At 26.2% G+C, this 266,066-nt stretch overlaps 12 protein-coding genes and 1 long non-coding RNA gene across 22 annotated transcripts; 7 read left to right on the forward strand and 6 right to left on the reverse strand.

Moving 5' to 3' along the window:
• Positions 1-9,204: 9,204 nt before the first annotated feature.
• On the forward strand, positions 9,205-15,645 carry LOC132929971 (E3 ubiquitin-protein ligase TRIM37-like). Of its 3 annotated transcripts, XM_060995628.1 has the most exons (17): positions 9,205-9,687; positions 10,315-10,577; positions 10,647-10,860; positions 11,348-11,658; positions 11,722-11,931; positions 12,034-12,216; positions 12,288-12,402; positions 12,502-12,614; positions 12,850-13,033; positions 13,119-13,200; positions 13,273-13,338; positions 13,436-13,493; positions 13,599-13,645; positions 14,606-14,727; positions 14,786-14,838; positions 14,912-14,991; positions 15,295-15,645. In XM_060995628.1, the coding sequence occupies exons 1-17, from the start codon at positions 9,655-9,657 to the stop codon at positions 15,387-15,389; spliced, it is 2,229 nt and encodes a 742-aa protein (XP_060851611.1). In that variant the 5' UTR covers positions 9,205-9,654; the 3' UTR covers positions 15,390-15,645. The 3 variants fall into 3 exon arrangements, 2 of the variants coding, with proteins under 2 accessions (XP_060851611.1, XP_060851612.1); XM_060995629.1 differs by lacking the exons at positions 13,436-13,493; positions 13,599-13,645; XR_009662183.1 differs by lacking the exons at positions 13,599-13,645; positions 14,912-14,991; positions 15,295-15,645 and having other exon boundaries at positions 14,786-14,813.
• A 1,118-nt stretch (positions 15,646-16,763) lies between these two features.
• LOC132929502 (GPALPP motifs-containing protein 1) lies at positions 16,764-18,382 on the forward strand. Its single transcript, XM_060994887.1, has 3 exons — positions 16,764-17,457; positions 17,556-17,891; positions 18,055-18,382. The coding sequence occupies exons 1-3, from the start codon at positions 16,969-16,971 to the stop codon at positions 18,208-18,210; spliced, it is 981 nt and encodes a 326-aa protein (XP_060850870.1). The 5' UTR covers positions 16,764-16,968; the 3' UTR covers positions 18,211-18,382.
• Positions 18,383-18,946: 564 nt separating this feature from the next.
• Positions 18,947-19,999, reverse strand: LOC132929503 (protein FAM210A). Its single transcript, XM_060994888.1, has one exon. It carries the CDS (start codon positions 19,727-19,729, stop codon positions 19,124-19,126), a length of 606 nt encoding a protein of 201 aa, XP_060850871.1. The 5' UTR covers positions 19,730-19,999; the 3' UTR covers positions 18,947-19,123.
• A 1,902-nt stretch (positions 20,000-21,901) lies between these two features.
• On the reverse strand, positions 21,902-24,175 carry LOC132930437 (protein lin-7 homolog C). Its single transcript, XM_060996314.1, has 5 exons — positions 23,949-24,175; positions 23,818-23,859; positions 23,634-23,755; positions 23,325-23,561; positions 21,902-23,257 (listed from the first exon to the last, which is right to left on the reverse strand). The coding sequence occupies exons 1-5, from the start codon at positions 23,983-23,985 to the stop codon at positions 23,099-23,101; spliced, it is 597 nt and encodes a 198-aa protein (XP_060852297.1). The 5' UTR covers positions 23,986-24,175; the 3' UTR covers positions 21,902-23,098.
• Positions 24,176-28,361: 4,186 nt separating this feature from the next.
• Positions 28,362-31,803, forward strand: LOC132929370 (ATP-dependent RNA helicase vasa-like). The gene is made up of 8 exons (XM_060994686.1): positions 28,362-29,273; positions 29,331-29,555; positions 29,644-29,820; positions 30,302-30,500; positions 30,655-30,855; positions 30,928-31,100; positions 31,290-31,382; positions 31,516-31,803. The coding sequence occupies exons 1-8, from the start codon at positions 28,362-28,364 to the stop codon at positions 31,570-31,572; spliced, it is 2,037 nt and encodes a 678-aa protein (XP_060850669.1). The 3' UTR covers positions 31,573-31,803.
• An 11,971-nt stretch (positions 31,804-43,774) lies between these two features.
• Positions 43,775-52,433, reverse strand: LOC132930354 (AT-rich interactive domain-containing protein 1A-like). Its single transcript, XM_060996186.1, has 4 exons — positions 52,282-52,433; positions 48,085-48,896; positions 45,361-46,335; positions 43,775-44,040 (listed from the first exon to the last, which is right to left on the reverse strand). The coding sequence occupies exons 2-4, from the start codon at positions 48,684-48,686 to the stop codon at positions 43,848-43,850; spliced, it is 1,770 nt and encodes a 589-aa protein (XP_060852169.1). The 5' UTR covers positions 48,687-48,896; positions 52,282-52,433; the 3' UTR covers positions 43,775-43,847.
• A 1,403-nt stretch (positions 52,434-53,836) lies between these two features.
• Positions 53,837-66,392, reverse strand: LOC132930390 (AP-3 complex subunit beta-1). Of its 2 annotated transcripts, none has more exons than XM_060996238.1 (20): positions 66,134-66,392; positions 65,866-66,005; positions 65,298-65,373; positions 65,059-65,229; positions 64,822-64,982; positions 64,597-64,699; positions 64,299-64,445; positions 64,078-64,239; positions 63,173-63,325; positions 62,922-63,115; positions 58,914-58,987; positions 58,604-58,824; positions 58,197-58,455; positions 57,135-57,436; positions 56,885-57,047; positions 56,218-56,336; positions 55,894-56,085; positions 54,833-55,064; positions 54,542-54,671; positions 53,837-54,344 (listed from the first exon to the last, which is right to left on the reverse strand). In XM_060996238.1, the coding sequence occupies exons 1-20, from the start codon at positions 66,152-66,154 to the stop codon at positions 54,197-54,199; spliced, it is 3,168 nt and encodes a 1,055-aa protein (XP_060852221.1). In that variant the 5' UTR covers positions 66,155-66,392; the 3' UTR covers positions 53,837-54,196. The 2 variants fall into 2 exon arrangements, with proteins under 2 accessions (XP_060852221.1, XP_060852222.1); XM_060996239.1 differs by having other exon boundaries at positions 65,866-66,033.
• Positions 66,393-66,468: 76 nt separating this feature from the next.
• On the forward strand, positions 66,469-77,910 carry LOC132930393 (uncharacterized). Of its 3 annotated transcripts, none has more exons than XR_009662224.1 (3): positions 66,473-66,731; positions 66,816-67,072; positions 77,765-77,910. It is a non-coding gene; the product is annotated as an uncharacterized LOC132930393 (long non-coding RNA). The 3 variants fall into 3 exon arrangements; XR_009662225.1 differs by lacking the exon at positions 77,765-77,910 and adding an exon at positions 67,488-68,334; XR_009662223.1 differs by lacking the exon at positions 77,765-77,910 and having other exon boundaries at positions 66,469-66,731; positions 66,816-66,957.
• Positions 67,990-82,859, reverse strand: LOC132930391 (FERM domain-containing protein 5). 3 transcript variants are annotated; one of them, XM_060996240.1, is made up of 13 exons: positions 82,572-82,859; positions 82,174-82,341; positions 80,206-80,310; positions 79,979-80,021; positions 79,734-79,916; positions 79,455-79,666; positions 79,228-79,380; positions 79,094-79,108; positions 77,906-77,994; positions 76,856-77,070; positions 75,474-75,611; positions 75,268-75,318; positions 67,990-71,517 (listed from the first exon to the last, which is right to left on the reverse strand). In XM_060996240.1, exons 2-13 carry the CDS (start codon positions 82,267-82,269, stop codon positions 71,207-71,209), a joined length of 1,611 nt encoding a protein of 536 aa, XP_060852223.1. In that variant the 5' UTR covers positions 82,270-82,341; positions 82,572-82,859; the 3' UTR covers positions 67,990-71,206. The 3 variants fall into 3 exon arrangements, with proteins under 3 accessions (XP_060852223.1, XP_060852226.1, XP_060852225.1); XM_060996243.1 differs by lacking the exon at positions 75,268-75,318 and having other exon boundaries at positions 82,572-82,858; XM_060996242.1 differs by lacking the exon at positions 79,094-79,108 and having other exon boundaries at positions 82,572-82,857.
• A 209-nt stretch (positions 82,860-83,068) lies between these two features.
• LOC132930392 (uncharacterized) lies at positions 83,069-104,797 on the forward strand. The gene is made up of 9 exons (XM_060996244.1): positions 83,069-83,310; positions 84,257-84,463; positions 84,738-84,789; positions 100,276-100,334; positions 101,557-101,713; positions 101,772-101,949; positions 102,049-102,205; positions 102,266-102,417; positions 102,492-104,797. Exons 2-9 carry the CDS (start codon positions 84,391-84,393, stop codon positions 102,498-102,500), a joined length of 837 nt encoding a protein of 278 aa, XP_060852227.1. The 5' UTR covers positions 83,069-83,310; positions 84,257-84,390; the 3' UTR covers positions 102,501-104,797.
• A 12,802-nt stretch (positions 104,798-117,599) lies between these two features.
• Positions 117,600-200,931, forward strand: LOC132930767 (uncharacterized). Of its 2 annotated transcripts, XM_060996810.1 has the most exons (7): positions 117,600-117,956; positions 144,386-144,427; positions 187,990-188,198; positions 188,378-188,513; positions 189,420-189,553; positions 193,130-193,349; positions 200,248-200,931. In XM_060996810.1, exons 1-7 carry the CDS (start codon positions 117,860-117,862, stop codon positions 200,307-200,309), a joined length of 900 nt encoding a protein of 299 aa, XP_060852793.1. In that variant the 5' UTR covers positions 117,600-117,859; the 3' UTR covers positions 200,310-200,931. The 2 variants fall into 2 exon arrangements, with proteins under 2 accessions (XP_060852793.1, XP_060852794.1); XM_060996811.1 differs by lacking the exon at positions 144,386-144,427 and having other exon boundaries at positions 117,608-117,956; positions 200,248-200,925.
• Positions 200,932-235,317: 34,386 nt separating this feature from the next.
• LOC132929271 (translation machinery-associated protein 16) lies at positions 235,318-238,454 on the reverse strand. Its single transcript, XM_060994511.1, has 5 exons — positions 238,260-238,454; positions 238,051-238,130; positions 237,585-237,725; positions 236,455-236,597; positions 235,318-235,486 (listed from the first exon to the last, which is right to left on the reverse strand). Exons 1-5 carry the CDS (start codon positions 238,260-238,262, stop codon positions 235,368-235,370), a joined length of 486 nt encoding a protein of 161 aa, XP_060850494.1. The 5' UTR covers positions 238,263-238,454; the 3' UTR covers positions 235,318-235,367.
• A 13,518-nt stretch (positions 238,455-251,972) lies between these two features.
• On the forward strand, positions 251,973-265,459 carry LOC132929590 (serine protease nudel). Of its 2 annotated transcripts, none has more exons than XM_060995048.1 (19): positions 251,973-252,206; positions 252,271-252,429; positions 252,661-254,898; positions 255,003-255,206; positions 255,319-255,482; positions 256,363-256,496; positions 256,628-257,020; positions 257,127-257,410; positions 257,489-257,764; positions 257,873-258,383; positions 258,818-259,110; positions 259,217-259,391; positions 260,078-260,311; positions 260,390-260,744; positions 261,081-261,246; positions 261,671-261,850; positions 263,103-263,358; positions 263,493-263,600; positions 265,014-265,459. In XM_060995048.1, the coding sequence occupies exons 2-19, from the start codon at positions 252,279-252,281 to the stop codon at positions 265,297-265,299; spliced, it is 6,408 nt and encodes a 2,135-aa protein (XP_060851031.1). In that variant the 5' UTR covers positions 251,973-252,206; positions 252,271-252,278; the 3' UTR covers positions 265,300-265,459. The 2 variants fall into 2 exon arrangements, with proteins under 2 accessions (XP_060851031.1, XP_060851033.1); XM_060995050.1 differs by having other exon boundaries at positions 252,277-252,429.
• The last annotated feature ends 607 nt before the right edge of the window (positions 265,460-266,066 follow it).

Here is a 266,066-nt window from a genome sequence, read left to right on the forward strand (position 1 = left end):
ATTTATTACTCATTGATTATTTAATATTTATACGTATAATATAATATACGTTATCAATATTTGTGTAATCTCTATATAATACAATCAAATAACATTAGGAAGAAAGTTAGTTGAAACTTTTCTATATAAACGTACAGATTTTTAAGTAAAACGCGCGTTTAGATAGCTTAAACAATATTGTAGAAGTCTTAGAAAAACTAGATTCTGTTTTCTCAAAAAAAAAAAAAAAATGATATGTATTGTAAAATGAAAACGTATTAGTATACTAAATAAATTGGTCATTAGCTATTATAGTCATTACTCATTAGGTAAACAAATAAAATTCAAGATTTTTTATTTAATCTGGATATTTAAATTTCCAACAAAAATAGTGATTAGTGATAATTAATAATATTATCTATAAATGTATTACAAAATATAGTACCTACCTATTATCTATATGCTTTTGTGTATTTTATTATAATAATTAGTACAAAAGTAAATTTTAATTATTGAACAAAAAACATGATAAAATTACCAATTAAATTCACAACACTTATTACCTATTTACCTCTCAAAATATGGTTAAATTACATACCTAATTATTAAAAAGTAACAATATAAACTTCACAATTTTAATTTAAATATACCTATTAAGTATTATTACTAGTAGTACTACATATTCAATATGTATTTGGAAAACAAAATGAACATCACGTAGGTATTCACGTGATCTGTACATCATACAATTTTAATTTATCTCGCACTATTATTCATAATATATCATATTATTCAACTTAAAACTTATATAATATTATTCAACGGTTAATTATTATTATTATCATTGTTGGCTATATCCAAATATTGTTTTTATGTTTCACGATAATAAATCAGATCTAAAGGCTCACTGAAAAATTAGATTACGTCTAATCACATTATTACCTACTCATTAGATGCCCGTAGTCCGTAATTGATATACGATAATAATCATTATAATATATTATATTATTTCTGTTTGAACAGTAATATAATGATGCAAATTAAATATTTCGCTACATAGTTACTTTATTCTGCAGTTTAATTATATTTTCGATTGCGAAGAATAGCAATAAAATATATAATTATATAAATATATATATATATATTATACCTATTGGCTATTGTTAATTATCATATACACAAATGCTCATCATATACGATATACGTACCTTTTACCTATTATATATTTATATCATAGAATTAAACTATTAAATTATTCTTAATGTATGTAGAAGTGCCTATATAGCCAAATAGGTACTTATATACATAGACGTATTTAGGAGGGGTCTGCAGAGGGGCTTGGGCCCCGGGTGGTAAATTTTGAATTTTGGAGAGCATTTTGATATTATACGGTACCTAGGTTTTTCTTATATTGGACGCAAAATTCCTAATATGTGATACATATTTGATTTAATAAGAAAAACAAGTGATGTTGTCGATGTCGTGCTGAAATAATTATGCAAAAATTGGGACAGATAGATTTATTACCCTTTCAAAATGTTTCAAATACAAATGTGTTTTTTCAAGGTAGGTATTTAATAGTTTTATAAAAACTACTATTATACGTAATATATATTGTTTAATGTTTCTATGTGTAAGACATGTTTAAAACGAGGTGTAAAGTTAAATTAATCCAACACAATATGTCAGATGAATTTGAAGTTACAATATAGGACTTTGTCAATAAGGAGACTTCTTTTCACTGTCAGATATTCTTTAACATAGCGCTAGAAACGATCATTAAGTATTCATTTTACATAACAAAATGTTTAAAAACTTAAAAAGTTATAATTTCTATTCAGTAACAAATGACTACAGTGCAGCATCACAATCGACACACTCACATACAAAATAAATCTGAAATTAAAATGTATGCACTACAGTTCGATCACAATTCGTAACTATTATATACGAGATGTTTTTCTCAACCTCGACGATTATAGATTATAAATAAATGCAGATCATTTTTAATATATTTTAAATACCTACTTATAGCATAGTCAATAGTCATTCGATAAAATCTAATTATTAATTATTTTGTGTTAAGCTAATCAATTATAATTAAAACACGAGTAATATTAATATATACAACAAGCCGTTAATTGATTTGATAAAACACATTTTTTTTTTTTTTTGTAAAATATTATATTGATACTGCAGGCCTGCTTTCGTTTATTTGCTCTACGTGATTATTATTAATTAATTATTATTATTATAGTACGCTAAAATATTATTATAATAATAATTTATTCGTCTGCGGGTCGTTTAGAACGCATACACTGAACGAAAAACAATATAATATGTAATACGAGTATATATAATATACATATTATAATCTCACAATTCGACAAAATGTATTTTCATTCTTGCACGATACACTTGTACATACGTAGTACATAATTATGTATAAATATTTATACCTAAATGTACACTATACAGATTTCACATTTCATAAAGTCTTCTGCGCGATTCGAAATATGTTATTATCTTGTTATTATTTTAAATAACCGTTCGCTTTTGTTGCCTCCGGGACACGTATATACTAAACAAGTACACGTCGCCATACCTCCATACATAACGTCAAATCGTTATTACATGTGCCTGTGATATATCATTATAACATATCGCAAAAATACCATTTGCTTCTACGGCGTGCTACGTGCCACCGCACGATCGAAATAATATTTTTTGCAACGATTTGTTCGCGGCGGTTATATAGTACAATAAATTGTTCTTACTCCGAGTGCACTCTTATTAATTCCTCCAATTCGCACGCGTAAAATATAAATGAATACATACACAATAATATACATAATATACAATATATTGTATAATTGTATCTGTTTTATGGGTACCAACTAATTATAATACAATATATGTACCTGCATCATGAATGATGATGGTGCACTACATTTTGAAATCGAATCAAAAATATTCAGTCTACGTGGTCGATGTAACTAAAATAATCTGGTAGGAGGGATGGACTCATTTCAAAATACGATTTCCGGGTTTATCAGTGCAATATAAAAATATTATGTGCTGACTAAGTATTACCTGACTGAATCATATAGGTATATCGATAATTTTTTTTTGCTTTTTAGATTCCTTCTATATAAACCAAAAGATTATTAGTAACGTCTACTCTGTACGACTGTACAGTTTGTACCTTCATTTTACCTTTTTGAATTATTAAAAAAATAAAAATAATGTATTTTGTGTGTTGAATACTTTCAGAGGGCTCTAGTGGAATACGACTATACGAAATGCATATAGTACAAACGTCGTCCGTCCAATAGATGCCGCTGCTATACACGGACTTCAATAAATTGTATTGCCCGTAGGTATCATCATAAGCATAACTCATAACTTCATAAAAAAGGTAAAATCGCTATTTATCACATGTCCGATGTCATATTAATATGACATCAATCAATAATCATTAACTGATCTAGATTGTTATTTCTAATCCACACGAATTGATAACTTAGGTAAAAAAAGAAATGATAAATTTATTTATTTATTTATTTAAACGGGCGAACCCAATTACAATTATTATAGACACGCGTCTAGGATTTACAAAATATTTGTTATTACATTACAGATAAGATTAATTTTAAAGTATAATAGATAAATTTACAGGTTTAAGTATTATTGCGATGTTATGACGATAATGATTGAAATAATTCACAAAAACATTAAAAATACAAAAATAAAAAATATATAACAATGAAAAATTAACTTAATGTGATATTTACATAATAGTATTAAATAATAATAAATAATATAACAGTAACAATATAATACATAATATTTATACAGCCAAAAGATTATTTAGGTAATAATTAAAATCATTTAGTGAAACACAGGAAAACATACCAACATTTAAATCATTTACAAGTTGAATTAATCTATATATAAATATAATAATCATTACACATTATTTCTGCCCAGTTATAAGCTGCAGGTAAAATATATTACAATAAATTATTTAAAAATTTAAAGTACTTATATCTCGCTTTAAAATTTAATATCGGAAAAAAACTTCCAACAGAACACAGGCACGCCAGACACTAATTATACATTTGACATTAAACGTAGCAAAATTTATTTTATTATTAAAATTAACAAAACTAAGCTTGAACAAGTTTGATCTGTTGCAAATATTTGCTGTTACGCGCTTGTAAAATCGAGAAATTCAATAAGTATGTTGCGTCCTCTAAATGAAAATTTAGCATCCATCCGGCTTAAATCACAATTATTTTGTATTATTATTATATTCGTATAAACCTGCATTATAATAGTCATTTTTTTAAACTCAGCATTTGTTATAAAATAATAATACGTTAGTCGTATTGTCGTGAGTCATGACAGCTAGACATTTCACGAGTCATAACCCTTATAACCTATAATAATATAATTACGGAATTCGGATTTAAAATAGTCAAACAGCGTGTATGTCGGTCGTAATGGTCGCATGTCAATTGTCTATATATAAAATTCTCAACCAAACGAACAACTTCATTGATCCGTTATCCTACCATTCCTAACCTACACCTATGACATAGTACTTATATATATAAACGTGACCCAATTGTTATAGTATCACGTGTCATCCAACAATTTATTCTATAAAAAAAACGAAATGTTTTAGTCATATAATATGACGTGACATTTAAAAAATAATACTTTTTTTTTTCAATTTCTCGATACAAATAAGGATGACAAATGTAAACAGCGAAAACAAAAGTAACGGTTCCCCTTATTTTTGAAACTGTGTAAAAAGCGATCCCTTCAACTTTTTTTATGACTTGATACCAAAACAGCTGCGCCAACTAACATTTCTGGAAGTTGATAGTTATTTTTTCTATATTATTTATTACTACGCCAATAAAATGACTAAGAAAAAATACAGAACATTAAGAACTATATATTCAAATATACATGTATTAATCTATAAGTGTTATAATAATTTATCTGGGAAATTAACAGTTTTAGACGGGATAAATCCATTTGCATAATTTATTTTGTCATAGCCAACGCTGTGCAGATTCAGCTAGTTTATTATAATTCCGTGCGGTACTTTCGTATTTTATTCTGTATCTAATTATCTATATAATTCACAGTAAATTAGTGTTCTAATCCAGTGGTCTTCAACCTTTTTGGACTCGCGGCCCACTTTTTAAGCCTAAATTTTTTACGACCCACGTAAGCTTTGTAAAAAAAGCTAAAATTGCTTAATGCTTTGCAGTAGTACTATTAAAACTGAATACAATACAACATTTTTTAAACTGTCTTTTCATTTATTAATTTTCTAAGTTAAATAATTAAAAAAATATTTTTTTACCTTATACAATTTTATAAATTTAATTTTTATTTTAAAAATAAGACTTGTTGGGACCCAATTTTAAAGCTTACGCAACCAAAAATGGGTCGCGATCCACCGGTTGAAGACCAATGTTCTAATCGAAATTGACATACAGCAATTTTGGTGTACGTTTAGTAGCCCGTTTAAAACGCCTTGTAATTTTTTATTTTTATTTTTAAAATTAACTCAAACATACACGTATTCAGACTTCAGAGAAAACTGGGAAAATGGACCGAATGATAGATACACTGGTATTGATAAAAAAAATTGTCATAAATATTTATCACATATTTTTACCTGTAAAATCAATCAGATATCAGTCATAAAATTCGTGTCTATATCGAAATTTAAATATAATATATAATAAATATTAATATGCCAATAATATATCACCAACATTGCCAACTATACCCGATATCTTGGTTTACATCAGTCACCTTTGCCAATATTTAGTCGATTATATTAGGTGAAAACTCGTGATTTATAACTTATAACTTACATGCGTATTAGACTATAATAGTTTAGTCATATACTAATCATAAAAGTTGACTTTTCATGGGTCCAGATATTATCAATTTATTTGAACAATATTTTCTCAATGGTACTATTAAAAAAATTATTTAGTATGTAACTTTATTATATTCAACTTATAAAACCAATCAATGTGTAAATACTAATAAAGAAACAAAATATGCATGTGTGAACTCTGCTTTAGCAATGAGTTTATCGTACCTACCTATATAATACCATGTTAGGCATGACAATAAATTAATAAAAATACATAAATTATGAAAAACAGCAGAAATGAATTATTTTATAATATATTTTTTAGCCTGTTATGTCTGCAAAGTGTAACTAACCAAAAAACAATTTTTATAATAGTATAGATATAAATAATATACGGAGAAAATGCAATTGAGCAATAAGCAAAAATATTGCAACTATCGAATGTAGGCTAATTATATAGGTATACCTATTGATCAACGCATATGATAAAATACAAAGAAGCGCCATATAATTAGATATAGAACTGTCACTGAATAAATCACACCCATTTAATTGGTATCAACTTGTATCATTATATACAATCATTAGTTTGTTATTAATATAATTTATAAACACTTAGAAAATCAAATGCAAAATAATGAACATGATCGACTTTTATGCGTGATTACAGTATATTATATAAAGCATTTATTAATATGTTCTTAATAAAAAGAAAAATTATGAGATAACGCTTGATTATAGGTACGTATATCAAAGTGTACCTATATAATATATTATATTATTATTATTATTTTATAAAAATATTGGTTTTTATTTATTAGTTTAATACATTATAATATGTTTTAAATTATTATAAACTGTTATGATTGTTAATTGTTATAATTATTATTATATAATATAGCCCTTTCCCTGTGCATAATGTATAATTTATAGTCATACAACATATTTCACTTTAAGAAATAGTTTTTACCCAAAATTAATATGAAATAATTTACCTATTACTTCTCTTGATTTATGTTTAAATATTTACTGGCTACGGTTCCGAATAAATATATTTCCGAGTTATTACTTACTATTCCAACCACTACGTTTCAAATAAATATATGATTCTAAAATAATAATATTTATTATTTTTGAATGGTTTAGTTCTCAGACGGAAATATGTTTTCGAAAAAACATAATATTTTAAAATTAAAATATAGTTTTGGATGAATATAATTATTCAGAAACAATATTTTCAAAAATGTTATATTCTGACCAATTATTTTTTACTTTTCTTAAATCCGATAAGAACAAAGGTAGGTACGGGATTTAAATAAAATTCAAGTATTCAAAATCACAAAACGATTAACTTTTACCTTAAATGTCTTTAACTGGATTCTTTACAAAAACTTTAGCATTAAATCAATATAGAGGAAAAAGCTGCACTATATTTTTTTCTACACTGGAAAATCACCATAATCTGCTCATGAATAGATTATAAACCCCTTCACTTCGACACTTCCTAGAAATCGGCGCAGTCTCGCATGGCTCAAAAGAAAGCTCAAATAATTATTTTATTTTATTTCAACTTAATTACCTTAAGTTAAGTGTCAGTGAGTGTCACTATTATAAATTATAATTATTGGTTTTCATGGTCACATATAATTCCCATCATTTCACGTATATACAGATATACTTACTGTGCATAAATCTGTTATTATAATTAGCGTATGCTGTATGGTATATGTGGTTACATATACGCAATAATATACCTATTTAGTATACTAAATATTATACAGAAATAAAAATGAAATAACATAGGATAAATTAAAATAAAATATATACAATTGATTTGAAAGTAGTTGAATATTATTAGGCTAACCAATGTTAAATCGAAACTTTTCCCAGTGGGCTCGAACTGTATAGGTAATGGGTAACGGCAGTTGTTCTGTTGTTCATATAATACAAATAATAATTAGAATTATTCCTGCTAATGACTGTAGAGAAAAATAAGCTGATTGAATAATATTGATGATGTAGCATGTAGTCATTATTGGCATTATTAAAAATATAAGTGCTTTATCAGATAAAATACTATATATATTTTTTTCTAATTTAATATTATATTTTGTATTTTTTCGTTATTAATATTAAGTAAAAAATATATATTATTTGAATAAATAATTTCGAAGAAACACGTTCTATTAAATTTCAAAATAAGTAAGTATGCATTTACACTCTAAAAAATCACTTGATATGTCCAGGGCGAAAGAAATTCGAGAACCGGTCAAATAGGTACTATTCCCGCAATCCCGCCTCCCGGGCATAATGTTTTTATTAGTCTGCCACTGAAGTTAACTAATAACTAATTGACATGTTTAGTATCAAAACTGGGCTGGGGTTGTGAGGCAGCCAATTCTATAGAGCCTGAGACCTAAACGGCCAAACAATATGGTTGATAGTCTGCTTTCTTGTTCTGTAATTATATTTTAGTACATTTTGTGTGTCCCATTTGTGCAAGAAGACTGTACACAAAAACATAATGGTATGTATGAAATTTTTTAAGTGTACATCACAAGTTGCGTCCTGGGGCATTCAGTATTCACTCTTCGAAGTGGTGGAGGGAATTAAATCTGTCTAGATTATACATAGGCGCATAGGCATGTATTAATTTAAAAACAACTTTATTTTTAGCTTAAGGAATAAAAAAAATAAGTAACCCTCTATTAAGTATTAATACCTTAATCCTTGTAATGAATTCAAATAAATTACTCATAAATCATAATTATGTTTTTTTCATTATTATCTATATTATATTACTTATAAAATATTACAAAAATTAGTTGATATACTTGAATGCATTTGCAAGTACCTATAATACTATATTCCTAAGTAGATACATATGACGTCTAACTTTTATTCAAATACTTTCAAAATAAACGATATCTATATCTGTATCGATTGTGCCTATACTTTTAAAAAGTATCTTTTGCTACGTACAAGACTAAAAGACTATTACATATTTAAACTCTAGTGGGTCACCACAAGTCTTAATCATAGTCGATAGACTTTTAAAATAGTTCATTATATTATATCATATACCTAGCCAATAACTTGTTAGTAATTTATATTGATTTATAAACTTATTAACTTGTTAATAGGTCAATGGTAATTTATGTAGGTCTACACTATGTCTATATGTATCGTGTACCGATCGTTTGGTCTACTTGAAATACGCATTGGACATATTTTGAGAACCCCCGACGCAGGCAACTGGGTCTGTGAATTGTGATACCAGGGATTACTTATTTTTATCAGTCATATGACGACGATTGATTATTGTCTCGTCGGCCGTCGTACAACTGATCGTATTTACTCGTATCCGTCGTGGATACGCAGATAGCCAGATAGGTATATAATAACAAACTAACAAAGCGTATAAATGTACAATATTCAGGTTTCGGATGGCATTCCCCCGTTCAGAATGTTCCGATAGTTACGTGTCGGTCATTCCTACGCGGTTAACCGGTATTCTCTAATTTAAAAATAAAAATACGATTCGTAAGTCGAAAGCGTCCGGGGCCCGGGCGAAACGCCATAATTAACGACACTAATGATATCGTTTATTAATAATTAATTTAATATAACAATTATTATGATATTGTTATGATTGTTCCGTCTCTCTGTCTGGCACTCAGTGGTAGTAAAGAAACGTTGTAGGTTCAACTAAATTATCGATAGAATATCTACAATACCTATTGAATAAAATTTCAAAAACTGAAATGGCCGTGGCACCCAATCCGGAATATTTGCAGGTATATTAATTTACCATATTATTTCACTCAACTATATTTACCCAAAAAGAGTCATTTTTAATATACATTTTATTCTTTATTTTGTTTGTGGGTCAATAGTCCAATGTACCTATATATCTCACAACAGGTTATGACCTACTAATAGGTATTTTTAATAGCTGAAGTAATTAATAAAGACCACCTTGTAGGTATTCAATTTCTAAGTTGACTTATAAAAAATAATTTAATTTGACTATTTTTTTTTTATATCTATTTAAGTATAATTATTTATTTTTGTGTTTATTTTAGCACTAAATATATGATTATTAATTTAGAATTGAGAATATCACCAAAGGTGAAAATAAAAAATCTAATTAATTTACTGTCAAGTTATTCAATTAACAAGGCTGTAAAACTGTTCATTAAGTTAACAATTGTTCAGTGTATATACAATTTTGATATTTATTTAAATAATTAAATCTATTATAACTTATAAGGGAATAATACTGATTGTGGATTCTCTATAGAATTAGAATCTATTCCTTTGTACACATCATAATTGATGTGTAATAAAACAATGCTTAAATGATTTAAATATTACTTTACATCATTAATTATCTAACCATAAAAATAATTTTTAATTTCAAGACTCTACTAGAAACATTCAAATGTTTTATTTGTATGGAGAAAATACAAGATGCACATTTGTGTCCACATTGTTCAAAATTATGTTGTTACTCTTGTATGCGTCGATGGCTTACTGAACAACGATCTCAATGTCCACATTGTAGAGCTACATTACATTTACATGAAATTGTCAACTGTAGATGGGTTGAAGATTTATCCGAACAACTTGACTGTTTGAACAGTACTGTCAATGTAGGAAGTTTAAGGCAAAGCCAAGAACAAAGGTAATTAAAAAAAAAGTTACTACTACCTATAAAAAATTATTTAAAATTTTTAATTAAATTTTATGTTAGGTGTGAAACTCATAATGAACAATTGTCTGTATTTTGCATTTCATGCAATTCAACCATTTGTCATCGATGTGCTCTATTTGACAATTCAGCCCATAATGGTCATTCATTCCGACCTGTTGAAGACATTTATAATGAAACAATAGCACAACTAGGTGAGAGTTGTGACAACCTTAAAACAAAAGAAGAAATGATTAAGAAAGACATTAAGGAACTTGTATGTATTTTAATTTAACTAGTAAATACAGTTTAAAAACTATATATATTTTTTTAATGCTTAATAGGGTTGTATGGTGTATCTGGTTTTTTATTAATTAAGTTCCCTAATTAGATTTCTATGCTAATTATTTTAAAAAAAATTAACTTTAAAAATATACTTCAAGTATTATTTTTTGAACATATTATATTGTATAATATTTATTTTTTTAAGTTACTTAATTAAATCAAATGTAGGATTTATGTGTGTAAAGTTGTCTACACAAAAATTATTATGTAAATTTTCCTACTGATTTAAAGTTTAGATATTTACTCCATGAAATTCTTCTATTTTATCCAGAAAATCTATAGCTCAATAATATTTTATGTCTTACTTAATATTAATGATGTTAATATAAATGTAGTATATTGTCTATCACAAATATAATTAATTAATAATGTGATTATGAAACAAAACTTTTCATTAATTAAATGACTCTATTTTTTAGGATAAAAATATTAAACTAGTACAACAAGCCAAAGAGCAAAAAGTTCGGGAAATACGCACAGCTGTAGAGTGCATGATGATTGATTTAGAAAAAGATCTCAATAACAAACTTACTACTTTATTATCTCAAAAAAATCATTTAGTTAATGAATCCGAACAAATAGAGGAATTTTTACATGATTGTGATCTAGAAGTATCTCGTATGCCAATGTCACAGTTAATTAATAACGCTCCAAGATTTAAAAGAACTATTTCTGCAATGCAAAATAAACAATCTCCAGTCCTTATGTCTGTGTATCCAGATTTTCATAGGTAAGTTATTTTGTTTTCAATAAAATACATTTATTTATTTATTTATTTTTTTATAATTATTAGCGAAGTTATACCAAAGTTTGAAGGAGGTAATTTAATAATTAAATCATTTTCTGATAAAATGATTCAGTCTGAACCCATCTATTCACTTCCAATTGGTTGCAACGGTGTCAGTTGGAGACTTAAAGTATACCCTAATGGCAATGGCATTGTAAGAGATAGATATTTATCAGTGTTTTTAGAGTTAACATCTGGGCCAGCTGGAGTATCTAGGTTAGTTATTAATTTTTATTTTTCATTGTTAAGTCTAAGAACATAAATTTGAATACATTTTAGAAGTAAACTATTTCTGTAATGAATATTAATTTTTTCTAGGTATGATTATCGTATTGAAATGGTTAATCAACTAAATGAACAAATCAATGATAAATCTAAAAATGTACTCAGAGAATTCACATCAGATTTTGAAATTGGAGAATGTTGGGGATATAACAGATTTTTTAGACTTGATTTATTAATTAATGAAGGATTTTTACAACAAGATACATTAATTTTAAAGTTAGTAATTTTAATGATTTTATTTTTATTTTTTGATAATATTATCATTATTATCTTTATTTTTTAATCAGATTTAGTGTTCGACCACCTACTTACTATCAAAAATGTAGAGAGCAACAATGGTATTTGTCTAAATTAGAACTTGAAAGATCTGTACTCTTGCAGCAATTTGAAGAATTGAAACAGGTATTTTTTACTACTTTTATTATTAATATTTTAGCATTTAAGTAAATTATTAAATAATTGAATTACTTTGCTATTTAAAAATATTTGATATTTTTATAGAAAATCCCTGCTAAAGTTAAACCTATTAATAGAGAAATTCCGAGTCCAAAAAAGAAGCTTAAAATTAAAATACAATCATTGTTGGATGAATTTGAATGTGCGGAAGCAACTGGGTAAGAATTGCAATGACATACATAGATATTTCCTATGATGGGTTTTATAAAAAAAAAATATATTTCTATAAAATACAATGTTGAAGGAGATTGAACACTATATATACGCCACCAAAAATAGTCTATTTTAAAATACGTTTTGTTTTCCTAATTCTAAGATTTGCTGTAAAATTATAAATCAAATAATTTAAGCACATGTAATAACTATTGACTAACAATTAAATATTTTATGTAGACATCTCAGGAGTCCAATCAAAGAACAAGAAGTTCAAGGAGCATCGTGTGAAACTGCTTCTAATATGGTTCATCCTCCGTTATCAATACAAACTTTATATGATAATGAATTCCAAAATCGTTTTCAAGGCGAAACTGCGCAATCCATGTTTGAGAGACTTAGTCGCCTTTTTGAAGAATCAGATGTAAATTATTTGTTGCTTATACAATACCCTGTACATAAAATCTATTATTCTTATTATTTCAATTTTTTTTATTTTATTTTTTTAGAACCCAGATAGGCCCAGTCCTATTCATATGAATAATATCAACAACATCGCTCTAGACGATATCGAACATACAAGTCCATCAGGTTTGTTAATTATCATCTCTCAATTAAATTTTTGTTTTTTAATTAAAATTTTACGAAATTATTATATTTTAGATTTTCGTTTGGAAAATTGTTTAAGAAAAGTGGGAGAAAATCAATTGAATTCACCTAACAAATTAAGTGGGTTCTAATTAATTTACAATATTTTACACATTTAATAGTTTTTTTTTTTTTTATCAATGTACATTTTGATGCTATAATTTTCATTGTTTATTAGGAACTTCTGAAAATTCACAAATGGTTAATAAAATTCAATATGAAATAACTGAAGCAAAGTAATTCTAAATTTTTACAAATAATTGATCGTTTACTAACCCAGTATTGAATAATAATTTATTTTTTTAATTAATGCTTAAATTATTTATTATTTTAACTATTAGATTTCGCTTGAAAAAATTGGAAAATGCTATGCGTAATTCTCAACCAGGTAGGCTAATCTCAAGCTATTATTAATATTTTAATACTCAAGTTCTCTAATGTTCAAAAATATTAATTGTTTCATTTAAGAACTAGTAATTACTAATTTGATTAATCATTTACCATCAACTTAAAAAAATAATATTATAAAAATTAGATATTTAAAAAAAGTAATTGACTCTAATTAATTGAATTAATATTTTTTGGATATTTAAACTTTTTAATCAAATTTTTATGTATAACATATTGTTTACTGGCTTAGCTCTGCGGTATCATGTGTATGTTTATTTAGTCTGATGTTTTGATAACTTTCCAATGGTCATAGAATCAATTGTTCAATTTGTTTTGAATACTACTAAATACAAGTATGGGCTTCTACTTAAAAAAAAAGTACTTAGATATTAATTATTTGAACAAATAACCATTTTTACCTCTAGATACAATATATATTCAACATAAAAATTTTTGAATAGATACTAGAATACTAGATATATTATCTATACTCAATATGCAAGAATCTATGCAGGTAGTGGTTTAAAATAGGTTTGAAGCATGCCAGTTGTCTGTAATTTTCTTATTAAGAAACTAAAAAAGTATAACAAGTGTAGTATGAATAAATTGTTCTGTCACCCACACGACAAGTATAAGTTATAAGATAGTATGATTTTAAACAATAAAAAAATTGAATAAATTATAAATTATTTTTGTTTCATTAAAAAAAAAAATGTATTTATCTATAATAATTAAAAATATTTAGATACAATATATACTATTGTATATTTACTTTATCTTTAATAGTATTAAAAAATGTAAAAATACAAGATATACAAATGTATTTAATAAACCTTAATATGAATGTCAGACTAAATAAAATCTAGCACTATAGCTACTAAATCAAATCTCACCTTTAAACACTCGATAATTTTATAATATATGCTTTACAAGAATTATTTAATGTTTCAACTTTCAGAATCTTCTAATGAATTGGCAAGTTCGTCAGATCCAATAAACCTAAGAATGTCTGAAAATAGATATGATGATTTGCCTCACCAAACCACTACAGTTCGTGGATTACATAACTCCATACAAAACGTAAATAATGTAGAAATAGTTATTGATTTTTATTAGAACATTATTATTATGTCTACAGAAAGATGAACAACCCGTAGTTCAAGAAACGACAAATACAAATTTGTCAAACAGGTGAATTATATTTACAAAACTACATTTCAAACTATAACTTTATTAAACATTAATATTTTTGTTTGATTATAAGGTTTTTAGATATGTCAGATATATCGGACGATCTTGAAGATTTAATCAATTCAGTTTTTGTAGACAACGCCTATAATATAGGTAATTGATTTTACTTTACCCAATAATTACATTGTTAAATTTCTACGAGCTATATTCAACACAGTATTAAAAAATCATCACTGTTGAAGTATCAATCACATTTAAAAAATCTTTTAATCTTATATATGTCTTATATATATATCTGTTGATTTCTTATTTTTACGTTATTGTTCATAAATAATTTCAATGAAAATGTAATAAAATATTTTTAGTTATATCCTAATAAAATATTAATATTACTTAAATAAATTCTGATTTATTTTTATTTTTTGTATACTAATATTATGATTTTTATTATTATAGATAACTGGGAAATCAACCAGAGCTCTTCCAGTGAAGAAGTACAAAGTCCCAATAACGAGTCATTGTGTCCTGATCATCTGACAAAAGATGAATAAGTGTTAAAACTTTAAATAGATATTTATATTTTTGTTAATTGAATTTTTGAAAAACATAATTAATTTTAATTATTTTGTAAGTTATATATATATATTGTTTAAAATTATTTGTTGATATAAAAATTATTATAATTTATTAATTAGGTACCTCCAATTTTAGTATGATTAATCAAAAATTGAGGTAAATCAAAATGTTAACTATATTGAGAAGTGTAAATACATCATTTTTCAAATAAAAATTTATTAATTTTTCTTCGAGCTATGATTATATTTATAAAAAAAAGTTTATGTATGGTATTGCCATATAATAGGTATTAGCAATTTGTTGCTCACTGACACATATTTTTGTATTTTAATACAAACCACCACCCACAGAACCCTTTTTTCTCTTTAAGATAGGTAGATAATAATTATGCATGTGCCTATTATTTAGAATAATCAAAGATTAATATCTATAAATATTGTATGACTATACTCTTTTTATTTTATAAGTTTATAACAATACAGTCCGAGACTTAAAAAACATAGTTTTAAGTTTATTAGATATTTATAATATTATTTTAAGATAAATAATAAAAATAAAAGACCCAGTTGAATCTAATCTCGTTAATAAATGTGAGATCTTCATTAACAAGATTATATGACAAAGTAGAGAGTAGAGTATTCAATAAATAATAAGAAGGGAGAAGTCTATCTAGTAAAGTAAGTTGATTTTTAAAATTTATTTGTGATAGTGAAGTACAATCAATTGAGTTGGATAAAATGAAGAAAGAAAGAAATAATATATTTAAAACTACAGATGTTGAATAGGCTCACTATAATGTGGATAATAAGGGACTTTTAGAAAATAAGCAATGAATGATAGGATTTGTGTTAAGCCCTTTCAACTGCTAGGGAATTCACACATAATTGAGGATTTTAATATAAACTTTTAAAGTTGATTTATAAAAAAAAAAAATTATTCATTTAATATTTTAGAAAAGTATAAGCATTTAAATTACTATTTCAAATATCATGAACTTGAAGAAGTAATAGTCATTTGTAGTCATTTCGCATTCAGACAAGTTACTAAAATAATAAGTATATATAATGTAACTAATATAAGAAAAGTTTTATTTTTAAGCGAGATCGCAGGTGTGTACAATAAATTATTCTAAATATCTAAAGTAATCTAAATTCTAAATGAATGTTGCATTTTAAATGTGTGGATTACAATGTATTAATGTAATACGATAAATCAATAACTATATTGTCTATATTATAATCACTGAATACGCGAATTGTTGAGGATTAACCCCTTTGGGGCTTTGGAGGATGTCCTAGATACGGGAAACCATAAAGATAGTATATACCGTTTATAAGCATTTTGTTATCACTTATCAGACATCAGTGTATTCAGTAGGTTATCGACATTCGTTGTTTACGTTTAGTTTTTCGAAAATTTTGAATTTACTCGTTTCATTTAATAATATTATAGTTAATACTTAATGTTTCGTTCTGGCCAAAATTGTCGGATCATAAGAACCTAGAACTCGGAAAACGTCTCAGTAATCTCTCGCATGCTCCAACCACGACGACTATGGGGAAAGAACACAAAAAGCACAAGAAACACAAACATTCAAAGAGTAAACACAAATCGAAAGATGATCACGAATATCATGTTCCGATTGTTCCGCTCAAGAGCGACGTACGTCCGAAATCTGCACCGACCGCGGACGAACCGACGAAAGACACCTCTGCAGTCAAACCCATCGGACCGATTCTGCCATCTGGTTTGTCGAACACCGTTGGTGGCAAACACGACGAGACAGCTGCACCAGGTGAACCTAACCACTCGTACGGACCCAGCTTACCACCGCATTTGGTGCCGCAGAAACGCGCTCCCGGACCGTCATTGCCTTTAGATTTTAAAATAGAAGAGAGTGTAGTCGCCCAGCAGATCGACGATGACATTTCGGGTTTTGGTCCATTGCCGGCCGAGCTGATAACTTCTGATTCCGAACAACTGTTCATACAGAAGCAATTAGAATTGCGAGCCGAGTATATGAAGCGAAAATTTGCTGGAGAAGTTTGTACAGTTTATTTACTTGCATAAGCCTAATATTAATTGTAAGCACACCCTATTTTGACCGTTTGAAATGAACTAACGCAATTGCTTCTTTGTAGGTATATGATGATGTCAAACAAGAAACAGTTCGAGAAAAATGGATGTTGGAGCTACCACCGGAAAAAGCCGCCAATCTAGGTTTAGGGGCAAGGCAGTTCAGGAAACGAGAGGCTCCCGACATGAGTAACCGATCGGAATGGACTGACACTCCGTCAGACAAAGAACGTAAAGTCCAAGAACCAAAAACTGCTGATGAAACCGATATGGAAGCATTAAAAATGATCGCAATTCAAAAACGCGATGAGCAAATGGAAAAACTGGCGGAAACCTCAGTAAAACGGAAACCCTATTCATTATTAGAAATGCACCAAGAAAAACTAAAAAAACAAAAGAAGGTAAATTTAATATGTACTTACCTAACCAATAAATTATATTTTTATAATTCCAATTCAATTATCATTGAACTTGAGACTTTATACTTGCTGGTGAACAATTAAAACTAAGTGTTCAGTTAATATTTAGGATTTTCAAAAATAATAATTTGTTAATGTTTTTTAGGAAAAAATTAAAGAAGGACCAGTAGAAAGAAGACCTTTTAGTAGGGAAATTGATCTGCAATGTAACAAATTTGATGATGCTCAGAAACAATCAATATTGAAAAAAGCCAGTCAGCTGAATAATAGATTTTCTCAAGGTGAATCTAGGTTTCTTTGAATCAAACTGTTTAATTATGACTTGTTGGTAATAGCCCGTCATTAACATCTAGGTATGTTTATTGAGTGTACGTATGATTTTCTTGACTGAACTTTAATACAAAATATATTCACACAATCACACATAATTTGAATGAGACTAATAAAAATTTAATTTGATTTTAAGACTTTAATAGGTACATATTTAATTTGATTTATATTAAGTCTATTATATCACTTGCATTATTTATTACATTTTACCATTCTGATTGATATTTATAAATTATAAGTAGGTTACTAATAAATATTATTTTCACTTCTCACACTATTACAGTTTACTTAGCAATTAGAATCAATAAAAATAGAATTCTAACACTTTTAATATGAAAACACATTAAGCAATATGAATATTTCTTTAATTTTATTATATCTATTATTGTTAAAATAATTTACGCTTGTCACCAGATATATTGAGTGATCTTTAAATTATCAAAATAGTTTCATGACTGATTAGTGATTAATCTTCTGTGATAACTTCTAGTAAGTTCAAATGCTTATTTGGGTATGAGCAAAATTTTGCAGAGGCAACATTACTTTAAAAAATGTTATCCTGTCAGTAACATAATTACTAGTACACATAAATTACTATATACTCTAGTTTGTTTTTTTTTTTTTAATAGTTTGTTATCAAGCACTTAGATTTAATGTTTCAAGGATTAGGAAATTGATTGTAATGATACAATAAAAAAAAAATACTGTTTTATTGACAACTAATAAAATATATTGTGAAAAATTTTTACAATATTTAAATATGGTTGTAAATATTACACAAAATTATAAAATCTCAACAGAATTTTATTATCTATTCATTTACATATTCAAACAATCTTATAAATTTAATATACTATAAAGTAATGTGCAACTTTATCATGTTTTTATGGCTTTTTGGGGCATGACGTCCCATCGTTAACATATCCTAATCTTTTTAAATAACGTAAAGTTATACCAGTTCCCCCTAATGTTACCATATATCTGAGTGGTGTAAATATTTTATATAGACCATAGGCAATAACCAAATAACTGGTCCACGAGTTGCCATTCCTTACTTTGTCGATCATACTATCGGGAATGCCCAAGTGTTCCAACAGGGAAGGCACATCAAATATGCTGGCTATAAAGTAAAACGAACCAAACCATACAGTCGAAGTGACCAAATGAACAGGCAGTACAATGTACCAGTATTTCTTGGCCATGTTTTTGAACCTCTGGAAGATATTTTGTGGCTTTTCGTCCGGTGGATTTGTCGTTGTCGACATAGTCTGTCGTCTATTGCAAGTGTACAACATATACGATCTAAGGTCGGGTGTGGTAGTGGTTAAACATCCGAGGCTGCGACGCGATTGTTGTTTCCTGTGTCCGGACATGGCGGTTGTACACTTGGACAAACAACCCGTACAAGGTACGAACAATCGGCGTTGACCAAACACGCTCAACCTCGCGTTGGCCATCGCGATTGAGTAAAAGTTACATCTAGACAGCATATTTTTGGCTAACTACGAATGCCGGATGACTTTAAACAATTTGAACTAACACCGACCACCAACTCCATTGCCGGACGCTCCGGTAACACAATTTGATGTGACTAATAAGAAACTAGCACTGGTAGTGTAAAATGATTTATTTATTTATGTACGTATGAATGTATGATTGCATATTATTATTCACTAAGGTTTAAGAAAAATAAATACGAATCGCAATCGCCGTCGTTAAGCCGTTATCATCACCGTCACGCGGTTATCTTATCGATTAGTGACAACACGATATCACGTGGTATCGCCATAGATGATAATTTAATTTATATCACGGATTTAGGAATTTTCGTTCCTTTTGTGGAATATACATATTATATAATATATCTTAAATCTAAGCCAGTACGTTTATTTTATGGCCTGTAGTCACCGACTGTCCCAGGCCATGGAAATAAACATTTACATTTTTGTGCATTTTACCAACTTACAACAACTTAGATGGTGCAGCAGCTGCAGTATTCGGTTTTTACCACAGATATAAACCATCTGGTTACTATAGATTTTGAACTCGCGATAATAAATAATTGAAGCTCCATAGCAAAAGTGAAACGCATATAATGTTACAGAGATGGCGTTGTGCGCGGTATTACCGCAGTTGCACAGTAACCACGCCCATCGTCTCCGTGTCATATATCGTAGTATCGTGTTCTCAATTTCTCACGGCGTAACGCAGTAGTTCTCAGTAGTCAGTACTGAGTAGTCACGGTACGTGATGGTACAGTACATTTTTAAAATACTTATAAAATAATAGATTCATTATGATTTAATACATTTTTTTTTTTATTTTAAACACAGGTGTTGTCTTTTATTTTTTGTGATAAAATTCATAACCCATAGCATTGATTTTAGAATATTCTAAAATTAATGGTAACCTGAAGTACTTTTCGTACGATGATTTTTATTTTCCTACACACCGATTTTTTTGATTTTTTTTATAGTCACAATATTTCTTTATAAGAGTTTAAAGTTGGTATTTTCACGAAATGTATTAAAATTACGAAAATTAAGAAATTATTTTGTAGTTCCAAATTTATAAAATGTTTATAGCTAAGGCCTAAGAATTGAAAATTTAATACAAGGTTTCTCCAGTACATACTTCATAATGGAACCAAAATATGTAAATATAAACAGTAGCGTATCCAACATTTTTTTTGGTAGGGGTTGAATAAAAATGTGAAAATTAAATTGTTATTAAATTTGGTGATTTTCATTATAATGACGTCATATTTTATTACTACTTTTACAATTTTTTAAGTATAATTTTATATTTATTTTTCGTTTTAATGCTTTTGCATCTATCTTAATTGTTATTCTTTAATCTTTTACTAATTCCATTGAAGGTATTAAATTAATAATAAAACATGAAAACACTAACACTACAACAGCCGTTCCGCGATCGGTATAATCACTATAGATTGACTACAATGTAGTCACTACATTGACATTTCAACACGGACAATATTATTAAGAAAAACGCTATCGAAATAATTCGGAAATGTACTACAAGTCTAAAATTGGGAATGGTAATACATCAATGTTATTATTCTATTATCTCTAACATGCAATGGGGGTTACATTCTGAGTTACAACTCCTTAATCCGTCCCCCCTGGATACTACACTGTATAATGTATATATATATATATTATACATACCTACTTGTAATTTGTAAGCATTAATTTTATAATAATTTACTTTGTATATAATAAAATCAATGCTGTAAGGTTTAAATCTAATGGAGACTTGATTTAGTGGCCGTTCTGGTATGAATATATTTTTTTAATGTAATTTTCGGCATTAATCTGATCCACCGTCTCCATTCAGAATCATTTTTCATATGCATTAATTTATTATTTTATTCAAATTTAACACATCCATCATGATGACTTATTCAATACTAAAGTATACTTGAAACCATCTTTACAGCAGATTGACTTGCCCAGTTTTGTAATAGAATTATTAAAGTACTAAGTTATAATAAAAAACTGAAAGCTACATTTATATTTGATATTTTACTATTTTAGTTTTCACTATTTCACTGATATAGAATGGCATGATACATGATTTTATTAACTATTAAATACAAATTGGATGAATTAATAAACAAACTAAATATTGTCACTAAATATTATAATTAATTAAAGTATATTTAATTGAAATGTTTAAGCAAATAATGAATTATAACAAACTATAATGATATTTAGTATAATAAAGTAATAAATGATAATTGCAAATTTTCCATGTAGACACCTAATTATTTTACAAAATATAGCGTGTACCATACTTCATATTATTATAAATTATAATACTGAAAACACTGGGATAATCTTAAACTATAAAGTATTAAATAATTTATAATAACCTTGGCGAGTTAGTAATAGGCTTATAGCTATAAATACAAATACTTAAAAATGCTAATTAAATAATAAAACTATGTATTAATGTATAACTATAATATTATAAACACTCAAAAAACTCAAAATGTGTAATTGCTTAGTACAAGCAATATCTATGATATAAAATAAGTAATAACAAAAAATAATAATTAATTATAAACAACTCTTCAGTGTCATATAAATTTTGTAGGAAGGCATACCACTGAATTAATTTTACTATCATTGATAATACATAAGTCAATTTGGAAACTACAAGATCACAATGAACAAGTTTTATATAATATATTATAATTCATATTTAATAATACTTTTTAAAGAAATGTGGCTTTATTGCAGGGTATAATAGAAATAGTTTAATAAACATAGGTCTAAATTTTGATATAGAATACTAAACAATTAACATTTAACTAAATAAAAACTTTAAACATTTTAACATGATGTATATAATACAAATAAATTGTAAAAATGTGATTTAAAATTATAAGTTACTTATAAAATGAAACCGATATTTAAGTCAGTTACATTAAAAAGTAAATTAAAAATTCTTATTGAGAATAACCAAATTTAAGAATTGTATCTACTTTATTATATGAGGTTTCAAACCTACAATAATTTAAATAAATTATTTTAATAGTTGGTACAAATCTACAATTATATCAGTATATCGTTATTTCTATTGATTAACCTAAGTATGCAATTTAAGTAAATCAATTTTTTGTTACTTATTTAATTATTGTATATAATTTTGGGAACACAAAACAATTTTTTATTTGATTAGAAGACATCAAAATATGAATAAGGAAAAGACTTAGTGACAACAATTACGAAAATATTTTAACAACCCTTCAACTAAATAAGTATGCTGTTCAAGTTTGTCAAATACTATTCATAGTTATGTAGACTAATGTTCATACCATCAGTATGTAATTATTGGTTTAGTTGCTTCCTCCGGGCAGCACGTTGCTTGTCAAATCGCATTTCCATTTCTTCCAATACTTTTGGCGTATATCTGACAACCAACTTGACAGATCCTTGAGCTTGTTTTAGTAACTCAACAGCTTTTTCATGATTTTCACCTTCTACGCACTTTAAAATATTTCCTTGGGTTTAGAATAAATACAATATAACAAATAAAGTTAAAAAAAAAACCAACCACTCCGTTAACTGACAGAAGTTGATCTCCTCGCTTTAAACCACCATGTCTGTCAGCTACACCACTAGGTATTATGCGTGATATATAGATTGGAGAATTTTGTTCTCGTCCACCCATCACATTAAATCCAAGTCCTTCTTCTGTTTTGGGCAATTCTACCACTCTTGGATGGGCATGACCTTCACTAGCAGCAAACGCAGCGACGGTTGCTTTAGCTGTAGCTGAAGCACGAACATCCTACCAAAAAGAAAAAAAATGATTAAAATATAGGTCAATATGAAAACAAATCATGAATTAAATGTTAAGCACCTGAGATCCTTGTATATCAACAGTTTCATAAACATGCTCGTACACTTCTCGTACAGACGATAAAAAGTCACTCTGCAATACTTTTTGTAATGCAGCTAATTTGGTTACTGGCACTTCTCCGGCTAGACAAAAACATACAGTTTAATTTTGATTTAATATAAAAGATTAAATTGTGGAATATTACTTTTTTGGAGCTTTTCCAACAGTTCGATGGCTCGTTTGACATCTGTGAAAATTATAAACATCAAAATAAGTTACAATAGAGTATGAGAACGACCACATATTATAAAGTTAAAATCGACAACTAAAACTCGCCTTTCGCTAAGTTCAAAGGTTCTCCAGCCACAGCCATCTTTTGGTGTCTCGACGATTCAAAGGAGACACCAATAAATGTAAGAGTATTATTATTTATTAACAATATAACTAATATTTACGATTTTGTATTTTATAGAATGTACATGGACTGTTTCTGAAATAAAAATAAATATATAAGTATAATACTGGTGTGATATCGATGCTCAAAGCTAATTTGTGACTTCTGTGTGTACTGTGTACTGTAACTAGTGATAAGAAACCTATATAGTAGATATGCATGTTTGCATTACAAGGTGTATCGGGCGCAAGTTATCATGGTGCAACATCCTACGAGATGGCGCCATGAAATCCATCTGAAAGTGCACACGCCTCACAGCAATTAATACTATATATAATATATAGTAATAGTATTTGCTTACAGTCTCACACTCTCAAGTCTCAGTCGACAAATACATGGTTACATACTCACATAGTACCTACTATTTAACTCCCGTTGCTCCCAAAACAAATTTGAAATGCATATTTGAATACGATTAAATAATTACATATTTTTACGTTTCGTGGATATTTAATTTTTTGGTAATGTGGGGCACTATTTAACCAAATTATTTAGAACGTCTTGAAAATTCTCTACTCGATAAAACAACTAAAAATGTAGTTATGAACATGGCAGTATTTTGACATTAGCTTTACACATACTTTCAAAAGATATTGTACCGTTTTGTAATAATTGTACCAATTCACATGGGTAGTGTGTATCAGTTGTTATTACATTTATTATATTCATGTTTAAAATTCATTTTATACGTTGATTAGTCAAGTACTCAAGACTCAAATATATAAGTACGTACAGTGGCATCACAAACTTTTTGAACTACAAGGGCACACCCGCCACCACACACATTCATCGTACTACGTACATTCGTACCTACCCCTTATCAACTCATATTTTCAAAAAAATATTTATCTTGAAAAATTAATATTAAATTCATTTAAATTATAACTTAATTTATACTAACTATGTTAATATTATTAATTATTATGTCTTAAACTCATAACAGTCATAACATAAGAGATAACACAGCAATGAGTAAAACAAAATTCACCCATATCCATCAACCTACCCATCCTGAAAAATGCAAGGACAATTGCCACAAAAAAAGTGTTGTCATGACGCCACTGAGTATGTACTAAGCCGCTAAGGTGATCGAGTTAATGAAAATAATTAACTTAAGTTAATAAGTTAATACAAAATTGTTAAATTAGAAGTTAGGTAATAGTTAAAAAAAAATAATAAATTTAACTCGCTAAGTTTAAAACAAATTTGTGCCTAATATGCTTTTTAAATTAGCACGTGGTTCACGTTATATTCACATCAATGATAAAAATACAAATCTACAGGCTCGAATTATCTGGGACGATATTATGATAGACTACAGTATATATATGCTCTAATTTATATCAATGTATTTTAATTTTAATCTACTTAAAATGAATGTGCATTTTTAATGATAAAATTATAATTCTTTGTTAAAGTTTTAGTAGATCTATTAATTATAAAAAAAGCTAGAATAGGTAATCAAAAAGAATACAGTTATTAGTAGCCATTAACCAGTAAGGAAGTTGGATAATCAGTATGAGCAGCTATTTTATATATTTACTAATTTACTTCATTATTATGTACTAGCATTATATTATTTGTCTTATTGCAGAATAGGATGGAATGTTCTTTAATTATTAGTAATCTATGCCCTTTTTATCAATCCACGTTTGCAAATAATACATATTTTGTGCCAATTTATATGACGAGGTATATATAATACCTATTACTGGTTGTCGAGTTCTTATTTTATCAAAAAGCATAACAGAAATTTGAGAAATTAATAAATTATAGAATTACATTTACATTTTGTCATTATAAATTAATAATTATAATAGCATTTAAAACCTTGTACACAGACTATATATAGACATACAGTACGTATTAGATAATAGATACCAACTAATATATAAAAGTATAAAACCATAAAAACCAAAAATTTTAAAAATAAATTTTTAATTTTAACATTTTTAACTTGTTAAATTATTATTTTTAAATCAACTAAAAAAATCCAAGATATTTACAGTCATCACTCATTTAAATTAATTAAATGCATAACATTTATTTATTGTATTATATAATATAGCTTAGAAAACAAAAAAATAATTACAAATAATTCTTCGGTATAATAAATAATAATTATTTAAATGATGGTTAAGGTATAACGTACACTTGCTTAATAGGTGTATTGCATTCATGAGTGACTCAACTAACCACGAGTATTTAAAATAATAAAATATATAAATATTTTAAAAAATAACAATATTCTAAAAATAAATGATAATTATGATAAATTACTAAAAAATTTTTGCAAAAAATGCAAATAGGTTTCAAAATTGAAATTACAATTAGTCCTTTATTCACTGTGTAAATCGTAATGGTGTACATTAAAATAATTATCTAATACCCTCTAATCGGTAATAATCGATGATGGAGTCGATGGACAGTCCCCAATGGCTAGTAATAAGATACTTAGAATTTAGATACTTATGATGATTATAGTAGGTATAAGTGTATAACATAAACCATAACGTGTGTCGTGTAATGTGTATAAACTATGCACTATGAAGTAATGCAGTATGCATTATATAATAATAAAAATGTTGAATAATATGAAATAAAAATAAAAATGTACAACTGTTCTTTTCTAATAATTTACAAAATATTCCAAGATAATGTTGCGCTAAAGAAACTAAATATTTGTGTTGTAACCCGTGAAATAATTTCTTAAATAGATACGTAACAAAACTTTTTCCTGTAAACCTTGTATAATGGACAAATTGTTCACAATTTTTTCTCTTTAATAAGCCTGTATATTATTCAATTAAATCTAATCTATTCTGTGCTTGTACTAATTATAGCATAAGGTCATAGATTAATGATTATTATGCTCATTGCTCAGCGGCGGCCAATGGTATGTAAAAGCACTAAAAGCCACGGGACACGGACTAAGATTATAGCAAATACTATAAAGTATAGTATTTGATAATAGTCGTGCGGTCGTGTCTGAGTGTCTCGTAATAAAATTATATCTATATATAGGATCTTAACCCTTTGCCGAGTTGATAAGAATACAAGATACGAGAATCACCACGCATGCGCGCAATTGGCGGTGCATTCCTGTGTTTACGACGGTACTGTGATTGGACTAGGTTTAGATTTTTGTTATTGTTATTATTTGGTTTTTTAGGTTGTGAGCTTGTGAACAGTAACTGTGGCACCGTTCACTTGTGCCGCTGTGGAAATTGTTGAGGAATGCTGATTAGTGATTACGGACATCGATGATGGACCTTTCTTGACGGGTTCAGGATAGCACGATTCCGACGTTCCATACTGTAGTAGTTCATTGTTCATTTAATTCCGGTGAGTAACTGTGTGGGTGCCGAGTATTATCTGATAGATTTTACTGCATCACAATAATATCGAGCCTCCTTATAATGTGGTGCGTTTTTTTACTTTGTTTTTAGATTTAGAAGAGAACTACATATTGTTATAAAGTAAATTGAGACTATCATCGTTTCCACCTGTTGTCTGAACACTACAGGTATTTATTTGAATAAATAATACAATCAAATATAAAGTTACATTCTGGTTTGACATAGATTTGTTTATTTTTTTATGCCATGTTTACATAGAAATAATATCTAATTATAGAGTATTTATACTTTTAAAAACCAATATTGTATCCTGAATATGCGAGGAAATTTAAATTTTTATTACAAATTATGTTGGTGACTGCAGTTGAAAACTGAAGTGATTTATCTGGTGATTTTTATTGCACTAATAAATTGAAAAAATTAATTACTCTTAATTAGGTAAAAAATGTGTTCAACCAAGTAATCTAAATATCTTAATACTTTTATATTGATACTCTATTTTTAGCTAACAATTGAACAATAGTGCTATTAAATAATGATTTTTGATTCTTGTTTTTCTCAATTATTGGCATGGTTAATATTTTAAATATGTATTTAATAGAATCATTTTTCTTTAGAAAATTGGAATGTGTTTTCTTATTTTATTATTATAATACTATTATAAACTTATAAATTTAAAAATAAACCTGTTTGTTTAAAAAAAAAAAAATAGATTTTAAGTTTATTTCAGAATTATCTATTTATATTAATTTATTTTGTTATAAATAAAAAAAAATAATACCAAATCAACTTTTATTTTTAAAAGTTATTATTGTTTTTAACATTACACTTAAAGTATTTTGATATTTTATTATTAATAATTTAGGATTTAAAAGAAGTCATATTTATATATTTTTTTTAAAAAATCATGTTTTATATACCTACAGATATCTCACAATGGAAGAAAATAGTGTTAACCCATCCGATGCTAATAAAATTAACCAGCCTGTTGTTGATGAATGGAAAAATGATGTAAATAATACTTCTAATAATGATAACTATGATAATAATGTAGTAGAAACACTAAATAATACCACATTAAATGATAATTCCGTGTTTGAAAATGCTGATAGAGAAACACGAGAAAATAACTTTGATTTATCTAACAATGAAAACAACACTTGGGTTAATCAAAATGAACCAAAAAATCAATTTGGTAATAAAAATAACTCAGGATATCATAAAGGACCAGGACGATTTAATAAATCAAATAATGGCAATAATTCTTATGAAAAATCGTGGAGTAATAATTCCACTTCAAATAATAACGGACGTGGTCGTGGCCGTGGTCGTGGTCGTGGTCGAGGTATTATTAAAAGATTTGATGAAGAAAATGAATCATTTAGGGGTGAATATGACTCTGATATTAATAACCATGGTGATAACACTGCCCCTAGTCATCGAGGTCGAGGACGAGGACATAATCGAGGTAGAGGTGGAAGACGTGATCAATCATCAGGTGGCTGGTATGGCAATAGTGAAGACGGTCATAAAAAGAATGAAAATGATAAACCAATTATTCCAAAAGCACAGTATATTCCTCCTGATATTGAAAATGAAGAGTCTATTTCTGGAATTGAGGCAGGGCTTAATTTTGACAAGTATAAAACTATTGAAGTAAAAGTGAGTGGAACTAACCCTCCACAAAGTATGACATCGTTTCATAGTTCTGGTTTGTGTACTATCTTGTTAGATAACTTATCTAATTGTAATTTCTCTACACCAACTCCAGTACAAAATTATGCAATACCTATTATCATTGATGGCAGAGATTTGATGGCCAGTGCCCAGACTGGTTCTGGAAAAACTGTAAGTTAATTTAATCTTTAAATCTTTTACAAATGTGTAAAGTTTTTATTTTTTTAGGCAGCATATGTTTTACCTATTTTGCATAATTTACTAAAGCAACCAACACAATTAATTTATGACGAAAATCATTGTCAACCACATGTTATTATTATTGCACCTACAAGGGAGTTAGTGGCACAAATTTCTGAATGTGTATGGAAATTTAGTAAAGGAACTGATATTAGAAATGGGTTACTGTATGGAGGTACATCTGTTTCATATCAAAAATCTAAAATCCTGCAGGTAATGAAATTTTAAATAATTTAATAATTAAAAAATAAATCCACTTATTTAAATGTATATTTTAATTATAACAAATTTTTCCATATAGAGAGGGGTTCACATATTAACTAGTACTCCAGGACGTCTTAATGATTTTGTTGAAAAAGGTATTGTGACTTTCTCTTCAGTTAAATTTTTTGTTTTGGATGAAGCAGATAGAATGTTGGATATGGGATTCAAACCTGATATAGAACGAGTATTAACATATTCAACTATGACTCCCATTGTAAGTGTTCTTTATTATTTACAACATATTAAGTAGCGAGTATTGGGTATTAAACCTGATACTATGAGCCTGTGACATGATTTTTTCTTGACTAAAATATAAATTATAATTTTTATACCATAAAAATATACAAATACACCCTAACTAAATAAACAACATTTTTTTTCTATAATAATTCTTATAATTCTATTACTGAAAGTATAATATAATTAGTGTATATTATAGATTGTCATAAATCTTCTTAAAAAATATATTACTCTGGTACAAAATAAATATTTTTGGTCCATTCTAGTAATTTATAGTAGTAAATAATTTTATACAAAAAAAAAGTTAGTGTGTAAAACAATTTTTTGCTTGAGGGCAGGTGTATTCCTTGTCCTATTTTTATAGCAGGTCCTGATGGTGTACAAAATATTAAATTATGTACAATATACATAAATGTGACCATAACAGAAAGTTTTTACAAGTATAATTTTTCTAGGAGTCGAGACAGACAATAATGTTTTCTGCTACATTTGCAAGTGAAATACAACATATGGCCACTTCATACTTGAAACCGGATTATATATTTGTAGCTGTTGGAGAAATAGGAGGAGCATGTAAAGATGTTGTACAAACAGTAATAGAAGTCACAAAATTTAAAAAAAAAAATGAATTACTTGATGTAATTAAAAAAATGGGTATGCTTATTAATGTAAAATGTTTAATAATTTATTAAAAATGTTAAAATATTTATGCAGTTATTTATATTTCTTAAACTTGTATAAATATTAAAACATTATTGAATATTATAAGTTATAACCATTATAAATAAATTTATTGTTATTATTTTAGAAAATTGTCAAGGTACAATAGTGTTTGTCGAGAGAAAAAAAGTGGCAGATTATACTGCTGCATATTTAAGTGAATTGGATTACCCTACTACTAGTATTCATGGTGCACGCGAACAACCTGAACGAGAACAGGCATTAAGAGATTTCAAGACAAATAAAATGAAAATTCTTGTAGCTACTGCTGTTGCAGCTCGTGGCTTAGGTATTTATTTGAAATTATTATCTTAATATTATAGAATTTTATTTGTAATATATTTTTTTTTTGTATTAATAGACATTAAAGGTGTGAATTATGTAGTGAACTTTGATCTACCAAAAACAATTGATGAGTATGTCCATCGTATTGGGCGTACGGGTAGATTAGGAAATGCTGGTAAAGCAATTTCATTTTTTGACCCAGAATTTGATGGTCTATTAGCTCCTGAATTAATTAGAATTCTCAAACAAGTAAGTTTCCATTAATATCAATTCTTAAAAAACAATTTAAATTAATTACAATACTTAAATAGCTAAATTTTAAATTAAATTGTTTAAAAATTATTAATTTAAATTACAATGTATAAAATATTAAAAAATAATGATTTGATTTTTAAAATTCTATACAAAAAATAATATGTTTGAAATTATATATTTTAGGCAGATCAAGAAGTACCATCATTTCTAAATGATGCTTCTGAACGTATTCTTCTAGCCTCTCCAGCTATTGACAATTTCAACGATATAAGAACGGTAACTTGAATACTAATAGTTTTATTATTATTTTCACTAAACTAACAATAATACATTATTTTTTTGTTTTCTAATAGGCTATGCCAAAATTGAATGATGCTTAAATGTGTTAATTTTAATTTTATTTTTCTAGAATGTTGATGTCACATCCAACTTGGTTGCTACTGAAGAAGAAGAAGAACAGTGGTAGATTACTTGAATAGTTTAGGATTTAGACTTACAAGAGTATAAATACAGAGTAATTATTTTAATATGAATCAGTTAATATTATTAAAATTCAAGAATCTAAATCTGTTATAAACATGGTTTGGGACTTTAGGCATTTACTTTTTTTATTTGAATTGACTTTGAGCAAAGACACAATTGTTATAGAAATGTATGTTATATTATTATAATTTAAAATATTTAATTTATTCCAATAGTTTTTTGTTAATTTTTTTCTTTTTACTTTAAAATAACTCAGATAGACAGGTAAACACTGATAAAAATCTAATTTTTTCTTTAGTGTTTGTTTATGATTGAATGTTGCTTGTTAACCTATTACCTATATTTAGTAGTAATACTTAACTTGTCTTTGTTAATTTTTGATCTGTTGTGTCAGTCATGGCTAGTCGTGGGCTATAAAAATGTTTCAACATGGTTTAAAATATGGTTAGTTGATTTTTGGTAACACTGTTTTTACATTTGAATTAAATTATTAAATTTAAAATTGGAAAATGACAAGTTTGTGCGGTATAAAAAGTTATGTATTTTGTTTCGGGTCTGAAGTTTTTGTCATTGATAATTATGTTTAATGTTGTAAAAAAAATATTTAATTTTTAAGTGAGATCCTATTTATTTATTTTTTGAGTATAGGAAAAAATTAAGAAAAAATTTTAAGTTTGCTTTTTTTAATTGTTTATTTTAATGTTACAAAATGAGGTAATAATGAAGTTTTTAACTGCTTATTTTTGATGATTGTAGGCTAGTTATCTAGTTCCAAACCCTGGATATAAAATATAATTAAAACTTATTTTATCTACTAACAATATTATGAATTAAAATTTTAGTTTTTACTATTTAAACACATTTAGAAAGTGTTTTTAGACTGGTTTAGATGTCAAAATTTTTGTTAGAATCTCATTAATAATGGTGAAAACAAAATTTTTGGATATTGTAGATATTGACTAATGTGCATTAAAATAAAACAAAAAACTGTTGATATTTTTATAAAAACTATTTTACAATAGTTCTATTTCATAGGTAAATCAATAAAGCATTTAACAATATAAACTGATAGTTTAAAAATATATTAAGTATTAAATTTTTTATTAAAAATGATTATTTTTTCACCTACCGCCATAAAAGCTAATAACTTGTTTTTGTTACAAACTTTAAATTGTATGGGACCAAATAAATTCCTTGTGTTTATTAGAGATATTAAAATCTTGGACTATATACAAACAAATTTATTGACAATATTTAACTTAATTTTATAAAAATGATTATTTGTTACTTAGAAAATTTTAAAAACTGTTTTCACTAGATGGTTTAATAGATCAAAATATTTATATTTAACTTTAAATTTTATATTTGTTAACAATTTTTTTAAATACTCAGACCGAACTAAGTATTTAAATTTATTATTATTTTATTTTGTTTAATTTTTTTTTTAATGACATAAATAACTGTGATTTATTTATTTTAATTGTAAACTGTAAAACTAATACTGTATTATTTATTTTAATATTTTATAACTGAATATTGATAGGCTTCAATCTACAAATGATTCATATAATGATATAAAACTGTATCACTAATACTAATTGTTTATTACACATTTATGTTAAGTAAAATTATAGTATAAACACTATAAACATAAAATGTAAGCTTTTATATTTATTCAAAAAAAAAAAATAAGAAATCGAGAAAGAATACATTCTGTCTATTTAAGATTTTTTTTGTTTCTTAACCATGGTTTCATATTTACTAATTTTTAGTAACAACTAATTAGTAATAGTTTTATTTATATTATTTTAACTAAGTACTGTCTATTTTAAGCTAATTGCAATAATAGTGTGGATACTAATGTTTGTATGCAGATTTTTTTATTTCAAACTAGGTTAGCAGTTAATTGTATGAAATGTTAGAAGATTTTACAACTGAGAATTTTAAAATTGGTTAATTCATAATTAAAATTATATTTATGTGACAATACTATGTGTAAGCAATAAGCATATTTCACTTTGGTTACTACTTATTACTATTTACCTCTTCAATAGTTCCTCTTATGAAGTTCGATTAAGTCTAAATGCATGAATTTTATTCATTTTTTAAATTTATCTTGTAGTGCCATTTCACTGGAAACATAATCACATTTATAATAATTTATAGTTATATTGTTACTTGTTATAATTAGTTGTGAAAGAAAATACAATATTGTTTGAGTAATTTGTATGAACCCACAACACTTCCTAAATACTCACCTGACTGAACACAATTTTTAGGTTTTTAGACCAACCAGTGCTATTAGAAAATGACGTTAATAAATTTTTTTAGTTTATTGTAGTTTATTAGTTATAATTCATTTAACTTAAATTAGAATTCAATCAATGTATCTGTTGAAATTAATTTGGCTGGAATCATAAAATACTTTAAATTAACACCAAGTTTAGAATAATAATTATTAATTATCATGTCTATTACAAAAATGTGTATATAAATAATATACATTAAACCATTATTTATTTTATATTAAGTAATTTATACAATGTTTTACTTTACATAATAATATAGTGTTCTATTTTTTGAAATAATATTTATTTTATATGATGTTATTGATTATTAGATATATTAGATATACTTTTAACAAAATATAATAAGTTGCTTTGTAATAATGATAATTGCAAATTATATTCCATACATATATTCAGTGTTATAGATTATTATGGATAATAGATTATATTTTAATATTGTTAAATATTTAATACATTTAAAATTTATCAGTATGATGTTTGTGTTTTATATTATGATAAATTACCCATATACTGAAATTTAAAATTATTGTTAAAATAAAAACTAAATATAAACTTATATGTGCCTATTTCATTTTTTACAATTTTTTTTTCATTTCAAAGTGATAATGAAGCAAAGTAAAAATGAACTATAATGAAATAATTTGATTAATAGTTATAATGTTTTGATAACCTGAGTGACTTGTCATTAAAATAAGTTATGATCTTTTTGAAACTGCACATTTTAAAATGATCATAATTTACTTAAAAATAATATCAATGAAAGGCTTCTGTGGGGCCCTGTTTAATAATCTTACCTATAAATGTTATAATAAATCAATTCACACTAATATCAAAACTAACAGCACAATATTGAAACTGGTCAACGAAAATTTGCTATGTTGTACGCGTGTAAGACGGAGACAACACATGCAGACACCGGGATACTACGTCCTCTTAATAAATTTATCATATTTTCAAAATTTTAGAACCCTTACGTGGACAGTTTTTGGATATTTTTAACAAGTGAGTTATTAAAAAAATAAATAATGAATCTAATATCAAAATTGTAGCCATTTCATATTCGCTATCAAAATTGTTTTTATTTTTTAATTTGTAGGAAGAACGTTAAATGGTCAAATTATAAATTTTATTTATTTTTATGTTTCTAAAAGTAATTTAAAAGATTTTTCATTTAATTGAAGATATATAAATTTTATTAATGACAAAATCATTTCATATTTTCATTCATCCACTAGCCAAACCTATAGTGTAATTTTATATAAGATAAGTATTAGGTACCTACCTATCTTTAACATATTATATTTTGATAGTAATTGAATAATATTTCTATTTTCTAGGATGCTGTTAAAATTCATCATTCATGAATCGTGGTCCGTGTATAATCTGTATATCTACCTACTATTGAAATCAGCAATGCGTTTTTGTTTCATCGTGCAATGCTCTAAAGAGCGGCAACAGCATTATAATTATAATTTCATTTGCTACAAAGTTAAAACATAAGCTGTTTACTTGTTGAATATTTTATACATAGCTACATCGGAAGTCATAAAAAGTAAAATAAAATATAACATCGTATTGAGAGTAGGTAACTGTTATTAGGTATTATTATTGTTTTACTTCGGTAGTTCAATGCGTAATGCAGCACATAATATATATTATTTATTATAATTATGTCGTAGATACAGTTATAACATAAATTAAGGATTCAAATGAGAACAATAACACAGGATATATACATAAATGTACCTGTACTAATTTATAAGTCCCGTGAGCTGGAACTATGTAAAATTATGGTAAAATATGATAAAACATTTTGATAAATATTATGTGATCATTATTTCATGGTCATTTGAAGCCATTTCGTTAATGAAACTTTAAACCATGACGATGGAATAGAAGTTTTGAGGTTCATCATAAATTATATAATTTTAAAATCTAGAAAATAACCTAAGATAGTATAAAACAAAGGTATCTTGCTAAAATAAACATATAATAAATACATAAGTATTAAGGTATATATAAAAACATGTACATTCCTATATCATACCTAATATTAATGTATATTTAAATTGGTAAAAGTATTGATATAAATTACTAAATATTTATCTGTACAATCAAAATTAGTGTATAATATAATATAGGTATATAAGTATATAACTGTAAATAGGTACCTATCTATAGCTTTAACTTACATACCTATAGGCTATAGTTTTTTTCAAAAAAGTAGTTTTAACTGAATTTGGTAAAATTTAAAGTAAAATCAGTTTTTTACGGGAAAATAGTCAAAAAGTGTTGAAAACCAATAAAATAAAAAAAAATATCGAATGTTTCGCGTTTTTTTGCGGGTAAACTGTTTCGGTGATACTACTGACAGTACGTGTTAAGTTTCGAGGTCCAAAAACAAATCCTGCTCATCGAAAACTTGCAGAACAGGTTTTTTCAAAAAAGTGGTTTTAACTGGATTTAAGTACTATATGTTTGGATTTTCGAAATTTTTTTTGCATAAAAACTTAGGCCGACGGTCCCTTGTGCATGATACAACGTTTGCGGAAACTTTAAGTACGATTTGAACACTGAAAACGTGTAAAATCAGTATTTTACGGCAAAATAGTCAAAAAGTAACGAAAACCGATAAAATAAAAAAAATATCTAATGTTTCGCGTTTTTTTTGCGGGTAAACTGTTTCGGTGATACTGCTGACAGTGCGTGTGAAGTTTCAAGGTCCAAAAACAAATCCTGCTCATCGAAAACTTGCAAAACAGGTTTTTTCAAAAAAGTGGTTTTAACTGGATTTAAGTACTATACGTTTGGATTTTCGAAATTTTTTTTGCATAAAAACTTAGGCCGACGGTCCCTTGTGCATGATACAACGTTTGCGGAAACTTTTAGTACGATTTGAACACTGAAAACGTGTAAAATCAGTATTTTACGGCAAAATAGTCAAAAAGTAACGAATAATGTCAAAAAGTGACGAAAACCGATAAAATAAAAAAAAATATCGAATGTTTCGCGTTTTTTTGCGGGTAAACTGTTTCGGTGATACTGCTGACAGTGCGTGTGAAGTTTCGAGGTCCAAAAACAAGTCCTGCTCGTCGAAAACTTGCAAAACAGGTTTTTTCAAAAAAGTGGTTTTAACTGGATTTAAGTACTATATGTTTGGATTTTCGAAATTTTTTTTGCATAAAAACTTAGGCCGACGGTCCCTTGTGCATGATACAACGTTTGCGGAAACTTTTAGTACGATTTGAACACTGAAAACGTGTAAAATCAGTATTTTACGGCAAAATAGTCAAAAAGTAACGAATAATGTCAAAAAGTGACGAAAACCGAAAAAATAAAAAAAAATATCGAATGTTTCGCGTTTTTTTGCGGGTAATCTGTTTCGGTGATACTACTGACAGTACGTGATAAGTTTCGAGGTCCAAAAACAAATCCTGCTCATCGAAAACTTGCAGAACAGGTTTTTTCAAAAAAGAGGTTTTAACTAGATTTAAGTACTATATGTTTGGATTTTCGAAATTTTTTTGCATAAAAACTTAGGACGACGGTCCCTTGTGCATGATACAACGTTTGCGGAAACTTTAAGTACGATTTGAACACTGAAAACGTGTAAAATCAGTATTTTACGGCAAAATAGTCAAAAAGTAACGAATAATGTCAAAAAGTGACGAAAACCGATAAAATAAAAAAAAATATCGAATGTTTCGCGTTTTTTTGCGGGTAAACTGTTTCGGTGATACTGCTGACAGTGCGTGTGAAGTTTCGAGGTCCAAAAACAAATCCTGCTCATCGAAAACTTGCAAAACAGGTTTTTTCAAAAAAGTGGTTTTAACTGGATTTAAGTACTATATGTTTGGATTTTCGAAATTTTTTTTGCATAAAAACTTAGGCCGACGGTCCCTTGTGCATGATACAACGTTTGCGGAAACTTTTAGTACGATTTGAACACTGAAAACGTGTAAAATCAGTATTTTACGGCAAAATAGTCAAAAAGTAACCAATAATGTCAAAAAGTGACGAAAACCGATAAAATAAAAAAAAATATCGAATGTTTCGCGTTTTTTTGCGGGTAATCTGTTTCGGTGATACTACTGACAGTACGTGATAAGTTTCGAGGTCCAAAAACAAATCCTGCTCATCGAAAACTTGCAGAACAGGTTTTTTCAAAAAAGAGGTTTTAACTTGATTTAAGTACTATATGTTTGGATTTTCGAAATTTTTTTGCATAAAAACTTAGGCCGACGGTCCCTTGTGCATGATACAACGTTTGCGGAAACTTTAAGTACGATTTGAACACTGAAAACGTGTAAAATCAGTATTTTACGGCAAAATAGTCAAAAAGTAACGAATAATGTCAAAAAGTGACGAAAACCGATAAAATAAAAAAAAATATCGAATGTTTCGCGTTTTTTTGCGGGTAAACTGTTTCGGTGATACTGCTGACAGTGCGTGTGAAGTTTCGAGGTCCAAAAACAAATCCTGCTCATCGAAAACTTGCAAAACAGGTTTTTTCAAAAAAGTGGTTTTAACTGGATTTAAGTACTATATGTTTGGATTTTCGAAATTTTTTTTGCATAAAAACTTAGGCCGACGGTCCCTTGTGGATGATACAACGTTTGCGGAAACTTTAAGTACGATTTGAACACTGAAAACGTGTAAAATCAGTATTTTACGGCAAAATAGTCAAAAAGTAACGAATAATGTCAAAAAGTGACGAAAACCGATAAAATAAAAAAAAATATCGAATGTTTCGCGTTTTTTTGCGGGTAAACTGTTTCGGTGATACTGCTGACAGTGCGTGTGAAGTTTCGAGGTCCAAAAACAAGTCCTGCTCATCGAAAACTTGCAAAACAGGTTTTTTCAAAAAAGTGGTTTTAACTGGATTTAAGTACTATATGTTTGGATTTTCGAAATTTTTTTTGCATAAAAACTTAGGCCGACGGTCCCTTGTGGATGATACAACGTTTGCGGAAACTTTAAGTACGATTTGAACACTGAAAACGTGTAAAATCAGTATTTTACGGCAAAATAGTCAAAAAGTAACGAATAATGTCAAAAAGTGACGAAAACCGATAAAATAAAAAAAAATATCGAATGTTTCGCGTTTTTTTGCGGGTAAACTGTTTCGGTGATACTGCTGACAGTGCGTGTGAAGTTTCGAGGTCCAAAAACAAGTCCTGCTCATCGAAAACTTGCAAAACAGGTTTTTTCAAAAAAGTGGTTTTAACTGGATTTAAGTACTATATGTTTGGATTTTCGAAATTTTTTTTGCATAAAAACTTAGGCCGACGGTCCCTTGTGCATGATACAACGTTTGCGGAAACTTTAAGTACGATTTGAACACTGAAAACGTGTAAAATCAGTATTTTACGGCAAAATAATCAAAAAGTAACGAATGATGTCAAAAAGTGACGAAAACCGATAAAATAAAAAAAATTATCGAATGTTTCGCGTTTTTTTGCGGGTAAACTGTTTCGGTGATACTGCTGACAGTGCGTGTGAAGTTTCGAGGTCCAAAAACAAATCCTGCTCATCGAAAACTTGCAAAACAGGTTTTTTCAAAAAAGTGGTTTTAACTGGATTTAAGTACTATATGTTTGGATTTTCGAAATTTTTTTTGCATAAAAACTTAGGCCGACGGTCCCTTGTGCATGATACAACGTTTGCGGAAACTTTTAGTACGATTTGAACACTGAAAACGTGTAAAATCAGTATTTTACGGCAAAATAGTCAAAAAGTAACGAATAATGTCAAAAAGTGACGAAAACCGATAAAATAAAAAAAAATATCGAATGTTTCGCGTTTTTTTGCGGGTAAACTGTTTCGGTGATACTGCTGACAGTGCGTGTGAAGTTTCGAGGTCCAAAAACAAGTCCTGCTCGTCGAAAACTTGCAAAACAGGTTTTTTCAAAAAAGTGGTTTTAACTGGATTTAAGTACTATATGTTTGGATTTTCGAAATTTTTTTTGCATAAAAACTTAGGCCGACGGTCCCTTGTGCATGATACAACGTTTGCGGTAACTTTAAGTACGATTTGAACACTGAAAACGTGTAAAATCAGTATTTTACGGCAAAATAGTCAAAAAGTAACGAATAATGTCAAAAAGTGACGAAAACCGATAAAATAAAAAAAATTATCGAATGTTTCGCGTTTTTTTGCGGGTAAACTGTTTCGGTGATACTGCTGACAGTGCGTGTGAAGTTTCGAGGTCCAAAAACAAATCCTGCTCATCGAAAACTTGCAAAACAGGTTTTTTCAAAAAAGTGGTTTTAACTGGATTTAAGTACTATATGTTTGGATTTTCGAAATTTTTTTTGCATAAAAACTTAGGCCGACGGTCCCTTGTGCATGATACAACGTTTGCGGAAACTTTAAGTACGATTTGAACACTGAAAACGTGTAAAATCAGTATTTTACGGCAAAATAGTCAAAAAGTAACGAATCATGTCAAAAAGTGACGAAAACCGATAAAATAAAAAAAAATATCGAATGTTTCGCGTTTTTTTGCGGGTAAACTGTTTCGGTGATACTGCTGACAGTGCGTGTGAAGTTTCAAGGTCCAGAAACAAATCCTGCTCATCAAAAACTTGCAAAACAGGTTTTTTCAAAAAAGTGGTTTTAACTGGATTTAAGTACTATATGTTTGGATTTTCGAAATTTTTTTTGCATAAAAACTTAGGCCGACGGTCCCTTGTGCATGATACAACGTTTGCGGAAACTTTAAGTACGATTTGAACACTGAAAACGTGTAAAATCAGTATTTTACGGCAAAATAGTCAAAAAGTAACGAATGATGTCAAAAAGTGACGAAAACCGATAAAATAAAAAAAAATATCTAATGTTTAGCGTTTTTTTGCGGGTAAACTGTTTCGGTGATACTGCTGACAGTGCGTGTGAAGTTTCAAGGTCCAGAAACAAATCCTGCTCATCAAAAACTTGCAAAACAGGTTTTTTCAAAAAAGTGGTTTTAACTGGATTTAAGTACTATATGTTTGGATTTTCGAAATTTTTTTTGCATAAAAACTTAGGCCGACGGTCCCTTGTGCATGATACAACGTTTGCGGAAACTTTAAGTACGATTTGAACACTGAAAACGTGTAAAATCAGTATTTTACGGCAAAATAGTCAAAAAGTAACGAATGATGTCAAAAAGTGACGAAAACCGATAAAATAAAAAAAAATATCTAATGTTTAGCGTTTTTTTGCGGGTAAACTGTTTCGGTGATACTACTGACAGTACGTGTGAAGTTTCGAGGTCCAGAAACAAATCCTGCTCATCGAATACTTGCAAAACAGGTTTTTTCAAAAAAGTGGTTTTAACTGGATTTAAGTACTATACGTTTGGATTTTCGAAATTTTTTTTGCATAAAAACTTAGGCCGACGGTCCCTTGTGCATGATACAACGTTTGCGGAAACTTTAAGTACGATTTGAACACTGAAAACGTGTAAAATCAGTATTTTACGGCAAAATAGTCAAAAAGTAACGAATAATGTCAAAAAGTGACGAAAACCGATAAAATAAAAAAAAATATCGAATGTTTCGCGTTTTTTTGCGGGTAAACTGTTTCGGTGATACTGCTGACAGTGCGTGTGAAGTTTCGAGGTCCAGAAACAAATCCTGCTCATCAAAAACTTGCAAAACAGGTTTTTTCAAAAAAGTGGTTTTAACTGGATTTAAGTACTATATGTTTGGATTTTCGAAATTTTTTTTGCATAAAAACTTAGGCCGACGGTCCCTTGTGCATGATACAACGTTTGCGGAAACTTTTAGTACGATTTGAACACTGAAAACGTGTAATATCAGTATTTTACGGCAAAATAGTCAAAAAGTAACGAATAATGTCAAAAAGTGACGAAAACCGATAAAATAAAAAAAAATATCGAATGTTTCGCGTTTTTTTGCGGGTAAACTGTTTCGGTGATACTGCTGACAGTGCGTGTGAAGTTTCGAGGTCCAGAAACAAATCCTGCTCATCAAAAACTTGCAAAACAGGTTTTTTCAAAAAAGTGGTTTTAACTGGATTTAAGTACTATATGTTTGGATTTTCGAAATTTTTTTTGCATAAAAACTTAGGCCGACGGTCCCTTGTGCATGATACAACGTTTGCGGAAACTTTAAGTACGATTTGAACACTGAAAACGTGTAAAATCAGTATTTTACGGCAAAATAGTCAAAAAGTAACGAATAATGTCAAAAAGTGACGAAAACCGATAAAATAAAAAAAAATATCAAATGTTTCGCGTTTTTTTGCGGGTAAACTGTTTCGGTGATACTGCTGACAGTGCGTGTGAAGTTTCGAGGTCCAGAAACAAATCCTGCTCATCAAAAACTTGCAAAACAGGTTTTTTCAAAAAAGTGGTTTTAACTGGATTTAAGTACTATATGTTTGGATTTTCGAAATTTTTTTTGCATAAAAACTTAGGCCGACGGTCCCTTGTGCATGATACAACGTTTGCGGAAACTTTTAGTACGATTTGAACACTGAAAACGTGTAATATCAGTATTTTACGGCAAAATAGTCAAAAAGTAACGAATAATGTCAAAAAGTGACGAAAACCGATAAAATAAAAAAAAATATCGAATGTTTCGCGTTTTTTTGCGGGTAAACTGTTTCGGTGATACTGCTGACAGTGCGTGTGAAGTTTCGAGGTCCAGAAACAAATCCTGCTCATCAAAAACTTGCAAAACAGGTTTTTTCAAAAAAGTGGTTTTAACTGGATTTAAGTACTATATGTTTGGATTTTCGAAATTTTTTTTGCATAAAAACTTAGGCCGACGGTCCCTTGTGCATGATACAACGTTTGCGGAAACTTTTAGTACGATTTGAACACTGAAAACGTGTAATATCAGTATTTTACGGCAAAATAGTCAAAAAGTAACGAATAATGTCAAAAAGTGACGAAAACCGATAAAATAAAAAAAAATATCTAATGTTTCGCGTTTTTTTGCGGGTAAACTGTTTTGGTGATACTGCTGACAGTGCGTGTGAAGTTTCGAGGTCCAAAAACAAATCCTGCTCATCGAAAACTTGCAAAACAGGTTTTTTCAAAAAAGTGGTTTTAACTGGATTTAAGTACTATATGTTTGGATTTTCGAAATTTTTTTTGCATAAAAACTTAGGCCGACGGTCCCTTGTGCATGATACAACGTTTGCGGAAACTTTTAGTACGATTTGAACACTGAAAACGTGTAAATTCAGTTAACTGTTTCTGGGGTATTTTACTGACAACGCGTGTAAAGGTACCAGCTATTATAGTTGTACTTGTTATTATCGGATGTTAGGTTATGTTACTCGTGTATTTGTGGCGTATATATAATTAGTGAAAAATTATTTTTTTAAACATTGACAACATATTATATTAATTTAGGTTCTATAAATAAATAAATACGCAAATGCACAATCCCGATATTTTTTGAAGTTATTCCTGCTTATTCATTTGATAATATCGTTCTAAAATAAATTATTATATAGAATATACGTACTCTAAAATTATATTTCTTACTTCGATGATGGGTTGTATTTATTTTTTATAACATTTTCAAGTATTGTGGTTCAACTATTATAGTTACTGAATTAATTGTGCAATCAGAATTCAACATTTAGTTTTATTTTTCAGTCTGTATTGTGTATCGTACATATAATTATTAAAAAATGTTTTGATTTAAATTGAGTTTCTCGGTGTTTGTTTTTGGTTGTAATTTTTTTATATTTTCATGGTGGTGATTTTATGTAAATCTCCTTATCCCTAAATACACCATTGCTCATGTAATACGACAATAGTATTATGGAAGCATATTTTGATTTAACACATTTTTCTATGTATTATATTTAGTTATTATACTTGCGAATTGTTATTTATATAAAATCCAATATTACAAATATATACTACTTAAAATATATCTTATATTTTATATATTATACATATATATATTTTATTAACAACTTTCATTTTGGTATCTTTGTAGTATTTGTATTTGGAGTGATCCTGGTGCTGTTTTGAATGCTAGTAGAATTACCGACCGAAGCAATATCTATGCTTACGGAGTGCGTGGGTGATACTTCGTCCTGAGTCGATACTTCCGTCCAACTTGTCATGAACTGATGAGTGTTGATATTGTTCTTTATACTCTCGTAATAACTGAAAATATCATTGTCATTTTATAATTAAAAAAAGAATTAACAGTATAGTCAGTATAATACCGTGAAAAAGTTTAAATTGAATTTTTCTAATAATAGAGTCCTTGACTCTCTAACTGTAAAAGCCAAATACACGTTTGTGTAATAATTATAAGACATACTATAATGTTTTAAAATTACTATGGGAAAACATTAATGTTGGTTCCATTTATTTCCTATACCAACCTGAGCACCTGGCTACGGACTACCTTTATAAACTAGGCGATTAATTTAACGTAGAAGTAAATAATATATTTTTTAATTTTGATGAGCCGAGTAGAAGTTGAAGCAACATTTTTCGAGGTACCCCTATATAGCTGTGTCATTCCACTCCATTCGTCGAAACTTTAAACATTTAGAAGAAATAATTCATAAATACTCATTTTAAATTCGATTATTATTTTTCAAAGTAATCCGAAATATATTTTGCTAAAAATGCATATTGTCATAAGAAAAAGTAAAGACTGTTGTTTTGCACCGACATTTACCATAATAAAAAAATATTTTTAAGTAGGTAATAATATAATGATTTTATAATAATTTATTATAATATTTTTTACATTATACCGTTGAAGTGGTCTAACATAATAATATGATAATTGAATATTTTGGTGGGGGGGGGGAGTTTTCACAGTAGTCAAGTGCTTACTTTAAATGTGAATTGTACACTGTGTGTGCTATTACTGCTACTATACACTAAAATAGGAATTACGATTTAAGATATTATTTTAAATCATGATTGGAACTGAAATGTACCTATCTAAACGTTTATAAATATGGAATATAAATATAGTACTATAATATATTGATAGGTACTTATAATTTATATCTCAGTTCATAGTTATCAATTGTATAATATTAACAATTTAACTCGTAAACTATATCTAAAGATTCGCTATTTGCGTCTTTGGTTCTGCTCTAGTAATTTACTGAATTGTATGATTACAATTAACATTTCCACCCAATAAACATTTCTGGATACCACTGAGTAAGGCAACATATTATCATGAATTGATTTAAACGTTTTGAAAACGTCACTGTGTACATATAAAATATAATATTATACGTTAAAGTTATAATTCTCCACGAACGATATTTATGAATTACTACCAAATATTTTTAATTTCGTACAAATATTAATTTTAAATACCCAGAAAAAATCTATTAATATGATATAAAATAATTTTAAATAGCTTTAATTGAAACTTATGAGGAGCTTTGCATTAAATGTTCAAGCTTTTCGCTATATTTATTATTATTAGTTATAATTTATAATACGTACCCGTTAGACGGCTGATTGTTCTGTTGTTGATGTTGTTGTTGTTGCCCGTACCGAGTGGTCGGCGGCGGCTGTTGCTGCTGTTGTGGAGATCGATACTGCTGTTCATACCGCATGGACGGTGGCAGCGACATCGGCTGTTGCTGTTCGTAGCGGGTGTGCGGCTGCATCGGCATATACGCTTCGTACCGCATTGGTTTTTGTTGTGGTTCGTACCGCACGTTTGGCTGCACCATTGGCTTGCTGCGCTCGTCGTACCGCATCGTCGGCGGCTGCTGTTCGTGGTACGGTTTCGGATCGACGTCGATGATCGTGAACCTCGGCGGTGGCGCAGGATGTGGTGATCTGTTTTGTTGCCCATCACCCCTTACGTCGATCACTCCGGAATGGACTACCGCTACTTCCGGATACTTGTTATTGTTGAATAAGTTGTTACTTCCACCGCCGCCGCCGCCGTCTACGCCGCCTCTGTACGGCTTTTGCAACGGCACTTCGACCAGATCCTTGTCCCAAGATGCGCCTCTGTTATCCCACGACGAACCTCTATTATCCCACGGACTACCACCGTCCCCACCAAGCGGCTCTCTGTCCCACGAACCGCCGCTGCCTCTGTTAAGCGGCTCCCTGTCCCACGAGCCACCGCCCCTGGTTAGCGGTTCCCTATCCCACGAGAACGTTGGCGAACCTCTGTTGTTGTTGTTGAACGATGACCGCTCCTTATCCCACGGTGACGACGTCCAGCTCTTGTAGAATGGTTCAGCCCACGAGGCGTACTTGGACGTTAGCTCATTGGGTCGGTAATACGATTCACGGAATTCGGCCGGTTCGTCATATCTACTGTTGTACAAAGCCGTCGTCTTGGACGTGACCGACGTAACGCCGCCACTACCACCGCCGCCACCACCACCACCACCGCGGTTGTAGGCGTTCTCGTAGGACGTCAATCGGTTGCGCTGCAAACTGTCCGGCGGCGCTTTCCTATGAACAAGACGGATGTTGTTTATTTATAATTAAACGCTTGTCACAATAAATTATGGGCAGTTTTGTACAGCACTTCAGTAAAAGTATTTGAATAAAATTATTAAAGTAATACTTTTTGAGTATCTACTCAAAACGAGTGACGCACTCAGAAATTTGCAGTGTCATGTTATTAGTAATCATATATATATATTTCACAGAACTATGAGGGAAGAACCAAAGATGTAAATAACGGGAATTTATAGAAATATTTATAATGTATGCACGGAAAAAAATAATTGGTTGTTTTAACTAAAATTATATGTGTACTAGCCGTAAATGTAGTTCCATGTGGCATAGCCCAACATTTAGTTGTAAGTACCAAATGGTTAAAGTTGTTTATTATGTACGATTCATTAAGAATAATAAAATATTTATGATAACCACGCACTAAGATTATATAATTATATGAAATATTGAAATGCCATGCCTTTAACCGTATAATACATAGATCATAGATGGGTAGGTACATTTTATATCTTAGTCTATACTGCATGATCAGTGTGTATATAAGTGTTAAGGTACGTTTTCGCTACAGCGTCAAATAATCATAGTCTAGACCAGTGTTTCCCAACTAGTGTTCCGCGGAACCTAAGAATTCCGTCAGCCGGTGCCAAAGGTTCCGTGAGAAATTTGGGAAATTATAAATTAATTAATAATATTTTTGATTTGAATTATGCTTGTAACATAGAATATATAGTTCCAATAAATATGTGGGTGTTCCACAAAACGTTCAAGCTCCTGCAAATGTTCCGCGAGTAAAAGAAGTTGGGGAACACTGGTCTAGACGACGACCGTATCCGATGTTGACACTAGACGTCGTCGTCGCGTCAAGACGCTTCAGGGAAAACGTATTGATAGTTGATACGGTTTGAGTCATCGAACAACATTTACTGATTAGTGATTACACACAAGTTTACTTATATAGATAAGTATAGCTCTGCATATTTAATAAGGTTTTTGTACAACATGTAAAAATGCTCATGTAATCTGCAGTATATATATACTTAATATAGTATGTTTGTAGTACATATAGTATAGGGCACTGTCGTACATTATATTTGTAATAACGATTAAAAAAGTATTAATTATTTCTTAGGAGAGGTGTATGGAAAAACATAATTTTAGCCACTTCATTAGATTTTGATTTTGTAGGAGAAGAAGAATCGTGTGGCTTGCGTGTTCATGGTCATGTCATAGGTATTAGACATGTTTTTCGTAAAAAAAAAAATGTCAAAAATCTTCATTTTTAGTATGATAGTGGGGTAATATGTATAGAGTCGCTCCATATAATTTTGCGGAAAGTTTGCTATTGGTACGTCATAACGTATATTGAATAGTTTTGGAAAAATGTACATCTGGGCCGATTTATACCTCCATGGTGTAAAATATTTTACATAAAATAAATATATTATAAGACATGGACGTCAAACATACTAAAAAAATCGGTTCAGTTGATTTATAGGTATATAAAAATAAATGTTAAATGCGTATGGATAACCTGCATGAGAGTATTTCGTGAAATAGTATTTATTTTAGCCCCGCTAGCGCTCAAAAACATGGGTATTTTTAAACACTTTTCAAAATATAGATTATATATTATTATATATCGCATATGTATGCGTAGTGCGTACGATATTTAATTTAAAAAAAATCGTCTTCTATACAACGAGACGGCATTCGCGATGCATACGCGGCGGCGTTACGCACCTGCTCGAGTCCTGCTGCAGTTGCCGGAAGTCGGCAGAAAACGGTCCCGGTCCGAGCGCGTACGGGTCGGCCGCGGCGGGCGGCGGGTAACCGGCCGGCGCCCGGATCACGTCCGGCAACGTCGCGTAATATATGATCCGCTTGGACGTCCTCTGCACGGCCGGTTGCTGCTGCTGGCGCGAGTGCTGGTAAAAGCTGCTGTCCTGCTGCTGATGGTAGAACGCGGCCGTCGCCGCCGGAGGCTGTGGCGGCGGGATCTCTTCGACGCGCGAGTACACGCTGATCTCGGGCCGGGGCCGCTGCCGTTCGGTCCAGCCGTTGGACGTGACGAATTTATGGTTCCGCGGGTTCCGCACCTCCACCTCGGCCGATCTGAGGTACCGGTCGCACGGCGATGTGCCGTTGATGTCACTGCCGTCGGACACCGAGGCGGACGGCGGTGGTGACCGGACGTTGTCGTCGTCGTCGTTGGCCCTAGCTTCGGGCGCGGGCGCGGCCGTTTTGGGCGTTTTGGGTGTTTTGACGTGCGCGACGTCCGCCGTGCCGATCGGTTGCAGCGACCAGACGACGGACAACAGGGCCACCAACAGTACCTCCTTCATCCTGCCCCGACGGATACCGAGGGTGACCAAGACGACACTCGGCGGTCGACGTTTTTATAGAAATCGAATATATATATATATAATATATTATGATTTATAGGCACCTTGTGCGGGGTAATACCAATAGCTGATGGTTTGGTATGTCAACTCGTGTAATGTTATTCTGTGTTATACCAGCCGGCAGCCGTGCACCGTTCGCCGCCGTTGAATCTGTAGGGAATTATATCAAACGAATATGACGTTAATTTTTTTTATAGAAATACTTAGTATCTATCGCCACATTGCCACAAATCACCGTATTATGTATAATATTATTTTATATGTATAAATGTGCAATAGTATATTGGTAATTTGGTATAATAGTATTGTTACAGTTTACGCTGTCTGCATTTGCAGCGTGAATAACAAACTGAATAGATAGATCCGAATTAGATTTGAAATTCTTTTTATAGATTCTAAATATTAGATAATTATGTTGTATTTTCTTATTGGGATTTGTACAGCACGTACCAGTGAATTAACACATTTTAACATTTGAGTCGACTGCAGAGTCTTTATTAAAATATATATGTTTATTTTAAATTACAAATAGTTATTACATTTATTAAATGTTAACGGTGAAACGAAAAGAGCCCTTGAAAAACCAAATTACAGAGCACAATTTTAGGAATCGCTGTATTATAATCAATATTATACAGAATTTATTTCCTCAAAAAATTTTTCGCCAACATTTGTGTCTATGTGTATTGTGTATATTATGCATAATGTATATTATATTATACTAGTTTTACAGGTTGGTACGTAGTTATTATATATATATTATACAGTAATGATGTGTATCATCGCATAATATTTTATTGTTATGCTGTGAAATTTCACAACTATATAGACCGAAAATTCGAATCGAGATGCATATAATATTCTATATTTCTGATTTGGGATAAATATATATATATTATAATATTGGATCCAAAACTAGGTCATTATCGTCATCGACGACTACACGGATGAATTATTGTAATATAATAATAATATTAATAACTATCATAGTTGGTTATATTCTGCAGTATACACGCCGTGGGTACAAGTTTATGCTGCGCACACCGAGGTCTGCTAGTATGATGAGGAGCGTCATGGTACACGACTCACCCGAGCAATCGAACCCGGCAGTCGTCGTTTCTTTATTCGGAGGAATCACGGTTTGGTGAACCCTCATCCTCTGCGCCCTTTATAACGCAGACTGGAAAATCGCGGTTTGCTTCGTGGAAAATTAGTTTTTGCTGTTCTAATTAGCGATTTTGTGCGGCGGATTGTCGAAAAAACACAGATTTTTTTTCCTCCGGTGAATATAATCGGTATGAAACGATTTTACTTGGGGACGAAAAAAAATCAACTATTTGAAATTTTCTAAAAATTTTTTTCGACAAAGACAAATAATTAATTTAATTCACTGTCGAAATCATAACAATTAACTGTGAATAAACTTTGTTTGTCTAATAATAGTAATGATTAAAAAGTTCACATTTACAAAACACGCTATATCAATCACGTTTTAAAAGACATCAACCGTTATGTCCTGCAACACGTGTTTGACACTTTTAAATCGATTGTAAATACCTAGTTAATTTATTTGTAGTTCCGTTCGTAATGCATAACACTATTTTTCTAACCCAAGATTCTAAAACAAACGATATTTGTCAGTTTTCACTTGTTTAAATTGCTCGAATGATTTTAATTTGGTTATAATATATAGACGATAGTAAAAATGAGTTGAAAGGTACTTTAAAATATTATCTCATATTGTTCTCGCATCATAATACGTATTATTTTATAATTTATGTACATGTGCTATACCTAGCTATTATGTCGGGAGCTTATTAAAATCGTCATGACCCGTAAAGTGTTAATGATCCAGTCTAAGTTTAAACGTGTATCCATATAGGTATAATTATATATAGACACAATAATATACGCATTACTCGTTTTATGAGCGTTATTATTGCATGTATAATAATAAAAATGAAAGACAAAGACAAATATATATATAATCATAAAGTAGGTACCTATGTATATACATTTATTCCTTCCTCGGATGATCCGTACCTGATAATGTCACTCCGAATAAATAATTAGACCGTTCATATTGCATGAAACTTAATCTGAATCTAATCGTACGCAATCTCACGCAAACACTAGACGAAACTGTTTACTGTTTTTATAACATATAATAAGAATTGAGAATATTATGTAAAAGCAATGTAATAGCTAGCTGGAAAAGAGATGCTATACGCCTACATACATATTATACTGTTATATAGGTACTTATACGCAATATATTGTGTTAAATAAACATATACTTATTTCACTATTTACGCGTTTTGAAAGCTAACTCTACCTTTATGTCTATTTTTTTTATTTGAAATTAGTTATTATAAATTATAAAGGTAGAAGAAATTAATATTTAAATTAGACCTTTTTTTATTAATTTAAAAAATATATTTTTATTATAGGTTATAGTAATTAATATAAATTATGAATGATGTAAAGTATAATATTATATACATTTAATTATTCATATAAGTAATTATAATCATATATTATACCTACGTATTATAGGTAGGTACCTACCTATTTATTAATTGATATTTCATAAAAATTATTGAGCCCTGACTATGTTTAGTGAGTCAGTGACGTATTTAGTTTTTACTACCTTCTATTGCAACGTTGTTAGACTAAGTTTATAACGAAAACTGTAATTATGAACCGAATTTACATTTTCCCTTACATAAATATCGTAATTATATGTATTACTGTTTTTAGAATTTTTCAAGTTTATGTAAGACCTGGTCCGACTGTGTAAACATTAATCATATATTATTGTAATATTATGTACACGCCGTATATATTATATTCTATTCAGAATGCATTGCAAATGATAGGCCATCGAATCAAGTTGTCTACATATTTCGTCTGCGGCAAGATGAGTTGTGCAATTATTAAGAAAATTTCATAGAACGATTAGCTCAAGAAGAAAATACTACAGCCAGAGGAGTTCACACAGTAGTGAAAAACTTGCGCATGTTATAACATTGCAGCAGCACGGTTGAAGGTACCCTATGACTATAATTAATACTTAATATTATACATTACGCGGTTTCGTGGGAAATCAACACTAGTGAGCTAGATTAACAATTGCTATCAAATATTTTACCGGTTAAGTGTGTGTGTAATGTGTATGCCATAAAAGACTCGAATGTGTAAATATTGGTGTACATATAGTTAGGTAATAATAAAAATAAAAAATAATTAATAATAATAATTAAAAGTATATAAAATACCCAAATATAATAATTTTTTAACACATTTCTTCTAAACGTCACTCGAAAAACGACACCCCTAAAACTTTCACACACGTCTCGGACATGCGGGGTTGCACCAAGTATAATTTATTTATTTATTTAGTATTTATTTACTTAGGTTACAATGGTTACATGTTACATGATTCTAGATGAATAATATTAATATATATAATACCGAAATAACGTTAAATCGCGCGAGGGTGCGATAGGCATAGGTAATATTGTGTTATACTCACTTAAATATGATATGGTTCGGTACGAATGGATTGCATACGTTCGACGACTGCGGTGCAGCAAATACTGTGCGTAACGTAAGATCTTTTCGCAGACGGAGGCTAATGCCTCCTTAGCCTCTATTATAAATACTGTAAATACCACCACCGTTGTCTTGCGGCGATGAGAACGATACTATACAACTGTAGTTCTCTTTATTATATATATATATATATATATACATATATCTGTATACGTACAGAGTGATTCGCCAAGTACGCTCATCCCCGTTTCCCATTTAATAGTGAATTTATTAAAATTCTGATTTTTGACATTTTTAAGTTCACTCATAAAAGCCACAATATTTTCAAATATTACACTTTATTTTCGCATACGACGGAGTGTCCCGGGTGATACAATTTTTTTTTCAAACACAGATCACCCCGTACACAACCACTCTGTATACATTGTGTATAATACGATGAACTGTAACTGCAGTTATTGCAGACTGCTATTAATTATTATATATTTATAATATGTATATATATTATGTATACGTAAAACCGTAGAGGAAGTTCTCCGCGGCAGTGCAGACGTCTGCGGCAGCCGGAAAGTATAGCTTGATATTGCGTTTAAAACAATTCCTATAATTAACGATCCGGATCGTAAGATAGGTAATATAATGTATACGGACTTTAGTGTATACGTTCGTATTGTTGTGTGCCTTTAAGTGTAAACCTATTATATTATGTATTATTATATCGTTTAATTCGGTAAAACGCGTGTTTAACTGTAGCGCATGTATCGGGCGTTTATATAATCCGTTTAAACTGTTTAAAGTGTATATACGTACACATTTCGATTCACTTAGAAACTCGTCTGTAAATCGGCGAACCTAGTATATTATATTGTGTATTAAGTGCAATTTTATTTTATTTTAAGTCTATCACAATAAATTGAAATTAAGAAAAAAAATATTTCAAGATTAAATTGTTTTGAACATATGTTTTGATATTACGACATATAAAAATAAATTCCAAATGCGATTCTTGAAAGATGTATAAATAAGTACGCTTGCAGGTCGTCGAATTATTGACGTGTTGCATTAATTATTAAACCATTAAATATACATAATAATTTAAATGTATCAAGCTGAATCGTTAGGTGTCAATTAATTATTTTATGTTATTTATAACATCTATACAACAAACATTATTATTTTAGTTTAATCTGCAAGATGTAGAATCATTGCGAATTTATATTGTACTCGACTTACGTCGTTATTTATTATACACGTATTTAACTTCTCAGGTAGTTTATGTTCATTTCGGTGTGGTTTTTTTTTAATATTTGAAACCAAAATTATCTATATTATTATTTATTATATTAAATATATTATATTTATATATATATAATTTTTTTCAACTCAACAACAATAAAACTCACAATCTCATAATAACATAAAAATACGTCATATGTTACACCAGTATCGTGGTATCTCAACATGCTGTCACGAATCATGATTATATATTAGTGAGGACAATCTTCAGAATCTTGTTAACAAAATTAATTTATAAGTTTCAATCGTATAATCGTTTTTTATTAAACACATATTATATAATATTAAATAATTTAAATAAAATAAAATATATTATATTATGAATTCACATATGGTATAACTAAATAAAAAAAAATAGTTTATAAATGTGTATAGATTCATTTACTTATATAATAGTTGTTTAATAATTATTTTATGAACTTATTTTCACATTAATATCGATTAAATACAAATTGTTATAATAACTATAATTTTGGAAAATATAAAAAAAACAAATATTGTGATCAAAGATCATTCTTATGCGTAGAATTTAAAAATACATATAACATAATGTTTTGGAATAGTCAATTATTTATTGATGGACATTTATAGTTTGGTATTCACTGAGACAACAGTCCTTTTATTTCGTTTAAAAGAACCGAACCAATGACCATTTTCTCACAATTAACACATACCGTAACCAAAGACTCTTGTTTGGTAATAGTAAGTAACACAAGACAATTAGATGACAATGTCTGACCACTGAACCTGAAATATGAACATCAATTATGATAATTAAAATTTCCACTGGAATGAAACATTATTTTTAAATTCACAAAACGTGAAAAAAACATGTTATTTATATTAAAGTGTTTGGTTTTTGTGGGTTAAAGTTTATTATTTTATAATAATTTCATTGTTGTTTCTTCTATGAACATGTAATATTAACAAACGTATATCGGTACCTGAATATATTTTGTTCTTCCGTAATAACACGTGCAACGTTGAATATTTCAAATACAGCTTTTTGTATTTCTAGATTAACATTTTTTAAAGTGACTTGGGCCATATGCTCGTTCATCCCTTTAAGTTTTACTAAATGCAAAATGTTATTATTAGTGTGAAAACTATAAACGCACGAAACAATATTAAAAGTCAAAGGTCGTTTTTTAAATTCAACAATTATAACGATTATAATAACTAAAATTGAAAAATAATCAGGATCCATTTAATTTTGTTAGTATTATTTGGTTTACCTTGTTCGCTAACAAAGTCGTCCTCGCTCATGGACAGCGGCTGAACGAGTTCACCAGCGGGGACGCGCAATACGACGTCGCTTTTACGTTCCATACCGGCGGTGAACCAGGAGACTTCCAATACGAGAGGTTGAATAGAATCCTTGTAGTCGACTCCGAGTGCACCCAGGGTGACCGAACCCGGTAGCAATTGCATGATCGGGGCCGAATTATGAATACTCATGTCAGAACTCTATAAAGGTACATAAAAACATATTTAATTAAATATACGTCCCTTGTTGTACCAATAGATACGTACTGCGGAGTATAAAAATCTTACTACAGATATAATAATAGGGATTGATTCAACGAGTAGTGATGAGCTATAACGTATGACGAGCATTGAGTAATAATTTCGTTGTTAATTATATATATAATAATGCGTAACGATGTTGTAAAAACTATATATATGTTATGTGTAAACTTTAATCCTTTTCTCCCTTTCCCAAAAATAAAATAAAAATAAATTCGAATTTTGGATTCCGTATTGCAAGAAAAACTATCAACCTTCGTGAAAAATGTTAATACGCTCATTTTATAGGAGACAAAATCGAGATCAATAACTATATTTGATTACCATATATTATATAATAATTAATATAGTACTTACGTACGTTTTAACATAGATTATGACGTGATCTATATTAAGTACGGCAATAAAGGTAAGATCGTATAACACTGATTTCGCCTCTCAAATGGGCGTATACGACGCGTTTGTTTACTGTGGAGATTGTCTCTCTCAATATATATTCATATTATACATTTATACATACAGAATGTACAAGGAAGAAGTAAGAATTGACAAAATATGTAATTACAGCTAACTATCTAATAGTTTTCGATTTTAAATACCGATTAGGATTAAAATCTTGACTAGTTAATTACATTGTTCAATTATTTATATTACACTCTATGTATAAATATATAATATACATGTATAAGTATGTGCGTGTGTATGACGACTATGACGTATAATGTATAGAATTGCAAATCATCATTGTGTATTGTGTGTTTATGAATACCTTTTGAGTCCAGTGAATGTTGGTGAGAGCTTCTTTATTATCGTGATTAGTGAGGGTTAATTCCACGCTAACCATTTTCGATATTGAGTGAGGACTTCTTGTGAATCGCGCTAGTATACTCAGTTCATTGTGTCCGTTAATTTTGTTCAATATTTCGGTTTTCACAGATGGCACAAAACTTGGAGCTACTGTCTATATATTATAAACATAACACACGGTTGTAAGATTTTTTTTAAACTAATGTATCAGTTCATAGTTATTACATTAGCGTACATAGTATATTATACTAACAGCCAGTTTTAATATATATACTTTCAAACATACCTTTCTGAAATTTTGCAGTATTGATTGTGTAGCGGGAAATGATGATGGTTGATTGCTGCTCAACGGAGAGAGAATATTCCCAAACGACGGTACCAACGTAGTTTGTCCGACCGGGGCAACTATGTTTATTCGAAAGAGTAGAAAAAGTTTATTAGTATTGTATAACGACAAACGCCTTTAAGGTCATTTAGAATTTAAATGTACGGCGGCAATAAATATCTCCTCAAAATGATTGCAGTTTTAGTTAACTTTGATTAATTTTCCATAATTGAAAAAATAGTTTTTAGAGTTTTGCAAATATGTTATTATGAACAGTGTATTGTACCAGATAACAATCGTTCCCGGGCATATTATTATTATATACATGTTTGTACGCATAAGATCTATCGTAATATGAGAATGTACGATAATATTCAAAACACCCATGTACATCTATCATGTCAAACTCAAAGTATTACTTGGGCAAAAACATCTGTATAAAAATGTTTGTGGGTCACAAAAAAAATATTTTTTATTATTATTATTATTTATTACGAATAATTAAAGCTTTTTCATTTTAGACTTTGGGCCGCAAAAAAATAAGTCGCGGGCCGTGTACTTGACATGTTTGCTGTACATTATATAATATTGAGCATAAAATCATGATAAACTGATTTCAAAAACTCACAGTCATCTAGTTCCAACAATAAGTCCACATTACTCTTAGCAGACGGTTTGGGGACATTTTTTTGTACGGCAATAACATGTTCATCGCTGCTATCGCTTTCAACGGATTCACTGTCTGAACTATTTTCATCGGAATCGATAAAACGTCCCTGATTTTTGTTCGTCTATTGCATACATTTCAAACAATATTACCATTATAATTTAAATAATTTACTATCCCTATCTTCTATTTAACCCTATGATCATTTTACCTCCGGTTCAATTTTTTCGTAGGAAGAATCCGACGACGAGTCTGTAGTGTCGTCATCAGAATCGTCCGATTCTTCTGAACTGTCGTCGGAATTGTTCTCGGAATCGGAATAGAACGTTTTATTCTTATTAGTGGTAGTCCGTTCGGCCTTCTGTTTAACAGGCTTTTCTTGTTCTTCCGGCAAAGCTACGCAACGAACGCTTGAATCCGTTGGCAAATCGGGGAACTGAGGTAAATCTTGATATCCGATTGCTCGGCTATTGATGTAATGCGATAATGAGCCCATTTGATATTCTTCCCGATCTATAATTTTATGATTTAAATATTAAACTACTCGATGTAAGAGACACGCGAATAGAAAATACTAAAGGTTAAGATTTATATTATAAAATATGATATTATGAAATCTACATGTTAATTGGTAATTATACTATCGTATTATATGACCAGACAAACTGTCTACCTGTAATAAATAAAATCTACGAATTACAAAGAATAAACTATATTAACTAAAAAAAAAATTCCTCAGTCTAAAAATTAATCAATTAATATATTATTTGATTAATGATAATTGGGGCCCGGATTTAAATTCCTAAGATAATATCGCTCGATGTTGGCACTAAAGTAAATATACCTATTATAAAATTAAAAGATGACAATATTTTGGAGGACAAAACGTCGTTTTTTTTAAAAAAAATTAAAATTTTGAAATTTTGTTAATTCTAAACGATTATAATGAGTGTTATAATGGGAACAATGGAAAAAACTCAGCGTCTTGCTCTCCGCAATATTGTCATATTTTAATTTTATAATAAGTATAATTACTCTAGTACCAAAATTGAGCGAGTTCTACTCAGACTGCGTAAACGCGTTTTGTCTATATCGTATGTAAGATGGAGACAACCATGCGGGTATAACGTCCTCTTAATATTAAAATATTTATTTATACCTATTGATTATCAATACATATATATATATATAATTTAAGTAATAAAATTAATTGCTAACAATAATCTGTAACTTTTTATTATTTAAATAAATGTTTATTGAAAAAATTAATTACCAACGAAATTGGACTGTAGTAACGGAGCGGGTTTTTCAGCTAAAAATATGTTATTTGCATTTTTGCTCAATACGCTGTCCTTGAATTGTTCGGGAGGAAATAGTATGTTGTTCAAAAACCTCGAACGATCTCGAATATCGTAGTTTTGGTCGTATTTGGCTTGTTTTAACACATACTGGCATAATAAAGTTGTCTGCGCGGGATTCGTCAAGAACAATTTGACTGCTAAGTTCATTATTTGTAATTTCACTATATCTTCCTATGCACACACACAAACAAGCAACAATAAACAGTGAATTAAAATATCTGTATTGCACGAAAATAGCGGCAAGTCGTGGCCAGTACATTATACATAGTATATAGGTACACATCACGTTATTGAATCATTTTAAAAGAGCTAAATTTACCTCAGTGACGTATGTTTTTGCGACTTTCCTAAGAACATCGGGCGCTATGGTGGATACCAATTGTGAGTATTCTCCTAACAACCACAAAATTGATGCCCTCGCTTGGGGTACGGCTATAGAGTCCATTAATCGAGCCATGTGTCTTATTATGTCGCAGTGGGCTTCGGGTTGATTTTGCAACAATTTTTTAATGACTACAACGCTTTCGGCTACTACCGCTTCTACGAAAAACGATAAAGAAGACACGCAATGTATACACTCGTGATTTATGTACAGGTGATTTAAAATCTATAATACTATTGGGACTTACCATCACGACTCGATAACATGGAGACCAACCCACTAAGACACGTTTCTGTGACTTCTTTGATGTTGGAAGCACATCTGAAAATAAAAAAAATGTTTATATGGCACATCAAATATTCATTTAAACAACTCTGCAGTCACATAAATCAAAGTTATATAATATAGATTCCACGACAAAATATACTGGTAAAAATATCCTGCGCGTAAATAATAACTTAAAATGTTAACCTTTATAATAAAAGTTGCGATTAGAAATAATAATCGAACTTTATCTAAAGTGAATGTGTGTTATTCGTTATTTAATCATTTTGATAATGTCAGCTAACAGTCTTAAATTAAATTGTTTAATCAATACTTTTTATAATAACTTTATATATACCTTTTATATTACAATATCATTTTAATATCTTTTTAAACATTTTTTTTGAATTCTATACATTTTAATAATAATTATATTGTATTAATAAATATTTAACTTGTTAAAAAGATTTACATTTTAAATTAATATTTACGCGCAATATTTTGACGTGTCACCTATAATATGTACTACACAATATACATAAATATATAATACTATAATGTATCTTGTCATACGGTGTTTTTATGATTTCGTTCGATGAAATTGAATAAGATAAATATGTTTAATTATTTTGAGCATTAAATATATATATATATTTTAAACGATAACCATTTATTTCTATGAATTGTAGCAGTTTTAATTTTGCTGAATAATTCATCATTTTTGGTTCATTACTTTATTAATTAAAATTTAATTTACTAAATGCATTAATTTTCAACTGATATCTGAATAAATGTATTTATTTATATTTTATAATATATAATAACTTATTTGTGTAGAGGTATCGATATTCGATATTAAATATGAGCGAAATGCTTTTTTTGTGCTACATTATTCATTAGATTTTTGATATAAGTTTTATTTAAAAAACAATTACTCAGTTCTAGAAAATTAAAATGATTTCAACTAAAAGTATTAATGAATTCACCAAAGTTTTAAGAGGATCGTAACTAATGAAGTAGCGAACAAAACTGATTAGGCATTTTTCGTTCTTATTTTTATCTTACCACAAGTATATAACAACAAGTTTACGGTAACGTTAAGTTTCGTTAAATTTAGCATTATTGTATCAGTTAATTTACCTATCATTAAACTTAAACGTGTAATAACTTTATCTGTGTTCTGTCAGAGGTGCATTTTTATTATTTTAATTTTGAAGTGAGATATGTTATTATTGTCGATATTATACATATTTATAGAATATATATAGAAATATTTTTGACAAATATATATTATTATATTAACTGTTAATTTACCTACATATATTATAATCATATTTTTTAAGACCGATGAGGATCGATCGAAAAGGAATCATAAGAAGAATTGTATACCATAAAGGCCTGAGGAAGGCCGTAAAATTGAAAGCAAATTAGATAATGTTGTGATATATTGGAATAGAGAAACTTAACGCGTGTTGATGAGTTCGATGTTCTCAGATCGGAAATCGAGATCACGAATGGAATCGGAAGAACGGCTAATCGAGCGTATACAGATCGTCAGACAATGATTTCTTGTCGTTAATGGCTATCACAATAGTAAAACTGCACGTGTTTGTATAAATGTATATATTTACAAACCCAATCATTTACAGGCAACGTTCGTTTAAAGTAGATGTATACTGGAGGAAGTCAACAAGTGGGTGACATATACGGAAAAACAAAACAATCAATTCCACTACAAAAATAATAGGATTAACGTAATACCTATTGTATTATAGGGAAAGCCATAAAATTGGTAAAATTTTCAAACTGAAACATTATAATCAATCTACGAGTACTGTAGTTATTAAGAATTTTCATTGTTCATATTATTTTAGTCAATTCAATCGACAGTAAAAAAGAATACCATTAAACAGTAAAATACGTACGTATGATAAATATTATATTATACATTTATAAGCCTACAACAACTATATAGTTAGTTTCTTATAAAAGACCAATAATTTTATATTATGGTCATAAATCATAAAATCCATTATATTATTTTTAGTTATTTAACCATATTATATGTAACATATCAAGTTTGACTAATTAAGTCACTGATAATCGTTTTCAATATTATGCAGAAAAAACTCGCTTAAGATTGTTATTTGACGGTATTTTCATAATAAACACCACTTGGAATTTCTAGTTACGAGTCTCGGTTAATTGTAATTGGAGTTTCAACTATACATAATTGAATAACGGTTATTTACAAATTATAAGTAAAACACGAGAAAGTGTTGTTGGCACAAAGTAACTTATTAAATGAAGTCTTCTAAAGTAAGAAAACGTAAAAAAAAGTCTAATATATATTTTTTTTATCGTTTAATTAAATTGTTATTATACTTGGGGACGTAGGATCATTGTAACGATGACATTACTATATTTACTACCCTGTAGGATGGTTATTATTTGATAAAACATAAAAACTAGATTTATATTTATATTGGTATTGATCGTACACATTACACAATCATATTTTAATAAATATTAATAATATAATAATTACTTTATCAATTATAAAAAAAAAATTAGACGAAATGCGTACTATCAATAAATTGATATACTTAGGTAAGAATTTAGAATCTGTCCCCACTCTGCCACATGTTCATACTTTAATTTGTTTGATTTTTTTTTTATGCCAATCATTATTTTTCCTTGACCTGTTTTTATTATTAATATTTTTACCCTTATTAAATCAACTGGAAACAATGACATTGTCTTCATATTTTTATCAATCTACTTATTATTTCCTTTTTGTCAAGTAATGCTCTGATATAAAATTATAAACGTAAACAATTAAATTGATTTTTGTCATCGGCTTTTGATGGTTAAACTTGAAACTTGAAATTTTCACTAAGTGTTTATATAGGTAATCATTTTCTATATGTGATATGATTTTCAAAATATGTCGACTCTATTGGAGCGATTTATAGGCATAATTTTTCTACATTTTTTTTACTATAAATGTTAATTAAAAACTATTCGATGGGTTAAAATTCTTAAAAATTTCAATAAACAAGTATTTAGTAGTAAAAATTTATAAAATCAAAGTTTGAAAATGCATTATATTATTCTTCGTAGATATTTCATAGATACTACTGTACTAGAACTAAAAATCTAATAAATAATCGATAAAATTATTTTTTTAGACATTTGATGGAATTCAAATTTGAATTAAATTACATATTTTAACAATGGTTAATTATATTAATTATTTTGTTAAAATCAAAAACATTTATCGTGGAGACTATAAACTTACATATATTATTAGGAATTGTGCTATTCACAATAACATTTTCAAGATAAAATTTTAAATTATTAATAAGTCAAAATAACTTTAAAAAATTCAGTTTATCTGAATTTGGTAAGTGCCGTACATTTGGTTGTCTTTTTTTTGTTTGTTTGTCTAATATTTTTTAGGAGAAAAATGCATCAAATTTCCACCTTTTTAAGGAGGGGGCAAACTTCATATTATATTATATACAATGATATTCCCATCATTTTTTATGAGAGTATACTATGCAAAAGAATGCTAAAATATAGATATTTATTTTTTTTTAACGATAAAAGTGGCGGAAAGAGGTTTAATTGACAAAATTGAAAAAAAATTACTACTAAATTTTTAATACATAAAAACTAAATTAATTACTTAAATAAATTGACAAAAATTTGTTTTCTTAACTCATGTCGAGTGTTGGTAATAATATAATATGGTTTGCTTGAGAGAATACGGCGTATATGTAGTATACCTTATACTAATATACAAATTACTAGGGAGTTTACCTAATGTGATATAAATTACAAAACGTTGAAGAAAAAAAGGCCATAGGAGGAGCAACTGCCCCATTATCATCACTCATTAGGTACACTAGGCATAGTTAGATAATAGTTTATAACAAAATTACATTTTGTGTATTAAATAAATAAATAATAATTAAATATTATTTACCTTCCAATAGCTTGGATAGCAGCAGCAACAAACTGCTTATCTGTGCTGGAAATGTATGTTTGAACTTCTCTAAGTATCGTAGATATACTTGTTTCATTTGCCAAATTTGTCATAATGTCAAGTTTTAATAATTTTATATGTGTAGGATCATTAGATCTGACAAAAAAACTTTTTAAGTAAGGTTCAAACATACTCTGAAAAATATCAAGTTTTAAATAATTATTAATTATTAATTTTATCAAAAAAAATACCTTTCTAGCTATTGAAATAGATGCAATGGAATTCAGTACAACTGATTGAACTTCTCTATGACTTCTTAATAAGCGGATTAATGCTTTAGCAATCACATTAACTTCTGATTTTGGAGCTAAATGATGATATAACTGTGCGACACTCATCACCACCTTATAATAAATACAAAAGTAAAGTAAAATTAAATTTTTTTATAAATATCATTACTATCAAGCAAAAAGTGTGAGGTAAATTAAATATTTATTGATTATAAATGAATTATATTATTGAAAAGATTGGTGTTGTAGTAGTGATTTTAAATTTTTTCAGCACCTTCGTAACCCAAATTTTCCACAGTAAATCTAACGCAACCCCGAGTTTTACAGAAAAAAAAAGTAGTTTTAGATAAAACCACTGATCAAAGGTTATTTTTATTGTGTCACAGTCGAATGTGCTGACAGGAAGATGGAAGTTTAAAAATAATTTGTTATTATTTAGTTATAAAGTAACAACAATATCCATTATTTAAACTTTAGAAATTTATTTAGTTTATAATTTTTTTTCAGTTTAAAAACATGAATTTTTCAGTTGTTGTAGCCCACAGTTTAAGAAAAATTGATATTTACAACTAAATTCTAAACCATGAGAATTGCTCATATCTGAATATTAATATTGTTTAGGAAACAAAAACAGATTTTTAACATTTGACCTATTTTACCAATTTGTTTTCTAAAAGTATAAGAAATTATGTAACATCATATATATACATAAAATAATATTATTGAATGGAAATTTGATTAAGTTTTCTGAGATGAATTCTTTTCAAAAATAGTCTATGAACATTATTAATTTAAATATTAAAAGAGATAAAATATTTTTAAAAATTTACTGTTCAATTAAATTAAAACATTTAATAATAATTTACAGCGGCATTTCTGCTTTGAAACAAAGGCTTAGCATTCCTAAGCAAAAGACGATGGTCTTGATCTAATACAGTTGATTTATCATCTACACCAGCCTCCTCACAACTAGATAAATCAGAGCTATCCAAGTTAGAATTTTGGATATTTGGACAATCATTTGTATCCTGTAAATATATACTGATTAATTTATTTAGTTCAATAAAAAATATTCTATTATTCTTACATTTTTATTAGGATTGACAAATTGAGTACGGCCATATCTTGTTAACATGTTTACAATAATTACTTGTCCCCATTCATCGATATCAACCAATAGGTTACAAAGTTTTCTATAAATTTTGTGTATAAGATCAATTCTTTCGGGACAAACCTAGACAACAATTTATAATGATATTTATATTTAATATTTAACCTATTTTAAAGACAATCATATTTAACATAATTAAATTTAATTGTCGATAAAATAAATAACTGCTACTTAAAAATTAAAATAAGATATTATACAAAAATTAAATAAACACCTCTTCAAATGCCATAACTGTTGATCCAACTACGAGTGTTGATTTATCAGCTAATAATTTTTCTATTACTGTAATAAGTTCTTCTTTCTGATCAGGGTCCAAACTAAAACAAAATTATAACAGTTTTTAAAATAATTTTTAGTTTTTTGTTTTAATTAATAATATAAGTAAAATAACAATTCTTTAGGGCTTTTAATTGCTAAAATTTAAAATGTCAATAATTACCTGTATAATTTAGGAATAGCGTGCGCGGCAGTTTTACGGACATATGGTGACATATCAGCAGCCGAATCTTTAATAGCTAACATGACAATTGGAACAATCATTACAACTCTTATACTCGATAATACTCTCAAAGCAGATGCTCGTATTAATTGATTTGGGTCCTAAAATTATAAATATATGCTTATATAATTTCAATTATTGTTTAAAATTTTAACTTATTTCATTTAAAATAAATACCTTTAATGCTCTTTGGAATGTAGATATAGATAAAAGTGCTAAATCTTGTTGTTGTTCAGCATAACGAACTAAGTACACATATACTAGTTTTTTTACTTCAATATTTTTAGAGACTACATTCTTAACAACAGCTGGAAACAGTTCTGATGCATCTCTTCCTTTGGCAATCATCTAAAATTATAAACACTTTCAATGAATAATTTTATCAATAATTTTAATATTTTTATTATGTATATTACACCAATAATTCGTTTCATAGCTTCCAATTTTGGTCCATCTTTTGCAGAATCTAACATTTGTTTCAAATCGTCATGCCTGGTAAAATTATTATTAATTAAATGCGTACATAATATATTTAATATATATTTAATTGACTAAACATATAAAGATAGCTTATATAATAACTAGAATAATTTGATTTGGATGCAATAGTTCTTGTTAATGTATTTAAAGTATAGCATTAAACCACTAAAAACCTTATGTTAAATCTACAAATTTTGAAAAATATAATATTTAATTTTATACCATATAACATCTTTCATCCGTAAAAAATAAGAATAGATCAAATTAGTTTTCTTATTCTAATACTATTAAATTATTTTGTTACATCACAAATGTATTTTTCAGTTTGATAAAATTTATTTTTATTATAAACAAATTGCATAAGTTAAGATCTAGTTAAGGGATTTGGAGCATGCCTACACAACTATATTGTTATTTAACAGTATGTTAAAATGTTTAAATGTTTCTTAGTTGTACATCTGATATAAATGTATTTTTTTATGTTCATAGTAAGTAGAAATTTACTTTTTATAATCAGACACAAAAAACGATGACAGTCCTCCTGAAGCTGGATCACTCGCATAGTCTCCATCACCAGTTGTAGATGATGACAAGCCATTCTTGTCATATGATCCATTAGTGCCACCCGACATGTTACTGTAATTCTGTGGTGAAATCGAAAACATTGAAGATCTTGGTAATACATAGATCATTATAACAATTTAAGTATTTATTGAATGAAAATTTTACTAATGCACTGATCCCAAATGAATAATGATAATTGTTTACTTACAGTTGTTGATGAAGAATTCATGAAGGTAACGGGACCCAATAATTGGAATCAATAAGTAGTTAATTTGATTATTTAAAAATAAATCTGTTGTAAGCTTTATGGCTTAAACTGCTATAGTGGATTACTGGATTACCTACATTCAAACGTATAGCAATAAATAGTACAACCTATAATTAAACAGGTAGGTGTTGGTGTCAGGTGAACACTGAACTTTAAAACTGTGCTTGTTAGTTGTTACTTGTTAGTGCTAAGTAGTAGATATTATCACCGCTTTTGGTGGAGAACGTGACGTGAATACGTAGGATTTGATAAGAAACAAATTGAAAATGCATTGATAGTCGATAGATAATAATGATAATATTATAAAATGATATTATTATTATATAAATTAAATGTGTATTAAATAATATTTGATGTAGACATCTCAGGAGTCCAATCAAAGATCAAGAAGTTCAAGGAGTATCGTGTGAAACTGCTTCTAATATGGTTCATCCTCCGTTATCAATACAAACCTTAATAATGAATTTCAAAATCGTTTTCTAGACGAAACTGCGGAATCCATTTTGAGAGCCTTAATCGTCTTTTTGAAGAATCATATGTAAATTATTTGTTGCTTATACAATACTCTGTATATAAAATCTATTATTCTTATTATTTCAATTTATTTTTTTTTTTTTTTTAGAACCCAGATAGACCCAGTACTATTTATATGATTAATGCTACGTAAGTTTACATCAGAATTTTTGTCAATTGGACTTAGAATAATTTTCAATTTAAAAAACACTTAAAAAAAAATATTTTGAATAAAAAAAACACTTGGAATAGTTTTGTTATTTTTCTTCATTCGACACGATTACATCGTACCTTATCGACAACCAGTTGTTGGGCCACTACAATATCAAAAACATTGCTCTAGACGATATTGAACATACAAATCAGGTTTGTTAATTATCATTTCCCAATTAAAATTTACAAAAATTATTATATTTGAGATGTTTGTATGGAAAATTGTTTAAGAAAAGTGGGACAAAATCAATTGAATTCACCAATTAAGTGTGTTCAAATTAATTTACAATATTTTGCATATTTAACAGTTTTTTTTTTATCAATGTAAAATTGAATACATTTTTAATTATTTTTGTTTTATTTAGAAAAAAAAAATGTATTTATCTGTGCCTTATTATCTTTAAATACAATATATACTATTGTATATTTACTATATCTTTAATACTATTAAAAAGTGTAAAAATATAAGATATACAAATATTTTTCTTTAATAGACCTTAATATGAATGTTAGACTAGGTAAATAAAATCTAGCACTTACAAGAATAATTTAATGTTTCAACTTTCAGAATCTTCTAATGAACTTGCAAATTCGTCAGACCAATTAAACCTAAGAATGTCTGAAAATAGATTTGATGATTTGCCTCACTAAACTACTACAGTTTGTTATAATTGATAGTTAGGTACCTTATTGTAGAAAAAAGATGATAATATTTAAAATATTTCGATCGGTGAATACCTTAAATAAAAATTGAAATATTCAATTAAAAAACCGGGAATATTTATTATCCACTTATAAATTTGATAAAGTGTACTTTAATCTTTTTACAGACGTCCTCATTTGTATATAGTTTGGTAGTATTTTTATTGATTTCTTCAGTCATCTAATGCTAATTTTGTATAATCTGCAACAACCTCATGTTTCATTTTTCTTAATAAATGCCAAATTCTAGGATATTTAATACCCAATACCTACCGATTAAATGCAAAAATCTATTGTTCTTACCTTCTGTGATATTATTTGTTGAATATAAATAAGGAACAAAAATATATATGGTAAGAAATAAAACATTCTTATAGCATAATAAACAGCATTTTTATTTTTTATTTTTTTACATCAAACGATTGTATTGGTAAAGCTTACTTAAGTACAACAATGTAATATAATCTTAGAAAATAAACACAATAAGTTTTAAAGTATTTAGGACTAGAGTAACACGGTTTTCAATTAAATGGTTTGAAGAGAGTGGAAGATCTTAGAAGATGTAATTTAATACACCCATTTAATTTATTAGAGATTGATAGTTATATTACCACATGTTGAACTTTTGGATGAACATTTATAGTGATTTATAAAAAGAATTATACTGGAAAGTATAGCTGCACAAGGTTAAGAAATTTAAAACTAAGTAAAAATGTATGTTATTAATAGGGGTAAGAATATTTTTTATAATAGTATTCAGTTTATAAATAACCTAATTACAAATTATAAAAGCTTCAGCTCTCACAAACCATTGATACATATTGTACATAATTTGATATTGGAATGTAATGTAATTTTAGGAATATAACTTATACTAAGTAGATTGTTTTTATTTAATAGGAATATAATATTATAGTATATAACATTATTGAATTTATAAGCCAAACTACTGTGGTATTTAATACATACCTATTATATATATCAATCAATTAAAAATTTGAAGTTAGAAAATACGTAATATAAAAATTGCACATCAATAATATTATGTAAAACAAAAATAAAATCATGAAAAATAACAAAGCCATCAAAAGAATTTTAAGTACAAAAATGTAGAAAAATAGTGGTTTATATCAATAATAATAATAATAATAATAATAATAATAATAATATATGTGTTGTGTTAGTTATAAATTGTATTCAATGAATAATAAAATTTCAAACACAACTTTTTGAAGTTCATCATTAAGTTTTTTGTTAGATTTTGGTTTTAAGAGATCACGTTTTTAGTTGGAATGTTTGGTAACAAGACATAATAGTCAATAGTTTATGAAATCGGCCGGACTGAATGACAGGTGATATGTAGATTTTGGATCGAAATGAAAATATAAGAATTATAATAATTTAAAATTATACATAACCTTAACACCAAAATTCTAAGATTGTATGAGCAAAAACCCTTAATTTAACTAGTACTATTTAAACCCATCACCTGAATTATATTTCTAAATACCTAATTAAAGAAAAAGTACTAAGAAAATTAGTGTAATATAAACTGGAAATACAATTACTAGGAATTAATGCATTTTTAATATTTTACATTAACCCATTAATATTATTAAAAAAAAATATACTAAAATGTAAGTAATATATTTTAAAATTAAATGTAGTTATAAAATAATATTAAAACAAAATCAATATAATTGAAATCATTAGAGCTGAAAGGAATGTATGTTATCAAGATGTTAAGTTAATTAATACAAATGTTACCTACAGGTATTAGGTTTATATTTTAATCTGGGATCAAAGATCATTCCTATAAAGATTTTCCACTATAATAGTTAGGTGGGGAGTGAAATGAAAACTACAAAAATATAATCATTTTACTTATAGGAAATAGTCATCTTACCTAAAAAAGACTAGTATTTTATACCACATTTAATAATTTACACTACAAAAAGATGTATAAATCAAATATAAAAGTGTTGGCTAAATAATAAATATCTTTCTAACATATTTTTAAAAATGCCACCAATAAAGTATTCAAGTCTACACCATAAGAAAATAGTAAGACAAAAAAAAATTGTCATAAGGTTAAGCATTCTTATTTTTTCTAATTAATTAAAATTCATGATGAACTAGAGGTATATATAAATAGGAAACACTAAGTTAGTATTAAGTATATTATCCAAAAAATACCAATCTTACCCCTAACTAAAAATTGTATTTTGAAGATATATAAATTAAAATATGTATTATTTAATTTACATATTCATAAATATCCAAAATTATATTTAGAATATATGAAAAATGTGTTTGTTCAATTTGGAAACATTGTATGGTGTTAAGTATTTCTGGAACATACTACATACTATACAGTATTTTTACACTAAGAGAGGCTACTAAATATTTCAGCTAAAAGACATTGGACTGAAATGGGTTCTTGAAAAATTAAAAATACACATTTTGAAAAAATTTCAAATGTTTATCCCTATGGTTATGCACTTGTATAATACAACTTATTTTTAATGTTAAAGTAATTTTTTTTAATGAACATATTATGTAAAGACTATTTTTTAATGAAGTGTATGTATACTAAGTCTTTCTAACATCAAAATTAACTAAGTTAGAGTAAATCAAAACGTATGAATAATCATTATTTATAGTAATAGTTTAACCATGCTAATTTTATACACAGGTATCCACGATAATGTACAAAGATAAGATATAAAATAAATATATACTTATGCAGTTTGTAATAATATGTTATATATCTGTAAAGCTTTTTAATGTAAGTTGTATTGCGTATGTATACCTTAAGGGTTAAATACTTAAATTTGTAATTCAATACTCTTTGAATACCCAATTAGTTGAAATATATAGTAGTGTCTTTTAGTATAAATACACTGTATATTACTAACTTGATAAAGATTTAAGCACCAATATTTCATATAGTACCAACACCAAAATGTATTATTTATAAAAAAATTCGTATTTATCGGTACATGTAAATTTTAGTGGCACCTTTAGCATAGAAAAACTCTTATGCAGTAGTACAACACATAAACACTTAAATTAATAACAAAAGCTCTGTAATAATCAAAACACAAAATGTTAAGATAATTAAAATTGTAAAAGCTCAAAATCATTATAAAATCACAAATTTCATTGGGACGATTTGATTAGATAAATGCATATATCTAAGTGAACTATTTTTTAAAAAAGAAAAATAATTGTAAATGCTATAATTTGATCAAATTCTTGTTAATGATGTCATTAAAATTTTGAGCACACTTTGACGAGTTGCATAAAAATTGATTAATTTAATATTTCACCAAAATTTAATGAACCAATCACGGGGCATTAAATCATATTTAAGGGACCAATAGTTTAAAATTGATACATTAAATGTTTATTTAGTGATTGTTTATGCAACCCAGTAATAGACATTTAATTTTAAATAACAACGTCAAATTGGTACCTAATAAACTCCATCACCTTGAACTTAATTTTAAATCAATTTTCATGTATCTTACTCTAGAGTGTAAAGCTACTATAAAAACTGATTGAACAAGTAGTATTCATTTACTAAAATATCTTTGACCTGATAAAACGCCGCAGTAAAAAGTCTTTACTAGGTTCATAATAATTCTTTTTGAAAGCAGCAATTTCTGGTGCTTTTCTTATGGTAGCAATGATATCAAAATCAGATTCTAGAACAATAATTACAATCAAAACTATCATAAATAATGCAAATATTACTGGCAGCAAAGTCTGTCGCAAGAATGACAAGCTTGATCCACTGTTTCTAATTGCAGTAGTTTCTAAATGCTTTTGACCAGACATCTGATTCGAAATAGATTGAATTAATGGTGAACTGTCTGTTACCGTTGTAAAATCTATAAACAAATTATACATTTATAAGTTAACAATGATAAATATAAGTTTTTATTAAATGAGCTTTAAGCTGCATCAAGTATAACAATATAATGTATTTGTATAAAAATAATACCAATATAAATGGTATGAATTTGATTCAATCTAGAATTTATACAAATTTATTTAATTATAAATTGTCAATGTTTTTTTCAATATGCAACAGCCAAATTAATAAAATTAATAACCAAATAGTTTTGAATCAACATCATTCTTAGCCAATTTTTTTGCTTTATTATGAACATATATCTATATTCTACACTATTTGTTTATACGTTTATAATTGTATAATACATCAATATAATTTGTATAATATTATTAAGGTGATATTTTATGATAAGGTTCAGTTCTAATTTATTTTAAAATTACATTAAAGTAGTAACTACTTACAATGACAAAATAGGTTTAATGGCATTAAATTGAAGGCCTTGTTAAAACTTCTATATGTATGTAATAATTTGTATCAGTTATGATGACGTCTATTATATAATGGCTATATTGATGTTATGACGGTAATTTAAAATAAATATTTTATCTTTGACTGACGACTGTATTACAGTTATGGAAGGTAATATAACAAAAAAGTAGTAATAATTTTTATCGTAAGTGAAGTTTGTGAACTAAATCATAGTAAATGTGCAATATTAACAGTGTGTTTTGTATAATATGAGCAAACATAAGCATTTCATTATAAATTGAAGATAAAATGAATGTTATTTTTTAGCTTAAAAATAAAGGGGAATAAATTACGACATAGCCAATGAATTAAGTCACTATAATTTCTAACATAATTATAGAAAACTCAAAAAAAAAAAAATAGAACACGAGCTGAGGAGCTTCAAAATAAAAAAAATATTTATTGAGAAACTTAGAAATTGTAAGATAAAAATATAATAGATAATATTTTTTTTAGCATTTTGGTTGACTCTCTGTTACTATAACCTATTTTTACTGGTTCCATAAATAGTTAAATGTCATTATAAATAGAGGCTATTGAATATTTATTCATTAGATATACATTATACATCATAACTAGTGTTAGACTTAAATATTTTTAGGTTTATAATTTTATATTATGATAACATCAAAAAAATAAAATAGAAAATATTTTCGAATCAGCGATCAAAGTGTTAAAAATCACATAAGACTGGATAAAGAGAAATCTACATTTAATTAAAATTAAATGGATCTCATCTCAAACCATATAGTCTCAAAATAATTTGATTCATCATATTCTTTTAAATTGTATCAATGTATTATTATTAAAAGAAAAAAGAATGTTTATACATTTTAGTAAGAATAAATCTTCGAGTGTCCTAGTTAATTCTGTACAAATTATTAGTAAAAGCAGGACCGTATTCAGCTTTTCCAAGCCCCAGGAACAATAAATCTTGCCCCCCCTTTTTGGGGGTTAGGACTGATTAACAAACAAAAAATTTTTCTAATTATACATGAAAACTAATAATTAAATGGTTTTGGCATAAAATATTGCAACCATATTGTTTAATATGTTTTATTTTGTTCTCATAATAATATTCATTTTTATTTTATATATCGATACATTTTTAAGCTTAAGACTGGACCCCAGATATATGACCCGAGAAAGCCACTGATTAAAAATAAAATTGCATTTATTTGTTTTTGGTATATGTATAATACTTTTTTAATAACTTTTAATATGTAAGGAATTAAAAACTTGTGTATTCCTTTTTTTTTAGTTTACATTTAATTTTTAACTTATTACTTATAAGTTACTATAGGCACTGTAAAATAAAATAGAGGTTTAAGATGAACAAAAATGTATACTACAGAATTTATAACTAATAGGGAAGTTAAATAGCTTAACAAAACAATGTACATTTTTAATCTATAAAATAGCATATGTATAAATAAACAATACACAAGCTACATAGAAATTATTTCACAAGCTACAGTATTATTTTGTATATAAGCTATTATTCAATAAATTTAAAAATAATAAAAAATAATTGTACATATATTTTATGACACTGATCTGATATTGCTCAGATATGTTATAATATTCAATTTTTTCTGGTATATATGAACATTTTGAATTATAATATTTATATACTTATAACTCTTATAAAACTTGAATTATTGTAAAAAGCACAAAATAAAAACACAATTAATGTTCTTAACTTGAGATTTGATAATAAGTCAATTCATATCAATATTAAAGCTTACAACACAAAACTTGTTTTGCTGAGTACAAATTTATTATTTTGCATGTGGGTCAGGGATAAAAAATAATAGTTTATTGTCAATTCGATATTATTCTTGAACAATAAGAAAAACTTTTTTATAATTTTATACTATTTAAAAATGATAAAATTATTTTTAATTTATAATTACAGTATACTTTATAATGAAAGTTACTATTATTCATACTAATATGGTTTGAGGGAGGGGGATGCTGATAATTAAACAATGATTAAGAATATACACTAAATATGAATTTAAATATTTTTAATTAAAAATAAAACTTAAGTATACATAATATATATTTATTTTAAATTTAAATTTGAATAATTTAAAATTATCTACATTAAAGAGAAACTAGTAGATAGTAAAATAATTTTGAATTTTATAATATGAACAATAAAATTTGAATCTATAAATATATTTTGTAGTATCCAATTGATGGGCGAAAATTGAGTCTGTACTGTATATTGAAAAATTAAAATGACATTATCTACTCAAAAAATATTATTATTATATTGATGGACAAAGCATAAATTTTTTATGTTAATACATATTTACATATAAATATATATTTCAGTCATGTTTAAAATTTTATAAATGTGATAAATACACATTTTAAATTTAAAGTAAAAACCTTAACCTTAATTACGAATATCATTAATTTAAAATTGAAATAATTTATAAACTAAAAAGTAAAAATACTATAAAGGATAAAAAATATATAATGGTTAATAATTAATACTATAAAAAATTAGCAAGCAGTTATGATTTACGACTTCGGAGTAGATACATTTTGTAAATAAATAGTAAAAATATTAAGCACTAGTTTTATATTGGAGCAGTAGAGCACCAAAAATATAGTTAAACTAGAAATATAATTCAGAGTAAAAAACAAACATATGTATTTAATAAATACATAATAAATGTATTTAATTTAAATGCGCCATCACTATATTATTGTTATTGTTTTATTATTTTAGCTATATTTAAGTAATTTAGCTAAAGTAACATTATTACAATCTAAATGATTGCATAATTGTTTAAAAAAATAATAATAAAAAAAAAAACCCAATTATATTATTAACAGTGATTTGTGAATGTTAAAAGTATCATAAATAATGAATTAAAGCTTTTTATTTTTTTAAAATCAAATTAGGATTGCAAAAAAAAGATCTTAAGTTGAGATCATAATAAAATATGTGGCAATTAGTTTAAAAACATAGTATGCCTGTTACATTACATAATATTAAGTTATAAATATTAACATTAAGTAGTAAACTATGCATGATGTGAATAAGAAATTATTAAAAATATGATAAACGATAAAAACACCATTAGTTGATTAATCTTTACTTTATTTAATTAACATATTGCAAAAGGAATACTATCAATGTTAATGTGCATTTATTTATAAGGTTATAATGAGTAAAAATACGATGGTGAAATTGTACCAATTATGAGCAAAATACGACCCAATACCCGACACTTACCAATCAGTAAATGATCATTCAAGATTTCTTCATGATGGACCTCTTGTTCAACTAAGAAATTATAATTAATAATATTTTTTAATTCTAATATATTTAAAAAAATACTCTTTTATAATATCTAAAGATATTTAAAAAAAAAAAATAGTTATTTCTTAATAAATAACAACAAATATTAGTTTATTAAAAAACTAAATAATGTATCTTACTTTTAGATGTCATTATCTCTTGGTCTTCTAATAAAGTCTCCAAAACTGAAGAATTATCAATTTGATTCGATGAATCTATTGAAGCATTATATTCTTCACTAGTGTTTGTTAATGAACGAGGAAGGCTATTAAATCCTGCTGTAAAGTATTAATAATAATATAAAAATAATAATTTGTCTAATTTAATAAAATGTGATTAAAACAAATTAAAACTTAATTAACTTAAAAAATTAAGTCTATTGCTAGGTGATAAGTTATTAACCAAAAAGAAAAAAATGTTTGGAATTGTTTACATGATGAATTTAAATGGTTTAAATTAAGATATACTAATAAGTTATTAGTAATAATTAAAGAAACCTAAGAAATGCATCAAGTTAAGAGTCTAATACCTAGTTATTTATATTATATCTGTCTTTAGTATTATCATTGATTATAAATACTACTATTTATAATCAATAGTATTATATAATGTGCAATGTATATACTATATTATTGCAATATGGAATATATTTATGCTATCCTTCAAAATGTATATCAAATGATAAATGTAGAAACTATAGCCTAAAACATTTATTTAAATATCTAAATTCATCATCAGAAGAGTAAATCATTAATATTTGATGTTTAATAAATTAATAAATATAATTAAAACAATTATTTAAGTTATTAATTATGTTATTCTTTGTAAAATATATGATAATAGTTTTTGAAGTATGAAGCTTGATTTTACATTGTGCAGATAAGTAAGGGTATGATCAAGATTTTTAAGGGGTTTAGGATGAATGTAGAACAACTTTTTTTAAATAGCCTTATATTGAGATTCAAGAATCATCAAGTACAAATGCATGAACAATATTACATAGGTAGGGTTACTATAGTGTTTTAAGACCAAATCCGGATATCAGTTCCGTTTCAGGGGGGGGGGGAGGTAAAATTGAATATAATGATAAACAATATTGTTATTTCATGAATACAATTTTATTTAGATATATGAATAAAATGTCTATATAAGAGTTATTAGGTTAATAAATATATGTTATAAAATGTGTCATTTCTTGATTTTTTTTTTGCAATAATAACCATTATTATCGCAAAAAAAAAATCCAGTACCTACTAGGTATCTAGTCACTTATCGTGACGTCCAGGGAAAAAATATGAACAAAAATAGAAATTACATATAATAATACATTTAAATTGAGTGTACACAAAAATCTGTCACTTGACATAACTTTTTGTATCATGTCTTTTTCAACCATGTTAAATGGTTAACTTTGTAAAATCCGGACGTATGGTAACCCTATACATAGGTCAATAGTAGAGGTTTAAACCTTATGAACGCCTTATAACTTATGAGATTATATATAATATAATAATATTCTTACCAACTTGATTTATGACAAGATTAGAAGGCGTAGGAGGTTCACTTGATGATTTTCTTCTAAGACTACCAACACGTGTTACAGTTGGAGATTCTCTGGTGATTGTCACATCTTCTAATATTTCCCGTTCAACACGTCCACTGTACTTAAATTTGGTACCCCATGAAAAAAATCCCCCACCAGAAACTACATTAGGAACATCAGAGCTCGAAGGAAACCTAAAACAAAATAAAATGCATATTACTATTTTAGTTTAATTTTGCATATTAATTGATTAAAAGTTACAATAAATTTGTATTCATATACTATAATTTTAACAATTTATTCATGGTACTGTATTTATACAGCATAAATGTAGTAGGATAAAGTATTTAAATGGGGAAAATTATGGAGAGGAGCTCAATTAGCAATTTAAAACTGTGTACCAATTTAAAAAATAATTTAAAATAAACTTGTGGGGTGGTTATCAAACAAATAATAAGGTTATTAGAAATTATTAGTCCAATAGCAATATAAATACATAATAAAATATATTTAATAATATAGGCTGATAGACTGGTCTTTACTCAGAATTGATTTTGTATGCAACGATTAATCATAAAAATTTAAATTTAGCACATTCATTACAATGATGAAGTATATTCAACAATAACTGTACAACTAAGTAGCTACTTTCTTAACATGTTGACTATCATGCGACCACAAGAATATATTTTATCATGGGTATGCCAAGGACATTTTTTAGTGTCATTATAAATTTGTACTAGTATATAAACTATTGAGTTAGAAAAAAAATTATGTTTATTACATCCAAAAAATTGCAATTATTCCTGCTACGCCACAGCGCATTTTCTAGATCATTGTTGTAGCGCCACAGAAAAGTTAATAATATAAATCTAAATTAATTTACAGCAGCCTGCGGCCGTATGGCCTCCTACTAATGGTGCGGCGGCTGGCGGTCTAATCAATACCTAATTATTTTTATACGGACGCCGGCGGCCGCATGGCAGTCAATATGTTAACCTTTATCAGAAAAAAGAATATTATACTTACGTGAAAAATAACATTTGTTCAACAGCACATTTCCATACATGACGACATGAAGAACCTCTAGGACATTTAAAACCAATAGTTTGCTTTTTCTGAAAATATTTTTATACAAAATATATACAACACAAATTATTTTTTTTTTGAATTATTGTAAAATAATTTTTATTTTATATTAAACATTTTCAGTTTCTTAATTTAACTGTCCAACAATTTGAGTAAAAATAAAAATGTCTACGGTTATTCTTTAGTACATGAAAAGATCTATAATTGTTTGAAATATCTATAAGGCTACTCAATACATTTCACTTTTGGAGTTAGAATGAACATTTTTTACTTTTACAATTGATAATTCTTAATTGTGATATTTATGTATAAAAATATAAAATAATGATTTCAATATGTTATCTAAAATCAAACTATAATTAGTAAACTATATAAAAGTGTCCAGTGAAAATCTAATTGATTAGATAATAAAATATAATAAAAATAAACATAGCTTTTGGTAAAGAACTTTACATTATTCAACTGAATAATCTACATATTACCTAATTTATAAACATAAATATATTTTTTTAATTAATGTTAAAATTAGTAGTTTAATAAATTAATTGATACTAATCAAAACATGAAAATAACATATAAAAAAATGTTATAAATATAAACATAATAAAATATTATATATATATGTATGTATGAGTATATTTATTAAAATTAATAAATAATTAAAGTTATTTGAAACAAATATACTTATAAAACTAACCTAACTTTTTGAAGTAATTTTCTTAAAACCAAAATTTTCCCAAGTAAAATATTTTAGAATCACATATCCAAGAATAATCTATATTTAAAATTTTTTTTGGGTAATAAATTATTTATGACATTTGTAAGCTAATGTTAAGAAATTAAATTTGTATAAGATTTTAACTATGATCATATATGTATTAATTCATGTTTTGTAAAATTTCATTAGGCAAGTGCTAATATAGTGCCCCAACAATGTTATTACTTTTTTATTGAAGTAATACTACAATACTAAAATATCCATTAGATAATTTTGATAAATAGAAATTTCATCATATATTATTATTATATACTATATAATGCCATTGATTATAAATACTAATACTTAGTAGTATTTTAAAATCAATGATAATACTAATTATTCTAAAAAAAATTAATTACAGTAACTACCTTGATTCTTTGATCCTAAGAAGCATGTAATTACATACAAAGTTACTCAAATAAAGTAAATAAACTAAAATACAAAAGGTTATAATAAATACAAAATAAATTAATTTTGCTAGATTATTATAAATAAAGAATACCTCATTGAGAATGATATGAATGATGAACATTTTACCCTCAAAGTTAATTTTTTGAACTTGTGACCAGCTGAAATGGTTCATTTTTTTACTTCCTTGGAATGTAAGTATTCCAGTATGATTAATACCTAAATAAAGTTGATTGCCTCTTTGATCCTATATATAAAATAAATGTGATAAATTTTTCAAAGTAAATTATTATGCCATTATGGTTATTTTATATTTTTTACCTTAACAGCATGAGGATCAACTCCATATGTATCTAAGACACATGCTTTTTTCAAAAAAATAGTTTCCATTTCAGCTGCAGTTTTGCCTTTCAATTCATTTTTATGAATATCCATTATTTTTTCCTCTAATTGTAAAGTTTGTTTTAGTAGTATTTTTAATTCATTTACATAATTATCAATATGTTCTTCTGGATTATAATCTCCAAGTTCAGCTATTTATAAAGGTTAAATAGTTGCAATATTGTAAAGTAATTATATAGATATATTATAATTTATTACCTTGTAGTATATAAGCTCCTAGTAGAGCAGCTTCAGATGTATTACAATAAAGCCGACCATGTAATAAATCCCTTTTTAATTGAAGATAAATTTGGTAACGAGTTATATCTTCTTTTAAACGAAATGGATTTGGTGGATAAAATTTAACACGGAAGCTAAATAATATATTGTCTGCTTCCATATCTAAAATAAATAAACATTTTTAGTAAATTATACTTAATAATAAAGACTATAAATTAACAAACCTCGGATTTGTTTAAAAATTGATTTTGAGGGTTCTAGCCAATGCTATAAAAATACAAAATAAATTATTTTTTTATGTAATTAATTAATAATACAATAGATGTCGCTTAATGAAATCATTAATTAATTAATTAAATCCATTTTATGATATCATAATATTACTGAACTTATCATGAAAACATTAAGTGATACCTATATTAACTATAATTATAAAAAAAAAATTCAGTACCCTTTGGCGTTTGCTATCAACATAACGTAAACCAAAATAATCCTTTTCAATTAAATCCAATTGTTCACAAATACGGCTTATCAAACTACTGCCCTTTTCATTTATCTATAAAATAAAAATAAATATACATCATTATTATTAATTGAATCACAACATATACAGAACATTTTTTTTTTAAATATAAATTAATAAATACATATCTAACTGTATATTTGATACATGATCAGAAATTCTTAATAAAGTTAAGTTCAACACCAATGTATTATAAGAGTATAACTGAAATTAAGTAATAGATGTAATAATTTTACAATAATGCTTTTTTTTGTGTGTACGTTTTATGCATAATATACAATAAAAAGTCAAAATAATACTTCGATTCTACTTTAGGATGGTACTGATAGATTAAGTTTGTTCTTTAAATAGTTAAAAATTAAAATTCTTTGAACTTATAAAAATATTTAGGAAAAAAAATAAAGAAAAATGGGAAATTTTACACAAAAATCCAGTTTTCAATAAAATTGATTTTTTTTTTTTTTTGTGATGCTACTCAAAAATGAATAGTAATTATGAATTATCATAGATATTGAAATTTTTACTAAACATTTGTATGATTATTTACATAGTACAATTTTTAATATATTTAAATACTGAGCTATTTGTAGATACTATAAATTTTCTATTTTTTTTTTTGTAATCATCAATAAAAAAAATTATTTGTTGAATAAAAGTTCTGCATAAATTGTTTACATGTTAATTAATAAATAACCAAAAATTGTATAGTCAAAACATTTATGTATATTTCATTTGATTTTTGGTATTAAAATGAAAAATACCTTTTGATACAACTCTTTCCAAGGATCAATATTTAGAAAAATGATATCTGAATTTTTCTTCTCAAATTTTATCAGTGTTTAGTACTAAGTGTACCTATTACATATTCTTAGAATAATTTGATACAAATATAAAATTTAATCTAAACGTATTGCATCATGTATACAAATATACATATGTTTATCTAAGATTTATCAAATATGTAATAAGACATTTGCAATTGTAATAATGAAGCAAATACTTAATGGAAACTTTGTAACTAATAAAAAGGTATATAAATTTAAAAAGTATAACTATACATGCATTTATTATCTTATCGTAAACATGTATATTTATAGTGTTGAAATATGATAGAAAAAACTTAATTTAAGTATTCTGTAAATTTATTTTCTATTTGTTATTACTTATGTTTTGATTAATAAATACTTAATATAATTACCCTAATACACATTAATGCATTGTTATATAAATTACTGTATTAGTAGGTAAGTACATAATAAATTATAATTTTTTTAAGATAAGTTAAATTAAAAAAACCTTATTATTAATATAGATTATTAAATATTGATAAATATAATATATACACTTGTACCTAAATATTATGATAATTAAATATCTAAATTAACTCATCAATGTAAAACATTATTTATCAATCTATTTTATAATTATGATAAAAATAATAGTTAGGTATGTTAATAATTATATATTTTTAGTTTTGATAATAAAAATACGTATAAATAACGAAATGTATACCTATCATATTAAACTAATGGAAATTTATTTTTTTTTATTAACATTATGATTTAATAAAATGTTTTATTGCCAAAAAAGTCAGGAATCAGAAAACTAATATAGACAAGTGATAAACTTTGTTTCAAGATCATTAAAATATTTACTGCTGTCTTAACATAATTATTTTGATAATGACTAATTGGCTGTTAATAATTTATTTATTCATAACATATCATATCTACATACACATTAGTTTAAAAGTAAATTGAAGAAAACATTAAACAAGTAATATCTAATTAATATAATGAAGTCTACCTAGATTACTATTTATATCTTATACTGTGAAATAATTATAAATGATACATTAATTCTCTTTAATAAATTACCATTCATGCTTATATCTACCTGAAATTCGCTGTCCAACAACTGAGAGTCGTCCAACAGACGGATGGTACACTTGATTGGTGTATTTGTGGAGTTTTTGCTTCCAAACTTCATCATGTTATAATTTAGAGAGCAGCACGACCGTCGAAAGGGATTTCGCGCAGATGACACCGTCGAAACGTTTGAATCCTGTGTGGTAAAACGGTAAAAGTAAACCAGACGACAAAAAAATAATAATAACAAACAACAAAAAAAAAATCGTCGTATGACAATCGCGACGGCAGAAAATGCGGCCCGGCAGTATAGTTGGTCAGTTAGACGAACCGTACTTTTTGGTTGAAGCCGACGTACACACACGGCATTAAACACTATTGTTATTATTCATATATCGCACATAATACGATCCTACTACCACCTACCTATGTATTATCGTTATTGTGAATAATCGATGGTCGCCCTACCCTATTCGGGTTTGGTGCGAGTAGCTTACAAGTCGGGGACGCGTCGTCGTGGAAAACTGACAACTACGGCAAAACAAACAAAAAAACAGTGCATAATACTATTGCATGGACTCGGGACTACAGGCGATTAACGGCGCGCGCGAAAGGTTTCGTTCGTCGGTCGACCGCTAATTATTGACTATCACCCGGCCCGCAGCGCTGGCCAAAGAAGGTCGCCGGCGCACGAAGTTCGGGCGGCGGGCAGCGGAGTGTGTAGTGTGTACAGTACATTACAATACACACGGGACGACGCAATACCCGATTCGTCGCGCTCAAAGATTACGCCGCGTCCTTATCTCAACAGCAGTCCTCCCACCGAACGATTCGGTTTGTTTACACACGCACGTCCGTCATTGTTGCCGGACCAATAATAATAATAACAACAATAAAAAATGTATTACGGGATCACGTGAACGATTGCGGTCTTAAAATATATAATTATTGTCGAACGGCTAATGGTGGGGAATGTGTCTCCTTCGATTGTAGTTGTCACGCAACCTCATTAATTTTAATTTTTTGGCAGTCACTGCCCAATACCCATTGGTGTATAGACTATAAACGTAACGTATGTAGAGGATGGCGGACGCGATTGGTGACAACATTTACTGACCAGCCTGCTCTTAACGTGTTACAGTAGAATCGGTAGATCTCTCATGACGTACGTACCACGATAATTCCTAATATAGTCAATATATAGACAATATTAATTATTATAATATCTTCTTTTTCATCCTTCGATCTCGATTATATCGAGTAGACCATCTTTGTCCTATTCCTACTTAGAGCTCTGACGCTCTGTAGTCTGTACCCGTAACAACAATTTAACAACTAACCGAATCTATTCGATAATAAAAACATTCGAAAACGATCGGTCGTCTGCGATTTTATGTACAAAAGATATTGTATAATAAATGGGTAGAAGACTCATCGTCTGACGTCTGCTAATAGCTAATGCCCAGGCTACTTTTAACGATTTTTCTCGCGTTTTATCCTGATTTTCGTCACCAACAATCGATAAATTAACATAAATATTTTATGCCGACCGTCATACGGTGAAAAAAATATAATTAATTAATAATTATATATTTATATCAATCTTTACGTTGTACATTATATTGTATGCACATTCGTCACAGTATTCAGAAGCGACAGAAGCCGGACAACACACACCTTACTTTACGTGACATAAATTACATCTTTACGATAAAGTAGTAAATGCCATTGTGCTAAGGTATAAATAACTGTCTAAGTGCCCAAGTGATGAACTAGTGACTGCCGACTGGTAAATACTAAGAAATAAAATATACTTAGTAATAATTTACGATAAAGTAGTAAATGCTATTGTGCTAAGGTATAAATAACTGTCTAAGTGCCCAAGTGATGAATTAGTGACTGGTAAATACTAAGATGTAAAATATAGTAATAACTAATAACAATAACTATAAAGTTGTAAGTACTCACTACTTGTTTTCGGTGGTCACTCATCGTTAAATTGGTTTGAGCGCGGGGTTTAGAGATTGGTCAATGGCCACACTGGTGCATTGACAGGTGGTTGGTAGCGGTGGTGGTGATTATCATGAAGCCTAAATAGAATATTATTCTAGTGTAGTTCGTGGTGGTTTTGCTTGGCGGCGGCGGCGGGTACTCACGATTGATAACGCGGACCTCGGCTCCGGGTGGCCTGGATATCACTAATCACTATCAACGCGTATCATTTGTGTTTTGACCGGCGTCGACGATGGCAGCAATTGCGTCCAGCGTAGTCGTTCTCGACAGAGGAAACAACACAACATGCACGATCAACTTGCACGGTAATGACTGTTCACATATTTACTCCAAATAATATTATATTACTTTAATCGATCGATCACCAAAAATCTGTAATTGCTCGTGCGCCGGACGGTATCTGTTATTCGGCTGGTCGCACCTCCTGCAACTGGCCTTGATCCTTACTAAATTAATATACCTATAATAATATTTCAATGGTTCTTGATGATATTTTCGTTACAATTTCTACTCGATAATTATTTTTTTGTAATTTTTTCATACATATAAAGTCAATCACCTTCGTTCTTGTTTTAACAGGTGCCACTGTGGTCTCTTGGAGGGTTAACAATCAGGAACAGTTGTTCGTCAGGTGAGTGTTTTTTTTTTTTTGTTCATGACTACCTATTTGTTTCGCATTTATTGTATTATATCAGCGTTTTATTTTATTTATGAAATAGAAAAACTTTTTACCTAGTCATGTATTATGTACAGGTTTAAAAATTAGTTCAATTAAATGTCTCTTAATATTAATAAATATTATTATTTAGATACCGATCTCGATAGTCGATAACTACTTAATTATTTTACCAGTATAATAGTAACAGATTTAAATGGTTTTTACATTGGATCAATATACATTTTTTTTATATTATAAAACCTATTAATTTAGTAGGTAATTTAGGTCAATTAATGTATAATTTTGATTAGATGGGCATACGATTTCCATTAATTTAACATAATAATATTCTGAGTTATTTACATAACTAGTATAATATATAGTATAGTTTTAAGGATATATATAATTAAATATTTAAATTACGACTTATTATCTATAAGCATAGTTTTTTTAACTTTCATTTTTATTATCGCAATTCGTTATTTTTCATGTCATTTTTGTTTGAGAATGGATAAATTAAAAATTTCCCAGGTTAGGTTAGGTGTTACGGCGTGAGGCTATATTTTAAAAGTCGTAAAAATATTGGTTTATTATGTTTTATTTACTAAAAAAGTGGCGTAAGTAATTTTTACGTATTATAAAATTGTAATTGTCCTCTAGTATTAGTAATTAGGTAATAACATAATGTTATAATAGTATAAGATAGCTAAAATGCTGACATTTGCACACATGCACGTATAAATAAATATTTAAAAATAATATTATACTATTATATAATAATACTATTAAGTTGTATTGTTGTAATGTACCATGGTAAATATGCATATTTAATTAAATATATTTGTATTCCTTCTGGACGCTACTGATAGGTAATTAACTAGGTAAATGTTAGGTATAGCTTATAATTTGTATCACATTTAGTATATTTATCTTGATTAAAATATTAACTAAAAATATGTGTACCTTGTGTTTGTAATTCTATATAATATTTATTAGATATTATGAAAAAAAATTTATTTTAATTTTATATTTATTTTTAAAATAAATACATGACGTGAAATACTATTTTTAATATACTCATAATATATTAATTATTTTTCAATATATTTATTGAAATTTGAAATTCATCTAATCGTTTTTTAATTTAAAAAAGTGTAATTAAAATTAAAATCCGATTCAATATTTATTTTAAATATACACTCTTTTTAATTAACGTCAAAAAATAACCCTTTTTCAAAATTAGCTATAAACAAATTCTGATTTCGACCGCAGTGAATGTTGATGACGATAACGCCAATGTATAATAAACTAAGCTTTGATTTATTTGTTTTAAGCGGATTAAAATACACAAAAAATAGTAACGAAATTAGTTTTTAGTTGAATTTACCAGGATAGAATAACACATTTGGAATAAGTTATTAGTTTGACCTCTAAAATATTACCTCTGTGCATAAAAATAGGAAGAATTGTTATTGTAACTTGGTGATTACCAACATATTATTATTTATTTTGAAAAGACCTTTTTAACAAACAGAACTGAAGAAAATGTTAGATTTTCAAGGTTGAATGATTTTTTTTTCATTTAGCCTGTTATAAAGTCATAAAACGTGTCAAAAGACCAACAATATGACCGTGAAATTTGTTCATTTTATTTTCAAGATGGTACCTTACAAAAAGGTACCTTTTTTTCTTTTAAAAATACGGCAATAAAATCTTAAACCATTTTTCTTTCTTATAGTATAAATACATCTCAGATGTATATTATAGTTATTTACTGCGTGGTTAAGCATATGTACAAACATTTATTTTCTTGTTAAACGCAGAGTATTTTAATGAAATGGTTATGTTTATAAGTTATAAATATTTAAAATATTTTCAGCTCAAAATTATTTATATATTAAATTGATATATACCTAGTAACCTTTCAAATAAAGGTTTTCGTTAAAAAATAAAACTTTTTTATTTTATTATTTTTGATTTTTACAGTTTAAGTAATTAAAAATATTAAAAATTCAATTTTCTAGTTACTTATATGGTTATATTTTAATCAATTTTGTTCGTATATATAGAACCACGGAAACCATTTTAAATATTTATTGTTTTGTGCTAATCGAGTATTCGGTATAACTGTAATTTTTTTATCTAACCTAGTATTAAAATAATCTGTAAATATATATATAATATATATTATACTCAATATAGTATATATAGTTCATAATTTTATAAGTTATACTTTCATAATCGTAGACACTGAATAGACTTTAATCCAAAACTATATAGTATTTACTAATTAATAATAAACAAATTAACAGAATATTTATAAAATAATTTTTGACATATTTTGTTATTTATCTCATTACTTTTGAAAGATTCGAAAAACTTTATAAATTTTTTTAACAGTATTTTCTATATGGAATATTGAGATAATATTTTAGAAAGTCGCGAGGAGTAAAAAAAGAGAGGTATATCCTTTGTATTTTTTTCGAAAATGTTTGTTTTAATTTTTTAAAGATAATAAAAACTTTTTAAAAGACATTATTAAACTCAAATTTTTAATAAGATACCCTTTATTTAAACATACTTATGTACAGGGGAAATAATCAAATTTTAACAGGTTAAAATATCAAAGGCTTGAATATTATTTATTTTATTTTCTTACTAAATAAAATTAAGAAAAAATACGTGTAAATTTACATTATATTTTTAGACGATAATTTATAAATAAATATAAGGTATTGACTAACTATTTAACCTTTTTATTTATTTATATATAATCTCCATATTTTAATATTTTATTGTTTAAAACTGATCAGATTATGTATGCTGGTACTTGTCTTTGCTATACTATATAGTATATACCATAATATACTAACTTATAATCTAATTACACATGGAAGTATTTATTATTAATTTATGTTATAAAATGTTATTTTTATAAAACAAATTATTAATACTTTATTTAAAGGTTAGAAATTTGTAAAAAATACTAAAAACTTTTTTAAGACAATTCAAAGCAAAATTTGCGCAGCTGGCAGATAAAGGGTTTCGTTGTTATTTTTTTACCCCTCTGAGGGTGTGGCAGCCTGGTAATGACTGATGAAGCATTTATCCCGCGTAAGCACCCTCTCGCTCTGTCCAAGTCATTGTCGTCCAACATCTTTTGACTGATAGCCTTGGCCCGGATCAACCCTTGAGACTCGTTAATCAGATTATAACTCCTCCTTTTGTCCCTCAGATACTAGTAGACAAGTATAGGAGCTGCTTAAAAGGTAATAAGGTGGAATTTAAAAAGACGCAAATCACCGCATTATGATGGATGCGTACTATTTTCTTACTTTACCTATATTGCGGAGTGTGAACTCGTATATTTTATTATAACTATTAGCATAATAATATATTAGTCTAACTTGAAAATAAAAATCAATTATGAACAGTTTTTCCACCGTATATGAATGGAAATGTAGTTGTTTACTTATAAGTTATCATTTTTTTATTACTTTAAAATATGATTATCTATAATTTGTAAAATTGAAAACTATTGATACTAATTTAAATATTAAAACATTATTATAAAATATAAATTGACTCATTACTAATTATTTTTTATTTAATTTTTCTGAAATTAATTTAATTTTAGTGAGAATACTTATAAGTTATGAATGTATTTGATATATATATATATATATTTATAAATATAATATCAAATATTATTTGCTTGAAAGTAATACAAGTATATGATGAGATAAATAAAATATAATATTTAATCTATGATACTAAAACCTATTCATTTTTATTTGTTAAAATAATAAATGTTTGAATTAATATATTTATAATAAAAATTCTACAATTATTGATCTATAGTTGATTCACGATTTTATATTAGAATCACCACAGCTGTGATTAAAATTGTATTTATTTCTTAACAATTACTAAATAGCAAAATAAGAAATATTTAAAATAATATATCAAAATTATTTTATTTTGCAATACATCATTAATTGCTTCTTAAAATATTTTGTGGGTAAATCTCATTAGATAATTTAATATATAATAATTTAGATTTAATTTAATTTTTTTTTATTTAAATTTTAGTTGTATATTTAAAAATAAAATCCAAGTATTTCGGGTTATTTTATTTTACAATAAATAAAATATAAAATATTTTGCTTATGCTGCAGTCATTGAATTGTATGTTACATTTTTAAAAAATATAATGTAAAAAAGGCTGTGTAAAAACGAGATTCCCGAGGAGGTCAAGTGGTACTTGTGAATGTTTTCCCGAGTCGATAATTTCGTCTCGTCGTAATTGTTTGATGTCTAAAAGCCTGAAATGACCCGGCTCGACTCTTGTTTAAATATATGGTGCTCCGACCTGAACATAATAAAGTTGAATAGCATTATCAGTACGCACAGGACGAGATTAAATTTAAGCTTTGACTTTGTTTTATTGGCCCAGTTCGCCGTTTAATTACAATGATTAAATTATGGCATTGATGTTTAATATAATCAAGCGTAACCTTTGTTCTCGGGTATTTTTTGTATTCCACCCTAGAGCTATATAAACATATTTAAACACCAGAAGATTTTCTTTTATACTCTTCGTATTTTATCTAATTGATTTGCTTTTAACAATATACTAAACTGAAAATTATACTTGATATGTAAAATCTATAATTATAAGTTTAATAGCATATGCTGTTCAAATTTAAGTATAATTTAAAAATTATATTATTTTACTCATTTAAATAAGTATTATTAAGTTGTGATATGTTGGTATATATTTAAACTATGGTCTTATAATTATTATTGGTGAAAATCAATTTTTTAAAGATCCGTAAATGATGTAACAAATTTATTAACCTTAAATGTACATACGTTTAAACCTTAAACGATCGATTCATTATTCCCGTCCATTGTTCAACCCTTTCTTCCGTGTGTATGTATATACATCTATATGAATCACTGCAGCACTCGCACTGTACGGCTGTTCCGGCTATTCACCACGTTTGGTGTACCGCGCGTTTGATAGTATAGTGTGGCGGTGGTTAATTCCCCTTTGTCCATCTCCTCATATATAGCCATATAGGTACCTCATATTTGCCTCGTCCACCCTACAGTACAATGTCAGCATCGGCTATAACAGTGTTAACGGCGATAATGGCTAGGTTTTTGCTTGTATCCGTTTTGTAATCACTAAGGCGGCTGTTAATGTCGTTCGGTGTGGCAGTCGTATATTAATGGCCAACGAGCTGCAGGGAGCACTCGGTAATTACACGGTTGCACACGACCGATCCCCACGTTCCGCAACTATGGTTGGTGGTGGTTCATACTAGCCAAGTCCAGCGTGAAAAACAATCGGAGAAAACTTGACGCCACACACCATTACTTTGGGTGGTCCCTCTTGCCACCTCTTACTCGGTGAGCCAAGTTACTATAAGACCCAAAACTGTTATATAGCTACATAAAATACATTACCGTTAAACTATGTTTTAAACTTTTAGTCGGTAATTCATCGTTTCGTATGATAATCCACTTAGTTAACTCCGCCCAGTTGTGTATAATATGTAAGTTTAAAACTGAACTCTATAGTGTAATCGAATCCTCTTATGGGTGTTATATTTTCAATACATATAAGGTAGCGATTACAATAGTTTTTCATAATCGTGTATAAACTATATAAAATATATAAAAATATTTTTTTTAATATACTAAACAAAACAATGTTTTTTAATATTTTATTAATTTAAAATATTCATAAATTATCAATCTTGACTAGGTTTACAATTTAGTCAACATTTTAAAATAGAATATAAATACCCAGAGGTTTTATTATTTCCTTTTTTTGAAAAAATTTCTTAAATTTTAAGAAACTTAAAGAAGAGTGCTCTAAAATATAATATGTCTTCAATTCTAATGTATTCAATTTATTCAATTTATTCTATCGATTAATTGATGTTGTACCTATAAAAGTTTTTTTAAAAAAAGTACATAATAGTATAAAAAATCAATATTTGTTAATTGTGTAATATAATAAAATTAATGTACATTATATAGATATTTAACTAAATTTCAATGATTTGTTTTGTTTTAAATTTCGAATAGTTATTTTGACTCCATAACATATAATATGCTTTTAACTTTCTTGTTATCATTAGGTTATGTAGGATCAACTATTCTAGTTTTCATCTGTATTACCACATGTAATACATACGGCGTGATTATGATTATTTTAACAGAAAATACTAATTATTTCAAAAACTATAAAATTAATAAATCAATAATTTATCTATTATTCTACACCGCCTTTATAATTGCTGAGCAAAGCAATGACAATATTATTTAGTTTTATAATGATGTGTGGTTTTTTGTAATTTTTTTTTTTTGTGTCTTAAGACATTCTTTATATAGTAAAATATTTTACAACCTTTAAAATTTGAGAGTGGTTTCCAGTAGTTTCACCATTTTCTCCATTTTCGAATTTCCTACGTGTAAAATAACTATCAAAATATTATAATTCCTTTTGAGCTATTTTTAGACATTTGAAATTTTCTATTCTTTATTTCTTTTTATAAATTACGGAAAAAAATAATACATCAAAATGCTTGAAGATTATGTATTACGGAATTATTCATGAGTTGTTAATTTATCAATTAAATAATATTAAAAATATATAGTCACAGATTTTATTATAGGTATTGAAATTTACTTTGTCAGCTGAAAATGAATTAAATGTTGAAATTTTATATCTAAAGCTAAAAATTGAATACAAAGTTCATATTTATATTGAAACTAATAAATTTAAAAAATAGACATACATTTTTTTATAGACATTTTGATTATAAATGTAGATACAATTACATATTTAAACGATTAATAACGATGTAAATTATTTAGTTATAATTTAAAAATATTATTATAGACACGGGAACTTAAAACTTTTACTTTCATTATTATACCACACACACACAATAGTATTTTCAAATGAGACGTATTCAACAAAAATTATTCAACCTTCTGTATTACTAATAGTAAAATAAATTACTTCAATAGAAATATCAAAAAAAAAAATATTAAGAAATTTACTTAGTAATATAAACTGATAGACCGTCTTTGCTCGGAATCGTTTTTTGTATAAATGTGGTATATTATTATTGAATTCAAATCTAACACATCCATCACAGTGATCCACTGTAAAGCAAAGCGAATACCAGCTGCCCACATTTTTTTTTAGTTATTAATACATCATAATTTTTAGAAATTTACATTTAAATCAAACTTTATCATCAGTATATTATACTAAATTCAAATTATAAAAAAAATATAATATATTATCATATTTATACTCGTATAAGTAAATAAAATGTTAATTTAATGCATTTTAAGGTGATAATTTTAACTCTATAAAGCAAAAAACTAAATTTGTATAAGGTATAAACTAATAAAACAATTATACTTTGCAATTTTAAATTATAATTTAATAGAAAATTAAGGTATAACATGTTATTTTAATTTAATATTAGTCAAAATTGCATAAAGCACAAGGCACAACATATTATATAATATAATATATATATCTAATTACGGTGTACTATAATATATACATAATAGGCTCCGTATTTCTACGTGATTATATAGTAATGTCATCGATTTTGGTTTTAAATTCAGTAATTCGTTGGAACCCACCTCTCATATTGATATGATATGCAAATGCATTGAAAATGCTTTAATTTATAATGATATTAACTAATACATTTTCTGAAAACAACACAATAACAATACACTGTGCCCTAGTGAGACTCATCTTAGAATACGGATCAATAATTTGGATCCACATACTGCAAATGGTTCTATTCAGCTTGAAAGAGTTTAACAATATCCCACTCATGATTATGCTCCAGTCACAAAAATTCTTAGCCTAAAGGCTAGACTCCTTAAATTAAGCAAGACTTTTCTAAGGTCTATATTATGTAATAATATGCTATTATGTTACCTATACATTAAGCATATTGACGGAGTAAAAAAAAAAAAATCGAAATTTAAAAAAAGTCTGTTTTAAGCAGAAATAGTGAACATTTTTGTATTTACGGTTATTTGTTTTTAAGTTACACTAAAAAATCAAAATCAACTTTTTCTTAATTTTTAATTGTTTTTCCCGATTACTTTGAAATTACTGGCAAATTTTAATTTTTACCTTGTTTCAAGGTATAAACTAGATATCCAATTTTCAATCAGAAGCCATATTGAAAATTGAAGGTCGAAGCTTTTTTTCAACTACTTATTGTGTAGGTATACAGATACGAAAAAAAAACAACAGCACTTATTGCAAAATTTGTATATTTATCACTCTGCTTAGAATCTGTTAAATTTATCTTGAAAGTACAGCAATTTGTGGACACATTTTTTTACTAAATCACTTGTCTTATTACGATTGTTGTAAGAAATAATAAATGATCTAGAATATATTTCTTTTAAAATTTAAATTATAATCTCAAGTTAGAAATATTTAATTAAATAACTTATGCTTACACAAATTCTTAACTGAATAAAATATTTTAATCTCTTAAAACGTAATTTAGATTTTAATATTTTTTTAATTAATAGTTCATTGACATGTTCTTTTGAAATTTTGATGTTTTTTGTTTAATGTTAAAAGGCTATTTTTATTTTTCTTCTTTTTAAGTATCTAATAAAATTAAAAAGTTAAAAAAACAGCCACGTATCTTACACAAAATAAAATAAAAACTTATTAATTCGATTTTAATACTAAAATCGTCGAAAATGTCTAAGGATGTGTATAGATCACAAATTAAATCTTTTGGGCACTACTAAATTTAAAAAAAAAATGTTATATTTTTTATATTATATACTTATAACTAAAATAATTTGTTAATTGACATTCAAAATTAACCAAATATTAAATATAGAAGTGTATTGTAATATCGCTTGGTATTATAAATACAAACTAGTTTAATAATCTTTTTTTGTTCATTTAATTATATAATATTGAACTGTTTAATGATCATTTTTAATCATAGAATTTTTTCATATTATGTATAAAATACAATTATTCATTTTAATCAGTTTTTTATTTTTAGAAAATATAAAATGTATAGCTTATTAGATTTTAAAACATACTTTATATTTTTATTAATAGTTTACTACTATAATAGGTACCTACAGGCTACAGAATTTTAGTATTATCATGCGTATACCTAAGTATACATCTGTGCATATCTAATTGTCGACATATCGTCATGAGTGTATACTTACGTCTTACATAATATATATATTCGCGTATTCTGATTGATAATTATTATAATTTATAATATTATTTATGTACGCAATCAGTAAAGTATTGCACTTGTATATATTGGATGGTTTAATACGAAATTGTACACATGATAAATCGCATATATTGATTTTTTAGGCATTCGAGGTAATATCTACAACTTATTAGTTATTATTATTACTTATTATTGTATAGTAAATTAGTAACAATATTATTATCTGGAAACATACGATAGTCACTAAATTATTATTATTATCATTACAATATTATCTTATTATACATATTATAATACAATTATTTGCAGGCAACAATTAGTATGCAATACGAATGCTTCTGTACCCGTTGCTCTAGTATTCCGAGTATAACTGTTTGTGTGGATATTATGTAACCGTGTAGGTATATGTAATAATATTATCTCAAATGTCCCATCTTTTATATTTTCAGTTCTCCAAACAATTTTGCTCCACGACGTGAACGCTTGAGTACAATAGATAAACGTATTTAGTATTTACTATACATAGCAATATATCTATATATATATATTATATATGCGTAATATCGTCGTTATGATTTTCTGAATAGACGATAATTTATTATTCTGACGTGGTTGCGGTGCTGCTTATCATGTATAAAATAATATATCTGAGGGACGAGAATGTCGCCCTCTTGTACGTTGCAATGTGTCTACGCGTCGTTCATGGCTAGTTTTTTGCTGCAGTTGCCCCATGGTGTGTCCAAACAGTAACAATATACCGACGGTGGTGGCCACGATTGTAATTAGTGATAAAGGTCCTGTATGGATTAAAACGAGCGAGAAACCCGGAGACGACAGTGGTGGCAAGGGTGAAGAATCGATGTTATGGCGGTGAGGTAGGCAGGGGATCGTGTGTTGTAGTATGAAGAAAAGCGCGCGTGAGGGTGCAAAGGCCGAGAACGTTGCGGGGACATAGGTAGAGAGGAAGAGAAAGGGTCTCCGCCGTTCGACGGTTTTTGTCTCGAACGCTCATTTGTCAAGGCACACGCCGAGGAAATGAAAGGGATGCTGTGTTTATAGGAGGGCTGGGTGGACCTGCAGGGTTAACTCTTCTTTGACCGACACCCTTAAGGTTCGAGGACAGATGCAAAAAAAAATATTGCGCGTGCTCAAATTATATGTATATTTATATATCACACACATGCTTGCTGTAGAGTTACAGAGTTTATATGCTATCGCTGCACATCCACCAGGATAATATTTTCAATATCATCTAATAATATACTATATACCTTAATAATTTATTGTACAATATGTAGTAATTTATGTATAATGTAGTATAATTTTATAAGCTATGCACTAGTATGGAACAAATATAGTTTACTAGCTACTACTACTATTATCTGCATGTACAAAGTAATCTTATAATAATATAATTATGCGAGTATATGACCATTGCTACTGTCCTACCAATGTATAATTTTTTCAAAATCGTGTATTTATTAATTTTATAAAAATAGATTGTTGCAGTAGATATTCTTACAAATAATAATATATTATTTTATATTTCCTAAATTATTTTTAATGTAAGAAAAAATGTTAATATTTTTAAAAAGTACGTAACTATTAAAATCTATTGTAAATCTATGATCTATCAAATATTTGTATTTTGTGTCAATATTTTAATTAGGCACTTAATGTTACTTATTTTATAAATGCAAACATAATTTAAACTTATTTTTGACATATATAAAGAAAGAAGTCTGAGTAATATTTATTTATTTTGTTACTGTTTTGTACCTATATAGTGGCAAATTTAAACATTTATAAAATATGTTGAATATTATACTATAGAAATATTGTTTTAGAATTTTCACGTGAATTGTGTACCTAGTCTATATAGTATATACTACGTAAATTGATTGTAAACTCAAAATTGGACAAATATATTATACGTATAGTATTTTAGAGTTTGCTTTTTCATTTATCAGTAGTTTTTAGTAGAATTATCTAAATTACAAAACATTAGTGAAAATTTACTCCTTATTAACACTACTTTAGTGTTTATGTTTTTATTCACACTTCAGTTAAAGTAAGTAATGAACTATATAGGACATGGGTAATAAATAATGATCCAAATGTTTAAAAAAAAAATACATAGACATTTTTTTAATTTTATTGAAGTGATAATATAATTCAGCGATACAGTTTTAGGTAATTAACAAACAATTTTGAAGAAAATATGTATTTATTTAATGTTATGAATCAAATGATATAATATATTATGCATGTATAATAAAATGTGTAATTTTAGTTGCCTATTAAAACTTGATTCATTATACTTTATAGTTGTACCGAAATGAGCAAAGTGATACTCGTATAAGTTAATAATATATAAGTAATGCTTCATACATCCATAATTTTAATTCTGGTTATAACCTAATCTATAGATCAGAATGGTTTTACTATAATGTGAATTTTTTTTTTGTATATATATATATCATTAAGTTTTAGAACAGATATTTTTCTTCAATCGTCAGCATTAAGATGGTTCTTGGTACTTGTGGAAAATTTGACGTAATTGGTATTTTTTAGAGGTGCAAAAGTCAATACTTATATATTATCTACTTAATTGTTTAAAACTATCAAAAAACATTGGTTTAATATATTGTTAAAAATAGAGGCTTTTGTGCACAATATTTTATCATTGAGTTTATATTTAACACATCCGTTAAAAAACAATTTAACGCATTTTTTGTTTTTGAAATTTTTGAGTATAGGTACATTAGAAATTTACTTTATAGCAGAGCGAGTATTCATGCTTTTTTTGATAAACTTTTTTAGATAACCTACATAGTAAATAACTAAATTAAATTTATTATAATATTTTCCTTCAATAATAAAATTATATAATAACACTGCCTACGTGTAATGTCTATTGCAGTATACGTTATCAGTAGAGCATAGCTGTAAATGTCCTCTAAAAAACAAGAAAATTTTTTTTTTATTATTAATGTTATAAATTATAATGCACTCACTATATTATTACACAACTTTGAAAAAAATGCCCTTAAAAATTGTTCTTAACATAATGTTAAATAAAAATAATGAAACAAAAACCTATTTATATTATTTTATTTAAATTTACCTAATTTAACGTTATCGCGGTTGTTGCAAGTCGTAAATAAAACGACCTATCTAAATTACCTACTTCTATACAAATATTCTATAGAAACATTTGCCCACATGTGACAAACATTTTGTTTGTCTGACTGTTGTGCAGCCGCTGCCGTTTTTGTCTAGTACATAAGGAAAAAAAGTACATTATTCATAATAATAAACATTATCTAATAATTTATACGTTCTTAGAAAAGTAATAAGTAAAATGTATATAAATATAAAAAATATAATTTAATAATCTAATATTCTCTAAAAAAAAAATGCTCAAAATAAAAGTTCCATTGTTAAATTAATTAATGTATGAAATTAAATTTGTATTTGAAAAGCAATGTTTTTAAATCCCTACCTTAGTCATCATAATTTTGATGATATTTATAAGTGTATCGGAGAAGAAAATATATATTTATACTATTGTTTACTGATATGTCAATATCTATAAAAATATTCAATATACCTAATAATATTATTAGATGTATTATTTTAGACAATCATACTCAGTTGTTAATATTGGACTACTAAATTATAATTATAATTTGTATAACGTAAACATTAAAGTAAATTCACTATTTATTTTTAAGTTTATGAACAAAGGTTATGATTATAATTAAAAAATTAAAATATTTATGTTTTTATAATTGTTATGTACAATACATTTAAAAAAAATTACCCCAATAAAACTATTATCCATCTGCACTTAGAATCTATTAAGTGAACATTTATCTATAATTTAAAATTGTTAAATTTATATTATAGCTAGATAATTTGAAAAAGAAAAATAATATTCATTATCAAATTTAAAAGATAAAAAGTTAATGACTTATTATCGAGTGGTATATTATTATTATTTTTTAAATTTTTCATAAGTACTAGGTATACAGAACTACACACAAAAAATTACATAATCAATGAATCATTTATTGCTTTATTGATGTAATTCAATACTTTTTAACTGTTTTACTTACTGATAAAAAAGGATGATAGTCCTAGAACTTATACTATCAAAAAGTTTCAAGTAGAGCTAATTCTAATTTGTATTTTTATAATTATAAGTTATAATTTATAACTATACATTTAGGGATGTTATCACCAAGTGATAATGTTTAATATTTTTTTTTACCTATATAGTATATACAATTAAAAAAATTGTAGAACTTGGTCTTTTGTTTAATATAGAAGTATCCACTGTTAAGCGTACCACATCATTCAGTAGGCCACTGTATTGTTTTTTTTAAATGTGAATTAAATATCGCGTACGAAAAACGATTTCGCCGGAGACAAATTCAGTCTAAATATATTTTATTATACATTTATGTTAGTAATTTGTTTTAATATTAGTTATACGATAAATTGAATTAATTTTTGTTTAAAACATCGCATTTATTATATTACCTAATTATTATTATTATTATAATTAACTTTTGGTTTTTGTGTCAATAGCGAGTAGCGACTCAAAACTTTGTATTTAGTATAAAAAGTTAAAGAACTATAACTGATAAATCTAAATATTTTTAAATATTCATTGTGTATAGTAAAATATAATAATAAACGGATACATTTAAAGTCTTTGCTAATCGTTATTTTTTGTTTAGATATACAATTTCATCAAAATACAAACTTCAAACAATCTTTAAAAAAAAATGATGTATATGTATATTTTAGGTTGTTATTTAATAACTTATGAAGAATCTTGTATTCAATTGTTAAGCCTTAGCTTTTAAAATTGAGAATTTAATACAAGGTTTTTAATAATTTTTTACAGCAACATAAAAATCTAAATATTTGTATATGCATATTTTTTTATTTACATTTGAAGTTAAAATATTGACGAAATTGAATATTTAAACAAAAAATAATGATTTTAGTTATTTAGTTGTAGCCCACAACACACAATTTTTTGAGTATTGGTTAATAACATCTAGAAATACATATAAATATGTATATAATAATTATTGTATAATATATTTATGCAATGTGGTTTGGGAAAAAATTAATTCAACCTACCATATTATTAATAGATTATTAAATTACCATTAGCAGTATAAATATATTATAAAATATCTATAGAAATATAGGTTAACAAACAGTATCTGCTCATTACTGTGACCTACTCATTAATGAGGTACACTCGATGCCTAATATTTAAAAGAGTGACTTTACCTGTTTTTTTTTAAATATTTATTTTAAATAGATATAGGTTGTTATTACTGTAATGAACTTAAACTGTCAACTAGTATTAACAATAAATAATGTATGTAATAAAACTAAACAAAATGTACCTGAATATGTAATAAAGCTAAATATGATACAAAATATAAGATTCAAAAGAATATACTTTATTATGCATTATATAAAAATATACAAGTACTAAGATATCATTTTTTCTACATTAAAACTAAAACTATTAAAACTTAAAAAGTACTTAAAAATCAGTCATATGCATTTATGCTACTTTGGTAGAATTCAATATACATTTTGAAAACAAGGTATTAATATTAGTTAATAAGTAATTCACTTTTAATCCAATAGTTACTTAATATGTAAGAATTATATTATTTATTATATTGTTAACTTAAAAAAACAATAACTCATTTAGTTTCATGGTTCATAAAAATATTATTTTAAACAAGACTATACAGAAAATACTCATTTATTTAAAATACCAAAATACTCCGGAATAACAAGTTCTTTTACATTTGACTCCCAAAAAGTGCCTACTATATACAATTTACTATAAAAAACAACATTCAAAGTTGAATATCAAAACCCCATTTTCTACTTTTTAAAATATCTTAATACACGAACAAAAAAAAAATTAAACAACATATATCCATTAAAATACTCATAAATATATTATTTGTTCAGAATCTGAAACTTCTAAAATAATATACCTTTATACCTTGTACTTAAATTCACTAAAATGAATAAATTGTTTTTAATTGTATTATGTAACTATATAACTAGTTTCGGTAATTATTAATTTGATCAATTATTGATTATTTTTTGTATTTATGTTTAGTAAACTGGCTGTTTTTGATGGTCAAAAATCAATTCGAGGAGGCATTCCTATAGTTTTCCGTAAGTACCTTCAGATATTAATTTTCATATGTCATTTGATGATTAATAAATTAAAGAAAGTGTTAAAGAATTAAATTTCTTAGGAAATTATAAACTAATTTTAATTAACAATTTTAATAGTAATATGCTCTTTGGTTTTATTATGTCTTGTGTACAAGGTTATTAAATTGTTTTTATTATTTATTATCTATTATTATTCAATTTAATTATTGTAAATTGTCTATGATTCCTTAAACTTTAAAGCAATATTTAAGTATATTATCAGTTGTCAACAAAGTAGTAAATATGCACAAGTATTAATGTAATAATGTGGTTAAGCGGACTAATTTGTAGTTGATGCAATTTACTGGATAATGAAAATTATCTTGGTGTTGCAGGTAATGAACCTTCAGTAGGTTATAATTTACAATAGCCATTAATTTAAAAAAAGGCAGAATATTGAAACCAGGGGTTGACGATTTTCTAATTTAATCACATTGAAACAAGGTTGGACAAGATTATAGTGTTATTTTTATTATTATTAAAATTCTGAAAGGAATGATAAAACTTTTAAAGAATTTTTATTAAAATTAAAACATATTTAAATATTTTCATATATATGTGTTGTACTATCAGTCTAAAAATCAAATTTTAATTATTATTATTACAGTATAATGAAGAATAATATAAATTAGTAAAATATATTAATCAAAGGAATAAAATATTTATAAATGTATTATGTAAACATAACAGATAAATATTTGATTTTCTAAATGAACTATTATAAAAATTTAGTTTTATATTATAATTTTAATACATTCTTTCAAGAAATCCCAAGAAAGTTTGTAACTTGATGATTATTTTTTTTAATTTTGAAAAAGTATTTATACATTTTTTTTTTAATAAGGTAAATATTTAATAGTGCGTATTGTTAATGTTCAAATAATTATTGTATTATAATATATTTTTAACTATATATATAACTAATATATTTTTTATAAAATGTATTATTATAATTTTCAATTAATTAATTATTGTCATTATAATGATTTATATTTTTATAGATTACTTCTGTAACAATCAATGTATTAAAATTACTAATAAATGCTATTGTTGTTATTATTATTATTGCTATTGATAGTTTTTATTTGACTAATAGGGTATATATTGTATAATAGACTTACAAAATAGGTTTAAATTAATTTTAAATCAAAAATGTGTTTTTTTTTTATTTTCAATACAGCTCATTTTGGACCTTGGGCTTATGGACCTCTTCATGGGTTTGCCATGACATGCAGATGGAATGTTGAAAAACAACCTGAACCATTAGACAATGGTGATATTGAAGCACTATTTTCATTAGTGGACAATTCTATTACAAAACAAATGTGGAATTATAGGTAAATATTTTTCATGTTTTAATAATGTGTGTAGAACTTACATCAAACTTGTTTTTAGTTTCAAATTAGTGCTAAGAGTGATATTGAGAGAAAAAGAATTACAAGTCAGCTTCAATTTATACAACTCATCTCTAGAACCATTTCAATTTAACATGCTTTTCCATACGTATCTAAAAGTACCAGATGTTCGAAAGTGTAACATATCTGGTCTTCAAGGATGCATGTATGTAGATAAGGTATGTACTGATTTATTTAATATTTAATACCATTCAAAGATATATTATGTATTCACTAATTAGCAATGAGTTATTTATTAATTTTTTGACAATAATTAGACAAAGGAAAATAGTGTGTATCAAGAACCGAGAGAAATGGTGACTGTAAATCATTGGACTGATAGAATCTATCAAAATACACAACAGGAACATGTGATTTCAAATGTTGTATCCGGAAGAAAAATGAAAATGATTAAATACAATATGCCAGATACAGGTAGATGGAATTATAATTAATTCCTATGATTTGAATAATTAATAGGTACATTATTTTTAGTTGTATGGAACCCATGGGATGTAACATCGAGTACAATGAGTGACTTTGGTGAAGACGAATATCCAAATATGATATGTGTTGAAGCTGGCATTGTGATCACTCCAATCACATTGAATCCAAATAACACATATGAAGGCACAATAATTTTACAGGTACCTATATAAAACAATTTATATAAACATATACTTAATTGTCTTTTAAAATGTATCATTTATTTGTGTTATAGGTTATGTGAGTAGAGTCGGGAGCTGCTGTTGGCGGGGCGAGGTCTAAAGTACGTGGGGTCAATGCACGCCAACGTTGCTCGCCATTATCCGCAGACATTAATAGAAACTCCGGCAGCTCCTATTTTCAATCACAGACATCACCTGTTCAAACAATGTTTAACAGACAACCAGCTGTAAATCATGGCTGGTTTACTTCCATGATGACTACGACTGATTTTTTCAGTCCCCAACGTTATCCATCCAATAACCCAGTACCACCCGTCCACCATGATTCAACGTGTGATCAGCATTCATCGTGCACCATATGTTCTCTAAATTTGTAAACATTTTATAATCTTTATATATTAGCTATTATTGTATATTACATTAATTTATTTAGACAAAATTCATATTTTTAATAATTAATTTTAGTAGGTAAATCTTTTTTTTTAGTCTAAACATTAAAAAATGTGCCTAAAATTTAATTTTTTTTTGAAATTCCTTGATTTATATTATCAACACATTTAAAAGTTAAAAACTAAAATGTTTCTAACAAAAATCAAATTAATAAATGAGTTGAATATTAAAGTGTAAGATTATTTAAGTAATATTAGTTTTTTTTTTATTATTATAAATTATCACTATATTATGTCAATAGTGTTAATTTCACTCGTTAAAAAATTGAATATCATGTTCTTTATTTATAGTATAAAATAGATCTGATATTGTTTTACACATTTGTGTTTTGTTTATAATTTGTTATTTTTTTTATGAAAAATCCAATATCTAATTATTGGAATTATATAGAGTAGAATATTTAATTATATTAATTGATTGCTCAACTCAATATACAATAGTAAACTATTACTAACCAATTTTTATTGTGATTATAGTTAGGGTGAATTTATATTATATCTCATAATAATTGATCTGGTAATATTATTCTGTAATATCATTCCATTTTAATAAGTTTCATTTTCAGTTAAATTATTGTCAATTTTTTTTTTTTATTATAATTTTTATATGTTTACTATTTTATTTATATTTCTGTGGATGGACATGTTATTTCAAATACTTTCATTTGTGATTTATTATGTTAGTAAAAACTAAAAAGTATTTGGTTTATGTAGTCATACAAAATTAAGTAATGGCTATAATTGTAATTTTTATTTATAGAAAACATGACTATTAAAATGTTTAAAATCAGAATTTAAAGTATTTATTATTATTTTTTTCACTGCACTAATATCAATTAGATTTAATTAATAATTACATTTTTGATACATTTTTTTATTAAATTCTTCATGTACCTATAGAAGTGCTTTTCCAAACATAATTTTAGTCTGTGTTGTAATTATTGTGATCAATATAGTGTCAAAAATATTGGTGTCACAAGTTGATTTTAATTGTAATTTGTAATAAATATTATAAAAATAATAAGTTTTGTAAAAATTATATGGAATTTATTATATTAATTGTTTAATTTAATCTAAAGACATTTATTTTTAAATAAAATAACAATCAATATAATTTTTTTTTATTCGTTATAATATTATTTTTTAATGATTAAGTCTTCCAATGTAGGCAACCATAGAAGAATACAATAATATAAAATTGTGATTAATTTTATATAAAAGATAAAAAAAATATATATATCCTTATTATTTAACTAATAAACTATGGGTTTAATGTGTTGTATCTTAAAAGTAGAAAACCAATTTTATGAATTTAAGTGTAGACTACAATAATATTATTGTATTGTGATTGTACAGTAAGTTATTACTTATTAGTAATTATTTGTTATTTTTTGTTATAAGTAAATAAGTAAAACTGTTTTTTTTTTGTATGTGTATTAAATAAAATTGTAGTGAAGCCAAAAATAATTGACTGTTGGGTCTAAATATTATTATTTATCAACAATTAAAACAAAACAAAAATTATGGTGATAATTTATGGTACCATTTTATTTATTTTTCATATCAAATAATTTAATTGAGTTAACTTTATACCATTGTGCTTTTATTTACATGTGTAAACATGTAAATTCTGTATTGTAGATCAAAATCATTATTTGTATGCATAATTGGTGGGTGGATGGGTGGTGACTGGGTGAGTGTTTCTATTTGAATTTAAAAATTGAAATTTCTTCACTTTGAGAATGAGTAACTTTTTTAATTGGTTTCTGTGATTACACATACCTATGTACCTACTACACATTAGGCAAGTTGTTAAAGTTTATCATTATAATAGTATAAAAATAGTATTTATTTTCTTCTCTTGGTTTTTTCCGTGGTATTTTTCTGCAAATAAATATTATATTAATCAATTGTTTTAATTTTGTTTCCTTGATATTTTTCTGTTAATTGATAATAAAAAATATCATTTTCAGCTAGTACTTTTCATAATAATTATATGAAAATTTAAATCATGAACGCTTAACTCAGTTTGCTTGTTACTTGCAAATTAATTATTAAAATGTTAATGTTCACTTTATTCTAATTAGGTGCCTACTTGTACAGCAATGTCAACACTACTAAATGACAATAAACACAATCACTAAAAATTCAGAAATTGTTTTGAAATGTATGATCTTTAACCGTTAAATTAATTGCAATTTTTTAAGCCTAAATAAAATTGTCAAAACCAATAAAGTACTTACTTAATGCTATTTTGGCACATACAAAATAGAATGGATTGTTAAAAGATAAAAAAAAATGTTCGTAGATAGGTAGCAACATACTTTTTAATTGATGTACAAAAAAACGTATTAATACTAAGTTAGTTATTAGTTATGAGAAAAAAGGTCTATACAATGTTTAATTATTATTTAGTGCTATATTTTCGTTAACTGTCGAGTGTATCAAATTCCGGCCAAATAGTCAAGTGTATACATAATATTGTGTATTACACAGTTTTTACTATTTTTTGGTATAAAATGGCACTAGATAAAAGCACCAATTTTAAAATGATTCAAATTGATTTCATTGTTATACTATTCAGTAGGTTTATATAAAATGTAATGTTTGAATAAAAAAAATTTTAAAAAATAATGCTGAAACAAGATAGAACGGGCATAACGATTATCGTAGCGGTCGGCCACAGAAGCTCATCGTACTTTTCGAACAATATTGAAATCGTATTAAGTATCTATTATTATATTATTTTTTTATCGTACTGTATAACGATTATAAGATAAACTAATTTTTCATTGTTAATAAACATTATAGCATTCATAGACACATCAGCATTTAATCCTAAATGTTGAAACACCTAATATTTCAAAATAATTTTTCAAACCAACTCTTTTTGTTATGTCAGAGCCAAAATGTTTATCAGATGTTTTGCATTTTTACATCACACTCTTCGCCCACAACAAACTAATTATTTAATAGGGAAAGCATCAATTAGATTTGCTTAGGGCGGCAAAAAACCTAGGATCGGTCTTGGGTATTTACCATGAATATAATTATTGGGGTCGTATTTCCATTGTGATTCATGCCAAGACTTAACACAGTAATCAAAGCTTTGTATATTTTAATCAAACTTAAACCGTTTGAGAGATACGCGCTTTCGTTAAAACTTTATTGGTTAGATGAGTGGAGAAGTATAGTGCACCACCGTGCACCGTCGTATATTATTTCGATGCGTATAGTTACACCCTTTAGTTATCCTATTGTAACGTCACTCCTTTTATATGAACTGTATAATATGAATATAAATAATGATAACCATTATTTAAATACCTAGGTTCCTATATTTCATTGATATTTATACTTACCTATATATTTTGAATGACAAATGTTCATAAAAATATTATGTTTCAGGATCTGAAATTTAAAACGAAAGCACCCCACACGGCCACACTCTACACCCTACACATTACAACTCATACCTACCTATTATTATAAACAATTTTAAAACAATGATAATTTAAACGATTTAATTTCAGTTAAACTCAGTTTATTTTAAAGTAGGTAAATAAAATGTAAGATAGTTTAAAATTTAAATTGTTCAAAAGATTGCTTTCGGACGAATATTTTTAAAATGTTATAAAAAAAATATAAACTCGTGAATAATATAAAATTAATATAGGATTGAATACATTTTGTAGTATAATGTAAACTCTAAAATAGTTATAACTAAAAATTAAACATTTTGTAAAAATGAATTGGCACCTATCAGTAGTCAGAGGTTAAAGTGAAGGGAGACACAAGGGGACTCTAGTACTCTACCTCTAATGGTGGTTAAAAGCGTCCCCTTTAACAAATTATTCGTAAGGTATGCCAGAACACTTTAATTATATTCAAACATTAGTCAATATAATTCATAATTCCGTTGAGATTAAATCTTCTTGGTTTTTATTTTTTACAAATGGATGTTATTTAATGATACCTAAACATTTATAAGACAAAATACAATCTATGTCCCTATTTAAATATTTGTGATAGTTTTTTTTCTAATAGCTCTTTATTAAATAATGTAAAGTGTGAATGTATGGTATTTTAAGCATGTTCAACACGAAATTTTTCTTGTGTAATTTAATGCACTAAAAATACTACATTTTTATGATATAAATATTTTTTGTCAAGTTGATTTTTTAAATTTTATTCTTAATAAATGACAACCAATACTTACAACTTAATATTATGAATTTATGAGAAAAAATATTCTCTTTCAAAATATTAAATCTGTAAAAAAATTCGTTATTCTTAAAATTGTATTGTTTCATGTTTGAGATTTAAATTTTTCATGAAATAAATTACAAATATGAACATTATTCAGGGATAAAAATGAGATGAGTTATAAAATCATTGCTTATACATTACATATTATACTATTTGCATTACTGTATTAGACATAATACATAAAATTATAATATATGGAACGCTTAAGACTTTATGGAGACATGATAGTCCCCCTGGAATTTTTTCCACACTGTATTCTCTGCCAGTAGTGTACAGTGTACCAGCGTTCAGTATCATATATTTCGATGATTACACTTAGCACCTAGTTACGCTTTAGTTATCTTATTACAACCTACCTACCAATATAATAACTAAAAGTAATAAAGTAGTAATTAAACTTTTATAGTTTTTATACTTTTATCTTCCTAAGTTATAGGGCGAAATATATGGAATTAAAAAATTAGAATACTGTAGATAGATACAATATTTTTAATGGCATTTTAGATATTTAATTCAAAATTAAAACAATCGATAAAATTATTTGTGAGAATTTTTAATATTTTTGTATGTATTTTTTATACATAGGTACTTATCTAAATAGGTAGTTTCATATTGCAATTTTTAATTTGTTATTGTAATATGTGTTACTGCCTAATAATAGTTAATAGTTATTAGTAAAGTGGATTAGTTTATACGTATACAAATTTTTATACATTTAGGTATATCAAAATATGCCACAATATAATACGAAGTAAAAATCTTTAAAATATACAATAAAAAAAAATTATATTATGTAGGTATAAACAAATACAAGTATAAACACTTACGTTAAATTAATATATTAAAATATTTTTGTTTATAAATTATAAGTAAATATAAATCAAAACTTGTTTTATTTTTAAAATAAACTATTAAATAGCATTCAAGTTTTTCTTCGGTAAAACATTGGCGTCTATCTGTTATCTAATAAATGTTTGTATTTATATATGGGGAATTATCACTAACATCAACTGAAGTTGTTGGAGCATATTATTTAAAGAGCTTAAAATTACTGGGTTTTGTTGGATTCCATCTAGTTAAACCTCTTCGCCTAATAATACTTTATTAATTTTACTTAATACTTTTAGGCCTTTGTTTAAAACTAAACGATGTCAGTGTCAACTGATAGCATAGTCATGGGTATACTGTATAGAACAGTTTGCTAAACTTTAATTTCATAGCCTGTAGCCGCTGACCAGTGACCACTGTAGGTAATATAAAATTTAATTTATTACATCCATAACGATAAGATTACAGTCGTTCTTTTAAAACGATAGGATTACCTCAACTACCTACCTCTAATGTATATATGTCACAAAGACAATGTATATACACCTATATAATATATAATAAATATTATAATATGTATCTTAAATTAAGATAGACCGACTGAAATTTTCGCGACGGCGCATAATTTTTTCATTGAATTACCTATGCAATAAATATGTACTCAGGGTCAAATATGCAAAATACAATTTTTCTAATTAATATGACTTTTCAAGATAATTAAATTAATAAGAATCTAAAAACGTAAAAAGGAAAAAATACGCAATAAACATATAGGTACACATCCGGGCTTTAAAACGATAAATAATAATCTAAGTCTAAACATTCCTATTTTTTATTCTTCTAAATTATTTGAAAATTTAATTTTATAAAAATATTATAATATTATGTATCTAGTTATTGTGCTTTATGGTCACCGGTCTCTCAAATGTAATATTATTTATATACGACGGCTGGGCAGAGGTATAAAACATTTAACTCTGTCGTTATTTTAATGAAAAACATTCTATACATATAATGTGTATAGGTAGAGAGTATCATTAGTTGTGCCACACTGAATGAATTAAATCGAATAAACGAAATAATTTACCACCGTTGTGATGCTTATAGCTTTTTCAAGTTATACAAATTAAACGCTCACTTTTCTCCTCAGAGCGGGATAGGTAGGCAGTAGGTAAAAGCCGCATTTTGCAGCGAATATTATTGAACACGCGCACCGTCAAGGTTCTTTTTGTGCCACAATGGTGTTCAACAGTGAAATAATATTATTACGTGATTGTAATAAACGCGGTGTAATTATTGTGAGAAGAGGAGTAAAACCGGTAAGGAGGCCACTTGCACCCTAAAATTTATACATTTTTTTCGGAGGGGGAAGGTATAATTTTGCCTCTTCAAAAAGTATATATTATTAAATCATTTAACGTTAACGAGACAAAGAATGTAATACATTTAACGCATATACCTATTTATAACTTTATAAGATAGGTATGTGTAAAAATATTTTTTTTTCCTCATATAACATTTTTATTTCGACGTATTTTCAACGTTATCGCATTATCTGGGTTAAAAAAATAATATTATTTGATAATATTATTTTGCGAATTATGATTACAGGATTATCAGCACATTGTTTTTTTTTTAAACGAGTTACCTTTTAGATTTTGAGCGGAGCGATGAATGTGTATTGATTTTACAATGACGTGTGCGTGTGTTTTTTTGTATCTCAAGACACGATTTTTCCTACTAGAAAAAATTATCTAATCATCCACTTCGATGGAGGTTTCTTGGAGCAAATTGGATCTAGTATTCTAGTTGGTACTTTTGGGAGGTCAAAATTAAAAATTCTCTGAACAGTCTATGGGTTTTTTCATTCATTTTTAATTGCTTTTGAACTTATATAAATTTCATAACAATGACTCAAAAATAAATGGATGGAAGGAAGAGTTTTCCTTTAAATGACGCCAGGGACGTGTGTGATAACTTTTGTGCAATTTGTAGTTCTTGGCAGTTGGCGTAGTAAGATGGTGACATTTGCTTTCACTTACTAGTTTATAAGAATGAACATCATGTGAATTTGATCAAGTCTTCAATATTGAAGAGAAAATCGAAAACCATATATAAAGTTATAAATAATTTACTTAAAACTATTATGTATTGTCATATTTTTTTTTATAAATATTCTATGAAAATGTTTTAAAAGCATTATTTTGTAATCAGAAAAAATCACAATAAGATATTTTTTGAAGATTTAATTTAAAACTCAATGTTGGCTATTATCACATTTTAAATGTTGAAAAAACATTGTTATGATATTATTCTCAATATTTAAAAATAATTTATTGTTTCTTGGGGATACAATAGTTTTTATTTTTATTCTGGTTTTTTAATGTTGTAGTCCATCAATGGTGGCGCGCAAGAGGGTTATTCTTGGAAAATTATTCTAAAATTAAAATGTGGCGCGGCGAGTAAGTAATTATTTGGTGTTGAAAAATTATTGAATATTTACTTGGGTATAGTATTGATAGTTATCTATAATGTAGGTATTATAATAAAATTATAGTTTAGATGATAATTAATAATAACATAGGTAAAATAATTTTATCAATACAAACAATAGTAGTTATATCAACCTGGATTGAATTGGTGTTTACTGGTTATCAAGACTTACTGTTTGATGTAGATGGACTATGAAGATTTTAAATTAAGAGAAAAAATTTCTCTTTTAAAAATATCCAGTATATGTTTATTATGTTATAAGTGATATATTATATACTTCATAAAAAATTATTATTAAGATGTACTGTATAAATAACTAAATTAAATAATTTGTAATCAATGTGTAACGTGCAAGGGCTCCGGCAGAAACATTAAATGAAAAATTTTAATAAATTGTCTGTGACTTATAAAATTACATTCTAATTAACCTAATTATTATTATGTACCTAGTCACTTATGTGTAGGTATTGTGTAGATCTGCGTTAATAAACTGAGTCATATATATATTTTATTTGGGTAAACTAAATCCTATTAGATTTTAATAGTTTTAAGATTAACTGGGTCTCTCCGAAAAATTTGGATCATAATATATGCACATTTTCCTTCTCATTTTTACTGACTAAAAACTATCACGTCCTACGTCCTACACCCATGGCTAAAACGGGATTTTTTTTAAAATAATTAATTAAATTAATAATTTTGTCATTTTCATATAAAAGCTATGTCATAATTTACTATTTTACTATTTATTGTTTTATTATGCGCAGAGTTTAAATGTATATGAATTGTTTTTAACAAATTCCATTCACAAAACATTTTTTTTATTGTCTTTTAATTTTTTTTTTTAATTATTGTTTTCTTTTTTTATAATTTCTTTGCTACGTATGTTTATTTCTATATTTATTTGAATGTCATTAAATACATCAATATACAATTATAGATGTTTAGATGAACACAATTAACATTCTATTTAGTTTCTAAAGGAACGATTCGCTGCAGCTATATTTTCTTATTTTATTGTAATTCCAAAATTAATAACCATAGATACTTGAAATTTATATATTTTCTATACAAAGTAAGTATATTATTTTAAATATTTTTACTTGTATAAAAATTTAAAATTTGAATGTGTTTAAGTTTTATATATTCTATAAATGTCGATAAAAATTCTTTTGGAAGTTCAAAAAGTTGAAAAATTGAATAAGTATATAAGGTTCCATATCAATTGTTGTTATAGCTATTTAAAAATATGAAAGATATTTATTTATGCATAACTTGTGAGAATTATGTAAAATGCGACTTATTATGTAGTGAAGAATGTATAAATGTTAAATTTGTATTACTATAAGCTTTGAAAACTTAGGTAGATAAAATATTCTATATTAGTAGTTTTAAAGTATAAATTATACTAGATCTAAAAAATAAAAGGACAATTTGTTTGTATACATTTTAAATTTAAATTTGGACGTTAAAATTGAAAATCATACTACTTTATTTAATAACTACCTAATATTTAAGTTTTACTTAGAAGATCGCTTATTTTCGGTACATTATGGGCGTTGTGGCTCATCTACCTCTTTACCAAAACCAATTAAAGTAGAAGTCCCATAAGGCACAGTCATCGCTCCTCTGTAATTTAACATTTCCATATCTGATAAAATCATGATACTTACTATAGTCTTATAGGTGACTTTGCCGATGAATAGCTTTAGTATCTAATAGTCATGATCCAACTGTTGCTTCCTCATACATCCAAGAGTATCTCTCCCTTTTTGAGAATGGTACAAGGAGTAGGGAGTGAAAATAAATGAATCAAAACCTATACACTGCACCTTCATATTTTGGAAGAGAAAATGCCCACCTATTACCCTAAACGAGTAAACTTTGCCATCCGAGGAGTGCATTCGCTACATAGACATTATCATTGATCAACGTCTTACCTGTTGTTTTCATCTTCGTAACAAATTTCTTTCCTTAAACGATTGATTTCGTCTTCTCCGTTCTTTCCAAACTTCTAGTCTCTATAAGTACCTTTGAGTGTATTATTGACTTTTATATTTATATTTTAAGTTATTTTATATGTGAAATGTACATTGTACATAAATATTAAAAATGTAAGTACCTATAAAATAAATTGCAAATTAATTAAATCAGAATCATTAGGTACATTAACACCAAAAATCAAAAATCAAAATAAATTCTAGTTTTTAATTTTATTTGTCCTTTTTCCTAGTTATCTTTATATAAATAGTTAAAAATATAATTTAATAATAAAATAAAATTTATTAATAGCATATAGTTGTAGATTTATATTATATATTATGGTAATACATTATCAGTAGTTGTGGGCATGTTGAACTTTTACGTTTTAAGTTTATCAATTATTCCATTCTATTGATATGTTTGAATATTCATCTCGTTACGACGTTTAATCTGAGGTGTCACATTCTAATTTTTTTGGTAAAAAAATAGTTGGTAAATTTACTCGGTAAAAATTTACCGAGCTTACATCTCTATTAAATACTTATAATAAAATTAATAGAATACTTTTGGAAACATTTATATCAACCTATTGTAATACTAAAAATAAGATAAATTACTCTAATATAATTATAATATAGCTACAGTGTTCAAAAAAACATATCAAAAAATATGTTTGATGACAGACCATCTCTGTTCAAAATCGTTTTTCGTATACAATGATAATATAGATATTGAAATCAAATTTGTCACCATTCATAATACTATAATAATAGTGACCCACTACTCGATATCTAAAATACAACAGAGCGTTACTCACTTGCCTACATTTTTACTTTTTTGATTTAATAAGACTCAATAATTTTAAAAACTACTGATGTACTCATTTTGTCAACATTTAGTTTTATCTAAGGAAAAAATACCTTAAATTATATTTTATTGTCGAGCTTATCATTTTATTTTCTTAACATTCCTCATCTTGAGGATCTTGAATAGCTGCAGTAGCTTTTAAACTAACTCATATTTGACTTTGACATAATACTGCTGCCATGAACATTCGATGGTATATTCGTGTGTGTGTGTTCTTTTTATGTTATATAAGCATAAATAAAATATTTGCTCACAAAATACGTGACATGCACTCGTACATTATCTCCATTGAAGTGATATAGTGGTCTTTTTTTTTTGAAGAAAAAAAACATTAGGCATTATCATTGCATTCAATAATTTATCAAGTTTCAAGATCATGTTAAGATATGTGATTATGGACATCACAACATTTTACTTGAAGTTACCTATATTTACGGAGTGTTTTTTTTAAATTCGAGTATCTATAGTTCTATACTATGATCTATAATATAGTGTAGAATGTAGTTATTTAAACTTTTCAATCGATCATAATATTATGTGTTAATATTACATATTATATTAGTACAGTACTTACTATAGTAAGTTGTAAGTTAGTATATGTTACATTAGAATGATAATTATTTATTGACTATATTGTAATGTATTAATATGTGTGTAAATGGTATTGGACATTTTTATAAGTACATATATAACATAAAATATGATAAGCACGTTTTCGCGGAGGTATCGAGAACAAACGGTTTACTAAAAATCGTTTTAGCGATATTTTTTTGTCAAAACTGTTTAATGTTTATTAAAATGTTTGCTTCTATCACTAACCGACTTTTTCAATGGTTTAATGTTTCTGGTATCCCCGGTAAAATATTTTTTAATAGAAATCTCTTTTGCGATCGTTTTGGCTATAAACCATAGAGTAACACTCTATGCTATAAACAAACGTCATATATGATATGTCATATCACTCATATTAGTAAACAGTCGGCAAACTGATAGCTTGGCTTATGTTACTTCAGTGAAAACACACTTTATATTTCATATTTATTATTTTATTGAATACTAAGTGTTGCATTAATAATTCAAAAAACATGTGTCTTTGGATTTTTATCACGTAGGTAATACCTAACTAAGGAAACAATTATTTTAAACCATTATTAATAAACTATGAAATTAATAATAATTTTCCTAAATAAAATAAAAATAACATTGTTTCAGATTGAAAATATTTAAAAAAAATTTGCCAGTTGAATAAATTTCAAATAATTACACTTATTCTGTGTTCATGTATATCGTATATTAATTTAATTAAATACTTCATTTGATTACGATAAATCCCCTCTGAATTATTACGCGTAATCAAATTTTCCATCAACCGAATAATAAAATTGTAGTCTAATGTAAAACTGACAACATTTGACACTTTTTAGTTTTTTTTCTATAGTAGAATATTTAAAATAAAAATCTTTCTACCATAAATCGTATTTTTTGTAGTTCTTCATTCGTATACATAATTACGTATAAATGTAATCATGCTTGAAATTGATCAGAAACCATTATCAAATCCGTCAGTGTGATTGAATTCTTTATAGATTTGATTTATACGTATTCAGGCTCAGAATGTAGTTAAGTGTCATAAAAATTAAAATAGTTAACATATAGTACTATGCATTTTAAACTTGAATAGTTTTTAAGATAAATGTGCTCTTAAAATGGGTTTTGGTGTTAACTATACAATACTATTATTGTTAAAATTTTCTTATTGTATTATTTAAAAAATATAAAAAAATTGTGTTTTAATTTACAGTTTTAATTCACACATATACATTTTAAAAATGAATAATAAATAATGTCCAATGCTGACTATAAATACATTTTTTTTTATAAATAATTTGTTTAAAACATATTGAATTTCCTGCTAAAATTATTAAAATGATTGAATAATTGTTTCTGGGATCATGGTTGGGACACTAAAAAACTATCAAAAAACCTTCTGAACAATTACTTAAATTGATTTGTGGCATAAAAAATTCTTTAAAATTGATTTAAAATAATTTAATAAATTATTTGATATTTAAAGAAGTTTAATACACCTAAGGTTAAAAAAAAAACCAAGAATGATTTTTTGGTGATGGTTTTTATCGGTGAATAACATTATTACAGCTATGTTATTCAATATTAATTTTAAATATACATTAATAAGTTGAGATTATGTTAAATTCTACATTCTACTATTATACCTTATACCTTTGTGAGCTTTGCATTAAACCTAATATAATTCCTTGAGATAATATTTTGAATTACTTAAAAATAAAAAATGTATTAAGTATAGACGTATACTGAAAATTAATGAATGACTTAAATTACTAAAATTACAAAATGAAAGTTTTATTTTATTTTTTATTTTAAGTAATTACATGATCTCTACTGCATTGGTCATTGGTTGTGATTGGGGGTATTACATTAATAATAAGTATATAATTTTTTTTTTTATTTTCATTTTTGAAGTGTCTGCTATTTACATGAATTGAATTATGTACTTGGAATAAATTTTTCCAGAGCACCACTAAAAAAATAATTTTCTATTTAAGTCCTAACCTTAATCATAATATACATTATACATTAAACATATATAATAATTATAATATAATTTAATACTTATATTATACACTGACTATTGACTAATCATAGTTGTTTTCGTGATTCAAAGACTCATTGCTGTAAGTGAGAATTTCGTAAATTATAATCATGACGTTGAAATTGGTATTTAGTAGGTAGTTAAATACAAGAAAGGACCAAAACTATGACGTATGATAAGACAAGAAGCCGTAATTTGGTTTCTACAATCTGACAGGTGTTGTCGTAGTAGGTATACCTACTGTAGCTTTACTACTTGTGTTTCGCCTACACGAGAGATTGTTTGTGGCAAAATGTGTACATCCCTATGGAATACCACTATACATACATATGTACATACAGAACACTGAACAGTATACATGGAGTGTTGCATTCGAACTTTTGAAAAGCCGTGACATATTTTTGGTACAGGGTTGTAATATTTCTTTTTCATTGCTTGTTATTTTTAAAATCACTTGAAACATTAATGCGTATGCAGGCACGTAACTATGGTTTATATACTGTTTATAGAAACGTGAATGTTCAACATTATAAAATATTCAATGTCAAGTTAATTGTTTTTCGCTTTTTATTTTAATTCTGATAATATAATAGCTAATATTTAGTTACAAAAAAAAAACTTATTCTAAGTTATAATATAAAGAATTGGGTGAAATTATTTTAAACCCTGTTGTTATTTTTATTTATTTTTTTCCAATGATCGCAAATATATAATTACCGAAATTAATGTAGACATAACTTATTATTCTACTCTATTAAAGGGTTTAATCTAAAATCCAAAAGTTAGTTTGGGCGTTTGGCAACATACGCTATATAGTTGCAATAAAATTGTATGGGTATAGATTATTATTTTGAAATGACAGCTATACTCACAGGTTTTGAATTAAATATCTTAATTTAAAAATAAAGAAGTTATTTTATCAACTATGAGTTATATTTATAAGATATACACATATTTAATTCTATGAGTGTTTTTATCAAAAGTATTACCTAATTTTTCTTCTAAGCAAGAAAGTTTGTGGAAGTTTACTTTCTTTGAATTGAATTGTATATTTTTCTATCATAATCAAGTAAAATTAATAGCTACTCGTATTATGAACAAATAATTTTCACTTAATTAAATGTCATTGCAAAACAATATAAAACATTTACCTTTAAATACTTATAACTATAATAAACTTACTCGTGAGAAATTCGATTTTTATGTAACTATAAATATCTGATTAAATTATTGCTTTTTATGTACTTGGTGTTATGTTCTGAAAATTATTCATTAAATCGTTAAACTACGCTTTATGCCTATTGCCTAGTCAAATAGGTATAATACTCAATTTAATTTCATTATTGTTATATTTAATCGCCCAATATAATTACGATCACGTGAAATATTACGTCTATTTGTCATCGTGTTAGTAAATAAAACCATAAAGACAATTATAATAAACATATTCATCTGTTTATATATACATCAAGATTATAATAATAGTACATTAATCTACATTAATAGATATTATTATAATATTTGGGGGGGGTAAAACAACCCTGTATGTACAAACACCCCTCGAGGGGTTGTGTACCAGGACCTAGGGGCAGTGTGTTGTAGTTGTGAGGATGCAGGCATTTCGCACCCATATAGTTTCGCCATCGTCGCCGCCGCCATCGTCGTCGTCGACAGCAGCAGTAGCAGTAGCTCTCGGCTGGCAGTGTCGTGTAAGAGCCCATGCTTGATCCACGTCTCGTATAACAAATCGGTCCGGTACACATGGTCGTGATTTACGCACATCCGACTAGCTGATCGCTGCTGAGATTTGAACGCCTTTCCTTCGCCCGTTGGCCTGTTACTTCCGATATTTTTGAATCTACATTTATTATTATTTTTTCGATTTTTCGATGCCCGCCGGATGACGATGACGAAGACGACCGCATCCCGCGGTGGACTGACGATCACGACTTGGTGGTGTTGGTGGTGTACCGCCGCTCTAATGCCGTTCGTCATCGGTAAGTGGCTATATATATATATAGTGTGATTTCGTTTCGATATCATTTTGTGTATGAACATATAAATCATCAAGTATTATACTACAAGTCTACAGCTAATACGTAACCAACAACATATAATATTAAATTGAACAACTGTGTTAACGTTTCGTCACGCTTGTCCGTTCGAAAGCACATAGTTCTAATGTCACCGAGTATGATATATCGTTGATATTTGTTATAATTAATTATCATACTAGCACAATATAACTTGTTAGTTATTAGTATGCTGAATATTTTAAAGGGAACTAAAGTATTGAAAGTATGAATTGTACTAATATAGTAATATATCTTAAGTCATTATACTAATTACAAATTATTTAATTAATACGTGATATAAATATTCATTTGAATATAGGTATACGAGTTTTAAGAGATGTGTGATGATATAACGTAGTAATGTTGAATAGATTTAATGTATTAGTACATCAGTATGATGATTATATTTTAACATAAACTTATTTTGAATTAATTTAATTTTTCTGAAGTCATAGATATTATATACTATTAATATATATTATAAGTTCATGAAGATGAGGAATTCACTAATTTTTTTTATTAAGTTAATACGAAAAAAAACAACTGATACTGTGGGTAGGTATTAAATAAAAATTTAATTAAACACATTTTATATAACTGTTAATAATAAATATTTAAAATAAATCAGCTTTATTTTTTTATTTCTTTAATACTTTAAGCAATTTGGGAAGTCAATTAAGTGACAATCACATAAGTTTTACTCAGAAAATCATTATGTTAAATAATTTGTTTTACTTTAATTTTTGATACCATTATTATAGATATAAGTAATTGAACTATTTAAAGAGAATTCTGCTAAACATCATTTTAAACATTAACTTATTAAAAAAATATTATTAACTTATGAATAGATGATAAATATTTTTATTTATTCAAACCAATTAATTAGGCACTGTGGTGATTTTGCTATTTAAAATGTTTAACGTTTAACTTATGTATAAACTTCTTAATACTAAAGAAGTTCAAAAAAATTTTGAATTTAAAAAAAAATATTTATACTTAGCATGTTTATTTTATACTTTTGTATGTAAATTAAAAAGCCATTACAATGTAAATTATAAACAAACAAAATAAAGACAAGGTTAGTTTTCAATCAATTTAAACTCAATAAGATAACATCAATACATAATTTTAAATGTTAATCAAAGGGATTACAAATATCAAAAAACTGTTTGCTTACTAGTGCAAATTGTTACTTTTTTACGTAGGCCAGAAGGTAAACGATTATTGAATAGATTTTTCTTTTCGTGTACGTTCGTTAGCTATTATTTAAAGTATATGTACCTATTTTTACGGAATATTTTTATTAAGTTATGGAATCATTGCATTTTTTTTAATTATTCTGTGTGTATATTATATTCATAGTGCACAAGAATCAAATTTACATTAAAAAGCTAATAATGGATTAAATACTGTGTAAAATTGAATTGAAATTGTTTAAGCCGTTATATTTTATTTATTTAATTTAATTTATTACATGAATATCTTGTAAAATACTAGGCACATGGTAAATTATAAAAGGCGGCATAATAACTCGTATTGTTTTTATTTTCAATTAAACATAATAAACATATTAAAGTGTATAGATAAAAAATACATACTAAACGATAAATAATAATATAATGAAATTAAAAATCAATAGTAATAGTTAAATTATTATTAATTTTTGTTTAAATTAATATATGTTTATTATAATATTGTTAATACTATTTGTTAAACAAAGTGAAAAATAAATAATACTAATATTTATATGGGAGAATTAGGCAAGTACTCTTAATTATGCCAAGATCCATACAAAAAATAAATTTTATTCTACCTACTGGTTAATTACAATTTATCAATCTAAAACTTACTTAATGTAATACTAATGATTATCATTTTCAAGTATTTTAAAATTGTTTATTATATTGTTAGACTTAATATTAAGTTGTTTTTACAGAAAAATTAATATATTGTTGCATCTTGAATGTACCTATACTAGTTATTATAATGGGTATTATAGTGTTGTATGAGCATTAATATAGTTTATCGTGATGACTTATGTCACGGGTACTCTTGAATAATAAAATGAAATATAACATAATATAATATAAGAATAAAACCGGTAATTATATTTTCCAGTAGATAACAATTAACAAATAAGTAGAATTACATCAATAAAGTATGGTCGGTAGCATTAAGTATGCTACACAGTACACGAGCATTGAAAATTATATATCGTATTAATATAATAAAAAGTAAACAAAAAAATGTACTCGTGTACAATTTGCAGTGATTAGATAAGTTTAATTATTATTGTTACATAACATGTAAGTGAAAAATAGTGTAAGTCTCAACTAATTTAAATTGTATATCGGTGTGTATTATTAAGTATGACAAATAATTTTTAATGATAGCTAACATTTTAATTGTTTAATACTTAAAAATTGAACGCGTGCTATATGATTACTAATCGTTTTAAATTTTTATTCACAATTATATTTAGCTATTCACTTTAAATTTATTTATTTCATACTTTCATCGTTGAATAATATTCAATTATAGCAAAGCAATAACTTACTTATAATTTTAATTTAAATGCATTTATAAAATATTATACTAAGCCATTTGGCATTTAGATGTACATAATAGGTATATAATATATTTTATATATTATCAATAGTAAAACAATGCATCAATTAAATCGTATGTTAGTAAATAATATAATGCATACTACATAGTACCTATAGTTTATCAATTTTAGTTTAAATTTTCAAATATTATCAATTATTAAGTATTAATGCATATTATTTTAAGTAGATTGTAGGACATTTTTAACAATATTTTCAACATTGACCTAATATTTTAGCTGTACAATATAATTTAAATTGTTATTTATAATAAAAAATTATAAAAAAAATACACGCTAATGCTTAATGCTGATTTTTTAATTATATCTAGTTATTGTATAATATATTATAACTATAAAATGTACATCTCCTTGTTATTTGTATGCAGGTAGGTTTCTATCCTAATATGAAAAAACGATATCAAACGATATTAAATAATATTGTTTTTAGAAAAAAAAAAGTTTTGAACTTATTAAAGTCCGAGTTGATTCATCAATAGTTAAAAACGGTTATGTAGATGTATAGATAAGAGGATTTTACATTAAAAATAGCCATTGGGTAGGTACGCAAATATATTGATGCTGTTTGAATTCCAAGTCCGATTTTATTGCATATATTACCTTATTTGCTATTGCAGATAATGTAAACACTAAATATACAGAATTATTTTTAGATGAAAAGTGGTAAATGCTATACAGTAATATAAATTGTAATGAACGATAATTCTAATATTTCAAATTAGCAAATATAGCCATTTAATGGCACGTATATAAATACATGATATACTTAATTTTTCAATTTAGTGTCAATGAACCATTTTAGTTTTCATAATATGATAAAAATATTGTACAAAATATGTTGTGTTTTATATTTGCAGTGAGAATATATTTTATTTATTAAACATTTATGAAATTTAAATTTGAGTTAAATATTTATATAAATGTTATGTTTACAAAATTTTTCTAAGAATACATTTAAAGTGACTAAAGTTGTTGAGTACACAGTGTATTAACGTATATTTAAATTTTTCTCATAAAATGAATTCTTCTATTGAGTGAAATGATTATACTTCTAATATATTTTTTATTACAGAGTCGTCGTATCATGGCGTTTTGATAACTTTTGCATCAACCTCATAACTTAGAACCAATGTAGTTCAGATACATGAATATGTTTAAACATTCTTTATAAACTGCGAACTTTTATATAATACACTTACTGTATAGTCATTTGAATAGGTTTAATATTTAAGAATATTTTTGGATTTAATATTTACATTTCTTTAGAAATTGCATAAATGAAAAACCTTTCAAACTGGACATAAATTATAATATATCAGCCCGTGGTTTTGACTGTTTTGATTTTATTCAAAATGAATTTATACTTTCAAATAGGTATACCAAAAAATATGTATTTTTATTTATCTTAATTTTTGATTATAAAAAAACAATTTTTTTGTTTTAATTAGGTATTTGTACTAAATTTAGGTGGAGAAAAAAATAAAAATTTAAAAGAATTTCATGATGGTTAGGTTGATGTTTATTAGGTATCAGTAAATTGTCTTAGTTAATAGGTAGGTAAATATTTTATAGTATGATTTGTTAATTTATATAAGCCATTATAGCTGGTAAAAACTGCATATCGATGATTTAATATTCAAATATATATATATATATCCATGTTATTTTTTTTAAATATTTTATGAATTATAAAAATTCTTTTGTTGATAAGCAAGCTAAAGGATCGTTTCCTTTTTACTTTTCGATAAAGTATTAACATGGTATATTCTTATTTTATTTTTTTTCTTGTAGTGTGACATAGATATCTTATCTTTTGCTTATTCATACTACTAACGACTTCCACAATATTTCCACAATCGTTATAGTACTTTGTCATTAGCGACTTTTGTTATATCCATATAGTTTTGTTCTGTATTCATTGATATAATCAAACATCAAACTCCTAAACGTTTTTTGTTCTGCAACTCATATAAATATTAAATATATGTAAGTTATAGATATTTCAAAACGTAATAATAAATTGTCATCTATTGTATTTGTATATGTTTTATAAACCACTTTGCAGATTTCAAATAAAAATAAGTAATTTTCATTAAATTTTTTTTCTTTTTATTCATATAAATTATTGTCTTCAATAGTTGTACAAACCATATCATCTACCTCTTATCTAAATTTACTTCTGTCTTATAATTTTCAACATATATGAAAATTAAATTAATTTTAATATATAAGTTAATATATAACTAAAATAAACGTTTAGGTATTTGTTAATATTAATCCAATATAAATGTAATTTACAAACTTGGACATATTTTTACAAAATAATAATTTTTTAGTATTTTAATAATTTAAAAATGTGATTACAGTAGTTTATATCAAAGGTTGTTCTGAATCATCTTTTAAATAATAGCTTTTTGTAAATATAATATAATTACCTGAGACCCACCCAAAAGAGTGACCTAACATGCGACGTCCGTAAAATATTTCTATACCCTTTTCAACATCTAAATTATGAAGCTATAATAACATATTTAGTACCAACCTAATGAAGAAAAATGTATGCATTATTTAGTGTTTTACATTTAAATATTTAATCATAATCAAAAATATAAGAACAATCTGCAATCACGTACAAATACTAACAATATGCTTGACGTCCTTAGATGTTATATAAATTAAGATTTTAATGGACATGTATCTATTATTATGCTCGTAATAATATGCATTTATAAATACAAATACAAGGATTATTTTAGACTGATTGAATTTTCACAGTAATAAGTAATGAATCGCAATGCAATAATTTACTTATACCTATTGATTATAGTTATTGACATGGTGATTTTTTTTTTTGTATATAGAAGATAATATTATGCAATATTATTATTTTATTATGCAGCTTGTGTAAATATTAAGATACACATTTTAGTTTTAAATACTTAATACATTGTTTTTAAGTATGCTTTGATATTTTATAAACAAACAATCCATAAATCAATATTAAAATACATTTTAAAAGTATAATGTCACAAAATTATATATGGTAATAAAATGTATAATAAAATGGAGTATATAATATATAAAAATATAATTATTGTTACTTAATGAACGAATTATTATTCGTTTGCAATAGTATTTTACGGAAAAAATAACTTAAAAATACTTTAAACCAAATTACTACTATATTATTATATAGGTTGTTAATTTTGAATAGCCCATCGACGTAACATCGAAAAGATTGTACATTGTTTGAAAAGCAATATAATATATGTACTAATATCTTTTCTCTAAACCGGAGTACAGTATCATATAATGATATAATGTATTCTAAATTGTAATATATCAAAATTATTTAAAAACTATTCTAGTTCCCATTTACTACAGGTCTACAGATAAGAAAACCCAAGTACCTATTTATTCAAGATACATGAAACGGTAAAAGGTAAATGTTTAGTAGTATAACATTTTTTTCGTTGACTTTTTAGTATTATTTTTTTAACTAAGTATATCTCATTTCTGGCTATAATACACTAATAACAATTCAATTATAACAGTAGAACATCCTGTATTTTTTTTTGCAGATACACGATTATTATAAAAGTGATAGGTACTTATATAGTATGGTTGTCACTTTATAAAGCTGTTAAAAAGTCTATAAAAAAATATATTTTTATATTATAGGTAATAATTTATAATACGTTGGTTATTTAAACATTCAAATATGCATTAAACTTTTCAACACCGTCGTAATTTTTAACTATATTCAAAAATGCAGTTTATAATTCATTGAAATCCGACAAATAGTTTAAGAGGAATTAAAATTAAAAAATTGTCTCTAAACTATGGATTATTTATGGATAGAACGTTTTGCTTCTCTCGTCCTGCCTCAATTACTTTACAATTCGTATTGCATCATTGCATTCTATTCAGATAGGCATATCTTTTGTTATGAAATCTAATAATTTAGTGATAGTACGACAATTTATTTGCATATTATTCTGGAAGATTTTTTTTAATACATATATGTAATACAATAAGTTTTTTATACTTTGGATATTTAATGTGAAAAAAAATCTATATCCCGAGAAGTAGTGATAATTTCTAAATTACTAAAACAAGACACAATACACAATAGTAGAACCATTTCGACAAATGACAATTATACCTACTGTGTTGGCAGTATTCATTTTATATACACATATAAATTACACACTATATATAATACGATCATAGAATGTAACCGTTTTGGGTTACCAACTACACAATACCGAGTTTGAAAATAATATTAAGAGAAACGTTATTTTGTCGCTAACACTAAGGTGCTGAAGATGACAGCTATTACATTTTGAGAATAACAATTTATGGGCCTTCGTCGATTTTATCCGCCAAGAAACTAAGCTTTTGGTATTACCTAAAGGCCGGTGAGACGAGTTATAGTTCTGAAAGTATATAAAATTACGTACATATTTTATTTAGTTGCCTAAATGTAATCAAAAAACTTGTAATATTTTTTATATCCAAGATACATAATATTTTGTTATAATTTTTTTGATTTATTTGCCATAAATTTATTTTAAGAAAATAATTATTAATCAATTTTCCACATATATTATGGATGGTATTCATGTTATAAATTATATTGCTTTTAAAACGACACTTTAGGTATAATTTTATGAATTTAATAATTTTTTTAAACATTTATTTCATCAGTATTATTGTCAAACATGGTATTTTTTCAGAGTACAGAAATACAAGTATATATTTAGAAATGGGTATAATATAATTCGATATAAGAAAAATTCAATGTTTTGTTTTTGTAATAAAATTAAAAAATAATTTATACTAGTTACTTGGTATACAGGATCTATTATTTAAACTTGTTGAACTATAAATGTTTTGAACCTGTGAATCAGCAATGTAAATAATAAGAGGAGAATTTAAAAAAAATGAATCTTTTCTGCACCTAATAGTTAATATCCTAAGTAAAAAAATATTCAAGATTTACCAATGAAAAAAGGTGGGGAAGAAGGAAACTGCTTGACTAGGTGTCGAGTGTAACTTGTCATTGAGTAAGTCACTGTAATGTATGTGTTAAATTTAAATTCAATGATAAATCATAGCATATGATAAACGATTCTGAGCGAAGACAATCTGTCAGCCTATATTACTAAGTATACTTTATGATATATTTATATTGCTATTATGGTAATTCATTTTACTATTAGAAATACTTTAGGTTGAATTAATTTTTGTCAAAAATATTATATTTTAAAGTGTAACTGTGTGAATAAAATATAATTCAATTCTAAAGATATAGGAATTTAACATTTCATACATTTTTGACTAAATGATAATTTGAAAATGTTTGTCGTCAAAATTTTAACTTTAAGTGCTTAAGAAAAAAATCATTCCTACATATGTTTAAAAATTGTTATATAGCTATAATAAAAACTATTATGTGAAATCTTGTATTAAATTTCAAAATGTTTGTTCAGCGAAAAATTTGTTATTGACGTTTATAGAATAAAACTAATACAAATTGAAAATGTCAAATGTCTATAATATATAATAATAAATATATATATCAAAAATACACTATGTCTAGAAAATGCTAATTAACCGGGTAAGTGAAAATGAAGAAATCCGAATTATCTGAGCATATACAATATACACATTGATGCAGCTATCCAAAATTGTACAAAATGCACATTTTTGTGGTTTTTTTCTATCTTCACTAGTTTCTGCTTATATTATTTTAAATCTTTATAATAATTTATTAATTAAAAATTGTGAATATTTATCATATTAAATACAAAAATTTAAGGATTAAAAGTAAATTAATATTTTTGTGCGATGTCTATTCGTTAAATAAAGAATGTAAGTATACTAAACATTGGTTTCAAATGTTAAACAAAGTATTCGTTTTTATTTTTATAACATTGACATAATTTTTGAATAGTTTGATATTTTATAATATTTTATGTGAATCTCATTGCATTTTTCTTTTACTTAAAAATGTTGAATATTTTTACACATTCTCATTCAAAAAAAAAAAAATACACCTTACTTTACCTTACCTAACCATCATTTTACATCAATCTTCGTGATTTTTTTTCTATCGACTTGATATTGAAATAATAATCAATCAATCAATCATTCTGTGCACACTTCTATTCATGATTGTACTAAACTGAAATTATTTTTTACATTTTCTTTACGTTACTTCGTACAATATTTTTACTTAACCCCGTCATATCCCATTTTTATCAACATACCTTATAATGTTTTTCTATCTATGTTTATTCCATTATTTTGTCATATTTTTTATTTGTGCTTCAGTAAACAAATTCAAAATATTAGTAGATATTACGCATCATATACTATACATTTTTATTTAACTACCTTAACACAAATGGTATAGCTGCTACACGATGTGTGAAGTGTATGATTGTATTCTGAATAGTGTTTTTGTGATCATACAATTAAAGATTCGTATGTGCTAGACGCTAGTACTGTAGTTGGGTGACTCTACGACTCAATTATTTATATTGTATTAAAAAAAAATAAATAAATAAACAAACTACTGATAGTTACTCTAATTAAAATATTTACGACTAACAAAATGCCTTGACCGATAGCAAAATGTATATGAAGTTGCCTATAAAAATAAATTTTCTTTAGATTCTAGTGAAATAAACTTTTGAGGCCTTTAATTCATGGATTAACATAAGATAGACTAACATCTAATGTAATACAATAATATCTTATATTCAATTTACCAGCTTACTCTTGTTCAAATAATGTTATAATAATCATTTAAGAGCACTCGCGACTCGCATGTATTGTATAGTCTTACACATATGCAATATAATAAATTTGCGTTCAGTAGAACTCATTGTGTATTTTTAGTTTTAGAATAAATTTACCTTTTATCAAAGTTAAAGGTTAGAACATTATCAGTGCTGTAGCATTTGATTTTCTTCAATATTTTAATTTTTAATCAAGATATGAGTATGTAAAATATTGATATAATACTTAAATTTAGTTTAAAAATTAAAATATCGGAAACAACTAATGCTAAGACACTGATAATGTTTTAACCTTTAATTTTGATTATAGGTAAATTCACTCTAATATTAAAACTAACAACACAAAATGAGTTAGTTTTACTGAACTCAAATTTATTATGTTGTATATATGTAAGACGGAAACAACATGTGCGACTATCTTAGAACTAGAACTACCATCCTAATATATCTATTACAGTTTACAAATATTTAAAAAAAAATATGTACCTATGGCTGATAAAAATTATTTTAACTATAACCGTAAAAATAACATTACATTTATAATATCTGAAAAACAACAAAAATATTCGATATCAAAAGTATGAAATGTGTTAATTTATAAGACAAGTTACCTATGACTAACAATTAATTAATATTTTAATTATAATATGAATTATAATAGTTAAAGATGCTTAAGCATGTAACCTTATCGATTTATATTAAAATGATTTAATTATTAAACTTTATTGTTTTTGATAAATATTTTCAGAACATACAATTTGAATATAATAAATTAACAAATTTTTTAAGAGTTTGAGAAGATTTCGTCATATTTACATATTTAAGAGTAGTCAATACCCCGCATTTGTTGTCTCTATTTATTACAAGTGCGTATTATTAATATAGAAAATTTTCATTTAGTAGTTCACGTTTATTTTTGTTAGTTTTAATATTGAATTACCCTATTATCAAAACTAAAGATAAAGGTTACAAAATGTCCTGTGTTTTGTGGAGATGCTTTTTCGATACCAATAATTATATAATAATAAGTCAATTAATTTTTGTACTAAAAATAACGAAAAAATATGATAGTTATAGGAAAGCTGCTGAGCGTAAATTCATTATATTTCGTATTTCTAAGATGGAATTAAATACATTTGGGTGTGGTGTTAATGAGAATAATGAATAAATTCAATATTTTTTTTTTAATCAATAATAAATTGTTAATAATAATATTATATATTATACGTATGCTCATATTATATCATCTTGTACTTAGCACTGATTATATTTAGAAATGTGCTTCGTGATGAAAAATTACAAATAAAATGTATTTTAGAATAAATACTGTTTTGATATAGACTTACCAATTAATATTAAATAATTTAGGAACTGTTATGTATTGACATTCGTTGTCAAACAACGTCAATAGCATTTACAGATTCTATGTAAAGTCATTATTATTATTGATATGCTATTTTATATTGTACATTTATTTCTTTATGATAACTTAATGTAGTGAACCCAATTTTCAATACAATATATATTTATATAGATGCTTATGGACCTCCCGTTGACCATTAATCACATCAATCTAACGTATTATCCCATAGTTTGTATGCCATATAAACCTTACAACAGTATCAAAGCTCACTGATTTTATGTGATTTCTAAATTTTACACTGGCGTTGTCCTACCTGTCTTTTATATGATGGATTGATAGCACAATATTTTTATAAAAAATATAAATATATATTATAGAGGAAACGTGTATAGGTGTTTTAAAACCTGAACTTTTAAATTTAATTATTTAAGTAGGTACCCATTGGAAATATGGTGAATTATATTTGTGTTATTTTAAATATAATTTTTTTTTTCACATAAATAAATATACCATTTTCCAAAATAAAGATATGAATATAACAAACATTCGTTGAATTTTAATTAATAGATTAAGGGAATTCACTTTATTTTCATTTTATTAGTAAATTCTCATTAAACACACTATAGTTTTAAATAGTGTAGTATTACTTAAACGTTGTATTAAAAAATATATATAAATATATAATATAGCAAACTATATTTTAAATGTTTATCTGATGGATTATTTCAAAATATTATGTACAATACATTTTTTTTAATCTTGAGTTAATATGTACATTGTTAAATGTATACGTTTTACGATTATATATAACTATAATTATTTGCGTTAATTAAAGATGATTCTATTATAATATAGGTAGTTTAAAATCAAATTAAATAAATTTTTGTTTGTGAAATTGATTATGTTTATTGTTATATCAGTTGTTGAAATAGTCGTTAAAAAAAGAAATAAATTTTATTTTCAACAACTTGGTGAAACTCAAAATAAATAAATTTTATATTCTTATTATCATAATACACTGAAATATTAACATATTTGTCATACAATAATTTTATATTTACATTATATACATTTATTTTTATTTTTATTAAAAGTTCTCCATTAGGAAGGGTATCATTGTATTACTAATTAAAAAAAAAACTAAAAGATTAAACGGTCCAAAGGACTAAGACAAGTTTTAAAAGTTTTCTAGTAAACTCTACTTATGTTAAATTATCTTCATTACTAAAAATATAAAATATAATTCAAAATGTGTAGATAATAGTAATTAAATAAGCTAATTGGATGAAAAATATATCTTAAGTCTAAAAATACAGATAACAACAATAAGGACATAAGTAGATATTCAGTAAGTACCCAAATATTAGTATATCTATTTTTAATTTGTTTTTTTTTTCAAGGCATAGGATCAAGAATAAATTTGATGGGTGGAAAAAAGTATCAGGAATTGTAGCATAATAGTATTGATTCGGTGATATTAGTAAATTCAAGTGATAGTGACGTGTTATAGTTTATGTACCATGTACATAGTATGAGTTTTTGCTCAATAGTCTAATAATAGGTTTTTATGGAGAGTGTGGTTAAAGAAAAATCAAAAATCGATAGTTATTTGACATATTAATATTGATTGTAAAACCTCTATTGTTTTTAATTTGGTTAGTTTGGCACAACAGCATAGTTGACCACCATAAACCCAACTTGGCCTTATTGTTGACTTATAAATAACGAGTTTAATTTTAGCAAAAGTTTAGATTTTAAAATATGTTGTAACACTTGTAACAGGTGTAATCTAGTATTTAATAACTTTTATTATTGATTTTAAATGAAGGCCCTTAAGTAATTATTTTATTTAGATGAATTATTTTACAATCAAACAATTTAAAATCATACTTTCAAAAAAATTAAATAAAATCAATGTAAAATAAGTTTGGAAGTTATTATAATACTTAAAGCAAGGATTAGTTTTTTTATTTTAATTGTTATAGTATTGCATATTAAATTATTAACGCTAAACCATAGAGAACCCATATTAAAAAGTATACAAGCTATAATATAAATTATTCAAAGTTTACAAAAATAATAAATGTGCGAAATTATTGATAATTTTTATGCATTTTTATTTTGTATTAACTAAAAACAGTAAAAACGTATTTATTGTTATAGTTAAATATAATATTATACGAGTAGTTGGTATAAGATTTACTGTCTAAATTTTAACTTAGAACAAAGATTAGTAATATAACTTTTTTTTCTGGCAGGCTAATATTATACACTTACTGTACCAATATCGTTTTATAGTTATAAAATATATTAATTATATTATAAATAATAAGATAATTTCCGAAGCTACGAATTAATTAAAGTCGAATAATAAATATAATAAATAAACAATTTTGTTTTTATAATTTAGTTTATATTAATATTAGTTGTATTTTGAGACTTATTTTTAAAGATAATTTCAAACTGGTAAATTTGTTTCTATTTATATTTTATATACATAAAATATAATGTTTATTTAATAAAACAATAACGCAATTTATAATAATACATTTTAAAGCTTATAAATTATAATTAATATCATGTCTTCTAATGCAATATGACAAATATGATTATTTAGCACAATAATATATTAACACACTAAAATATTTTAAGATTTACTCTATTTACTCCATGTCTAAATAGTAAGTACATAATAATATGTCAATCAAGTTACAAATATTCCAAAATATTATATTATTAACTAGGAAAGTGAAAAAATAAATTTGTAAAATACTTATTTTCATTTAAATGAAGTAATTTTAATTTTACGAGTATGTTTTCAAGATGAATAGATTTTAAAAATTAACGTATAATGTATACGCATTAAAAAGAAACTACCGGATATGCTGTATAAGGATTCGGACCCACATCAAAGGCATCCAAAAACAAATTACTAACGAACTTGAACTCCATCAACTAATTTTATAAAAATTAACCTAAATAAGACAATGTATAAATATAAATATAATATGTTTAAATTTAATATAATTACTGACTAATAACCGGTCGATGTCTTAAATAATAATAATAAAAAAAAATATTTCTGCATAAGAATAATATAAAAGTAAAAAATAGTAGTAATAATATTAATAATAATAATAATAATAATTAAATGTATTGTATATTAAACACGTTTTAAAAAATTTAATTATATCATTAAACAAATAAAGACATTTAAATGAACTACAAATAAAAAGTGTAGCTGAAATATCTAAAACAAATATACTATGTATTATAAATTATATTGTTAATAACGCATTATCTTTATTATTTATTTTTAGTTATTGGTCTTGAAATTTATTTTTAATTATTATTTACATACATCTGTATAAATAAACGTGTTCATAAAATATAAAATTATACAAAATCAGTAGTTTTTTTTTTTATTTTAACAATAAAATTAAAAATAAACATTAAATAGTTTTAGTGTCTTTAATTTTGTAAATACAACAACTAATACGTAAAATTGATTTATAAAAATGTATTCAAGGGGTTAAGTAAAGTTATAATCAACTAAAATGTAAAAATGTGGCTTTATTGTAATAACTAAATGCTTATAAATGTAAATTGTGACACAATATTGTATGATACATATTGGTATGTTTTTGAAAATTGCAGAAATAGTTAACACAATAAAAAGAATGTTTTTTAAATTTTTTATTATATGTGATACATATTGCGTTGGATATAAATTCAAAAAAAAAAAAACTATGTAATACAATATGTATATTAACTAAATTATATATCAAAATGATAGATGTAGGTTATTAGTTTTTATTTAAAAACAAACAAACAATAAAGTTAGGCTTTAAATGTTTATGTATTATGTATGTAGGTTGTTATATTGTTTATTCAAGTAATCATTTAAAATGTTAACTTTACATTATTATATATAATCCTCAAAGTTTTTGTACTACGTTGGTCATAATAAAACATTTTTAAATAACCAAACTTGTGTGAAAAGTTGTTAAAAAATGAAATCCAAGTTTTAAAATAGTAATTTAGAACCTACAGAATTTATTCTTAATTCAGTTAATGATATTAAGTTTTGTTTCATCCATATTAATATTATTTTTATTTTAAATGAATCACATTAAAAAAAAATTAAAAAACATCGAAGTTTAATAATAGATTCCTTGTATAAGGGTTTAGCTTACAAATATAATAAAACTTCTATTCGTATACCTTATGGCTTAAACTTTAAAAATAATAATTAAATATAATTATTATTGTTTTTACAACACACAAATTGATTTGTTCGTTCAGTTAGTATCTTATTATTTTAATCTTCTAGATTTTGTTTTCAACTAAAGCTAAATATTTTCTTCTTTCTATAGAAAGATAAAGTTTTACTAAGGAAAATAATGATATTACTCCACCATTCGTGAATGAATCATTTGGGGTATATTCAAAAATATACATACCACTTTAACCATGAAATGTATAATTGAAAATTTCACGGGTAGTTTTTCATTTTTATCACTTAATGTGAACACTACTTTCGTCGAATAACATGAAGCTTTGTATTTTTTGGAAATATAATGAACAGTGAAAGTTTCATTGTTTTGTGTTGAATTTCGTTGCGGAAAATCTTAAATGGCCAAGGTCTGAAAATTTAAACGGGTCAAAGTTTTCGAGACGGGAAAACTTGTTTTGTGCGGTGCCTACTCTACATCTCTCCTGTATGCACTATCGTTTTAAGATCGGATTTCGAGGAGATGGGTGTATATAATACCTAGCGCCTAAAACGTTTCCGGATTGCGTTCGAATTGAACGAACATCCGCCGCCAGCTGCATGATCGTATGCAGAAACGAAAAACCCCGTGTATGTGAAGTAAGTTTATTTTAGTAATTGAATTGTACTTGTGTTTAGTGAAATGAAAACCAATGTGAAAACGATTTTCTGTTGGTAAACTTTCCGTTTTGCACAAAGTAAGACCATTGACGCGTGAAAATCATTAAAACATCGGCAAATAATACCATTCAAGTCATCGCCTCCGCACTTAAATAAAAAAAAAATTAACTTTTGGTTAGATAACACCACTATTTATTGCGTAAAATAATATTTACTGTGGTATCTGCAATAAGTAAAATCAATATTAATATACAAGTATCTCTAAACATAACAAATCACGGACGGTTAACAGTTATCGTATTGTTAAAGTACTATAGAACATTAAACTAATAAGTTTTTTTTTATTATAAATTATAAATTAAAAAAATGGAGAAATCGCTTCATACGTTTTAAGTGTACTTGGTCAATGAGTAAGTCAGTATAATAGATGTCTTAAATTTGAACTCAATAATAAATTATTAGTATAAATATTACGAAAACTTCATTATGTATTGATATTAATAATATGAGTTATGGCATAAAGTTTCAAGTAATTAAATCTCTTTTTTTTTGTTGCTTCATGGGCCATTAAGGCCTTTTGCAGCTTCTGCTAAGCCCCTCTAACGGTCACGGTCAATAGCAGTTTCTTTGTTTGCTGCAATTGATTCAAGTAAGAAAAACTTATGAAGAACCTTAAATTTTCAAGTATCATATGAAAAAATTGAAAATTTTATGAATTTTGAACTAAAATATATTTTTATAGTTTTCGTAGTTGTATGAATTTTGACTTCATTCAATTTAAATAAAAGTAGTTATAAGTGTATATACTATGGTTATTGGTTAATTAAGTGTAGTAAATGTCTATTGGTTTGTTTAAAATAATTATATTTAATTTTGTGGATTGACATTTTATAGTCTTATTGCATAACATTCATGTACTTTTGTTATTTTATTTGGTTATCGTATATGTTGCAGAGTTCTGGATTTACTTATTTAACGGTAATATTATGAATATTTTCATAATAAAAAAAAAGGTACCTCTTAATCTCTAATGTAAATGTATTTCTCAAAAATTGTTAATTATTATTTTTTTTGTTTAAAATATTATTTGAAAAAAATGTTTTGCTGAATATTTTTGATGTAGCTAGACTTTATTATTATGAGGCTTATGAATTTAATTTTAGTAAAACATAACAAAAAAGCAAGTTAACTTGCATAGTTTTAATTATAAACAATTGTGGTCACACGTGAATTTTTAAAATTATCCTCTATTATATGTGTAAAGGTATCGAAGGTATCTCAATTAACACAACGATTTTTTACGACCTGCCTTTAAATTATGTTTTTGATAGACATTTTTATGGGGAAAATGACAGTGAAACCGGATGAGTTATTTTTAAGATAATAGCTGCAGGCTATTACGTGCTGTTATAAACTGCTGATGTGATTACAATTACTTATAGAATATTTTAACAATAAAAAAATCGTTTCTATTACTTAATTCCGATTACAATAATTTAACATTAGACAATCATTTTAGAATAAAAAAATATGCTATTCACATTTATCTTTTGAGTACTTCTTAAGTATGTATTTAATTTGTTTTCATTATTAAATTATTATGTCAACATAACCACAAGACATGGTTTGTTTCGTGGTTTGTTAGAATGATATCTTGAGGAAGGGTTTAAGCTGGTTTGGAGGTTTTTACGCTTATTTTGAATTGTGCCACTTATTGGCCTATATTTAATTATTATTTATAGCTCTTTTAGTTTTATTTAGGCAGTCTGTGTCGTAGAAGTTTTAAAATTGATTTGTTATCTATGTTGACAGGTAGGGTAATCTCGTGTCGCTGTGAAGTTATTTATTTCACATGAACCAGGAGGCTTTTAGTGTTATTATCAGAAGTTTATTTTGGAGAATTTGTGGTTTCTTAATTTTTGTTTGGTATGCAGTAACCTATACTAAAAACAATTTTTATATTTTCGTATATATCAATAGATACATAAGACATTTAATCTGTAGAGTTGAGCTGTTATCCAATAAGGAGTATGAGATTTTCATCTATGTATACTATTAGTTAACTTTTTTTTTGTCATCATTAGCTAATATTTTGTCGAAGTGTTTCCATAAGTATTTCACTGAGTATTCCTCGCTATTCTATTGTATTTCTCGGTATGTAATTGATTTATACTATCGGTACTGTGTATTTTCTCGTGTTTAATAAAAAAAACCACATATTAAATAAAACAATTTTAAAATTTACTCGATCATTTGTCTACAAATGTTTGAGCAATAAATGGGCACTATTGAAAATTTCTAAATTAGTAATACGCACGAATTTTAATCTGGTCACTTATATAAGTTATCTATGAAGTTTAAGTGCTCTGAATTAGCTAATATTACGAAGAGTAAAACAACGGGCGAACACTATAACTTGGATTACTGATACAAAACGGATTCTGTTAATGGAATACAGAGAAGACAATGCAGTGGTATTTTCTGAGAAAATTAAATACAATACCATAGTGGCGTGGTAAACAAATAATACGATGGCAGTAATTAAAAACTATACACTTGACATTTTAAATTAATGATGCATCATTATGAATATATTTTATAGGTATACAAATATAATATGAAATCCAAAAATTATAGGCATGTTTATTGACCCCGACCGTAATTTAAGGCATTAATTATTTAATTATTTAAACTGACACTATTTTTATTTTATTTTTTGACACTTTAACAATAATAGACAACGAAATATTTCAAACAGAGCCATTTAAATTAAATATATGGTACGAATTGTTTCCTAATAAAAAATTGGATAACCTGTATGTATTCCATTTTATTTGTTCTAAATTACGTTCTTTTTCAACGCAATCAAAAACTTTATAATGATACTTTTCAATAGTTGAACATCTAAGATAAGTGGGTAGCATTTCTATTTTTTACGATATAATATAAATATATATATATATATATGGTATATACATATTATACTCATAGATACTAAACTAATTTCTTTAATTTAATGTCTTTGTAAAAAACCATTTAGTAAGTTTAAATGCGAATTTATTTGCTGTCTATATTATACTTGTATAAAAAATTATTGTTCATTTTAGATGTCTTATAAGACTTCTATTATAATTATTTTGCATTATATTTAATATTTATTTAATGTTTAGTAGTTTACGTAATAATACAAATATCTTTTTTTGGGACCTACGTAATTATTTCTACTTGAGTTTTTATTGTAATGTGTGTTACATGTGAGGTCGACGAGATTAAGCTATTCATTTGAAAGCAAGTTTGTTGAAAATTGATTGTTGATAACAGCATACAATTTTAAGGAGAAAATGGTTTTTTGATTTTTTTGATTTATCAATATTATAAGTAATTAATAGTAACAGTTTTATTATAGTTCCACGATAAAATATTCCTAAACAAAAATATTTTCGCAAAAATATGCCTAAACTAAAATATCCTCTCAAAAATATCCCGCGTAAATAATAACTCAAAATGTTAAGTTTTATTATAAAAGTTGTGATTAGAAGTAATAATCGAACTTTATCTAATGTCAATGTGTTTTTCGTTATTTTGATAATGGTATAGTGTGTCATTTTATATCATTAACAACGCGTATCGTGAGCTAACAGTCTTAAATTAAATTAATTAATCAACACTTTTTATAATAATTTTGTATATAATATAATATCAAATATCATTTTGATATTTTTTTTAAAGATTTTTTTAATCAATTTTTTTGTATTCTATAAATGTTAATAATAATTTACAATTGTATTGTAATATCTATGTAACTTCTATAAAAAGGCTTAAATTTTGAATTAATATTTACGTGAGATATTTTGTCATGGAATATTTTTGCGGCCTTGCTGGGGTAGTTTGTTTTTGCGATATTTTGTAGAGGATATTTTGTTTTTGGGATATTTTAACATGTCACTTTTTATTTTATTGTACATAAAATTTTTTATTCTGTAAAAATAAAATATTTCAATTTTAACATGAATCTATTACGGTCTATGTTGGTCAATACTTTAAATGTTATTTCACAGATTATTTTTTTTCGTTATAGAATTTCTTATTTTTATTAGTGTCTATAGTTTAAAATTTTAATAAGAAGTTTGCATGACGAAAATTTTCATATTTTTTTTTACAGTCCGCAAATGAGATTTTATTGTATTTCTTTTAATTCATTACATAAATTTTCTATTCAAATTTAAAAATAAAACGTACTGAAATGGTTTTATACATTTTAATTGCTAAATATAAAAAAATATTTACGACCTTAATTGTTTCTTTATCACTTACTCGACCGTATAATTTTTATCAGAGTACTTTTACTTATTGTGGTCATACAACAATTTTATTATATGTAAGCCTTTAAAATTTGAAAGCATGCAATATTATTATATAATATATAAGTTTACTGAAATAGAAAACTATAATAATAATGACTAATAAACTAAATAAAAATTTTAATTATATTAATGAACATTAACGAATCAATTTTTTTAATTAAAAAGACTTTTTGAATAGGTTAATAAATTAGATCAAATGTGATGAAAAAGGTTAGATTAAGCTTGAATAGTGACTTATTTAAAGCATTTACAAGTAGTTTAAAGTACTTATAAGTATTTCGAGATTTTTTAAGATACATAATAGGATCATTTTAAAATATATCTGAATGAAGAGTTGCAGCTTACTTCCTAAATCAAGCACTTGTAACTTGTGGCCATGATATCACTTTATATCAGTCTATTGGTGTCAATATATGGAGATATTAACTGAGTTGTCTTCCATAAATGTAATTTTTTTTTCATATTTGTCTAGTCACAATTTACTTATTTTTCTAATTATCGGTTTTCTTCGTATATATTTTTTTTTTTTTTGATTATTGGTTTGGCAAATATTCAAAACTTAATGATTTAACAAAACCAAGTTGCATTATTTAAGCTTATTCATCTGTTCTGTGACGAATAAATGCCTTTTTCACTTATTTTTTTGTTTTAGATTTTTTTTTAATTTTGTATTAAGTCTCAGGTATTATATTTTATATAACAGGGAGTTTACGTTTTTAATAATAATAAAAAAAGAAAGGTATAAATAATAATAACTTGTTTAATAAATGTTTAATCTATAATTACTCGAAGAAAAGATTTAGGTGATATAAAAATAATTAATAAAAAGTATGTGATTGTACAATATGATTTTAGTCTAATATTATTTTATATAAAACTAAACAATTATCAGTATTACCACAATAAATGAGTATTATAGATTTAAGCTTACAAAAAGGCAAACCTTACATTAATATTATAATACAACAATTACCTAAACGTTCACTATTACCTAATTGTTATAAGATAGTTTAAAAATATATGTAGAAGTATTAGTTATTTAAGGATGTAAAATATACTTGTTTTTTAAGTTTTTAATAATCATATATTTATTATATATGTGTTTTCTATAGAACAACGAATTGTTGGTCCTTTATTATTATTATTTTTAAAGTTTTTCAGATTTTTAGTAAGAGTTTTCTAAAAGTTTCCCGTGATCTAAATGAAACTATGATGGGCATGGTGGCGATGTCATTTGGAAGTTAAGCATAAAAAGTTATTTAGACAGATTACGTCATATCAATAAGTCTGTAATATGTAAATACTAGAAAATTGGGGAGAAAAAATAAAGGATTTATATCAATTTTTAAAACATAAAAATTGAATTAGGATCTCTTAATTTATTTTGCTGATAAAACTCCATTATTTTTAATATATATTTTTTATATATTGTAATTTTAGATGTATAGACTTAAAACGTAAATATAAAATGAATTAGTAAAATATTGATGTAACATATTATTAATACTTACAACGAAAAAAAATCAGTAGTCACATAAAAACTTGTTTTATAATTATACAAACACTAATATTATTAGAGATCTACTTAACATTTTTTTCTGAAAGTTCAATGTATGTTTAATATTATTTATTGATGTTTTTATTTATCATTGATATCCGATTTCTGTTTCAATATCAATTTTATTGTGCTGATTATCAGGAGAGTTATAAGTAGAAAAAAAATTAAGATGAAAATAAGTTAGTAAAGTTAATAAAAAAAATCAAAATGATATTATACAGGTATACTAAAAATTAAATTTTATGCGTTTATCTTCGATCACTCGTATATTTTTAGAAATAATAAGGGACTAAGGAGAGAGCGTGTAGCATTTTCCGGAACGATTGAGTAATCGTTAAGAAAATAAGTTGAGGTAATCAGATACCAGTTATTAGGAGCGGCTAAAGGTTATAAAAGTGAATTTTATTTTATTAAACATAAAACTTAATAACATAAACTAATCATTATAAATCTTATAGTTTGTATTATTAGCTGTACAAATTTGACGAATTTAAACGATTTAAAAGATTTTTTAGATATTATAATATAGTTGAATTAAACTAAAATATTTAAATTTAAATAATTCAATAATGGTGACTTATGGCTTTTTGTGAACTAGGATACATTTAAAACAAAAACGTGTACCCTAGTTTAATTACTGAATTTCGTAATTTATAAAATAGTACTTTCAGATTGCTTCAATCAAATGTGCAATAGTCAATTAAATGAAAGCTACATATAGTTTCAACCTAGTACCTTTCAAGTAATTATGGTATCTGATTATTTTTCAGTACCTATCTAATTTCATCTGATCAAACTTTTCTAGTGAGAACTCTAAACGTCCCACGGGGATGTATCAATTCATTAAACAACGAATCCGTGTTAAACGTACGTGCCAATTTCAATGTATCAAAAATGTAAGAAAATCTTGGTCTATATAAGTGTTTACATTTTATTTTAAAGATGAAATCCCAATAACAAAGTAAAAATTAGTATAGTTGATAATTATTATCAAAAATCAATAATTTTACGTTATTAATTTCTTATGTGTATTTAAAAAAACTATATAATATATATTATGTATAATACGGTTATGTTTCAAACCAGATTTAAAAGATCATATTTAAATTAATATAAAAAAAATTCTACACTTTTTCCCTACAGTTTCTGAAAATTTGCAATAAATAATATAATATAATTTTGGTTTTTTTTATCGACTGCTAATTTAGTTTCTTTTTTATTTTTAACTCTTCTTTACCATTACTACCACCTCATTAATTTTACATTATTTCATATAAATAATTAGAATATTTACTTCCGTCAAATGTTTAACTTCGACTTGAAGATGCCTTATGTGATATCAACTATTTATAACACAAATTTACCAACAAACCGATAGAAAATGCGCTTGCTTTTTACATAATTGTTGTCATTCAGTTATGTTTCCAGTTTTCTTTTTTTTTTATTTGTATTGAAATATTTCACATGCTTCATGAAACTGTCGTACACTAGTTATTATGGTTGGTACGTTTAAAATATTTTATTAAAAAGGACAAATAAATAAAAATACTTCTTTTATAGTATGGATTTAGAACAGTAGTATAGATAAAATATAAATATGATATCATGTATAAGATAACTTAATGCTTGAAGAAAATATTTTCTTTTTAAAATCGTGTGCAATTTAGTGTAAACATATATGCGCATTCCCTTCCACAAAATATCTGGCCGTAATAATTTTAAAGATACTAATAAAAGCACGTTACAGTAAGGAAAAATAGTTCAATAATAAAAAAAAAAATAATTAATAAATAATTACCACGGCAACCAGATCATAAATAATCAATAATTATGAATCATGATTTAATAGTATAATGAAAATGTATTAATATTTAAAATGTTGGCTGTGTTGTTCAATTTAAAAGGCCGAGGAGCTCTAGTAGAGTCGCTACTATTTGCTAGAATAGAATTAGCGCACATGTCATTATGCCACTTATGACCATAAACTAATAAACCGTCAAATAAATAGTTTATGTATCTAATTTATCTGCTCCACTATATGTATACTTTTCCGCGGACAAACAATATTTGTTGTGTATATTTACCGAATCAGCATATTTATCAAATTATCGATTTTATCAATTATGTACTTTTACTATATTAGGAGAGAAGTTCATTTCTCTTTGCAAAAGATTTACTTATTTTACCAATGATAGTGAAAGGAGACTTTAACAGCAAAGATAGTGAACAATTAAAAACATTCCTTTAGTATTTAGTAATTCTGGCAGAAAAAAAAGGTAATGACGCAATTATTTTTCTAGTCTCAAATGTATGTCTCATATTTTAGCTACCACATATCTATAATATCTGCGTTAGTATATTACTTATAAACCATAGACAAAAATAAGAATGTATTTTGTAAAACAAAAAAAAAAAATTGTTCAAGTTTTTTTGTACGATACATATAAACGGTTTCATCTGAAAAACGTGTGAGTCAATTTGTGTAGTACAATTTTCTGGTAACAGGTAAACTCACAACATCACTAATCAATGTTAGTTATTAAATACGAGTATTGAATTAAATATATTTTTAATTGTTATTATGTATCATTGATTTTTATTTTCAAAATTAATTTTATAATATTTTAAATATAAATTATGTAAATGTAATAATGTAATTGTTAAGACTAAATGTTATGCGAAGTTTAAATAAATAAAATAGAAAAATAAAAAACTCATCGATTTACTGTCATCCAATTCATACAATTAAAATAATTGTCAATATTGTATAGTATAAATAAGTAACATACTATTGAATCAGTGCTATAGACATTTCTTATGTACAAACTTAGGATTAAGTATATTGACAAATGCACAAATCATCTGATGTTCTTTTAGCAACTAATATAAATTCAATATTGACAGATGCCACACTTTTATCTTTCTATCTTTAAAAAAATTATTTTGAAATATTGTACTAAGTTGATTATTATATAGATACCTACTTAGTTATAAACACATTTGGTTATGTTTGGAATAAGAAAATGTGTGTAAACAATAATATAGCATACTTGTAATTTTATAAATACATAGATATAATCATCTAATTAAATATAAAAACTTTAAAAAATAAATTTAACTTAACTTTTAATTAAATTTATGATTAATTATTAAATTTTAAATTTCAGAGAAAACGTTGCATGATATTTTGGTACAGAAGTAGTTCGTTATAGTTATAGGTAGTATAACTTAATATAGTATTTTAAGTCAATATTTCAGTTTCTATTATCCTTCTATTATCTCTTAACTCCTCATACGATATAGTTAATAAGGCGTGTTATAAACTATTTAAATCTATAGGTAGTAGTCGTTCTTTAATATAATATTTTATAAATAAAACACATTTTGCAGTTTTTTCATTGGTTTATATTAACGTTAAAAAGTTTTACTGAAACATAAATAACTACCTATAATTTAAAACAAGTCGTAAAAAAGTACGTTAATTTTTTTTAACAAAAAATATTATGAACTTGGTATATTTTTGAAGGTTAATTTGTTCAAAACTTATATACTATAATTGGGTATTAATGGAATGTAAAGTTGAACATTAGAAAATATTGAATAAATCGCGTGCAACTGAATAAATAAGAAAACATAATAATATATTAGTATATTACGTTGTTAAATTTAAAAAATCATTAAAATAATATTATAATTTATAAAAATACATAAATTGTAGAATATTAAAAATTGGATTAAATATAAACTAGACTAATTAAAAATGATATTTAATTAATGGCCTTTATATTAATTTTGTGAATAATATTCGACACTTTTTTCATTGCAGAATTTTTATTTTTTACCTTTAGTTATTGCATGTATTTTGTATTTTTAATTTTTTAAAAGTCTTATATTGAATTATACATTTATACTATATGAATCATTATTTAAACAAATGAAAAATGATCGTATATATTATATTGTATATTTATATTTAATATTAGGAATATTATAAGAAAATATCATGTGTTTCATATTATGCTGAAACATGATACGATAATTCTTAAATTTGATGCCTAGATATGTAATAACTATAGTGGATAGAGGCTGAATAGATGTAGATTGATTAACATTGGGATTAAAAAAGATGCTTGTGTACAGATAAGCATAAACGTTGAAAATTTAAAGTGTTTGTAATAACTACTAAAATAAAAATACCGAAGAGAACATTTGAATATAAATTATGTTTATACAGTGAATTTCAGAATTTCAAAATAAACGTTTCAGCATACCTATCTGTTTTCATTTAACATTTTTGAACTTGAATATATGAATAATTTTAATAAGACTAATACAATGGGTATGGGTTTTAAGTTATGCCCATCACATAATAAAAACCAGATTAAAATAATCTAACGGAGTTTATTTCGTAATATGATATTAGCCTGAATGTAGGTAAATATAACGTTGTTGACAATAGCTAATTTATTGCAACACGGAGTTATCACGTAAGTTGTAGGCGCCTAATAGTGTATGAGTATATACTCTAATATAATGCATGTTTGCTGCATCCATGTATTATGAAATTAATTTTCAGTAATTGAAACTCATATGAAACTAACAGCACAAGCTTTAGTATTTCTTTGAATAGTAACATAGATTTAAAATCGTAAGTTGGCGAGGAATGTAGTATTGTTGTAAAATGATAAGTGTGTTTGTTTTTAAAATTTATTTTTATTTCTCATTACTTTGCAGGGAAAATGCTTCAATTATCAACTTTGAGTGTGGATTTCATAAGTATGTTGAACTTAGTGGTCAAATGAAGAAATTTAAAGTAATTTTAAATATAATCTGGCAAAACTAATTAAATTAATGGATCAATAAATCGCTAAAAATTTTGAAAAGTTCTTTGTGTATAGAAAATAATAACATACTAAATTTTTAAAAATGTCATGTCTTTATACAGTTTATAGCTTATGGTTTTGAAATAACAATAAAATTATGACAATTGTCTTTTATCAAAAACAAATGAAGAACAAAGTATTATATTTTTATAACTCACAGTTTAATGAATTGTAGAATATGAAATAATTTTAAAATTTTGGATAATTTTATCAAAATATAAACTTCGATGCTTATGAATACGTATGTAACGAAAATGATCTATTTAAGTATATTGTAAAATATGTTATAATTCATATAACATTAGTCGAAGAAGTTTTAAACTTTACTATTTTACCTATTATAATATATTATATTATTATTTTAACCGTTCTAAGGTAGGTACTTATTATAGCTGATAGTATATTTATTAATAATAATAATAATAATAATAATATAATTTTACTAGCTCACCCGGTAAATTGTATTTCCGTAAAGATTTTTATTTTTTTTGACGGCACAACCACAACAAAAACCAATGCAGGTACTGACCCAATTTAATATATAGATATGTCTTCGAGAGCTTTCGTAGTTTCCAAGAAAGCCGAGTAACACAAACGCACAATTATGTTTTTATAAATATATAGAACTATAGAAGATTGGTAAATGCGATGCTTTTATTAACAATTAGTTTAAAATATCGCAGGTGTAACCAATTATTAAAAAATAAATTATTAATAGTAATGTGAAAATATATTCTAAGAAGTAGCAGCTACCTAACCTAACCAAACCGCTCAAATTTATTTTTGTGTGCAATGATGATGGTTTTCATTAAATAAACGTCGAAGAGCACTGAGTAGTAACGATTATTAAATGACTTATGATTTTATTGATATTATTATTTTAAAGTGAGTTATGAACATTTTAAAGTTGCAATATTTTACATAGCTGTAACTCACTTTAAAATAATAATATCATCAAAAGCATATTACGTCATTGTCTAGATAATATACTTACCTTTCGATTTGATAATATAGGTATACATTTACTCCACTATTAAAGCTAACATCACAAAATGTATTCTGCTGAACGAAATGTCGTTACGGTGTACGTTATAGTAAGACAGAGACAACACATGCGGGTATGGCGTCCTCTCAATAACGGACATTTTTTAAATTCGGCGTCTCGACCCACGTAAATAATAAATAAATAATATCCAATAATGATGATGATGATGATGAAAAAAAAAAACGAATAAAAATAATAACCGCACATAATATTTTATTGCGATGGAACACCGCCCCGTGTACGTGTATAGTATCCGCTCTGCGAAAGGTATTTCGACGTCCTTATCCCCGATTATATTATTATATAAGTGTAGCGACGGGATACGGCGGCGCGTCAAAAACGCCGACCGACGGCTCTTGTCCGGCGATAAGAGCCAAAGTTATGTCGACACAAAAAGTTATCTCTCGTCCCGCGCGTTGTGCGGTGTGAGTGTGTGTGTGTGTATATAAACTCCGCGTACCGTGCACAGTATATATACATAAGCACACAATAAATATAAATACACGTCCGTATATTATAAAGTAGGTGATGTATATACATATTATAAACCGCCGCCGTACGAAACTCGTCGTAGGTATAATTCGATTAACATATTCATAGCAGCGGCATATATACGTATATATGTACATTGTACAGGGCACGGGCTGTATATACCATAACTCAATTACGATACTGCCCTCGCGCCGAGCCGACCGACCGACCTCCGTTTCGCCGCGAAAATAAACAATATATATTGTATACGCGCGCGCGAGGGAGAGCTGCTCAGCGAGCGCGTTGGCCCGTCGCAACTTTCCGGCATCGCGGATTTGTCCGCCGTCTGAAACGACTAAAACAATAATAATTGTTCGGAAAACGGAAAATATCGTCGAAATTCACATAAATCGTATACGCCGACCGGCCGGCCGGCCGTCCGTTCGCCACCGCCGCCGCAGCAGCCTCGAGCGGGATAAATTTTACTGCGCGCGCCGTCGCCGCCGCGTCCTAACCCCTTCGGCGGTTTTCTTTCACTAATTTGCATCCAAATCGTTAAAACCATTAACGATGGCGCGCCGTGCATGTGCGAGAAACTCTTAAACAATAATGGCGCGTTCGGAATATAATAATGATATGTGCTATACATACGTATTATATTTACAATGTGTGTGTGTGTGACGAGTACGTGTGAGCGTATATAATGTCGTGTGTGTCGTAGTGTGTTCGTGCGTACGTGTTGGCGCCATCATCATCCTTCGCATTAATATCATATATATATATATATGCAGTCCCATCCCTCCCCCTCGCGGCGTGTGCATATGTGTGTGTGTGTGTTACACGCGGTGTGGTCGTATTGTGGTATCCGACCGAGATGGTTTGTCGGCCGAAATTATAATATTTACAATCGTGTCTGACTTTGACACTTCTGTCCGCCGGGTTAGGGTATACATATATATATATATATATACGTACGTACCTACCCACCTACCTATACTGTTACTGCGTACATCCCGACGTCCTATATATAAATAATAATATTATTATTATAATATACACCTACAACGGTCTATATAATACACGTGCACGTAATATTGTATTATTATAATGTAATACTGCTGTAATAATAATCCATACCTATATAATATATATATATTGAATTGATGCACACGGTCACGCGTTTAGTGCACCGCACGGAATAATTTCTTTTATCGTTAGTCGTTACTACACATTATTATAATTTATGATGGCTACACGACTACACACGATTCGTCGGATTTCGAGTTCGAGCGACTATCGAAGAACTATTTATATATATATATATACGGATTTTGTAATAAACATCATCACAAGACATAAGCTATGCGTACACGGATTGCGTACGAACAGCGCGTCAGACGAGTTGAACGATATAATAATTATATATATATATATGGTATATTATACATAATATTTATTATTTTACGTTGTTATCGCGCCAATGCTGCATAGAAGGTTCCTAGATTTAGAACGAATTTGTTTTTGTCGTTTTCTTCATCTCTACCGACATTTCGTGTGAGTTTATTCAACCCTAAGTGTAAAATTAATTGTTTTTTTGTTACATTTAAAATGTGATTGCCACAATGTATGTACAATACAACATTATATAAACAACTATTTTAGATTTATCCAACGAGAAACCAATGTTTCGATTGTAAAATTAAAATAATTACATTGCAGATGAGCTGTAGATTAGGTAACCAAATTTCGCAAATATTTTTTAAATACAATTTTATACATATACAAAATTATACAATTTTTCAATTAATACATCAATTAATTTGTACAGTAGATTCTTATTGTATCAAACACCACTATCTCGAAATCTTCTTGAAACTACCTGAATTACACTTAATAGCGTTTTGCTCTCAATAACTCGAAATAAATTTTTTTTATCTCGAATACACAAAACAAATAATATTTTTACTACGGTAAGAACAAAAAATTAAGCATTACATTCAGTATAGTGATCGTGATTTCACGCGTTGGTTATCAATATTTGTAGTCATTCGTATAGGTACAATATAGTGAAATGAAAAATAAACGTAAATTAAATGTCTTTACAATTAATTTTTACATTCTTAAAAAAACAAAAGTAATATTAAACAAACTGTGATAACAGATTTTTTACAAAAAAAAAATGTATAAATTAATTATTGGAGGATGTGGATATATAATATGTAATATTAGTATTTAAGTATTCAAATTATACATTTTAAGCATTCAAATTATTTACCGAAATTTTCAATATTTTAAGAATTTATTTTAATAAAACTCGATATCTCGAGGTTTTTGATATGTCGAATATTGTCTTGTTCCCTTTGAGATTCGACATAACGAGAATCTACTGCACAATGTTTAACTAGATAGCTTATAATTATCTCTCGTTTTTAAATGTTCTATGAAATATTAAAAAGATGCTCTAAAAAATAACGAAAAATGATTTTTCAAGAAAACTATGTCCTGAAAAATAATTATGCTTTTTTTATCAACTATGCAAGCGATATGAAAATTACAGTTTAATCTTTAACATTTTTAACACTTTGTCAGAGGTACAATTTTACATGAAAAAACTGAGGGTGCTGAAGCTCCTCAATTTTTTTTTATAATGTTATCTTGAGGTTATGGATACCTGTTACTATTAAAATCTAAATTAACATGAAATAATTTGCTGGTGCTAATTTCAAAATTTGGAGTACTAAGCACACCCACGCCTCCTCAAATTGCGCTAATGCACTTTGTATTAACTAAAATAAATAATAATATTAACACAAAAACAATTACAAAAATTAGACATAATATGCATGGTAAATAAACAGTTTATCTATTGGAAATAAATACATTCGCAATGTACTTTTCCTCTATTTCCTATTGACCAATTAATATTTGTTATTTGTTTTTTAGTTATTATTTGTTTGCACTAATGACTGAAAATGACTAAAAATTATTAAAGTGAATATTATGAAAACAATATTTCTCATCATAATATTTTGAATTTATACTAAAATTTTATATGTACATTGTAATAATATATGTACTAAAAACTAATAATATGATTTTAAAATGATAAAAAATTTACAATAAAAGTTTCACCTTTGAAATACCTGTCACGTGAAACGAATTATGTATACTTGAAATGCATTGCCCTTGACTCTTGAGTATTCAAAATATAATGTACTTTGAATTTAAATCAGTGTTTATTTATAATATATAAAATATGAATCTTATGCCATTTATATGTCAGATTTATTCGATTAGATTGCAATATCAATAGCTGAATAAAAACATCATTTTTTTAGAGGATCCATTAACCATTAGGCGATAAAGTAATAATCTATTTTTAATTTAGTTTAAGTTGAACGATAATACGTTATTACGTTAATAATAATTCAATGAGTTTTATATATGAAAATACTACAATATTTTAGCTCAATTGTACTTCCGGAACAATTCTAAACAATACACATTTTCTATATTTTATTTCTAAGAATTATATTACTTTTATAAAATAGAATTTTAGCTTTTACAATGAACTTATGATAACATATAATAATATGATCAAGAAAAAAAGTACCTTTACAGTATATTTATTTTAAATAAAAACGCTATTCATTATAAAATATTACATGTATATATATTAAATAATAGATAATTATATATATTTTATTACTGATACACGTTTGAATAAATTCTTTAAAAACTGTAAGTAATTTTATTTAATTATCAAAATCAAATAATATGTATTAATTGTATAAATCATTATTTTAGTACTTAAATTTGTAACTTGATGCATACAATTCATAAAAAAATAATGATAACTATCAAATTCGTTGTTACAAGTTTATAATTTTTTTCATCGACATTTTAAACTGATTATGATATTAATGTGAAAAAAAAACAGAAAAGTTTATGAATCCAGTAATAATAACCAGTTAATGTTTATTGCAAATTAAAAATTATAAAATTAGACAGAAATTTATAATTTATAAGTAATTAGACAAGGTTTCACGAATAGTTAAGTTTTGTTTTATTTAATAAATCCATTAAAAATCTTATGAGAATAACAAATGCAAAGTGGCGTGTTAAATAGTTGTTAGAAATATTACAATATTGCGTGTATTTTTGGTTATTTTTATCTTTATAATTTTTCTTAATAAATTTATAATTTAAAATTATATTCCTCATTTAATTGTTAATCCAATGGTAGACATTTATAATCATGTTTAATTTAAATAGTTGGTACCTCACTTAATGTGATCATAAGTTAAAATTGATTGAGTGGCTCATTTTATGACCTATTATATTAGTGATATAATTAAATTTCATATAGGCGTTTTATATAGCTAAATTATTTAGAAAATATAATTTGTTCAAAAGTTATCATATTATCCAGTACTATAATTGATAAATATATAAATTGATTCTTGAAAATATTAACAAATATTAAGCATTTTTAAGCTCACTTAAATTAAATATCATATGCTTCATCGAAATCATGAATTAAAAATTTAAAGGTATAATTGAAACTTTCAGAAGTTGAATGTAAATAAAAAGTTATTCTAAAGAGTTATTAGATAAAGTCCAGATCATTTTTGAATTCTTTTACTTAAAATGTAGATTAATAATTTGATTGAATGAGTTCAAATAGATTCATTTTATAAAAAATAAAAAACGTGTATTTAATTCAACCATATTTTTATTATTTTTTTTATATTTATTACAATAAATAAATTAAAATTAAAGACATTTTAAACTAATTATGCAAAGTTATTTTATACATAGGAAAAATTAAAATTATTATTTCTCAATTTTAATTATAATTGAATATTTTTATCTAAAATCATTATTATAGGTTTTTACTTGTAATAATTTTATAGTTTCATACCGAAAAATAATAGATTATTGAAATACAAGATAGCGTTTGAAAATACCATACATAATATTGAATTTATCGTGGTCGGTACTCGGTTAGCAAAAAATATTCGAATACATTTAGTTCGTGATTTTTTTTCGACCAGCGGCGAACTAGCGGGTGACGAGGACACAGACGTCGACGACCCACCAATCGAACTGTCACGACTATCACTATTGTGATTCTCAGCAGAGTGTATAGTAAATATTATTAAAAGTTCATCCTCCCTAGCTGACTATGTCGATCAGAGTCACATTCAACTATTTAGATATTAATATAATAAAATTAAAGTCATATTGTCTTAGATGTTTACTTTATTGAGCGTTCCGCCCAACGTCACGAACTCTAAAAATCTGAAGTAATATGTCAGTTTTAATAGTTTACTTAAAATTAAATATATCACTATTATGACTAGGTTTTATATAATTTATTAGGTTGGAAATCAACAAATCATCAAAATTGAGTATACATTATATATTATATTAAACATTTGATTTAGAATTATTAACAGCGTTATCATATTGTGTGGATTTTTGTTAAAAGTTTTTTAAATTATTTAATATTAAAAATACAAATTTTTAAATTTTAACTAAATATTTAGAAAAATAGAGAACTTTTGAAAAATTTTAGCACCAATACACTTACCTAAATAAATGATCACGAGGTTTGAGATCGAATAAGCGAAGAAGAGAGATACATTATTCAACGATCATTAATGATAATGCCATAATGGGTAATTTACTTTAAAAATTTAGGTTGGTATTATCAACTGAAACTTTGAGTGCATATAAAATAAAATTGAAGATTTAGTTAACTATAAAACTATAAAATAATAAAATTACATTATTTAATTGGGAATTATTAATTCTCGTGGTTTAAAAATAAAAATTGAAAATGATTGTTTCTAATTTAGATTTCTGTTACTTATATTATATAATACATAGTTTACATATTATTATCTTTTACGTAATACATTAATACATACGCGTCACGCAATATATTTAGCAATATACAATTTAACTATAATAAAACTAACCACTATAATTCCGTGTTTAATGTTTACCCTAACTAAAACTACTGATTGCATAAATTTAAATGAAGAAATTTAATTATTGAAGTACCAAAAAACAAAGAAGTTTTTTTTTAGATTTTGCGTAAATCCAATTTGTATATTCCGTTTTTTGGTTTACATTTTATAGGAGGTCGAAATAAAAAGCTCAACAAGTTTCGTGCAAAATCTGTATAGAATGTTAATTGAAAAGAATTTACTGGAGAAAAGTATTTTTTTTCTAAAACAGGGTTTCACTCAGTAAACCAAGATCGTCATTCATATGTAACGATGGTTTCAAATAATTTTGAATTAATAATATACTGTTAGCCTGCATTGACTGCAGCAAGGGAAGCAGAATTATGTTTTCAATGTATTATAAATGTATGCGAGGATGAAAAATTCATAAATATTTAAGTAAAAACAAATTTAACGGCAATTATTACTCTATTATTGCTATTATATTATCTTTATATAATTTATCTATTGGCACATTTATTTTACTTATACCGAGTTCTATACTTTTCGACTTTGTCGGTACCAAATTTAAATTAATAAAAAAATCATCTGCTGTTTTACACAAACTAATGCTTAAGATTTTATTCATTATTTTTCTTTTCTCCTATCTCAAAATTTACTAAAAACAAAAAAATAATAATACAATATTTAAGAAAATCCACAATGCTCCGGCTTTGCGAAGTCTGGACTCATGATTAACGAATTAAGCGAAGATTGCCCTGTTGTCCATTTTAAGTGCTTTATAACTCATATAGCATATTAAATTGTTTTCATCGTATTGTCATCAAGACAATTTTTATCAAATTTTGATACGATTAAAATGTTTAATAATGTTGTATATATTGATATTATAATACATTTTCAATCTCAATAGTTATTCATTTCGTCTGAGATTGAATAGATATTTAAATTTTAATTTTAATACTCGAATAAACAATTTAACTAAATTAATAATACATAAATTATATTTACCACAAATTCAACTTTAAAATAGTTCAATTCTATGGAAAAATTAAAGTAAGTAAATCGAAAAAATTAAAGTGAAATCTGTTTTTTCTACAACTTGCCATAGAATTTTTAACTATATTAACATTTACTACGTTTGCAATTTAAATGTTTTATTTTTCAAAGTGACTATTGATTATTGTAACACTTGAAACTAAATAATATTATATATTATAAAAAAACAACTAACTCTTAGTGTCTTCGTATCTTCTAAATTTGTATTTTATTTTTCAAACTTATAAGCTAATATAAAAAAACAATTATTAATTTAAAATTAACTTACTGTAACAAATAATGTAAAAAGAAACAAGTATACTAAAAATATCACTTATTGGGCACTAATAATTATATGACTATGATTATAGATTAATAATTGGCATGTTATATCGAAAATATCTCACGAAAGAAAAGTATTTTGATAACTTCGTGTTTATTGAATATGCATTGATATTAGGTAGATAGGATAACTTTTTTTTAAATTTAATGTTTTATCACCATAGATTTATGGATTTTGGTAAAATATATGAGTACAAAATAATGTAATAGGCGTTATTACATTGTATATTTATGTTTTAATTAATGTTCTACTTACAAGTAAACTATCAATTTTTCTTGCACCGTTTACAAATTTTATTATTATGATAATAAATGTAACTATCAATTTTATTATATTAATAATTGTAAATCATAATATTGAATATTTCAATTGCAAATAAAAAATAGGAAAGCAATCGTATTTACATTGAAAATATATAATAATAATGGGTTTTTTTATGTTTAGGTATATAATATATTTATGTAATCGAAACGCCGTAAAATATAAACCACGAGGCGAATTTACATAAATGGCGTACGCAAATGTTAATGCACAAGCAAAATACTTTACCCTTTCAAACTAATAAATAACATTTTAGAGTATTATGAATAATGTGTCCAGACTCGATGCGAGTTTCACACACATTCACGTAAACCAAATTTCTTTTACTCGTTTGCACGGCGTAGACGATCACCGGTACTAGTCGAAGAATATTTTATGTGGCGCCGATGATTTACGACCAAAACGTTCCGATCCAACCACAATTCTCATTGATATTTTAATGGTGTTGATTTTTTTTACTTTACACGCTGTATTCCACTCGGTCTTTGATTTATAGTATATATCTGTTCACTTCATCACATAAATATTAATCGTATTTTTATTGGTTCGCCGTGACAATACAGTACACTACAAATCGAATTAGATTTATATTTAATAAATTAATGTTGTTTTTGTGTCATAATTATGTTTATTTTTTGGATTTTTTCATGAATATATTTCAAACGATCAATACGTTGAAGATGCTGTAAATCCCATTTTACATGGTTAATAAAAAGAATTCATTTATGATTTATCAAAGTAAACAATTTTTAGATATAAAATAAAATAATAAAATTACAGTATTTTTCATAAATGTTTAAATGTTATAACAAAGATCACAGGATTTCTAAATGCTATATGTACTGGTTTATACGTAAACTATTATAATATACGCTTTATGGCAGTTCCTAGGATTTTGAACAAATTTCTGTATTAGTTATATTGCATTACAAAACCAAACACTAATTGTACTATAAAGCAGAATACAGTGTACCTCTTCTGGAATACTGACACTGTGCTTATTACCTTCTCAGTTGTCAACACAGCATTAACATTACAAGGGCAATTACCCAAAGTGGAAAGCTACATTAACAACCATTGCTTGTTCATTTTATAATGATTTTTAGATGGCACAATTTGTTATAAGTAGGGCAGATCATTTGATGCATGTTGACTTCATTGTTAATACAAGATTTTACTAATCTCAATAAAATATCGTTTCATGTCTTTATTTAATAAATATACAAAGTTTTGTTTTGTATTTTTTTTGTTGTTGTTGTTGTTGTAAAGTTATTTCATGTTATTATTATTTTTTTTTTTTTGTTTAATGAAGAACGTCTTCTGTATACTTATTTAGTTTTGAATGAAATATAGAAACAATAATATGTTTATATTAATTTTCCAAATTTATTTTGATAAGATAAATTATGCACATTTTAGTAAAAAATCTCAGGATTTATATGTTTTTCAATGATGTTTTTTATCATTAGCTGTGAACTTTTAATATTAGAAAACAATTTAAATATTCATTAACACGTTTAAATCGGTCATATTTTTTAATTTTCTCAATAGGTGTAAGAAATAAGAATGTACGGATAACATTACAATAATAATATAACGGTTTTGTTTCTTATCTAAATATTCATTAACACGTTTAAATCGGTCATATTTTTTAATTTTCTCAATAGGTGTAAGAAATAAGAATGTACGGATAACATTACAATAATAATATAACGGTTTTGTTTCTTATCTAGTCTTGTGCTCATTGTTGTAATGATAATAAGTATATTAAAATAAAAATCACACAGTTTAGCTAAAAACAAACACAACCAAACAATAATATAAAAATATACATCCTTATACTGACCCCAGTTTGCGACTCTGACTCATTCCACCGAGCAGTCACTAGATACCATTTTACCAGATATATAATATATTATAGGTAATACCCACTCATTGATAAATAGTATATCGATACAGTAAAAAAAAATACCTAATACTCAGAAACAGCACATCCCAATAAAATATAAAATTACATACACCTCCCAGCCACGTTCACTATACGTAAATCTAACAACCTTTCATATAATATGTCTCATATATCTCAACTATACGAGTAGGGATAACTTTACAAGACCGGACCATTATAAGCTTATTTAAAAGCAGGACGAGCCACGCCAAAGACTATCTCTGTCATTGCGTTCTTCACATCTACTAAAATGTAGTAATAACTAATAATTAACAAACATACGCGCATTCTGTGTATTTCATTATCTATTCTCTTATGCTTCTATTTTAATGATTCGAATTACCACAGTGCTAGTTTAAATTAAAAACTTCTTCGACTACTAAAAAGTAAAGTCGTATATGTGCCTTAGCCGTTCTGTATTTATTTCATTTAAAATATTTAAGTAAGACTCATGTCTCATCACTATACACTACTATATTATAATATTAGAGTAGGAAAATATGAATAATATACAGAAAAATATACAGGGAGGATGGAGTTGAAGGTTCAACCTTCGCCCCGATTTTTTTTTTCGTGTACTTGCCTAAATATATCGTACATCGATCATAGAATACATCCCAGTAATAAAATAATAATAATCATTATTACAGAATGCCATTTACATATTATAATAAAAAACGATCGAGACCATCGGACGCGCAGCAGATAGTGGATAACACATGCTTAAGTCTTAACAATATACATTAATACATTATACACACATATACTCTTATAGGGATATATGAATTTATATATATACGCGCATAATAATAAACATATAGTCGTATAAAAAATTTGCATTATAACGATAACAATTTGAAATAATGAATGATAAACGTACGAAAAATAAGAAATCCACTCTCCCGTGTGTTTGTCTTTTTACTACATCAAGAACGGTTCGTTGTCATCACATATACAAAAAACTATTAGATTACGGTCTTCTTCTCTCAGTATATAGATAATATATGTATATATCATAATATTTTAATGCCTTGTGAATACTACAACCTTATACTTTTTAACTTCTCTTTTCTACTACATTATGTTTGATGTATTATGATCAGTAAAAATAAATATAAACACAAAATTAAGTAAAATACACAAAATACGTTTAAACGTGTTTAGATAAAATTCTAGGTCACGTGAACGCGATTACGATGACCAATTTAAGCATTTTATGTCAAATAGTTGTTTTATACAGGTAGATAGAAGTTCTACAGTCCAGATGAGTGCGACTACAAAATTTTCAAATTAGTTTATTTGTTTAATAGCCTTTATTTCCAGCACTTTTATCGTTTTTCATATATTGTACAATATGTACATGCGTATACCTAATTCTTTTAGTAAGTTTAGTTTCAGTATTTCAACTGTCGTTAAATCTTCTTTTGTTTATAGGTAAGTGCTTTATAAATTCGCGAAGAAAGTACGAATTGTAATAGGTAGTGACAGGAAAAAGCCTTTAATTGATTATACTTGGTTCAAGTATAAATACAATAGAATTCTCAAATAAACTATTATGATATTTTATTTTTAATAGTTTTAATGTACATTGTACAATGTATAATTACACGAAAAATATAATGTTGTGTATAAGATAGTTATAGAAATGAGTACCTAAAGTAGATGATTGACTTTTATTGTTTTTTCTACAAAACAATAATCGTTATACATGACTCAGTAAAAATTTACGATTAAATATACTATACACAAAATCAAGTTTAAATGATCTATGATAATTCGAAGGTAAACAGAGAACATGTATTCAAATGAGCTAAAAAAAAAATTGAAATCAAATAACCTATGGTAATTTTGGGTAAAAAAGGTATTCACGCCCGAAAAAATAACTAATTTTTAAGAAAAATCTGGTAAGAAATCCTACTTGCGAGTCTAATTACTGGCAAGTTCCATATTAGTTATGTATTGACATATCATGAATTATGTTTAAAATGTGGGTTAGATCATCACTCCATAATTATTTCTAAAATAACAATAATTTTAATAGAAATTCAAATTGTATAATGTATACCTCATTTCCGTGGATAAATGATAAAAAATTAAATTTGAAAAAAATCAATACGAAAGAATAAGATTGGTTTGAATTAAAACTATTGTTTAATTTAAATGCTTTTATTTAAGTGTGGTTTTTCCATTTTCGCCGCAAATACATTTAATTATTAAAACAGTAAATTCCATTCTTTCTTTAAAAATAATATTGGAGTATTATATTAACCAGATTTGTATTTAATTATTTATTTATTTATGTATATAATTTCAGTTATTATTTGATTTAATATTCTTATCAGCTTATCAGCTTTCTTTTTATATATTTTTTTGTTGATTTAAAATTTTTATGACTGTCTATCCCACCTATATTATATAAAATATAATTAAATTTGGCTTGAAAAAATAGTAAGACCTCCTCAACATGAATTATTGTGATTTATATTTATATAGGTTGGAATTAGAAAGGGCAGTTTATTTAGAGCTGAGCAGATCTCTATAGGGCACGTACTGCTTAGTCACCGATCGAGATTAATAATATTATTAACTACTTTTTTAAAGTTTAATAGAATCTTGTATGTATTAACTAATAATTATTGTATTCCAAATTGTTATGATTATCTATATGGATTAACAATTATAATTAGGTTCCTATTATACAAATAAGTGAATAACAATCTGTTTTAGATTAAACATTTAAAGATATTTGTATAATTATATTTTTACAATACAAAATGAAACAATGATATTGCTCCATTGAGTAAAATAAGTAAAAGAGCTATTGGATTTTTCATATTTCATTATTTATGAGTTATTATTTTGCAAGATTCTTATAGTGAGTGACAAAATTAAAATAAATTGTAAAATATATGTTCTATGGACATATAATACGAATATATATTGTTATAATTTCTATTTATAAACTGCATTAATAATAATTATGTATTTAAAATTATAAGATATTACTTTTAAGTTAAACGAGTATAATCTATTTTACAATAGTGCTGTACTTAGACAGATGTTATTCTTTAAATAAGCCCTTTGTCAATTGACTAAATTAATAGATATAAAGGTACCTAATAAAAGATTCTTTTTAATGAAATTTAAAATTAATATATTATTCATGTCTAACGTTTATCAGTGATTTTGTATTAAACAGATTGTCTTTTGTTTATTGATGACATTTTGTATTACGTTTGAAATTAATCTGTTTAATCAATTTCATCCAATTTAATAATAAGGTGTTGAGTTTTAATATAATGCATTCCACTCTTATTAGATAACTATACATACAATGGGCATTTAATCAGTTAAAAATTGCATGTCTGCTCCTTTGATTTGAATTCTCTAGAAAATACGAAAAAGCCATAAACATTATAGCTACGTTTTTTTTTCAGTCCATTAACTGAATTGAAAATGTGTTTCTAAAGAAAATTCCAAATTACTCATGCACCTACACTGTTTTCAATGTTTATTCAATATCTCGTTTGTGTCTATAGTCAGTTAAAGGTCAAATCAAATTTCTTATATATTTTTCAACAGCAAAATAAAATAAACATTAAACATATACTTGTGAGTAAATTATTGATATGAAATTGCATGAAATATTATACAGTGATTTGACAACACAAATAACACTGTTTGAGTACTCAATTTATTTAAAATTAATAGGTTTTATGGAAAAGTAGATATGTTATAACTAATAATATGTTACAATTATTTAACAAACATAAAAATAATTTTCATAATAATTGTATGTATTTATATTACTTATCTACCTTATATAGTTAGAATTTTTGAAATATTTATTTTAAGTAACGAGCGTTTTTAACATTGTAATATTTATCTATTATACTTCAGAATCTTACTTTAAACATTTTCTGCTCCCTTGGGCACACCTCACCTGATCATAATATTCTCGTTTTAAAATCTCGATTCCTCTTTAGAATTGTATATCCTTTTAAGGCTTTTATCACCAAAAATTCTTAATTTAAATTGTTAATTTTTCTTTTATTATTATAACATTATTTGTAATTGTTTGGTATAGTGTTTTATTATTATTATTATTATTATTATTAAAAACACTAAAATTAATAAAAATTATCGATATTTATAATTTAAAGTTATTTCTCAGCACGATAATAATTAATTTGAGAAAAATAAAACACTAATTAAACACCCTTTGTTAAAATAAAATAATTTTATTCTTATTATTTCTAGTAATGTTATTATAATATTTCTTTACACGATTTTTTTTATTTAACATAAATGCTTGGTCAAAACAAGTTAAATCATAAATTTATTTCACAAATTATTTCACATTCTGTATAAATATAAAAATAAAATAATGCAAAAAATAGTTATAATTTTAACTTATTAAATATATAATTATAATGTACAGAATATACTTTTTATGCATTTATATAGAAATGTTAAGCCATCAAAATGAAATGAATTATCTCAACGTTTGTCTTGTAATATACACTATACAGTATATTGTGTAAAACTTTAATTATACTATAAACATTCCTGAATCTTAATATATTTTTATAATAGCGTGTGTTTATGCAATTATAATGAATAATGTTTAATCTGAAAAAATGTTATTTTGTTTTATTTGAACCAATTTAAATGTATAGCTCATACTACAAACAGTAAATAATTTAAATTAAAAAAAAAAAGTAATTTTGGTATTGAAAACGAAATAAACCATCAATATCAAATGAAACTTAAGTGATAATTTGTATGTAATTTATATTATATCTATGTACAAAAAGAGTTAGAATATCTGTCATTAATATAAAGACGTTATTCCGTTAGGTATACGAATGATTTGCTAATGCACAATACGCATTATATGTATAAAACATTATAGTGTGTAATTTTATGTTATACTTGATTTTAAAACGCTAATTATATAGATTTGTATAAATTATTATGCATACTCACGAACAACTATTAGAACAAGAAAAAATAAAATACTTTTTTTTAACAAAGACTAAAATAATTGATTTATATAAAACTAAATAGTATAATCAACGATAAATTTCTGATTAAATTAATATGTACACGCAATTATATGATATATTTTTTTATTTATGGCTACATTTTATCGATTTATTTATATATCGACATAGTAGTTTATATTTTAAAGCATGTAGCCATGTAGGTATTCATAATTCTAGTCAATAATTGTTTCATTGGTGAAAAATACTGTAAAATATAGTAAAAAAAAAAAAATAATAATAATAATTATCTACTTTGTATTCAATATATTATAACATTATAATAGCACATACCTAATTACTCATTACAGATTAACTAATGGAACATGTATTTAGTATTGTGGGCTATATGGATCAGTACACTACATATTTCTATGAAAATATTGATATACCACGTTACTTACATATAATTTGTATTGTATAAATGAATAATGATAGTGTTTGAGGATATTTAGATCACAAGAATTCATTATATACTTTATAATATGCATTAACCTGAATAAAACGCAAGTACAACATGCTTGCGTCGTTTAACGATAAGTAGAAATTCAGTGTCCCATAGAAACCGATATATTTTCACGTGAAAACTACGCCAATCAGCCATCTACGGAGCAATCATATTGAGCAACGCGATTATATCAATTGATGTGTTAATTTATTATTAACACATTAATTCTAAGTGACTCACTCAGCGCTTTCTTGGAACTTCAAAATACTATTGGGGTTAATGAAATTACTCGAGACATTTAAAATTAAACTAACTCAACCCAAACGAATATTGAACTTGTCTGGGCGCTATTACATGTAGGTAGGTATAACTAATAATGATATGACTGATAAGTGATATAGAATAATCCCGTACCAAACAATTACCATTACATCGACTAATGATATTAAAGCTTCCGTCAATCAAAAAATAAACACGATTTAATACATTGATTAGGATTTTATTTACCATAAACACTCAGAGAAAAGGGTTCAATTTTTTTAAAATATGGCACATTTGAAAGCATGTAAACAGGTGATAATAAGCTGGAATTTACCATTTAAAGTAGTCAATAGCAATATCCGATTGGATATTACCATTTAATTTGCTCATTTGCTCATTCCTATCCGATAGTCAGATGTAATAAAATACAATGCAGCTTAATTGCAGCCTAATAATATTTAGAGAATCATAAATATACAAATAAACTTATCCATACCAAATGACTAAATTTTCGAGATCTAATAATTAACACAATAATTATAGACTAATAAAATTCAACATCGCGAATAAATTCTAAAAACATTATGTACCTATCAACTTTTTTATTTAATACAATTTATACTAACCTAAAAACCTATTTTAAATATTTTTTAAAAATTGAATGTTTATTGAATTAATATGAGTAATTGAATCCAAATAACAAATGATTAAAAAAAAAAACGTAACAGTAATTATGTTAGTACCTAGTAGATTGACATTGATAATTTCAGTGTTTTATGTATGCCAGTAGTGAAATTCGATTGCCACATTTTCAAATTGTATTTAAAATTAATTATTGAATTTTGATTGTTCGTGTGCTTTAAACGTTCTACAGTAATTCCAAGTTCTATAAAAATATTTTAAATTTGACAACTTAAGTTTTAGTAAGAAATTTGCGGTAGCGCACACATTGTTCTCTTTCATGAGAAAACTATGTGTAACCCACTTTCAAATTATATTAAATTAAAATAATTAAAATAAACTTATAAATGAATGTATTCAAAAAACAATAGACTTTTACAACTCAAACATTCAATACTGACGTTTCATTAAAATAAATCATCAATGGCAATTCTTTCCGCTATAGCGAAATTCTATATAGTATTATACAATGCATTAGAATGTAGATAAGATGTACCCCTTTTTTGAAGTGACGACGCCGGGGAAGGGGAACTAGTTTCGTATTATTTTCTGCTTCCTCGACACCACTATTGGTTATTAATACAAAAACGATTTAACTACAAATACTCAAATACTATACATTCGATACATTGACCTATAAAATTATTCCATAGAGTTTTTACTCATATTTTTAAATTGCGATACGAACTCCTGCTAGCAACGTATAGAAAACACGCATCTTCTACTCAATAAAATGTTTACAAATTTATTTAGTTATTTTAATAAAAGAACATAGCAGTTATAGCATGTGTACGAATATCTCCATATAATTTTTGACATAGAACTAATAGTTTGGTATCCACATATCACCACAAAATTATAGCAAGGCTACCAAAGGCTAAAAAAAAGACGGATACGCGGGTAGCGCTCTGGTATATATTTAGTTCGAGTGAGTCAATATTATGAGTGTGTTAAATTTGAATTTAGCGATATATCATTGTATACGAAAAACGATTCTGACCGGAAACGGTCTGTCAGCCTATATATACCATCAAATATATTTCATGATAGTTTTTTTTTGATATAGCTTTAAAGTCGATAATTTTACTTTAAGTAATACGGTAGGGTGATATATTTTTTTCTCGAAAATAATACATCTATTATATTATTATTATTTAATTATTATAATAATAAAATATACTTATATCATATTATTTTAATTTTCTTAACTCGAAGTTTAATATTATCTTTTAATAATTACCGTAAAACAGAAAAATATGTGCATAGTATTAATATATAATATAATAATAGCATAAAAAGTTGAAATATTTTGAAAATTTTACCATGATGAGGCATATATAGAAATAGACGGTACATAATATGTAAGGCAATGAAATAATAATACTAAAATAAAAATTATTTTTTATAAGATTATAAAAGTAAAATTAAAATGTACCTCTATGAAAAATGAATTCAATTAAATTGATTTGAAAAAAAAATTATTTGTTATTTTTTATCTGTCTTTAATTTAAGAACAAAAACATAATTTATTATCTACATGGATAGTTAGAATTATACAGTATACACTCTATAAAATCAAAAACAGCAGTATTACGCATTTGAATATATGCTCTATATATATTACGTATTCATTTGGATATCATATGTTGGATTTAATAAATTTCACGTACAAAAAAAGTATCATCGAATCTTTCAGAACCGACAAGAAAACTTCACTTTATTCTGTTAATTTAATCTTATATTTTATTTAAATTACTGTATATGTATACTGTACATTTATATACAGTATATCTATACAGTATGTGCATACAAATCACTTGTCATCAATTATTTCTTATAATAAATGAATAACTTATATTTTTTCTAACATTTCAAATTGTATTTAAATTGTTAAATTAACATAATATTATATTGGTAAAAACTTTTCAGTTCTAATTTTGTTCACAAAATGAACTAGACCCCTTTCGTTTAATTAAAACTATACATTCAACATCAAATAAAATACTTGTATTATAATAGTGTTAGTAACATTTAGAAATTAAAATGAAAATATGAATAATTAGTATACCTCTCAGTTTGAAAGTAGGAATTTTATTTTTAAAATTGTTTGAATTTATTTACGGTTAGTATTTTGTAAATTATTTTTTTTATAAGTTCATTGATTTAATATATTATCTTATATTTCGTTTTTACCCCTTTGTCAAGTAAGGTACATGCATTACTTGTACTTTTCATTACAAACTATATCCCTATGTATATTTCGCGTATATAAATGGCTGTATTATACAAACATTTTAAAGATATATAAAAGTGAAATAAATTTTTTATTTGATAAATAATATTTAGGTTAAATAGTATAAGATCTATTTTTTTTTATTCAGAGAAAAAAATTAATTATTTCTTTTGAAAACATATTTGTACTAATTTATTAGTAAGACTGTAAAATAAATAATGATATTTTTATGTAGTAAATTAAAAAGGTATACCTGTTTAAAATTTTAAAATACAATTTGTTTATTTTCCAGATATTCATCCTTTGTAAATATATAAAAAAAATAATTGTTTGCAAAGCTTTACCAAGTATATGTAATTCATCGGAAATTACACGTAAATTTAACTTGGAGAATAATTAAGTTTTAAGATTGTCATTATATTTATGAATAGAATTCCAAAGAGAAAATGTTATAAAATTTATATTTATTTTAAAAACAATTTTAGTCTTTTCCTAAATGAATATTGAAATATGAGTTCATATATTATATTTTATAATGAATTTAATAATTATTAATATTATACTGTTATATTTTCACATAATATTTGATACTTACACTGTTATTAGTAATTCGTAGAATATCAAATTTAATATATTTTTTTCTATTAATGTTAATAAGCATTTTTTTTTTGCTCAGTTAAAAACCTTGAAAATTGTATACAAAGTTCCTTATAAGTTATTATTATAGTAATATAAAATTTTTTAATATTAAAGATACACAAGCGCTTTTTTTATAGACATTCAAAGTTTAAATTTGGACGATATAATAGGAGGAATAACGATTTTACTTATTTTATTGTAATTCATCAATATTTTTTCTGTGGATTTGAAATTTCTAAATATATTATTTTATTTTATATACTGAATGATTTTTTCAAAACATATATTCAGATTAATTCTATGGTATGGCTAATTAATTAATTAATTATAGGGCTTAAAAACATTTTTATTACGTTATAATGTAAATATGTTTTAAAAAATATTAAATGAAAAACTAAAAAAATTGAATACTATTAAACAAAATAATACATCAATAAACACAATTTAAAAATAATAATAAACAATAAATGTGTAAATAATATGTAAAGTAAATAATTCATTACAAAATATAACGTTATAAAAAACATATAGCATTTATCATTATTTTAATGTAAATTACAATATTGTATTATTTGTATTCATTTTTATAACCTTGTCGGCGTGTCGAACAATTCAAAACTTCTGTTAACAATAGTTAATATTTTCCAATATATTGTATTGTTGTTTTATTCAGATAAAAATATTTATTAGTATATTTCTACAATTCAACTAATTGTTGTGTTTATGATCAATTTTGTTGGTGTTTACAATTGTATTTTTTTTAACGTTAAACATGAAACAAATATTAAAATTCTAATTAAACGTTAAACGAAAAAATCAAGTAAATGTTGAAATTAAATTAACAAACGAATATTAAAATGCAATATAATACATATTTAATTAACCGAAAACGTATAAACGATAAACAGTTTTATAATTTATTTAATACGTTGAAACAGTTTTGGTAAAATATAACCAATAAATCATATTCAAAACAAATATTCATTTCACATTTATCTAGGTAATATAGTGTATAACAACTTTTTTTATATATATATAAAAACAATAGTGTTTAATCATCGAAAGAAATTCATAGAGATTGTATAATAATTAAAAACAATTCCAATACTATATTCACCTATTTAGCTAGTTACTTTGTACAATTATATAATTTTATGTAAATAATTTCGTACCAATTTATTATTATACTTATAAACTAAACAATCATTATATTATTAGTACAAATATCATACAGTGTTTAACGATTCACATATTTTTGTTTAAATTGTCTTAAAAACGATTATGACAGTATAATATGTTTAATATTTATACTTATACATAAATATGCAATAGGTTCGGTCAATAAAACACACATTGACGCGCTGATTTATTCGTATTTAATGTATGACGAAAAAAAAAGAATCATATTTTGTTGTATCAATAAAATAATAGAAAAACGTATTGACATTAGCACGTACCTATATTATTATTATTGTGGCTTTTGAATAATACAGTTCGCCATTCAATAGGTTTTAATGATTTCACATTTTAGGTTAAAAATCCACTTTTGTTTTATAATAAATTTCATGGCTCGATCCCTTAGATAGAATTCCCATCATTATAATACCTTTTTTAACCAATAGCTTTATAAAATGTTTATTTTTTGCATCATTGAATATCGAGTAAAAAAAAATGTATCAAGCACACGTTATGCATACAAACACATTGTACTAAATAAACCTAGCGCGTAAACCAGTGGGTTATAACTACTTTTTATTTAATTACAAACCGTATACACACGATTGATATCCTAATAGGGTAATTTTATAATATGAATACACTTATTGTTACCGCTGTAATATCATTACACAAACAGTTTACTTATTATAGGAATGTTTCTTAGCGAAAAAACAAATTTATATGTTGATTTTTAAAACAACAAAAGAGAATCATTATAGAATTATTTAAACGTGAACGAAAATCGAACACAGAAACTCGTATATTTGTACATGTATGATGTAACTTAAACTACGGTTGAGATGGATATTAAGATATATTATACTTATTTTGATATTTAATATTTAAAATATTAATTTTATATTTCACTAATATATAATTAGTACATATTGGTGTTATTAAAAGTATATAGAACTAGAAAAAATAGCAAAAAGTATATAGCATTATAATAAGGCCAGTAAGGGATTGGATTATAAACAACTTACAATATATATTACATTATTATTTAATTTTAAAATTCTATGCATGATTAAAACCCCGTTGTACAATGAACTGTTAATAAATATATAATATATTAGGTAATATTAAAAAAAAAAATGCATTATAATACGTTTTCAAAACCAATAACTTATGTTATAGCGGAAGCTGCTCAGTCATAAAATTATGTTTAAAATTAATATAAAGTTAGATAAAGTTATGTACAAATCATTGATTATACCAATTTAAAATAATAAAGTATTTTAAGGACGAATAAAAATCCATTGTCAATGTGAAAACTTCGAGATTAATTTACTATATTCAACTAGGTATATTTGTAAGTAAATTCAAATAGGTTGAATAATTTGAATAGATTTAGTTTTAAGAATATTAAATATGCATAGATTTACTAGTATATTTATAAATAACTTGAATACATAATAGTAGTATTAATATCATAATCAAAAACATTTTATTTTCATGAGGTGAATTTAAAATTTGAATAATATATTTTGAATTTTGATTAAATACATATTTGTGTCTATGACTGCAATAATTTCCGTTTTTTAAGTTTTAAGTTCGAAATAGTAGTTAAACATAGTAAATAGTAGTTGAACATAATTTATTAATATATAAATAGTAAAAAATGTTATCTCCGTTTGTTTTTTTTTTGGTGGAAGTGCGTTTTAATTTTTTAAATTATTATTATTCAAACACTGACACCTGTCAGACAACATACAGTTCAAAGATAAATTATATTGATTCATGCTAAAAATTATGGTGAATTCGGTTCCAATGAAAACGTCCTGTATTTCAAGTGTCCCACATCAGTGTAAAAGACAGGTGGAAAACAGTAATACAATTAAAAATTAAACAATGTGGTCAAGCCAACACCAGAGACATTCGGGTTTACTGACAGAAACAGCCATACGACACACATGCATCGTAAAATATACAATTATAAAGTATTAAGACCCGTACTATTACTCTTAAAAGTAGTATATAGTCTTCAGAGTTTAGACCACAATACGAAATCGTAATATATTGATATGTTTTTAATTATTTTTTTTTTTCAATAGTTAACTCTAAAATGAAAACGTACAGTACCACTAACGTAGACTATTGATTAATATTATACTGTTGAATAACGTTTAAAACAACAATTTGCACGTGCGGTGTGGTAAATATCGTATAAACGAACATAATAATATGAGTAACGCACAAATGACAATCGACCGTATTTAGGCGCATATAGGATTGGTGAAGTGTGTATTCAATTTTAAATTAACGTCCCGCCTTAACGGATTTATATTTTCTTTGATTATTATCATCAGCAGTGTACGTATACTACTGCAGTAGCCGTTCTCTTCGAACCGACTGTTATGTAGGTGTATCAGTCAGTGTCTCTCACAAAATGAACACGGGCAAATGCGTATGTTATTTGTGCTGCGGCAATGGTCGCATTTAATGTATTGGCTCACTTACTCCCGAATCCCTTGATTAGTTTCCAAATGTCTGATAATCTAGTTCGATTAGATTTTCTATGGTATACAAAACGAAAAAGATTCAATTATATCTAACACGTTTTGCGGGATTTTACAATTTAATTTTTACCCTCTTTCATGGAATTAATCTAGCTTTGAGCTTTTCATTAATGCAACTATCTTATAAGGATGAATAAGGATCGATACATTTTTATACATTCCGATTTTTAATCTATATCTCTAATGTATTATATTTTGATAAGTTTCGGTTGAAAGATATGTAGGTATATAATGTTTATACCTATTACCTATCTATATATTATTATTTAACGAAATCTCCGCATTTGACGAGTACTAGAAATATTGAAACCGATTAACTATAATAACTACATTATTTACCCACCAAATAAACTTCATGACTCAGATAGATCGATGTACAATGTTTTTGAAACCATTATTTTGAAAAACTTATCAAAGACTTGTCTGCCCAATGCATATAAATTGACACGATTTCACTTGACCGAGTTTTTGGCATGTTCTGATAGCTTTTGACTCAAAGTTTTTATTTATCGTTTCGGTCTCTCACTAACCAAGTCACATATAGTAAACTTTAATTATTTATAATATAAACAAAATAATATTGACTAATAAAATGAAATTTACTGAAATAAAATCAATGACAAAATGATTGGTTGGAGATCAAAAGTATATAAAATACTTGCCTAGGATATGAGAAAAAACATTACCAATACGAACACGTAGAAAGCTAATCATTTTTAAATACAGATATTATGACTTGATGATATATTACTTCATAATACGATAGTATGTATACCAGGTATATACACAATTAAAAAAAATATGATCGATGCTTTACACATAGTTGTTTTTAATAATATTTTTTCCTAACTTTTCGTTAAATAAATATGAAATCACCTAAATCATTCAAATGTTCACATCTTTATAATAATATAAAAATAAGTTCTGGTTAATTTCATACTATTATTATACTATCGTATTGTTTAAATTTTACAAAACAGTTACATAATTTTCCATTTAAAACATTTGGAATTATTATAATTAATTAATTCAATTATTATTGATATCATTCAATTAAGTTTAACATTGTATTCTACTTTTATTTTCCAGTCGACATACATATTTATATAAGCATTAAGCACACTTTAGTATATTTCTGTTTGTATTAATATTATTTTTTAAACAAATAATTTAAAAACAATATTTTTTTCATTTTAATCTTTGTCATTAAAATAATATGACAATAACTTTTTTTTATTTTTAATTGTAATTGAATGTATCTGAATAGTGTTTTATTTGTAATACACCGGCTACTAAAATAAATAAAAGTTATTATGATATTAAATTAATGCAACTAGTGGAACAAAAGTGCCAATCACATATATTATGTAGTCACAAATCATATTACGAATATATCAATTAGAAATAAAACTTTATGACGATAAATCATTTTTTTTTTTTTAAGAAATGATTTTACATATATTTAGCAGAAATTTATTATTAAAAATTATGCACGTAAATATAATACAATTTTGATCGCGAAATTCAGATTAATAAATGACTAGGTATGTTATATATTTTTATTCCATCATAAATATACATTAAATATTCAAAAATGTTCAACTCAACCGTATGGAAGTAACGAACCGATAAATATGTTTTATTTTCGTTACTAATGTATACCTGGTGGCTTTCTCCATTTTTATTGCTTTCCCCGGGGGGCCGCTAATTTTTTTCTTTCTCTTTAATAAGGGACCGTTTTGGCAACGATTTAGTTGTTTCGTACCCTTTTCGTAACCTTTTAAAGTGCTGTCCAAAATGTTATTATAATAACTGTAGTTTTTAAAAACCACATAATATGCTATGTAGATTAAACATTCATTTACAATAATGTACACTACAATTTTCTATAGATTATGAAAACAACATTTTTGGGTGATTAAACTCATGAATTATGTTTAAAATCATACCAAGATATGTTTGAATACAGAGATAATTGCTTTTATATTTAAAAAAAAAATGTTTGAATAAAACATTTTTAAATACTTGTATGTTATATGTATTTAAAATGGACTGATTTATATAATAATAAACTATAAAAATAATTATTTTGCATCAATATTTTCAAAATAAATAACAGAGTTTAAGAGATTAATACATACGTGTTAAAATAATTAAACATTATATTTTTTATTTATTTAATTTTTAACAAAATAATATGATAACTACTCAATGTACCACGTTCAATTTTTTGTTTTAGACTTTCTATAGGGTGATTGACCAAGAATATTCAACCCCCTCCCCCTTACAATAACACAGTATTTACAATTTTGATTTTTGGAATTTTTAAATATACTTAAAATTATAATTTTTAAATTTATGAATTGGCTTGTACTAGGTAGTAGGTACTTAGAAAATGTCCTGAGGAGATAAAACCTTCTGTATTTTCAAATCACAAGTTTTGTGTAAGAACAGGGATTTTCTAATATAAATTATTTAGTAGGTAACTTTTCTAAAAATGTTGAATGTATTAAAATCATAATTTTAATAGTAGTTTTTGAGTAATTTAACATTGTATACAAGGATAATAGGTTTAAAAGACATTATTAATTTAATAAAAGTATATTATTGAAATGTATTTAATATTCAGTATTCATAGTAGCAATTTATAAGTCTAGTTCTAAAGCTTAATACATTTTAAAATATTGTTAATTTACTTTAATATACTTAAGTTAGATATATTGCGACTGGCTAATATTAAGACTAAAGTCCATTTATGCATTGCACGTCTGCATCTACAACGATGAGCTTAATCAATTTGATAGCAGCAACAAAATTAATTATGACAATATGAACATATACTTATTTTATGGAAGAGAAAAAAGAATTGTTGAACGACATTTTAAGATTTTATTATTAAATCATTTTATGTAATATTTTTTAAATAACTATGTTTAATGGGTTATAATGCATTTAATTACTCAGTTAGGTAATATTTGTATATATAACTACTATATTAAACGTATGTAACATTTTAGTAGGTACTAATATTAGTATATTATAATAGATGTATAATATTTAATAATAATAAAACGTTGCATGATAATAATAGGAAATATAACAATAATCAAGGTACGTTGTATTACGTCTAATTCAATATAATTATTAAACAAATCAAAATAATATTTTTAAATTAAATTATAAACATAATTTTTTTTTGAAATAATATTTCTATTGTCATCACTATGAAAGTTATTGGGGTAAAATGTTTGGGTAAAGTGCAAACATGTAAAAAGTAGATAGGTACTAACTAGCCTGTGTGGCTAATAATCTCTGATATGGGTGTAGGCCACAATATGTCACCATGCCACTGGAGTGGAAGTGTTATAGTCAAATTTACAAGTGAAAGGACAAATACGTAAAAAACCAACATTGATCAAAGGTTATAAAAATAATATTTTATCAGTGTAATAAAAACCTTGAGCTAAAATATGTTTTAAATTATTGAGTCACTCCTAAATAAAAAGTATCGTTGAAATATCAAAAGAACGCTTCCGAACTTTAAATTACTCAACCACTGTATAAATGTTAGATTTGACCATATTTATAAATTTTGAAGTATATATTTTATATACATACAATCAAACTTAAAACCAATTTTAAGTCAAGTTAATTCATTATAATTTATTGTGAAATGTAAATTCAACAGTTGAGAAAGCGTCCATTCACACTAAAACTCAATTATATATATATATATATTATATATTTGTATCGTAACAAATTATGAGATATCATGATGTATACATTTACTGTATTTTTATAGTGAATGAACTTAAATTGTATTTTACTATCATTTTTCGATGCATAAATAAATATAAAATAATATTGAAAAATTAACACTATTTACTAACGAAATAATAACATAAGTTAAAATAAGTATTGTACATTGTGTATAAATTAACAACCAATATAAAACTGTGAATGTACACATAAGTCGATAGCACTCGTAAGACTAATTTTTTCACCATAGGGAGTTTTTTAATCCATTGGTACCATAGCGAAAGTTTTTAGATAACTCACTTTTATGTATGTTAAAATTTAACAAATCTAATTAATTGAATTGACATTATACACTATACAGAGTATAATTTTACCAAAAAAAATCTTAATTTTTAATTTAAAACAAACTTAAACTATTTATTTTACTATTATTAAATAATAAAACGAACTATGAAGTAGTATATTATTAAATAAATATTACCAACAAAAATCTTCATAATGACCTAATAATGTCTACCCATCAAAGATTAGTCAAATTATAATACTCTAAATTTCATACTAATTTAAACTATCATAGTAACTATATTGAACAATATTATTTATTCTACTAACCGGTAATGTGCATAGTTGACTATAAATACATTGAACTAGAAACTTATTAAGAAGAAAATAAATCAAAAAACAATTATACTTAATAGTTTAGCCTTTTAGGCTGGGCGGCATTGTGAAGAGCCTGTCTTTAAATGTTAATATTTCTTGTTATATTCCAATATTATAATTTGTCATAAAACATATTTACTATACAATATAGTAATAATACTGAATAGATTATAAATATATAATATAATATATATTGTCACAATTTACAAATACTTCCAGTAAAAATATACAGGGATACATTTACCCCTAGGGGATGTCAAAATATCCTAGCATATATTATTTACCCCCGAAACTATAACCTAGGATATTATATTTACTGAGGAAGATAAAAATTATAGGGGGTAATAGCTAGAATCCTGAAACACTGGTATAGTTTATTAGAAGTAGTAGGAATAGCTTAGTGGACTAGGCAAATTTAATTACCAATACTTCTATTTTATTCCATCTAAAGCCCCTCATTATATTTACTCAAATGAAAACTGAACATTGATTAATATTGCATGCACATGATCCATGTTTAAAAAAAACTATAATGTGAAAACATTGAATTGTTATAGAAAAAAAAACATCTCAGTGAATTTGTGATCAAATTATCTGATTTATTCACAAAATTGAATTCATACGAACTGTTTATTTTATTTCAAAATTAAACATTATTTTTGTATTAACATATTATAATATATTTAGTCAAATATTTTTCTACGCATCGTATACTATTTATATATTCTAAAATCATGTATAGTCTACTTTAAAAAGTTACAATATTATTATTTAAAAGTCATAATTTCAATTTTATCACAAAAACAATTTATTCGAAGCTTAATATTTTAAATTATCTATTGCAGTTTATAGTTAATACATTAAACATTCAAAAGTATTTGAGTTTAACAGTTTCAATAAAAAAGAAACAAAAAACCCAATATATAAAAATATATTGATAGTAACACCAATAGATTTCTTATGCTCTATCCAAAGTCGAAGATCCTATCACGTCAACGTATCTTACAGTTAATTTCACAGGTCATTCGCTTTTACGATTATCTATATGTGTTTTATCTCTTTGAAGAGTTTTGAAATAGTAGTAAATATTAATTGGTGGGTTCTTTAAAATACTATCTTATTATTTTATTATTATTATTATTATTTACGAAGCGTGAATTTAACACTTTCACCTCACGTTCAAAAACATAATAATATAAAAATATTTTACGAGTATATTTTTATGAATATAATATTGTATACAATTAACTGACCTATAATAAATTCAATAGTTACGAACAAAATTTTATATTATTATAGTTAACATTTTAAATATAAAACCACAATTTACAGTTTGTTTTCTTTAAGCAGACACAAAATATTAGCTATAATTCTTAATTTTTTTTAATTCCAATAGAAATTCTAGGAATGTGTGAGTTTGTTACCACTTTATAACTGACATATATTATGACAAAACTTATTGACAGCTATTAGTAATAAGTAACAACTTAAGAGTATGTTAGTTGTAAATTTATATAATTCTTACGGATTCTTATAATACTCACTATAATACAAGTAGCTAATGAAGCTGTTAATTTGCATAAGTACTTAAAGTAAGGGAAACACGAAAATAACTGTCATTTATAACAATATATTGGTGCTATAAATTGGATACAACAGTTTTATAATGAAATATAAAGATAAACGCAAAGACAATATTCAACACAAAATGAGTTTGTGAGAATAGAAATTTGGTGCTAGAAAAAATAAAAAATAAATAAATTTCTTCAAACCCCCAATGTTTTTATTTGTATTCAATAACAAAAAAATTACAAGTTATAGAAAAATTAATTTTTACTTTTTAATTTAATTAAATTTAGTAGATATCGGCTTAATTTTTGTTTAACTATATGACTTTTTAAAATTTTTAACAAAATTCATCAAAACCGTGAGAAATTTCAAACTATGTTTTAGTTAAAAATTCATTATTATTTTTTTCATTTTTTTCAAGGTTTTAAAATATACTCTCACAAGTTTTCTTTATTATAGTAAAAAAAAGTTTAGCCTGAAGCAGCATTAATTTTTAGCGGTGGATTTTAGTTTGAAATTATGAAGATTTTTGGTTACAGTACGCATTTACTACCTATTTATAATAAACCCTATATTAAATACGTAAAATTCAATCTTTTGCTATAAATATTAAATATTTTATACATTTTAACTGAAAAATTATTTATTGATGGTTGTGATTTTGACGAATTTAAAGTTAAATTGTTTATAAAAATATAATAATTTTTATATATCTAAATTGCAAATGTTTATAAATAGTTCAAAACTAGTTAAAATATTAAAGACGTTATACCACGTGTAAGAAATGATATTATAATTTTTTGTTAAAAATATCAAGTACCTATTTATTTATCTATCGGTTATTTGTGTTTGAATAATAAAACGAAAATATTTAATCAAAAATCGTTATTTTACGAGTAAACATAAAATATATGATAAAAATGTAAACTTAAGACACTCATAAAAAGTATTTGTGGAATCACGCACAACTTTATTTTTTTTAACTTCAACAATAAAAACATATAGTGAACCATGCTGTATTAAATCTTCATACCTCTAGTATGAATTTTTAACTAAAAAAATGATTTACAAATTTCCACGTTTTCAATAAATTTAGTCAACATCAAAAGGTTATGATAGGCAAAAAAAAAACCACAACATTGTAAAATCAATACATTTTATCGCTCCGCTCAAAATATAAAATTAGATTTAATTAAACTGTTCGTAAGTCAATTAAGTGTGATTTTAATTAATTTTTCACCGGTAAATTTATGCTATTATTATATCTTTTGGCTCATTTAATTTTTATTTTAACTCACCTCGATAATAATTAAGGTAAAATATTGTATGCTCGCCAATAATTGTCCAGCGTCGCTGTATAAAGTAGCATCCCATTATGTTTACCGCCGAGTACACGCTGGCGTTAGCAATATTTGAGCAGATAAAAAAATGTAATCTAATGAAATATTGTTATCCCACGCGAACGCGCAGCCGGTCGATCGATGCGCGTGCAATTAATACGGGTAAGAGCTGTATAACACGATATTTATATTATAAAACATAATACGCGTCGTGTTGCAATTCCGTGCATAAGCGCCGGCCTAACGATATTCACATATTAAACCATAGTATTCCTCTACACGTCATAGAATTCGAACTTTTACGTTTATATTCCGTATGAAAGCATCAAACATTTAATATTCAGCGTGCCGCTGTAAGCACACTCGTCGTCATCATACCTGTATGGCAGTACCGCGCTTCCGCGAGAGTATGGTTTACGGAATAAAATATGTATAATATAATATTATGGTTATGTCGATAAGTAGGTACTGTATATGCACTATACACAAATTATACATATATTATTACGGGCATATTACTCGTATAGTCGTATCATAGAATTAAATTCTATAATATTCATATAATATATTATGTATATATAAATTATGTATGTATATGCATATAGATTAATATGTCTACGTATAAATATATATATTTAGATAGATAATTAGCTGTATTGTGCCCGACCCCGGATACGACACTAATTTTTTAACTAACTCCAATCCGTATCTTCGTACCTACTTTAGAATCAAATGTTATACTTTGTTTGATATAATGTTTAAAATTTACTTTTGTTCTATAAATATAAACTGTAAAATCCCTAATGACATACAAAATCATTTTACTTTACGTTAGGCCAGTCTTATTGAAACTTAAAAATCGTCTGCCATTAATTATAATTTTAAAATCAGTTGTCGGGTAATTTAAAGGCTTTTTTTATACAATACACGTTAACTGGCCATTACATATAATATACCTACAATATAAATCTGTAGAATAATATTTCCATATTTTAAAATTTTAACAAACAACTGTCGTATAAATTGTAAAATATTAATAGCGTTAATGTTTTCATTAAACATAAACCGTAAAATGTTATTTCTATTTTTTTAAATGATAATACTTAACAAACTCTATATTATAATTATTATTTTGGTTTATACAAATTTGTCAATGTTGTTATTATCTATATATATATATAATACCTACAATCAAAACTTGAAAAAAACATAAATTAATTATTTTAAAAATACATTGAATCATTGATTATAAATACTAGTATCAATGATTCAATCAATATAGAGGTACATATTTTATTTGATTTATATAATATATTTTAACTGATAATTTTTGTAAGTATACAATGATGTTAATTGTTATCTAATAATTTATTCATCAAAGATATTGTGATATGGTACTATAATTATTATACTCATTAAAAAGTTTCTAATCATGCTTGATTTTGTCCTATGTAGCTGCACATTATGAATGCCAGTCTAAAATTATATAATTTATATGCATCAAACTATGAGACATAGTTACACGAAATACTTTGAATAGTATTACTGAATCTCTATTAAAGTTAAGATAATACAATACAAAGTTTAGTGATAGCAATTAAAAATACTATATAATATGTTGTAACTTGAAACATACCAAATTTGTACTACGTATAGTGTACACTATTGTATTTTTTAGTAGAATAAAAATAATTAATGCAATTAAACAATTAGGGGGCGGGGTTATAATTATTATTTAAAAGGTTAGGTATTTAAAGGGTAAAATGGCATGGAACGGTGAATGTGTTTGAAAAGATTTAATAGGCTCGTGAATGTTAAATGGTTGCCAATTAATACTATTGATGTTTCATGAGTGAATTAAAAGGTTTATGTTGAATACGAGTTCACTTATTATTAAAAGTCGAATCCAGTGTGGTAACCTATAATTGAACGACAGAGTGTCTGTAATCAAATTTTATTGGTATGAAGAGTTATAGTTTATATATACATATTATACTTGGATATTATTCAGATATTCTAGTACTATTTTATGTTGATTTTCAAATAGGTAAGTGGGTATAGTATTTGCGTTTATTTTTTGCGTTGTTGATGCATTGTTTTTAGTTTTTGTGAAGAGGTATTTATATTGGGTTGAATTCAATAAACGAAATTACCACTTATCCGTAATACTATTATGCACTGTTTCATTAAATTATAAATTTAATATAACAATTTTATGTTGATTCTATAAATTTTTCTTTGAATGGAGATGTAAAATATATGTATACGTTAAATATGGGCTATGACGTACACTTTATAAGCAACATACTGCAATTATTAAAGTATTGCCCGTGTTATAGATTAGAAAAAAAAAGCAGTTGAACAGCTATAGGGGGTGGTTTTTATTTAGATATTTATAATTCGATGTATATTTTTAAGTGTATTATTTGAGTTGCAATATAATAGAAAACTTACTCTTACTTCGCGTATTAAAGTGATTCTCACTTTTAATTTTTTGATGATAAAGAAAATGAAAATTTGCGGTAACTATGCTCGCTATACTCTTTGAAATGTATTCCTGGGGTTTGTTATTATAATTTAAAAATAAATAAACAATATTGTTATCTCCGAATAGGTTAAGACGGTTAAGTACTAGTCGTTAATTATAAAATTTCTGCGCATATTAATAATTATATGTTATAATATTTTTCATGTCTTTTGGTTACTAGCGATAGGTGTGACCAACCTTTTGATAGGTTCCATCGGATGTATAAATTAGTTAATTGATTGAACATATTGTTTTAAAACTGTCTCAGTTAGGTTATGATTTTGAAATGTTGAAACTTCGTTTTACCATTCGTCTTAGTTTTAATTAAATATTTAAATCGTGGATCATTTATGTAGATAATTCCTTATGTTTCCGTTATCTATGACATATGCTAAATGCGCTGCTGACAACAATAACGTCATACACACACACACACACACACACACACACTAGTACACTACATTGACATGTATATAATATTATTTACGTATGTATTATATTTATTTATATATGTATATACGTGTAATTTTTAATTTTAATCTATACACTGTACACAGTTATATATTATAGAATAAGGAATGCGATTGATACTAAAATATCGGATATGAATGAAACTCCACGTATAATACATATATATATATATATAAATGAAATTTAAATAAATGTTCACAAACATATAATTTTATAATTTAATTAGGAATATTTTGATTCAAATTTATAGAAAATTTATACGTATACATCATTATTCCTAAAAAAAGCACATTTTTTAATTTTTTAATAATAAATTATATTAAATTCTACTACGTATATTATTATTTTTAAACGCTATATTATTATACTTGACTTGAAAATTTCAGTAATTTTAATTTACGTTAGTATATTAAATAGTCTTCAGATAAGGGTAAAAATTAAAAAAAAATTAAATCCTCTATAAATAATAACTAATTGAATTGCTAGAAATTGTACTAATTAATTTTGTCACCTAATAAAACAATTTAATTGTTAATATTGTCAAAAGGATTTTCATTCAAATTAAGATACCTTCTTGACTATTTCAAAACACGAGTTCACCGAATACGATAACTGAATTATGTTTACGAAACTTAGTCAATAGTCTTAAAACAAACGATAGAGTTGGAACACTATTTGATTTATACAATATATTTGACTATTTGAGTATGTTATTAAAACAAAAGCGTATTTAATACAAATTCAGTAAATGTCTAACTCAATTTATACCAACAGTTAACAAGATATTTGAATACAAAACCTTATGACAATGTAATAAACATTGCTTATAGATCATATCGCTTCCCGTCCACAACATTTTGTTTTATAATATATACACAATATACTATAAAATCCCGTACACTGTTTTAAAGAAAAATCGCTTAAAGTTTACTTTAGTTTTAAAAATAAAAAATATGTTAAAAAAAATTATTTGCAACATTTTGTTTGAGTTCGAAAAAACTATACTCAATGTTAATATGTATAAATATTAAAACTGATGTCATAAATCATCTGTAGAGGCTAATTAAGAAATTGTCAACTTATCAACAGCCGAATTGCCGTTTGAAGACTTTTTAGTGTCAGCGTTCACCGCCTTCCGTCTTATCATTTTTCATGAAAGAACTCTTACCAGGCAAACTTTTAAACACCATACCAGCATTTTAATGTGATGAATACGGGTCAGGGTATTAGTTTTCAGTGATTTAAAAATGTTTTTATTTGCATGAAAGTCTGTATAGTAAATATTCTATAGATTATTGATTTGAAAATGTAACCTAATCAATCAAATCATATATCATAAATAATAATGATCGTTTACATTATAAATAAGAAAAGTTTAAAATAAATCTTAGAGTATTGTTATAATAGAAATTAAAACTTAGAAATTATAATATATTTAATAACAAAAAGATCATATATTAAGGCTAAATATAAATACTATAATACTAATTATATTTAGTTACATTCATAATTTTAAGTTTCTTTTTATAGACAGTTATTATAAAAATTTAAAAATACAATTGGTTTTTTACTAATACCTTTAAAATATGTAACTTTAACAAAAACAATACCTACATTAAAATATCAAAATAATTATGATTAGATAATTGTCGATATTTATGTTATCAGTTGGTTTATAGAAATATTAAAACACAATATATAGTTTAAATAAATAAAAGTAAATATTTTATATATACAAGATGTAACTCATCTATTTGACAAATACAATAATTTCAAATAAATGAATTACACTGTGTATATAAATGTGTATTCTTATTATATTCTGCTTAATGTATTTTATTAAAGAAAAGCAATGAATGTGAAACAATATTTTTGAATCATAACCAAAGTCAAACTTTTAAAACAATTATAATATACTTATACAGCATTAAATTATATCGAAAAACATATTAATTCGATTTTACTGGTAATACTTACTGTGGAACTATTGGTATTTATTTAATGTTCAATTATTATTATCTATTAGTTGTATTATGCATACACGTTCACAAAATAGTACGTAAATTATTATTGTAGTGTACTTTGATGTTCGTTGGCCGGCGCGTTATATAGGCAAATTCGATACATTGACGTGCGTGTGGGCTACAAACGGTATCCTGTTACAACAACTATAGTATTTAAATTTATTATTTCACATAGCTAACGTTAGGAAATTGGCGATTCCTTATTGCGTGACAACAGGACTATTGACCATATCACAGTTGTTTTTAAATTTGATAAGATTGAATGAAAAATTTGCAAAAAACTTTTAAAGTAAACCAAGTCTTCCTTTATGTTATAGTATTTATGCGAAAGATTTTCCATTTATATCAAATTTTCTATTTATAAAATGGTATTTAAATAACTTTTGAAGAAACATTCCTATACAAAACACTGTATACTTTATATATATATATATATATATGTGTGTGTGTGTGTGTGTGTGTGATGAAAAAAACCCCGGAGAAATTACTCCGTAAGTCTCGAATTTACCGCGTCATTGAGTAGGTGATTGTAATTTTATTTCGATAATAATATTCATTATTCTCGATGAAAAACGCTTCTGTGTGAGAACAGTATTATATTATAGTCTAATCATATTATTAAAAGTTCGGAAATTATTTCAGGAAATTGAATATTGGTATACAATTAGTTAATAATTCACCAAGAAATAATTCCTGACACCTACTTTTTGTGTGTAATTCCCCAACCATCTAAGAAGCGCATGTTCCATTCACCATTTTTGCTTATAACTCGTTAATGGTTAAAGTTACAATCAAAATACATAGAACCAAGATTAAATATATATACTATAAAAAAAAACTTAATTTTAAAGATTATATTTTGCGGTAAATACAGTATTTAAAAAATTCAAATTTATTTTTTTCTGTTTCAATTAATGCCAGTAATCCTCTAAAATAACTAAAAACAAAACTTAAATAAACTCAAATAACAGATAGTTTTTCATATTTTTATGTTAAATTATTTCAACAATTTTAATTACCATAAGTTATAATGTTGTTTATATCGGCTATGAAGGTATTATAATACATTTTACAATTTATTACTGTTACTTGTAAAACAAGAAGTTGTATCATTTTTTACCGATTACAAATTATATATACTATATAATAATAACATGGAAAAGTGTAAATATGTTTGTAGTATTACTAACTAAAAATTAATCAAATAATTTACTGTAGCTCAAAATGGGTTAGAAAAAAAAGTTGTATCTGATACAAAAACCAACATACTATGTTAAAAATCAAAGATTATAATTAACTTAAAATTAGTCTCTATCTAATGTGTATATACAAAATGAATATTTTATGAAAAATTATATTTTGAGTTAAAGTTTTATGTTTTATGTTTTTTGTATGGTTAATATTTTTTGAATCAGAACACAGTAAACAAAATAGTTTGGGGACATACTACTAGATACATGTGAATAACCAATATAGTCAGCATTTTATTTAAACTTCAGTTACCTATAAAGTTATAAAAATTATATAAATAATTTTGTAATATGTTTTCAAGTAAATATGTCTAAACTAATCATTTTATAAATTATTAGGTACCTACGAATTAGTTTACAAATTGTTGTTGGTTTAAAAAATTTCGTAAAAATTTTAAAATCTTACAGTAAAAAATTATAAATGTTTTTTTTAACTTTAAGTAGAGTTCCTTACAATTAAACTTAGATTATATAAATCGAAAAATGTTGAAAATTCTGAATGGCTATTAATAATACATAACAAACAAAAGTATTTAAAACATTATATTATGTTTAGAAAATGCTAATATACTTTTATAGTCAAAAATTTAAATAATTACATATTACCTATTTTATTTAAATATTGTGAACTATGAGTAAATAACATCACATGATAATTTTTACCTCGGCAGTACTGCACAATTTAAAATGTTGAATTGTTATATTTTTAATACTCTCATTCTCTCTTTCTATGCTTATCAGTACTAATGATATATAGGTAGTATTGGCACATAATATTGATATATTATATCATATTATTAAAATATAATTATTAATTACACATTATGAAATATTATTATTTATATGATTAAATTATTTGATCACTTATACACACGTTGAAGTTATCAAAAACCAAATCGAAAAACTAGGTACCTGTATCTTTAAATTATTCGGTGTTATTAAAAAACTCCGATGAATAATATGTACGAGTTTACTCGTATACATAGATTATTAATATAATTTAAAAATATTTAGTTTTTTGGTCAACATGATACCAATCTATGTAATCAAAATAATCAAATTTACGTATTGCTTTTTTGAATTTCGGAAAAAAATGTACTATATTCACAGTAATTTTATTAAAATATTAAAGCTAAAATTGTATGAAATAAAAAAATCTAAAAATATTAACCTACATTTTAACATAAAATTTTTGTTTGTCAATAAATTATTTTAATTTCTTATCACTTTATTATGCTATTTTTACATGTTTTATAAAGTGATTCTTTAATCAAACAACACTTATTATTTCGAAATCTATCAACGTTTTTGAAAATATTTTAATACATAATTTCTAATCAAAATAAAACGATATTTAAATAAAATAATATAATATTTATCGTTATAATTGTTTAAAATTTTTTACTTTTTTGAACAACAACATACATTTTTAATTTCATATTCTGAAGCAGCTTATTATTCAGAGTATTTCGATATATAAAAATAGAAATTCTGACGGGAATTTTATGAGTTATAAGTATTTAAAGTTTCGCTTACTAAAAGTTATAGTCATTCAAAAAAGTAAAATTTTAAGAAATTATAATGAAAAAAATATATTATTATTTTTTTAAATGTTGTTTTTTTAACTGGGAATCATGTAAGAAAAATATTTTCAAAAACATTAATATATTTTATATAATAAGTGTTTAAGGATAAAAGAATCACTCTGTGCAATTCAAAACATGTATTATTATTCGAGCTAGATTTATTATTCCATAACTATAATTTTTTTTTATAAAAATATATTATATGAAAGTACTATTTTCAATAAAAATCATGGAGTAGTTCTGATTATTTTCGATTTAAAAAAGAAATTCTTATTCTTACAAACTTATAAGTTATTACTTATTAACAATGTTGTGAACATGTATTTCTCAAAAGAACAATAGTATTTCAAATATTATTTTTTAGATTTCATACTTAGGTGACCACAATTCTCCAGAGTCCTTTGCATTTTATATATCCATTTTGAACGTTCCCAGAAATACATACTTAATATATATATATATGTAAGCTTCAATTTTATGTTACTATATAGTATATATACAAGTAAGTACTGAAATAACTAAAATAGAGTTGAATTCAGATTTATTATTAAACCGTGAATAAACTGTCAATTAAAACGTGATTATATTTAGAAATTTTTAATATTAAAACGCATACAAGTTGGGTCAGACACTAGAGTTGATAACAGGTATTATAATAGTTGGATTCCAAATGTTATTCGGGCTACGTATAGTATCGTGACATTCGAACGTTGCGATTCAGACGATCGTCACATGGATGTTGTTTGTTCAACGAAAAATAACTGAATATATAAGTCAAATCAACGCATAAACATTTATTGATGTGAATAAATGTTAACCTAATTTTTTTTTTTAAAACCAACACGACATTTTGCATCGAAATAATCAAACCAGTGCGACTAATTACCGCTGCGTAAGTATTGTCAACTGCTGAACCATAGTAATATTGTTTTAAAAATAAAAATCCTGGACCTAAAAAGTATAATAATATTCATTACTAAAAATATAATCCGGGATCTAACTAGTGTAGTAGTAATTACCTAAAATAATTTCGGGCTCAACTCGGGAGCATTCATTAATATACATATTATAATTGTATAATAGTAAGAAATCAGACTAAAAAATGATTTAACATTTTTAGTATCTTATAAGAAGATATGTTTTTATAGTGCTAATTAAAAATGTAAACTGGGTCCTTTCAGAAACAATGCGTATTGTGCACGACGAGCTAACAAGCTATTATTTTATTCATTGCTTAGTCTAAAGAACATTCGTCAATTGAAATAAAAAAGTATTTTACTTAATTATACTCTATGATACGTATAATAACAACAACTAGATATTATAGTTATTTAAATTATTTAACTACGGATTATAATAAACTAGTAATGATAATATAATTAATTTATATTAAAATAATAAGATCCGATAAATTAAATTTAAAATAAAAATACAAGATTGTTTTTTAATATATATTTTGAGAATATTGTGAAACTTATAATTTTAAAATAATTTGTTTTATAATTTTTTAACACTAATGAAAATAAAATTAAAATATTTCCGTACAATACTTTTCATAATTAATATTACCCTCTTAATTATTTAGGTAGAAAATATTTTTCCGGTTAATTGTGATGAGATCATAATACATTCAAAACAATTTAATATTAATAAGAAAATAATAATTTGTTTTTTTAAAAAAAATATTAACCAATTCTTGGTAAGCTAAGCGTTTGAAAATAAAACATTTTTTATTCATTATAACATTTAAAGAAAAGAGTTTAAATGCATATTTCATGTTTATTATAAAACAATTCTTACTAGATATAAATATTCCGTTATTTAAATTAAATCATATAATATATAAAATATTTATTACCGCGTAAATATATTTAAATATTATTTCAAAACTGGCAATGTCGAGTTACTGGCTAAAAGGTCTTTATTAAATAATAATTAATAACACTATAATATTGATTGTATTCGATGAAAAGATACAAAAATAATAAACTGGCACGGTGGCGAAAACTGCCAATCCTTACTCCAATAATTACCAATATCATAATTTCTAATATGACCCTTAATCAACATCCTGATCAATACTTCCAGTATCATTGTTGGTCTCATCTTGCAAATTTAATTAAGAACTTGTTTTCTTTATAAAATGGAAACATTTTAAAACTTTAATACTTGCAATTACTCTAGTAAATTATTATTTTAGTTATAAATATTTATGTCAACAAAATGTTGTAAAAGATTTTATCAACAAAAAAAAGTGATTTATTCATCAGTTTTTTTATAATAATAATACGTTTTGTTTTAAAATATGAGTCTTTAACAACTAACAAGACAATGTACTTGCGAAAAATGTGCAGAAGTGACCTATTCAACAGCAAAGTATCCTACACAAGAAGACTATTTCTATATTGCCATTGTTTCGTAGTATATTCAATTATTAAAACACATACTTAGGTACCTAAATAATTTCTTAAAAATAAATATTTACTTATAGATTTTTATAGTACAAGAAATGATTTAAATAATACAATTACAGATAGTTCAAAATATATATAGTAAAAATAAAATATTAATTATAAAATAATGTATCGATTTGAAAATGTTTAAATAAAATAATAACATTTACTGATACATTTCTAAAAATATAACATGATGTATTCGATTTATAAAAACATCGAACTGAGATATTTAAATATTTTTACTAGCTTCATTTGACAGCTAATTTTAAAGACAGTTCCCAGTTATTGATCTAAATAAAGATAACATAATATTTGTATTCAATATTTAAAGTATCTAGTGGCTTATTATAAAGATGGACATTATTTCTATTATTAAATCAATGATTATCTATCATACCTAGAAAAATGTAATCAATTGTATTTTGAAGAACTTTAATTTTACAATGATAAACATTGAACAGTCGATATCTAGTATAATTATAACGGTAATATTATTATTTTTTTTTTTTTTATGAGAATATTTGTTTTCGTCTTTATCGATGCAATAAGTTTTAAATTGGTAATATCTATCTGTAATAAATTAAACATTTTAGATGTAAAAATAAATATCTTATCGAATTTAAAACATTATGTTATTTTAATTAGCTTGGCTGAGATCAATGGATTATGTTAAATTACGAGTTCAGACGATCAATCTTTCTAATTCGATGAAAAAGTACTTAACAACTTAACAACAACAAACTAAAACTATTCTAATAAATACGAAGTACTAATAACAGTTTTGAAAACAGACTTTGAAAAAACAAAAATACTGCCGGTCCCAAAGCAGCATACTGTTCTCTTCTCAAATTGGCAACCTAGTCAATCGGTGAACTGCTACACACTAGGGCATCTCGCCAAAACTGTTGTCGGTTTTACATATTTACACATTTACAATACTCTCAGGGGACAGTAGTATTAGCAACCTTCAGATTATATAACTTTACCCTTTACAAAATATGTTAGTTAAGGTTTTCAGTTAGTCCTTAATATCATTTTGGTTATTTCGATTTATTACATACTTGTTGGATACGTCTGAAACTCAATGCAGATATTTATAAATACGATTAAAATTGTATATACATTTTAAAAAAATATTATTGATATATATTATATTTAGAATATTGTATATTATTGATATTCATAATCAATAAGTAAAATATTAGATTAAATTTCGAAAAGAAAAAGATTTTTAAATAACATATTCGTAAAGTAATATTGTCTTGCTTTAACTTAATATCGTAATTAGGAAAACCTTTAATACAATTTTTTTTTTAATAATGTATCTTGATGTACGAAAAAAACAGTTGGCGTTGTTAATTTAAAAAAAAAGTAGCTTATATTTTACACATGCAATATGCATCCTTAAAAAGTTAAAATTTTAAATATATAGGTACTTTTCTAATAGCCTTCACCTCAAGAAATCCCAAGTTCAATGCAAATTTATAAAATGTTTAATGGTATTTCTTAGCATTAACTGTACTTGATATCAAACTAATATTATTAAAACAAATTTATGAAAAAACTTAAATATTTCTTACTTAAAAACCAACAGAAGTTTTATCTAAATTTAAAATTTGTTGCAGGTATGGCAACATGCCTCAAAGACGTATTCATCGAAGTTCCAATAGCGATTAGAGAAGGTAATACTGCCATACTGCGATGTGACTACGACCTAGAACAAGAAGCTTTGTACACGGTCAAATGGTATAAAGGCCGTCAGGAGTTTTTTCGTTATGTGCCTAAAGAATTGCCGCACACTAGAGTATTCCCTTTGGCCACCATAAATGTAGACGTAAGTTTAACATATGCAATTAGTATAGTGTAGTCATTTCTAGAATCAGCCAAATGGAATAACTGATAAACTTCATACGTGGCTCGTTGCCATCACAAGTTTTCACACACCTACCTTTTTTTCGGGCGAATTAATTAAACTACAAAAATGTAAAAAAAATATTTCGATTTTTTTTTAAGGTCAGCGAATCAGGGCCAAACCAAGTGGTACTGAGACAAGTGACGCCTGAATTGGATGGCAAGTACAGATGTGAAGTTAGTGCAGATGCGCCAACATTTCACACAGAAATTGTAGCTGCTTGGATGCACGTTGTCCGTACGTATTAATATAATCTCGTAATGTATAACATAAAAATATTCATAACAAGCTTAATAATATTGGACCATTTTTTAATATAAAAATATTATTTTTAAATTTAAATAATTATTTTGAATTATACAATGTAAAAATGTATTAAGTTGTAAATTCAGAATATTACACAACTTTATAACTTTTTATAACTTATACATGGTTAGTAAACTAATGTATGTCAATTTAATTTACATTATTTTATTTTGTTTATAAGTTACATAATGTAGGTATGTATAATGTATAAAAATATACACTTTATTGGTATCACATGTTTTAAAATACTGTAGCTAAACCTATTATTAAATTTAATGTTAATGTAAATGTAATGTTATTTTTTATATAGTAATATGCAATCACCTGCTTATTATATATGAATCAATTTTAATCATATTAGTATTCATTTAGTGACATCTAAATAGCTAGGTAGATTTAATTAAATGTACTAATAAATTTAAAAACAAAATAATTCAAAATGGTGATTAAATAAAAATGTTCCAATTAATGTAACGTTTAATTTGTTAGTGACATTATTAATGTGTAAACAAGGGGTCGAAAACCTATACAATATATTGTGTATTTGTATACTTATCTATTACATCAAACTTTCCAAACATACATTCAAGAAAAAAAAAAATAGGAAGAATAAATGAATAAAATATTTTCTTATAAAATCAATCTAACTTGTTGATATTATAAAGTACAATTCAAAATATTTATTTAGTTTCCGATTTTATTCTTTTTTTTCTCTTTATAAACACCGTTTGTTGCAGACCAAGTATTTTTGTTAATAAAATGTATACGAATAAATAAATACATTTTCAATTATTATGTAAATAATATAACATGAGTGTTGTATTATTTGTATTTTAGGAACAATGGATGGTAAACCAGAGTTATATCTTGAAAAGCCCCAGTACTCTCTCGGTGAGAAGTTGAGAGCAAATTGTTCATCACCGCCCTCAAATCCACCTGCAAATATCACTTGGTTCATAAATGATAAAGAGGTGCGTACAATAACATTTTATTATAATGAAAATTATGTTGCAAAAATAGTACTTATACCAAGCCAAAGTTTACTATAATACACTACATTATATCATACAGCTTTTAAAATAAATCTTTTGTATAAACACGAAATTAAAAAAAAAAAATTATAGTTTTATTTAAGTTTTTTTTTTGTCATTGTTACTGTCCGATTTTATAACTTACTTAAGAAAACTACAACATTTAGTATATAATATATAGCTTTGACTAGGTAGACATAAGGGATTGTCATCTTATCGCACAACTTCCAGCATGGTTAAATAATTAAACAAACTACAGACGGTTTTTGGTACGTTAATTGTTTTTTTAAAACGTATTCAAAAGAATGATATTTTAATTAAAACGTATTATGTTTATGTAAATTAGGTACTTTTTAGTTTTTAACCTATTCTTTCCCACGTGTAATACCCAATGGTCTTAAATCTGTTCCAGAATATCAGATAAAACAAATTTTTAACTTTTTTGTTTATTCTATCGTGATTTGCGATTATATATGTTATATTTATATAAAGTTCAAAAAATTAATTATTTTTTTCAACATTTAACACAAGGTATACCAATAAATATAAATATAAATCACTAAAAACAAAACACTACTATTATCTAATTAAGAGAGTACGATACATTAATTGTATTTAATAATTAGCCACGTTATATTTCTCACGTAAAATATTTTAACTTGGTACAACCTTCCTAATTAAAATATATTTACCATTATTCATAAGTGTATTTTGTATAGTACATTTTTAGCTATTAAAACTGTACAATTATCGTTACCTCTTATTATAGCATATTATGTATAATAAGATCTTATTACGCTATTCAGTTTATTCAAATATATATATTCTATATTAATATACTATTATATTTATTAAGTCTGTGGTTATAAAAATACTATAAAAGTTTCTCTGCAGTATAGAAAATGTAATTCTACGTTCTTTAAAAGTTATTCTTACAGCAATGAATAAATACCATAATGCATAGTCACAGGGTTTGTTTGAAAGCGACTGATTTTCAAATTTTTACGAAACTTGGTCAAAATCACGATTATTTACAAAATATTTTATAGTTAAAAACCATAAAATTTTAAACTGTAATGTGTAACACTTGTAAATATAATTTAAGATTCCTCATGAATTCAGAACCAGTAATATTTTGAAACTTCTATCATCATAAGAAAATTTAAGTATATATTATATAAAAAATTTTCATTTTTTTTTTACAACAAAATTTAAAGGAAATCGATTTTTTTTAAAGCTGATGGAGCTTAATATAATAATTTTTTTCCCCGAATATTTTGAAAATTATTATGATTCACCTTCGAAGAACACACCACTTTTAGTCGATGATTGAAGCGTTTATATTGATTAAAAAGTTGATGACAGACACAAAAAATTAATATAAAATATATAATATACACGCATAACTTAATAGCCATAAGTACTCCAATTCTGCGCTCAGAATCAATAATCTTAGAAAATATAAGTTATCAGTTTTTAAGGAAATATTATTACACTTTTATTTTAGGTTATCATAATATTTGTAATCTATCTGTCGAAACATTTTGTCGGGATAATAACCTATACGGTATTTATTATTGATTTTTCTATATACTCTATACACCTCTGGGAGCAGAATACAAGTAATATGATTAAAGTAGATTCAATGGCTTTAAATTTATTCTTACGTGATTAGTAATAAATAAAACGTGGATATATTCAAACATTAAGATTCTTCTAGAAGATTTGTTTTTATTTGTTTAATTAGCTATCTATATTTATCATTTTTAAAATCATCTTGAATTATTTTATTAATTTGAGTTAAATTTACTACAACTCTACAGGATAATAGAAAAAGAAACAATATTAATTCTTTTTGCAAAATGACAACGCTAATGGTAGTAAGATTTTATAGCGAAGTATTTAGTTTTAACCAAAACCTGGCATTTTGAATAAAATAATTAGTATGACAAGATAAAAAGAAAAGAAGAAAAGAAGACATTTCTTGTGTTCAAATTAAATCCTTCGTCGTTTAACTTAGTAACTTCATACTTTAAATCAAATAAAAGTTATCAGTAGATTCATTTTTTAACAAAACTAATTCCATTGATTAATTAGTAGACATATAGATGTCTTACACATTAATATAGTAATGTGTATTATTAAATCAGTAAACTTAACTTTATATTATTTATTATTTAAATTTAAAAAGTTTTAAACGTTAAATTTGTTTACACATTTTTTAGTAAACATCGCAGCATTTACACCAAACCAGTGTAATCTGTGTATTGAAATATATGTTATCTGCAATACAACTTAATTTACCAAATTAAACATAGGTGTCTTGTTTAACTTTGAAACAAATTGTGAATTCTGAGATATATTTTTCAGTATAATAAATGATTTAACATTTAAAGGCATTTGGATAATATTTCAAGTGGTACGCTAATAATATTACTAAATAGTACTCTCGAATTATTATATTATATTTACAATGTTTTAATAAGATTTATTTCATATTGATTGTAACATAATGGTATTTATTAGCATTTAAGTCACTGTATGTATCTTTTATTAAGTATACATTTTTAAATTAAGGAAGATTTTTTTAACTGTTATCATTCTTATCGCTTATTTAAGTGTTGAGTTTCACTTGACAACTAAAACATATTTATCAATGCTATAATATATTATAAGCAACACTTTCATAATTTAATACATAGTTGACAGACATTAAGTACTTAAGCCTCATTGATAATTTAGTCCAATATTGAATTTGTTCCTATTAATATTTTACGTCGTCTATTTGTTATTTTTGTATGTACTCGATTTTCCATTATATAAATTTTTATGAACCGTATATTATTAGGACGAAGTTGGGCAAATGGTTAAATTGTCTACTTTTAATGGTTTAACTGGTTTTATTATTTTTCTTATAATATTGCTAGTTTCTAACTATACTTCACTCTTTGATTAATTATTATAAATTATTTGTATCATAAAATTCTAATGTAGATATAAAATAAAAATTGAGCCTAAATACATTTTTTGCATATTGGTCCTAAATTAGCTGATTATAATCCATATTTAGTGACCTTAATATTTTTCGATATTACTTCAATTTGCTCTTTTAATGTAAATTGTTGGCTATGCTTATAATGATGATATTCATTATTCGTATCTTAATGAAGTATTGAGATCAAATTTTTTATATTGTAAAAATCATTTAGTTGGTTTTAAATCTATCGAGACACTTCTTGTAATATTATTACACAATATAGCTACTATAAACCTAAATATTACTTTAAAACAATTAATTTTATAATGTTAATTTCTTAAAAAAAATATATGATAATAATATCAATACAAAATTATTTTTAACCAAATATCGAATAATTTAATTTTAAAAATACGATGAAGATTTAAATATATTATGAAAACTCCTTAAACTTTAATAGCATACAATATATTATGTTAACAGAATAATACAAAATTACAAATCCAATTGAAAATGTAAAATAATTAATTTTGTTTTAGTTGGGAAATGGCCGCATAATCAGAATACCATCAGTAAGGCCGTCTGGTCAATTATTTAAGACTGTCTCGTCAATTGAATATGACGTTTTAATTGCTGGTAAGCTGAAGGTGAAATGCCATAGCGACATATACCACGTGATCGGGTCGGAAACTGAAGTAATGCTGGATGAAGATAAACCAAGACTTGCGTCTATTCTACAACCACATGGTCATTCGGCAGGTAAACAGTTTTATATTAAGTTAAATTAGTATTTATTATTAAACTTATATCAATAAAAATACAAAATTATGTAAAATGTAATGAAAATTACTCCCGTGAAATATATTTTCATACTACACGGTGATGATAAAACGTTTAGCCTATTTCAAAAATACGGCATAATATATTAAGTTTAAGATAAACTTTAGTAACTATCTGTATTATAATTATTTATTCTTTAATAATGTAGATTTATCAATGTTAAAATTTGAAATATAAACAGTGTAAAAATAAATATAAAAGCGCAAATAAACCTATTCAATTAATTGAGCTGAAATAACCATCATCGACTTTCAACTAAACTATCATACATGTAATATAATACGTAGCAGCACATGTTAAACGACGGCATTTGAAAAATGTAAGCTACATATAAACTTGTAATTTTACAGATATTGAGTTACAATATTAATGTCAATTTTTACGAAACTAGATATTTAAAGAAAAAATTGAGATTTTCCATTAAATAATTTTAGTTATATTACTGTAGTCCAAAATATATTAATCATAGAGACTAAACCTGCTACACATAATTTTATTATTTTCTATACACTATTAAATTTTGAAACATTTAAACTAGGTATTTTTTATCTATTGTTATATTACAAAATATCTATTCATACTATTCTAAAATACTTTAATATTTACTTATAACTTCTACGCAATATGTTTATTAAGCATTAGTTAAATTTACTGAACTAAAAAATATATTAATATTAATATAATATAAACTAGCTGTCATTAAAAATCTATCGTCTTTTGTAATCTACGTAATATACTATAGTATAGTTGGTATAGACAGTAAAGTTTAGCCGCAGGTTGCCGACCCCTGTAATATACAACAGAAGCCAATTTCGCGGTTTTCTCTATTACACATTTTTGATAAACTAACATTTTTACAGTTAATTTTTAGATTCTGATAGGAACAATCAATGTGTTTTGTTTTAAAACACATTTTTAAGTAGAATAATGCTCCGATTATCAACTTTAAGGGCGATTTATAGTAGGGAAATTGGAACTAGTTGATGATTTCATCAGCAAAAGTATAAATTCCTGATGAATACTTTTTAAAATAATCGTGGAGGGATGATGGTGGAATATTTGTTAGAACTTTAATATTATAATCAAAATAATTGTTTGGTAACTTTGGCTACCAAAACGTTAGACCGTCTCCACTTGGAGTAATTTTTCATGGTGTACAATAATTTATCATTGAATTCAAATTTAACACTTCTAATGCAGTGACCTGGTCAATGACGTGGTATACTCTACACCTACTGTACAGAAGAGCGATTACACAGAAAAAAAAAAAGAACGTTTCAGAATTAGTGAATTATGATTAATTTTCTGACCAACAGCTAGCTGGATTGTAGATGGGAGCCAAATATTGTGTGTACATATTTCCGTACCCTTTATTGATGATAAACGGGAGGCAACTTTCGAACATTTCCGATCATACGCGAACATTAAAATAATAGTGGCCTATAATACGGAGGTCGGCTGGTGTGGACCGTGGCTAACAAGAGAGTACAATCGATGTGGGTAAATTGCTTGTTTCCAAAAGTCATTGTTGGTTTTGACAGCCAACAATAGAGAATGTGGTTTAACCCGTGGCTATTTTAACGGTACATTTCGGTACAATAAGTTCCACGGTGGAACTGACCGTGCACCGGTAAACCTGGGCGGACATTAACTGTTACGGAAAGATTGGAACAAAAAAATTAAAAATAAAAAAAAAATGGGGGGAAAAAAGGAAATGACATCGGTGACACCTCTTCAATAGACAAACCCGCGCGAAATGAAACTTTTTTCAGAACGCTGACATGAGCGGGATAACTGCGATCCCTCGGGAAATCAAACATCGACATGACCAGGTTATGTTGGAACTCGAAAAGTAGATGGGCCGCGCAGTCAACGATATGACGGATGTGTGAGGGAGAAGTGTTATCATACTTACATTACGATTATTATTATTATTATTATTACTTTAGTGTTATACATGTATATAGGTACGGATATAGCACGGTAAAACTGATATAATAATAATATTATGCATATTATGTGTACATATAACTAGCTACACGTCATGGCAGTTTTTCAAACCAACCCTCGTGGAGTTTACTTGTTAACAAGTTATATCCCGTACAATTTGTCTTTGCCATTAATATATGTAAGTTGGATGATTAAAGTAAACTAGTTAGTGCGAACTCTTCATTATTATCAAGCGTTTTTGAATGTGTATAATTCCGGCTAAAACTAATTTTAAACCATTTTGTGAGTTTGTAAATTTATTCGAAAAATGTCTTTTAAAAAAAATATTAGTTATCACGGATATCCTAGGGGTATACAATACAAGGTATTTAACTTTCACGACGAAATGAAAAACTTAAAACACAAGTTCATTATATAAAAACAATTATAATAATAAATGCCCAAATAATATTACTCAACAATATTTTTATAATATTGTTTAATACGTCGTAAAAGTTTCCTCCGTGTAATTCTTATTTGTCATCTGTTTTAAAGTATTATGATATTTCTAACGATAGTTTACAAGTACGAACGTAGTACGTTGAAATTATAACTTCCGTCAAACTTTTATCACTGCATAAAAATGAATACTTTTATGTTTTTAATAATTGAAAGGTAACAAAAATCTTAAAATCAGTATGTTCCCCAAAACACTTTTAAATTCTACAAAAAAGTTGTTAGAAGTAATTAGTGCTCAAGAATGAGATTGCGTCTTGGAATTGTATGATAATTTTATTTTACTATAATAAATGTTCATCTATAATAGTCCCCGCACTAATATATTTAAGAATATTTATATTTGACTTAAATACCTTAAATAATTTGAAATATAACTGGAAACTATGTTTTTTAAATCGATATAATTAAATGTGTATATTATACGTTTATACGTATCTCAGCAATATGCTTATGTATTTTCTAATTATGGTACTCTTTATACAAATTATAAATAAGTGTATCATAACACTAATATAATATATTATTAAGAGTTACGTTAATAGATAAGTAAAAACTTCAAGGTTGATAGTCTATACTTAAATGCTGTATTATTTTTAAATTTTAATTTAAAAGTTATCATAGTATTATAAATAATAAATGCATATTATCAAACGAAGTGAACATTTCTTACCAAAGTAGGTATACCTATAGGGTGGATAAATATTTGAGAGGTAAATATCACTGGTAACACTATGGCTGTCAAGGCGGTTCTCTGAATAGTGTGAATATCAAGATTCGGGCAACCCGTACATGCGGAAAAATGACACTGTCCGAAATAGTGGAAATTGGAAATCAACCTTTAGACTATTATTCGAAGTTCTAAATTTAAATTGCTTGACAAATACCTCATTTTATATTCTGTCATATTTTTTGTTCATCTAAATTATTATTGCATACATTCTACGTTTAACTTTCTAATTATATTAAGTAAATATTATCAAATCAAATGTTGCTTTACAATGGAATGTGTTTTTTTAAATATTTATAAAGATACTTATTGTGCAAAAGCGATACTTCAATATTGACAATGGTTATTGGTAGAAAATTGAATATAGCTCATACTCTAATGGGTAAAAATAAAAAATAAAAACCTAAATTAAAAACAGAGAAAAAATACGAAACGACAATATTTTCAAAAAAAATTAATTTAGTTTTGTAATTTAAAAAAGAATAATCTTAGAATCTTAAAATTTTCATCAAACATTTGCATTAATATTTTCTATGCATCTTAATATTTTACCTTGTTGTGCTTATTTTTAGACCTTTAAGATTGTTGACTTTTCTTAATCTAGCTTTAGATATTTTAAGCCTGTTTTGTAATGAAGACATCCTCCAATTGTATGTAGATTACTGTGGAAGTAAGTTAACTTTATTGATGATAGGTCATCAATCCCATGTCATCGTGCATTTATTTATTTTTGAAGACCTAAGGGGGCTTTAAGTACTATTCACAAGAATTTGTTTTGAAAAATTTGCAACTTTTAATATTATATTAGAAAGCGGCTGTCAATAATATTATTTTATAATCAACGTTAGGTACCTATATACTATAATATTTTTCATAGATGATTACATATAAAATAAATTATAAGATAACTTCTTGTTATGTATAAAATCTATACATACAATAAAAGATAAGTTGCAATTGTGTATTAATTACAATATTATATTATATAACAACAAAACACTTTTATGGCATTTTTGTTAGCATATGTATCAACGATTTCTTCGGTTTCGATTTTTTTCACCTTCGCTCAGTGGTTATAAGAAAAGTGAAATAAGAACGACTGAAAGAAACGTCTGCAAATGCTTGTATTATAATATATACTTATTAATTATTCTACTAACACAAATTGTTCCATTATAAATAGTAAAATAAATAAATTCGAAAATTATTTTAGAAATATAAAGACTGGTTCACCATCTAAAGTGCATCATTTTTTATGTGTAATGATTGAAACATTTGAAACTTAAATTAAATACATCCATTATTATCGTGGCTTACTCAATAATTAGATACGCACTAAAAACAATTTTATAACAGAGTGACTTCTCTGATTGTTTTTTAAATATGAAATTTATTTATTTCAGTGACTGTATACAATGTAGGTATTATAATATAATTTAATGAAAAAATTATTTTTTCACTAATTTGTTTTTAATTTAAAATATTATATATATATATATAATGAATAATATTTTACTAACAGTCATATTTATATAAATACATAAAAATTCAACATAAATAAAAGGCACATAATAAAATATAATTTATACTGAACAAAGGTGGACGAGTGTTATAATTAGTGCATTATTGGTCACAAAAAAGGGTAGGAAGGGCTATGTGTCTGGTGTAAAAAAAAATAAAGCAGGAGCTGAGTAAACCATATCTACCCTTAGGGAATGATGGCACTGGGTTGGTCATTGCTTAGTCGTAAAGTCTAATAGATCTCTTTTTCGTATAAAACCTCATGGGTCCTTTGAAATCCTTTTTCCCTTCCAACCTGAATGTACCTATATGAAAATTTATTTAAGTCCTCCTATTTCCAAATAGAAAAAAAATGTAATAATTTAGCCATCTGTTTTTTAAAAAATATTCAAAACATAATTTTTAATAAATAAAAAAAATATTTATTATTATATTTATTTATATACTTGATTTAATAAAATTTTTATCATCTTATTGTTTTTATATAAAATGTTATCATTATTATGGTCGACCCTTAGATAAAAAAAGTTACTTAGATATTATTACATAATATTAAAATTTAATATTATTTATTTATCTGGATAGTTATCTGATATTTATTAATTATATAACGTAGTTAAATTCTTAAATCATAATAATTTAATATTAAACCTAAATACAGAACAACATAATATGCATAATTTGGTGTTATGTTAAATAGTCTATAGTCTATATAAACATCATATTAAGATTTAAAATAATCAATATATTTTTTCAATAATTATTTTAAGTAAATTACCATCTCTCTATTCTATACACCTCATTTGTTTCACTATACACGTAACTATAATTATTTAAACGAGAGTAGGTATCGTTTTCACTTTAATTCTTCTTATCTCCTCATCCAAAATAATTTTAATACATAGCATTTTCATAGTATATTTTTAAATATGATTAATAATTAATATCTTTAATACATGTACCCGAGGATTAAACTCAACCCTATATTTCTCATAAATATATACTTTTGTAATAAATTTTGATATCAATTTTTTTCTGTTATGTTTATAATAAGCGATAAACTTTTTTATTTTTAGTTAAAATCCATATACTGCATATTATGTTTTATACTTAATTATAATAATGTTATTATTATTTATTTATTCTTTTTATTATTCGAATTTAAAATACGTGTCTTTATAAAAGAAAAATAATTGTTATTATTAATTCTTTTAATGGTAAATTATATTTCATTGTGGTATTGTATTTATTGGTATAAACAAAACATTAAATTAAATTTTAAAAATTAAAAAAAAAATATTTCTGTTTCTATGAGCAAATTCTTTGAAGTCGTAAGTTTTGATTAATTATTATTCTAATATATATTAAGATGATACTATAATTTATAATCATTACTGCTGTGTTAGTGATGGTTTTGTTGGTGCTGTCCAATCTATGGTCATCATCATAAATATTTAAATGCCCTCACTAATATTGATTACAATCGTGACAATCATCAGGTTGTCAAGGCAATTAATAACATGTTAATATCTATTAAAACTCTCGTTTAAATGAAGACACTCTACATTATGAACAAAACACTCACTTCCCCTAAACAATTTTTATTTAATAGATAAAATATTATTCTTTTATCAACAAACTCGTATTATTTCAAGTTATAACTTTTTGAAAAATTTTCTTTTTTCAATATTTAATGTAATTTTGTTTTCCTTATTTTTTTAAGCTTAATCAATGTCGATAAATCCACTAAAAACTTTTTTATTAAAATTACTATACTTTACATTTTAGAAGCTAAAACAAAATATTTTTCTAAAAATGTTAAATAAATATTAAATACCTATTGAAAATTATTACAGAAAATTATTCTGATTTTAAATTTATTATTATGAAAATTATTAGGATAAAATAATTAATAAAGTCATTAACTTGAAAATAGTAATCTGAAATGATTTCAGAATGACTAATAACACACAAAATTAAATAATTATACAATTACTTAACGACTATTATTGGATAATCAATGGCAAAATAATAAAATAATAATACTATAAACATTTTATGTTGCATAAATTATTACAATATATTGTATTAAATATTAATTTACTTTTGGTTTTTTTTCAGGATTTATGTTATCTCCTTCTTTCAGTATAACCTTGTGGATCACATTTGCGGTTATAAGGTAACGAGTCCATCGTAAAATGGGAAAAAATGTTCCATTCGCTCCATGTAAAAATATAGTGTAAATTATTTTAATACATCAATAAAGTATAAAATGTCGGTCATCCTCTACTATTCTAATGGGTTATTTCACTAAAAATGTATAACAAACGGTGAAACAACATTTCTGCCATAAATAATTTAAATGTTCAACTTTATATAAAAAAAAATGCATTTTTATTAAAATCTTACCGATTTAGTTGCATATTTAGTGTAAAATATGTGCATCTTTAATGTGTATATGAATATTTCAATTTGAAATAGTTTTAAATATTGATTAGTTTGGTCACAAAATAATATACAAATGTACAAGAAATATTTTTAACTGTTGATGCATTCATAACATCTATATTATTAACAACGAATCGTTGCCAATTATTTTTTCAAAATTGTAACAATTTTACTAGATTTTGAAATATAGGTAGGTATATAATATTGATGTTCATTATGTATCAAGTGTTATATGATTTATATCTGCCGATTTTATCTTCTAAAAATATCTTTAAATTTTAAACCAAAAACAAATTTCATACCTGCCTATACATATAGTTAAACTCTATCTTTATAATGTACATATTATTTAAGATAATTTGAAACCGACATTGTATTACTATACAGTTATAATAATATAATAAAATACTATTAATATTATATTGTGTTAACAAATGTTAAATAATTTGTAAAAGATGTCTTTGTATGTATTTATGATGTCTACGATGTCTGATGTGTATTGATTATAATGTTTATTTTCCGTAAATGTATCGATATTTAGAAAATAAAGTTGTATTATAAGTATAATTTTGAATTATTATATTTTTCACATTACCGGTTCTTACTCTTTAGAGGTCCATGCTCCCTTTTATACTCATTACTCATGTATACTCGGATGATATCACTCCTCTTTCCTATTATATTAATAGCTTACAATAGTATTATTATTATTATTATTACTATTATATTAATCAGCATAGTAACAAAACGTCCATGTTCAATGGCGCATCCCCCAGATTGAAAATCCTTGTTCTACAGCATGCTACATGATTACATAAACCACACCGCTTACTTAAATTTATCGTTAGAAAATGTTTTCATTAAAATAATATATTTTATAACGATATGAGTTAAAATAAATCATTTATAAAATAATAAAAATAATTTTGAAAGTCATTATATTTATGTTATACCTTGCGTCAAATAACCTACTGCTATAAATTATAAACGATGTATCGTATTTTCTTTTAATATAAAGTCAATAATAGTATCAAGTATGGCTAATATTGATATATTGATATGTCCATTAATTAATGAGACAATAATTTAAATACCAAAAAATAAATCTGCAACTATTTTAAAGAGCCAAAAAAAATTAATATATCAACACCACTCTTCATAAATCAATCAAAAACACAAAATTATTTTGAAATTTAGTATTATTTTAAGAATTTAAGTTGTTTATAGTGTGTTTGTATATTAAAAAAAATGTAATAGAATATTAAGCAATTAGTATCTTCATTCTTCAACCTGTTTAATGTACAATTTCACTCAACTCAAACATTCGTATTTTACCTACAGCTACAGGTAGGTACATATTGATAATTTAGAAAAAAAATACAAACAAAATAAATTGGAGGCTAGTGTAAACGCTTCCTGAAATTTCTTCAAAAATGTCAATATTTATTAGTATTTTAATATTAAAAAAAATCCTAAATAAGATTAATACTAAATAAAATATATATTAATATTAAACTAATGTCAAATATATTATACTATAAATGCATGTATAATAAAAAATAAAAATATAAAAATATTATATACAACAATTTAAGTTGAGTCTTAAAAAATTTTAACGTAGTAGATACTAGTTATAATATAAGGTACTTAATTATATTATAGTACTGTTACTATACGAAAATATAGCTTTATCCAAGAAGTAAAATTTATTTTTAACAATTTATCAATTTTATAATATCTTCAAATTGTGAAGGTTTTAAAATATGTTGTCATATAAGACAACAATAAATATTTTGCAAGTTTGACAAATATGATTAACATTTAAATTATGTATTTTGATTGCCTAAACAAAATAATTAGGACACAAAAACATTGCATAATCATTAAGTATTAAAAATAAAATAAATAAAAACCGTTGACATTAGCCTTCTTATTTTATAAGGAATTTAAATAAATTTTACAATCACTTGCTTTAAAATGTACAAATACCTACAATAATTAAAGTTTAATTATAGTATAGTATATTATATTGACGAACAATTTTTAAACATCTCTGTTTTGTAATTGACTAGCATTTTCATTAATTAAAACGTCGTGTATTTTTGAATAAGTAGTTTAAATATATATACATAATGTATTCTTATTTTGTAGCTCTATATTGGGTTATTATTTATTGAATATCAAATAACATTTTATAAAATTACCTAAATGTCCTAAATAATGTTAATTAAAATAAGAAAATCAAACTTAACTTTGAACTAAAAATTACTTGAAGGTGTTGTTTACTAGAAAAATATATATGAATACAATTTTCATAAACGGAACCAAATTGAATCCATTCGAGTACTCGACAAAAATCATCATAAAACTAAATATATTTATTTTACAAAAATATAAATTTAAATATGATTTACTAAAACCAAAATAATTGTTTTATGTAAAAATCAGTAAGCTGCTATCGTTGATTAAAAAATAATATTGAAACATACGTTTTCACTATTAAAAGAATTATATCGGAAGAATATACTCTGAATAATCAATAATTTATACAGTAAATAATTGTAAGGTGACTAAATTTTAAAATGATTAATTTAGAATTCAGTTTAATTCGAGTTACATAATTGATGAATACAATTTAAATAATCAAACCTTTAAATTGAATTTTAATTAGTCTTCTTTTTGAAAATATACTTGCTTTTTAACTTTTAAATTTTACATTGCATTATGTAAAATATACATCGTTTTAAAATGTTAAGTCCCATAGGTCATAACTCATGAGTATTATTTGCTGTATTCTTTTAATATATTATATACTTTTTACAGTAAACATTCGGCAACAAAACATTTAAGTAAATCTTAAAATAATAAAACAAAGTAGAACATATTTTTACTTCTTTTTAATTTAATAAATGTCTATGAAACAAATTTAAGTATATATTTATCACTATTTCAAAAATTTGAAAATGAAGTCAAACCATTAACATGTATATGATTAGATAAAATAATTTATAATTTATATTTCAAATTGTTTAAGATTTTTGTGCAATCCTGTGTAAATGTTAACCGAAGTAAAACCATTGGAAAATCAATGACTTCCTTTTTCTGATCGGGATCTAAAATAAATAATATCTATATAATATATCAATATGTCAAACTTGGTTTTCACAAGTAGGTATTAGGTATTTACAATTCTTAAATAATAATTACAATAAATAAATGTTTGATATAATTGAAAAATTTAATGACATACAAAAATAATGGTTTGATCAAATAATTAATCCAGCTTCCGGGTATACGGTACAGCTGGATTGACACGATCGCAAAACAAAATATTTTATTCACTTGGTAATACTTGCACATTATATTATTACATAATAATATAGTACATTAGTTAGTACACCTACCTATAGTCGTCCTACTTGTCGGTCAATAGTAAAGCGAGTCGCAGAAATGTCGTGTGATGATAAAATGTCAAACGTATGTCATAACGCATAATGTAATAACTTTATGTATAATGAAAGATAGGCCCGACTTATTCACTAAAACACCACGTTATTACCTAATTGGTTACACGCAGAATTAATAACATCAAGTGTAACAGCGGTGTCGTTATAACCAACTTGTTCGGAGGCAACGCGCGCGAGATGCACGCGCATCGCAGTCAACAGATAAACGCGAGTAGCGATAAGTGGCATCCGAAAGTACGGAGATACGGAAGAAGGGGCTTTTAAGAAAACCCATTAATATGATAAAAAGGGTTTGGTCCGTTCCGTCAAGCTTAATCAATTTCCCCTCAGCAACAGAACCCGAAACACTACTACGCACTCCCCGGGCAGCGGCTGGCGCGTCTTCAATTAATTACTGTACGGCCGCCGACATCGTACATATTATACAACTACAACTACACTATACACGACTAAATATTACATTAACGCCGGAAAGAGGTTGCGTTTATTTTCGACAACTGCAATAAGTGTGTGCGCGCGCGCCATAATAGGGGTAAGGCGTATAACGGTGTGTAGCTCATCTGCCTGTACAGGTTGCGAACGAGAGAATTATAATATTTATACGTATAAATTCGTGAAATTGTTGGCGTGATAGAAAACGGACGCCGCCTAAAATCTACATAATAAAATCGTATCCGAGGCCCGTTGTCGAGGATCCGTTTTCGTTTCAATTTTTCAACGAATCGAAGTGAACGATTTCGCGAGGGCGATAAAATTATGCTCTTTGCATTTTTTGATATTTTTGTTTGAACCCACAACTCTATATTATAACATATATAGATACGCTTAAATTATTTCACCGATATAATATTATAATATCATTATATGTTTACGAAGTGTCATTGTAATTATTATATTTCCACTGTCCATCCATCAGTGGATACAAGAAAAAGAGTGGGCTTAACTGATGGTACGATGTATACGCGAAAATATAAAATGTGTTTTTCTTTATTTCACGAGTACACCCGTCTTTATTTTATCATAGGATAATTCATTAATTAATCCTTCCATTAGTATTATGAAATAGATTTCGATTAATTAATCGACTTTCACGAAATGTAATAATATTTCGTCAAGTTTTTTAACACTAAACTGTTTTTAGACGTTTTTATTTTACTAAAATGTGCAATATTATAATTATATGAACAATGAACATTTAAAACAATAATAATAATCCAAATTAAAAAAAAAACACAACGACAAAAGTAAAAAAATATTTGATTATTTTTAGAATGAATACACTTATTTAACACTATGATTTCGTCAAATCGACATTTCCATAATTTGATGATACTATATACATAATATTATGCTCAACTAAAGATGATAAATGTTAATTTTTTGAAATGCAAATTATAGTTCCAGCAAAAACAAACTATAATTTTGATTTTATATTTATGTATTTGTTTAAACGTATTTGAATTATAAATAATTCATCACAATGTCATTGATGTTAATTGAGATAAATCGAGCCTGCCTATAGTTTCGAACGAGTAGTTAGTGAACATGTTTTTTACACTTCCAATCAGCATTATGTCATAATATAAATGCAAATGTATTGTAATTTTGTAATTTGTTTTCCACTTTTATATCCGATTATTTTTGTGAATCCAAATTTTAAATGATGACTTTGACTGTTTAAAATTATGATAATATTTACTTAACCATTATTCACTGAGCTAAATATATGCCATTTACCAATGAACAAAAAGGAATATTTTTTTTATTTATTACATGTCTAATAATTAAGAAATAATCAAATAAATAAATACCTAAATTTATCACATTCATTTTTAAGTTTCCCAAAATTTTATAAAATTGATAAAATATTAATAAATTATACTTATATTGATATAATTTATGTAATATACCATAAATTATGGTTTCAAGTTACTTTTTGAAAATTATGAATATGATTTTATTGTTAAAGATAAAAAAAATAAGAAAAATACTATAGAGCTCTAAAATATATTTTATATTTTTCACAGTTAAAAACTTAACACTTAATTTAACTTAATGTTTTCTTAAGTAATCTATTATGAACATAGATTACTTAAGAAAACATAGAGCGTTATTGTTAAATTAATTAATTTTAATTTAAAAAAAAATACATTCTAAATACTATATATTATATACCATTTTTAATTTGTTAAAATATCTTAGGTATTTGGAATATTGTGATTTATGATTAACTTATCACTCTGTATAATTGATATCAATTAACTATTATCGAATGAATAATTTATTTATAAATAATAATAATAATTTTATTCAATAATTTATTACTTATTCGTGGATTTTAACTTCAAAAGCAGATAGACTTTATGACAAATTAAGAAATGTTTAATGGACTAATCAATGTGTGAACCCACAGTTGACCGCTTTTATGGACGATAATATATTCCATAGTCAGTATAGAGTTAAATTGATTTAATAAGTGGGTGATTTTACGAATTATGCGAAAATTTTCAACTGAAAACATTTTAAAGTTTTATATATTATTAACAATCTTTATTATTATATCATAACTTTTAACCTGATAGTTATAAATAAACTTATTATTCGTAAGTATGTACATTAATAATTGTTCACCAAGTATTCTCGTTTCATAACTTTGTATATATAATATAAATATGTATATTATATAATATATTATATTGAACTTTTTTTCTAAACAATTATTTGTCACAATAGTTTAATAATATAAATTTTACTAATTTGTAATAGATTCTTATTGTATGGTTTAAACTAGCGGCTGGTACAATATATAATTCATTGGTACTATACATATATTATTTTTTATGCTGATAGTATTATTTACAATAAATTTAAACAGAATAATTTTTTTCTGTTGATATTAATTGAATTTATATCTATCTAAATAAATTCAATAAACAATATAAAATATATTTTTTAAATTTAATTAATTAATTTACTTGTTTTTTTTTTTTTTAACAAATAATAATCATGAATAAATCTCCACTCCCCGTACTTGTAACAGACTCCAATACTCTCTTTACGAGCAAAGTGTTTATTCATTGGTTTTTCCTACCCATTAAAATTTTCTTTGCGCGAAAAACATCCTCTCAAATCTATAATTTTAAAACAAATATTGACTTTAATATAATTGTATTAAGTTATGACAATTATTTGGTCATTCAATATCGTTAATACTACAACACGAATAATAATAAACGCACGTCTTGCAGAAATGGCCTATGAAAAAATATCTAATATTAACTTGGTAATGGTAGTTCGGATAGTTATTTATATTATCTGCATTCTTCAATAAAGTCTTCATTAACGGTATACGAGTACCTTGTACAAATGTTGAGGAAAATAAAATACTTAATTTGCACTTTGTTCAACCAATAATTTGTATTGTTTGATCGATATTATTATCTGTGCTATTGTTTTCCGGTGGTATTTATCGTGTTTTTGTTTATAAAATATAATCGTGTTTACTGTTGTTTATTTGAAATATAAAATGATGCTCTGTTAAAAACATGTGACACGGTAGTAAAACAGAATATTGAAATTTGTTGAAGGCTGTCGGTACAGTTAATTAACTACACAAAATGGCTAATATAAAATCGGTAATGCGTAGTTCGACGTTATAAGGATTGAATTTTATTTTTCGTAATATCGAATTCATTTTGTGTTTAGAAAATCTTCCCTACTGATACGTTATATTTATTTAAACTTAACGAATAAGATGTCAAGAAACGAGGACATGTCGTTATTTGATTTAATTTAGTACAGTGTGTGTGTGTGAGTGGAAAACCCGATTATGACAACGATAATGATACGAAGTTGTAGCAGTGAAAGTAGTGGTGGGTGTATCGCTGATGACGGTAATAGTCATAGATATATATATATATTATTATATATACACTTTATAGCATAGTGTGGCGGTGGTTGTGGTGGTGGTGTGGGCCACAAAAACCATAAAATGCACACGTGAAATTTCGTCGTATAATATTGGTAGAGGGCGGCTTTGGCGTACACGGGGGTTGTCGAGAGGGTAAACTATGTGTTAATCGCTTAGCTGGCCAGCGAATGGCAACGGTGACGGCGTGTTTGTGCGTATATATACTCGTGTGTATGTGCGTGTATATATATAGTTCCGGAACCGCACGACGGCGACCGAACGCTACTGCAGTTATACGGTGGGTTACAATTAACGCCAGTAACACACGCGCACACATATACGCACATGGAAACGCGCGCTTTGGATATAATTTGACTTCAGAATGTATATACACGGCGGCGCGAGCATTATTATTAACATTCACCTCGCATAAATGCCAAATGCCAGTCGGCGGAGTTGTTTCCGTTTTGCATATAATTTGCATGTCTCCAGCGGAAGACAAAGTTTAATCGTCGATTTATGTGCTCCCCCGGTCACGACTAAATTAGGAACCGCCGCTCTGGCAGCCATACGCCCACGCTTGTGGCTACTATATCCGCGACGCCGAGAGAGTACATCATCGTATTATTCTTTAAACGCGCACTTGTGCCTGTATATATATACGCCGCGCCGAATAATATCACCTCACAACCGCCTAAGTAATATACTGCGATATAATATATATATATATATATATATAATGATGATGGGTGTGCAACTTTACGCCCATTACATTACCGCCAACTGATCTACCACAGTTACGACTTTATACACACGTACACAACACCGCGGAACTGCTGTATATAGTCTGTCGCCGTCGCGTGTAATAGATAGGTACACTGTAATTCTGCGTCTTATTATTGTAATGGACGTATACGCATAATTAGGCGCACGCACATGTGCATAATTAATAGAATCGACCGAATAAATTATTTTTTCAGATTCAAAATAACCGACAAAGATATTCGATTTACAATGGATTACGCTATTTTCTGACAGTTGATCCGAGCGGTCGAAAACTAAAAAGCTACAAAAGTTTCATACATATATATATATATATATTCTATCGATACTGACTTCTAAGTCGATTCTATTAGTATTAGTTCTTTGAAGAGCTAATGTTCCGAATGTCTGTAAGTATGAAGGAAAACTTACTATAGAACCATAAAAAAAAATATTCAAGACATCTCAGACAGAACGATTTTAACTATAAGCTCCGCTCGGAATCGATTTTTAAGTATCTTACAGCAATCGTCATAAAAATATTATTATTCAAGTACTTAACGATATAATCCTGCGCAGAGATGAGCGATTGTACAACGTAACTTATGCATCAATTTCGTTTTTAATTCACTGGCCATAGTTTCTTCTACAGCTTATAATTAGTAATTACTTCTACGAGTACATCTAGAAGTATTATAGTTATTAAGCACCACGATGATAGTTTTATTTCACTGTTGACTTGACGTGCTTAATTCAGACACACCTATAATAATATAATACGTATTCAACTAATTTCTAACTTATAATAATTTCTGCAGTTTTGCGATTTTTGTTTGTCATCTAGTTTTTCAATACGTACGTTAAAATTACTGGTCTAATATATCATGCGGAAAAGCAATTGATGATTCTTCGTTGTGGCAAATCCGACGACTATATGACCCACACGAATATACAATTTATGCGCAAACCCACATCGGCAGTGGCGTCGATATCAAGCAATTAATTAATTTCCGTTTGTTTGCGCCGAGATTGGATTGTATAGGCAAATTACATTAACGGGCAGCAATTTCGAAAACGCCTATTCGACGATTTATAGTCGACGAATAACATAAATAACTGTACACTCTGTCTGTCAACCGATGAAATCGTATACTTTTCAGTTAAAACTTATTTGAGGACGTTTTAACAGCATATAATATGATATCATATAATAAACAATAATGTTTCCCAAAAAAAAACATCTATAAAATATATGAGTTAAACATTGATTTAGTGCAAGCATATGAAGTTACCAAGTTATAGGTAGTGTTTCAATAAATGTTGGTAGTTGAAGTTCTGTAGGTGAATTGAAATTGACGAAATAATATTTAAAATTGATGTAATTTTAGTAATTTATGGTTCATAACTCATAAATGATTAATATATACATTTTTGTTACGATATTTATGAGCCCCTACTTATTATTACAGTTTATTTAAATGGTATGTGAAATAAAAATAAAAATAGCCATTTATTATATTTTTATATAATATTATGAATAATATATAAAAAGAGATAGAACTGAAATTGATATGACTTACAATCGTTTTGGATATACCTAATATTTAAAATTAAAATAAATAGTATATTAAACATTTACATTGTTACATATTCCATTTATGAGAATGCTAAGGAGTATGGATGTACAGAGCGACTAAGGAAAATAGGATAATAAATGAATGCATAAAGAGTAGTGTAGTAGGAGTGTCACCAATTTGATCATGATCGGTTATATTATGAAGAAAAGTGACTTGAATGCAGTGTGAGTGGCTTAGGAAATTAATGTAGAAGGAAAGACAAAGAGAGAAATACCGAAGAAAATATGGATTAACAAAAATGTAAGGTGACACAAAAATAACGGATAAAATTTAAAAATGTATTGAGGGACCGGATAAAGCCTTATGAAATATAGGATAAGGGCGGCCTGCCCATATAATTAGGAACAAAAGACGGAGAATTATAAGAATATATAACGTAGATATAAGGCAGGATATTGATAACAACTATCAGATCATCCAAAGTAATTTTTCAAAGTAAAATAATAATTTTTTTTATTTATATTATTATTTACTTAGCAATAAAACTAAATGCGATTAATGGTTAGAAATGTAAACATATAGACAGTGACAGGGCATAACTGTTATTTTGAGACAATAAATTGGCTCATAGCTAAAATATGGTTGCGAGTAGAATTTAGTAAACACTGTGAGAATAATGAGTATTTAAGTATTATTACACTATACATTATAATATGTATTTTAATATAGTAAATAAATAAACAATAATTATAGTTTAGATGAATATTTAAATAATATTAATATATTAACACAGATAAAATCATTTAACCAATACAAATAATAATATGCATATTTATGTTTGTTGCTATCAAAACTAACTGTTCGACCTAGGAAAAAACGCTAGAAGAAGTCTAGATTAAAGAGACAAATGCCGCTCCTAAAAATGTCCAGAAAAGATTCACACGATTAACGATTGCATTACGGTCGCATCAGCTGCTACTTTAGCCCGCATAATATATGAGAGGAATTATTCATGGTTTTTTTTTTACGTTTTTTAGAAAATATATGCAATATCTTTAACCGTAAATCATGATAAATTAAATAACGAAACAAAAAGATTAAATATACAAATGGAAATATAAATAAAATATGATCGAAGGTCAGTTGAAGGCTGAAGACAAAAATATGAAAAGTGCATTTACATTAAAGAACTTTGATACGATAAAAAAAATGGGAAGGTGTCTAGACACCCACAGTCAAATACATTTTAATAATTTAAAAAAATAAATTAACATATAAAAAGGCATAAAAAAATTAATGCATTTCATAACGGTATTAAATAAAAATAAAAATGGAAAAAGTTAATACAGTGATATTCGCGGATAACTGTGTTTTAAAAAGCAAAACAATTTAATTAATTATAAATGAATCAGTAGTTGGAAACTGCATTCTGATTATGATCAAAGGTAGTTAAGAGATGACAAGCAAAACTTATTTGAAAATGCAAAAAAAATTAATGCTGTTTTAATTATTATAAATTTGTTTTCTAGTAGTTTTAATTTAAATTAAACTAAATTTAATAAAAAAAACGTAAATAATATATTATAATATATACCAATAGTAAGTATTATAATATTAGTTTTTTAATATTATAATGTTATTTCATGTACTATTACTATTATAGCTGATTTAACTTTAACATTATCATAACATAGACTAATTATGATAGTAAATCGGTTTTAAAAATAGAGTCATCGTATAAATAGCTTGAAATTAATCTATATATTGCGATAATGTCACAAATTATATATAATGTATAATGATATACGAAATTGTAAAGAATCCAAACCCTATGAATTGTATTAATTTTTTTAAATTACTTATTAAAGTTATAACAAAATAATTAAAATCATTATTTGTTATTGAAATATTAAATTTTGTCAAAATTTAAACTTAATACGTGTATAAAAAAGTTATTCATACCTTTATATCTTTGATATTTTTAGGTTGTTTTAGAAAACTTTTAAGGAACTTTGTATTCAATTTTTATGTATTTTTCTCACAAAATTCTATCATATATAAATCGAAAATAAAAACAATTTAAATGTCCATAAATAGCGTAAAATATCATGTCTAAAAATGCTAATATAAATATTTGGTGAAAAATGCAAGTTTCTACTATAAAAAAAAACCTTCAAAGTTGAATATTGGAACACTTTTATTGTCAAAAGGTGAAGACAGGCACGTACAAAAAAATAAAACACACATCATTTTATTCGTCACTCCGCTCAAAATCTAGAACAGTGACAATTATTTTGAACATTCTCAAATTCAGTACATTAAATCCACATATAGATACGTATTTTGAAATAAAATTTTCAATAATGATGGGCAGGTGCTGTATTTGTTCCAAAATAAATATGGATGTAATAGGCAGAACACTGCAATAGTACTACCCACTAATATGCTGTATATGTGTCTGGCCCTAGCTTTAAAATTAAAATAATTATATTAATTTAAAATATATATAAATATATTATAATATATTATTGTTAATAAAAAAAAACCATTAAAATATCTATTATTTCAATTTATTTATAAACAATGAATACGACTTTAATAATAGCAGTATTTTTATAATAATAAAACAATATTTGTATTGATGTATAACAACAATTTTCAGTAGACTAAATAATTATCCATGAAATCGTGTTATGTGAAGACGCCTTAACTCATAGTGGTACTGAGTTAATAAGATATGTGGATTATACAACTAAAATTTAGTTGTCTCACTAGCAATTGAGTTTGCTTCGCCATTGTATGTAGATAATAATATAATATGTTATATGAATATTTTAAATATATTATCAAATAACATAAATTACAAATCTACTTATATATAATAATAATACATTGCAAAGACTTAAGTCTAAAATCTAAATTAACACAAACAATTACTATTGATAAACGGATAAACGTGATATTGCATTTAAAACATAAACGTTTTTAATTAAAATAATAATATATAAAAATTACCTATATTTACTATAGAAAGGAGCTATCAAATGATGCACCATAAATATCAAAATAAATATTAGGCAAATGGTTAACGCCCTGCTGTACATTAGGTGTCGAGTGAGTCACTGTTATGGATGTGTTAAATCTGAATTCAATAATACCTACGATAACCTATACGATAAACAATTATGAGCAAAGACGGCCTATCAAAGCGTCGAATTATCACTAAGTATACTTTATGATATATTAAAGTTATTTTTAGTATTACGGCAGATTGATATAATTTTTACAGAAGATATTGCATTTATTCTATTATTAATGTGTACTTTCTTATTATTTAATAATATTTATTCATGCTATATTATATCAACTTATAAAACTCAAAATTTAATGACATGTTTTGTGAATACCGTAAAACAGCAAAAGTATGTTCATAGTATAAATAGATAAAATATCTTAAAATAAATAAAAAATGTCATTCATATAGTAAAATTCATAATAATATAAATTACGTAAAATTCTTAAGTTTCCACAAATGTTTTTAAATCATAACAAAATAATTAATATCGTTGTTAATAGTTTACATATTTCGTCCAAATTTGAACTTAAAATATGTTATGTAAAATAATTGTTTTAATATATTTTTTTAGATGTTATGGTTTTAGTATGCATTTTTGTTACTTATGAGTTATAAGTAATCTTGTATTAAATTTCCAAAACTTAGATATATAAAGAACATTTTTTTATAAATTTTTAACTACAAAATAAAATATTTTGACAATTTTTTGCAATTTTAACAAATTTTGTCGAAATTCTAATTTAAATAGTGAATATTAAATGGTGCCTATGTATTTAATAGAATATAATACTAAAGCTCCTTTCGTCGATTTTGAGTTGGCAGCGTTGCCCATTTGTCCAGAGAAACCGATTCTGGGCGTCGGCCGAACTCTGGTGGTGACTCTGGTGATAAAGTCGTAGAAACGATGGCATCAGATCCCACGATTGAAGACGGTAAAGAGGAGAGGGCAACAACGGTGCCAATTGAACTACCGCAGCAGAACAGACATCGGTTTCTGTCGGACCTCCGGAGTGGTCTCCGATGCAAATCGGTGTTCAAACTCGACCCGCGGAGCACCTGGGAAAAAATGGCGTATCAAACACGAACCAGTGCGATGGTTCATACAATTTTCACCAACCCTATATGTCCAACACTGCACTCCACCGCCTAAGACCTTCTGCGGTAAAGTGAATACATAACAAGTGGCCACAATAGTCCAATCTTCGCGAGCGCTATCGGTTCTCTTTCCCCCTTTTTTTATCCATCTATCCTGGCACAGTAATTTTTATGTATTTTTGATCCTATTTGTTCATTGTTATAATATATTATAATATAAATAAAATCGTTTGCGTACACAAAAAATCCTTGTTCTTCATTTAGTCATTGTCTATAATTAATATAACAAGTAGATACCTACATATCTTATTGTTTGAGTTGAGATAGTTTGTATCAACAAAAAAAAACCTGGAGATTTACACTCTACTGTACAATGAGTTTCGAGTGGATCATAAGTAGAGACGGGATTTTTACGTTTTCACATATTTTTGCCGAGAGTATGCAGCTCTAATTGGAAAAACTTTCTCAATGATTAATTTCCCTATTAACTGATATACAACATTTTTAGTGCATAAAAAAATATATTATTTCAAATTTAAAGAATAATTTGTGCAAAATAATATGTTTTAGAAATATATTACCATATTGGGATTTAACTTGAATATTTTATAAGAAGTGTAATGGTTTAATGAATATATTTTTCCAAAAAAAATAATATTTATTCAAATTGTTTTGATGAAATTATAAAACATAAAAACATCTTATATTTATTGTTTAAATGTATAACTCAATTTTGACAAAAATGCAAATAGTACGTTTTGCATTGTCACCCCACATTTAAAATTGTATGCGCATATACTTGTTACTTTAGTCTCGACTTATAAGGAATATTATATTACATTTTGAAATCTTTGCTTAAAAATTAGATATTTTTACTACAAGGTACTCGTAGTTTATAATTTTTATAATTTTGGCAAGTTTTGTAAAAATTAAATTCAAATTCATGTACGAAAACATTGTGACTTTATAATTTTATAACTAGGAAAAACAAATAAACAATTAAGGAAAATTAGGAATTTTTAAGCAAATCTAATTTTCGTCAAAATCGATCTTCTTTTCTTAACTCAGAAACAAATAACCGTAGATCTCGTAGTGAAAAAAAAAAGTGACCTACTCAACATATAATGTACAGCAGAGTGGTATCTACTTTCCTACCTTTATTTTATTTTATTATTAAATTGATTTAATTGAGTAATGAAATACGCACGTATTCGCAAGGAAAAAAGTTAAAAATTATAAATTGATGGAATATTTTATATTTTTATAGAAGAACAGAAGACATCGAAAACCATTAGCCCTGGGTGGCTTCATACCTAAAATACGTCGCTGATATTGTGGCTTTGTCTTTTTTCACAGCTTTTCATACCCGAATGTTTCAACAGAACAGACGAGTATCATTGTTATACGACTTCTATACATTTTATGTCGTCGGTCAGCGCAAACTTTTCCTATTCTAAAGTCTAACCTGCGAAATCCGCTCGCAAAAGAATAAACGATCCACACAAAAGCAATGAAAGAAAAGCAAAGAAACAAACAAAACAATACAAAACAAACTATTTTACGATTGTTACCGTCGTGAAATTTTACAGCCGTACTCTTGTAGTTGAAATATTATATATAATATTTATCATAATATTTTTAATGTAGGTATAACAATCATTTTTAAAAGCTACTGCTGTAATATGAATTGAAAATAAAGTACCATACACACTAAAACGTAGTATACTAATGAATTTAATAATTTATACTAAATTTTAGTTACATTTATTAATAATTCGTGAGACAAGTACCTATGACTAATATTATGGTATATTACATAGCCGTATAGGTGTACTTTTTATTTAACATATAAATATTTTCCTATACTGTTATAATAACTGATCAGGTTCACGTAATGAAATATAATAATACAATATTACTATTCAACAATTAATAAAATTACAAATATTTGAAGATGGAAACTTTGTTATCGTTTCCTTTTTTTGTAATTTAATACGGAAATCAACGTCAACTATTAACAGGGTAGTCAGTTTATAGTGTTTATAAATAATTTCCTAATCTTCTTATTTTGATAAACAAAAAAATGTATAACAACAATATTGATAATAAATGATTTTCAAATTTAATAGTTTTAAAAATAATATTTGACTATATTAATATTTTATATTATTATATTAATATTATTATTTTTATATTAATATTTTCACGATTTCTTCACATTAATTTTGTAAAGTAATGGTGCTATTATAATTCAAATCTCTTCATTAAAACAGACTACGCCAATCTACACCTTATTACTGATTTTATGAGGGAAAATCTTACAGCGAACTATTCCGTAACACAAAATACGTTTATTCTTTCACTGACCATTTATGAGGGAAATGTCACGTACGAGAAACGAAAAGTCTGTTAAAGTGGTAAAAGCGCAGCCAGAAGCTTTAAAAATTATTTATTTCTAAAAAGTATTTACCCGTCGTTTACCCATGCCTTTTGTAAATTTATTAATAGTCTTAAATATAAGACCACAGACATTTATCGAAAACTAAACTGCCGGTTATTCAAATATATCAATTACCCATTTTTTAGCATAAAAAGTATGTGCTCAATAATACATATTTATTTTAATTAAAACCATAGAAGTACTAGACATAATATTATTATATGATTTATTTATTATCTGGTAAAAATAAAAATATATAAATTTGTAAGTATTTTGATTTTTTGAAGGTTCAACCACGATAAAACACTATTAATTATAACGAGTGGTTCTCCTATATGGTTCTGGAAAATCATGCTAAAAGTGAATTATTTTACATTAATTTATATTATTATTATTATTTAAGAAGTCCTTTTACCCACAAATAATAAAATTTGCGTTACCTAATCTAATTTAAATTATGAATACCACTAATTTAGAAAAATTGAAAAAAAACATTAATGTGTTTATTATATTATCTTGTTTATTATTTCACATTTTAATGTCTAATAATTTATTTTATGTGTGTTAATTTTTTTTTTTTTTTTTGATTAGAGCATGCTGCTAAACCATTATAATTACTTGATATGAAATAAATCTATTTAAATCTATTATTAAAATCATAGGTTTTATAATGTTGTAAGGTTAACAATGTTTTGGGTACACACCTAAATTTAGAAACGTTTAAATATTATATAATTATTTTTTAATGCAACATTTTAGTAACATGATATAAATAATTAATATATAATAAATATATAAAAATGAAAAGTTTTTAAAGTACCTATCTTTTTATACTTATCTCTTTTGTCAAATTTAATATAACAATAATGTATAATTTATAAAATATGCCACAATTGTTTTTTTCTATATTACACTAATGACTACTTGCTCAAAAGGTTATTATCGGCATATCTGTGCTTGAACAATTAGAATTTAATACATTTAGTCAGGTTCATATTATATTAAAGTAATGAGTTGGCCCATTTATATTAGTGAACATATTATAGTTTAATATATTTTTTATTTTTTATTTAATTCTAAGGTCTTAACAAATTATGTTATCTGAATCCACGCACAGACTGCTATTTAAACTGGCTATGTTTTGATAAGAATATTTATTTTTCTTATGTCTCTTTTCAATATGTTTGCATGAATAAAGTTTCTCATTCCTTGAACTAGATCAGAGGTATTTAATTAAAATCTACTACCCAATAGTTGTATTTTATTTTCACCATGTTTAACACTTCTTAGCCCTAAATTTTTATTTAAATTTATATATCGCTTAATATTAGCGTTTTACTTTCGTCGTTGTTAAGTAAACAGAAATGTAGATTGTTAAAATATATACCGATCACTATAAAGTTACACATTTATTTGAGTTAATTAAACATAAACTTTGGTTAGCCGTGATTTTACTTAATTCTTATAAATAATTATCTGTTGCCAATCAATGACTAGGGGCTACTGCTGACATCAAAATCAAAAACAATTTTTTCATTGTATAACTCTTTTACCTACAGTTTTATAAATAAATAAAAATCTAGTAAAAAGTGTATTCAATGAAATTACAAATAATTTATTATATTGTACTACTTTAAAAAGAAATACAATCTACATTCGAGTATTTATTTTACTTTATTTTTTTATAGGAATTTTTGGAATTCAACGCTCTATACCGTAGACTTGTATAGACCCTCTACTACACTACTGTCACTACTCTTTATTTCTACTAAGATCACATAAATTAAATAAGTCATTATTAATCATTATTTATTAGCTTTGTGTACATAAATTATTTTAGCTTTAGTGTGTACAAATTATTTTAACAATATACACCCTACATTTTACTAATTTTAGTATTTTACATTATTGTGAAATAAATTATTTAGTATTGTATACTAATTATTATAAAATACATAATGTAGATATAGAATAAATGCATAGGTGAGTATTTTAAAATACATTTCTAAGCTTCAATTTTATAAGTATACCTAATTATTTAGTGTATTTTGTATAATAATATATTGACTAATCAATTAAAATAAAAATGTAATAATCCAAAACCTACATCCAAAGTTATTGAAACTAAGTTAAGATTTTAAAACTTTCAACTACACGTCTATACTACAAATTTATATAACCAAAATCATATATACATTATATAAATGTGTAACATTATATTACTTAGGTCTGAGTAAATTATGCTGTAACTTTTCAAAACTTTGAAAAAGTGTGATGTTCATGATAATAACCACGTTCTTAAAAAATGTGATAAACATAAAATAAAATATTAGTATATTATTATAGTAATAATAAGATTCAAAATTACTGAAGATATTGCTAAAGTACATAACTTATGTTACCTTTGACGTTTATTCACCATAGATGTATAATTTATAGAATAAATTATAGACTATACTTTATATAAGTGTATATATAATTTTGATTAAATTATTGTCATCTCGTAAATAACGTCACTCACAAACTTTAAATTATCACATCACATCAATATATATTATAAATAACACTCTAAGAAACAATCTTTAATGATATAAAAATAGATCAGCCTTCTACAAAACATTTCGAATGATAAGTAAAGTTTATAGATTAATAGAATCTGTTTTGTAAAAATTGTTTAAAAAAAATACTCTATCCAAACTTGTCAAACTGTTTTGGTCTCTTCAACTTCTAGTTTAGGTTTAATTTAACTAATTTAATTTACAAATATAAAAATTACCAAAATAATAAATAGGTAATTAATAAATTGTATCCGTTACCTATCACCTATATCCTATAATCTATATTCTATATAGTACCTAAGTTTCAATCACATGTAATACTATTTGTCAATATAATTAGTTAGGTAAAAAATAAAACCCTAAATTATTATGTTTCATCTTTATGTTATAAAAGTATAACATTTTTTATTGTTTAGGTATTGAAGAACGCGATGGATAAAAATCTGCTTTTGAAAATATTAAGTCTCATTAATCATTGTATAACTTTACTACACTAAGTTTTTTTTAATATTTCACTTATTAAATTTTGTTAAATTATAAATTTATATTGCTTAACCTTATCCGGAAAATAATCAACCCTGTATCTAACAGTCGCTACAATTATCTTAATACTCATACGTTTAATTCTATATATATATATATACATAAATTATATGCTGTGTTTACCACTGCTAAACAGATAAGAAGAATAATTACAATTTGCGAATTATTATTATTTATATTATACTAAAAATCGTAGTTCAAAAAATTTCAATAAGTTTAAGTTAAGTATTAATTATAAATAAATATATATAAGTTAAATATAACTAATGTATATATTATATACGTAATAATTAAATGTTTACGTGAATTTTTATTCTCGAGTTTTTCGTAAACCCAGTATAATCATTTACAGTCATCAAAAGCAAAACCTCTAACAAAACAAACAAAAAAACACACATAAAGCAATTCTAAAAGCATAATCTAATTTTAAAAACATTATCTAAAGCCTCAATCTGAATACAGATTGCGAAACTATTTGTATTTACGCCAGCCTATCTTCAGAGGGTCTAGTGTTGAATTCGAATTTAATCTTTTCCAAACGGTTGTGTTTTTATTTCACTTTAAACATTTTGGTTTTTATATTTGCAGAGAACACAATATTCAAAAATACCAAATTCCTGAAACGATTGATTTCTTATCAACAAAACCAAGAACTAGTTCTAATAAAATAAAATAAAACTGTAATAAGAAAGTATATAAGACCATTGTCCATTGTATCATAATTTATAGCTCTACTCTCAACATAAAGCATGCTTAAATAAAATCATAAATTACATTACAACATAAATATTAGTTTGATCTATGTTAGAGTTTTATTCAATGATACGTATTATAATATTATATTATGAATTTTTGTCATAACTAGTTTTAAATATTTAATATATCTTATTAAAACCCATGAAAAATATTTTGCATACTGGATGATAAGAGCCAAACGTTACCAGAAAACGTACAGTCTATCTATACCTACATCTCCAACTGCCTAGTAATAGTATCATAATACAATTTACGAGGTACGCTCTATTGTAATTCTAAACTTACTACGATGGTATAAATAAGTTTATTGTTTAGAAAATAATAGTTTTATTATAATATTTATAATAATATAATAAATAATAAACAACATATTTATATGTAGCAATAAGTTTTACAAAATTAAATATTATGAAAAAAGTTGCTTTTTTATAAGGAGTTTTACTAATACTGTACTACTATACGTACTGCGTAGTATGCATAACAGCAACGTATCAGTATGAATATTATTTCAAATTTAAATAATACGTACCCATATGAATATTATATTGAATTTCATATTATATTTCACTTTGAGTTCAAGTAATACATATTACACAGGCATAGACTCCATCGATTACTTAACTATATAAAAGATACCCTACAATTTTTTAATATCTATCAACCACATTTCTACAAACAAAATAGTATAAAAACCAGCAGACTATTTTACATTTTAAACTGTTTTAGATTCTGAGCGGATCGATGAACCAGTAAATGTTTTACTTTTAAAAGGGTTAAAATAATGTATTAATATGTATTATTATTGTTATTATATTTTATAATTTAGTTTTTTTTCGACATATTTTAGAGTTCATAAAGTGCTTTAATTTCCAACTATATAGATAGAAACTAGAAAAAACCCTAACCGTTCATCCTAAGTTATTTTTACAGCAATTAAAAATATCAAAATTACAATGATTTTTAAGCATTTCAAATTTGAATTTTAACAAACTTGAAAATATGATAACGCCTAATAATGTTTTTTTTTACTGTAAATAAAAACAATATTAGCGTAAAGTTACATTAATTTTTTAATAGTATTTGAACTTTAACAAAATTGGATATTCAAATGTAAAATTCAAATGATTTATCATCAATCAATAATTCTTATTATTTTGTTATAGATATTTCAAAAAATATTAATGTAAAAATTGTCTATACACGACATTTTCTAAATATCTAGACTACGTTTCATCTAGTTATAGGCTGATTTTCAATAGATAAAAATCATGAAAATTTAATTTAAAAGTTTCAGTTTTGTCGTAGGTTTTTTTATAAAAATTTATAAGTATCAAAAATACGTACGCACAATATTTTTTAAAACTATTTTAAATTAAAAAAAAATCAGAAAATCTTGAAATGTATTTTGTAGTTAAAATTGAATATAATATTCAATTTTTATAAACAAAGTAAATGTATTACAATATTACAACTTGGTCTTAACTATTTACAAGTTTTTACTTATATATCTTAAAAGTTAATAACAATGAGATAAGATATACTTAGGTAGTATTATTATATTAGTTCGGTATTATATAATATATTCTAAAAAAATAGTTCACCCTACCATTAGTTGTGTAAGTACTAATAGTAATATTATAATTAATCAATCTTAACTTTTAATTTAAATTGAGGCCAACAAAACATTACCACTCAAAATCGTTTTTCGTTTGTAATTATTTAACGTTAAATTGAAATTGAACACATCCATTACAGTAGCCTACACAATGACAAAGAATAATATAGATACCAACTATACAACAGTGTGACTTCTCTGGTTTTTATTTTATTAAAATCTTATTTTTTGCTTATTATTAAAAATACATTTTACCTATATAAGCTATCCAATGCTAATAAACCATTATTAACTTAACAATACAATTATATCAGCATTTCATGTCAAAAATTCTATTTTAATAATGTGATAAAAATTTTAACTATATAATAAAAAAAAATATATTGTTTTAAGAAGTGCGAGGTATTATTTTTATTTATACAAGTGCAATTAGTTAAGCTATTAGAGACAATATTCGAGAGTTATTCAAAAAAGTAATACCTTAAATAATGATTATAATAGAAAATTGTAAAAATATTTTTCAAAAAAGCTGAAACATTTCAAAATAATGAGTGTATATACTTAAATAGATCACTCTATACAGTGCAAATAGATGAATACAAATTTGTAAATTTATTTCGATGTTTACCACTTTTTTCCAGTTAGCGTATGATATTAGTACATAAATTTATTTACATAAAAAATATACCTTAATGATTATTATGTATAATACTAGGTAAATATACGCGAGATTCTAATGAATAATCTCGAAAATACTTTGATAGTTTGATAATGCTTACATGCATTGCGAGTATTTTAATCAAAAAAATTAAGCCAGTATTATGTCGACCGTAAATAATAAATTATCTTATCCAAAAATAATTTATCTAAAAATATATCGGCTAAATATTATTTCGGCTAATAGCATTTTAAATGAAAAATGTTTTAACTCATAATCATTTCAACCGAACTAGTTGAACTATAGCCATCTACTGAGTAATCAAACCTACAACGGAACACGTGCATAAATACATATTATATATATATATATATATATATATATTGTAGAAGTGTCGAATACAATGCATCTATTTCTTATACAATATGAATTCTTCATTTCTTCTTATTATTTCATGCAGAAAATAGTAGTTTCATCGAAACATATAAACGTTTATAGAAGAGTCACAAGTATATATGTGGAGGTATGGATAATATATTATTATATATATAGTAAATTTACACTTATGTGTGTACTAAAATATTTTTTTTTCGTTCTCACCATAGCCATATACGAAAGAAATTGTTTTCTTGTTGCGTTTTTGTGTAGTCCGATAAGACGATTTATAAGAACGATATAGGGGGGGGGAGCTCTATAATGCTGTTGAGCTGAAGACTTGCGCCTAGGATGAAGGGAACTGACGATAGGGTGAGAAAAATAGTAGTTTTGTGCGCACACGACCTACGCTACCGATACACTGCACATACGGCCTGCTGCGAGACAATGAGAAATGCGAAGTTCGAGAAAACGCCCGCATAAATCGTTTTTCTCTCTCATTCTCTCTCTTTTCTCGTTTTTCTTATTTTCTGCACATAGGAAAACGTATTGTTGTAGAGGAGAAATCGAATGTTTTATTACTGTTTTACACTATCAAAAAGGTTATGCCGTGCGTTGTCGTTATTTCCATCGTAAATATCAAAGATAATTCAAACGACAAACTGCAGTGAATATTATTAATGTTCTTTATATTATAAGGACTGTCAATATCACCTTTCGTCTCAGTATCTAATAAAACCATTGACTTTTTAACTTTCTAGCACCTAACGCAAACGACCTTAAAATAAACAACAGCAACAATGGACTACCTACATAATTATATACCGTCTGCCCATCTACCAATCATAATTTTACATTTAATTAAACTAAAAAAGTTAAATACTTTTAACACGACTACGATTAAACAATTTTTCAGAAGTAATTTGACAAACCGAGTTTCAGAACAAACAATGAAAACAAATTTAAGTTTTTATAACAAGTTTGTTTCGTATACGATTTATTTGAATCAGTGCAGTTTTCCACATAATATGTATACACCAGCGTCTATACAAACAATGCATGCACGTATACATGTAAACTACAACAACAATTTTATTTTCAAAGTCTAAGTAAAAAGGATATTACTGGTGGTATTTTACTGGTTTATATCACAACTCACAAGCATATAAGAAATTGGTCATGGAATAGCTCGACTACCCCGTGAAAAAAATAAAAATAATAACAACACGTTTATAGTTTATATATAAATGTATATAAATTATAGTCCGTTTTTTAATACTCAGTAGGTATTCGATAGTATTGAAAATCATAAAAGCTATCGAAGACATAATATACAAATAGTATAGGTTCGATTGATGCCCCCCCATTCACTTATATTTTGGTGAAGTTTCGGGAAAAAAATTAAATAAGAAATTATTTTTGGGAAACATACGTAGAATTATTCGGATCAGTTAATATTTTTATATACTATTTCAAAATTAATTTGTTAAATCATTAATATCCTATTATTAAAATAATATCACATTAATATAGGCATATTAATTAATATATATTATAGGACTTTTTATCTTATAACTTTTTCAGTTCACTACAAATAAAAAGAATTTTATCTCTTATTTATTTAAAAATACAAAATTACTACAAGGTAAAATATATAAAATTGCTATAACTAAAGCGTTATGAGGGTATCACATTCGTAGTTTTGTCTTCGTCTTAAAAAAGTACAACATAGCAAAGTTGTGTTCAAGAGAATCAATTTTGTTTAGTCAGTCATTTAATATTAGAGTTAATTGACCTATTAATTATTATAAAACTTAAAAATAAAATCATCTTACCTTTAAATTTAAAATTTAATAATAGAAGAATTAAGAAAAAAGTAAAAGAACATCTTAACCAATTTAAAAAATACTCATAAGTCATATTGGGGAAACCCAGCGCTCAATAATTAACAAAATTATGCTTATAAATTTTAACGTATAAACTAAAATTGACACCACTGTCTACATCATCTGAATAGCTGTTACAGTTTCAATTTTCGCACTCAGTATGACGAAAAAACAAAAAAAATGATTTAAAAAAATTAAGCTCCTATACACATCATAGTTTCAAATTTTTGAACAACTGAGTTATTAGTCATAAATTAAATTAGTTATAGTATTATTTATCAAACATGTTAAATTCAATTTAGTTTAGATATAATGAACTTGCGTACCAAACTATGAGATAGTTAATTAAATTTGAAATTATAAATTAGTGCAAATTAAAAATTTGGTTATCAAACTTTATTTTATAACAGTGCATATATAGTGATTATGGACCATCAAGGCTTTAACGATCAAATTACTGTCAATGGAAATAATAAAGTCTTACCATAAAATTTTTAAAAAAAAAACAGTAAATAAAAAAAATTACATTTTATGTAAATATGAATATAATTATAATTATATAGGTATGTTATTTTTCATATAATATTAACGTAACAACTAATTCACTACTCGTGAGAAAATTGATGATTCGCAGCTAGCAAGTAAGGTATTCAATTAAAAATATAGTATACAATTCCATGAACATTGTACGTGGAAAATATATCTAATCATATCACTATAATAAATACATACTATACAAACTAATTTTATTATGCATATTATGATGTATAATTTATGATATGCATTGTACATTTTTATTTCAATATGAAAACAAGTGCCTACCTTTATTAATAAACTCATAAATTCTTTTGTAATTATTTTCTCGCTAGCCAAATTTATTATCTTATAATCAAACGTAATTCCAAAATGCATATATTTTTTACTTTGACTTAAAAACTACCTTAACTAATAACACTTCACTAGAATCGTATCGCTTTAAATATTAATAATATATTAAGCTAACCTTCAGTCATTTTAAAGTTCTTTACAATAAACAAAATAACATATTAAAACAATCTCAAAGTAACATTATATTAAAATAATTAATAATGTTATACATATCGAGTCAAGCTTGTAATTATTTATTTATATGACGTTCTTTGATAACTATATTTATAATGATATGTTATTATGGTATATTAGTGAATTATTTTTTCAATTTATTAAAAAATATATAAAACCGTTCACCAACAATAAATTGTATTTAAATAATTGTTTAATTTAAACTTTCCTGCATTTTAATAAATATCATTTACTCATATGTGATAACTTTTATTACCCATTTAAATTTTAATCGAAATGAGTTGCAAAAAGTAAACGACAATGTAGGTAAACAATTATTTTCAATTTAACGTTCCCTACAATATATTTTCTAACCGACTCTACTCGCTTTGTATAAACTTAAAATAATTATAATAAATTAATAAGCTATTTGGCTATTTGATGTATGTACATCACTAAACATAATATATTCAGAAATAATAACTGATTCATAATCAGTGAATCCATCATGTATACATCGCACCGCGTCCCCACACTAATTAGTTTAATAATAAAATATAAGTTTACGACCCATAAAAGGTCTATTAATCCTGGAGAAAAACGATTCTTCGTCTTATCTTGAAAAAAAAATGTGTAAATAAAAGAATCGTTTATATTTTAATAGAGATTAATTAATTAATTAATTAAGACGAATAATTGAAAATCTTGAGTGAAAATATTTTTTACTGAGCAAACAATTAAAATTATGTTTTGACTTACAACTCCAATTACAACAGTTTATAGAATACAAAGCTATTAATAATTTATAATATTTCAATATGAACATAGAATAATACTATATAATTTTAAAGTACAATATTACTTAATAATTTATATTCCATTTGATATAGACCTATCACCCATCTCTATATTTATTTTTGTTACCCACAATGTTATTGATAAAAGTTATGTTCTCAGTCGTCACAAAAGAAATTTTTTTTTTTCAAACGAGAATCATAATTTTTCTATAGATTAAATAATATATATATGTATTAAGTTTAATCATTTTTAAGGTTTATTAACCTAAAAATATACGTTTTATTAATTTAAAAACTAGTATATGGTTTGAAAATATGTGTATTTTTTACAAAGTATATAACGTCTGAAGGTAAGATTGCATATGAAATTAGTGTCTCAAATCTAGTGTAGGTACCTACCTATATGTTTTTCTATGTAACATATACATTATTATTACAAAGATAAATAGATAGGTACATATTATGAGTAAATGGATTATTATTGTGTACTAAATATAGTTTTAGGTCACTTTTTTGTACGGTCGAACATTAAAAGTGCGAAACGCTGTCAAGACGGTCAAATAGAACTTTAGATTGCAGAACATAGATATTTTGTACTATTATATATATCAAGTATATATAAAATATAAACAAGTCGTTAGAGCATCTGTTCGAATCACAACTCCGCAAGATGCCCTCATTCTATTTGGAATGTCAGACATCAAACAATGTCAAAATCACGTCGAGCAAATAATTTCAGTAAAGGGTGAAATAATTCGTTCAATAAATTAGTAGGAATAACTAATTTGAGTTTTGAACAGCTTTGTGGACAATACAATTGGACGAATGTGGCAATAGATTTCATAAAAGACCATCAGAAAAAGAAAATAACAAAATTCAAATTTTTTAATTCCCTATGTTATACAATATGTAGGTATTTTTTAACGATTTTTTTCGATATAATTTTTTATTTATATTTATATTGTAATCATTTTTAATTTACTTCTTAAGAAAAATTTTGATAATTTAGTAGTAAATTTAAAAAATAACTGATTATTTTGACTTATTAATATACCTACTAGGTATATTTTATTATATATGTAATTGACTTTTTATTTAATTTTTACATTTTATTAATTGTCATTATGTATACTTACTACTTAGATATACAACTAATATTTACAAAATATATTTTTAATAGTACAAAATATCCACGTTATGCAGTTTAAACATTAGACCGTACAAAATGACCGTTTTCCATCATTATAACTATTTGTATATTAGGAAAAAATAATTTTAAATGAAAAAAAACCTTAGCGATTAGATGTTTTAATGTTTAAATATTAAATAAATTTGTTTTACGAATTATAATTTATTTATTGTTGATTATTATAATATTACACAATACTATCGAGTAAAGTCATGTGTTAAGTTGCTAAATACCATGTACAGTATTTCGAACAAAAAATATATATTATAATAATTATATACGCATGTGAAACTGAAAAGGAAACGGAAGATAAATTTGTTTTCCATAATATTGTAAATACAAGGTTATTGCAAAGTAAGTACGTGTGTGTGTGAGTATTAAATTAAATTTGTTTAGTTACTAAAAGCAAGGTTTTATACCCAAATTATCCGAACCCTTTTACTCTTTATAAAACCTCTTAAAACTCAAATAACCGAATGGTCTCGAGTGAATTTTCACTGAAATTAACCAAAATAAAATATTGGTAAACATCACTATAAATATCCAATAAATTAATTTCAAAAAATATGACACATTATTTAAATTGAGTATCTCTTGAATATGGGTCTTCGTGTTTCTAATATGAAACTATAAGTGATGCGCAGGTGCCAGGTACCTAGGTACAGTACAACGTTTAAAGTGCGGGTATGATGTTACAAAATGGGGAAAACTAGATAGTATCTCGATGACGACGAAAATAATGACAGCTTGAGAGTCGAAACGCGGTTAAGTGGCAGGCGTCATAACTTCATTGATCCATGATGCTGTGGTCCAAGGCTTATTAGATAATAGATAGTCGAATTTCACTCCTTACCTAAATTAGAATGTTCTAAATGCCTTGGTTCAGAAACAGGTAATGTTCGAACTGCATGCATGTTCTTGAACGAATTTTAAACTAAATTTTAAAATGCTAAATGATTTTATAAAACAAAAATTAATTATATAATTTATAAGGCGAAATACTCGTAATTTGTTAAAAAATAAATAACGACAACTTATATAATCAACGGAAAGTGTTGTCACTCTACCCACTCGCCATCATGAAAATACCGTAATTATTGACAGTGGTTAGGTCGAGACGATAATGGACCATAATACCATTCATAGTTCATATACTATTTCGTATTATTATATGTAAGTACTGTCACTGTCGTACTATAAAACCGTTATCACAGCAATCTTATTCACATCCGTCTCCGCCGTTCGACCGTCGTTTCGTGTTTTGGATTCTGAGCAAAGCAATTTTACAATGACAATATATTGATATTATGTAGGTATGTTACTTTTATTATTTTATTATCTGTTAATAGTAATACGACGACCGTTTCCGTTCAGAATCGTTTTTCGTATTGAATGATTATTATCATTGAACTCGCATTTAACACTTACAGTGACTTCCTAAACGGCGGGTACACTGGACTACGGCTTAACAGCAGAGCGTTTGTCTACTGTTGTTGTCTACTTTATTAGTTTTCCGCGCCGATTGCAAGTATTACGTATTTGGATACGCATGTGTGTTATGCCGTGTGTTGAATTTGTGACGGCAAACGTCCACCTATTATTATCAACCGTTATCGCCATACGCAAGTGCGTATCAACATAACTTTGTACATTATTATTATGGTGAATCGAGTCTTTTAATCACCTCCAGCCCGACAACACGTATCTACCGCTGTATGTACCCTGAGGAATACCGACACGCCAGATGAAAACGTCAAAGTTGGGTGCACAAAATCTCGTATATTATTCACATATAATCCTCGTAGAAAAAGACAGTTTTCTACACTTTGAAGACTAGAATTTATTGCATTTACATAACATTATATTTAGGTATGCTCTAGGGATTAGGTTGGGAAATCTGCAGGAAGAAAGCATTGGTATAATAACCGCGCATAATGCACTGTTTGACTAGGTATTTTTAATAAATCGCTATATTATCATATTATAAAATATATATCGTCAGTTCATAATATTTACAATGATGACGCGTATATCTGCTTTTCTGCAATGTTATAACTTAAATAAGCGAATGTGTCCTGTGTGGCTATATACCACTTAATAATAATATGTTACATTGTTACTCTATCATTTGGTTAGCGGAGCATCCGATACGAGTATTATCGGTACTCTGAAAATTGTTAATAAAACATTATAACAGGTTATTATTATATATTTTTCCACTGTCGCCGGCATGCACCCCATATAGTCCCCTAGAAAAATATTATATAATATTAATTATTAATAGCAAATAGTTTGTATTTATCAAATCATACGTGTTTTTACCTTTATATTTTTATATACACATAACACATCATACACACATGACGCATATTATCTATATCGAATCACAAACTAATTACTAAATACATAATCTGAAATATGATTTAAGTCACTTGGGATCATAACTCATAACGTTGAATTAAAAATTTTTCAAAATTGTATTGAGCAGCCCGGGCAATAAGATGTAATTATCCATTGGTAATATTATACTAGTATGAAATATTATAATTTATTGTTATGTTCGCTAGTTACGTACGTTATAACAAGGGATATGTTACACTGTTGCATAATATTATTCGGTCTAAACGAGTAACATTTATCCAAATAGTTTTTTTTTTTTTTTTTTTAATTAGTCGAAATGGGTTCTACCTGATAGCAATATATCATTGTAAAATTATATATTTAAGAGGTCACGTCGTATTTTCAAAAATCTAAAATAACTACAATTCATCTAATATATATGTATATAAGAGTAAGTGCCAAGTAAAACTTTCTCTGCCCTAAGCGACGGTTAGTTTTATATATAAGAAGGAAAATTAATAATAAAAAAAATCATAACTTTTAGTTTCTGTGTAGTAAATGCGTCCCCCCAAACGGAAACACCGCGACAGCGTTACCTTAGCCACGACCAAAATGTGGTAAGATTTTCGTAACCAAATAAATTTTAAATGTCCGCCAGAAATTCCGTTTTTATTTAATTTTTTATTTTCTCGCTGAATCACCGCCACCTAACTCGCTATGCCACACCGGTGTTCCCTCGGGTGGCGAAAATTTAATTAATAATTTATCGTTTACCGTTCATTTCGACGGCAGTTGGTGACAATAGCCCCGTGCCCCCCCTCCACACACACACACACACTGCACAGAGGTTAACGCGCGGTGTATATATATATATAGGTTTAAACTGTTTAAAGTATACGCAGTATACAAATATATATATATATATTTAGTGCGGGCTCTCTCGCGCGCGATATTGTTTTTTAATAAACGATCAAGCGCGCGTACCTCACACATCCTCGCCCGTCCTCAGAATCGACCCCGCACGAGTACCTACCGGAAATGAAAACAGTATAAAATATTTCCCTTATTGTAATAATAATGACGTGAATAAACGTAGTCGGTGATGGCGGTAACGCGCGGGTTAAGCGTTTACAAAACGAAAACGACCGACAGCAAGAGCGATTGCGACTGGGTATCGGTCGCGGAAGCAGGTACCGCAGGGTGGCGAATCGGTCGTAGCTGTAGAATTAACTCAAGTCGCCGTACTAACTGCAAAGTAGAAAAGTGCTCGCGACACCTGCGACACTATTATAATGCTGTTGTTGCAGATTTACGCGGTTAACACGCGTACAACAAATCACGCTTCGGTGTGCGGGTTAGAGAGAATCGTGCGCGGGTCGGTCGAGGGGGGGGTGGGCGCCTATTTATTAATTTCTTTTTCGTATATTTTTCTTTTTCAACTATCTCCCACCGCCACCGCCACCGCCACCGCCATTCAGCAAAGGCCGCGGGTCCCGTTTCTTCGGTCGCCGTCGCTGCACATATATAATAATAAATTTAATGCGTTCGTTAAAAGCCGATCGTAAATCACCGCACCGCACCCCGCGGCGATGGCCCCGGACGAATAAAATACACCGCGACGGACAACTGACGAGACACGACATAATAATAATAATAATAATGTTATATATATATACCTACAGATTCTCTGCGGTGTATTATCATAATATATTCATAGGTATATACATATTATATATATATAAAACTCTCGTGTATACATATAATAATAATAATAACAAGTCTGCACGTCCACTGGCTGCTATTATATACCAGCGGTAACCCGCGCTATCGCTCAAAACCGCGGTGTGATTTATGAACTCGTTTGATATTATTATTACGACGACGACCGTCGCGGGCACAGTCCACGCCGCAAAACATTATACCTACATATATACATATATATAGATATATATTATACATACTATATGTATAGGTACATACAAATTATTATGCGTGTAATATAAATACGCGCGGCATACATATATTTATATCGCGTGTGTATATACCTATAGGTATACATACGTGATCGGATGATACGTTCGGCCATTAAGTCGGTGACGATCAGAGCATATAGCCGAGGAGACTCGGGGGGGCCGTGTTTGCACGGTACACACGCGCGACGTCTAAATCCTGTACACACACACTCGGGTAGTTAGACGTGTGTAGGTATATGTATATTATACAGCACGAGCTATACTTACGGCGACGGTCTGTCTAGGCGGGAGCGGCAGCGGCGGCGGCGTGGATACCGCCGCGGTGTTGTGCAAGTGAAGAAGACACACTACACCGTACCGTATCACCGTCGTCATCGCATGCCTCGGCCAAACTCTTGCCGAGGAGGTTTGTTATAAAAATCTACATATATTTATTTATATACGTGTATATTATATCCGGCAGGCGGCGTCTCCGACTCGACGACGATCCCGCCGCCGCACGAATCGGTTGATTTCGAGTGTGAGTATGTGTGTGTGTGTGTGTACAATTTACTGATATATATGCCGTCATCATCGTCGTCGTCGTCGTCGCGGGTAGACGGGCATAAGCGCATATAGGGGTGGGCGAGTAGTTAAATTTTGTGTCACGTACACGCTCACGAATGGTACGTGTCGGTGACTAGTGTGTGGGTTTGTAGGGGAGAAGTGGACGGGGTTGGTGAAGAGTGTCAGCGTAGGGATTTCGACCGGGTTACGAGGGGGGGAAAAAACGAGAAGGGAAATCGCGTACGTTTACCGAATTCTATAATAATAATAATGGTGTGCGTATATATATTTTTGTAATCCGACACGAGCGCAACGGACTAAAACAAAAACGATTTACTCCACGGGTGTACGACTCGCGGGGTACAGACTGTGCGACATAATATTTTAAAAACTATATAGGTAGGCGCCTATATGCATGTATATACAAAATGATTATGGTGATTACTATTATTATTATTATTATTATTTCTGCGTCAAAAGTTTAATCTGAATCGCGATCGAACAAAAATCGGATATACAGAGAACGAAACGAAAATAGATTCACGCATCCGGAATCGGGGGATATTGTTTTGCATCCTGCTGGGCAAAAAATGTATATATTTTTTGAATGACATAATATAATACCAATATACATGTATTATATGGGTGCCTATTTATATGAAAGTATACTACGTTGGGAACCCGATGAGTTAAATGTATTTACAAAATTTCCGGTCTAAATGGCTTAATAGCAAACCTACCTACTATTAAGTTCTACATTAGTTTTTAGATTTAGTTTTAGTCTTTATTTAATCCATACCTATGCGATGGTGATATGTGATATACATTTCAAATTATTTTTTTTTAATTAGAGCCATAACAATAGGTTACAAGTGTTCGTTAACATTTTTTTTTACGAGTGAAAAGTTGATTTACATTCGATGACCATCTCCTAAAAAATTCACGAGTTCAAAACAATTACACTTGAATTATTTTTAATTGTGGGTACACGGTTGCTAGTAACGTGAAAAAATAAACATTAAACAACCTCATACTTTTTTTAATGAGGAAAATTAAATATTTTTCAACACGACCCACAAAAAATATGATTGTTTCAAATAAATTATGATTTATTGAAGAAAACTTTAAATTTTAATCAATTTTAAAATTATTAAATCGAAACTGCATTAAAAAAAAAAATTAAAAAAAACTAAGGAAATAAACTGTATAACTCGAGGAATTTAAATAATATACAAACAATATTTATGAAGACGATTATTTATAGGGACTTAATTCAGAGATGTTTTAAATATTATGTTATGACTTAACAATATGTGTTTTTCAGGAAAACTTTTCTTTTGTCTATACCGCCTTCCTTTTAGTAAATGACAGCTTTTATTCTTATTTAATTAAAATAATAAAATAGTTTCTTACAATGAAAAGAAAGTAAGGGACATTTTTTATTCCTTTAATAATGCTTTTGTTTCAACAACTAAAGTTTATACAAGAAATAATTACAATTTACTCTATTTCAATAATGTTTTTAAATATAAACCCCTTAAACTAGTACAACCATCCTTATAAACCATAATATGAGAATTAGTTCAATATTCATTATTCATTTCCAGGGTACACAAATTAAAACAACAAAAACCATCAAAATATGTGCTTAAAAATATTAAAAAATTAATTATAGAAAGTTACTCCACCGCATCACCACCACAAATATAAGAAAATAGGATCTCCCCTGAAAAGTTTCCAAATTTTTCTTTTTAGTTTTTATATTTTAAAATATTAGTTACTTACTTTTTGTAGCTACTTATTAAATATTTAGGTGCCTGCACTTTTATATATTTCTAAAACTACAAAAATCAATTAGTTTTTGTTAGTAGTTTATTGATACCAAATATGTCGCTTCAAAGTAGAAAATAAAACAAATGAAACCATACTGTATTCAATGTAAAAACGACCTGTCTGGCAACCAATTTTTATCAATGATGCCAGAAATAAATGAGCATAGCACTTAACTAGATTTTAATTCAAACCAAAAAAATAAACAAATACTAAGTCCTTAATCGTGATCATTACATAATGTCACACACATTTTACCAAATGAAAAAAAATATTTAGGAATAATAACAATGAACAACAATAGTAATATATAGCATGGTAGTTACATTTATAATTTAATATTTTTAATAATGGTTTAATTAATGGTTTAAATTTAAACAGCGAAAACGAATTATTTTGATATTTGGTAGATACTTTATGTCACCATCCCAGGTGCGCAAATACAGTAATTGACTGGCTTCAAGTATATTTGGCACTTCTAAATAATTTAAAAAAATTAAATTAATTAAATATATTATATTATTATCATTCTTAAAACTATGATTATACCAATATTTAATATACTAGTACCTACATAAAATGTTCAAAAACTAAAATATTTTGAAAAATATTATTGAGTTCAGCAGTTTTAACATTATTATACTCATAAAACTATTGAACAGGTATAATATCTTAAAAATATAGTTCAAAATAAAATAATTATTAATTATAATAATTATTGGAATACCTAAACAAATTATTGTTTAAGATAAATACCTGATTATTTATATCACTTATAGGATTATATTTATATTGAATGATTAATATGTCAATATTAAAGTTGACAGAACCAACTATTTATTAAGAAGCAAATTCTTAACTTAGGTAATAATTTAATTATCTTCAGGTTAAATTATTATTATTTGATTACTAAATATTTTTAAAAAGAGAAACAAATACAATCTTAAACCATACCTAAGACATCAAAAATATAACTGACTTAATATGAACTTAAAAGTATGTATTCTAAAAATAATTAAATCTTGGCTATTATTTTTAATTATTAAAAATATAATCAATAAATCAATCCAAAATGAATGTCACACATCAAAAATGTTGTATGTAATAAATAGATAAAAATTATAGAGATATTGATAATTTTGAACAATTAGTTTTATGCTATTATACATATTTTCAAATAATTTACTGAACATAATGATTAATGGATATAGTTACCTAAGATATGATATAAAAAAAATTACAGCCCAACCAAATAACAGATATCTATACTTATTTTTTTCAGTTCCATTAATATTTATTATATGGCTGATACGCATTAAAAATATATAAAACAATTTTTACCACCATCATATTTATTTTAAATATTTACAATTAACTTATATATTACTTTTAAGCATAAATACATCATTTATTCCAGAAAAAGATTATGGTATTCTATATACTCACCAATGCCAGCTGTATTATACTCTTCTCTTTCTCGTTCTATTGTATGTCTAATGACATCTTCTCGACTAGCAAATCGTCGATTGCCCTTATCTTTATGTCTTGCTTTAATTATACTGGCTTCATGGTCAAAACGGCTAAGATATCTAAAAAATAAATTATGTTATTCAATATTGAATCAATACTATTTAATAATAAAATATATTAATTTTTGTGAGTATATCAAAATGATATGCATTATTTACTTATTATTATTATATTACTATGTATACTATTTTTTTTCAGTAAGAGATTAAAAAATCATTACAACACAGAAGAAATATAAATTAAAGATTCAAATTTAAATATAAATTTATTTGGAAAGGGAATTATAAACGATGATTACTAGGGTCAATATTATTTTTATAAATGTTTAATTTTTATCAAAAAATCAATTATTCATTTTTTGCCAATAAATATTGAAAATAAGTTTTCAATACATTATTTATATTTGCATCACTACTATTATTATAAATATATATCATACACATAAGTGTGGAGAATATATTAAACAAATTTTTGAATTTAATTTAACTATCAATGAATAATTTTTAAATATTATAAATTTGTAATCAATATTAATTACTATCCTGTAATATTTTTTTATTATTAGTAACAATTTTTTAAATAGAAGTAGAAATAAATAAAATAGGATAGAAACCCAAAAATAATGGAGGAATAGAATATTATCAATTAGAGCAGCTTTTACTTCAATATACCAAATTGAATAAAGCGGTTTATTCTATGGATAAAATATTATTTTATTTATTTTAAACTCTAAAAAATACAACAGTGATTTCCTGTTTATAAGACTAATTCTTTTTTAATTTAAAAAAAACATAAAATTTCTTCAAAATTGCATTAATTTGACCATTTTTGGTAGTTATTTTTTATTTTTAATGAAACTATTGAACAATTCAAAAGATGGCAAGCGTACCAATTGTTATTTATGTACTTTTCATTGTTAACTGTTTATTAACCTAATATAATTATGCCATTTAAAAAAGTATTATATCTTTTAATCTTAAGTTGCATTACAAAGAATAAAATGTAAGCAAAATACAAATACAATATTTATAATAATAAATACATACTTCTCAATTAATGATGAGAGAGTATCCTGAGTATATTGCTCAATTGTGTTATCAATATTATCTCTGAACCAAATTAATTTTTCACATAGTGAGCTTGGTTTTGCTAAGTTAACATACTTCTTCTTGTCCCGAAATGCTATCCTAAAACCACAACATACATTTTAAAATTAAATATATAAACAAAAAAACTGTCCATAAAATACTTATAACCTATGTCCTATTAGTAAAAAAGGTTATCCTTAAAATAATAATAGATAATAGATACAAAACATTTTTTATACATTTTAAACTTAATGTGATACTATCATCATGTTGTCGTATACCTAATGTAATATTTTTAAATATTTTTTTATCGTAAACAAATATTAAAAAACTTTCAAAACATAATTATTATTTATAACTTTATAATCATGATTATTATACAATATAATTCAATAAACTATGAATTTAAAATGTTGTATCTTACTTGTGTTTAGTTTTAATCAATTGCTTTGTTTTTCTACTGTTTGGATGATTGGCATTTAATATAGTGGTTTTTGGTTTACCCTAAAAAATACAATAACTAAAGTTTACTAAATTAAATTTACAATTATAATCAATACTCATAACAAGAATTACAAAATACAGCATTTTAGAGTATATTGTATGGAAAATTCTATGTTAAAATCAATTTACCATGATTATTTGTAGAAATGTAAAATTGTTATACTGTTTCAAACTTAAATAATTATTTTGACATTCACAATTTATCTTAGTTACAATTTACAATAACATAAAAATTTTAAATTTTACAAGTAATACGTAGTAAGTATTTAGCTCTGTTTACTGTTTAGTGTTTAGTTATTTGTCTTGTACATCACACGTGACTTTACTTGTATCTGATAACGACTTACATTGTCATGATAACAGGTATCATCATTTTCAACAACTAAACCAGTATCACAGAATAATAATATAATTAGAATATGAGATGCAACAAGCCTATAACTACACTCATAGGCGCCAGGTTTTGTAAATCTCAGATAATATAATATTCCGTAAACACGGTTTGGGAAACTGAATCTTTACAATGGGGGCCGCGGCCCCCAAGCACCCACGCAGACGGCAACTATGTATACACTAACGAGTAACGGTAAAATATCACGAATTATCAAATATTTAATATTTTCAAAATATATTATGTATTATTTGATTACGATTTTATAATATCTTACCATTCTTACCAATTAATAACTATTAATAATTAAGAAATTTGTGATAAACAATGAAAATAATTTTCCTGTAATTGAGCCTTGTCGCCACAGAATTCACTGTAATATTAAAATACCCACAGCAGATAACAAGTTCTGCCGATGACCCATAGTATATGACATTATGCGTCTAAGTATACACCCTTCAAAAAAAAAAAAACATTCTTCTTATAGGTATACCATACCATATGTCACATCTTAAAATATTACCTACTTGAGTAAGAGCAACTGAAAGAGTTAGAAGTAATTTGAGGTCATCAATTAGAAATCTTAACCACCTGGCCCTTATACAAATATAAAGAAACAATAAATTCCTAATGATTTTCATGATATTAAAATATAGTTTATATCAAAATACATTAAAAAAAAATGTGCTGAAAATTAAATTCGTACAATTCTACAAATTAATCATCCGACAACTTGGGTTGATCATAAATTAATATTTCATAAATAAACGAGGCTCATTTATTTGCAAACGTGGTTGTGCCGTCCCGATATCGATAAAAATACTTAGTTATAGGTATTTATATTATTTTGTTTACTAATTAAAGTTAATACTTTTATACTAGGTACTGAACTTTGAAAAATTCTCAATTATTCATTGACCACAATATTTTATGCTATACTTAGGCAAATATTATTGGTCAAAATTAGTTTAATTGATTAGTAACTCCAAAAATACCCTCATACAACATAATGTAATTAATTTTATTCTTCGAATGACTTAATAATTAATTGTATGTATCGACATTAAATGCAAAAATGGTAAATTTAATTATCCAAATCTTAACGGCACGGCTCTGGATGTTATATAATAAAACGATTCATTCAAACATAAAACGCATAGAAAAATAGAAAAACAAAACTATTTCAAGAATAACATTTTTAAAAAAGGTATGCAATAATTATTTAAAATAATGAATATTTTATGATTTATAGCATTTTCAGATATATTTGACTGTATAATATATTATATAATATTATTGTAATATTACTATTAAATTAATTTAATTCAAAATTCAAATTTAAATTTTTGAACTTTAATCAGAAACATTTTGTCAAACAAATTTTTGGAGGTCAACGCGAAAACCGCCTTCTTGTATGCCCATAGTTTCTCATGGTAACTAAAAATGGTTATTAAACCATATTTTAGACATGTAGATAGAAATAAATTTTGCGGAAACGACTAGGTAACGCGCCATTATTGAACTGAAATATGCATTAATCATTAGTATAAAATTTACAAATGTTCATTCCTACAACAACGTTGTTTAATTTTAAAATAATGAATACACAACACACATGCATATATTATGGTACCTTGGTTCATAGTCCGTAGTGTTCCATAATATTTTGCAATTACATAAATTTTGTAAAAAGTTGGTGCGACAATTTTTCAACAATAGTATTAGGAACTTAACCATGAATACAAAAATTGTACATATACCTACCGTTTATTCACTATGCAGTCATTATTAATACATTTATAAAAATGTTTAATATAAAAATAATAATTCAAATTTAAATACTAAAATCTAAATAATCGAATACTAGGTATAATACTAAGTAATAGATAGGTACACCAAATCGTAACAATTTTTACAAACTATTTGAATTGAGTTTTCAGTAATTATTTCTAATGCTTGGAAAAATTCTATTAAGAATAATAAGAAAAATTTACATTTTAAATGTTGTATAAATTCGATTTTTCTGTATACGTGGGACATAAAACATTTTGAACAATAATTTTATATTTTTATATGAGTGTTCGCAGAAAAATATACTTTTTTAAATAATTTTTTTAATTATTGTTAAATCAATACATAGCTTCGTTCTGAATAAAAAAAGCGATTTTATACTAATAAATTATATATTATTATATTATAAATTTTCACAAAAGTTTTTTAATAAACGTCGGTAGCCTTTTAACATATTTTTCAAATATAATTTATTTTTACGCAAGCATTTGTTTTACTTTAACAGACTGGACATCACCGATGAATACAAATTGAATAAAAAAAAAAAACAACAATAAACTTATTTGTTTAATTTCGACCCACGAAAAAGCAAATATATTTTAATAATTAAAAATTACAAAATATAGTTCTGTAGTTATAAAACCACGGCAAATTCATGATCTATAGTGTCTACATACAAATTGTATGTAGGTTCTATAAACTCGTTAACACACTTTGTATAAAATATATTTATTTTAATCTATAGATAATTATTAATAATATATAGGTATTACATGATAGTAATTAGGGAAATTCAAGTAAAAAAGACTAATCAAGAATTATGTGTATTATTATAAGTTATAATAGATAATTTATTAATATAAATTTCTCAAAGTACATATTACACTATACAGTGCACATATGATGAGCTTTTCTGTAGTATCTAATTCAGTTGTTTGTAATATTAATATGTGTATTAATTAACAAAGCATTTTGAAAATTTCGATTTCCCGAATAACCACTAGAAACAGCACAAAATATTATTTTCAGTAAGTACAGTAGTGTAAAATTAATTGAATATACAATTACCATTAGTGTGGTGTCATATTATGATAACCAATGCATTCCTCTATTTAGACGTTCACTTAACAATATGACCGTCGTCATCTTATATATATTACATTGATTACATAAGTTAATCATTCTACGATAATTGAGTCACCATCATTTGAGTTGAATATTAATTAACATATTATACTCTATAGATATTATAGAATTAATAGAGTAGGTACTATAGTTTAGTTAGGTATCCTTATCACATTATGCACGCATAACAGTACTGTTACTTCATTGTAATTTGAAATATTGTTTGCTGACGAAAAATAAATCGCAATGTTGCTCGTAAATCGACGATTGCCTGCAATATTGTATCGAATATGCTAGAATATATATAAACCACTGCTCATCAGATTCAACACTCCGCAATATTATTAAAATAGTTACGTTTGCTAGAGATAAATTATTCAATGTAGGTAAATATAAGATATATATACGGGCATGCATTTAGGTATAGACGGTATAGTAGCTAGGTATTGGCTGGTATGATCGCATTAATGCATCTGTACATGTAAATATACTTACATCTTACACAGTATACGTATTAATGTATATTTTTTTATTTAAATATTCCCGTGGGCCGTAGAATTTGGTGATAATGTGATGTTGATATGAACAAATTACATATACGATATAACTATATAAGTGACATAGAAAATTATCGATGTAAAAATTATGATAAAATGACTACTTAAATTATTGTATAAATACATTAAACTCTATTTATGGTACGGAATGGTTGAGGAAGGTTACGCATTGTTAATAATGACGACGATGAATTGGATTGAAGCAGAAAGAATTAACAATATTTTATTTTTACTTACTACTTAATAATAAATAAATAATAGGTTATTTTTTGTATAGTAGGTATATCAGCTGTTAAAATGTATAATGTAAATGTAGCTGTAAAAGCTGCAGAAACACGTATTATGATGTTGATATCCAACCTGCACGACCTAAAAACTTTGATTTTATTATTATTTATTTGTAATAAATATTAATATTGTTACGCAATGTGCCTAGCTTTGAGCGACGACGTCAACGAATATTTTGCCCGGCGAACAGGAACGTTGCTCGAATGCATGATTCATGAACACATTAATACACGGCCTACGAACACGCCAACGTTTTCGTATATTATATTTCGTATCGGCATGTATTTTTTCACGTGTCACACAAATCGTGATGGTATACCAACACGTTTCCATAAAAATTAAGCGAGACACGCGATCCCGTGGTCGGGTCGTCGGGACGTACATAAAACAATCTAAAAGGGCCCACTGTCCGACGAATGGGCCTAATGGAATCTCGCGCACAACTCTCTAAAAGCTATGGTCGAATAAATGACATGCTAATATCTAGGGTCCTGATGTAAATGTCCTAAAAACTATCAAAAATAGTTTTTATTTTTATTTCAAATTTGAAATATGTACCTATTTGTTACATGAATCGAATTATGTACTTACTTGGAATTCATTGTCCTAAAGCGACGTGTTAAATAAGTGTTGAAACTTGAAATACAACATAAAAATATAATTTATACATTTATATAGAAAATTACATTCTCGTCCAAATACATTAACTTCAAATTCCTCAACAAGACAACAACAATATGACTGCTTGCAAATAACCTAAAAGTAATGTTAGGGCTGTGATGTCTTAAATAATTAACTGATTAAAAACAAAACTAAATAAATAACAATATCTGTTAATTGGTCTCTATTATTTTTTTGTAAATTACATTTAATACATTTGCTTATTATACATAGGCATTAACTATAAATATTCGATAAAAAAAATGAATGCAAATAACTAAGTAAAATTATTTTTTTATATTTAACTTTTAATTGTTATTACTAGTTAAAAAAAATAACTTTGAACTTTAAACTTAGCTTAAATGTATCTATATTAATTTAAATTAACAAGTTTATTTTGCGCATAAATACGGGATAAAAATTAAAAAAGAACACAATGGAGTAACTGTGAATCGTTAATTAATATAAAAATAAGGTAAATATATACACACAAATTAAAGTGATAAAAGGTGACGTATTTAGCAGTGCCCATTAGACGAATGATTCGAAAATTGTTATTACCAATTGCGCTTAAAATGACCTTTTAGTATACCAATTGCGCTCTGTCTTTTTTGGGTCGATATACCAACTGCGCTCTGTCTTTTTGGGATAGATAGACCAATTGCGCTCAGTTGTTTTCAGGGTTTATAATATTATTCTACATTACACCTAGTATATAAAAATACTTTTATAAAAATATGTATTTTAAATAGATTTATAAGTACTATTAAAGCTTGTAGCTTGTCGTATTTTCCCGTAATTTCGTATACGTTTTGCTTTAAATTAAGTATATTTTAATGTATATTAGTTAGCTATATTTAATTTTGTATACAATTACATATGTAACTTTTTCCGCCGTGTAGTAACTTACATATGTCCATGGAAAAATAAGGAACCTAAAATATAAGTAGCGCAATTGGTGTACTGACCTAAAATACAAATATTGTTTTAACTGGTCCATGCCCTATAGGATAAAGCATGTGAGTAGACTGAGCGGCAGTTATGATAAAATTGTTAATAGCCCCCCCCCCTCTGAGTGTCATGGATTTCCGTAAAAAATGAACTTTTCGTTTTCCGCCAAAATAGAAAAATACGTCATTCACTTTTCCACCAGTTATAAATTATAGAATTTTAAAGTAAGGGAATATTACGTAAAGATTTAATAATATTATATTTTTTAGTTACTATAATGTGATTTCAATTTCATCCAATCAATTTAACAAATATAACATAATTGTTATTAAAACTATGCAAAAGTAACACTGTATTCAGTTAGTAAATAAGTAAATACAATAATAATTTTACACAATATTATGTGCCTAATATACTTATTATTTTCATTTTTTTTTTATATACAATTAAATTTTAGTAATTTATTACTTTTAAATAATTAAATTTGATTACTCTAACAAAAAAAAATGCATGTCATAGAAATAAAATGTTTTTTTGAAAGACTAATTGTGTTAGTTTTTTTCATATGTTTAGTCTTGGTCATTTTTTCTTTGATAATTTAAATAATATCTTTATAATATTATTGCACTTGTATGATAACTTGAAAAAAATCGTGTATAATATTAAATACTAAATAGTTATAGGTTTACAATATATAGGCGTAGCGGAAACCGGCGACAACTATCCCCCTAGTGGCTTGCACCCACCTTTAATTTTTATCTACATTAAACAAGAAAATAACGTTACTTACTTAATATAAAACATTATCAAGGTGGCAGATAACTAATTAAATTAATTTAGTAAAAGAATTGTGTCCCTAAAAAAATCATTATAATGTAGTAACATCGACTTTTTATTAAACGGAATCAACAAATCCAATTATTTCAAACAATTTTTAAATATTATACATCGAATAATTGTAACCTTCTCAATTACTTTGTAACCGTAATTTAACTTCTTGTTAAAGCTATACATTATATTGTCATTGCATTTTACATGTCGATATAATTCAATAAAAATAGTATTTCAAGACTTGTGTGGTAATGAATTACAATGTTTTTTTTATGTATAGACTTATTTATTAAATATGACACAGTGAAAAAAAGCTGGAATAGAAGATACAATTTAAATTAATATAAACTATAAATAGTCAAGTTATTATCTAATAACTATGAGACCGTTGACAGCTCATTATATTATTTTCATTAAATTAAAAAATTCATTTTTAATTTTTAAATCTTTTAATTGTAATTTAAGTTCCATTTACTATTGTTACAGTAGTTTTATATTTATTTATTGACTAAATTAACATAATATTTATACTAATATACTATATATATTTATAAAAAAAAATTGTGGTTTCGTATTTTATGCAAGCTATTAATAAGTACCTACACATTCAAAAAATAAATTATTTAAACATGTTCCTTACACCTTACATTTTTATATCTATAGTTATAAATTAGTTACTAGTTTAATTTTAAAAATATTATTCAGTTTAAGTATTTTTGGTATTTACTATATACAAATTACCAAATACCTACTCTGAAAGTTCTATTTCAAATTATTAAATAAAATATTTTTATAGCTTTGGTTTTTATAATTTAAATTGTTTGGTGTGTCATATTTTTGAACTTCAAAGTTATAATAATCTTGTTCTCTTTGATATTATATTTTACAACAATTTCTTTGAATTATTTATGAAACATTCGTATTTATAAAATTCTCTTAAAAATATATATATATATATATATTTATATATTTCATATGCGTGTACAATACATTTTGTCACATTAACAGAATTTGCAATACCATACTGGAAATTCATTTTATTTTATTTTCTTTATTAAAAAAGAATAATAAATTTAATATTCGATAACTAAAACGTGTTTATATTATGTACGTGGGTCTAAATCAAATATAATATTCAGTATTCAACTTATTTATAAAGTTCCTTCACATAATTATTTTAAAATGCTAACGAAAACTTGGGCGATTGTAAACTCTCCCGATGGTAAACTCTCACGGTGGTAAACTCTCCCGGGTCTTCAATACTACTTATTTAATTTAATAAAAATCTTAAAATAAATCTAATATAAATTTAAATTTAATTTAAAAATACTCAATCATATAATAATAATAATAATAAAATAAATTAATGCCTTTAGCTGCTATAAGCTATAATATTACAGTCAAAATACAATAAAAAATAAAAATTATAAAATAAATCTAATATACAAAATAAATACAAAATCCACTGGTATATAATAAAATAAAAATGTTTAAATTTAATTTTTTTTAATAATAGAAACACATAGATTTTAAAAAACTTATATTATGGTATCTATTTCTTATCTAATATTTTTAGAGATATTATTTTTTCCTTATTTTTTGTATTACAGTTTTTACTTGTTTTGTTTAATTTATTGCAACTTTAAATTTTAACGTATATTTTAGTTTGAAAATGTTGACCCGGGAGAGCTTACATATTTCCTACAAGTAACCATAATGTTGATCTGGAAGAGTTTACCATCAGGACAGTTTACTATTTTTAAAAATCGGGAGTTTATCACCACTCGAAAACTTAACATAAATAGGTTTTTGGGACTTGGGACCAACATGGCATAGTGGATTCACTGAGACGTGATCCTTCAAGGTCGCCTATTTAATTGTATGGCGCATAGTCATCATTCCCCGAAGTGGACGACAGGTCCAATTACGTATAGGTACTAACGGCCATACCACGGGAAGTGCACGAATGCATAGCTCTTCTTACAGAAATTAGAGAAAGATAGCAATGTTTTAAATTAACTAAAACTAACAAATATTTCAGAAATAATAAAAAAAAAAAATTGTAAGATTATTCTTAAACATACAAAACATCAAATGTATTAGATCTAAGTATAAGTTCAAAGCAATTAAAAGAATACATAATAAATATAAATATTATTAAATATAGCACTAACACGGATTACGTAGGATGTAGTAATAGTATAGCTAGTATACCCATATACATTTTTAATGTATTTAGTTATCGATGTCTCGATGATGACTAAACATTAATCTCGTATTATTATTTATTGCTGTATAAGGAAAATACTTTAGAATGCAATTTGATCGCGTAAAATAAGTAATTAACAATTTTATTACAGCCATGAACAATGTAAAGAATGTTTTTCGGGGTAAAAAAAATAACTTTAAAAATTACTGTGATTAAACTAATAGAAATACTTTTATATTTGTTTAATGTTTATTCTATAGAGTTTAATTGCATAATATATTCTTTAATATTATTTATTTTTATCATAATTTGATAAATTAAATAAAGCTAATAGTAATACATATAAAAAGCAATGGCTATAATAAAAAAAAAACAAATAATATTATGTAGTCATTTTATTCACCATCATGTTCACGAAAAGTATCCAGTAAAATGTATAATTAATTAACAATCATTACATAATTATATAATTATATTCAATATAGTCAATATTATGTGTGTTAATATCGACGTTTAATAACTGATAATAAATCAGTATCTTTATATTAGAATTGGAATTTGGATGTGTCCAAATGGACTTGTGTAGAGTGTATTGTGCAACGAATTGAGCAGTGGCAAGATAACTTCAGACGGCAGTTCCTTAAAATTTTTTTAAACTTTTAATGGAAGCAATAAACAATAATTATTCTATTAAGGAATTAGGATTCTAATTTTTATTTAATTTCCTTGTGGATTGATTTTTAGATTTTGAGTGGACTGTACTTGATGCGATATTGGTCTATAATATTCTCAGTGCTCACATATTCAAATACTGTATAAAATTAACCATAAATACAATAAATAACAGTAAGATTGTCGCGTGCAGAATACAGTCACCATTAGACCTTAATACAAATGTTTATGGCAATGACAAAATAGAGACGATCCGTATCTTACTGTCACGTATTAAGTAATCAGCACGTTAAGTTATCATCTCAACAATCGATTTTTCAAATATTTAGAGTAATTTTTTTCTATATTTATAAGCATTTTAAATAATAATTAATAATATAATAACTAATAAGTACCAATATACCTATGCGTTGTTTTGGCAAAAATCAGTTAAACGTAATACTATCATTCTACTAATAAGTATATAATAATATAAATAAATATAAAATATTCTTAGACATGGAGACTAACTCATCCTCTCCATTCTGAGTCGTTTGTCTTTATCACAATATAACAAATCCAAATTACAGTGATAATAAAATTAATTACAGAGTACATAATGATGATATTATACACTCGAAACTTATAATACACAGCAGCGTGACTTCGCCGTTTTTTTAAAAAAATGTTGTAGATAATCAATGCTACAACGGATATATTATTTTTACCTTATAAAAATATAGAAGTTTGAAGTATTAATATTCGTATAAATAATAGAACAATCCAACAATAGTGTAATAACTTTTTAACTTTCAATATATAACATACTAAGCATCAATAAATTAATTTATATAATTCTATAGTAGATTTTATTTCATGTTTATTATCATATCGGCGAACTACATCAGTGATAATATAATAATAATTAACAAATTAACACTCGTCAGTTTCCATAAACTCCGAGGAGAGGGGTACTTTGCTCTACATATTTCTTAATTAACAGTGAATCCAATCATAAAGCTTCCATAATAAGATTTCTATCTACAACATATTTAACAAAATAATGTACTTATTCGGTAAAAAAATTCATAGTGATAAAATTAAAATTTTTCTGATGAACTTGTAACTAATCAAGCTGTTATATTCTAAACTATAAACTTTATATACCTAAATATATTGTTTTTAATTTTTTTATACTAGGTATTTGGAAGATATATTTATACCAGCCACCTTTGGTTGCTAATTTGCTAATATTTGATTTCCAATAAAATTTAAAATTACATTCTGACTGAAAAAATAAAAAGGACAAACTTCATAATTTTAAAACAAATATAAATAATGTTGTAATGTTTTTTATAATTAAACTTAACACATATAAAATTAAAACAACTCAGCGGGATGGAGTGTGAACCCAGTGACCCTCTAACTGCACTATTGATGTATATTGTATATTTAATATTTCTCTCAAAATCGACAATTTAATTCCTAATTATGGCTTTTTTATGTGTCACCATGATAATTTCTATTTCGTAAATATTAATTTTCAAATAAACAAATAACTAGAAAAAAATAATAAGATAATAAATATTATATACATAAACAGTAGTATATATTTAATTAAATCTAATAAATAATTGTATTTTATTTTAGTATTTAATTTATATAAATGTGACTACTTAATAAAATAGTAAATAACAAAAAAAAATTTAACTTTTAAATCCAAAACTAGAAAATATTAATTATTATAATATAAATTGTAAAAATAAAGATCAATAATGTGTTAACTGTTTTTACATTCTATAAAATGATAAATTATATTTCCGATTGATTAAATTTCTGATATTTGTCACTAAGACTGTACATGCATATCAGAAATGAAAAATAAATAATTATAACAATAATATGATTAAAGAATTTTTTGAGTAATAATCCAAGAAGAAAATATAAATTTTTTAACTGTATTTTTTAATATTTAAATTTATTTTATTATACAATTTTTTTTTAAACTATTATAACAGTTTTTTTTTATAATTGAATGGTTTTTTATTGCCCCTGGACAGATAGTTCTTAATCTTAATTTAATTATTGCCCAATTCGTAGTTCTAAATTTACAAAGTAATATAGATCCATTTTTCTGAAAATAATAATCACCCATGTGTTATAGACACTCTATACTACAATGAACTATAAAAATAATAATGTTTACCATTGTTAAAAATTACATTTTTTTGTTCTCGTTATCTCGCCAGATGTAGATATGTCAATAAACGTTTAATATACACATTCCTATAAATTGAATAAAATTACAAATATTATTGATATTTTGTTTATCACATAAAATTAATTATTCACATAAATATAAATAGTCCATTAACTCGATAAAAATAAAATTAATACAATTTAAATATTAAAGAAAACAATGCAATTATTACATGCAATCATGGTATTTTTTTTTTTTTTTGGCTCAGTGTACGTACGTTTATTGTTGCAAAAATAACTGATTCCAAAATTATTCTTGGACTGAGATGAACACGTCACCCACTAATTATAGCAACTTATTTAAATCAGTTATGGGATTACTCAAATAATTTAAAGAACAGGCTTAAAAATCTATTAAACGATTTAAACTTATTCATTTTGCCACATATACCTACCAATATTATTATATTTTGCTATAATTTATTAATATATATAAATCTGTAAGTATTATATCTGATGAAATAAAGCTAAATAAAAATGATTAGTCGTTTAAATGTTAAAAATTTGATCTTTTTTTTCATTTCCGGACTTTAAATGTAATTTTATAAATTGATTATTCATTAAAATTCTTTCAATGTTACGTCTCGCGTCTATAAAATATTAGAAACATGATAATTAACTATATACAGCAAATTAATTAATATAGGTAGAAAGGTTTTTTTCAAATGTATAAATTAAAAAAATATATTTGTTTAATTAAACGTTCAGCTGTAGAAAATGTAATAAAACTATTTTAATCAATTGAATTACAAATACAATATGTATGTATTTTGTATAGGTATACAGTTGATTAATAAATCGTTCTTTAATTTATTTTATTAATAATATTTCTGTTAAAGATAAATATAACATTACATAAATTTTTCATGCATATTGTTTACACTTATTTCAAATAATAAAAAACTTAATAACAAAAGTCTAAATGCTGATTATTACAATTTACCTAATATATGTGTCACTCTTGTAAATATATTAATATGCGTATCTATCGCACACTACCTTTTATACACATGTTATAAGTAATAAGTTAACTTTAATAACACGTTATTAAATAATATATTATTTGCTACAATAACAACTTATACATACTTACATATTATTACATGCATATTGTAGGGTTACTGCACACTCATAAAACATGAAAATGGCTTTAAGCTAAATTATATTTTTTAATTCCAGAAAAAAAAATGAGGAAAATTATATTACATTTTCAATTTTTCTTGATTTAGAAAAACATATAAGCATAAATCAAAATAAAAATAAAAAATTTTAAATATCTATAAATAGTTAAAATATAGTCAAAATATTTCTTTTCGCATCTAAGAATAGTTTATGTTAAATTAAATTAATATTATTATTAATTCATTTTACTTAATTTGGTTAGTAGGTTAAACCACTGAACCTATTATTATACGCAGGTTAAAAATTTTAAATCTCACAAATATTTGACCCTATTTTTTGTCTATGTATGGATTTAACTTGTTGTTTTACACAAATAAATTAACATTATTCATTGTATGCTTAGTACGCAAGCACATACAAATATATTATTATTATTTTAAACCGAAAAAAAAATAAATGTATTAAAATAAAAACATAATATAATATCATGACATTAAGCCACTATATATAATGATATTTGGTACCAACTGGTCACTATCAATACCTAAAGCTTAGAAGTGTGTTGAACGTTTCTTACGTTACACAATAATATATACAAAATCATACTAAATATGTTGTATGATATGTTATTAATTTATAAATTTAATAAAATATTTTTAAAACTTCATAAATTAAATTAATACCATACTAATTGAATATAAATATTATATTATTTTATGAGTATTGGAATATATTAACTAAACAATAACAGTTTTTTTTTTTTGAGGAATTTCTTTAGTGATGGTACTATATAATATATATGCATAGTGTTATTATCCATTTTTCAAAACACCCGACTACAGTAATCGCACATACAATTTGTGCAATGCAAAGCAGTTTAATACAAATCCAGGCGTCAATGAATGAAGCAATATTTCTATTAACATGATACTTATATGTATTGTTCTTTTTTCGATTTTTTTTATAATATGTTACTAACAAGTGTCAGTTCAGCACATAACGGCCCTCAGTCGTCTTTAATACGTATTCACTAAACAACTATCATCGTCAAATGTGCGGAGTTCCATAACAAATATATTTTTTAATTTGTAAATTAATTTTTTTATAAAATTATTTAAATATACATCAATTATTTTATTAAATACATCTGATAGTTAATGATGGAGTACTAAAGTGTTAATTATTATGTGTTGCATTTGAAGAAAACTCACATCAACCCCAGTCATTCAACAACATAACAGGTCAGAAATATATTAAATGCAAATATTCTAGGTATAATTTATTATAGTTCGTTCGTTTACATAGGTATAGGAATGTCAAATATCAATTCTACCAAATTAAATATGCTGTACGAGAAAAGTATGCCGTTTTGGAAAAGAAAATGCTTTATTTTATCAGTATTAATTTCAACTACTTTAATCGGTTTATTAACATTTTTCGTGGTAAACGATATTTTTAATCAAGGTACGTCCTATAATACTTAACTTTAACATACTATTTACGAGTTGCATAAACAATCACAAAACATTTAATAAATTAATAGTGAACTAATAGTTCCTTAAACGCGATTAATGGCTCGCGATTGGTCCATTAGATTTTATTAAACCATTATTGTATTTATCAATTTTTCATGCAACCCGGCATATACGTATATAGTATACTAACATATTATCAACGAGGATTTCAATATTTCAGGTAGGATTTTAAATACAGAAAGTAATTTAAATGACACATCACCATCACCACTCAACGTGAGTTCTAGCAAAATACCTAATGTAGGCTTACTCAAAATTAGACATTATCGGACGGTTTCAGATGACGTCCACGAACAAGAAATATCCGTCACGTGTGAATTAAATAACAGAATAATAAAACTTAAGAATGAAATAGAAAGGCTTTATAATAGTTTAACTCGGTTAGATATTCGGTTTAATAGAGAAAAACGGGGTCTGTACGAAACAACAACGATTGTTGATTGTGTAGAAATGAAAGGGAAATTCAATAAAATCTACGAAGACTTAAATCGGATATCTCAAGCATTATCAATGATTGATAACAATGGAATATGCCGTTGTAAATGTCCGCTAGACACTATCACGGTTGTCGACACAACAACAAAAGTCACACGTTTAACAGAAATACCATTTGATATAGTAACATTTGCGTCAGGAAATGTAAAAGAGCATACACCTAATACGAGTGAAAAAACACAACTATTAAAAAAAATTACAATTTCTAATAATAAACCTCAAAGTGTAACCAATCAGTTTAGAAGTGTTTTCGATCGCGAAATCAGTACTCCAACTTTGAATGAAGAAAATGAGTCCACTACTATTTTATTATCGACATTCGGAGATACCATTACCCAGGAAGACACTGTTGAATCTGTCGATACAAAAGGAGACCTGTCACCAGAAATGTCCAATGCAGTAACTAATTCTGTAAAACTTAAAGATAATGTTCAAATAACTGTTGAACCACAACTATTATATCATACAGAAATTATAACCAACGATTATGTAAGCTTACAAACACATATTACTTCTGATACGCCAACCAGTTCAACAGATATTACGGATTTAAACGAAACGGTTCAAACGACAGAGTTAAATAATGACAGATTATATACTGCACAAGAGAAAGAGTCGAATAATAAAGACGTTATTTTAAAATCTACAACTGAAAATGAATATATTTCTGAGTCAACTACCGAAATATTGGAACCTGAAAATAATCATAGCAACACTTATATTACAAAAAAAACTCCAGAATCGGCATATGAAAATGAAAATATTTCGAAATTCACTATAAGTAGATCAGAACCTGATAACAATTATAACAACGTTTATATTACAGAAAAAACTTCGCAATCTACATATGAAAATGAAAATATTTTAGGATCGACTACAGAAATATTAGAACTTGACAACAATTATAGTAAAACATATGTTACAAAAACAACTTCGGAATCGACATCTGAAAATGAAAATATTTTAGGATCGACTACGGAAATATTAGAACTTGACAACAGTTATAGTAAAAAATGTGTTACAAAAACCACTTCGGAATCGACATCTGAAAATGAAAATATTTCAGAAACTACTACTACAGAAATATTACAACTTGACAATAATTATAGCAAAACATATATTACAGAACAAACTTCAGAATCGACATCAAAAATTGAAAATATTTCCGATTTGATTACAGAAACATCAAAACCTAACGATAATTATTATAACAATTATAATAACACTAATATTACAGATAGAACAGTTGATTTTATATTTGAAAGCAAAAACATTAGTGAATCGAATACGGAAATGTCTATTTCTAATAAAAATGACGGAAAAACAGTTGTTAAAGAAAGAACTTCATCAGAAGACCGCGAAAATCATGACAACAAACTGAATAACGGAACAAATAGTAATCAATTGACGATTATAGGTGATACTAACATAGAAAACTTAGACCATTCGAAACTTGTCAACAAATACGACGACAAAAGTACCTTGCAGCAGCCTGAAGTGATACAACAAGTACCACAGAAAACGTATCCAATATGCTTTTACCCAGTACCGTGTTCGCAGAACGTAGTGAATTTGAATTACCGGCAAAATGAGGAAGAAACGAATAAAAATACAATACAGTACTTGGCACAGTCGCTGAACACATATAAAAGAAAGCCGCCTGTTGCCACAGTGATTCAAAACGATTATCCAGTTTTGTTGATTTGTCGAACGGATGTAGTCTGTTCGGTTGCCGATTTTGCGGGACAATCGAACAGGTTGCACTGTATGTATTCTGTGAATGCCGCAAACAAAAATAGTGAATATACTTCGAATCAGACAATAAAAAACTACGATAACAGCACGAAAGACGAATCCGCGACAAGGGCCAAAAGCGCAAGAAACAATGACGAAATTTTAACGGGTAATAAAATAAATATATAATTCCACTTGACATCGTATAATATTGTACAGCATAATATTATAATATTTTAATGTAAACTAATCGAATTTATTTTTCGTCTTCAGGTAATCTCGATTGTCCGCCGAATACGTTTCCGTGTGTAGACAATTCCGGGTGTGTGGACACCGAAAACTGGTGCGACGGCCGAATCCATTGCAACGACGCGAGTGACGAAAGCCAGTGTAATTGCAAACAACGAATAGACAAAGACAAATTGTGTGACGGATATTACGACTGCCCGAGCGGAGAAGACGAATTGGGTTGTTTCGGTATGGCACAGAGCGCTGATTTCTAACAATTTATATTGTTACCGACAAATCATATGTCCAAAAAAATAAATATTACATACACATAATACGTGTACATGTCTGTTGTGTTTAGGTTGTAATAACGAAACGTTTAGTTGTGGTGATTGGGATATTATTTCACAGCGTTCCAGCTGTTTCGAAAGACAAAATCGTTGTGATTATATTAAAAATTGCCCTAACGGCCGCGATGAAGACGAATGCACTTTACTATCTAGACACCTCGAAAACCCTAATCAAGTAAGTTTCAATAACAATTTTTTTCTTTTTTAACAGACTACGCAATGTTATTTTGCAAAATTATTGTTAACTATAATTTTGTTTGATTTTAACGTTTAACAGTTTTTTTTCATATTCAAATTTCTACCCTTATCTTTATTCATTGTTGTTTTAAAACTAGATAACTACATTTTTTAATATTTACTATTAAAATGTATATATTTTAAAATACGTGAATTAAACAAAATAGTATATGTATTATCAAATATTATACATAATTATTTTTAATTATTATTGTTATTATTTATTATCTAATATTGATCGAACGATGATTTCTAAATTAATTATATAATTTAAATTAGAGAAATTTATAAATAGTGATAAATGTCCATAAATGAATTTTTTTCACTCCTATACAATCTAAATATTAAATAATTAATACCAATATTGTAGCTAGATATAATTACATCTGAATAAAATATATGTTAACATTTGCAGGAAAAATATTTATTTTAATATTTTTTGAATTTATGATAATTAAATATAATAATTATTATAGGTGCGAATTAAAAAAAAATTGAATAATTTTTAACTAGTAAGAAATTAGGATTTATTTATTTATATGACGGGTGATTATTTTACTATAAATATTATAATTATGAAAAGATTTATAGTACCTAATAAAATATGTTATTATAGCTGTAAAAAATTTCTAATAATAATAATAATAAATAAATAAATAAAAATCATAAATATTTCAAGTACTTACTAAAACTATATGGTATATTATTTACCTTAAAATTTGCTTCTGCAAAATTAGATTTTAATGATAAAATATACACATTATGCATATTAATACATTTACACACATATTAAAAACTTTATGTTTTGTACATATTAGATATTTTTCATTTCATACTCGTCCGGTTACCTGCACCATAATTGGAAAGGAAATTGGTACCCAATGTGTGGTAACGATAATATTGATACATGGGCGGAAAAAGCGTGTTCGGTTGAATCTGGAGAAATGTCTAAGTAAGCTAACTTTATATTTAATATTTTATTTACATATTAAATTACTTTAAATTGATAACATTATATTGCACTGTTCTACTGTAATAGAATTTATATTTTTAATAAAATATTTTGATTTTGTAATAAATTAGGCCAACTAAAATACAGTATATAAATGAGCTGACTACGTATGGCGGTCCGTATATCAATATCGTTGGAAATAATCAAATTATATTATCAAACGAATGCAAGCAGCAAGGGGTATTTGTCGAATGCGAACAAGACATTTGCGGCATACGTTCCGATCTTAAGTTCAACAAAAACATTGATCCTGATAGACTGAGAAGAAGTTCGTATTTAGAGTCATCGAATAACATCACCTCGCGCTTTGCGAGATCGAAAGACCCCAGAGTAGTCGGAGGCGTTGCCAGCAACCCTGGCGCGTGGCCGTGGCTTATTGCACTTTACCAGGACGGCATATTTCATTGTGGCGGTGTCATATTAAACGACCAATGGGTATTGACCGCAGCGCACTGCGTTAATCAGTAAGGACCAAACGTGATACCTATACGAGATTATTACTATCGTTATATTATTGTTTTTCGTTTGATTATTCGAATTAATGTTTTATGATATGTAATACGCATATAGGTATAAGAAGCACTTTTATGAAATACAAGCCGGAATTTTGCGAAGATTTTCGTTTTCACCGATGGAACAATCGAGAATAGTAACGCACGCAATAATCCACACTCAGTACAGTAGATCGACCATGGAAAACGATTTGGCCGTATTAAGATTGGATCGTGGTCTAGAATTTAACCGTTGGATTCGCCCTGTGTGTTTGCCCGATAATAAATTGAACTGGATTCCATTCCCGGGAACAATGTGTACAGCTGTTGGTTGGGGAGCTACGGTCGAACACGGACCAGACCGTAAGTTCAACAAAAGCCTGTGGAACACCTGTGGAATAATGTAAAACGGTCGACTGTAATTTCGATTTTTGTTTTTAGCGGACAACATGCGAGAAGTAGAAGTACCGGTTTTAGCTGAGTGTACGCATAAATCTGATATAGATGGTAAAGAAATCTGTGCCGGATATTTGAGTGGCGGCCACGATACTTGTCAAGGAGATAGTGGAGGTCCGCTGCTTTGCAGAGAGCCCAACAATCTAAATAAGTGGTATGTAGCTGGCATAGTGAGCCACGGCGAAGGATGCGCAAGGCCTATGGAACCCGGAGTATACACTAGAGTCGCGTTGTATATGGATTGGATTATTAAAGCTACTGGTCAGTTAAAAATAAATTAAACCGTGTTTTATGTTTGTATAATTTTTAAATTTTTTTTTTAATTTACAATATTTACTTTTACTTGTTTAATTAACTGTTTCGTTTCAGAAGAGAACAATTTACCACTAGACCGTCCACTACAATATTGTCCGGGGATTCGGTGCAACACCGGAAAACAATGTATTCCGACCAAACGTCAATGTGATAAATATGTGGATTGTATGAATGCGGAAGACGAGCAAAATTGTGATTACACAGGTTCTCAGTATCATGTGAATTTATATCGATCGAGAAACACTGATCACAGCAATTTGAAGTACAGTAAATTAAAAAGTGCTGTACAGCCATTGCGAGATGTTAATATGAATTTCACGGCCACCAACCCCAAACGGACGCCGACAACGGAAACATTTGTAAGAATAAACGCAACACCATTACCAAAATATGATGTCAACGCTACTCTCCGGGACGTAATTAAAATCGAAAATAGAACCACCATTGCGGTTATCGAAGAAAAAAATTATAGTAATAATATAACAAGACTAAATAATACGGTTTTCGACGCTATAAGACAACTTTTCGACAATCAGTTTACCGAAGAAACGTTCAGCTGTAAAAGGTAAAAAATGATAAATGGAGCCGAAAATAATCCGTTCTAGAATCAAAAACCTTATCACAACACAACACATAGAATCGGGAACACTAAAAAAAAATAAATATTTTATTAATTTATTCATTGAAAATTATTTTTGAAACAAAACAAAATATATTATTACAACAAACTCTTGATAGGTGCCTACACTAATTGCTTATGAAGATTTTAACTTAAATTAGTATTATTTAACAAAATTGACCAGGTGAATCATATTATGTAAAATATCTATTATAATCTATAAATACACAATAACCGCGATCTGCAAAGATCGATATGTTTAAAATTAAATCAAAAACCAGAACCAATTTTTTCTAAAAGTACCAAGTCTCGGACATTAATATAATAATACTTTTGCGTGTACGAAATATTAAAATTGGTCCAACGACGTATATTTTCAGAATAACTCAAGTGGTGTTATCTAACCACCGCTGTGACGGCACGGTGGACTGCGAAGACGGGACTGACGAAGAGTCCTGCGACTGCAAAACGAGACTGGCGAACATGTACAATTCGTCGGCCATCTGCGACGGGATTGTAGATTGTCACAACCGCGCGGACGAAGCCGATTGCGTTACGCCCAAGTGCAAAACTGACGAGACCACTTGCGGCTGGCCGATAAAATGCATAAAAAAAAGCGCGTGGTGCGACGGGCACGTAAACTGCAACGACGGCAGTGACGAGAAATACTGCGGTAACTATAATATTATCGAGTTGAAAAAATAATAAACGCCCAAATACCTACGATCGATGTCATAACTTTTCGTATTATTATTATTGTCTGACCGTTTTATTTTCAGTGGCGATCACGAACGGCACTACAGCTGTGACATCGGACGCAACGGGACGACCGACGTTACGACAGTCTGGCATGGTGGCGGTGAACAACAACGGTGTCTGGAGGGTGAGGTGCATGCGCGACGGTGATGTGATTGTTAAGATCGCACACGAAACGTGTTCGAGCCTAGGCTACTCGTACGTACTATTTACTATTATATGTTTATCGTTTAATGTAATAACACGGTTAGGCTCGAGCACTGGAACCGAACCGAATATAACCAGTTTATATGCTTATGATGAAATTATTGAAGCCTTATCAAAACCGTCATTTAATTATTTATAGACCAAACTCAATATATTGAGATATCTTTTTTGCTCATATACCTACGGATTTTCTTTAATTTTTATAAATCCTATGTACCTAATAACTTATCACATATTTTATTTAAAATATAACCAGTTATATTTCTAGTATTTCAGTTATATTCGTTGATATTTTGTTTTTATACTTTAATATAATATATAACACACATATAATGTACACAATTTCAATCCAAACCACACAGCCAGTGTCCAGTGATATAAAATACAGACTTTAGATTTCAATTTTGCATAGACATAATAAATGACAAAATATATTGTATATTATTAAATAGATACTTTTATAAATTATTAATGTTTTCATTTAAAAAAAAAAGTCATAATGTGGGTACCGCTCTGCTAGCTGTTACGTGTCTGGTGGGTCACTGACAATACAGGCCAAAAAAATAAATTTGGTAATTTACCAGCTACTTATACTTGATTTTTTTATATTATTGCGTTAAACTCGATTTAGCTCTAATGCCCATCAGCCCATTATTTGTTATTATCGTTATCCTCAGACAATCAGAATACTACGACAAGAAAATGTCGTGGAACAGTGCTCTACCCTTGAAAACGAACAAGTTGAAGATGACCGACTTGTGTCAAGGACTCTACGTGGTGTGTAGCGGCAGGAAGACGGTAGAAGAGAAACGGTACCATTGGCACGCCGACATCGTGGTGGACGGTACGCTCGTTCAGTCAGGAGTGCTACTGAAGGATTCGTGGGTGCTTGTTAAAAGAACCGGTTTAAGGTGCGCACACGACAAACGTCCGACGGATATCAGTTCCGAAATTATATCTTTTAATTTTGTTGTTTTTTGTTTTTCAAGATTAAACAAGTCGTACGTGACGGCAGTGTTGGGTGGTAGCACGTACTCGATCATGTGGATCAAGTCGCCATACGAACAGATCATCCGAGTCGACGGAATCAGAAAAGTTCCCGACACAGATTTCGATCTGCTACATTTGGCTAATCCGGCAACTTTGAGCAGAGGCGTAACGCCATTGAACGTGCTGCCGTTTCAACCGTCGCCCCGGTCGAACGGTACTTGCTACGCGATCGGCTACACGGACGACCGGCACAGCAATAAAACCGAAGTTGCGTTCCTTCGACCGGATACCGGACTGTGTGACGACCCTAAAACGTTATGCTTTAGTGTGTCACAAATACCTCGATCGTGTTCAGTAAGTCTATACACTATTCACAATAATTGAGTTGTAAGACTGTGAATATATTACGAGAATTTAAATAAATAATGTAATCAATAAATGTTATAAGAACAAAAAAAGCTAAAATTACTGAATAGCAAAAAATATTTGCAAATTAATTATTTCAAATATAAATCTAAATCATTAATAAAAAAGAATACAAAAATAAATTAAACTATACTATACATATTGAAGCATACATATGCTGTACCTATACTGTAGCAAAATATATATGTATATATTATATTATTTAAGTCTTTGAATGACGGATTTCCGTATAAACTAAGCTATAAGTGATCCACATGATTTCAGAATGGAAAAAATATGTCTCATGTGATTGGGGTCATCTGTCAGTCAAATTTTGGTTTGTTTCTGGCCGCATCGTCAATTCAGCTTGACATGAACCTTTGCGATCGTAGTGCGCAAGTCCGACTACCAATAGCTGAAGATCTAATGAACGAAATCGCGGTTATCACTGGTAAATTGTATACACGTCATATACATATACAGCTGCTCAATATCACCCGTAATACATAAAAAACGAATAGGATTTTTCAGTTAAAAAATAAATGAAACAATAATATGTATAATATATATATATATAGGTAGGTACGTATACCTAAGTATGCATATTATATAGAGTGTATCTGGAAGAATTCAATAATTTTAGTAAAATTATACAATTAATTTTAAACGATACGCCAAATCTTCAAGATATACACTATATACATCATATTACCTATAAATTAGTGGATTATCTTCCGTTTGTGACTTAAGTGACACAAACCGAACTTAACTTGATGCCCACCATTTTTATCACACGACATTTGAAAGACCCTGTTTGATATGATAATATAATATGCTCGTTATTGTTACGTATATACATTTTCTATGTTCTGTAGATGAAAGCATAAAAACGACACCCACCCCGTTTTGTGGAGGAAAACGTTGTGAGCTCGGTGAGTGCGTTCCGTGGGAAAGAGTGTGTGACGGAGTACCGGATTGTCGTGACGAACGAGACGAAACGATTAAAATGTGCGAAGAACGTTCCGAAAAATGCAAGACCAACGACACTCTATGCAGTAATTTAATATACTTTACATAAATTATAATAATACAATATTTAGTGACGGATTCAGTACAGTAGAGATGATGGGTAAATGCATTAACTAAAATTCTCCTTACTCGATTTTATCTTACTTTTATTAATTCGGTAATTAGTAATTAGTTAGTTAAGTAGTTTATCGCTTTATAATTTATTCCAGGGACGTCATTTTGGGGAGGGAGGGGTGTATCAAAGTGTGTGTTTACACCCTTTACTTTTAAAATAGTTTCAACTGGCTTGCACCCTGATGAAATAATGCAAGATTATTATTTATCACTTTAAATTATATTGGTCATAGTCCATAGACAAATATTGTGCTATACATTTTTTTTAAATTGATTTTTATTATTTATGTTGATACATTGATTCGGTCTATGACGTATTGACGTATGGAAAAATTTGGAAGCAGAATAATGTACATATATGTAGTATATCTATTTTTATATGGCCTGGTGAAATTTCAAAATGGCCTACTTGATACCTCGCACACCCGAAAAGAAATCTGAAATGACGCCCCTGACTTATTCTACTGACAAAACGTATCATTATAATTATTATAATTTAATAATAAACAGATACCTAGGATACCTTTAATACAGATATACAAATACCAGACGTCTCACTGAAAATTTTTAATAAAAACCACGTTACATAGATCTGCTACAACTGCTTTTGGGGCAATATTGTATAAATAAGAAACCTGTTATGAAAATATAAAATAACAAAATGTTGAAAAGCGCCAAAAACTTTTTTTTTTAATATTAATTAACAAAAAGTAACAGCTTTACCTTTACATTATAGAATTAGACGATGGTACATTTTTAAAAAAACTAGATTTCTTATTAAAAAATAAAGAATATTACAGGTAAGTATGTATAAAAATACAAAGTACCTATATTAAAACATTTAAAACCGTTTTCGTGAACGCTTGGAATAATATTTCTGTGACGTTAATATGCACAATCTTGATTTTGACACCCGGTCCAAAAGAAAAATGTATGGTTTTTGGATTCTCGTGAATTCAACAATGAATTATAGAAGAGTGACTATCGAAAAATATATTTATTACTAAACACATAAATATATGCTCGTATTAAGTCAGTTCCTACTTGTAATGACACTTAAATACCTACTAAATGTATATCAGTTTAAGTATGTACATTTAGTAGGTATTTAAGTTTAATTACTGCAACAATGTACAATGTATAAAATACATAAATTCTATATAGTATGCAACGTGGGCAGTTTTCGTTGCACCAATGGAAAATGCGTGGAGAAAACTGCATTTTGCGACGGAATCGACAACTGCGGCGACGGAACCGATGAACCAAAGACATGTCAGAAAAACACGTGCGTGGACTATCTAAAGCTCACGGCCCCGGAAAGATTATGCGACGGACGTTGGGATTGTTTAGACAAGACGGACGAAGAGTTCGCGAACTGTCCCGGTTACTGTAATAGAACGAACGTTTATCACTGTCAATCGTAAGTAATATAAAATATACAAACATAAAATAAGTGTATCAGTGTATATGTTATACACTTTTATGTATATTATATTGTATACATAAATAATTTAACGAAAAATAATGTTTTATACGCATTTTGTCTGTCTGTAGATCGAACAAATGTATATCATCGGAACTCGTGTGCGACGGCGAAGAAGATTGTCCCGAATCCGACGACGAAGCAGAATGCATTGGATTAATTACTCCAGCTGGAAAAAAGTATGATATACCATATACCCGTTAATCGTTGCTACCTATATATATATTAATATATTGATTATAATTATAACGCAAATTATTTAAAAAAAATTATAATACATTTCCCTCCTGTTATTATAATAACTTACCTAATGATTAAAGTCTTTGAAATCCCATATAAGATATTAACAATTTAACGAACTCTATTAATGATCGAAAAAAATGTCCGCATGGCAAATTATGCCTCCGTCTGGACCACCAGCTTAATATATTACCAATATTAAAACATATCATACAATAGATAATCGAATCCTATATATTTCTATAATACATATTATTCTTTATTCATCGTATTCTAAATTTTTAATCTAAAATATTATAATATATAAATTATTAAAAGTACGACGGCTCGACGGCTATTTTCGGCAATTTTAAAATTCACCAATTGCCCTCACGTAGGTATTATATAGAGGATTATATAATACCAACCCATCAAATAGGCTAAGTAAATATGTAAATAGTAAATAATAAATAATTTATATAATATATAAAAATTAAACTAATAATAATTAATAGCTCATCTGGTGTAAAGACAGAATTTTACCAAAAAGCGTAAATTTTAGACACGTCTAAGTGGATAACTGATTTATAGGTAACGAGTAATAACAATTATACCAGACTTTATCACAATACGCTTGTTATTATAATTTATTTTATCTTTAATAATAGTTTTATGGTTGTTAGAACTTAGAAATGATTATGAATTATGATATGTCAATATAATACGATGTGTCGATGTAATACTCTGTTAGGTGCATTTTTAAAGACGAAAAGTCCTAGCTGACGTCATTAACACGATGAAAAATATTACACGACGAGTATATAGTAAAAAGGGCAAAATTTTATTAGTCTTAAATCATTACACTTTTTATAGAGATCGCGTTACACAAACGAGTGTTAAATGGTAATATACATTGAAGTCGTATAAGTACTTCAAAAATCAAAGCTGTTTATAAGTGAAGATGATGAGATGCTTTTAAAATAGGTTATCGAACATAAACATTCACCGCGTAAAAATTTAACGAAAGTCACTATTTCTAATACTTTAAAACGAAAAACTGTGGATAATATTTCTATACAACATACACTTATTAAAACTAATACGTGAACCCTACCTCGAAATATTAAGAAAATTTAAAAATTATTTTAATTTTAAACGGTCTATGAAAATCGCAACAAAAATCTTAAATTGTATTTTACAAAAATTGATCAGCCCTCCTTTCCCCCCCCCCCCCCCCCCGTAAAAAATTCTGGCTACGGCACTGTATCGCATAGGTATCTATATATAATATACCCTATACAACATCAATATCAGTGCAGTGGTAAATGGCTATATATATACCTAATATATGTTTCACATCGCGATATGTGCAGAAACGAAGGCGTGTTGGCGGTAAGGTCGTACGGTCACTGGCACGAGCAGTGCATAACCGCAGACTACACGGACGTCGATTATCATTCGCTGTGCAGAGGACTGGGATTCAGGCACGCGGTGGGCATAAAAAGGGCGGACGGCGCCGGTGTAGACTTCGAGAACTTCATGGTCGTTCAGCTGAACGCGGGCACGGACGTCACCATCCGGTCGGCGACCAAAGACATCTTGCAGCGGCGAACGGACCGGGCGTGCACCGCCACGTACGTAGTGTGTTCCAGTACATAATAGCTAATTATTGGACGTGGTCACGACGACACTACACTGCTACAGATCGGCTGCTATGACGATTAAAATATATAATATTTAGTATTATGACATTGTTTATATTATACTCTAAGATTATTTATAAATATTTATTTATTTACTGTTATATATATATATATATATATATATATATATATATATATATATATGTTAGATGATGCCTATATTATAATATAGAAATTCTAGATTTATAGATCTAAGATCATACATTTATTTATTAAAGAAACATCAAACAATACGACGTATTACAAATTTTAATACCTAGGTACCTACTCGTTATAAATGTTTGAAACTTAGAACGAAAGCATTAGAAGTTAGAAGATCTTATTTTTAAGATTTTAATCGCATATAAATCCGATCTCTAGACTCTAGTTAGAACTTATAATAGGTATCTTGTAACATTGATGATTGATCAATTATCACAAGTCTTAATATTATACACAAATTACTAAATTCGAAGTTTGATAATTAAATTATGTAGGAGATAAAAATATTATAATTTTTAATTTGTAAAAGTTGTTTTATCAATTACCTATGCAAAATATAAGATTCTTTTTCTTTGTAGTACCCTATTTATCGTGGGTTCAGTGACTATGCCCCCTCCCCTAAATCAGGTATTTCCTTGCTTAGATATCTTCCTATAAATATATTAAAATATCTTTTTAACTAACAATTAACATTAAAATTATATTTATGCAATGAAAAACACAATATCTAATCCTTATTCT

This window comes from Rhopalosiphum padi, chromosome 4 (genome assembly GCF_020882245.1).
Source record: "Rhopalosiphum padi isolate XX-2018 chromosome 4, ASM2088224v1, whole genome shotgun sequence".
Taxonomy (NCBI): Eukaryota; Metazoa; Arthropoda; class Insecta; order Hemiptera; family Aphididae; genus Rhopalosiphum; species Rhopalosiphum padi.

What these genes read in the sequence shown, in the direction of transcription:
- LOC132930354 (XM_060996186.1), bottom strand. Translation starts at nt 48,686, where the DNA reads ATGAAGGAGGTACTGTTGGTGGCCCTGTTGTCCGTCGTCTGGTCGCTG. An exon ending in CTGCAGCAGGACTCGAGCAG is followed by an intron (nt 46,336 to 48,084) that starts GTGCGTAACGCC and finishes TCTTGTTCATAG; the next exon opens with GAAAGCGCCGCCGGACAGTT. An exon ending in AACAATCAGCCGTCTAACGG is followed by an intron (nt 44,041 to 45,360) that starts GTACGTATTATA and finishes TGATATTTTCAG; the next exon opens with TTATTACGAGAGTATAAAGA.
- LOC132930437 (XM_060996314.1), bottom strand. Translation starts at nt 23,985, where the DNA reads ATGGCTGTGGCTGGAGAACCTTTGAACTTAGCGAAAG. An exon ending in TTGATATACAAGGATCTCAG is followed by an intron (nt 23,562 to 23,633) that starts GTGCTTAACATT and finishes TCTTTTTGGTAG; the next exon opens with GATGTTCGTGCTTCAGCTAC. An exon ending in TTCTGTCAGTTAACGGAGTG is followed by an intron (nt 23,258 to 23,324) that starts GTTGGTTTTTTT and finishes AATATTTTAAAG; the next exon opens with TGCGTAGAAGGTGAAAATCA.
- LOC132929971 (XM_060995628.1), top strand. Translation starts at nt 9,655, where the DNA reads ATGGCCGTGGCACCCAATCCGGAATATTTGCAG. An exon ending in CCAATCCGGAATATTTGCAG is followed by an intron (nt 9,688 to 10,314) that starts GTATATTAATTT and finishes TTTAATTTCAAG; the next exon opens with ACTCTACTAGAAACATTCAA. An exon ending in AGGCAAAGCCAAGAACAAAG is followed by an intron (nt 10,578 to 10,646) that starts GTAATTAAAAAA and finishes ATTTTATGTTAG; the next exon opens with GTGTGAAACTCATAATGAAC.
- LOC132929271 (XM_060994511.1), bottom strand. An exon ending in TTGATTAAAACTAAACACAA is followed by an intron (nt 237,726 to 238,050) that starts GTAAGATACAAC and finishes TTGTGGTTTTAG; the next exon opens with GATAGCATTTCGGGACAAGA. An exon ending in GTATAATACAGCTGGCATTG is followed by an intron (nt 235,487 to 236,454) that starts GTGAGTATATAG and finishes TAAATTATTTAG; the next exon opens with AAGTGCCAAATATACTTGAA.
- LOC132930390 (XM_060996238.1), bottom strand. Translation starts at nt 66,154, where the DNA reads ATGAATTCTTCATCAACAACT. An exon ending in TTTGTGTCTGATTATAAAAA is followed by an intron (nt 65,374 to 65,865) that starts GTAAATTTCTAC and finishes TAATTTTACCAG; the next exon opens with GCATGACGATTTGAAACAAA. An exon ending in CATTCCAAAGAGCATTAAAG is followed by an intron (nt 64,983 to 65,058) that starts GTATTTATTTTA and finishes TTATAATTTTAG; the next exon opens with GACCCAAATCAATTAATACG.
- LOC132930392 (XM_060996244.1), top strand. Translation starts at nt 84,391, where the DNA reads ATGGCAGCAATTGCGTCCAGCGTAGTCGTTCTCGACAGAGGAAACAAC. An exon ending in AGGCATTCCTATAGTTTTCC is followed by an intron (nt 100,335 to 101,556) that starts GTAAGTACCTTC and finishes TTTTCAATACAG; the next exon opens with CTCATTTTGGACCTTGGGCT. An exon ending in ATACAATATGCCAGATACAG is followed by an intron (nt 102,206 to 102,265) that starts GTAGATGGAATT and finishes CATTATTTTTAG; the next exon opens with TTGTATGGAACCCATGGGAT.
- LOC132930391 (XM_060996240.1), bottom strand. Translation starts at nt 82,269, where the DNA reads ATGATGAAGTTTGGAAGCAAAAACTCCACAAATACACCAATCAAGTGT. An exon ending in AGGAGCTTATATACTACAAG is followed by an intron (nt 79,667 to 79,733) that starts GTAATAAATTAT and finishes CTTTATAAATAG; the next exon opens with CTGAACTTGGAGATTATAAT. An exon ending in AGAGATAATGACATCTAAAA is followed by an intron (nt 75,319 to 75,473) that starts GTAAGATACATT and finishes ATAATTTCTTAG; the next exon opens with TTGAACAAGAGGTCCATCAT.
- LOC132929590 (XM_060995048.1), top strand. Translation starts at nt 252,279, where the DNA reads ATGTCAAATATCAATTCTACCAAATTAAATATGCTGTACGAGAAAAGT. An exon ending in AGACGAATTGGGTTGTTTCG is followed by an intron (nt 255,207 to 255,318) that starts GTATGGCACAGA and finishes TGTTGTGTTTAG; the next exon opens with GTTGTAATAACGAAACGTTT. An exon ending in GTTAAAAGAACCGGTTTAAG is followed by an intron (nt 260,312 to 260,389) that starts GTGCGCACACGA and finishes TTGTTTTTCAAG; the next exon opens with ATTAAACAAGTCGTACGTGA.
- LOC132929502 (XM_060994887.1), top strand. Translation starts at nt 16,969, where the DNA reads ATGGGGAAAGAACACAAAAAGCACAAGAAACACAAACATTCAAAGAGT. An exon ending in AGCGAAAATTTGCTGGAGAA is followed by an intron (nt 17,458 to 17,555) that starts GTTTGTACAGTT and finishes GCTTCTTTGTAG; the next exon opens with GTATATGATGATGTCAAACA. An exon ending in AACTAAAAAAACAAAAGAAG is followed by an intron (nt 17,892 to 18,054) that starts GTAAATTTAATA and finishes AATGTTTTTTAG; the next exon opens with GAAAAAATTAAAGAAGGACC.
- LOC132929503 (XM_060994888.1), bottom strand. Translation starts at nt 19,729, where the DNA reads ATGCTGTCTAGATGTAACTTTTACTCAATCGCGATGGCCAACGCGAGG.
- LOC132929370 (XM_060994686.1), top strand. Translation starts at nt 28,362, where the DNA reads ATGGAAGAAAATAGTGTTAACCCATCCGATGCTAATAAAATTAACCAG. An exon ending in AGACTGGTTCTGGAAAAACT is followed by an intron (nt 29,274 to 29,330) that starts GTAAGTTAATTT and finishes TTATTTTTTTAG; the next exon opens with GCAGCATATGTTTTACCTAT. An exon ending in AAAAATCTAAAATCCTGCAG is followed by an intron (nt 29,556 to 29,643) that starts GTAATGAAATTT and finishes TTTTCCATATAG; the next exon opens with AGAGGGGTTCACATATTAAC.
- LOC132930767 (XM_060996810.1), top strand. Translation starts at nt 117,860, where the DNA reads ATGACGATGACGAAGACGACCGCATCCCGCGGTGGACTGACGATCACG. An exon ending in TCTAATGCCGTTCGTCATCG is followed by an intron (nt 117,957 to 144,385) that starts GTAAGTGGCTAT and finishes ATTACTTTGCAG; the next exon opens with GGAAAATGCTTCAATTATCA. An exon ending in TTTGAGTGTGGATTTCATAA is followed by an intron (nt 144,428 to 187,989) that starts GTATGTTGAACT and finishes AATTTGTTGCAG; the next exon opens with GTATGGCAACATGCCTCAAA.